Below are 249,889 nucleotides of genomic sequence, written 5' to 3' on the forward strand. Positions count from 1 at the left end.
TGGGAAGAATCTGTGTTGCATAATTATGCGTGACTCGGTGCTTATTTATGTGGGGTTAGTTGCAATGGAAGTAGATCAAACATAGCTGTCATGGGAAGCAAATGTAAAAAGCAACCAATTACCTAGATAAGGAGCATCCCAACAAACATTTGAGCTCAAGTATTATCTGTGAAAAGGCAGCTCCTCCACTCCTCCCCTGATTACACAGCTGTTTGCTAAAGTCATGAACTTTAAGGTTAAAAAATTCACTGCTCAGGAAATGAGGAGAGAAGTTGCTGCAGGCTGACCTTGCTTAGCTGAGAGTCAGGGTCTGCACAGCATAGTCTCTAAGTGGGTCGGCCAAAAGAAACCAGAGCAGAAATAGCTGCTTGAGGGAAATGCCAAGTATAGGTAAGATAGTACTTGCATAGCTCTCCTCTCTCTTCCTTAATCCATTTTTTGGAGTACTGTGTCTGTTTGGGCAAATAAATCACTCTTTGTTTTGAAGAAATGGCTTTCAATTGCACTGTTGCTGTCCACAGACTCCTGAAGGAAAATTCTTGCAGCTGCCAAGCCCATTTGAGCCTGCTCAGTCAAGTGGTTCACCCCTAGCACGGGGCAGTTCAGAGACCTGCCAGAAAGTGGTTACACTACAGATCCTACCCAAAAGAAAGGGAGACACGGCTGTGTTACAGGAATGGGATGAATTTACCAACCTGGAGAAGAGCTGAGTGTGCAAGGAAGTTAAGCTTTTCTTCAGTTTTTGAAATGATCTGTCGAGGAACCTGACAGGTGTTCAACACATCCAAAATATAACAGCAAGTCAAGGAGGTGGCATCAAGTGAAGCCACCAGCCATGATGGGCTCCCTGGTACCTTTGGTGGTTACGTATGAGAAATGAACATGTCTCACTAGCAAGGAGCTGTCCCAGCCATGGGGTCTGCTGCACGAGCAAAGGAGAATCAGTTGATCTAGGAAGTCAATAGCTCATCTGAGACCAAATTTTGGCTAATTCAGGTGGACAAAACTCAGGTCATAAAGCTGTACCATTTAACATTCTGATTTTAAAAGTGAACCAGTGTTTTCCTTAAATTGTCAAACAGTATCATACAGTTAAGATCTCTATGTGCAGTTTTAAACTTCCTATTTGCCATCTCATAAAATGCAAAATAATGTAGCTAGATGTCTGAAATTCTCTATATCAATGGATGTGTGTTTTTGTGCTTATGTAACTTGCCTTGGGATTTACCATGACTATTTGTGGAAAAAAACCCATAACTACACATGCAAATAACCCATTAGATGTCTAGCTGTAGGTATAGTTGCAGCACAAGTCCATGCAGGATTAAAAATCTTACTCAACAAAGGGAAGCTATAAAAGTTGCTTTAGCTTATATGCCATACACTCATTTTAGGTAGAGTTGTACTCAGGGATTTGGTAGAAATATTGCAGGGGAATTTGTCTGCACATGGAGAGGACAAGTTATATCTATCTCTGAAGAGCAGGCTGTAGCTCTTGGTTAAGTGATTGTTTCAGACCGCTTTTTAATGGTATGTGCAAGGGAGATTCTGCAGATTCCATGTATTTTCCAATAAAGTTTGGAGTTGCACCGAAGTAGCCTTTTCTGCTTGTTGACTGAGATTTTTAAAAATTAATTTGGCTCCATCACAGTTCCCACAAGCATTCATGGTGATGTTTGGCATCAGCGTTAGGTCACGTCAGCTCTTGATACGTGCAGTGTATCATTCTGTTGGCAATCAAAGGAGCCAGGTAAGATAATTACTGCACCAATTGCAAGGAGTCCCTGTGTTCTCTGGAATAATTTGGAGTTGGTTGTCAACAAGTAATGTGTTGATCGAAATTATGTCATGTTAAGTGTCTTCTAGGAAGCATGGCCTAGTTCCATACCTTTATGTCAAGCAGGGGACTATTCTTCTCACATAAGTAGGGAAGTATATTTGTGAATGAACAAATACAGCTTCTTATTATCAGTATCTGTGGGTGCAGTGACAGAAATTACAGGCTCAAAGCCACAGTTGATGTATGCTTTGGCGTGCTGGAAATGAGGCAGGAGGCCCAACGATAAGGTTGACCAAGCTTGATATACAAGTAGTCAAATGAGCTTATAAAGTGATTCTAGTTCCCATGCACAGTGAGAGGCAGGCATTTGCATGCTTTTACTCTGTTTGAATTGGAAGATAAAACATAATTTGAACTCTTCACCTTGCTAATAATTTATACCATGACCCATTTTTTTTCCTCAAGAGTAAGGGTCAAAATGGAAAATTTAGACTTGATCAAATGCATTATTCCTGTTCAACTTTTGTGGTGACCTTAATGTATACCTCTCTGACAGAATCAAAGCTTAGTAACTTTGAATTTGGAAGAGCACCTTAGCATATGTATTTAAAATAAAGCATATGCTTAGATGACCCGAGGACTGGGAAGGAAGATAAGCATGTGTGTTTTCCTGAATCAAAGCCACTGGGAGTTTCCTTCATTCAATCAGAAAGCAAAGTACTCATCAATTCATTTTTATGACCAGTGACAGCTAACCAATACAGAACAAATTTTGACTGAAAGATGTTGCATACTTGCAGCCTGGGCTTCTTCTGTTCATTCCACAAAATGAAGGAATTTCACAGAAAAATGCATCACCTATGCTCCAGAAATAACACAATTGCAAACATAATGCCGAAGGATGTATGAGGTGTGGGTTTTTTAAGGAAGGATAGCACTTTTCATTGAACCAAGTGGTATAGCTAGGAAAAAAGGCACATAAGCTTAAGTAGTGTCAAGGAGCAGATGAAGAAACCAAGCTTGAAAACAGCCCCACGGGAGAACGTTTGGTTAACAATGTCAACAGTTGGAGGTTTAAAAATATCTTGAATGATCATGTGCTTTTCTTTGTTACAGGTCCCTCTGCTCGTTTGAATCATGTAAAAAGAATAGGTAACTGGAAAATCTAACCCCGTGTGCACCCATAATCATCATTCAAAGTCTGAAGTGGCAAAAAACATCAAGAAGTTTAGTTTATTCTCTTGACTCCAAGCCAAAATAAGTTGTAGTTAATTTTCTGTGTGTTCCTGCATAATGGTTCTAAGGGGAAAATATGTTGCTCTGCTGTAAAGCTTCTGTGCCAAGGAATTGTGTTTTGCCTCTGAATATTTAAGGTTGCCAATAAACTATTCTTGTTGGCAGGTTAATAAGAATATAAACACTGTGCAGTCCTGTGTTAATACTTAATTGTGTTTATGGGCAAAACTAAAAACTTTGCTAGTTATCTGAAAAGTAACACTCATTTCCAGCTGTTAAAAATATATAACTATTTCAAACTATTCAGTTGCTTCTTTTTTGATTTCAAGGAGGGCTGTAAGCGATTAGGGTGAAAACCAGAGTAAAGATCTATAAAAAACAATCACAAGAAAAAAGTTATGATACCTAAATTGTCATCTGCTGGGGTCGGGTCACTGGTTTTTAAAATTAAATTAACTTTGTATCTCTGCTGGAGCTCTGAGAAAGCAGGCAATCAATAATGAATGTGAGACAGTGTCTATTGAAAAGTTACTTATGGGGTATGACGTATAGAATGCTAATGTGCAGAGATATGCTGAACCCTGGTAACAAACATGGAACTTCAAAAATATTGAGCCACCTTAAAGGATCTCTATGTGCAACAGACTGTGAAGGTTATAAATATGATTCAGAGTATAGAGGCCGAAGATGTAGAATTCATTCTGCACTGTAAAATGAAGCAGAGCTGGTTTATGTCAGTAACCAGGACTTTTGTGGCCTATTGTTCAGGTCATGCATAAGTTGGCCCTTGGTTTCTAATGTGTATGGCTGTTGTATGTTGTCTCACAAGTATTTATAGCAGCATCTTTTTCAAATGTTAACTACTTGGTAGTTGTTGTACATATTTTGAAAATATTTCGTTAAATTGATTAACTTAAAAAGGACAAATGAAAATGCTTTTTCACATTTCCTATATTGTAATGAAACTGAAGAAGAGGAAGTTTGTACATTTGCATTTTTATAATTACAGACTACAGCAGTGGCAGATTTTTTCTTTCAGCTGGGATTTAAAATGTATAGCTATGGACTGTTGAAAGCACGAGACTATTTAGCCATCTGCATTTAATGTGACTATATATTATATATTATAAAATATTGATGTCTGTTAGTGCCACGAATAAAAACAAAATCAAAACCTGACATGACTTTCAAGGCTCTTTTTTTTGTTAAATATTTTTCATTTACTGAAAGAAATTAGAACTAGAAATGGACTTTAGCAAACCAGTATGCTGTGCTTAGTATCTCAAGTCTAATGTAAAATATCTCAAGCCAGGAAAGTGCTCACAACTAACAGTTTGTAAGTGCAGTAGAAATCACCAGCTAGGATCAATATGTGAGTTATATACATTTCAACAATGATGGAGTACTGGTAATGTTCCATTTTCTCATTAGGGAAGCTTATATATTCAGAATTAAGGTGCTCAGTTGCACTCTATGAAAAATAAGATCACCTCTTTTGATCGTGATTATCCTTCTTTTGCCTTTAAAGTTTTCTTAGTGTGCTAGAGATCAGAGGCACGACCATGTTGAAAATGCTATCAGAAGAAAAGATTCAGTCACTCGTAAGTTTGATGCTGTAGATTTTCCCCAGAGCAGCAAATACTCCTTCTTTGGCTGGCTGCTGCAAGGCAAATTTCTCTCCTTCTCTCCTTCTGCTTGTTCTTAGTGTTGCCTGAAAGCCCTGGGTGCATAGCCCTTCTTCCTAACACCCTTTTAGTGTAATAAGTTATATGAGTACTTACTTTACAATGTAAGGGATTCAAAACTGGATTTTTGGGCAATAACATCCTCTGGGTTTCACAATGCAAAGGTTCTGGTTCTGGTGCTGGCATTATATAGAACTAAAGTTTCTAAGTTTTATTCATAGCTAAACTTCTGAGTAAAAGCTATAAAAACAGCCACAAGATAAGATGTCCTTCACTTTGACAGAAAAAAAAAGTTATAAAGACCCTGATGGCTCAGTCACAACACAGACTAAAAATGGAGGGGTAGTTCAGCTGCCTACAGTAGGAAGCCTAGGCTGGTATTCATTCCCTTCTCATGTTAATGAGACTTGTGTCTGCTCTTAAACTGTCATCCAGGTGCTGTTGAACTCTTGGAAGGAGCTCAATTTAACCCCAGGTGAATTTAGATTAGAAATTAGTAGATTTTACTGTAAAGCCATTTATAATGAAGTCTAGTTACAGGTATGACCCTTCCATATAGTAAATTTCTGTTGATGCTTTTAGTAGTAATAATGGTTAGCTCATCCTGAGTTAAAAGAAAAACCCTGAAATGTGTCTGGTAAAGACATGGCCTTCTCAGCAACAAGTATTTTCATCTATATGGCTGCTCTTACTCTCCCACGCTGTTTGCTAGTGCAGACACAGCCTGTGTCTAGAGATGCACACGTTGCCCAGGTTACACCCTGACATGTCCTGTCATGGCACAGTCTGCAAGCTCCTTTCTTTTTTGAAGGACTGCAAGAAGGACAGGGAGCTCCCCTTTTCTTTAGTGTCTCTTGTCTCTCCGACTAGATTGTCCCCACATTCTCTTGCCTCAATTCAACCAGAGGAAAGGCTCAGATATATGCCTGATTTATCCAGCCCTTTTTTTTTTTTTTTTTAAGTAAGAGTTTGAAATTAAGTGAAAAAATGGTATCACCACGGAAACTGAATGGAGAAATTGAGTTTGATATCTTTATTTATTGCATAGGTATAATTCAATGTTCAGGGCTTAAAGAAATCCAATCTCATGTCTCAAATAAAAATTTCTACTTCTTCCTTCCCTTTTTTTACATGTTTTTATTATTTTTTTTAACTTGAGTTTAGAATAATCGTCAACTATTAAGTCAGCCATCATTAGATCTCTCTGATTAGATATTTAATTTAAATAATGTTGGTTGTCTGCACAAGCTGTTTGATTTAGAGGAGTTCAATATAGATTCTCTTTTTTAAAGACAGCCTGTTACTGTTAGTCATGCAAAATATTGGACCGAGGGACCTCTTGACATGCACATCAATCTACAGAGTTTCAAACATGGCAGGGTTCTACTTCCCCAGCTCATACAAGTGATTTGCACTATTTATGCTACATTTGCCACAGCCAAAAACTGGCACTTCATCAGTGTGTAGGAGAAAGAAAGAGAACAAGAGATGCATTTATGAAACAATGGAAAACTACACCCTGAGATAGTTTTCCCTCTAACTTCTCCAGAAAAAAAAGAAGCAGTTCTATTGTTGAGTACTGCTTAGCATTAAGCACAAGGTTTAATTTGAATCCAAAGATTTGCACAAATCTTGATTTGAATCAGTTTGTCTGAATGAAATGTTTATAAATCGGTTCTTTGTTGGTGCAATATGAAAAATAGTTGTCTTCTGCAACCGTTAATTAGCAAGTTTTACATATGTTAAGTATTTATTTGTGTGTATTGTTTCTCATCTCTAATCCCCTGTTGGGTTACATATGCATTATGTGTACCAACGTGCTTTGCCTGTGAGACGTCTGTTAGGATTTATTAGACTATTCCCATTGTTACTCCATTTGTTGTTGCTGAGCACACACAGTAAAATACTCCATGCCCCGGCTATATAGCTTTAGCTGCCATAATGGTTGCATTTCCCCACTTGGAGAAAATGACCTTTGCAATGATAAAGTTCTTTGTTAAACAAAAAATGAAACAAATTCCTGATTTTTCAGTAATGTTCACCTGGATTTTGTGCATCACTGTTTTGGTTTGCTTTGCTTTTTTCTTGCTGAGTATGGTGTGGAGTTGGGTTCATAGCTGATGGCTTCCTTTGCTGGAGAAAGTTTCCCTATAGTTGCATTCTCAGGGTTGTTCATCAAAGTATGGTAAGATGGATGACCCTTTCCAAGGGCAAAAAGGTAGCTTTTTTTGTTATTGTCACCAAATATAATTATTTGTTAAATAAATAAAATTTGCTTAGATACTAGCAGGTTCCATGATGCTGCACCAGATAGCAAAATCCCACTATCCTCTGTTTGTCTACCAACTTTTTGTTCTTGTTTAAACTGTTTCTGATTTATTGCAGTATTGAAGACTTCAGAAAGAGAGAGAAAATAGAACTACTTAACAGGAATATTGTGTTTTTCACACTTAAGGAGTTTAGGAACAAGCTCCCTTCCATAGTCTGTTCCCTCCCATCACTCATTCCATATGTACAGGAGCACGCGCGCACTGAGTCTCCTTCGTCATTTCAGAAGGTCAGGAATAGTTAAAAAAGCATCTTTACCACGGGATCCTTTTCCATTTTTAACAGTAGCTTTTTTTGTCCTGTAAAATAGGAACTTCCAGAAAGTCAGGGACTGTGTTTTGGCGCAGTCACAGCAGTGATACACTGTCACTGCTGGAAGCAATGTCAAATCCAGCTCCACATAGTGCTACCTTCAGCCAATTTCTTTTCCTTCGGTTTTTTTTTGTTCTTTCCTTTCTTGTCTGTGAACTGACAAAAGCATGTACGTGCCACGTCTCTTTTCTGAGGTCATTATCGTGCTTGAAGCCCTAAAAGGTTTTCCCCTGGACAAAGCATAGTGGTGTTGCAGTTGAACACCAGACTGAAAGAGGACATTTATTCATACACAAACACTACTGTCCAGTTTGCAAGTCAGGATCTGGAAAAGGAAACCTTATTGAAAGAACAAGACTGTGGAACATTATTGTCTTCTACATCAGAACCTGTGTTTACTGAAACAGGAACAAAGCCAACATAGTGCAAATAGGCGTGGGCTTCCTTTGTCTTGTTCCATGCTTTCAACAGAGGGGTTTCTGTCAGAAGCTCTGCCATCTGTCCCTAGTAGTGCTTGGCACGGGTGAGTGGATCACAACTCGAGAGTACTGATTTTGGTGGCACCACTCATGGGTTGTGCCACTGGTTTGGGCTTTTTTTGCCTTGTGATAAGCCAAAATATGGTTTGATTTGGCCAGTACTTGAGACTGCAAACCAAGTACCTGTGCTGCAGCAACGAGCAAAGGCTCCACACATGGACCCCTGTTGAGATGGAGAGTGATCCGTGATCCAGTGTGTGCCAACTACAGCACCCAGATGCCAGTAGCCAGTGCAATCTCATCTTCTTAAGCTAGAGGTAATGATAATGGTGAAGGGAGAGGGAAATGGATGCATCTGCCTTCTGAGAGAGCTGAGGAATAAGCCACATGTAATTCAAAGAGCTGCAACATCTAGCAGTGCAACATCTAACAGTGCAAAGGACGTGCAGGAGGTGACTCAGTAGGCAGCAGGTCCATCAGAACTACTGATAGGTCTGAATTTTACCGACAAGATCCTGAAACTGCACATACCTCAGCTGACACAGCTACCTGGTGGGTCAGCATGCTCAAGACCAGACTAAAACTCTCCCCAGTATAGGCCCTTTGCTGATAAAATCCAGCTCTCAGTCCTTCAGTCAGCTCAGGAGGTGGGTGTACCTGGCAGGTTCCCAACCAGCAGCACCAAACACAGAGCAGTGGTTTGGCTGCCTGCACAGTGCATGCTTCCTCATTCATTAGCCTCGCTGCTAATGTTCCAAACTTCCCAGCTTATGGAAGGAACTGTCAGAGGCAATTTGCAGGCAGCCAGTGCTGCAGAACTGCAAAGAGTTATATTTTTATGTGTTGATGAATAATTTAGCAACAATTCTGTGTTATGTAAAATTACTGCTTTACTGCTACTGGGGCCAATGTTCGTACAAAGTGTTCTAAGCCCAGTTGTACAAGTTAAAGCTTGCTAGTTTTATCCTATGCATCTGTCATTAGAGATAATTTTTCCAGGTTCAAACTGGGAAGCAGAGCAGGTCTTTCATTCCAGGAGAGGGAAGTTCCACATCCTCATTCTCCTGTATAGTCCTGATCACCCTACCTATTTCCAAGTGGTCAGTTTTGCACTAGGTTGTGCAGTAGTGCTGGTTTTCCCACAGAGGAGGAGGCCATGTAATACATTTCCATATAAATGCCCTGGAAATCATCAATCCTCCAGACCTTTGCTTTATACAGAGCAGCCGAAGACATTTTCATGCACCTAACGTGGGCAGGGAACACAGAATATGGCCAGATGCAGATATATCTGGTTTTGGTTTCAGATTGGAAGTTGTTCCTTGGAGATTCCACCTATTCTTTACTCAGAGCAGGATTAAAAGATTAGGGAAAGAAAGCAGTATTATTGCCACCCAAAAGCATGCTTGTAAGGGCAAAGTGAGATTGAAAACCTACAGTAACTCGATATGGTCCACATCCAGGAATGGAGAAACTCCCAGGCTTCCTTAGGATTCTGCATCTCAGTGACTGCTTCTGCCGTATTCTACGAGTGTTGCCAAGAGATGCTTAGTTGCAAATGCAAATATGTTCAAGGCTGAAGGATCAAAGAGCAATTAAATTAAAAACTGCTGACAGGTCAATCTTAATAGTCATTTCCATGCTGAAATAAGTCAATAAATCTTAGCATGCAATAAATCTTACCACATAAAGGTGGGCTTGCATAACAGGAAAATGTAGTAAAATATAGCAATATATTTTATGCAAATGCTTTTTAAAAGTAATGAGTAGTATGGTTTATTCATCTTGTCCTGGCATCAAAGCGGTCAAGAAGACATTGGACTTCTGGAATGGGTTAATCCTCTCCAGCAGCAGTGTGCTGAGCAGGCAGAATGCCTTCTATTTATATTACTATTTACTTATATTTGTAAATACAAGCCTTAATTGAGCTCCTGAGTCCTGCTGTGTTTGGTACTGTGCAATCACCACATAAGTGACTTGTCCCTGCCCCAAAGACCTTTACAAACTAGAAAAGTCAGAAGAAGAGGATGGGAGCAAAACAGTTGTGTGACTTGCCTGAGGTCACCCAAGTTGTTAGTGGCAGAAGCACTGGAGCCTGGGATTCCTGTGCCATTCTTTGGTCCTGTTTTCCAAGTCATACAGCTTCCTGGCCTATATAATAAGTACAGTAAGTATGGATCATATAAGAAACAAACTTGACCTTTCTTGTAACCAACCTCTTTCAGTAACTCAACATGCCTTTGTGTTCTTATCTGTTCTCTCAAATGCATTAAATATGAAATACAGGATAATGCTCCAAGGTACTTGTGTCTATAATGACATACATCTCCAACAAACACATAATACAAGAGAGATTTGGAATCCAGCTGCTAAATTTAAAACAGATTTTCTGTGTGGTAGAAACTCCCTGATGGTTTAATAGCCAATATGTCCATCACAGCTTCCTGCCCACCTGTAGCTGTACTGCCCGCTCTCCCCAAGGGGAAATCCAAGAGGAAAAGGTTCCTGATACTGCTGCCTCAGCAGTGCCCGAGTGCCTTTACAAGGATCTTTCTATTAGCCCCTGTGTAAACACAGGATGGCAGCCCTGGCAGGCAACACCAGGAGGAGGGAGCACGGATCATTTTAAATCATTTGCACGTTCTAAATCACCGGGCACAATCTGCAAAGAGTGGATCTTGTGTTCCACCCTGCACTTGGGAGGCAATGGAGGCTATTTCCAGCTAATAAAATTCACAACTAATGACCCAACACAGGAGAAGTCCTGTTCTCAAGTAAAAGCCTTACACCAGCACAGGCTCACAACTTGCCCTTCTTGCAGTGGAAAGACTGAAGATTTTAATCCCAATTCAAAAACAAGTCAAAACATGGTGAGTACAGTAATTGCGCAGACAAAAACAAAGAGGTTGGGGACAACCTGTACTTCTCCTCATTCCCCTCTTTTTTTTTGCCTTGGTTCAGAAGAGCTGCTGTTAGGCTTTTGTGGTCTATGGCAAGATGCAGTACCTCATTTCCAGAGTGTTTTTTCTGGTGCTAACAGACAGCATAGAGCCCAACCCAGAGCAATAACATGCTGCATGTTCCCAAAATTGTGAACAAAAGGAGAGAATTTCTTGTTTTCCTCGGAATGCAGGTCTCATGTTACTTGTCTAAAGATGCAATATGAATGAGATTTCAAAACTAATTTCAACCTGTTCCTTTTGTATACCTTTAACCAGAAGAAAGTTTTCCACTGTTACCAACAATGGCAAATATGCCCTTTTGGCTCGTAGGACAGTAAATTGTCACCAATAATCAAAGGTGGCATTAGAAAAAATGGGTTTAACTTGCCAAGGGAGATTTCTCCCAAGAGCAGGTAACATTATTGTCCACAACAGCAAACCAGTCCAGCACCGAAGTCTGCCAGTGAAATACCAAATGGAAGACGTAAACCTGGTTTTATAAAAAACACATCCCAGCTGTACCTGACCTGTGCCTAGGAGCAGATTTTATTTTTCAGTGTGTGAGGCAGAATTTTCAGAGATGAGGAATGATGAGTCAGACCCACAAAATCATGAGACCAGTATCCAGTATGATGAGGGTTGCATTTTTCTGTTTTTAAGGGAACAGGTTCTGCCATGTGGTTTGGTCTGCCTGATTTCTAAAACTCCTTTGTCTGTCTGTGGGGTGTGGGTAGAGTTGTCAGCACCATCCTCTCCTACTTTGTCCCCCCAGCTGTGCTGCGAGGTCAGGCAGGGAAACCCAAAGTGGCCCCAAAGGCAATGAGCAGTTCCAGGAGAAGGGATGTTGAGTCAGCAGAGTGAGCACAGCTTCTCACTCAGCCCCTGTCCACACCAGTATCTCTACACAGGACATTAATTGCTGCCAAAAAAGGAGAGGAATGAGAATAAGAGGGATTAAAGTACAATATTCCCTGCAAGCACTGTCATTCATGCTATCAGGCTACTGAATATTTGACACACATTTGCCACTGAGCCAGGTAGTTCAAGCCAGTGCTCAAAAAATGTCCAGATTACTTATAAGAGATTTATGGTATTGAGGGGGGGGGGTGGGGGGAAAGACTGTCTTGAAAGTTTTTGCTTAGGCCTGTTGGACTCAGGTTTTGTACTGGTACAGCTATTCCTATTCAAGGTGTGATATTTTTTACTGAAATAGATAAACCAATAGGAGCCATTAGTTGGGAACACTTGTTCTGGCACAATGATGCTTTATACTAGTACAGCTTTTTTTGCCTGCTTGTATGGAAATAGAAATTCAAGCATAAATAAGCTTCTTTATACTGGTATAACTGTTTCTACCCTAGGGAAATTAAACCATTTTTCTATGCTAGTGGAGTTGCAATTTTGTGTGTAGCCAAGACTTTGCAGTAGTACACCTTGTAAAAAAGCCCTCATGGCTGCCAGTGCCTCACTGTGCCAAAAAGCTGCAGAAAGCCAATGAGATTATTCAGATATTAGTTATTTCACTGGATGAGACTATCAAAATCTGGTGGAGGAGGAGGAGGGCTTTTATTGTACTTTAGTTGTCTGCTAAAATAGTCCATGTATCTGGCATGGTTTTGCTGATATCTAGAGGCAGCAGACAACAGATATGAGGGTCAACTTTTTGTAACACATTGCAACAGGAAGAGTTACTTTTACAATGTCTTCATAAGTCCATTTTACACAAGAGGAATAAAGCTCTGGAAGCAGAAGCCTGTCACTGTGAGTGTCTCTGCTTTGGAAATGAACATCCTTCCTTTGCTCACACCTGGGTATCTCCAATTTAACCCAGCACGATACAGAAGCAGGGAGACATTATCCTGTGAGATAATAGCCTATTCAGTTGTCATCGCTTACAGACACTGTATGTTAAGCAAAAAAAAGAAGAAATACAACATTTAAGGGTAGTCAGCAATCATGTGAAGCTTTTCACCTTAGAATGCCTTGCAAGCTCTAGTTTTACTTAAACTCCTCTCACTGGAGTATCTGTGTCTACCCGTGTGGGTGCTCTGTCCTTTCTTATATGCTCTATGTAAACATACCAGGAAGATAAGCAACACTCACAGGTCAGTGTATGCACCAGGAAAATGCTTGAGCTGTGCACAGCAGGGGTGAGGAAATGGTCAAGCTCCTGTGGGAGGGGAAGGGAAGGGAAGGGAAGGGAAGGGAAGGGAAGGGAAGGGAAGGGAAGGGAAGGGAAGGGAAGGGAAGGGAAGGGAAGGGAAGGGAAGGGAAGGGAAGGGAAGGGAAGGGAAGGGAAGGGAAGGGAAGGGAAGGGAAGGGAAGGGAAGGGAAGGGAAGGGAAGGGAAGGGAAGGGAAGGGAAGGGAAGGGAAGGGAAGGGAAGGGAAGGGAAGGGAAGGGAAGGGAAGGGAAGACTTTGTTTCTCGAAGCAACTAGTTATGCTCAGAAATGGAGTCAGCCTCTCCATTTAGGTGACCAGAAAAGTAACTTAAAGAATGGGTTGGAAATGATTTTTAAATACCTGCTGACAGCATGATTACTTACTGCATTATAGATGGAGTATGCAGGTTGGTGACCCAAGTCTTTTCCCACTAAATGTGAATTCAGAGTCTTCCTCTCTTTGTCTGTAATAATTTAGAGGTCATTTTGGCAGTGTGGAACATGGATTAATTCACCTGCTACCCTGATGGCCATTATAAGAAAATCACAAAGTCAGGGAAGTGCCTTGATTTTTACGACTGAAGTCTTCTGCAGACATGAGTCTATTATTCAGCTGCAGAGCTCTGTGGCCCTTGAAGCAGAGTTGCAAGGGTGAAGGTCACTGCTCTGCCACTAATCACATTGCCATTACATGAAGTTTTAATCAGCAAATACTGGGGAGATACAGCTCGGGTACCACACTGTTAAATACAATGGAATTTGCCCCACAGATGACTGTAGGTCCTTGTTGTTGAATCAACTCTGCCTGTTTACCTTTCAGCTGCAGATCAAATATATGAAATGTGCCATAATCCAGCTTTTCCCACATCAGAGGCTTGAAGAAACCACTTTCCTGTAGCATTGCATATAAAGAGGTAACATTTCTTCATTTGCCTCGCATATCAAGATTCAAGGTAATCAGTCATTCATTCTACATCATAAATAATACATGTACCCAACCAAACACAAAAGGCTGTACTTCTGTCTGTTTTCCCTCCACACTTTAATAAGATCATCTGAATTTCAAGATGAAATGTGCAGTCTCATATTTAAATTCATTAGGTCCCTGTGTGGTATTTTGTCTCATTTTTGCAAGGTCAGGGTGCCCAATGTGGTCAAAGAATGAAAGAAAGATAATGACTTTATCAGCAGAACAAAAAACTGATTCAGGGTGAAGAGAAAATAGGGGACTCATAGAGGGTAAAGGCTTGCTGGGGATTTGCAAGTGAGCTGTAAATCACTGCTTTGAGACCACGGTGAGATGCACCTTCCCTGTGGTACAGTGTCCTGCCATAATGAACCCTCAGCTCCTCTGTTGGCCCTCTCCCAGGCTTGGATGTGTTCTGCTGAAAGGATAGCAGTCCAGCTTTCAAAATACTTGTGGCAATTTTAGGGAAACTGGAACAGTCACACAAACCAAACAGAATTTCACAATATCAACATGGGTCCAGGAGCTAAAACTTCCTGGTTTCTCTGCAGTTTCTGGCCATGATTCCCTGTTTGGAACAGAGGATAGACTGAGACCCAGTAAGCCTGGGTTACATTTTTGCTTCCCTACAGACTTCCTCCGTGACCCTGGGCAAATCAGTCCATTCTTGCACACCCCAGTTTCCAGACCTGTGTTCATACAGGATATCCTCTCTGCTGGCCTCCCCTGTCTTGTCTGCTCCAAAGGAAATCTGCCAGAGGATGAAGAGGGGGCTGAATTGTCGGGCATTTGTTAAGCATTGGGGAGGTCCAAATCTTGTGGTAGACATAGCACATATGTCTATCATAATAATGTGATTATTTAACCCACCCAGCTTCCCTGGCTGTTGAACTGCAGGTATTTATGGCGGGTGGCCCCCTCAGAAAGGTGGCGTGGGTAATGTTTGTGAGGCACTGCTTAGGTTAAAGGTGCTAAGTTGTCTTTACTGTCAGGTCCTAGCAAGTGTTCATATGAATGCATTGGGCACAGAAGTGTCAAAATAAATGCTGCAGCTCTTATTTGTTCTAGCACAAGCAGAAGCAGGACCTCAATCACAATCCAAGAAAGAGCAAGAGAAAAATTTGGCAGGCAAAGTACACTATATTCTCATGTCATCTTTAAATAACCATTTAACTAAAAAAAGGTTGCCTATAAATCCAGATAGAGACAGACAATTGAACTCCAAAGCTAATTTATAAAAAAGGTTTCCAAAACCTACATGCCCCATGTTATTTTGTGTAGCAGCCTGGACCACAATTACCTGGGCAATACCAGGACCTCTCTCGGCAGTGACAATTTAGGCACAAAATAGCTACAGAAGTGCACAATTAAATGTAGAGTGTTGAATGGGTAACACTTGCAAAGTGTCATGTCTTGCCCCCTAGTTGTACCCATCGTAAATTTTGTCCAGCTAATTAAGTCTCCTATGATGCTCAAAGTCTTCTGTGATGCCCCTTACAGGACCTTTCAGTAAGAAGTGAGGAGGAGATCACAAAGGACCTTTACAGAGAATTAACTAATCTGTGGGGGTGGTCCAGCAAGTGCAACCACATGACAGCTTTAACACAAGTAATCTCATTCAGACATCATCCAGTTTGGGCTAGTTGTGCTCCTGTGGCAGGTTGCTTCTCCCACCAGGACAGCTGTCCCAGGTACCTGCTGGCATAGCAAGCTTTGCTACCACCATCTCCCAGGCCCAGTTTCCAGCTGTGGTGCTGGGGGCAAGAGCAGACCTGGGCAGCTGGTATGGAGCTCATGGCATCACTCCTTGGCAAAGAGGTCAGAGATTTTCAGAATCCAGAGTCTCCTCACAGCCAGCACAGCCATACCATAGTGGTCAACAACCGCTGACCACAGAGCAGTCATAAACCCAAGCTGAAGATTATTCATGAGAGCAATAGATTGTTTCCCCCTTCAATTATCTTTTTACTGCTGAAAGAAAAAGAAAAAAATCCTTAAATTATATGGGGTTTCTTTTCAAGTCCAGGGGTTTAAGATAAACTAGCATGCTTAAGAAAGAAAACGTCCAAACAGGAGAAGTTGAAGAATTCTGACTATTCAAAACACATATTCTTTCCTAATGATTTTCCTCTCTTCTCTAAGATGCTGCAAGAAGATGGGCTGAGAGACATGCTCCTGAACAGCCCTTTGTACCTGACTTGTACATGTATCTAGAAATTGAAATATGTGCAAGGATTTATATTGACTGCCTTGTACTAAAATTAATCACAACCCAGATGGAATATGAAAGATTTTACACACATGCACACACATACACACACATACAGACACCAGCAGGTGTCTTACCTCCTGACGAGGTTAAAAAGGAAACCTGTAAAGTGATGGTTAAATAAATAAGAGTCCTCCCTGTGTTTGTTTAAATATGCATCCTCGGCAGTGCTTATCTAAACCCAGAGCTCTCAGAGATGCTGATAAGCATGACAGACCTATTACAGCTTCATTTGAAAATCCCCAGAACATGCACCTAGCCCCCATGCTGACTGAAACCCTGCTGTCCCCAGAGCCCCCAGGCTCATGCAGAAACATGAAAAAACACGGTGTGTTGCATCTCTGCGCCTCATCACTTCCAGGCATCGCTGGTAAGAGTTCACAGCTCCCCTCTCTCCTCTCTAAATGCTGCCCAAGCATCAATAATTATTTTGTCTTCAGGTCCTGACTCAGAGCCCAACTTCATCCCTGGGTCCTGTGCCACACATTTTAAGCCAAAGACTGAGGTTTTCCTTAGAAACTCCTTTCCTAGCTTCCCTTGCTCCCCCTGGCAATCAACCAGCTCAACTGCTAGGATAACCCTGGCTCCTCCAAAAAAACAGCTGAATGAACTTGGCTTCCTTCCTCCCAGAGGGCACAGGCCTTTCCAGCTGCAGAGATGGCACAAGCAAATCTTATGGAGGGAAGAAGAAGTCACAAAGAGGGCGAGGGCAGGGAGCCACCTCTCAAGAGCAGCCTGGTGTGCTGTGCCTCCCAGAGTGTGGCAGGGCCTCAGTAGATAAATTCACTGGGGATTGCTTTAAACCCTTTTTGCACATGCAGTCCTAGACAGGGGATCTGGGCCAGTTTCTGCAGTAATTGTGGTCCTATGGGGTCCTTTGACTGAAGACAAGAACCTGCTCATACTTGGTTCCAGGAGATGGGCATTAGTGAAGGAATGACTGTAAGTGCTCTCCATGTCTTGGGGCCTCCCTTTTCCTACCCCACCACAGGCTATTGAGTTAAAACTCCACCATGACTGGTTTGTCTCACAAATCTGCTCCTCCAAGAGCGTAAGTCTTGCCCTCAGATCATGAAAAATTTGCCAGTGACACACCTCAAATTTTTCTCCAACTCTATGGATGGTTTATGAGCTGTCACTCCCTTTTGCCAGGTCTTGACTATGTGATTGTCATTAGCTTGTGAACTTCCTAAAGTAAAATTTCCCATGGGGATATAGAGCTGGAAGTGGTCTCTACTGCTGCAGGCCACACTTATCCCCTTTACAGATCATCACTTTTCCAGCTCTAGCATTTGGAGCCTTAATAGCAGCTGAAAGGCAGTTGCAGTCCTTCTGTCCCTTATTTAAGCCTAGTCAACATGTGTTCCTAGGAAGTTTATAGTTCTTCTAGCCCTGGAAATGTTGGAGAAATGCTGTAAAACTTGTGAGTTGGAAAAAGGGGCTAAACGTTGACTTTCAGTAGCCTCATGTTCAACCACAGTGAGCTCTTAGGTACAGCCCTACCTTTCCTCTGCAAGTTCAAACCACATCCCCATGCCAGGCAGCTGCTCTAGAGGGACCAAAAGGGCGTTTTCTCCCTTCTGCTGAGATAGGAGCTTGTTTGCAGCCATGTAGCTGAGGAGTGTATTTGCACAGCAGAATAGCTGGTAGCTATTGTGGTAGAAATGGGCTCTGTAGCCTGCTCAGCCTTACAGGTAAGTACCTGCCTGCTTAACAAGCTGTTGTTTTGGGGCAATTTTTAGGATCATCTTGTATTACAATAGCCCTAGTTTAAAAGCTTTGATGTCTCTGTGATAGAAACTTCTGTTTAAGACAAGTTTTTTTTTTCTCTGTTATTAATCTAAAACTGCACGAAGTCCTAAAATGTTTGTTTAATATTTTTGACCTGTAAGGTAGTTTTCTGATAGCCTGCCCATCAAGAGGACTAATGAAGTGGATTGTGCAATTTCTCTACCATTTGCTGAAAAGACAAGGTTATATGATTTTTGAGAAACTGTCTCTCTCTACTGCTGGGACTTCAATGAGTAGAAGCAAAGAGCTGGGCACATTTGGGTTCACCTGGTTCACATTTGGGTATGGTTGCTTTGGTAGAAGTAGTGGTACTCCACAGGCTCTCCTGCTACAAGGCACAGGTGGACAGCTTTCTCCAAGTCCTCAGGCTCACATCAAGTGTGAGGCACACCTGAAAGTCTGAGCTGGAAGAAGAAAAAGAAAGAGAGAGAGAGAAAACCTGAAATCCTGAGCTAAAGTTTAAAGAAAATACATAAACAGCTTTCCTATCTTTTATGAGATGAGAGAAGCCGTCAGGCAGGTAGACTGGAGTTTTTGTTATGGTTTCCTTTAAGGCCTTAAAGGAGTTGAATAAAAGGCACCATTTCATATCTTTCTTTTCTAAAGATACTGAATATAATATGTGGTTTTATCTGATTAGAGAAGCAAAATCCTGACAGAAGGGGAAAAGATGTATCATTTTCTGAGGGAATGCTTGCTGCTGGTTTTTGTAGCCCCTGGGCCAGGCTGTAAGCCTTTGGACATGATAAACTCTGTGACCTCCTCATGGGAATGAAAGGTGGTTTGATTTTTTGCCTTTTTTTTTTTTCCTTACTGCTCCAAGTAATATGCAGCTTGGCTGGAGACATTAAAGGACATTAAATTACTCGGTTTCCAGAGCTCACTTTCCTTCTTAGAAGGACTGCTTCTTTTTTTTTTTTTTTTTGGCTTGATAATTTGATGCTGCTGTCTGGAAAAAGGTCAAGCTTGCTGTCATTGTACAGCATTTGTGGGTATTTTCTTAGATGGGAAAAGGCTGGGTGCTGTCACCCTCCATGCTATACAGGTCCTGTCTTGCCCTGAATATTGCAAAAATGTCTCACAATTTCATTAATAGAACTGAGGTGCTTTTGTAGGGAAATATTACTCTGTAGAGCATTTGCAAGAGTGATTTCTGTATCAAATAGAGATGACATCTTAATTGCTAGTTGTGGACAAATCCTCTCCTTCTAGAGTAAAGGCAGCTCCTGCTGAGTCAGCGCTGGTAGCTCTCCTCTCCTGAGACTGAATGCAATGGCCTGAGCTTCCCTTTCTGATCTACTCCTCAATTATACATGTGACACCCACTAAGCTAAAGTAGGAGCTCCTTCCAGGTGGAGAGAGTGACAGGGTCCTCTCCTTCCAACACTGAACAAGGAATTGCATCAGGAGAAGGAAAACTGTGTCATCCCCAAACTCGCTGTTTCCCTGCAGCACTGTAGGACCAGAGCTTTCCTGGCTTTTCCCTGGGTATCCCTTACACTACTTTATAACTCACACCTCCAAGACAGGCCTTTTAACACATATTCAGCCTGGCCCCCATCCATGGCCGTGCTGATTACAGGAAAGGACTTCTTGGAGCATGATGGGTTTTATCCACAAGCTCTTGGGTCATCCCAGCAAATCCCTGGTAGCTCTCTCTCTCACCCAGCTGCTCCATGGGGTGCAGCTGCCCATTGCTCCATGAAGCAGCTCTGAAAGCAGAGCTCAGCCTCCTGCAAAGCCCAGTGTCCATAGCTGCCGTGCTGGGCCCCCTTAGAGGACATGTTGTTGGAAGCACAGCTAGCTGTGGTTTGGAAAGGTGGAGAGAGAGGCTGTTTCTCAAGACAGCTTGAGGAAGAGGCAAAAGCTAGAGCCAGGTGCTCCAGTGCCCATGTCCACAGTAGTTTAGATGCACCCCAAGAGACTGTCAGGTGTTTGTTCAAGGGAGCTGTAGTATGTCTGAAGGCAGCAGATGCTGAGCCTGCCACAGTTTCTATGCCCTTTCCTGCCTGAGCCAGCACCATGGTATGACCTATCAGTCCCCTGGCTCTGGGGAGATCACACAGTCCAAACAGGTATTTGCCCAACACAACTCAAAATTTCAGCTTAGGCGATGTGGCCCAGCACGGAAGAGCTGCACAGCTCTGTGTCTCGTCCTGTCCTTCCAAACTGCCCCAGATGCCACATCACATCTTACAGTCATGTCACTCTTTTGTCTAGGGTGCATTGACTCTTTCTACCACTTCAGGCAGTGTCCCCCACTCTCCCACCCTTCCTCCTTGGCAACCTGTGTCTCATGTTCTGCAAAACCTGCATCAGTCCTCTCCTGCCAGACAAACCGACAGGATGCCTGCCCCATGCAGTAATAAAACCTCCCTGTTTAGAGAAGCATATCAAAACCTCCTGGCTTTTCTCCTGGAGTCTCTGGCAGTTAGCTGCCATAAAAGGGGCTTTTGCCATTTTTCCTTCCCCCGTACTCAAGGAAAAGTGCTTCCCTGGTGTTTCCTCTGGCACTTGGGGGCATGTTCCCTTGCAAGGTCCCAGCTCCCGCCACACACACATGCCCAGGGACATGCAAACACACATCTCCTGCCCCTGCACAGCCACCCTCTGCTCACTGTCCTTCCCTCTCCCCATGAGTCCTGGGGCCCATTGCAGGGCTCTGCCCTTGAGCCCACCCACACCTCCTGCCTGGGGCTGCCCTGGGTCACCTCGCACCTCACACACCTGCCCTGACTCCTACTGTCTCACTGTCTCCAGGACTGCTGGAACAGGGGAAAGTAATCCAACATTCCAGTAATGCTGGATGAATACTCATATTTCTTGCATGATTCAGTCACATCAGGAAAATACCTGAGCTTCTGAAATGAGACTGAGATGTACACATCATCTCACCAGCCCACGTAAGTAAAAAGCACATTTGGATTTTTTCTACCAAATTAATAAGGTTAATTTAAACCCCTGTAAAATATGTACTTTAAATTGTCTTTTTTTTCTGGTTTTAGAGTCCTTTCAGTGCAAGTGGGAAGATCCAGAGCTACTATTTCAAAAATTACTATCAGCCTTCAAATGACACCACCACATACAGGCAACAGGCTGAGAACAGAAAAAAAAAAAAAAAAAAAAAGGAAAAAAGAAAAAAAAAAGAAAACTAACATAATGCAAAACTTGTGATGAGATCCCGAGCTGTCAACATCAAATACTTCAAGATAATTAGAAGACCAGACATGACTTGCCCAGATGGATATTTGATTTACTGCATGTCCCCACAAATATATACTCACGGGTCATTTAATCCCTGCTTCTGAGGCAAGGTAGAGACAGTAGCAACTGCAGGCAGGGATACTGTAGTGCGGGGGAAGGGATGGGGTTGGGAACTCCCTCCCTTTGAGGACTTACTTCCAAGAGAGAAACAATCAGGGAGCACAATGCAAGTCAAGAAATCTTCTTCCCATCATCTCTCGTTGGCGCTTCTCGAGTCTTTGGTAGCCAGATAACCACGTTTTGCAGCTAAAGCAGTTTGGGTGCATCTTGGTGCTGTTGCCTGTGCATCGGGACAAGAAGTAGTGATTGCTCTGGAGTTTTGTTACATGGAGCATCTGCCCAGACTCACTCCTATGGTCCTATGGCAGGACCATAAGGTTTAAAAGCAGCAATGGAAAAAGCCACCACTCCAGAAACACAGTGCTCTGTGGCATCCCAGCTCTGCTCCACTGCCCCTTCTTCAAGACCACAGAAGAAGGGAGATGTTCTGGGGTAGGTGAGGCATTTCTGCATCAGGAGGAGGTTGGAGGCATGGGCAGGGGCTGGGCAGGCAGTGTGTGAGAGTCCTTGGGGTCAGGCACTGGGGATAAAGGAAGTAGGAAGAAGGTTTTCCACCTCCTAAGACCTCCTAAGTGAGGAATTAAAACTCCCATGTGAGATGAGGAAGAGCAGAGTGATTCTGGGATTAGACAGGACTGCTTGTGCCTCAGTGATCCCCCACTTTCTCCCCTGGGGAAATGCAGGGAGAGGGGAGGAAATGGATTGGCAGTTTTGGCACTGGGTCTCTGTGACACCAGCCCTGTGGCCATGGCAATTGTGCCTTAGGGGGAAGCAGACAGGAGCCCTGGCCCAAGGCAGCTGTGGGACAGCCAGAGGAGGCAGTGGGAGGAGAGAGACTCCAGCAAGGGCCATGGAAGGAGGCAAGCCCCAGCAAAGCACTATTTTCAGTCCGTACTGTCAGGCAGGATTTGCTCAGGGACAATATATTTCCCCGTTGTGACAGCTCTGGCAGACGGTGCAAGCATTGCTGGTCCAAAGCTCTGCTCAGGGGCTTGCTTCCTAATTAGGAAGAGAATATGGGAAGAGTTCCTGAATTTTTGCTGTTGTTTACCAACATCCAGGTGGTCACCTTGCTAGGGCAAAGCAATTCTGCAGCCTGGAGATATTTGGTAAGAACTGCCGGAGGACAGCTGATGGGGAAAGTGTTCATGGTACAAATGGTCACACAAAGGTTCTGTCTGCACAGAAAGGGATGCACAGGCTTGGAGCTGACAAAGAAGACAAATAAGCAATGATTTTGAGGATGTATTTAAAGTAGAATAATGAACCTTATAGAGGAAGTTTTCATAGTCAGAGTGCAGGAACAGGAGAGGATCAAGCAAATTAGGAGGCAAATGTAAGTAAAATACAATTCTTTTAAGGAAGGGCCTTTATATACACAACCAATAATTAACTTGTGAAACTTACTGCCCCAGCTGCTATTATTGAGGTCAGCAAATAAATAAGATTTAAAGAGGCCCATGAATAATAAAAAACACCAAGCGTTGCACTCAGTAGAATAACAAATTACAAGGGATATAAATCACCATGCTTTAGATCTTAAATAATAATAAATTGCCCAGTGATTAGAATGCAACTTTTGCTAGGGGCAGGTTCCTTGGTAATTGCTCATTTTAGCACTTCTTGCCCTTTTTTTCCCCCTGAACGTGTGGTGCTGGCCACTGCCTCAACAAGAGAAATGAGTTTTGATGGCAAGCAGACATTTTCTCTGCCTTGTGTATTGTAGGCAAGAATTTCAGCTTCTTCTCTTAAATAAGAATTACTTAAAAGGGAATTTCCTTTGTATAAACAGCACAATAGCAGCAGAAAACCTGCAGTACGCCATTGTGTTCTGCAGTGTTAGGAAAAGAGATTAAAATAAATAAAAATATTTTAGCATTTTTAGCTTTCTCAGACTAGTTCTTAGCTTTTGTCATATTTTTATTGTCTTATTTGTTTTGGGCTTTTTTACAGAGGTCATAAAAAATTTCAAGATAAACATATTGCTTAGACTATTGTATTTTTGTGGCACCTACTTTTGGCTGGTCTGCCAGACAAACTGATTTATAGATTGGATAAATGCATGTTGCTTCAGTTGACACACCAGAAAACCTAGGTTCGAGCTATTTAGACTCCAGCTCCTTCCTAATAGAGATTAATATAGTTCTCTGAGTTAACATTTAATTTCTGGCCTGCCAAAAAGAAAGCAATTTGAAGCAGCTAAGAGACAGTCGTGGAGCTGAGCTGGATACAAATTGAATCAAGGCTTTCAGAGCTCCTCTCACTGAGGCAATGCTCCCTGGCTTGTTTCCTAGCAGGATGCAGGGCAGTGTTACTGGCACAGGCGCTCTACAAAGACATTTTGTGCTTCTTCCCCATCCTGAGGTTTTCCATATGTTTTCTCCTTACTCAGTAATTAAGCAGGGCTCAGGCAGCACCACCTCACTGCCCTTGGGATGAGGAACATGTGCTTGGGTAAGAGGTTTTGTAGCTTAGGTCTGTCTGTACAGACCAGTGATTATTCTGGTACCACTCAGCTCTGCTGGGCATCTCTGTGGGCTTTCAACAGACACAGTCCTTTATAACAGGGCTTTTTCCTGTGACAATTTAGGAAAATTGAATTGCCTTCATTTTTGAAGAAAAGGCAATTGCATTACTTTTCCGTTTCCCCTCACCACAGCACCCCCTGAAATGCAACACCTCACCCTTCTGAGTATCCCTAACCCTTTTCTTAGCTTGCCACCGCAGCAGGATACATCTGGCTGAAACCAAGTTTGGTCATCTCCTCTTCTCTGGTCAGTCACATTGTTGGTAGAGTAAAACCAGACTCCTGGATGACACCAAAGCTGCTCCTAACCCATATCTGCCCCCTCTCTCCATGGGAAAGCATGATCAGTCCTGCCCCAGAGAGAGAGACTAATAATACAGTCTCCACTGTTTTGGACCAGCTGCTTCCCTAAAATTAAATGCATTGGAGTGCCTGGCGTTTCTGCTGAGGAAGTGTTTATAAATGTTAGGCAAGGACTTTACACCGCCGGTTATCACTTTGCAGGATGTGCTAATAAGGCAATGCTGGATGGAGCACAGACATCACCCATGCTGCACGAGCAAAAGGGGTGGCCACATTCATCTCCTCAGAGGGAAACCTGCTGGGTTTAGATTCAGAGGGCAAAGAAACTAGAAAGTATGTATTTGCATGAAAGACAGCCTACATCTTAACTCTGTACCGAGGACATGGTTTTCAGGTTTTCCATAGGATTTTTCATAGCTGCCGTGTTTTACATACACAGACACACACACACATTTTGGAAAAATGGGAAAGTCACAATTCTTTAACACCTTTGTGCAGCTCAGGCCAGTGTGGGATGGTTCTCCCCTAGCACAGCCCTGGCCAAGGTCAGCAGCTGGCCCCTGGGGTCTTCCTGGGAAGGGGACGCTGAGGGGAATGGCCACGCTCAGCACAGTGACCTCCTGGTGCCACCTTATGAATGGACAGCCTGTGGCCACACAATATTTACCTGCGAGTGCAAATGTTTAGCAAGAGCCTTTGGTTTGTTTTGCGTCATATTTCTGTCTCACCACAGGGAACTTATCATCATTTACCTGATTATCCAGTGTCAAATGGTTCTGCTGACTTTATTCAGCTGGGCTCTTCTCAGGGAAGGACGGCTGTTCCCATTCACTGAGTCCTTGATGGAGCAGTTAAGTCAGCATGGTCCAGCCTATTTTCTGGGCCTCCAGACAGAGAGAAAGTAGATGAAAAATCACAGAGCCTTGAGACCAAAGGGACAAGACAATTATTGAGGTTAGTGATGTCCTGGATTGAATCAACGCAATTTTGGCTGATCCTAGAAGGAATTTGTGGTACTCAGAGATGAGACTCTGCACCCACATAGACAACTGGGCATTCCTCCCACGACTGTATTATCTGGCCTGCTGTGTGTCCCACATAAATCTGCTGCTGGTATTCTATGCAAGGAATCCCAGGACCAAAACACACAGGACTGAAAGGGCTTGTGGTGGTCATTTTCCTGGCCTGCTCCTCCTGTGAGGCGCTCAGCTTTTGGTGGCATTGGCAAAGCACTTGGCACACAGGCCTGTGTGTGCAAGCATGCACGGGCACATGGGAGAAGGAGGGCATAGAGAGGTTCTGTCTCAAATCTTCCTGGACACTCCTCTGCCACTGCATTTCACTGCAGCTCAAAGAAATCTGCTTTTGCACTGTTGGCTGAAAGTTATTAGGAATATTAGCATTGACAGTTACTGTGAAAAGGAGCCCTTCCTCTACTGCTCTGCAAACTAACTTAAAGAAGATACAGAAGACCCTTCACAAGTCAACTAAAGGAGATGATTCAAAACAAGACAATTAAGTACTTTTTTTCACCCTGTTTTAAAAACAGCTGTTGTTCCTGACAAAGTTCTGCTGGGAAAAATACTCGCTTCAGCTATTGACTGCAAACAATTACCCAAAAATGCTCACTTTGTTTGCTTGCAGACAGACCTCATTCCTCACCCTAGAGAACAGGTAAAATGGCAAACTGCTCACCATGACTGTAGGCTCATCCTCATTTAAGGCCTGTAATTGATACACTAAATGACTTGATATGTTTCTATTCCCTCGGTGCTGTGATTAGACGAGTAGATCTCTTAAACAGAAGAATAGTGAAATGGTGACTAGTGAATGATAGATCTTTGTTTGCATGCTAATACTCTGTGGAATATCAGGTGTGGTAAAAAAAGTGGCTATCCCCCAAACAATTTGCTCAAACAAAACCCTTGTTCTGAATTCAAATGCTGCTTCTGCCATATCCAGTCATCTGTAGCCAGAGGCTTTGCAGAGAAAGTGTTTCAAGGAATGATTTAAATGAAAATGGGCGGCTGCTTGGATCATAAAAGAGGGAAAGAGTTCCAAGAGTGAGAAACTGCAGAAAAAGGGCCAAAATCATAAAATGCAAATTTTTGCTTTAAGGAATTGTTCACTACTTTTCAGACAAAGGGAACTGCTTACCCTCCTCTCGCTGAGAGGCTTGTCTCTGCTCTGGGAGAAGGGGAGGTTGTGAGTTTGATGGGAAGACGATGGATAGTGTGAAGAAGCAGCTCCAAGCCCAGCATGTGCTGCCCTGTCATTGCTGGGCTCCAGCTGTGCCCGAGGCCCCGCGCTGCTGACGGGCCAAGGATGGTTTCCAGTGCAAAGCCAAGGGCCTTTTCTTCCTGAGGAGAAGGGCACCAATCCTGCACCAGCAGGGCCTGCAAGGATTCCCCTGCTGATATCATCATCGGGGATCAAGGAAGAGCCGCACGGCTTTCAGGGGCGTTACGGAGTGCGTGCACGTGCACGAGCGCCGCGCATGCAGGTGGCAGGTGTGATGGAATGCCCATGGAATGTGGGTGCGTGTGCGGGCACACAGCCCCAGAAAGCAGCAGACTGGCAATTGAAGTTGGTTTCTAAGAAACAGTTTGTTTCTAGCACAGTTTGGGGATGTGGTAAGACTGACTGCTGGCTGAAGCTGAAGAGTTAAAATTGTCACGTGCTGCGCAAAGGATTTTTGTATTGTTATATTAATCTTAAATTAATGTTAATAGTTTTATTAGATTTACCTAGGTATCTGCTTTGTTTGCTTCATTGGATTACCCATTATGAGGGCTAGATTTCCCTCAAATGTGGCTATATGCATGTTGCTATAGCTACCCCAGCTCTGGCTATTTTTTTCCATAAAGCCAGAGTTCTGAACAGTCTTCCTGTTCTAGCATCTGAAACAGTTCATCCATAGTTTTTTATTCATGTTTATCTTGCATTTAAGATCACAGAAGCTTCTGTATCATGCTCCTCTTGTAAAACAGTAAGGACCTTTACCTGAAGACAATTAAGCTTCACTTAGGTACAGGAGGAAAAAAAAAAGGTCTTTGAAGAGCACCTTTGAAGAATTTAAGAATTTACAAAAGCACAGTGACGAAAGCTTGGAGAAGAAGTGATAAAAGCCCTCCTCTGCAAGAATTAACAAGCAGGAAACTAAAGAGGAGAGGCCAAAAAACTAATACGCATCCTAGAGATGGAGAAAACATGCACAGTTTTCTCTTGTGTTCTCTTCTGCTGATGGAGGGCATCATTGGAATTTACTTGCTACCAGGCCAGGGGAGAAATCTGGCCTGAGACTCAATTTCTCCATATAAAGTCTCACAGGAAAGAGTACTCTTGAAAACAAATACCATCTGTGTAGAATGGTTTGGGGGCACAGTGTAGTCCACATTCACAAACAACCCTCTGACATTTGTGTTCAGGTGAGACTCAAAGTAAGAATGGAGGGACATGCAGGCATGTGGGTAAATTCAGATGTGAGACAGATGTTTTGTTGTGCAGACAGGAGAGATGAAATCTTCCAGCCTGGGCAACTACTATATATCCTATCTGAAAAAAAATTACATCTAAGCAATGCTTCTTACATGGCTCCTGAGGTTGCTTCACCTAGAAGCAAACCCAATTCATAGCTCAGAGTTTCTTATGCAATGTTCATACCAACAGGCTGACTGAGAAATAGTGTAGAGTTGGTGGCATGAATGCAGAGCATGGGGTCAGGGGGTGCACCAGAGTTTCCCTATTTGTGCTTGACAAGCTGTGTAGACATAGCCTAGAATTATCACCATCCTCTACTCCATCGACATCTCTGGTATTTCCTCCAGGCCCTGCAACTGGCAGCACTGGATTCTTATTTTACCTGGCATCTGTTGTTTCCTTCAGACCAAATGGTAGCCAGTGTGTCTCATACACTTTAATATCATATTAGCAAAGTCCCAAAATATGTTTGAACACTGGGAATGTGATTTCCTAAGATTACACATTGTCAACTATTTAAAAGTGCAATTCGAGTTTTTTTAATGGGGTAAACAAAATAAGGGAGAGAAGTTTCTACCCAAGTAAGAGTTTTTAGCTTTCAGTTTGCCTAAAATCCTTGAAGTTGGTTCAAAAAATAGGGAAGAAATAGTTGGCTCTGTGAGGCACCCTTATGTCCTTGCAGTGACTGATTGCCTCACCTCAACCAGCCCCAAGTGCTTGGACTGAAAAACTGGCATTTAACCTTGATTTCACATTTCATTGAATGCCAAGTCCAAAGGCTTTTATTATTCAACAGTTCATCGAAGCAGAAGGGCGTGACTCTTTGCAGAAACTGAGATTTCAGATTTGATGAGTACCAAGCTACTCCCTTATCACATACTGAATTACTTTATGATTTCTAACAGCGCAGAATAGACTGTCCAGGATGTACAGTGAAATCTTGCCATTCATCAGCAAATACTGTAAATGTGACCTTATGTTCCTCGAACGAGATGTAGACGCAGTTCACACTTCCCTGACCCCAGCTGTCGCCTATCTCACCTCTCCTGAGACCTCTCCCAGCTCCCTAAGGGCACCCTTTCCAAGAAGTAGTCAGGTACCTTCAGTTCTTTCTTGGTGCAATGAGCTAATGTCTCCTTACTCTCATCTGCAGGCTACACCCTCACGACAGCAGAGCACGATGCCCTTTACATGCTCTGGGACTTCCGTCTGAAATTAAATTCATGCTTTAGGGGTGCATAACTCAACTGGTGAACTGAGCCCTGCTTTCACTTTGGGCTGAGCTCTTCTGCATGCCAGTTTTTGCAAGTGAGAATTTCCTCTCTTCCCTGTTCCAGGAATCAGGCCCTGAGCAGATTGCTGTCTCAATTGCTCTCCTCTAAACTTTGGCAAACAACCTTGTCGCTGGGCTGAGGAGCACAGACTGAGGAGTCACCTTGAGACTGTAAATGTGTTCAAGGGGATGCTGCTTAATTAGGGCACTGTTTTGATCTTTCCTGCACCTTTTTTTAGCCACCACTTATGATCGAATGTTAATCATTTAGATAAGGGTAGTCTGCAACAGACTTGCTGAGGTTATATGATATGCAGCTAAGTAATACATATTAAAGCTCAAACTTTGTGCTAAGAAGCTAATGATCGAGTTATCTACGCCAAGGACACCTTGACCTGCTAACCTGAGCAGAGACAGCTTCCCTTTCACTGTGGGCAGATGCAGAGGGCTCTGCTTAGGTGACTAATAGTATTAAAGCAGTGTTTTGCTCAGAGATTTTTATTTTTCCATCACCTCCTGCAGCACAATCTTGGTCATCACCCACCGCTGTATTAGTCAAATGCCTTCTGGGTATCAAGATTCAAAGCATACAGAATGTGCATAAAAAGTCAGTGTCCTGACAAAATGTAGCAGAGACTAACCTCTGTAATCTCTCCTATACAGAGGCATCAACGTGTTTGAAAATCAAAGATAAGGAAGTGATGCCTTTCGAACCACTGATGGCCTTATGTCATGAGAGCCTTCCCTTCTTTTCCCATGATGATTTCATGTTCACTGGTCTCCCACTTTCATCCTTCACTGACATAATTTTCTTTGAAGGCAGTTGATCTTGCTGTTACCCTCTTTTTTTTTTAAGTTTTTTGAGGTTTTGCAGGGGAGGAGGGGTGTGGGTGGGTTTTTTGTTTATTTTGGTTTGGTTTTTCCTGGTTTTGTGGGTTTTTTTGTATTTTTCTTATACACACAGTCTTCTAGTCCAGAGAAACTTACCTCCCTTTTATTTTCAGGAGACAATCCTTGACTAAGAAAGGATTAAAAAGCTTGACCTTCCATTTCTCTAGCTGCATGGATTTTAATCTGTTTATACTCATGGTGTGTCCAGCACAACACATCTGCTATCTGCTGACTTTGCTCATCTGGGTCTTTGCTTTGTAATCTGTATTTTGAGAACTAGCATTTCGCATTATCAAGAAACTATGCTTAAGCAAGGAAATATGACTTATTTTGAACTTCAACAGAATGAGATATTCATCACTAAACCATGTAGGAGTAAATTTGTTTACCTTAAGTTTTAGAAACAAAGAAAGATATTCTTCATAATTTTTTGAAGTAGCCCATTCTGCAATTCAATTAACTGCACCAAAATAGCAGAGTAATAACATTAAATTACGCTGGGATATCCTGAACTCCCAGCACATTTGTTTAATCAAAAGTAAATGTTGTATCTACAGAAAATTTTTAACAGTGTGTTATGACTACAGCATGTCTCATAATATATTATTAAACACAATAAAGAAAGTAATATAAAAACATCTGTTTGGAGGAACAATGGTATTTTAATGCAAATATCTGTCTATATTACCAGGCTGCTGCAGATAATAAAACCTGTACTAAATATGACTGAATTATCTAACGTTTTATCTCCTTATTTTCAGGTTTGGCTTGGACATCTTTCATTTTTCAACTACTGACTGCTCAGCATGGTATTTAAGTTACCCAAAGACATATTATATAATTTATTTATATAATTGGTTCCAGCAATATGCTGAGTGTTGTTTGAAGCACAGTGATAAAAACAGCTCTCACTGCAAATTATTTACAGTCTAGAGAGAGAGAGAGGCATGGTGGCATGGTCCAATTCCCTCACAGTTTAAATATTTGGGACACAAACATCCTTTTAAAATGTTAAGGATCGCAGTAGTTTCCAGAAATTTCTCTCAACAGTAGCAAGCTGACTGTGCACCTTTTGCTCAAAGTGCTCTCTGCTGTGGTTGGCAGTGTTACATGGGGTTGGTTACCTACCACTCTGCCTGGAATCTTCAGGCACCCTCAGCCTGTTGCTGATGGGACCCAGATCTGGCAAAAGTGATTTTGGTTGTGAATTGCCTTGTCTCCAGCTCTCACACATTGGAGGGCTGGAGTTTGCTGGCTCAGGAACAAGACAAGGGACTTTCTCTGCTCCTCACAGTAGTGAGGAAAAACCTGTTAAATCATAAAGGGAAGGGATGGCCCCTGCCTTGGAAAAGAAATCTTCTGTTAAGCACTGTGAATCATATTAAGTGCATTAACATGATGGTTGTTAATTAAACCATCACATAAAAAGGGGCTGCTTTGGCAATTTACTTGCATCAGGCATTTCTAAAATATATGCTGTCCCACCCAGATTTTTCATGAGCTGCTCTCTGAGGACATGGCTCTCTTCCCAGCTGTGCAGGGGAGATAGCATTTGTCATGCAGCAAAGCAGGGCCAGATGAGGCAGAGCCGACTCCTGCAAGGCAGCTTAGACAGGTTACAGCACCTCACGCTGCACCACGAGCAAGCCTAACCACAAGAAGAGCTTTGCACGAAGCAAAGCTTCAGGATTGCTGCTGCTTTATTTTTACATGAGCCAGGTATCAGCCAACACTCAGCAACTCTCTCTGTCTCCAAACCATGCTTAATATATTGGATCATTTCATTTATCACAACCACAAAGGTGCTTTAAAGTTTGGAATGTATTATGTCACTAAGAAATCCTTGCTCAGAGAGGGTGAACTGTCCTGCCACTACTCTCATTACTATGGTCATTAAATAGAACTTAAGAGTTGTAATTGCTCTCCTAATCATTGCATCATATCTTGTTTCTGTTAAGGCAAAATGTTTTACAGACCGGTCACAGCGCCAAAAAGTGACAGAAATTAATCACCTGCTGTCTCATTGTGGTCTGGGGATGCTGACTCAAAGGGAAAAAAGCCCCAAATCACAACACACATGGCTGCTGAGCAGTGCAGCTCTGGTCCCCATGTGCTGGTAGGAGAGGTGGGCTTGGCACCCCGGCATTCCTAAGCAAAGACATGCACATAACAGACATACACAGGAGACAAACACACAATCCCAGCAAATGCCCATTGTCCTCTGCCCACCAGGGACTGGAGTTGCAGCAGAAAGAGGAACCAAAGAGAAGGCTGTTTCTCTTGAGGGCACTGCCCTAGAGCTGAAGATGAGACCATATTGTTTTTAGATGGTAGCTTTCCAGGGGGAGTCAGCATGGGTTTTATCTGGCCAACTGCCTCAAAATGAGTGGCTCTAAATCAGTCCCCTGGAATCCAGGCAATGTAAACCTTTCCTGTCCCCAGCACATGCCAACATTCACAGCTGCTGAGATGTGGGCATAGTCCTGCATCCCAAAAATAAATCATGACCATAGCTGATATACCCAGCCCTGCACCCGAGGCTGCAACTGTCTTAGAGGCCAGCTGTGGAAAATGCAAGGCACTTGGATGCTTAGGAAGTGCTGGCTATAGAAGGGAAGAGGACATAACAAAACACTTTTCATGACTTATGGGAACCCAGAGAGACAATAGATGAAAAGCTAAGACAGGGCAAAGTCTGAGGTGGACAGAATGAAGTGGTTTTGGAAGGCAGAAAGCACTGATGCACTGATTTCTCTCCAAGCCATTGCCCATGTCTTCTCTGGGTGGCTTTGACAGATGGACTGAGAATTTTTGTGTGGTAATTTCTTATTCTTTATGAGAGCCAAGAGAAGAATGGGGGTGGCAACCTGCTGAAGCCAGGCAAAGTGCCAGATAATGTAAAATGCCCACTGGAGGGTCCCATCACCTCTGATATGGTGGACTTTGATTGCTGAGTCACTGGATCTTAGGAAAACCTAAGAACAGATGAACAGCAATTTCGCATTGACACCACTCAAACTATGAACTGCTTCCTAACTTGATGAATACTTCAACTGCAGGAAAAAGAAATCATGCCCAAAGCTCAGTATTCAGCCTTTCCTGTCCTTTGATCCCAAGAGATGAGATGATTGCCAGACTCCCACTTTATACTGATAAGGGCTGAGGCTGCTCATCACCTTGCAGAGGCAGATCCTGGAGCTATTTATGAAGAACATTTGCATGCAGTGATGATTTTAACCATTAGCTGAAAGAACACTGCAGTCTGCCAAAGTCCCAAATGCATCAGCTAAAAGTGGTATTAGAAGGATATTATTTGCTGCTGCTGACTGTGTTTAAATACTCGGTTCTCCAACAGAAAAGAAATCTGGGGGGAAAAAAAGCTTATAAAAATATTATATCCTACTAGAATAGTGTAGACACCTTTTGTGAAAGACAAATGGTTTAATTATAAACTGATGCAGCTCAGAATACATTCTTCTATCATTGCTACCGTGATTTTTGGAGCTGCAGTTTGTGGTTATTCTTTCTAATTTTCATTTTGGGTGGAAGACAGCTCTGTTTTGAGAGGAAACAGGAAAGAAATGAGGCCAGAAAATTTAAGAGAAGACATCACACAGCAACTTCACAACAACTCTTCCTATCAGTCACGAAATAATTAAGTAATAACTCCATAACACCCAGCATTCACCTTTCAGAGCTGGGAGAGTTACACAGACAAGACCACAGGAAACTCCATCTCTCTATAAAGCAAAGAAAATGACAAGACAGACTTGAAAATGCTGACACAGGCAGTAACTTGCTGCTCATAAAAAAAAGACATGGTCAAAATGTGTTAGATATACTGATGAGGTAATTTGTCAGATTATGAACTGCCTGAAATCTAAAGGCAGTGTCTGATGATGTGTCCCCTTTCACATGTCCTTTTGACTGACTTCTCCCAGCCCATTATCTAACCACACATAGTATGTGGTTGTTTTTTCCTCCCCACACCTAGTCTGAATACTGGACAATCAGTAAAAACTTTCTGAGAAGATCGTCCAAAACTTCATTTTCAAATGGCAAAAAAACAATTAAGCATAACTGAGGATCCTGAGAGAATAATTTAATTTCACTGCATATATTTGACCCCATAGTCAGTTTAAAACATTATTTTTAAATGCAGAAATAAAGTTTAAAATATTTTTAAGTGGGAAGCCACACATCCTAGTATTCTATGTACCAAAGACCTGTGTCACTTAGGATGTGATGCTCAGATTTACTTATGTATTTGGAAATCAAATTTAGATCAGGAAAAATGGACCTATTCAAAATAGCAGCAGCAGGTGCTGAGACCTTCCTGCCTTCTCCACCGATGCAACCACCTTCAAGGATTCCTCAAAATCATAAGAAAATAACCTTGAGAAGGAAAATTCTGGCAGAGCCATTGCCATTTTACCATGCCCTGATAAAGGGACTGCTTGATGCTCAGCTACGTTGCCCATACCAGTGTGACTAAGTCAGTCTCCACATTCCCAGTTTGTCTTTCTTCAGGCCCTGTTTCAGACAGAACCAGGTGAACTTGCTGAAGTCTGGCCATTCATTGGGATTTTCGTTAGAATGTTAAGAGTCTTGCACTTGTCACAACCATCATCATAACAGGAAGATGGGAACCAACTCGGTGAAAGAAAAGCTGACCATGAAAAAAGGCTGGCCTCTTGCACCCCTGGATTTGCTTGGAGCATACGCAGTTTCTCCAGGCTCCTGCTCACCTGACAAAGAGGGCTTGTAATGACATTCCTCCACAAGGGACTCATCCACTGAAGCATCTAAGCACCTGAGGGAAAGAGTGAGGCTGAGCAGCTCGGTCTGACATGGAGAGAGAAACAAGAGGGTCCCATGGCATGAGCATGACATACTGTCTGGGCTGAAATGCACCCAGCAGGAGGGCGTGCTCTGAGTCTTATGTTCACATGTGACATGGGATTATATCCCCATAAAATATGATGGCTTTGTTTTTTTATAGGTCTGACAGATATAGATATGAGTACTCTGGACAGCTAGGGTCATTGAGTTTCTCTGCATTTGTATGTTGTAGGTATTCGGCTCCAAAATGCCCAAAGATTATTCGTTTTCTGTTAGACCATCTGCAAAATCCTAGAACAAATGCAAAAGCCTTTGGGTTAAAACCTAAAATGAAAGCTCATATTCTGCAAGAGGCAGAACAAAGAAGATCATGGGGTTGAATTTCTAGCACAGATGCTCCTTTTGGCTTAATTTCAGGAGGCTTTGAGTGCCCCATGCAATTAAGCAAACTCTTACTCAACATATCCCAGCACTAGAGCTCTGCTGACTTGTGTTAGCTGCAGATGATGCTCTGACCCTGCAGCGCAGCAGCCTCCTTCACACTGAACAAAACTGCACACAACTTTTTTTGTTCTCCTTGCTGTAGTTTCAGGAAAGATAAGTTTTGATGTGGGAAAGAGTAAAGAACACTATTTCATTCTTGCTCTAGATCTGGTAGCCACTTTTTGCTTATTTGATAGGCAGCTGAAGTCCCATAGGATGGTTTCTGAGACATGGAAGATGGTAGGTGGTCACAGCAAACTGGATTGGCAGGCAGTCTGGGGGATATTGTTGTTCTTTCCTAAACTGAGACAACGCTGGAGAATAGGAGAATACAGTAGACATCATATTTCCCTTAGCAATAATCTCCATCCCATGTAGGGCAAAACTATTCACTCCTTCAGCATGCATAGTTTATCCAGTCAGGAAACATACTATTGCCTCATAAAATGGGGCACCTGTCTCATTTTCCATTAAATATTAACAGCAGCACCATAGAAATGAGCTGTAGTAGTGTTATTATAGTAATGTTCTGGGTAAATCTTATTAAAGTGTACCGTGGATGTCAACAAACAGAAATAAAGCAGGAAAAGATGAAAAACATGAAAAATTGCAGACTGTTGTGGTTTTGACATCACAGCATCCTTTTTGCACAGGTAACAAGTACTTCTTCATCCTTCAGTGCTGCGCTGTAGAGCTGGTAACGCTTATCGCTCCTGAAGTATCTTTGTCATCAGTACACAGCAAAGCCTTTGCTTAGGACTGCAAAGGGCCTTTCAGGGGGCTTGTGACAGAGTCTGAAAGCCAGGTACAACCGCCTGAAGCCGTTTGCCTGAGCTGCAAGAAAGGCAGGGCAGAAATAGGGCCGGCACCCTGCCGCCGCTGCCTGGCACCCTCTCTTATCCACTTAGTGGTGCTTGCTATATAAAGGACAGCCGGCCACATCCACCAGAGACTTACATCCCACACAATCTCCTTAGCTCTGCTGCCTGGCTCCTGACCTCTGTGGGCAGAGCACACCGAACCGGGGCTCTGAGAACCTTGCTTGAAACAATCACGTACTTCACTCTTCCTTGCTTCAGCCCAGGCAGGAAGCGGCAGTACAGAAATACCCCACCAAAGGCTGTTCCTGCCGCTTTCCCAGCCTGACCTTCCCGTTCCTGTTCCCTGTGGACAAGTCTCCTGAAACCTCCGGATTCTGCTGGGAGTCTCCAGGCTTTCTCAGGCCTTTCCAGCTCGTCCCGGGTTTAGCTGAGCTGGGAAATCTGCAAGAATAGCTTTTGTCCTGCCCCTGCTGTATTCCTGTTTCCCAGCCTTGCTGAAACAAAAGCGGCACTGGGAACATTTTCGGTGTTGCAGATGAATAAGATTTTCCTGGAACAAATAAAAAGGTCAAATTTGATTCCCATCACAACTCCTGCGCATTTCTAGCTTGTGGGCTCTCTCTGAGACTCGGTCACTTTATGCACAAAAGCCAACCACTGCCTTTCACCCAGCTTTAGTCCTTTGTACAGCAATTTATTTAAAACACTCAAGCAAATAAATGGCTTATCCTACTTTTGTGGACCTAAATTGGTACCTAATGCTGTAGACATGAAACACAGAAAACCAATGAAGACTCAATTTTGATGGTTCTTTGTGTTTTTCAAAATTCCCAAAAGCAAAGGTTTTCAGATTAAACTATTCCTAATGTGCTCTGTCCTCACCAGTGGTATCCAAATGGTGTGGCCTGAACAAATTAGTCTAATAATTAGCAATAGAATCTTAGCTATACAGTACCTTCATACATTATCTGTGGGTTATTTCCTTAAAAGAAAGGAAGGGAGGGAGGGAGGGAGGGAGGGAGGGAGGGAGGAAGGGAGGGAGGGAGGGAGGGAGGGAGGGAGGAAGGGAGGGAGGGAGGAAGGGAGGAAGGGAGGAAGGGAGGGAGGGAGGGAGGGAGGGAGGGAGGAAGGGAGGAAGGGAGGGAGGAAGGGAGGAAGGGAGGAAGGGAGGAAGGGAGGAAGGGAGGAAGGGAGGAAGGAAGGAAGGAAGGAAGGAAGGAAGGAAGGAAGGAAGGAAGGAAGGAAGGAAGGAAGGAAGGAAGGAAGGAAGGAAGGAAGGAAGGAAGGAAGGAAGGAAGGAAGGAAGGAAGGAAGGAAGGAAGGAAGGAAGGAAGGAAGGAAGGAAGGAAGGAAGGAAGGAAGGAAGGAAGGAAGGAAGGAAGGAAGGAAGGAAGGAAGGAAGGAAGGAAGGAAGGAAGGAAGGAAGGAAGGAAGGAAGGAAGGAAGGAAGGAAGGAAGGAAGGAAGGAAGGAAGGAAGGAAGGAAGGAAGGAAGGAAGGAAGGAAGGAAGGAAGGAAGGAAGGAAAGAAAGAAAGAAAGAAAGAAAGAAAGAAAGAAAGAAAGAAAGAAAGAAAGAAAGAAAGAAAGAAAGAAAGAAAGAAAGAAAGAAAGAAAGAAAGAAAGAAAGAAAGAAAGAAAGAAAGAAAGAAAGAAAGAAAGAAAGAAAGAAAGAAAGAAAGAAAGAAAGAAAGAAAGAAAGAAAGAAAGAAAGAAAGAAAGAAAGAAAGAAAGAAAGAAAGAAAGAAAGAAAGAAAGAAAGAAAGAAAGAAAAAGAAAGAAAAGGTGCTACTTTTAGAAATAATTCAGAAATGTCTATTTTATATAAATTCTATTTGTCATGTGAATCAGTCTGTGATAAATTCAGACTTTTGTCATGCTATGCATCTACCATACACACCTTGAGGGGGCAAAGAAAAATTGTGGTGGGTAAGTTCTGAATAGACAAAAGCTGCAGTAGGTTTTCCATTCCTTCTAACAATCCCCAAAGGGAAAGAATATGAGAGAGAACATGTACCTGTCTAGTCTCCAATCTTTGCCTTGATAGAGCTTATACTTGGATACAGCCCCAGACTAGCAGTTTGTGGGAATAGAAGGGAAATAGGACTTCCACTGTTGCAAAAATAAGTTTTGTAGAGATTTGGGGGGAAGTTAACAAAACTTGATGTTTGAAGCTGCTCGGGCTTGTTTGGCTCAGTTCCAGGACAGACTCTGAAGGACTTTTACAATTAGAGAGACCTGATAAACGTTGTTTTGGACTATCCCAGGAGTCAGCTGAATGATAAGAAGAAGATTTACAAATGTATGTCTGAATAAATGATCTTATAGCTACTTGTAGGGTGGCAGCTTTTGTTATTTGAGCTGTTTGTAGCATCACAATATTTGTCCCCTTAAAATATTTATCTGATCTGAAATTGCAAGAGGTGGTTGGTTTGCTGGCTTTTGTTTCCTTTTTTTTTTTTTTTTCCTAATTGCTCTTCAACGTTATCCTGTTAAACATTTTCAGCCATCTAGTCCAGGTGTTACAACTATAGCACAGCCTGATAAAAAACCAGAGCAAACAACTTGCAGAGTAACTACAGGTAGGCACTCCACTTACCCAAACCAACCAGCAAATATTTCCAACAAATTATATTTACAGGCAAAAGTAGGAAAGATTTCATGACTGGTGAGTAGTCCAGTGAAAAAACCAGAATGTTACAGAAATTTATGCAATGCTGGCTTCAATGATCTTCAATGATACTTTTCTTCCAATATATGTTATTTATACACTATTTATTGAAATTGGCCCTAAAGTAGAACAAGAACCCATCCAGTACATTCTTTACCTTATAGAATTTATATTCTGTCACTGAAAAATAATATGAATGGATACAGCAGTGTTTTAGATCATAAAGTTCAATTCTGGATTAATGAGGAGCATGTATCAATGTTATTTTATACTTGAATAGAAAAAATTTAAAGGATTTTCTTGCTGCACAAGACCAGTGTTACATTTAATGCCATGTAGACCTCACACACTTGTCAAAACCGAACTTTGATTTTTGAAAATGCTATTGATCAGAAAATTATTCATGCATTGTTATAAAGACAAAAAAAGGGAGGCTATGGAGCTGAGTTCTGTGTAACGGCTCTGAGACTGAAAAATGTAAACAAATAAAAAATAGAAGCAATAATACAGTTCAGTTGTGTCTAATGGTAGATAATGTTGGTGATAAGTACTGTAATATGTTCTGCCTTCTTATCTGGAAAGACCACAAATAATGACTAACTACTGATAAAAATAACAATTCCCTTTGCAGACTTGCTTTTTCCCTTCCAACTCTATGTGGACTCTGTGAACAAGAGCCCTGTGATGATGATGACTTCTGAGTAACTTATGTGTTGTCTTGGAATAAATTTTTAATTTATGACTGTGTTGATTACCCTGGCTGAAGGGGGAAAAGCTTGAAGCTCCCAAACCCCCCACCTCCTCTGCTTTTTCATCCTCCGATGTTTTATTTTCCCAGCAGTCCAGCTGTACTCTCCTCATACTGTGTGTATTGTTGGGATTATCTTCAGCCATGTGAACTATAAACATGGCTCACTGCAGCCCAGCTAACAGAGTGGCAAAGGGCCAAGAAGGGAAATCATCCTCTTCATCTGAGAGGCATTTGGAAAATGGACCCAGAAAGGGTCTTTCCCTGGGTCTGCTGGAAGTTCTCTGACACCACAATGACAAAGAAAAGCCCACAAAATAACAGAGCCGTTGTTTCTAGGTGATGGAATACTCCCAGGTAATCATCATGACCACAAGGATTTTGATTCTGGTGGGATTTTTTTTTTTTTAAGTTATGAGTGAAAGGAAGACTTGTCCCCATTTCCCACCAGAGGCAGGGATGTTGTCCAACAACACATTTTCAGAGAAGAAAAAGCGGAACTTGAGGCACACATTTTCCAATCATTGTGAATTTAGGGAACACAATTCCTCGGTGTCTCAGGTCTGTGACATGTAACCATGGCAAGTAAATCTGCACACTGATTTGTAACATGTTCTTGTAGCTATAATGTCCAGTGTTGAGCTTACTGCTACAGAGAAGCACTTTATTTTACTGAAGTCTACCTGAAATAAGGATAACAGCAGCAAAAGTTTAAAATCACTTAACACTCCTAGTGGAAAATTAGTTCTCTTTAAAATTATTGTGTAGTAGAGGACAAAGTGGAAATTAAGAACATAGAGAGCTCTCTGTATCTGTGTCTGTGGTGATACGGATATAACAAGGCGTACCAGGGCTAGTCCCTAATTAAAAGAGAATAGTTGTCTGATTAATGGGCAGCACCAGATGGCATCAAAGGAGTTGCCTTTTTTAGCTTTACTTAGCCATTCTTCAAAAATGCTTATTTCAGGCTGTGATGAGGGTTTTTTTTTTCCATAGGGTATCACCTATAAATTTATGTTCTCTCCACAAATTCCTCAAGTGCCTGGGAAGCAGCCTCCAGAATAAAGCAGCTCATCAACCCTGTTGGGAGCTGTTGTCAATGCTCAAGCCATATTTTCACTTACTTACATCACATGCACTCTCCATTTTGGTGAAGGAGAAACGAGGACTTCACCTCCAGCCCTGGCTACTGACGTGCTGTGCAGCCGCCTGATGCTGGAGTCAGCAGTGTCAGGGCATGTGTGGAAGCCCTGTCTACAGCAGCCCTCAGCACGTATCTAAACTTTAGATTAAAGGTCAAACTTTGTTTCTGCCTTTTTCTTGACTCAGGAAGCCAATGTCCTCAGGCAGGCAAGCTATTTTGTTGCATTTCATGAGATGGTGGAAAGCAGCTGTACTGCTTAGCATAATTAACGAGGAGGTCACACAGTAATGCTTTGTATACAGTAGTGTTATATGCAGCACTAAAGCAAGTAATTACCCATAAAAACAGTTTCTTTTAAAAAGAGTGGGGAAAATCCCCCTCCCCCAGAAAAAAAAAACATGGGAGCACAGTACTTCCTTTTAGACATCACTAAAAACATTTCTCCTTCAGGTTCTTCAAGGCCAGAAAATCATTTACCAAAAACTTCAGGAAGTAATCCACAGCAATACTCATTACTGTTTATTGAAAATTTGCAACTGACCGTTACAAATATGGAAGAAAAATATCCGTGTAAAAGGAAGGCAGTTGTACACCGTGCTGTATTTACTATCCATCCTGCTGTATCCAAAGGGAGTTTTAAAGATATTACAAGAGGAAATACCAATAGTTTCCTTTAAGTTCCTTTGCATACAACCTTTGTTCAGGTCTTTGACTACAAAACAATGTATTTCTACAGGTGGATGGGAGAAAAGCCACTATGCTCATTCATGATAAAATATTTCCTTCCCAAGGGAGGCTCAAGCAGGAGGCACATTTTCAGGAGTACTGAACAGGTTTACTCATTCTTCAGGAAACAGAGAGTGCTGGAGAAGATGGCAGGGTGAATGGAATCCCTCTTAAGTTAAGATTTTACTGTTTAGAATAGAATAGAGCAGACTATTTGGAAGGGATTTACATCACCCATCCAGTCAGGGCTGACCAAGTTAAATCTCTTTGTTAAGGGCACTATCCAAATGCTTCTAAAACACTGACAGGCTTTGGACATTAACCACCTCTCTAGGAAGTCTGTTCCAGTGTATGACCACTTTCTCAGCAAAGGAATGTTTCCTGATGTCCAGACTGAACATCCCCTGGTGCAGTTTTGTGCTGTTGTCTAATTTGGGTTTGCTCTTTTTTGATAGAAATGCAGACTGGCTTCTGAAGAACCCAAAGGTGCTAAAACTGAGTATTCATGAGCAGCCATCTGACTCATTCCACTGAGGGGATGATATTCAGGCACAAAGAAAGTCCTCTGGCTCTGCCCCGAGCATCTTCTCTTTTTACAACTTTTTGCAACAGATGATAACACAAAGTGTTTCTCACATGTTCCTTTACCTAAGAAAGCTCTTTCAGTATTTGCTGTAATCATGACACCTGGAGAATGTGCTGCCAGGCTCTCATGCTGACCAGTAACCTGCTTGCGCACAAAAGTATTCAACAGAACTGGAGGATGCCAGATCACAACATATATTACATAGGTTACAGCATGTATTCAAACCCTCAGTATGGGACCTTACTCTGTGCCAGCACTGTGGACCACTGCCAGGCAGCACCTTATTCCATTTACAAGTATCATTAATTTTGGTGAGGTGCAATATGGATCAGAGCTGCTGATCTGAAAAGATCTGTACAAAAATTTTAGAGCCCTATGTAAAAAGGTATATTAACATATGAATTCCTCTGTAATCTTCTATTTTATACATTTTGTTTGAGCTTATCAGACGGTACTGCCCGAACATTTACCAAAAAGTAAGAAATCTAGCTCTGCCTAGTCTGTTGGGGAAGTCACCCATGCTCATCGACTACAGAGGCAATTCAGGCAAGAATTCTGAATCAAACATCTAACTTTTGGATGGCCATTTTTCCTGTAGCATATTACTGCAATATACCTGGCAAAACTTGTAACACGCATTTAATGGTGTTCCACTTTTTTTTTTTTCTGACTCTTCTTTTGATCAACAGAAGCTACCTGGTAACTAGAATTAACAGAATATATAAGATAAAGGTTAGCTAGTGCTAACTGGCTTTACAAAGGGCTGCAGAGATGTTAAGCATGTTTCCCAGGTGGGGCAGGCACCATTTACCACTCCCCAGTGCGGGGGAAGGCGGCACTTTGTCTTTTATATTTGCCACACAGACTTCTGCTCGCCATGGCTGGGACATCAGCTCAAATGGAAAGAGCATCTGGAAATAAACACACCTGTCATGATGCACTCTGTGAATACTTTACCTCAGAAACACTTTCGCATCATGGTGCTTTTGGCATGTCTTGGGGGTTGTAGAATCAAGATGGAGCTTGGGTTGTGGGATTTTTTTGCTGCTGGAGCCTGGAATATTAGGCAAAATCCTCAGGAGTGTTTTTCAGGGCACTGAAGAAATATGTTAATATTTGAACCTAAGACACAAAGTTAATAATATCCTAATGGCTGGCTCTTGGACTCCCTCCTCGCAGAGACAAATGCTACCCACACATTCCTTTGCCCGATACACAGACAGTCATAACTTGGCGATTAGCGTGGTTCCAAGGTCTGCTGAGATAAATCACAGAAAAGCACTGCATCGCTTTATATAGACTAATAACTTGAAGCAAGTTAGGAATGCAAAGAAAGCTGTAGGAAGGGATGTTTCTAATGAAAAGCTCTCTGTCAAAGATAACAGCAAGGAGCATGAGTGACAGATAGCACCAGCAAAATATGCAACATAGGAGAACCAGGGAGGAATCTGAAGCCCAAACAGTCAAAGATATAAAGGCAGTTTATAAATTCTCAGCTGATTCTGCCATCTCTGAGACATGACTAATATGGAGACAATGACAGGATGTGGATGTCTCAGGGAGAAATAAAATGGTGCTAGGAAGGAAAGGAGGGTTTTCAATTTCCAAACAGAAAACCAGTAGTATCTGTTGCCTTTTTCAAAAATTATCATTATCATAGGGACATAGTGGATTTTAAGAAGTAAATACTCTCCCAGGTATGGTAAAAATTGGTGTTAAATGTGAGCAGCATCCCAACAAAAAAGCACAATTGTCACATAGGAGAAAAGGGAAAACTGGGGCATTCATTTGTCTCCTGCAGGATATCTGAATTCATGAAAAGGACAGTTAAATGTCCTGTAGTGTAGAATAAAACAGGTTTGTATTTTGGCTTGTCTGCAATAATGCAAGGGTAACAAAAAGAGGGAAATAAAAATGTTCATTTCATACAGACATTACATATTTTGCATGCATCCACACTGACTCGAGGTGTTTTCTATGAGATTTTCCTTTCTCAGAAACAAGGACATATAAAAAATATTGCCTGTAGCTTTATTCTGGTTGCTGCTTCTTTGATTGTAAAGCTGAAATAATGCACCCTCCAAATGCACTAATATTTCTATTGTGACCAGACTTGTCCAGAGTTTTACAATCCTAATTAGTTTCACAGTTGTCTTGTTGTTTTCCTGTACTCCCCCTCTGTCTGCTCATCACCATCTGCTGTTGTCCACGGTGTGATCTTAAAGGAAGTACCATCTCTTTGTTCTGCCTCTATACAGCACTTAATAGAAATAGCTCATTATGGGAATCCAGGGCTGAAATTCCTAAACACCATGGCAATAAATGTAGTGGACAGAAAGAATAATGAGTCTCAGAAACAGTAGAGAAATGCCCAACTCCTGGCTTTTGGGTAGTATCTCCTGCTTTTTGACTCTATCTTTTGTCCCAGTGCCATTTCTGCTCAGCCCATTACAAGAATTGCTGGAAGGAGTTAGATGAGCACACAGAGTTTGGTCACAATGCAGCCGTCATTTGGGAAAAAAAAGGCAGTGATGGATGTGGGAAAGGGAAAAGTGAACATCAGAACAAATCCTCTTTCAAACTCACACAAGTGCAAATAGGGAAATATCACCTTTGTACTGTGCTGTATGGTACTGTACCTCAGTACCTGCACTTCAGGCTGTCTGCCTGAGGCTTTTGCTCTGTTTTCATCAAGTTAGAAACATTTAAATGAAGACACATTAGGTGCCAGTGTGTCCCAAGAGGGGATGGGTGTGGGTGTGGTCAGTGACAGCATACTAAAACGCAGCATTAGCTCTAAGGATCAGCTCTCCTCAGTGTTCACCAGCTCTCTCAAAGGGCAGTCAGGAGCTGGGCATAATACTCAGTGGATGCTTCCTACTTATTTCACTTCTGTCCCCTATTTCTCACAAGTTCTTTATGTTTGTTATTTGTACATACTACGAACATAAGATCTGGTTCGTTCAGTAATTGAAAGAACTGATGACATAGGAACAACAAAACATAAGTATCATTTCATCTGGTAAGTTATGGGTGGCCAGAATTGGGATCTCTGCAAATGAACTGTATTATAAATTCTTGAGGTTTAGGGGTCACAGGGTTGCTTAGATTTGTGATGAAGGATGTGGAAAATCTGAAAGAAATTGATATTTTTCACTATTACTTAACAGAAGAGGGTAACATTCCCGAGGCAGGTTAGTTCAAAGGCCTTACTTGGACTGAATGTGAAATGTGATCAAATTGCCTCCAAAAATCTGAGGTTTGTGGCTATTAGAAATACAGCAGTTTGGGAGGCAGTGTATTGAACCTCAGTGACTGGCTTTTGGCATTTGAACAAGTCAACATAAAATGATGAAACTAAATATTCAGGAGGACTGGTCTTTCAAAATTCCTGAGCAGACATTAATTTTCATAACTCTTCATCTTACATTGCGGTCTGTGGTATTCAGTTGCTCATAAAAATCTTTTCAGCAGAATTGCATTTTCAAATAAGGATGAATTTGTTGTTTATGGAGGCTTATTAATACTTAATCAATTGTTACAAAGTTCATCAAGTCAGTATGTTGCTTATTCCCACAGGTTATGCCTAGTTTCAACATTCTCTCATAAAGTACTTATACCACAAAGAATATTCATTTCTAGGACCATCATGTCAAGCCTGTAGCATTCTTTCAACACTAAAAAAATTTATAAATGCATCATTACTAAAAAATGTAATCTTGTTGGATATTTATTTTTAATGTTTAGCATATCCAGTTTCTAAATGAACATCCAAATTTGTGCTATTGTTTTAAAATTATAAGACCAATAACATAAGCTACAGCTCTGTTCTAAAGAGGTAGATATCTCTGCAGCACATGCAGTCTGTCTCAGTGTAGGAAATTGCTGGGTGATGAGCAAATGCTAAGGTCATACTAGTTAGTTATTTAAGGTGACTTTAAAAGGCCGAAATGACCACTCAAAAGATGACAGTGTTCCCAGGGAAGCCCCTAGCAGGGGTAACACAGCAACCCATTGTGCAGGGCAGCAATTAGGAGTGCCAGTGCTGACTGGAATCCTGGGATTCATTGTTCTTCCTGATTTTCAGGTCATTCCACCCAATGGACAGATGCTGGGGAAGTCATAATAGAGATTACCAGTTTGTGGATGCCACTTCAACAGAGGACCATGGGTTAGTGTGGGATTTTCACTTGTCTGGACTCTGCTCGAGGAAATAACTTCTTTTGAGAGGAAAAACTAACTACAATGAACACAAGTATTTGGTGTTGTGTTTGGGGAGATAATTGCCAGTGTGCCTCTGGCACCTTTGGGGAGCCATCCGGGCTCACATTCCTTTCCCTTCTAACACCCTGTGATCACTGGGGTAAAGACCATCATTACCTGTTCTCGGCAGAAGTGTTCCCAGGATGTACCAGCAGTTGCACCTAAAGCACGTGGATGCTTGAAAAACTTCACAGCAGCAGTAAATGGCCACAAAAATGCTTGCAAGCAGTCTGGCAAACCAGCTTCAGGCACATTCCTGGGAGCCAAATTCTTTTGGTATGCCCCTGTCTGTGCTGGCCATTCTCAAAGGTCAGCATGGGGCTCTCGGCAGGGTGTGAGAAAGGAAGAATTGGAAGTGAAAGGCCTCCAAGTTCTGCCATGGAGAGACCCATTGGTAAAACTGATCTTTCTCATGAAGTAGGGCCCCAGTGCAAGAGAGGTCAGCATACCCTACTGACAAGCTCCTCAGGGAGCTGGTTTTGTTGAGCAGTATCAGCATGTTCAGATCACCTTCTACCACCTGGGACATTTCACTCTTCTCCTTCTATCTTGGACCAGACCGAATTACAGGCACCTATGTGTTCTCCCTTCCTTCCTTTGTCTTATTTTTTCAGCCCATTTGAGCTGCCCTAAGGTTTTCCTGGCAGCAGCACAATGACCATTCCTGATGGGGTGAGTGCAAGGTGCATTTATGCAGGGGAGCACCCTGGGGGCTGCCTTAGCTTTAGCCTTGACCCTGCTTCAGGCTCCTCACTGGGTAAGGCAGCCCGGAGAGCAGAGTCTGCCCCCACTGCTGAGGGATTACTCCTGTAGATCATGGGAATCAAGCAGGCAGATGGCATGGAGGCAGTGTTCCAGAGCATCGTGACCTGAGTGAAACCCAGAAGTAGTGGCACACAGCTGACCTGACTGGGTCTCCAAGTGTGGAGAAGGGATGTGAGAGTCCTTAAAGGGATGAACAAACTGAGGGGCACTAAGAAGGGAGATTCCTGAGGCAACACAAAGACTGCAGCTGAAAGACACACTAACAAAAGGGCACCAAAAGGCTGGAAAAGGTAAAAAAAGGGCAATAAGAAAGGCTGGGAAGGCTTTGCCTTATAGTAAATGACATAAGGATGCTGATCCAGCAAGAGTGAACGTAAGCAATTGTTAGCACGATTTCCTGAAGAACATGGTCAAATCCAAATCTCCTGAAGACTTTAAATCAAACTAGCTATGAAAAAATGTGAGACAGCTGAAAAAAATACTTGAAACCACAAACCAACAAAATTATGTCCCATGCCCTGAGCGTTGGGTAATCCAAAGGTGTTCATACTGGCATCTCAGAGCCCAAACATGCTCTGCATCTTCATTATGAGCAACATATCATTCTTAGCTAAACTAGTACCTGCAAGTTGAGCAAATTCCTTATGCTTGCAAGAAAATATCTCTAATTTCAAGCCAAAACTTATTTTTTGTGTCTGTGTTTTGCAAAATTTTTCACTTTCTGTACAATAGGTCATGAGGAGGCAGGAAAATTTGTGATCGTGATCTTATATGGGTGTATAACTGTACAGTGGTAAAGTATTTACTTGTAGCAGATGGAATGAATATGGGAGAACATCTAATGTGGTAATTGACGCTGAAACCTAAGGCATTAATTAAATGTGTGTTCTACTTAAGGAGCCGAATAAATGATGAGTGACAATTAAAAATGATGTCTTTATAATTATTCCAATTCCTATTTATGAAAGTGGAGTGTGACTGCATATTAAAATATGATTGAAGGTTTGATGACTCCCTATTCTTTCACAGTTAAAACATTTGCAATTATTTCTCCCTCAGATTAGAGCAATGCATAGTGATGTAAAGTAAAACAGCGTAGGCTTGATTCTCCAGTCTCTTAACACAGGTTTTATATTGGCATATGGTGACTCCCTTAAGCAGAGCACTCCTCAGTTAGGGTGATTTGAATGGACAATTAAGCTCAGCATGATAAATACTGGAAATTCAATATGAACATCTGGGGATGCATTTAAGGATCAGTGATTCATTTTTTAAAATAATATTTGGTTAGGTTTGAAAAACCTGGTGCCACTGTAAGAGTGAAGATTTCTCCTTCCTGATGAAGCAGTGGGAAAAATCCCTTTCCTTCACAGGGCACAAGATTAGCCTATTCATAGAAGCCAGGGTCCTTTCCCTCAATCTGCACGTGTCTAACATATCTCTTTGAAAATGCTTAATTAGTATAGCAGATTCAAACTTTGCCAAAGGGCTGCATACCACTGTCTTCAGATTATGTTAACTAGAAGTCATAATTGGTTGCAGTACCAGGAGATGTTCTGAACGCAATTCTCCTACTCTTCCACAATGACTCTCTAAGGTTTCGGATAGTGGAAAATTCCCTCTCTCAACAAGTTTTGAATACTACTCACAGTCACAGCCAGAGTTGTCTGGGTTTTTTTCTTACCTATTATGTAAGCATTAATAGCCCCCAATTTAATTTATTCTTCAGAAGTTGTATGACAAATATTTTTATTCAGGAACAGAAGCGTGATTTCATATTGCAGCCAAGAATTACAAGGTAGAGAAGATGAGTCCCTCCTTTATTTGGATTTTGTTTGTATTTATTTTTACTGTGCATATTCTTTTGCCTTTCTTTCACCTTTCTTTCACCCTCTGTAGTTGCTGGGGATATGCTGTGGAACCAGCAGTTCATATCTTTGAGAAGGCAGTAAGCTCAAGGTTACCTGGCAATGCTGTTGATTATTTTTACTGCAACTCTGAAAAGAAAGAAAACAAAAAGTGTGTATATGTGTATATATATCTACAGGTTTATTTACACACACTAAAGATAAATATTCTCTGAGGCTTTAAACCCAATGCCAAGCTGGAGAAGCTGGTTTTTGCATTGGAGTCTTTCCTAGAACCCAAGGCAAAGGACTCTACCCTTGTCCGCAGAGCAGCAGCATCCTTGTAGCTTCTGTACTTCTCTCAGGGGTGGAGAGGAGGGTAGCCAGAAGCCTGCTTCATCTGGCTGCTTTTCATCCTCTGGTACTATTACCAAGGCTCTCTTCTCAGCCTCCACGGCTCACCTCTCCTATTTATATTACCTCAGCATTTTTGCATTAAAATGCTACCATCTTCCAGCTTAAGCCTTTTTGCCTCTGCCCCACTCTGATGGGCACCCCTGTCTGCTCCTGAGTGCTGCTGCAAAGCACTCTCCCTGCCTGCCCCAAGTTTTACACCCTGCACAGCTCTCCTAACTCTTTCCAGCTGCTATACAAGCATTTCTACATTTTCATTTTGTGCTTCTGTCTGGAAAACATCTTCTCTCTTCCAGTCCATTAGCAGATCTCAGACATCTCTCTTTTGTGTTGATTCTCCCAGTCACCTGGTACATTGTGATACATTAGCTCCTGTGTTTACCTTGTTCAATTAGCTTTAATTCTGCTCTGGATTTTAGCCACCCATAATTTGTGAGTATTTAGAATTAGATATATTTTGTAAGCCATTTGAAAAACAAGGATATCAAGCTTCCAGATGGCATAAAATACTGGTTTCTGGATTTAGTACTTCTCAAGATAGAACCTGTAGAAATCATGCCTGACTGGAAGGGTGGGAAAAAAGCAAGAGGGCAGTCCAAGTACTGTGCTTATGGGGTTTTTTTTCTTCTTTTTGTTTTCCTTCCAAGAGAGCCTTTTACCGGTGACAATTACATGGAAATAGGCAGAGAAGAGCAGGGCAGTCAGTTCCAGTATGCATAAGATGCATCTAAGAGATGGTTAGGATGTGCACAAAAAACTAACCAGGAGCTCAGAGGCTTCTTTCTCCTCTTTGTGTTAAACATGATTAAACAAGATGGTGGAAGTGCTGACATTGTAATTAGCCATACTAGTTTTATTCATGTCATAATAAAAATTCACCATTATAATCTTATTAAAAATAAACAGCGGTATAATTTAGGAATTTTTTTTTTTACAACAAATGTTAATGCTATGAATCATGCATAAGTCAAAAAATAAGGTGTTTTTTAAGATCAGCTCTTCACAGGTCATTTGACCCTTAAAAAAAGCACTATACTTTTTACTAGTGCCACCACATTTTGATCTTTCTTCACTCTAGATTCCTTCTTACTTTACAAAGCTACTGCTCATCACCTTATCTCTCCTGCAAAGCTCCCCAGACCTTTAATCTGTTTAGTCCACTTTTCATGAACTTTCTCCTTTTTTAATGGGTGGAATTTAAATATTCTCACTGGCAGTTTTGTTTCTCCAGGAATATTAGACCCCATCACAACTTGCTCCTGATCTGGAGGATTTCCAAGTGCTGCTTCCTAAAACATCTTTGAACCAAAGCAAGGGCCTTGGTATTGTGCCTGGCCTTCCTTCAGCAGAACACAGCTAATGAAACAACATGCGAAAGAGAAATCTAATCTGGAAGTTCCTACCTAGGGAGGGGCAAATACTTCTATCACAGACATCCAGAGGAAGTCAGGGCATGCTAAGAATCATAGAGAGTAGTGCTGCAGGGTTTTGGACACGGCAGAGAGTAAGCACCAGAAGGCCATCCCTTGGCTGACCACAATACGAGTGTGCGTGCAGGAGGGAAAGCCACTGACTGGCAATCCCATTGAGCAGTTGTCCTACAAGAGAAAGTCTTTTATCTCATCACCTGCTGTGTCAAAACCTCCTCTGATGGCTCAGCACTGAATAACCACAGGAAGAATCTCAGTTACATTGCTGCCCGTGTTTCCTGCACACTTATGCCTGCCCAGGAACTGGGCTACACCAGGCTACATGTCAGCCCCTTCCCAAAACCCCCATAATATTGTACATGAGCCATCCAACCCCAGATGCACAGCTGGCAAAACAAGGCACACACGGGGCGGTCTTTCATTCAGTGATCCTATTTTACAATGTTGACAGAAGAATCTCTCCATGTTCATTTTCCAGCCTGCTGTCAGTATTGTGGTATTTATATTACAGATGCATTTACATAATATTTATGTATCGGTACTGCTTTCACTAACCGGCTTTCCCACCCGGCAGTTGGCAGGGAGGCTGGCACCCGGCAATTGCAGATTTAAGTGATGCTGTTGTGCTCTTTGAGGCAACAGGTAGACACACTTTTGGTGGATGTAAAGGCCAGGTAGTAAGGTAGGCAGGTGGTAGTTATGCCATTTTATCTATGCAGGCATATCAGGCTAAGAAGTTTAAAAATGCATTGCATAATGCCTGGTGGCAAGACAGAGGATCGCTAATGTTGAGTAGAGAATTATCCCTTCCAAAAGTTAGACGTGCTGACAAATTACTGCTCTAAACTAATAGCAGTGTTGAAGACCTCTCTGCTAACACTATCAGATAAATGCATTTACAATCTCTGCTTCCCACATTTGACACCTCTTAAGGGCTTGCCTACACAACGAAGTTGTTCTTACATTGATTTAAAAAAATGTCATTTGGTTTATAAGTGATTTAGTTTAACATCATTTAAATAAATTCTTTTGAAAAACATGTGTTTATATAAAACATTGGATGCAGAGATTGGATGAGAGAATAAAAGCTCTACAGAAACCAACACCATCCAGGTTCTGAGTTGGACAGAAATTGGATTGTTGTACAATTTCCAGTCTTGGACTCAGATGAAGATCTCTGCTTTGTTGGGTTTTTTGGTTTTTTGGGTTTTTTTAATAAATGAAAATGTCTCTAGGCATTTAAAATTAATGGGTTTTTAAAAATTACTATATATGTGTATATATATTTATATAGGTTTATATACACACATATATATAGACATATTTTACTTCTGTTGACATAGCTAATGCTTTTATTAGAAGTCTTTATCTGCTTAGAGACGCTTTCACTGAATAAAATGAAGTGCTATCTGAGACCCTCATGTAGTCTTAGTATTTCTAGATTGAAGTGCTTTCCTCTGTGAGATACAAAATATCTCCTTATCATTAATATGGTTGTAATTAATGTGACATATCCTTTCTCTGTTGTCCATCCATGTTCTAACACCCAAGTTAAATCAGAATTGGCAAAAGTGGGATTTCTCCTGTTCTGTGATGTAGAAAGAATAGCCAGTCATGGTTTGTATAAATTACTTCATAGTCACAGTTATATACAATACAGTTTCCTAATGAGGCCAATTCCCTAGGCAACAGCCCAAATCTGTAAATGTCTTAAGCACAGAAATACAGCCAGCAGAATGTCTAATTCAGTTGAACTCAATGGAGATTATCTGGTACTCATATTCACCTCACCTCCATGAGCTGCATGCCTGTTTAAACTATGTATTGAGAAAGAAAAAAGTACTCAAATACTCCTTCCCAAGGGAATTTTTCTAAAACCTCCTCATTTGCCCTGGGTATTTAACTGCCCATGTTTTGAAAAATTTGTTCTCTCCTGAAATTCAAAACAACCTTCAAGAGAAACGACTAAGAAATGAAACTAAAGAAGCTGTAAGTATATTTAATACAATGCCTTCTGGTCTGAGTAACCAAAGTCTGCTTTTGGCTATTTTATTTTCCTGAAATAAAAAGAAGCTTCAGTCTTTCAGATCACATGCCATGAGATGATTTACTTTTCCTTTGGCTTTTCTCTCCATCATTGCACCTCTTCTCTCCCACATCTCTATTCATCTGTGTGAAAAGGCTTCCATTACAAATCAGTAGGATATTTTGTCTTGTCAGTCCTTTCAGACAACTTCAGATGCACTTTTGCATGTGTAGCAACAGATGCATGTACTGCACCTTTATCAAAAGTGAAGCCTAATTGTCTTCTTACAAGAAAACCAAATGGCAATGAGATAACTACACATGGGGATGATTCAGCTTGCTGTGTGTCTGGGGCACCAGAAAGTTTGGCTATGTCCTGACAATACTCATCATTCTGAAACACACCATTCATTGGGCCTGATAATTGCTGGTGTAGGTCACTACAGCATTATCCCGAAACCTCAGTGAAATGGCCCCAAGATAGAAGGAAAATAGACTTTGAAGCTGTTCCTGTACTGCTGCCTCCCATCTGTGCTGAGTGCTGCTCAGCCTGTCCCTGTCCAGGAACTGGTGCCACAGCAGCTTTGCAAGGGCAATAAAAAGAGCAATCAATTTTTACTCCTCCTAAAGGACAATGCAAAGCATACATGCCTCAAACCCGAGCTTTAAAATAGACAGTGCGAAGGTTTTACTAGGTCATAAAAGTGTGATTCATTGCAACCTGTCTGACATGATAGGACAGAGATCACCTATGTGTTGGTTGCACTTTTGTTCCAGTGAACCCACAGCACCGTGTAATATTAACCTGCTAGACACAAAACCAAAAAGAAGCTTGAGGAACGCATGGGTACATTGCTCCCTGTCAGAAAACTGCCTAGGGAAATGAGGTCAGCTATCTGCTCAGAAACAGTGCTTGAACACAAGGGAGCCGAGATTTGTTTCTCTGAATTGCAGAAGGTTTGGCCTTCCTCACAGGGAAAGTGAAGAAAAATTCCTTCAACGCGTTCAGCAAGGTAGGGTCAGCAGCTTTACAAAGGACAAGGATACACAAAGCAAAGGGACTTGCTATATGGGCAGAATAATCAACTTTCTTTTAAGTCTATGTAGTGCTTAGTTATGTACTGGTAAATGAAGGACTAAAGTACTCATCTGTTTGGTTTTGCCTGAACTATCCTTCCACTGCCTCTCATTTATCTTTCACTATCCTACTGCCAAGACCATGACCCAGTGGAGACACATCATCTGATACAACTGTATGTTATCAAGAATAAAAAGAAATTAATTAATTGGTAAGGATTTCTGCTCATAGTATGATCTTGAATCTCAAATTGTGAACATTTGCTTTGCTGCTCAAGTAGATTTGAACTGCCACTTAGTAGGGGAGGAAACTCTCCTAGATCTGACTGGTGTCTCTGCTGTACTGTCAGTTTGCACATGAACTCCTTTTAGCTAATCGTGAGCAAGGGATAAAAATAAATAGCTATCGAAAGAAAGTCTCTACAAATATGTCTCTTTGGAACCAGAATATCCAGGACCTGCTCTCTCCTATGCAACATGTGAAAAACACCCTGTAATTTGCTCCCCTTTCTAATTTCTATAAAGATGGGAAGGAACAAAATCTGTTCTTTTACATAAAATAAATAGGGGAGGCTAGGGAGAGTTCTCCAGCAGATACAAATGGAAGAGGCTTTTGAGGGAAAGCCCTTCCACCTTAAAGGCCTCTAGTAGGAAGTTCCTAAAAATTGCAACAGAATCTAGATGACTAACTACCGAGGTTGTTTGAGGACTTAGCCACAACACAAATATATAAAGACTGCAAGGTCTAAGAACTAATCATCATACAAGGAAGAAACAGTTTTTTGTTTTCCCTGTTTAGATTTTATGGGTCATCTGCCACTGAACTGTGAATAAGTCTGGGAAATGTGGGACTCTTCCCATCTCTCATATTTAAAGTCATGGTGTCCAGCTCTGGATTTGGGTGTAGAATGAAGCCTTTCATTGTGGGGCAATTCACCGATGGCTGGAAGACATTAGAGTTGTTGACATCTGTAAAGTATTTCAGAAATTATGAGGATATATAGTGATGAGCAACACAGAGGCCACATCAGACCAGAGCTTCATAGTCACCCAGGAGTTGCGTAATTGAGGAAGAAACATGGATTCTTTCCAGAAGATGTCAAATTAAGTCCATCTGTACTGAAGCAGGACTGAAAAATGTGCATTGTATTCAACTACCAATTCAAGCAAAAACTCAGTCAGAATTTCCCTTTTACAGCTCTGTCTGACGTGTAGTTCTGCCTTTACTCTGACAGGCTTCTTTACACTTCCATACATTTCTCCTTGTTATCTTTAACACGCACAGATTTAAATCCACATATTAAATTCCACTTTCCTTCTGCTAATTCTTTTACTCTTGCATTTGCATTCCTTCCTCATTTTTCTTTGTTGCCTTTCCTAGGGAGACAGGAGAGCTAATTAATTAATACTCTTATTATTGGGAGGTAGGAATGTGTAGCTGAAAAGCAGGGGCATTACAAATACTTAGTTGAGGTACTGTAGGGACTGGGTGGCCACCTCATCAGAACTCTGGGACCTCATAAGTTTTGGGCAAGAATGGTTTAATCCTCGGGTCCTGCTGCTGCATCCAGTGTAGTAATTCCCCACTGGATGTCTGGTCCCTCACAGTTGACCACAGAGAGATTCTCTGTTGTGGGTTTGCAGGAGCCCGGGCTGTTTTGCAGTATAAGGGAATGCTTTTTGAATGCCAAGCTGTTACCCTTCATATTGTATTTTGACTGCATGTCACTTCTTTCCTGCCCCTGCCCCATTCACTGAAGTGGTGATTGCAAAACTGCCATTGTAGCTTTCCTGGTGGCTTGCATCCATGTAAATGAGGTGTAAACTCCCAGCAAACAGGGCTGCCATGCATTTAGCCATGTCTGATGAATGCATTGATGAGTCTGGGTAACCAAGACAGAGGAAAGTGGTGAAGGAAACTGAAAGGGCTTAGAGGCACCAGTGTTGGAAAGAAGTCACTTAGGATGTCAGGCTTTGTGCAGCAAATTATGATTTCTGTATTGCTACAGCAAATAGTTTCCACCTCTCCCACCATGGTTCTTTTATTTGTTTTAGAGGTTTTTCTTTGCTGTGGATCCACTTTCCCACGTTTAAGCCATCAACTAGAAATTAAAATCCCTTTTCTCTTCAAAGAGAAGAGATAGTCTACCCATCCATTTTTTGGGGAAAGCGGGTTGCAATCAGATTTTGCTGTCTTTCTAAATTTTGTTTTCTTTTACATACTGTCATGCAGGACTTGGACAAACAAGGAGAACTGACTAGCTAAAGAGTAAAGACACTAAAACTTAAAATATCAAGAGAGCTGTCAAACGTATTGAGTAAGTGGGGAGGAGTAGAAATTTTCTTCTAATCTCTTTCAGCTATTGTAAACACATCTCACTTGCAGCAGCACATCTTATCAACAGATGTTGGTTGTTGTCTTTAATTGCTGCTGTCACTTTAGCTTCCAGCAGTTCTTGCTCCTACAGCTCAGTTGAACAAAAGGACACTTCTCCTCTAACCTCTTTTTGCTCTGCTATCCTGCCCCTCTCTGTGTGTGCTTTTGGGGGAGTGGATGTGGGTGCACTTTCTTTGCAGCTTCACTTTTTCTGCTGCCATGCTCGCACTGCAGTCTCGGTGTGTGGAGGTTGGTGGTGTAATCCCTCCGCGCTCAGTGTACCACCGATTCAAAGGATGAAAACTGTTTTCTCCCATCTGGCCCCAGCCCTGGAAAGCTGCAGGAAAACTGTATGGCAGGTGCTACTTAAAGAAAGCTCTTCTCATGCACAGACAGGATACCCTTTTTATCCCGCATAAAACGTGCCGAAGTATTTTTCTCCACATAATCCTCTCAATTCCTGTCTATTTGCTGCTCTTCTCTTCCTACCCCCACTACTGCCTTTTCTTTCTCCCATGGGACTGGCAGAATCTCAGAGGAAATAAGTAAAGCTTTCCTAATATAGAAGCCCATCTTCTCTGAAAACACTTCTCATTCTGTTAATGGAGTTCTGGAAATGTTTCAGTTCTCTCCCTACACTAATACTTTATTCTTTTCCTCTGATAGCTGTCCAAGCACCAGTGTCATCAGTTTTCCTAGCTTTATTAGCTCATTCTGCAAAGGAATGCTCAGGCAGTCTAACAAAATAATAATAAAAAATTGGCTGGAGTGTTTTATAGCTATGTACTCTCTTTAGAAAAATAAATATGCATCTGGAGAGACATCTCTCTGAGACCATTTCTTTACAGGGGTTTTACGCTTCACAAATATATGTGCTCGACATACAAATATCACTGGAAGATAACATAGGTTGCTTAGTAGATTTACATATGTTCTTTTCCCCTTCCTCTCTTACCCTGATATATGCCTGGCCTAGGGCTCTTCTTCCTAAGTCTCTCCACCTATGATATCTGTGCTCAATATTTGCAAATCCACTCGTAAAATTTTATGTAACAAAGCACGAAGTGCCTGCAAATCCTCTGCGTAGAAGGGAGTGCTTTTTCTGTGCCTCCCTCCCCCACAGTTACACGAGTTCTGGGGAGAAGCAAGGGAAGTGCAGAGCAGCAGACATGGAAACACTCTTATTCTTCAATGACAGTAGGGTTTTCCACCCGGGAGAAGGTGCAGCTTAGTACCAGGGGCAGGTGGATTTGCTGCACCCAACGCTGGTCTTACAGGCTGCAGCAGAGAGGGAGGGAAGCTCAGGTACCCTCCTGTCCCCTCGAAACCCCAGCTTGAGGATGGGGGTGGGGCAGGGTGAGCAGGGAGCCTTCCATCCTCAAAATAGAAACTGTGGGGAGCAAGGACGTGCTAAGCATGAATGCACAGAAGGGTGGGAAGTTGGTGGGAAGTCGGTGGGAGGAGGAAGAGTTCTTTGGAATGGTGGCATCTGAGGAGAGTATGGCCAATTATGGCCCATAAGAGGAGAAATACCTGCAGTTCCCCTGGGAGAGAACTGCTTACACAGAGAGTATGAAGCAGGCTCAGTAAGCACGTGCTTAAAATGCTCCACCTGCATTTTGGAGACATTCATTAGCACAGGCTACCTTCCTTGTGCTTCACTCTAGCTGCACAGGATGTGCTTTCTTGCCTACCCCTTTCCAGACACAGCTTGTGCAGAAATAGGAACTGACTGAGATAAGCACTACACAAGACATGGACAACTGCTGCAGGAAGGGGGATAGGAGAAGAGTTGCCTGGGATGGACTTCCATTTCACACAGCCTGTCCCAGGGAAGACTAGTGGGTGCCCCAGTCAGAGTGCCCCAGATTAGCACATACAGAATTTCCAGGAAGGTTGCAACATCTGCTCTGCCTGGTACCCTTTCCATTTTTGACCCATGAGGATGCCAGCAGGGCAGTTCCTTATCTGTGGTCCACCCAAAACTAAAAGTGAGGGCGAGAAAAAGAAACTGGATACCTGCTAGAATAACTTGGTTGCATGAAGTGTGGTTTGGGAAGTGAACTGGTCTTGATAGAGGCTGGCTATGCTGGCATCAGCATTTGGAGTGCAGATTTGGTCATAACTATGCGCACAGAGTGCAGAGACAGGAAAAACCTGAGCTGAAAAAGTGTGTTCTCCAGCAGGAACACAGAATTAAGGTGCTACTTTTATGCTGCATTTTCATTAGTGGTATCTCAAAAATATCACTTTCAGCATGCCTTTTTCACTTCTCCCACAGAAGCATGAAAATTAACATCAGCTAACAAAATTTTCTATTGCTCTGGAGGAAATGTTGTGGAGAGCTGTTAATACATTATTTTTCTCATTTGCTTTTTATTTTTTTTTTTACTTTATCAAAGTCCAGTCAAAATGAGATGCCTGATTTTTTAATTATTTTTTCCCCTCCCAGAGTTTGACACACACAGACACACCTCAACAAACAAAACACAAGACCCTTCATGCAGAGTCATTTCCCACCAAATTTCACACCGGGCATGATATGCCAGCCCAGATAGAATACAGCACGTGGTGCCAGCACACATCTCCCAGGCACAGGCAGCAGGCTTGCCCCTGGATGGCTGGAGGACATCTTCACCAATTCGATTCTGCCATGTGCAAGAAAATAGCCCTGCTGCCCATGGAGGTGAGGTCACATTTGGGGGTTGCAATTCATTATTCTCTACCTGTCCTTTATTCCAAGGGAAAGGTGTTTGAGCTTCTTTTGGTTGCTGCTGTGCCACCTGGAGTTGTCAGAAAGGGCCTGTTCCCATCACCTTTCACCTTATCTCTTAGTGTCAGCACCAGTTCTTCCAAACCAATTGGGCTAAGGACATATTGTGACTGCACATGCAGGAACATACGCTTCCACAGTGAATAGGAGGAGAAGTCAAGTCCTAAGCTTCTGCAGCCCTTTTCCTGCATACCAAAATCCCAGGGCATCACACTTACCTGTCTGTACCTGATCCATGGCTGCACGGGAGTGACAACTAGGTTGTTTTTTTTCCCCAGACTGAAGTTCTACCACTTACAGGTAGCTTATGCAATCCTGTACATGAATTAACTCTACTCCAAACAGGAACCTAAACAGGGTGAAGGTCAATTCCTGTGAAAATATACTATCTGCTGCTTGGTCTATCGTTCAAATTCTCAAGGTCAGGTTTTATTTAATCATGCTTTCTTCCACAATTTTTTCCCTCCAATATTAAAATAAAAAAAAGCAATTAGATAACGAAGCATATGTAGCTTGTTTTTTTGGATTGTTTCTCAGCTTTTTCCTAAATTGTCACTGCCCCTTTGGACTTCAGCAGTGGGATAGCTGCCAGGTTTCCACAGAGATGCAAACAAATTCTATGCAATAAAATATCATCTCTACATAATTTAAGTCCCAAATGTACATGGTGACAGTTTTATGTTTGAGTAATATGAAAATCCGAGATATTGGATGTGAGTATAATTTAGAATCGAGAGCTGCAAATATTTCTGTGCCCTGGAATCCAGTTAAAATGCACCACTGCACATGCCGTGTTTTGGTGGTGAAGTATTGCTTGCCTCTGATTGCTGCAGGGTAAGAACTTTATTTTCCTAAGCCATGATTTAATGCTTTCCACCCCCTGTAAATTGTAACTAACAATGCCCTCTATGTGAGCTCTGGTAGCTGAGGAGAGAGGGGAAGATGGCTGCAGCATGGAAAGGGAAAGAGGGGAGAAAAGAAGGGCAAAAGAGAGGAATATCTGCAATGGGTTAAAAAACATTCACAACTTGCCTTCTTAAAGAACTGAAGGCTGAATACTGGGCCAAAACCCCAATTAGATGGTGGCAGTAGAAGTCCTCTAATTTTGAAGGAGCTGAGCCAGTGTGAACCAGCTGAGAAGCTGGTCCACAGTTTCACATTTAGTGCCCAAAGTGGTAGGAGTAGAGGAGGTTTGAAACTGTACTCCTCACGTAGCATGGAGGGGCCTGCAGGAATAATGTTTGCTTTGGCATGGAGGTGGGTTACCGTAGATCCAGCAGGTCCTGCAGTGAAAGGCTCCTTTCTGCTCTGAGTGATGGTGACTTCCATAAAGACAGCAAATTCATCCAGAGATATGCCTTAACCCACATCCTTCTTTAATGTGTAAGTCCTTGCACAGTGCAGACCTCAAGGTTAATCTGTGTGGATGCTCTTGCCCTTGTTTTCATCCCTGGATGTCCTCTGTTTCTCTGCATGGCACAGATCTTGTGGTGTTTTCCCTGGATACCTATTCCAGACTCCCTCTTTAGTACAGCAGCAGTCAGAGTCTGTGTCAGGACCTGATAAACTCTGATGCTTTTGAAATGCCTCTTTCTACAGCTGTGAGTCTCAGGGAAAAGGAGCTGCTGCATTTCCTCCATCTTCCCTTTTCCATATAGAAGGGCCCTAAGAGGAATTTTTTGCTAAGATTTACTCATTTCTGGCAAAATTTCTGAAATTTGCTATCTTCTTCCTTCTTATCCTTTTCTTTTTTCCCAGGATGCTTGCTCTGGCTCCCTCTTATTAGGAAGATTATCTTCTCGCAGCATGTAGAATTAAGAAGTAGCTGTGAGGAAAAAGTGCAGATAGATAAGAGGTTCCTCTCATCACAGGCAGCCTGGTACAAAATGTTTCAAGAAGCACAGGAAGGCCTGAATGAGGCTGAGATATAACAAAGCTCACATCCATCCCATGAAGGCCACCTTCTTTCCAAGAGATGAGTAACAAAAAATGACAGGTGGACAGGGAATATTACCTGATTTCTTTTATGATGTAGTGATGAGAAGATATTAAAAAAGAACAGCAGGCAACAGGTTAAAAATAGACAGAGATACCACATTATGCAACTTATAATAAGCATCTCCTCAGTTTAATCACAGCATGAGTGAAGACTTAAAAATTGTATGGATGCAAAACCTGATTGACAAATACATTGAATTAAAAGAAGATAACTCTCATGCAGGGAATCCCTGAGGCACAAAACATCCAGAAGAGGAAACTACTGAAGGAAATACCACTTTGTGTTGGATTTGCTGCTACACTCTCCCAGGGGCATCTATGTATTGGCCATCCCTCCAGGTAGGGCACCATGCTGCTGGCCTTGGTCTGACCCAGTACCACCTCTGTTATGTTCACAGGCCCAGTTAGTCAGGTGCTGAGTGCCACCAGACCTGCAGCACTGCTCTCTTTGAGAACTTAGAAAATAATGGGCTTGGTCAACTTTCTAGCAAGACCAAATACTACCAAGGAATTGGTAATTCCAGATAGTCTGTCCAGGAGTTCTGAAGATATTTTCCTCCCATGTAGAGGAAAATGAATGCCCATGATAAATACTGACTGCACTTACCTATAAAATTCATCTAGCTGATGCATATCTAGTCTTTATTCCTCTCTGAGTCTGTGGTTAGATGGATACCCACCAGTCCCAGGGAGATACACCAGCCATTCTTTCTTTGTTTCCTCTGGGCTTCCCAAAGGCTCTCCGTGTGCTGATATTCCTCATCTGATTACAGCCATGGAAAAGTATCTGTGGTGAGAAAAAGAAGGCATTTTTTAAAACCAGCACTGAATGCGTTTTGTGTGGCACAACTCCAGAGAGAGACAGCCTTTTCCCCTTAGCAACACAGAAGAGTGATATACTGGTGTGGCCAAAGAACATTTACATACCACGTGTAGGAATGGATGCCAACCCCTGAATGACTGCACTGGTTACTTCTGATGCCACATTATCTTTCTTCCAACATTATTGCAACTAACACCAGAAATCCTGACCCAGAACATGTGCCTGATGTCTTGTGGGGCATCTGCAATACCTGGAGTTTGTTGCAAGCTGGTAAATGGAAGTCATATATGAGCTGAGATTTGGTGGTGTATTATATGTGGGAACTTAAGCAAGATGCTGAGTTCTCAGACAGAAATGCTTTATCACCAAAGAGGTCTTAATTTGGATAATTATGTCACAGCACACCACACCACAATACTGACCGTTTGCTGCTGAGGCGTCTCAGGATCTTCGGCATGCAAGTTATATTTATGATTTATGAAATGATTTATGATTTATGATTTGAAAGCCAGGTTAGTAGCATGTCCATTTTTTGATAGCTGGAAAAACCTCCACAGTTGAGCCAAGTATCTAGGATCTCTTTTTAAGAAATACAGAGCAGATGCCACAGCTTACCAATCACAGTTTCTTCTAAATTATAAAATCTATATCATGATGTCAAGTTTCCTTGTCAGAAATTATTGGAAACATCTCACTGCTATCTGTCTATAATAAACATCTTATGCTCTGAGTGCCCTGGTGTCAGCTAATGAGTGTATTAATATTGAGCATGGGATCTTACTAATTCCCTGCTGATCAAGGACTTATGGCCTGAGAGCATTTAGCAGTGGAACAGATCTATCATCACAACAAACTGATTATAAGCATTTCTAGGAATATATAACAGCATATACAAATTCTAGATTCTGTCACCCTTTCTCACATCAAACTCTACCTCGCCAAACACCTCCTGCCCTCCAGAGCTATTTCAAGAGCAGGGATTCCTCAGTGAAACAGCAGTAGTGTATTTGCAAATAGGGGACCAATTATGAGTTTCTTCTATTCCACAAATTCTCTTGCTTTAGCTGCCTGAACAGGATATCTAACACAAAACAGACGACATGTTAGTCCCAGTTCAAAATCATGTGATAATTGAACTACAAGAGTTAGGATTTAGGATTTCTGAAGGACCTAGCTGATAGGTCCTGAGGCAAATGAGGACAAGGAAGGAAAACTTCAATCTTCCTTCATTGTGATTGATTTCGGTAGGATATTCAGAGATTCACTTCCCACTACTTGCAAATTCATGCTACTTCATGAAGAAACATCAGAAATTACCATAATTTCTCCTAAGAAAAATGTATGCCTGAATTAATGTGTTTAATTAGTTGGTCTCAGTTCAGTGTTGAGGGCTGTTTAATTTAACATCTCAATTTTACATATTTGCTCCCCTTATCCTTTTTTTTCCTATTTATTACTGTTTTTAACACACCCCTTTCAAGAAGGTGATATCAGGTTCTAGGACTTCACACTCCTTGAGGCAGACATCTATGCAGCTTTCTAATCTGCTATGGTGGCCATTGTTCAAACAGATCTGATATTAAACCTTCAGAAATAATCTGACCAGATGGATCTTCCTGCATATTTCATTTCTCCACTATAAATTACATACCTAGCTGTCACAGTAACTTCTGGGCACTTTGTAACTACAGTTAACCCTCTTAGCTTTAACGTTGTATATAAAAGAATTGGGGCCTACGTCTGAGAATGAAGTACTTAAGAAGAGAGATGAAGATGTTTTAGGAATAAACTCTCAAATATCAAGAAGATGCCCTAATGTACAGTTTGTTTTGCAAATTAACCCATTCTGGGATTTCAGTAATTCTTCTGATTTTGCTAAGTGTGATGTGTGCGACTTCCACTTAAACTCTTCTGTTACAAATTCAGAATTTTGTTGTTTCTTTTTGTTTTCATTCAAGTTTTGATTGCCTGTAACTATTAGAAAAAGAAGGGCAGGAATGTGCTTTCAGCATGAGGATTCTTAGACTGGGTGGCTAGATGGGTCTAAAGGTGAAAGGTTTTGAATACTTGCCTTCTTTTCTGGGCCAAATCCATCTGATCTCTTTTAGTTCAGTCAATTACAGATCTAAACTCATTTCCATTTACATTAATAGGAGTTTTATCTGCTGCTTCAGTTGTCAGAACCCCCTACTGCAGCATAGCCAAGTTCACATCAGAGTTCCCATTTCAAGTTGATTTTAGGATCTTTTATTTTTGATATCTCTTGCATCATGATGTGATATACCAAAGAGCTGACTCCCTGCAGGTAACAAAAGTTTCAAGGAGTTTTATTTGGAGGGAGAAATGAGACATGACTTGAACAGTAGCTGTCAAAGAAAATAGGAATTTAACATTGGAATGAAGGTAGATTTAATTGGGAGACATGAGGGAAGACGAAGGAGTGAGAAAAGGGAGATGGCATCTGTTTATATTGTGAAATAAAAAACATGTTTATAGGCCAACACTGCTGTGAGAGATGGGGAATAATGAAGAAGTCAGCATTATCTTAATCTTCCTGGTCTTTTTTAAAATAAATCATCATTTCATATGGCAAGTCTCACTTTCTTCATACCCATTTCCATCATACAGATTTAAGTAACAAATTGTTTGCCTTCTCAAAAAGCAATATGCCAAAACACATGCTAAATCCATGAGTAAAATTGCAAGACACGAGTCTTCTGCTTACTTCAATCTATCTATTCTTTATTTTTTAAATTTTAACTTTGCTATAGTTGCCTGCATGGTATTGGTTTTGGGAAGAGCCTGGAGTTGTGAACATCACGAGACGTCCTAAGCTAAATCTTGTTTTCCTCAGGTGTGTTTTGATTCACTCAGAATTGCAGCTGTCTCAAAATAGTACCTCCAAAATGTTGAAAAGACAAGCAAAAAGCATGTATACTAGATTAATATCCTATACCTATCTTACCCTTTGAGCTTTTCTTTCCACCTGAGTTTTCATCCTTCCTCTTGTTCATTTCTTTAAGAATGCCCAAAAATGGGCAGCAGAAAAGTGTCTGTGGTAGTTCTGTGGCACCTGTTCTCTTTGATCTCCTCACAGTCTGTCACTCATCACAACCGCTCACGCTGCACCACACATCTGTCCTTCGGCCCCTTCTTGTCCCACTCTACTGTTCCTCACAATGCCAAACTGCCTTTTCCTCCACAGACCATCCCTTCCACCTTTTCAGCTTGCTCTGAAAAGCAAGGCTCCATTCCTTTCTTTCCGATGTAGTTTTGCCGCTTGACAAGGCACATGTTATTTCCCCTAGAAACACAAATTGATGAGTATGGTCTAGCACGTGTTTACATTGACTTCAGAGATTTTTGGATGTAATCCTCTCCCTCAAAAATATGGACTGTAAAGCAATATGTTATTTCTTCCTTGTTGGTTCTAGAGTGTTCCATGTAATACTGCAAACTCAGTCCTCGCCTTGCATACAGCATTCAGAAAGTTGCTGAATGTTGCTTCTGTGCTGTACATTTATTGACTGAAACATTTGAGTTGTTGCTTTTCACACTGGTAATTTTAGAGCACAGATGCCTAGCATGTTTACTCACATACCAGGGCTCACATTTAATGAGCAAAATGTCAAGTATATTGTTATCCACCATAAAAACTGTGAAAAATATCCTTGCCATCTGCAGTGTGCCTTCTGCTTCAGCCTAAAAGACTTTTACAAGCAACTACATGAAATTAGCATTAAAGTCAATATTTATAAATGGAACCACCTCTAAAGGGCCGGATCTTCTCCCCTCCCACATGCCCTGTTCCTCTGGGATCTAATGAGCTGGAGAGGCTGGGTGCAGGAAGGGAGCTGAGTTGTGCCTGGCTCCTGATTGCAGTCAGGCAGAATAATCTCCCTGCACTAAGGAAGAATTGTAAAGAGAAGAGTGGTACTAAATGGCATTGACAGCATCCAAGGGCCAGATCCTGAGCTAGTGTCAGTTGGTGTAATGTCATTGTCCTCGCTGAAGTGACACAGCCAGCTAAATCAGCCCAATTTGGGTGACTGACACAGCACTGTGTTTGATCTGTGCCACCTGAGGATGGAGTCCGTAGTAACACTCATGGAATAGATGGTGGATAGTAGAGCTGAAACTGGGATTTGATAGACTGCCATCAGAAAAGAATAATGTGTTCCAAGAAAATGTTTGCCAATTCTCCACCAAGTGTGGAAAAAAATTAGCCATTTGTTCTGGCTTTTTACAGTGCTGAGGTCAATGAAGATTGTCTGTTGCTGAAGTCTCTAGATTATACTGCAAGAATAATAAAATGAACAATGGATAACAGTAATGGATAACTGCTTCTGAGCCTTCTCCAAGCAGCCTATATGAACTTTTAATTTTGCTCTTGCAAAACCTTTAATCCAACCATGATTAGTGTGTTGCAGAACTGAGATCTAAGTACATTTTGAAAACTGTTGCTGTCCACTGCTGTTATCCCAACATCCATAAGCAGCTGAAATTCCAGCCAGACCTTCATGGGGCAGAGCTGATGAATCAAAGCCAGAACATGCTCCCTCAGATGGGTGACCAAGATAACTTTTGCCATTTGTTCCAGCTGTTCTGCCAAGGCTGCCACATACCATTGGCACCACCAAGCTCACATGAACCACAGCCTAGCACAGACATCATGAAAGCTGGTCACTCCCACAGCTGGAGGCTAATGAAACAGAGAAAGGTAGCATCATCATATAATCCACACCACCTTGCCTTTTTTGTTTGTACACAAGTTGAGCAAGAGGATCAGGACGAAAATTGCTGTGGTGATTAGCAAACACAGCATAAATATTTATCCAGAAAATTACAGATCAAATACATTTTAAATTTTTTATTTATGGCTGTTTAGATGCAAATATATTTCATTAACTGGACTTTAAGAAGGGCACCTACATGTTCCCTTAGAGTATTTCTAATATAATCATTGCTTGGGCAATTAGGCCACTCACTAAGCCACAAATCTTATCTTTCACACCGGTGAGTCATAAATAAGGACTGAGTCACAAATAGACCAGACAGACAAATGGTGTCAGGAAGGAAATAAGATTGGCTGTGAATATATTTAGGCTGGAAATTAGAAGATGGCTGCAGACTACCTGAGGAATGCAATTCTGATATAGTTTTCTAATTGGGAGGAACTGAGCTAAGAGAAGTAACTTAAATGGCTTTATCATTTAGCTTCACAAGCTCATGAAAGGGATTGTACACCAAGGAGAATTTCTTAAGACTGAATTTGATGATAGAAATCCTCAAGGATTCAGAGTCTCTGCCTGCCATGACTACCTGCAATTAGTGGCCTGCTTACCCAAGTTGTCCCAGCCAGTCCTGTTGTTATCAGTAGTCCTTAGGACTCATACACAGCAGGGACAGATTGGACAGATACAGCAATGCCAGTGTCGTCACAGAGTCAAGGTTCTGTGCAATGCAGACTAGTGTTCACACTGTGAGTGTGTGAAGCTGTGTTGCTGTGGCTGTTGCAAAACTCTCCTGTCAGAGAAACTGAGAACACCTTGACTTCTTATGATTGTATTCAAAGGCAAGTTCGGTTATGGGGTATTCTATGATGGGGTGCACATAGTAAAATGGAGATCAACTAATAGCTCTATCAGCTAATTAAATGTTTTCCAATGTTAGACCAGTGCAATGACTTTCTGTCATACAACCAGAGTTCCTGGGAGCTCTTGGAATACAAATAGTGGGATTTCCGATGTTGGCTTACCTTTACTGGCCTCTTTATTTCTCAAGGAGAAAGGGAGAGTGGGATTTTTGCTCTTCAGAGAAGACAATTTACTTATTTCCTTGGTGTAAATAATGCTGAATATGCTGATGCAGTGTCTTACACAGGCTGGAAGGATGTCTGCATATGAATGCTATCTGCTAAATGAAGAGTCCCATGTCTGTCACAGCTTGGATTTAACTGTGCCTTCCAGTGCCACATCAGCTCTGTTCTGTACCAGCAGACTCGTCTTTAAATGTGATCCTTGCTTTGCTATGACACATTATGACTTAAAAATATTTTTCTTTTAATCATTCTCTAGAGCATGGACACACATTCCATAACATATTGCCCATATCAAGTATTTTTACCTTTTGTATCCAGGGTACAGTCTTTCTCTTGTTCCCTTTCCTGCATGCCCTTTGGTCTCTGTCCTATCATATGATACAGGCACTAGTGTTTCCCAGAGATATTCATGCTCAGTTAGGCAGCAGGAATTCACATGACATGATGATGAAATTATATAGCAATGTATAATTCTCGTGTGATACTGGGCACCTGCATCTTGCTATAATGAGGGCCACGTTCCCCAGTGCACCTGAGTGACAGGTGCTTTCCACTGCAGATATAAGGACTATCTGACCACAAGATTCAGTACTGGTATTTTACAGAATCACAGAATCAGTCAAGTTGGAAAAGACCTCTGAGATCATCAAGTCCAACCTATGACCTAACATTACCATGTCAACTAGACCATGGCACCAAATGCCTCATCCAGTCTTTCCTTAAATACCTCCAGAGACAGTGACTCCACCACCTCCCAGGGCAGTTCCTTCCAATGTCTAGTCACCCTTCCTATAGAAAAATTCCTCCTAATGTCCAACCCAAACCTTATGGTCAGTTACTGCTTGCTTTCTGAAAACTTACCATCAGGTAGTGCTTCGCTGTCCTGGAGAAATACTTTTATTTCTTGCTGTTTCTCAGCATTTGGTCTGTCCACATACGACAAGAGAAAGGTGCCCTACCTCATTGCCTCAATGTATGGGAAGATGAGAAGATTTAAAAAAAAAAAAGACCTCCATGTAACTCTCTTCAGTTTTCTGGAAACAAAGAAAAATTAAAATATTAGGGTATTAACAATCAAAAGAAAAAATTACTTTTAACTATACAGCACATGCTGCAGAATTTAGAGATTAAGAAATCAAGCCTGACTTCAGCTTGCACCTTGACCTCACCGGGACCAGAACTGGACCAGAACTGGACCCTATAATGCAGCCTGTTTTCTCGAAAAGTAGCCTAACAGGGTGTGGGTGTCAGCACTGAAATACACACAGAGTGATACATTTTTTATTAAAATCTATAAAACAAAGTATCTTTTTATAAGAGTAGTATTCTCTTTGCAAAACTAATTTTCTGAACTGCTAGTAGAAAAATGGAATTTTACTCTTCAGAAACTTGTATTTTTTGTCTTCTATGTGGTTTGCCACTGGTTCAGCTTTCTTTTTTTCCTTTTCTAACTTACGCTGTGAAGATCATTAAAAAGTATTTTTCTTATGAAAGAGTCCACTTTTGAAAACCCATGAGAAATCACCCTTCTGTAAGCATGAAATAAAATACCTAAGAGGAGAAACCCCACTTCATGCCAAAGTTTCACGTCCACCTAAGTGCTACTGCAAACTTTGCAAACCATGACATGTATTCCACACATATTCAACATACACCTGAAGATAAAGTTTGGCTCCTACATGTTTTCCTAGCTTCACTTCTACAGAGAGTTTAGACCCAGTAAAGATATGCTGTTGGGGTTATGCATATTTACAGCAAAGTTTTTTGCTGTGTGCCCAATGTTGTTCATGCTTGAGAGTTTTGTTTTTGACCTCACTGCATATTAGAATAAAGTCTGAGAAGTATGCAAGCTTTCTCCTACTCTCAAATTAACTTATTTATATTGTACTCCAACATTTGGGCCAAAATTCTTCCCATTTCAATATCATGACTGTATTGGTTACTATATCAGTGTAAGAAGTAGGAAATTTTTTCTGCTTCTTCCATTTTAAAAATGCCTCTTTCATTACTCAGGTTTGCTCAGGCCTGACTAGGGAAACATACTGATGCCTGTTTATGGAGAGTTTCACCATCCCAGCAGGTTCCCTGGATCCATGCATACCTTGTGCTGCAAGGTATAACACCTAGCAGGCATTCACATTCAGAAATTCAGTCCCACTTTCAACAAGTGCTTAACTTGTCCAAGAGGTGCTTTTTGTGGGCAAGTTGTTTCAAGAGTAGCTGGATACTCCCCATGGGCTCACAGGCAGAGCCTACAAAGCACAGCCCAGGACTGAGCTGCTCTGGGTCCTGGTCCAGCTACTCACTTTCTTGCAGGGCTTGGGAAATTATCTTTTTTGACAATGGCTTTGTCTCTGCCTCTAACTAGCATCCCTGAATTTCATGTGCATGATGTTCGAGTGCCATGCTTGTGGCAGAATGCAAGGAGTTTAGAGATGCTGATTTTCCTTCAGATGGAGAATGGACTCTCTTGGAAAACTGTGGGCATGGGAATGCTGTAAACCTGACATGTATCAGCTTCCCTAAGTGCTAAAGCAGAGAAATCCCACTAACTCTGCTACCGGGGCGCTATAAAATTATGTTCATTATTGTTTGTAAAAGGCATCAAGTTTCTTAGATCAATACTGCTACTGAAGTACAAAGTAATAGTACTTCTCAAGGAGGAAGAGGATTGCCTTTTGAGCTGCCATCTGCTCCTGGCCTGACTCCAATTTCTTCCTAGTGAGTAATATGAAGGCAATTTCATTTTCACAATATGACATATGTAGCTCTAGGTCTTAAAGAGGGACGAACAATCCACCAGTCGTCTGCCTCCCACTGTAGAAGCAAATTATCTAAATTAGAGCATAGTAATTAGACAGATTCATTGATTTGCTGTAAATATCCTAGCTCTGTCGTCAGTCCATTGTGGTTCACAGAATGAAGTTTGTTTGCTTGTTTCTTAATATGGCATTTTCTACATTATCTCATCCCTGAGGCATGGCTGAAATAAAGGTCTGTTCAAATGCTTGCCAAACAATATTAGGATAAGAGGATCACCAAATCTTTGGGGGCAGAAGGGAGAACCTACAAAGCAATCAATGTAAGACCAGAAATATCATCTGTCATCTTAAAACAAGGGCTGTTTGGAACAGAACCCACCCCCTTGAGGTGGGCACATGATCACAGAGGAGCCACATTGCTGCTTCAAGGGAGCCTCACTGCTGGAGCCCCAGTCCAGCTGAGGCCTTTTTGCCATGCAGCAGCCTGTCTTAATCTTCACAAAGTAGTTGGTGTGTGTTAAAAAGGCTCTTGGTCAAGGAGAAAGAATGGATCTCACCTCGTGAGTGTAACTGTTCTGAAAGTCTTTTCTGCAAAGATTTTCTCTGTTCCCTTTCACTAAACATTTTGAGGTCCAATTAGCATATGAGATTAGACAGATGTGCCTTTACATGACTAAGTTTAGAAAAACAGAATAAATCATACCTAAATCTTAGGCAATCAGTGACAACCTTGCCTGTCCCAAACTTCCAGCTAGAGGTGGTGAGAGCATCCGGAGGAGTGCCAGTGGATTTCCTCTCAGCTGCTGTAGTAGCTACTGCGAGACTCCCTGAGACTGTGGATGTAGAGTGCTGCTGAAGATCAATGGATGAAAAATGCTGAAGATGAATGTCTAAAACAACACAACTTTATTTTTTTATTTCATGTCTGCTAAAGCATCAGAAAAAAACACTTGGCCAGTTTGACTTTCATAACTTTAATTACATTTTTTGGTAGTGAAATGAAGAATCCTCAAAAATTTACTTCTCAAGAAAGTTACAGATTGCACTAAGAATATATGCAGACTATTAGTGTACATCTGACAACCATAGAGAAGAGGTTCTTTGATAAAGAACAGCCATCACAGTTTTGAGAGGAGAGGAATTACAGAATCATCAAGGTTGGCATGACCCCACAAGAAATCTTCATTTTGTCAGCATAGTAACTGCAGGGCAGTCCTTTCTGTTGCAAGACTGCTCTCTTATCAAAGGATGTACAGCTCTTTTTGTACATCATATAATTCATCCTCCAAGATTTCTCTGTAATAAAGACACACTAAATACCTACTTCTGGCCAGACAGTATGAAGTGCAAGTCCCATCAGTCTCCTTGGATGACTGTTTTTCCAAACAGAAGGAAAAAACTTAAACCAGAAAATGACTTCTTTCTCCTTTAGTGGAATTGAATAAATAGACAAGACTTGTATAAAAGATACTTTTAAATCACTGCAGACATAATTTCTATTTTAACACAGGTTCTCAATGCTCTGTTTAAGCAGCTAGCCCACTGCTTGCTATGGATGGAGCAAGGGAATCTTTTCCTGCCAGCCAATTTCTGAGAAAGTTTTGGCTTAATTGGCTAAGAAGAATTAATAAGAGATGATAACTGTATGACAAGGGATTAATTTAGATGACAATGCAGTGTACATTGGTTTTGGTTTGGCGATTTTTTGGGGTAATTCTTGCACCAGGAAAGCAAAATATGACTTCCTTTACAAATGGCAGTTTAAATACAAAAAGTCTATTTCAAACTTGAATTGAGTATTAGACACCTGCATTTTGTTCATTTAAAGTCACAGGATGGGAATGGTCTCAAAACTCAACATCATCTGCTCTGGAGAATGGCTTGAGACATGACTTGGCTGCTGTGGAGAGTGGTGGTGCCTACAGCACGTGGGGAAAGCCAATCTGAAACACACCTCAGCTCTGCACCTCTACCCTGCAAGCCAAAAAAAGGCACACTGGCTCCCTGCAAGGCTGTGTTGTGCAGAGGTGCATTTTAATTCAGAGGGGTCTGCACACAGCTCAGCACACTGACTGAGGGAAGATCTGTCTTGGGTACAATACAGCTGGATTGCTCTGCCTCCTCTCTCAGCTTAGCAATACCTACTTCTGCGTAATCTATTTTTTGTTTACACCATTTAAATGTTTCTGGTTTTCAGATGGCACTAGCCTAATGATCCTCCTTCAGCTGTTGTGAAAATATGCTCTAAAAACTACACCCTGCAGGCAAGTTATGGCATTGAAGATTTTCTCTTTGTCTTTATTATTATTTTAATTGCCCCTCCCTCAGGAACCAAGAAAATACTTGAGACAAAATCACAGTCACACTAAGACCTCTAAGAGTTTTGCCACTGACTGCAGTGTGGCTGGATTTCATTCTGAGTCACAATTTTTGTTGCCTTCTCTCCTTATCTGTAAATGAGCACTACATTTTGAATAAATCCAGATTTCTCATGTCATAAATGAGAATATAAAATATAGTTTGAACTGAATCTCCTCCTCTTGCAGTATAATTTTGAATTTTTCTTCTAGTGTTATTTGGCATCCTAGTTGAAAACTTATTATGCATCACGAAAGCAGCTGACTTTGATTTGGGGAAAGTAAACACTTTTAAGGTGTCATTTGCTTAACACCTTTGATGTCCAAAAGTGCCCATTTTCTTCATCACTTCATTGGAACTGAGAGAATACAGCAATTTATAATTCCTAGTGTTGAATCAGTCTATGTGTTAATTGTGGAGCTAGCAGTGGGAACAGATGTGTTTTTGTAGAAGGGTGGGCTGAATGTATCTGTCTCTTTAATGTAGTTTCTGTTTGAATGATCAGTATTGCTTAAAATTCCCCTCTCCTCTATACCACCTTGTGTAACTGCTCTATTTTGTGCAGTCCAGGAAGAGCACATCTCTCTCACTAGAGCTTAGGACTCCATCTCAAATTACAAAATGTCCCTGACTATTCAGCCTTTTGAAAAAGCTGTAAATAGAGATATAACTTACCTAGCAACAAAGAACAGATCTCCACAATGTGGTCTATGAACACAGTGAGTTTATTCAGTTATGGTCATGCCATAGCTTTTCTTTTTCTGTCACTAGTCTTTAGACATAGACTACAGAAGAAGTCTTTTTCTATTAAAAAATATAGATATTTGATATTAAGAAATCCTCTTGATAACAACTGGGCAGAAGATGAAGTCTCTAAACTTCTAAAACTAATGTATTTGATAAAGTTCTGCCTGCATCAGTTAAAAACCAGAACTGAGCAAATATTTGGTAGAAAAACATGTAAAGTTTTGAAAATCTCAGTCTTTTCGGTCTTTTGGTGAATACTGAAATTCCATTTGTATCCTTTAACTCATACAGCTATATTTAATGAGTGTTTTTGCAAACTTGTTTAGTTTTTTTTCCTTAGCGCTTTCAGTTCCCCTTTCAGCTTACAATCTCTACCATATATTGAGTGATAAAAAAATACAATGGAAATGAAGGGTGTAGACAGAAAGGAAGGAGAGTGTTACCCCTGCTTGCATCTTGATGTTAGAAAGGCTTATTTTTTTTCTGGACAGCCTTTTAAAATATTTTAAGCACTTGCTTCATTTATAGTAAAAGCAACAGAAATAATTTTGAGTTGGTTTTGTTCCAGATTAAGCTTTATTAAAATTCTACTGTGTTAAAAGACTTCCTGTCTATTTAAGGTGAAAAGCTTTGTCCGTGACAAAAGAAACTTATTATCATTTCAAAGGCTGGTCAGCACTTCTGCCTATATACCTGCCAGGCAATAATGACCAAGTTGACCCCTTTTAGATAGCTGGATTCTTTTATCAGTGCATTCTACTAGTTCAAGATCATGCTTAATGCCGACTTTCATATAATGCTTTCATGAAAGTTCTTTTGAGAGGGAAAGCAGTGGCCAGATTCTGATCTCTCCTCTTCAGATCTTCTGCTATTGGATTTTCATTTCCTAAATCAACGTAATAGAAAAGAAAATTATGCCTGTTCGCAGTATATATATGAAATATAATAATGTTTCTAAAGAAAACTTCGTATCTACTAGACAGTTTTCATTAGTCTATTTAATAAAACATGAAAATGACCTTTTTCTCTGTTGGAACTAACTGAATTGTGAGCTTAGTGTCCTTTGGCTAAGTTCCAAAATGAAAAGTCACCCTGCAGAGTTCAAGTCTTTGTGGAAAGCAAACCAAGTCCACAGTACTTGAACTCCAACAGCCATTTATTATCAGGCATTGAGTCTTAAATGTAGTGCTAAATAGAGAAAGAATGCCTATATTCTGCTTATATTTTGGACCTGGTTTTTGAACACATGAGAAACTTGCATTAATGCAAGTTCCTGAGGAGCATAAATGGTAAAAAAGAGCTTTTCCTAGGCTTTCTGGATATCTTGAAGTAGAGAACAAGGAGAATAAAAGTGATTTCTGAAGCCAAATTGCACCAGACTCTGAGCTTGGAAGCTGCAGGGCAGCAAGACCCTCTCCAGCTAGGAGGGAACTGCATGCCCTGTCCTCTTCTCCCCCAGTGGCCTGGATTCCCTTGAGCACAGCCAGGGCCTCTCATTAGTTCTTCCATCTTCTTCCATCATGGGTCAGAGGAATCTGTCTTCTCTAACGCAAACCTTAACCCCTGCGGAAAGAAGAAGAAAACTGGGAGGTGGGACAAACTTCTCCTGGGTATAAAGTTCTGAAGGCACCAAGGCTTTTGCCAAAGCTGTTTGCCTTTACTTTTTAGACTGCCCTTGAGCAGGAATAATAGTTTACATAGTCAGAGTACATTATTGCCAACATTATTTCTTGTGTGCTTTTTCTTGCAGAAAATGATCATCTTTTCTTCTTAGAGAAAATATCAGCATTTTAGGCTGTTATTTCCGTGATACAGCATTGTGTAGGGTGTTGCCAGAGATTTACTATTTAAGAGAAAAGATAAGCATGTCCTTCACTGCTACTGAAAAGATGCATTGCTACTTCTCCACTTAACCATTTTAGTGGTGCTATTTTGGATAAACAATCTTATGACAGTACAGTTTTGTCTTGAACGACACAGCTGTAGTCTAGGAAACTAAACATATCTTTCCTAGTGTTTTTATTTGTCAGATGAGTATTTTCAATATTCATGCGTATCTATTTTTTTAACACACCACAAGATGAAAAATATTATACTAATAAGACTTGAGCAGTTGCTTATTTTTGTATGTATTAGACAGAAATTTAAGTACATACACATGCTTAATAATAATTCAATTGAACATTTTATCATTGTCAAAGGCATCTTTAGAGGAATCCATCAACTCTTCTGATTGCCATACAAGTCAATTTACTGTCTTCAAAAAGTAATGGTAATGGCACTCAGTGTACACACTGTAATCCTTTAAAATAATGTACATGGCAAACGGATATGTTCTCATGCATTAATAATTTAAAAGTTAATTTTAGGTACTTAATATGATTAACTGATGGATCAGCAGTCACATATATGAGAAACAGTGAGCACACTCAAAGGAAGAGCATACTGGAAGGCAGCCAGGTGGCTGCCTGCATGATGCTTCAAAAATACCTGAGCTTTATCCCTCCAGTTTCCCTTCAGTGTCAGATGCAGAGCATCATGGTCATAAAGGTGGTGTGGTTTCAAGATGGAGTGTGCAAATTGCCTTAGAGGTTGAGGCAGCAGGACTTTTGGGGAAGAAGGGGCTGTTTTAGAAGGTGGGAATCCCTGCAATGCAATCCTGCTGGTGGTTGGCTGGCTCTGCAGCACCAGACCAGTTATATAACTTCTCTCCTTTCACTTCTCGCTTTTTGAGGACACGCTGTAACGCAGGGCTGTAAATTGATATTCTAGGGTGGAAATACTACAGATGACAAAGTATAACCGTTGCATTGCGCAGCTAAGGAATGTGCCAGGAGCAAATAGCATTAAACAGAGTGTGGAAGAGGCATGTGCTGAAGTCCTTGGCCATGCCCACAGCAGCGGGTTCTGCGAAAGCAGCAACAACTGGACACCTATTGCACATACCCTGGTCAAACCATACAGGTACATGCACGGCTGCAAAAGAGATGGAGATTTTCTCTTCACTGGGAGGCACAGGGAGCAGACAAGTGGCAACAGGTACAAGTTGCACGAAGAGAGGTTTCACCTTGATTTTGATTCACTGAAAAAAAATTAAATTTTTACAGCTAGAACAATCACCCACAGGAAAATCATCCCCGGGGCGGGGTGGAGTCCCCACAACTGGAGGCTTTCAAGATGAGATTGGACAGGGTGACAATCTCATCCCTTTCCCATAAAAAGTTGCACCAGGTGATCTTTGGAGTTCCAACCTGGGCTGGATCTACGTGTGCAGAAAGCTTCTTATGTAAGCATGTGGGACTGTGATGCCAGCCTACGGTGAATGGGTGCCTTCTTGCCTCTAGAGTAATCTCAGGCAGAATCTGATACCACCTGCATTCACATTTTCACTAAATAGTAACCTGGACAGGAGACAGCTTCTCCTTTGGTGAGGCACCAGCACTCTGAGGCTGGACCCACAAAATGCAAGATCAGGGTGAATACTGGCTCACAGGAAGGCAGGACAAACCAGCCTGGCAGTGGGAAGAGAGGGCTGAACGGGGCTGGGAAATGATGGCCAAGGTCCTGATGGACTGGGTCAGGACAGGACAGGACAGGACAGGACGGGCAGCAGTGGTGCTGACAGACTGAAGAGCAACGCTCAGCGCTGCGTCAAGCGGACATGGCCAGGGGAGCGCGGTGCCGAGGAGAGGCTGGGAGCTGGTGGCATGAGCAGGGTGAGCAGCGAGCAGGCAGCAGAGTGGCACGTGTGTCCAAGAGGCTGAGGTGACACGCTAAAGGAAACTGGAGAGATTATTTGAGGACTTGAACAGGGAGAGTGAGTGGTGAGAACACAGTGAGAGCAGAAGGAGACCAGAGCATGGCTGGAAACACGGGGACCGGAGGGCGGGCTGATAAGAAATGCATTCCTTTAAATACAGAAAAGAAGAGCCACTGAGGAAGAAAGAGCAAGAGCAAAGAAGATATCATGTTACATTTTAAAATATATTCAGGTCGGGCGCTCAGCCACAATACTCCCATTAGTGCACATGCATCTGTCTAGGAAGAAAAGTCCAGAGATTTCTCCCACTTCTTGGGCTCAATTGCCTTTTATAGGGCTGACCACTTTCTTATGAGAGGTGTTTTTGCGTCTAGTGAAGTAAATATTCCTCTCCTCACAGAGTGTGACGGCTCTTGTTGGAAGTCAATACGCTTTAAACCAGCAGCTCTCAGGGAAGCGTGCAGATTTGTTTCCCTTAAAAGAACTTTTCCACAGTCCGAGTTATTTGAAAGCTACTTGCAAATCGGATGGCTCGGAGCTACCGTGGTGAACTAGCAAAGGTCCCAGTGCACAGAAGTTCGCAGGAGCAGTCTGTAGGAGTGCTAGCGGTTGCCTGAGGATGCCGGGAGGGCAGGGCGCTTTGCAGTGCGGAGGAGCTCTGAAGAGCCCACCGTACTGCCGGCACACGCCGGGAGCCTGCTCCGTGCTGTCGGGAGCTCAGGAAGGGGAGCTGGGGCACTTGCCCTGCGCAGTTTTGCGGAGAAAAATGTGAGAATAGGACAGGACCGACGAGGTTAAAGAAAAAGTCCAAACACAAATGCCTCGCGTGTGCAGATGCTCTGTTGGTTTTATTTTAAAGACAAAACAGCCCTTCCCAAGAAAAGCACGCGCCGGTGCTACCTGCGGGTGAGCTTTTGTTAGAGGGAAGGAGACCCGCCACAGCCCCACGATGTGCCGCCTCCAACGCCGCTCGCCCCGGGACGGGGGAGGGCGAGCAGGGGCGCCGCCGCCGTCACACCGCCCGCGGCCACCGGGGCTCCCGGCCGCCCCCTGCCCTCGGCGGGGCGCGGGCCGGGGCTGCGGCTGCGTGCGGCGGGGGCGGGAGCGGGGCGGGGCCCGCCGGGAGTCAGCTGGGCGCGAGGGGAGAACGCGGCGGCGGCGGGCGCCGTTAGCACCGGAGCCGGCGGCGGCAGCGCGGACAGGCAGGCAGAAGTTTCTCCGCAGATCCCTCCCGCAGCCCGGGGACGCCTTGCGGAGGCGCGAACGTCCCTGTTCGCGTTGGGTGTGTTTTGCTTTTTTTTTTTCTTCCTTTTTTTTTTTTACTTAATTGCCTTTTTTTTTTAACTGTATGTTTTTTAATTTTTTTTTCCAGTTTTAATTTTTTCTTTTGTTATTGTTGGTTTTGAGGCGCGCGGTTCCGAGAGCTCGCTCTCCCCCGCCCGCGCCCCACTCCACCGCGCCGCCCGGAGGATCCCCCTCCCCGCCCGCGCTCCCGTCCCCGCCACCGCCGCGCACGACCCTTCCCCCGACCCCCTGCGCCCGCCCCAAACTTGGCGGGTGCGCGGCGCCCGGCGGGGACGGTGCGGCCGCCTGCCCGCCCAGCAGGTAAGGGGCCGGGGGGCGGCGCGGGGCGCGCAGGGGGGCGGCGGCTGCTGCCCCTGGGGAGCCGCAGCGGGGTGAGGCCGGGCCGGGGTGGGTGAGGGCTCGCCGGCTTCTCGGTAGCGGAGGCCGGTGGGAGGAGGAGAGCAAACTTCCTTTTCCTGGGGCCGCCGGCGAGCCCCCCCCCCCCCCTTCCCCACAGTGCCCGCGGGGAGCGCCCCCCGCCCGGCGCGGAGCCCCCGGGGTCGGACGGGGTTCGGCCGGCGGCCGCGGGACTCGGGGGATCGGCCCTTTTTCCCGAGTCGGGGCTTCCTTGCCGCGTTTTGTTTGCTCGCCTGCTGCGCGCCTCGCCCCGGCGGTGCCGGGAGCCGGGCTTTCCCGTCGCCCCGCGCTGGAGGAGAGCGAAGACCTGCCCCGCCAACTGCTAGTGGTGCTGCTGCCGCCGAAACTCCCCGGTATTCCCCCCGCTCCGTTTAGGGTTTGCGGGAGAGCTGGCGGATGGGCAGTTCGCAGAAATGCCACCCCGGGGTGCTGCCACCTTCCTGCTCGTCCGCGGCGGGGATGTGCGGCGGCAGCCGAGCGGCCGTGTGCCCGCCGGAGAGCGGCCCTGCCGAGCCCCCGGCCGTGCCCGCAGCCCTCGCCAGCCCCGGAGACCCTCCTCGGGGGGCGGTGCGGAGCTTCTCCTGCCCCAGCTCCCCGCCGGGGAGAGGCGGGCACGCATGGCTCTCATTGTATAACCCTGGTACTGCAAGCCGGGGCTGAAACTGTGGCATCTTTATAAGAACAGTTCGCAGTTAATTGGTTTGGCAGATGAACTCCTGCACAATCCTCTTGCCCGCTTCTGTTGCTCGAGTGCCAGCGCCCCCTCCCACCCCTTTCCCCCTTTTCCCCGCTTTCCTTTGAAGCGTCGCATAACTCTGTATTGCCAGCAGGATGGAAAGTGCTGATTCAGCAGCCAGGAGCCCCACTCCATCTGAAGTGGTGGTCTGCCTGAAATGCTCCCATTTGTTGAAATGGGAACATGTGTTGCTGGTATGTCAAAGCAGCATTGATCAGGTTTTCTAAAACAGACCCAAAGAATGTGCTTCGCTTTTCTCTTCACCAAGGCAGAATGAATTTGGGGTTGGGGCAAAGCAGGAGGGGGCAGGATACAAGGGATGTGGGCATCTGCCACCTTCACTTACGCTTTGAAGGGGCAGCTGAAATTGTTTTGCCTCTTAAAGCTGCTTATGTGTTTTAACGGAGATGTTGTGGGATGTGTAGCAAGGATGCATTAACACTCCAGCTCCATCTATTCCTGAGTTCTGAGGCTAGTAGTTGTACTTACAGCTCTCGAAAGGGTACAGAGAAGGGCAACAAGGCTAATCCTAGGATTAAAAGGAGTGAGTTATGAGGACAGGTTAAAAAAAAACCACCACAAACACATGGAGATTAGAAAACCTGCTTGGAAAAGGGGAAATATGCTTGAAAGTTTAGATGAGAGCTCTGGCTGTGCTTCGTGATGCTTTTGGGGCTGAAGCAGCGTGCGGGAGCTAAGCATGATGCTCTTCCCGTGCTGTTAGTCTTCCTCCAGGGCTTAACCTCTCAGAGCAGCATATGAAGGAGAGCTGGTCCAGAGCTGTGTTCCTCTGGCTACCTTTGTACAGGCATGCGTTAATATCGGAGGTGCTTGGGTTTTCTTTCTCTAACACCAGACTCTTTTTTTTTTAAATTCAGTGCAGTGTAGAGCAAACAGCAGAGCCTGAAGAGTGCTGTTTGGTAGCCAACAGAGCAGCAGACCCTGACGCTTGCCTCTGGTGCTCATTATACCATGTTCTGGTCTGATTTATTTTCTTCACTTGGACGTTATTTGTTCTTAAAGTAGGTCTTGTTTGCCCTGGCTACATATTAAAGATCTTGTGGTACTTCCATGGTTTTCCTTGGTTTTGTTAATCAGACTATCCCTTCTCTTAGCACTGTGTGAGTTGGCTTTTATCCTCACATACAGCCACACCTGGATTTCAGAAGTGTGTTCCTGTGTTTTTTTAATGAGTAGTCCAAAAGCTCTGCCTAAATGCAAAATGGATTTCTGCATCTCAGTTCTGCTGAAGTGTACAGTGTGCACTCTGTGAATAAAACAAGTGTTTGCAGCCCTCTGTCTTGCAAGTGCTTAAATGACTCTAGCAAGAATCGTTATGAAGGTTTTTTAGAAGTCTTTGGTCGTGTTCTCATCTGTGCCTGGGATGTAAATAGGCAAAAAGTATCTGGATCTTTTTGGCAAAGGTATCCTTCCAAGGCAGGGAGTTCCCAGCTGGCAGAGGAGAGGCATAGCTGGGTCGTGCACTGCTTCTGCCAGCAGCACCAGAGCGTTGCGCTGGGAATTTGTTTTCTGACAGCCCCAAACGAGCAGATGTCCCTCTAGACTATGAGGCACCATCAGCTTCCTGGGGTGCAGGTAGCAGTGGCAGCAGGCAAACTGAGGGGCTCCTGGGTGGTGTCACTCTGGGTGGGGCCCTACTGTTGCTCCCTTTTGCTGTGCCTCTCTGCACGTGGTGGTGGAGGTGATGGTGCTAAATGAGGCCAAGTTTCTAGGTGTAACTTCTGCCTAGACCAGGTCAGCTCTCTCTTAGGAAGTGTGTGTATATGTTTGTGCGTGAAATGCACTCAGGTGCTTCTTCAGACCACTGAAAGGTGGGGTGGGGAAATAGGAGGAGGGGTGCCTTCTGATGTCCAGTGCATTGTATGCATTTTTAGGATGCATTTAAGTATTTGCTCAATTAAAAATTTCACTGGTTGCAGCAAACACTGTGTGTGACCCCCCTAACTATTTTCTAAATCTCTGAGTGGACTTTATTAATGGGATTGGGGGAAAAGCTTCTCTTCACTTTGTGCTAACATTTCTGTCCAAACTAAGACTAAGGAAGCCTGCTTTTTTTGGATTTATCTCAGCTATGAGAGTATTGATGCCAGTTCACAGTGCAGTGTTTCTTAAGTGTGCCCACCTGGCCCAATGTTTTCATAAACAAGGAAGATAACTCCTGAGACCTCTGCCTCTGTCAGGCTTGCATGCAGCTTGCCAACTGGCTTGGCTACAGTGTGATTGCATAAGCCTCCTTCTGTAGGAAAGCAGGCTAAGAAGTTAGGATTGTTTTTCTTGGAAACTGGACCTGCTCCTGGCTATGTCCAAAGTATACCAGTTGCAACTCTTCACCCAGGGAAATCTAGGAATGGAGATCCTTTACCAAAAAGTTGAAACCCCGCAGTCTTTTTTAGGAACTAAAAGGGATGAGGTTGCCAAGGAATCCCTTTATTAGCATTGAGCTTTATTTACAGGTTTGCTATCTTTACACTGCTTGCTGGTCCAGAGAACGTGTTGCAATCTGAACTTGGATGTGGCAAAATCGTCTTGATTCCCATTACTTTTTCTCCCAAACCAGTGGTTGTTTTGAAACATAATATTGTGAAGTAAACAGATGCCACCTCACTGACTTCTCTTTCTTTATACATGTTGAACTGTGCACTTCTGAACTAGTCCTGTGCCAGGTCTTTGCTATTCTCATGCCATCTGTTGAATTGGATAGCAGTTCTCCCTTTAGCTCAATATGGCTCCTCTGTCGCATCAGGAAGGTGGAAAGCACTCTTCTAGAGAGCCAGATTCCACTATGAGAGCATCATTAAAGAAAACTGTTCATCAGTGCAAGGCATCCTGTCTACAGACAGTCTCTTAACACCTTCGGTGATGAAACCACTAGAATAGCCTGGCTTTATAAGATTTAGTTGGATATATTTGACATTCCCTTTTCTTATATGCTTTATTCCCCTGGATACCATCTTTTCAACAGGTTTTTGTGTAGAGAGACAGACAGACACTATGTTTTTCATGCATTCATCTGAAAACAGTGGTTATGGTTTCTAACAGCTTTTGGACTTCAAATGTCCATAGGAGCACTGAATGTCAGTGCCAAGGTATCCTGAAACTTATTAATATAATGTGCATCCATTGACTGAAAACTTCCTTTCCTCTTTGCCTTCCTAGGATCTTCCATAAGTCATAGATGGATCAGTTCATACAGAGCATATGGACATGCTCTCAGGACTGAAGGCATTGCAAGTTCATCCTCTGCTTTAGAGTAGTGCCCTTGTGAACAGTTCTGTCTTTCCTAGTCTCTGTAACAGAAAAGAGCAGGGACTTCTGTTTAATGGTGAGGAGTCACTCACAAAAATATGAGATTATGAGCACTGGGTGAGTCACTTTCCCTTAGAAGGTGACAGCAGCTTTATGGGTTTTTACAGGCAAGCGACCTGTAGTGGCACTGACCAGAGATTCAGGTGTGGATTGAACAAAAATATAGTCAGGATGAAGAAGGATGGGTTCTTCAAAGCCCAGCACTAATGCTCATTTACAAGTCAAGAGAGCTTTTAATGAAACCTGCTAATTGCATCCTAATTAGTTAACCCATGGGGAATGCAGATTACCACTCCTGAATGGTTGCAGTAAAAGCTGTCATGAAGATCAGTTGTTTTAAAGGGGATGATCTTTTTAGCAGAGTAGGACACCTTCCATATCATGGATAATACAACATGTAACTACTGCTGTAAATTAGTGGGAGGGACCTTCTTCCTGAATCCTTTCTGAAACCTTTGGTAAGTCATTATAACCGTGGGTATCAAATTATTACTTTGGAGTGAGTAAAATGGTAGAGGAAAATGTGTAGTTCTCTGACATATGAAGTAAAATTACAGGTTATATCAAGCTTGTAGCTTGCCAAACTAGATTTGGAATAATCTAGGCACATGGCATGAAAGTCTACCTCATTGATACTGAGAGAGGTGAAATGTGTCTCTTTTGGAATTCTGCAGCTTTCAAGACTGCTGTCTTTGGGATTTTGCTGTTTCAGGTATGATGGGATAAAGGCATGTTTGCTGGAATGGTTTGACCTCTTCTTGGAGTAAGGATCAGCAGTGAGAAATTCCCCCTTTACCGCATGATGATGGAACAGACACTGTTTATTCTTTCCTAAAGTGAGAACTGGGGAGAGGATGAGAGGGTTGAAAGTCTTGATTATATTATGCTGTGTATTTCTGAAAAGAGCTTTGGGACACTGGTTGATAGTCACGGTCCTTGGATGCAGAGGTGACGAGTGCCCTGGGAGCGCCACGGCCATCTCTGCATTCTCTTCTTGTGGGCAGATGCTGTAGAATATCTGAGAAAGAAACAGTGCCCTGTTTCTGTTGTATTCTTTTGTAGGACTCCAGGGGAAGGTTACAAGAGCTTTTCCCATTATCTTACCCTCCTGCTGTTGAGCTGTCGTCCTTAGGCCAACAGCAACAAGTTGAGCAGCTATGTTGATCTTAATGCCCAACAATTGTGTTAATGATTGCAGTATTAACCATTGGGCAGTTTTGTTGCTCTAGCTGTAATATTCAATTTATTTCTTAGCAAGTCTGTTTCAGCGTTTTGGAGGCCAAATCCAAGGACCATGGGGATGTTCCAAAAAAGACTGTTTTGCACAGACAGGGATGAATGGGGTAATTGTAAACACATGTTTGGTTAAACCACTAGCAAACCAACCTCTCATTCTTCCCAGCCTCCATCAATGCCAGCTTCTACTAGCTCATAACAGGACAAAAATAGGAAATGACTTTCCTGGCAGACAAACCATAGAGGAAATACCATACCATCCTGTTGGAATAAACCTATAGCCCAGTGGGAAGGAGCTCTCCTGCTGAGCAGCAGGGGGGATTTCTGCATTTGTTCACACAGTAAACATCAGAGCATGGTCCTTCCACTCCCTTCACGCTCTTGCTGCAGAATTTGTGTCAGCAGAGAAATCTGAGAAACTGAGTGTCTGCATCCAAGCTGAGCCTGTGGTTGCTGAAGGCCCCTAAGTAAGGGTGGATAATACTCCATGAGACCAGTATCATTCTTCCATTATGCATCCCTGGTGAGAAAATCAATAAGCAGGGAGAATCTGTAAGTCTGTAGAGTCTTTTCATGGTGGAGATTAGCACTTGATGAACACTTAGAGACTTCTTTCACTGCCCAGCATCTAAATTCTCCCTTTTGATGAGTTGATCCAGTGGCTGCAGCTCTGTCCAAACTTATGTTCTTGGTTTGAAGCATAGACTAAGTTTTCAGAAGTTACTTTTATACTTTGCTTAACTTTATTTCTAACTCATGTTCAGGTATTAATTTAAATTTTGAAACTGTGAGGAAGGGAATCCATAAAATGTCATCCACATCTCTTTCACTGCTGATGTTGCTGTTAGTGAACTCTCTGTGGTTCTGTGATTCTGATTTGACACTTAAATATATTTTTGGTGAGGGAGTTGCAACTGGGCTTTGTGTTTGTGCATGCTTCATATGTTTATAGATGTCAAAACTAACTGGCAGCAGGGATTTGAATCCTTTACTAGAGAAAAAACTGCTAAAAAAATTTTCCCAGATACTGACTTTATTGGAGCATAGTAAGACAAGGTAGTTGTATATTAGAAAGGATTGGAGCGGAAGTTTTCAAGGCTGAAATAAAAAAGGGCGGGTGATTTTTGTTTTTGTCCCTGCTTTCTTCTTTCCTTCTTTTCTGTGATGTTCATGTCTGCCAAACTACTAGGTATGGATTCAGATAGGAGAACGTTCTCTCTCCTTAAATGGGAATTGAGAGAGGGGGTGAGAAGGATTGGGGGAAGGTAAAATCTGTAGGTTGGTCTTGCTTAGTGTACTGTTAAAGCTCTGAGCATCCTTGGAAAGGAATGAGGAGCTTTTATTATATCAAAGCACAAGTGTGGAATTAAACTTCAAGGAGTTGGAAAAGCTAAAAATTCAGAAGGCTTTGGCACAAGACAAAAATATCACAAGCTTTCTTAAAAGGCCTGTTTTCCCTTCTGGCTCAAATGTATTAAAGTCCATTTAGGAGAATGTTAAGAGAGAAATACGTATTGCAAGACCATCGATTATTTCTGAAATAATGTCTTGTGGGGGATCATTCTTCATTCTAATAGCTGCTCGGGCTGACATCACCCGAGATGTCAGGGGATTATGTCAGAATTCAGGCCTAGATATTGTGCAGAACAATGGCTCAAGTGCTGGCAGATGCTTTCTTGGTGGGTCAGGTTGCTTTTGTTTATCCTGTCCATCTCTCACTGTGATGTTTCAGTTACTGTACATGGTCACAGCAAGAGATGTAGTAAACAATTTCCAAGAGAACCTCATCTGTGCAGTATGATTGTGAGGACAAAGTACTTCTTGCCTCTGCATCTTATGCTAGAGGCAGATTTGCCATCATCTGGATACACAATGCATGCATTTTTAATGCCTTATGAAAAAGCTCACCAGCTGTAACATTGTTTTCTTTTGTTTTGTTCTGTTGTTTGTTGTATTATGTTTGTCATTCCAGGAATTCTGAACTGAAGTCAAAAAGTTGAGTCCAAAAGCGGGTGGGTTTGGTGGTGGAGGTTTTTTTTTCCTGTTCCTTTGGCTGGTTTGTTGTTCTTTGTTTTGCCTTTTCCCCCTCCCTGGCTATTGGGTACCTAGCTTTGGTTTTTAAACTATTATAATGAAGGCCCTTGTGGTTTAACCTGTCATGCAGCTAAACACCATCCAGTTGTTCACTCACTTTACCCCCACATCAGTGGGATGGGAAAGAGAATTGGAAAGAAAGCAGAACTCCTGGGTTGAGATAAAGACAGTGATGAGAACTGAAAAGGAAGGTAAAATAGTAACAACTGAAGGGGGGCATACAAACAAGTGATGATTAGTATAATTGTTCACCGCCTGCTGGTTGATGCCCACCCAGTCTCCAAGCAGTAGGCCACTGCCTCTCCCCAGTTTTTTTGTTCAGCATGATGCCATGAAGTATGGGTATATTCCTTTGGCCAGTTGGGGTCAGCTGTCCTGGCTGTATCCCTTCCCAGCCTATTGTTCACCCCCAGCCTCCTCACTTGTGGGGTGAGTAGATGAAGAGTTGTTCACTTGGTGTGAGCACTACTCAACAATGGCTACAACATCAGTGTGTTACCAGTATTATTCTCATCCTAAATCTGAAACACAGCTCTGTACCAGCTTCCAGAAAGAAAATAATTCTATCCCAGCTGAAACCAGGACAGCCCTGTGAGGGGAAAGAAGTTGAAATAGCCCTTTATGATGCTCTAGAAACGAGTAGACTGGAATGTCACAGTCCATGTGTGATTTTCATGAACTGATTATTTTGATATATTTTACTGGTAGGCTATTATAACATTACATGTAGTCATCACATTTAGCAGTTGAAAAGTTTTCGAAGAGGCATTGTGTTTATTTTCCAAAAGGCTTCAAGAGAATTGAGCAGCAAGACTGTGAGATGAGCTGTCGGAGTGGAGAGCAAATGCTGTTCCAGTTGCTGACATCTCTAATATGTACTCAGACTCATTTCACATTCAGCATGCAGCTTTTTGTTCTAGAGCTAATGCTGATAAAGGTCAGGAAAAATCTCTGTGGAGTTCCTTGCTAGCAAAGGTGGATTGCACTCTTAACACATGGAAAGTCAGAGGAGCATTGCAAAGGCTGTTGCAGCTGATGCAGTTTAGGTGTGTGGTAACACTTGTAATGCCTGGTTGAGTTGTTGGATAATTTTCTTCCCCAGTGTGCTTTGAAAAGCAGTTTTGATACAGCCTTCAGTAGGAGAATGGCATTGCAAGTTGTCTTGCTAGCCTAAGCCTTAGGTAGTTTTGGTAAATGTGTAATTGATCTTCATTTACTTGGAAATGATTCCACTTCTCTTCCCAGGAACAGGAGAAGTTCTCAGAGGTGTTTGAAAAATAGATGATTTTGAAAAATTCAGTGAAAGAGTCCTGTGCTGTAACAGCCTGACTTTGTTTTGCTTGTATTCATCTCTGAGAACTTCTTGGGTCCTTCATGTCCAACAGGCCAGCTCTTCCGTAGCAAGATGTATTCCCCAGGGGTCTCATTTAAAATCCACATGAGCTAAGGTGGCATATCTGTAGATGATGTGAAGTTGCCTTTCAGGTCAATTTGACAGTATTTGTAGAGTTTCAGATGACAGCACACGTGCAGCTGTCAGAGAGGCAGGTCACTTTTATCTCTTTGAGTATTTAAATACTAATTTTTTTTGTGTGTGTGAAAGCTCTACAATTTGAAGAGGTGAAAAAACCTTTTCCTGGGAAGAGAAGCACATTTTTATTTCTCAGAGGACGTGGGCTATGCTAAGAGCTGACTGCTAAGAGCTGACTGCTACCAAAAGCTGACAATGTTTTGTTGGAGTGTTTGGGTGTCTTCCCGTGGGCCAGCTTGGTGGTTCACTATGTGTGTGCATGGCTGACAGTCCAACTGGGTAGGAAAGCTATCCTGTGTACTTGTTTTTTCTGGGATTGGCTTTCTTCTTGGTTAAAGGATGGGATCAGTTCTTGGGAGCGTGTGGTGGGGCAGCTGAGGTGAGGTGCTCTTCCAGGGAAAGGAAGAGAAATGAGAAAGAGGAGAATAGATCCCATCTCTTTTCAGTGGCAGCAAACTGCTGGGCCAGCCTGGCAACCCATCAACTTTTTTATTTTGTTTTTTCTTTGTGAATTTCAGCAAATCTTATGCAGCTACACAAGCAAACAAGCTAAAGACTAAACCTGGCTTTGGAGAGGGTCTCCAGAACCTGCCAGTATTTGCAAGGTTTACCTGTGGAAGGGAGTTTTCTGCAATATGTGGGGGTGAACCTTGTGTTTGATCTCTTTGCTGCCCTGGAATGTGGATCAAATAGATGTTGTGTTTATTCATGTCTTTTTAATTCTACTTATTTTTCTAATAAAATGGACCTGTGGTGCTGGGTTGTTTTCTTAAAATGAATATGAAATGTGTCAGTGCTAGGTGGGGTTTTTTATTGAGCAACTCAGCCGTAACAAAAATGTTACTCTTGCTCTTGTACATTTAAAGAAGATAAAAATAGCACCTTCACAGTTTCAGGAGATTATGTAAGGTATGTGTAGCTGTACCTTATAATATGATCGTCATGAAACAGAGCAACTGAGGAAGTAACTGGTAATAAATCCATCATTATTCATATTATGAAAAATAGTAAGCATGATAGCTGTTCAAACACCAGAGATTTGGTTGACTTGCTCTGAAACGTAGTGGTAAAACATATTTGTTTCAGATCAGTTACCAGCTGAAATGTTGGGGTTTTTTTTCCTGGAATGTCTCATCTGTTCCCAGTCTCAGAATCCCAGAACTGCCTGTGAGCTGGTTCAGCCATTCTGCTCTGATCAGGAAGGGTTTCTGTAGCCAAAGTCAAATAAAGGCATTTGAGGTGACTGCTCTGGTATCTGCTGGGAAATGGCCTTGATGGCTGTGGGGCAGATCTTGCCCTTGAACACCTGGCACTCTTGAGGGGCTGCCTTGGAGCTGCAGTTTCTCAGCCATGCTAAAGCTAGTCTGATTTAGCCTGAAAAAATCTCAACCAAGCAACCACTCTGCAGACTGAAAATGAAAATTAGTTCTTCTGTAATTTCAGTTTTTATTCTTGTCTGTGGTAAATGTGGAATGATTTTGGGGGCAAGGTGGCATGTCATGGATTTTCTTCATTTTGCCAGACCGAGTTTGGGGAGACTTGGAGTTCAGGTTCTTGGGTTCAGGATTGCACAGCAGTGACCAGGATTTCTCTTCATAAACATTTTTGAATAATTTTTCCCATAACTTCAGCACAAAAATGATTGAGTTTTGACTAGCTCAGTCCTTCTGGCTGGATACCAGTTCCGTTGTGTGGGGACTCTTGGATGGATGGAGGAAGAGATCTTTTCTCAGCCTTTGTTACGTGGACTTGCCTCCATCTAGAAACAGTTCCTGTCTTTTGCAAGGTCATTTGGAGAGTGACAAAATGTGTATTAAATGTTCTCCCCATACCCTCTGTTTTACTTTGAGCACTCTTCAGCTGTTGACTGAAGTTCATGTTTTATAGCAGATGCTACTTATGATGCTTCAGTTGCTTGGCATAGTTGTGTCAGGTTTTGGGGCTCTTGAGGTGGAGGAAGTAATGAATGAGCAGTAATTTCATGGGCCTGCTAATGTGGTTGTGTACAAATAGCAAGTTTCTTCCTCTTTTTGGGATATCTGGCCAGCTTGTATGCTTCCCTTCAGCCATGTCATAGCTGTACTGACTTTGGCAGTGGTTCAGAGAAGATTCATCCAGCCAGAGAAGCATTCATGGGACAAGTACTTTTAAAAATTAATTGTTTTATTTATTTTTCTAAAGTGTGTGGGGACTGAAGCTTTCTTCCTGTGTGCAACTGTGGCTTGTCTAAAGTCAATGTTTGACTACAGACCAAGTGGTGTGGTCAGAGTGAATTTTTTGCCTAAACCTATGTTAGAGCCATAAATTGTTGCATTGTGTGAATAATGATGCTTTCATCCAGCACTTGGTCTTAGCCACCTCTTCTTGCCAGTATTCTCTGATTCTGCAGTTGAGACTGTGAAACCAGGCAGGGAAGTGTGTGCTTTTTGGGAGGAGCACGAGAACTCTTTAAATCCTGACTTAGTGTCTTGAAAACCTGGAGGTTTCCAAAGTGGAATGTGTATGTACACTGGATATATTACTATATTATGTAGCCCTTTTATGGTGTCTGAAGGAGGTGTATCTCCTCTGCAGTTCAATGCATGCTGCATCCAACATTTCTTTGGAATCCCTGGGACCTTAGGATGAAGCCTTTCAGCTGTGTGCTGTACGCAGGACTGGCTTGTGTTGAAGTCCTGAATGGGGCTGGGGGGCTGCTGGGCTTAGTGGTAGTGTGGGAGCTTTGTAGGGCTGTGGCTGAGATGCTTGGAGGAGGGAGCTTCAGGTTAAATCTTCCTAGAGTCTCCTGGGATCCTTTTAAAAGCAGTGCTGTAATGGGGTGACTCAGGATACCTGACACCTTAGCCGTGTCAAATGAGGTCCCTAGAAAATCAAGGGACTGAAAGGCTTTAATAAAAGTGATTTTCACCTGAGATGCTGTCTCTGAAATCCATTAGCAGTTTAAAATTAACCAAATAATCTAGGTAGCTTAAATGAATTTTAATGAATTTATGAATTTTATAAGAAGACTCTATTTACAACCTTGTTGCTTTAAGTGCAGCCTGGGTTACAAGTGTTTTATTTTGTCAATGGAGATGATTTCGTAGCATGCCAGTAATCTTCCTAAAGGTTTGCCTGGTCAATGAAGAACTAACAGGATTTGTATAAAGCAAAGCAGAGCAATCTGAAGTAGCTGTATCCTAAAACTGACCTAACCTATAAAGCTTTGAATTTTCATATCCTCTTTCACTGGGAAACACCACAAAGTCTGCTCTTTTGCATCCTGTAAGAAAGAATTGAGCTATCCCATTATTAGGGAGGAAAAACTGAATACAGGCAAAAGATCTAAAATTTATCTAAGAGTATAAATAAAGGCCAACTAAAAATGGTTGGATTTTTTTTTATTGTGATACATACTGAAAAAGAAATATCAGAAGCTATTTCAGTCTGTTTTTGAGTATTTGATTAGCAGTTTCTAAGTGACCTCTCTGCTCATATGTGTGTTTTGTAGCATTGAGAAGGGAGAGGGGAAGCTGCTTTAAAGGGGCCGTGCTGAGAACCTAGAAGAGAAGGCACTAAGAGGGGCAATATTGATACAGCTCAACTTTTTCATCCCCTTGATCTTTTGGAGGTTTTTTCCCTCCTCATAGGGCACCCATTTCTCAGCAGTGTGAGATGAGAAGGAATCAAATGGACTTCCACCGTGACGTGTGGCTTTCTAGTGTGATGTAGAGAAAAGGCAAAGTAGGCTGCACTCCCACCCTTCTCTGGTGAAGATGATGTGATGGGTGGGGGAATGTCTAAACTCACAGCATGGCTAAATCATGGCTCTGAAAATCATTACTGATATCATTATCTCTTTGGAGTAATGCTAACACTTTCTTGGAGCTGCTATGAGGCATCTGTATGAGAAAAGCCTGCAGTTTTTGGTGGATGTTTTGCCTGTGTGATGGTTTTGTCACTCTGTGTTTGCTCCCACGTCCCAGCTCGTGGAAGTTAAATTCTCTCAGAGATGATGGCTTCTCCAAAGGTGGAGGAAGTGTTATGAAAAAAATGGGGAGAGAAGGAGTATTTATACCACATGCATAGTAAACATCCCACTTGTGATACAGGTAGCTAAATTGTGTCTAAAACTTCACCTGGCTTTAGTCCTGGTCTAAACCACAAGTGTTACTTTGAAGTGGATGTTTATGTGCCATGTCCTGTGGCCTGGTGGCCATTTGGACAGTCAGGGATTTCAGAGATAACCACCTGAGCAGAATGCTTCTGCTGAATTCAAACAGTGGCAGAGTTGAACTCCATGAAATGGCAATGTGTGCTTACCTTTCTTGACTTCAAGTGTCTACACCTATGGATTTTATTTCTTAAAACCATTTTATTTTTCCTTCTTCTATTTTCCAGCCCTGTTACTATTTAGGAGTGTTACTATTTGCCTTTGGGGACTGTAAGCCTCATGGTCCAAGATCCCAGTATCTGCAGTTGTAGATCTGCAAAGTAGAGAGCAGAGGGTCATTCCTGATAGAGAGGGATGGGCACTGCCATTAATCCTGTAAATCCACTGTGGGTCCCTCCCATGCACAGAAACCTGATCTTAACTCCTGCATCTTAACATCTACATCTCCTTCCTTTGCTGTGATATTTACATATAATTCCTACTTCTTTAAACAAGAGGGAGTTGGATCTAGTCAGATATGAGGAAAGCTGCATGAGCTAGCCTTATGAATATTTATCTTTGCATCAGCATCTTACTCAGGGATACTCGAGAAAAGATGACAAATGACTGTCTTTTTGACATACACAATATAAAGCAAATGCAATTTCAAAGCCTCCCTTAAGCCTCTGTGGCATGCTTAAATTGATGCAAATGGTGGTGGTCAAACTGGTGTGTGGGGAGGGGGGATGAAGAGAGAAAATTGTCTGAATAGGATGATAGTGATTGCAGTTATGTCTAATCAGAGTTCATTTCCTGTAGATATTCCCAGAGGTTTTGCATAGTGAGAACAAATGCAAATGCAGTTTGGAATACACTGGTGCTCACAGTCCATGAGCTAAAAAAAATGGAAGAGATTGAGGTTTCATTGGTTACGCCTGCCCCTGCCTACCCCTGCCCAACTTCCAGAGATGCTTGCTACTGAGTAAGTGTAGTGCCAAGCTTCAGAATGATAGGATTGCACCTTGCAGTACCTTCAGAATGATAGGATTGCACCAGTTAGTTGTGCTGGTTATCTTCCACCCTCTTCTGCAAGAAGAAATTTCTCTACTCCTCGTATCCTTCAAGCAGCTGACTGGCAGTGGAGCCATGAGATTTTGATCTACAGCTTGTGGATTGAGGCTAAGCATTAAAAAATACACATGACATTACAGTCAAAGTGATGTTTCTGCTATTTGTTCTCCAGAATGAGACTGAAGAGCAAAATTCATAGGGCTGAGGGTATGGCCCATGTGTCTCTCTTTTGTCAGGTTCTGGTTTGTTTGTGGTGTTAGGATATAGCCAGATCCGTGTATCAACAGAGGCAAGTGTCGGTGTTATGCTTCTTGGAAAGGTATTTTGACACCTAAGGGTTTTAGTTGGTTGGGCGTTTTCTAGTGTTTTTAGGACTGAGTCCTTTCAGCCCTGAAGGTTAGAGTTGGTATGCAGCATGTTGGTATTCTTATTTGGTTGCTGTGCTTTGAGAAAAGAGAGGAGACAATGCGTCTGTTAGGCTTATTCTTCTTCTAGCACAGATGTGGAGAGAACTTGATGCAGGTAAACAAGTCAATGAAAAGCTGGAGTGTAGCTGTGTTTCTAATGGCAGCTTGGTGGCAGTGGTTGGGGGAAACTGCTTATTCCTCACAGTCTTGGGTATTGACTCACTATTTTTTTTCCCCTTGAGCAATTTTAACTTGGTGCTTCTCTTTTATCTTTTCCCTGTGCCCTCACTCCACCCAGTACAGTAATATTTTCCTAAATCTTTGCTTTTTAAACCTTTCTGTTTCTTCTGAAAGTTGTGGGCATGGAGAAGATATTATTCCCTCTTTCTTTGCAGCAGCTTTCATAGTTTTGAAAGATTTCATCATGACCCTTACTTTTACTTCTTTTGGCTGAGCTCCAGTTAATTCTGTTTTTTCTTTTTTCCTCCCAGATGTCATGTTTTTCTAATTCTGTGATGTTCCTATTGCTTTTGCTTGGATTCTTTCCAGTTGATCTTTTCTGAAATTTGCTGAAGATTGGGTACAGCTTCATGCTGGAAGCTTTATCAGCCACAAGTAGAGCAGAACTGTTGCTTCATGATTCTCACATATGTTCCTCTATACGTTCCTCTATGGCATTTTCCTCTTTCTCAACAAAGAATTTTCCAGTTTCTAAAACTTGCTTTGAATTAAGCTTCCAGCAAGCTGACAGCTTTAAGTTAGCAGCTTCCCCAAGTTTAATAAGTATCATTTTTTCCTTCATTATCTAGATCATTAGTGTTAGAATAGTATGGGACCAGGGCAGATCTCTGCAGAGGTTATGCAGTATGTCAGGCTATTATGTGAGTATTTTTTTTGACATTCCAAGCAAATATAAGTCAGTGCAGTTGCTCAGTCACTTTCAAATCTGCCATAAGATGACTGTTTGCATTGATAACAGTAAGACAAAGCTTTCTTATCTTTTTGTGAGAATAGCAAAACCACATCAAAAGATTAAAATTGCAATGTCAGGATTCAGATTCAGTGTCTGTTGCTTCTGTGTTCCTAAAATACATTATTCTGACATAGTAGGATGTTGAGTTGGTTTGACTTAGCTTATACATGAACAAACAGTTTTTGTTGAGTTCAATCTTTTATTTTCTTCTTGGTGCTAGCAGATGGGTTTAATGGCAAATGTGCGAATTACGCAACAAGTGTCATTCTTAATGTTTTTCTTTCCACTCTTTTCCCCTCTCACTTCTGTAGGAAATCACTGTTTGCCATTCTCCAGCCTCTGCTACCTTGTCAATCCACTATGGACTTTCAAGAATAACTGCTAATGATTTGAAGCTTTGAAAAAAACCCAAAAAACAACAAGTTGATTTTTTTTTTTAAATCTCATTTCTCCTATCATCACTAGCAGTAGTTAGGGTTTATTTGTTTGGGTTTTAATGTTGTTGTTGTTGTTTGTGTTTTTGAGGGTTTTTTGATTGTTTGGTTTTGTTACCTTGTAACTTTTTTTGAGAAAGTGATGAGTTGACTGACCTTTCCCTTAATCATTATTTTATTGCTGTGGAATTACAGAATCAGTTTTTGATGTGTCTTGTTTCACTTTCACTTACTTTGCCATTGCAATAGTTGTCTGCAGGCTATTGCTCTTTTAGAGGAGTGCAGCCTCTGCGTGACCTCTTTACCTAGCAAGACAAACTATTGCTTGCTTTTTGTCATGTATGGGCAACAGCAAAGCTTAAATATCTTGGGTCTGAGGATTAACTAAAAACTGAAGATGAGAGAGAATGAGCACTCAGTGGCAGAAGGCTCTCTTCAAACCCAGAACAAATTCTTTCATCCAGAATCAATATGCTGAAATGGTTAAAGGGCAAAAGGCTGAATCTTTGCCTCAGCTCTTTTGTCAGACTTGAGTTTGAGAGCCACATCTAGTTGGTGCCCCTGATCAGCTCAGCCATAACTCAGAAGCCATGAAAGGTTTTACACATATTGTTTCTGCTACTGTCTGAGGTTAGAATAATTGAAAATAGAAAGTACTGAAATATACTGATGAACCCAAAATGCCTAGATAATGATATGATAAACTAAAGGCTTAGTCTTGTGTCACCACCAAATCTAGAAGCGTGTTGGATAAGGGGATGTTGACAGAGTGGAGAGAGTGAACAATGCTGATGCTGTTCACAAAATAAAACCCTTCTGAAAAGGAACGTACAGTTTCAAGAACAGATGGTCTAGTGGTAATAGAGACTAACAAATTTTTGTTGGCTGGCAGCCGTCTTTCAGGTTAGGATTTTGTCTTTAAAGCTCTTTCATAGAGTTGACTTCCTTGCTGCAAAGTACTTGGTAAAAGGACAGAGTAAATTCCTCCTGGGACCTTGTTCTTCCTGATTTAACAGAAACGAGATTACAGTGGAAGCGCAAGGTGAGGGCCAGTCAGCTCACGGTGACAGGTAAGGCTTTGTTGGAGCAGCCTATGGATATTTTGGATTTTATTCTGCTCCCTGCCCTCCAGAATTAGCATGCTGCAGGACGGTTGTCACCCCTGTGATGGAAGGTGGGAAGACTGACTTGGAAATATGCACAAGTCTTGCTTTGATCATCTCATTTCTTCTGCAGAAGAAGCATATTGTTTGTGAGACAGAGCTTACATAATCCTCCTTCTGTGGTGTGTGTAAACATATTTAACACAGGCCTTTTGTTTCTTGACTAGTTTAAATTTAATCCATAGTGTATGTGCAGTGTGGAAGGGGACAGAAGAGGGGTGAGTTAGAGTGCATTTTAGATTTATCCTCTCCTTCAGTGCCCCAGAACTTGTGTGGACGCAAACCAAGCAAAATGGAGATAAAATAATCCCGTTCTTATCTTCTATCTGTGCCCTAAAGACCAAGTGACTGTCTCTAATGAATCAGTGGTATTGCAACCCTCAGTCTTTCCTTGCCGGGTTGGTTCTCTTGTTGCACAGTAGCTGAGAGAGAGACTTTAAATGCAGCATTAGCATATAAGCCTGTGCCTTTTTTGGCTGGCTGTTAATGTTTAAAGTCTTTAAAGTCGCCCACCAAAGACAAGGCAGAAGAACAAACGTTGGCCTGGGTATGTGGCATGTGTGTTCTTGTTTAACATCGGAATTTCTGGTATGGCCAGGGATGCATGCCAGCTTTGGCAGTACAGGGCACAGTTCAGATACTTAAGTACTGTACTAAAAATAACAGGACTATTTTAGACTGGGACCCAATTAGGGAGAGAATGACTTGTTGCTCTGCAATAAGTAATCTGAAGTAGCAGGCAGGCTGCAATGAGCACGTAAACTCGGCTGTTTTGCTTGCGGAGCTCCCAGTTTTGACACTGCTTCCTCACTGTTTTTGTTAGATGCTTTTCCAGAGGTTAAATTAAAAAAACAAATGAAAAAACACACCCCAAAATGCTCCTTTTCTGAAGGCAGGCTTTATGTGCTTTAGTTCATATTTTGATATTGCAGTGTTTAATAGCATTACAGCTCCTAATCTGCCAGTGCTGGCTTGGGAAATTCCTAGAAGGCAGGGAGCAGGACGTGAGGAGTGATGCTCTCTCTCCCTGGCACGCTGAATGAGCTTCACTCTGCCACACAGAAGGGCAGCAAGGATGAATTTGGGCAGTCAAGGAGCAGAGGGGCTGTTTGAAAAGAATTGTTTTTACCTTGGTTTGCCTCCTGGGCATAGAGGAGAAGGGGAGTATGGTTCCTGAAATTTGTTTCTGCTGCTGTTGTTGCTTTTGTGTGTCAAGAAGTACAGTGAAAATAACTTGCACATTTAACCTCCTGAAACAAAGCATTAGTTTACACTTCACTGGTTTCTCTCTGATGGTTTTATTTTTGGTGATGCTGCTGGCTGCCACCTTCTATTAGATCGCTTGGATTTCAGTGAAACAAGTTAGAGGAATCTGCATTTCTCAGTGCACAGTGCGTGTGGCGTGATGGGGAAGGGACAAGCATGCTCCAGCATCCAAATCCTCTGGTCCTGGAGTGCTTTCAAGTGATTGGCTGCGTCTGATCGCAGTTTTCTGCCACTGATCAGAGTGGGCTTGTGTATGAGGGAATGCTTTATGGAGCCTAACGCAAATGCTGCGTCGGATAGACTTGAGCTGATGCTTGAGATGAAAGCGAAATGCACCTAAAATTTCTATTTTTGTAGACATCTTTCTAGCATGCTATTTTGAGAACATGAAAAAGCCAGAATCTTTCTGGTGTTGTGACTCTCAGGCTGTTTTGAAAGTAGCTCTACTTTTTTTTTCAAAATAAAAAGCTGATAAGAGGTGTTCAAGGCTTTGTTCAGCTGCGGTCTCTTAGCAGCTTTCAGTATGGTGTTAGCCTTAAGTTGTGATTTTGGGAGGACTTAATCATGCAGGAATCATGTTCTTTAAAACCTTAGAATTCAATTTGCTCTTGTCTGGCCTGAAATGCAAAGGAGGGGTCTTCCTAGATGCCAGTTATGAAAACTGCACCTATTGTATTCATTGCTAAAATGTATTGCATCATGGACGTAGTAAAGTCCCAGGGAAACAGTGGGACAGGCACTTTGGCCGAGTGGATCACGTTGTGTGTTGTGGAGAGCCAGCATTTTGGTGTGTGCTTGTCAACTTGTGGGCTACATGTATTCTTCCTTCCGCATGCTGCAGCAGCCTGCAGGACTTGCTGTTAAAAGTAAATGTTACGTGGAGGATGCCTAGCAACTGTAGTTTTTAGGTCTGTGCCTAATTGTTAAAGGTGCAAATCTCTCAGATGGGTGCAGTTTTTTCTGGAGGATGCAGTGTGGCAGTGCTGAGGTGGTGCTTTGGCACCACGGTGATGTGGCCTCCAGCTCTTCTTCACCACCATCCCCATTAGGTTAATGTCTAGCGCCCACAATTCTCAGGCAGGAATATTAATTAGAAAAGAAAAATGTTGATTTGAATTGCAGTTGCTTAGGTAGAAAGCCTGCAAGGAGTTTTTCTCTGCTTCTAGACCCTTCTGCTTCCTGGTGAGCTGTGCTGCAGTAATCTGGAGTGCGCACATCTATTGCTATCATTGCCATCCCTTATGAGCTTTCCCCAGCACTTACCTAAACTATTATTATTATTATTTTAACACATTCATAAATCCAGTCACCCCATGGGAAAGATTTTCAGGTTTCCTATCAATTTCAGATAATCTGAATTTTTCTTTTGAGAGGATAGGCTTATTCTCTGTGCATTTTTTCTGTGTCCTCTATAACTGACTTGATGTCTGCCTTCTTTTCCTTCAGCTGTCTCTTTTCTGTGCCAAATGATCCAGGACTGTTCGTTTCTGCTTTAGGAATTCCTCTTCTCTGTACTCTTTCTAATTCTGTTTTACCCTTTCAATGTCATAACAGCCCACAGTTTTCAAGGAGTGGGTGTGCCCTGGGTTTAATGACTTGTCATGATTCTGCTTTGCTTGTGGCAGTTCGTTGATTCTTAATACTGTATTTCCTTGTGAGATATTTTCTGCCTTTTTTCACCCTCCCCTCCCTCTTTCCTCTAAGATGATACTTCCAGCAAGACTTCAGACTCCTGAAACTTAATTCAGTGGTACACAAAAGCAGGGTTATTCTTCTGGCACATTGGCTTGAGTTTGTGGAAATTAAATCAGAGTTGCCCTTTTGGTTACCCATTTGCCTGTGATCATGAGATCCTTCTGCTGTGCTTTGCATGAAGCTCCAGCTCTGACTGAACACATTATACTGCTGGCAAACTTCGTGTCACCTCCCTGGTTGTCACATTTCAGAGACCTTGAGGATGTGATGAAAGAATGGCTGCTACAGTAATTCTGAAGACTTCTCTTCAGAAAAAAAGTCTCTGTGTTTTCCTACCTTGTCTCTGTGTTTTACTTACCTTGTTATCCTTTGGCTGGATGCTAAGGGGGGAACCACTCCTGCAAGCTACAGCAGCTCAGGTCCTTCTGAGAGTCTCTAGGGATAATGCCCACTTGTGTCTCATTCATGCAGTGTCATAAACCTTGGGTGGATTTGAGTCATAACTTCTGCAAAAGCTGTAGTGACATTTGCTCATGCCATCTTATTGTTTATTCATGTCTGTGTTATCCAGTTTTAGCTAGTTCTTTCAGAAAAGAAGTTTGTTCCTAATTTTTAAGTTCCCTGGATTTACTTTGAACTCATTTCTAAAAGCATGTAGTTTAGCATCTTTTGTGCTATGTCCAGATCCCTTTAGGTGCGACAGGGTATATACAGCAATTAACAGCTTGATAGTTTGATGTTTTCCTTTTAGACATCTTGGCTGAATTATTTCCATTGTGTGATTTATAACAATCTTTTAATGCTGCTCTTAAGATGTAATGTGTGAGCAGTTATTTAGTATACATGGTTGCCTGGTTGGCTTATCTATTTTGACTTTTTTTAATGAACAAACGTAGTATCTCTTAGGGAGCTAACACCAAAGCAGTCCTTTTCTTTCTGTCAAGAATCCTTGAAGACGTTTGCAGTTGAGTTTTGATATGAGAGGCGGGAGAAAGACTTGATTGCCTGTCTTTTGCAGCAGGGCTGGTAGCTGATGCCATTATAGTCTGGTCTTTGGGTTCAGTCGTGTCGCCCAAGTTCACTCTGGGCATTTGCTTGAAGGCACCATAAACATGAAATTGATCTTCACTATTCTGACTTCTGGGGCTCCTGCCTTAGATTATAGGGCATGCCTGCATCAGTACATCCGGGGTTTAATTTCTGAACTTGTCTCCTTCCTCTGCATTGCCTGGTCTCAAATTACTGGGACACCAAGTTAACATCTTTGAGTATGCTTGGCAGAACAACCTCAGAGGAATGTACTTCTTGGTTAGAAAACCTAAATCGTCAAGTTCTGCAGCAAAAAGATGGATATAAAATTTCCATACCTGAGTAAAAAGTCATGCATCCTTCCCACTAGCAAAAGAAAAGACTTGGGAATCTCTCATGTATCTTTTGCAATGTTTCTAGCACATAATTAAATGCTGCTTTCTTGTCCAGTCTGAGAACTTGTTTATGAAACCTAATCGTGCCCTGTGAAACTCAACACTTTGCTGCTTAATACTACAGCTTTAGTGATACTCGATGAGGCGGACGGGGTGCTTTGTGTGTCGGCTGTTTCAGGCGTCGTGAAGGCTGAACGCAGCGCTTCCTTCGCTGGCACTTGGAGGCTTCACCCATTCCTGGGGAGGGGGAAGAAATGTTGATCTCAAGGGTCAACCCTGTAGCAGATGCATCCTTAAAAAAAATAAATAAAACAGCTGAGTCACTTGTTCATTCTTTTTCTTCCATGCTGCTGGCCAATCCCAATACCCTTGTATTTCATGCAGGAGGGAGAAGGCAGACAATACTGTCTTTTATTATTCATACCCTGCAGCTCACTATCTTCTTCACAAAATATGGGTGGCGTCTGTCTGTCTCCACTTCGTGGGAAAGATTAACAACAATTAAGGTCAGCAATTAAGGTTGTGAAAACCTTTGAATAACTGCAACATCTGTTCTTATACCAGAATAAATAAAATAAAGCTGAAGCTCTAATTGCTAACAGAGTACTTGCTCATATCTGTTTTGTAATTGTGGGCTTGTGAAATTCATGTTGTTAACTGGTCCCTTGCTGGCCACCATCACTGGTCAGCAGTCAGTGCAAGCTTCCATGCTTTTCCCCAGAACCACGTGCTGAAAGTGAGGGTGTTGGATGAGAAGTGGGAACTGTGTGTAAAGTGAGGGACTGTTGCAGTGGGAGTCACACGGTTCCTCAGTTGGGTGTGGGATGTTGTCAGCCCCTTACCTTGGACATAGCAGTTCATCCTCTGAACTTCCCAGTCCATTTCAATGTCAAATAAAACTATTTTTCCTAAACTGCTCTTGACTCTGACTGTTTTCACTCTTATTTTGAGACAGAACAGGGTTGTTGATGGGAAGGTTACTTTTTTTCAGTTGACTGTCGTTTTTTCCATAAGCTCAGATTTGATGGCAAGAGGGCACCTGAGTGGTCTGAGATGGACATTTTTAGAAATAGTTATTTCCAGTGCTGCCTCAATGCCTGACTTGCATCAGGAAAAAAAAAAAAATTACAAATTAAAGAGAATGTCCTTAACTTCAGTTAAGACCATTCACTCAGGTAAGGCAATTTTGGTATAAAAGAATGTTCCTTGAATGGAACATTGAATGTCTGATGAATGGAGTAGACCATTCCACTTAGAAGGCACCTATAGTGATCATTCAGTCCAACTGTCTGACCACTTCAGGACTGACCAAAGGTCAAAGCATGTTGTTGAGGGCATTGTCCACGCTCCTCTTAAATACTGTGAGGCTTGGGACGTTGACCATTCCTCTAGGAAGCCAGTTCCAGTGTTTGGCTACGCTCTTGGTAAAGGAAGTGTTTGTGTGTATCTAGTCTGAACCTCCCCTGACTCAGCTGTGAGCCATTCCCACACATCCTGTCACTGGATATCAGGGAGAAGGTTTCCGGTAATGAATGACACGCTTGCTTAATTTTGTCTGACTATATGGGGTGATTTCTTAACTTGTCTGCAGTGCAAATGGTCAGCGGTGTTGTACTTTCCATCCGGAGAATGAAAACTTCAGTGCTGCTCCAGTGCCAGGCGCTGGAGCCCAGTCCTTCTTGGCACATGTGGCCTCCACAGAAGGGGTTGTTTGTGTTCTGACTTGGCGCAAAAGCAGAGTCATTCTGCGCTTTCCAGTTGTCTTTTTTGGTGTTTTTTAAAGTGGATCTTATTAGGCATTTAAACCTCAAAAGGTTTAACCTGCCTGAGGTCGATCTGTGTTAAGACTTAGGGATCTATCATCAAAGTCTGGTAGAAAATTGGATATGTCTTTCTGTCCCTTAGGCCATGGGAGCAACTCAGGTGCTTGTTTCCGGCTATGCTCAATATTTCTCCCTCCCCATGCATTGGTAGTGATTTTCTATAATCCTGCATTTCTTAACTTGAGCTGCAAAGTCTTTTCTGACCAAGTGCTGCTATTTGCTGTCATAGGAAGTATTAAATCTGTGTCATTTCTGCTGCTTGCTTGTCCCACTGAGACTGACCGGAGTGTTGGGTTAGGCAATGTGTTGTTGCATTTGTGCAGGAGCAGAGTATGAGGTTATGCCCGCAGCTTAAGAGACAGGACTAGGAAGTTCTGCAACTGGGACCTTCTCTGGGAACCGTGGCTGTCATCACCTGCCACAGAAAGAAGAGCACTTCTGTATGGAGCAGCCTTCTCAAACCTGACTCCTGAGAGGCATCCAGCTTCAATAAACTTCTTCTTCTGTCTTGTGTTTTGGAGAGAAACATTTTGCATCTGTATAATGAGGAGGTTGCCATTTGGTTAAATGGGATCGTCCTCATGAGAATTGTGCTGCTCATTTTAGGCTGTTGACTTATACAAGTTCCTGGACTGGAAAAGATGCATTGGCAAAGATGTTGCAGGAAACAAATGTGATAGTTTCCAAGACATAGTGCAATTTATTTAAGACCAGTTATGCAATAAAGAGGAGGGAATATCGGGCATGGGTAGCAAATTCTGTGGTACTACTGTCAATTTGAAGGAGATGAGGAGTATTACAAGCTAGTGATTGCTGGGATCTGTAAGCATCAGAGCATTAGGTAAAGGGAATATTCTCCCTCTTCCAGTGACAGAAAGTAGCATGAAAGCCTGTGGGAGGTATTTGTGTAAAACAGGCAGTTGTGTGAAGCCATCTCTTCATGCAGAGATGGTTTTTAATAAAATAGAACCACTAATTAGCGAGGCTGAAATGAAAATCGAGACTTTTCTCATGAATCTGTCAAATTGATTTTATTAATGATGAGTGAATGCTTTTATAGTAGCAAAAAAAAAAATTGGAATTGTTATTTTATCAATTAACCGTGGCAATTAGAAATTCAAATTTGTGATATTCACAGAGGCTTTTGCAAGAGAGCTCATCTCCTCCTTTCATAAACATTTTGTTATATTATGCTGCAGTGTATTTTGGGAGAGGGAGAACTTTTTGGAAGAGCGAAGTGTGAACAAAATCTCTGCATCAAACAGTGAAAGAAAGGGAAGGGAACTGAGATGTTTTTATTTTTCGTGAGGTCGTCTGAGTTCTGCCATGCCATCTTGCATTCTGTGCTGCTTCTAAAGGATTTCTTCATCTAGAGTTCATAGAGTTCAAGGCACATGTAAGTGCATGTGTGTAATATGTGTGTATAATATATGTATTATACACATAGACACACTGAGTGGAATTAAGCCATAAATGATGATGGGAGAAACTGAAGCTTTGTCAGGATTTACTTCTGCAGTACAGAGAGCAAAAGTCTGGGGATAGTGCATGACTGGCCTTGTCCAGAGAATTTGCAGTTTCAGGGGACTGGGGAGGGATTCCTTTGGCTGTTTTTTTGTCTCCAGATCACGGATGGCTACGTCTGGACCAGTTTTTTTAATTCATGCTGTTGTCAGTAGAAAGAACCAGGCGCTCCAGTGGTGTGCTTCATTGAATTGTGTGGGTTGTAAGTGGCTTCTTGAGCTCATCTCATGCAAGGCCTAGCTTTCTGTGACATCCAGATAGCTTCTGTGAAATGAGATGGACTGCACATAAGGAGAGCCTGTTTCTCCTCCCTGACTGATGTGGCAGTGCAGGCGTGTGCATTTCTCCTGTGCGCATACCACCACCACCACCTAGGGTACGTGACTGCCTTCATATCTTGTAATGGTGTTGTGCTCAGCTCCATGTGCAGCCAGGATGTTGATTTGCTTCTGTGGGCCATGTACTACAGGCCTTTGAAACGATGTTATGTGGGGAGGACACTTACTTGCTGTCTTCTCCCTCCTTTCTACTGCTGCCAGTACCAGCTGGACAACCTTGGAGGTGGGCGAATGCAGTTGGGACCTATGTGTGGGTTCCAGGCTTGGAGTACAGGTGTTTTGTGGGTTGAAGGACGTTGGTATACAGGGAAGGCACTTTGGCTGCATCTGGAGCCTACACCCTTGGAGAACAAATGTTCCTCTGTGGCAGCTCTGGAGTCTGAAGGTTAACCAGGGATGTTCCTTGTTTAATGCATATCTAGTAAACCTTCAGTGTTGGGGATATTCAGCATTTCATACCTCTGTTAAACAGCCTCATAAGGCCTAAAACAAGGCCTGATTTCCTTTATGCCAGCCTGAAAGTACAGTAGGGAAGAAGTTGTTAATGTAGGTGGCTTGGTGAAATATTCTAGTCAAGTTATTTGGCCTGCTAGTCAGCCTTCGATATGTAATCTTTTGGTACTGCCAAAATACCATTCTAATTAAGTTGACATAGTCTATGAAACCTGGGTGGTATTACTTCAGTTTTCTTCCCTGTGCTTTCCAGCACTGCATTTTGAAAGGGTTGGTGGAAGCTGTGACACTTGCAACCTCACCACAGTCTTCATTAAGCTGGGATTTTGGTCACCTTATGACCTTCAGAATCAAAGGAAGAATATCTTCTTTCTTCCTCTCTGCAGGTACAAGTTAATAGCAGTAAATAAGTCTCACTAATGCACACGAAACATGTGATCAGCTGGCCAGATTTCAGCTTTTTGTTGAACATTAGCTCTTGTACAAAATATTAACCTATTCTGTAGGTTTATTTTCTGTTTTGTGTACACTTACTTGAAAAAGCTATGCCCTGTTTGTCCCAGGGTGGTATTATATTTGCAAGTAGGTCAGCATACTCGCTTTTGAGATGTCAGCTTGAAATTGTTTTTCAAGGGCTAAAAAACGTAAGAGGGTAAGAAAGACTTCTGCATTGCTGATATCCTTTATTTATTTATTTATAGAAATTCTTAGCCTGTATTCAAGAATAGGGCACCAGTAACATTTTAGTTGTGTTCTGAAAGTCAGCACTGATTGCCTTGCTGCTAATCGTAAGCCACCCGTGGATTTGAAGCTTGTGTGTTGCATAATGCCAGCAAATGCATTTGAGATTACAAAATGGTGTTTTTGCTCTAAGAAGAGATTGCTGTGATTTGTTAGTGAGGCAGCATTAAAGTACACATGGGGTATCTGTGACATCAGTATCTTTAAAGTACGAGCAGTTTTTTTGCAGTTGAGCGAGTTCTGGCACTGCTGGTGCTTCATTGCATAGGAGTGAATGGGTGCAATCTCCAAATTGGGTAGTTTTTTATGTTCCAGTCAGTCAAGGGTGTACATATTCCTTTAATTTCTGTGTGTTGTCCCATGCACTTCTTTATTATAGTCCTCTTGAGGAGACAGGATTTTCTGTTCATCTCAAGACAAGGACAGTACTTGTTGGAGTTGCCTCCTTGCACTCTTTACAACTAGAAGCAGAGTTGGTCTTTGCTTGGGGTTGATGTAGTCCAGAGCTCTCCTGGCTCTGTTGCATTATCACTTCCAAGCCTTTCTGTGGTAACCCTTACCCTGCTGTACATGAGAGGTAAAAGGGGTTTGCTTGTTTATTTTTGCAACTTGCTGCTGTTACTTGCTCTAGTGTCCTCATCAGAATTGTTTCAACAGCTGAATTCTTTGGAATAAATAATGTTTGGGAGTAGTTACCACAAAACTACTTGGAGGTACAGTTGATGCTGGGGAATGCATCTCTGCTCACAGAATGTGATAATTTTTTTTCAGAGGCTAAGCAGAAAGTCTTTTTTTTGAGTGCTCTAACTATAGAAATGAGGTATACTGAGAATAACCTTCTCACTTAAGTGTATTTTTTATGGTATCTCAAAAAGATACCATCTTAGTGAGTAGCTTGCAGTTTGAATTGAAATGTCTAAACTTGCCTTCTGGCTTCAACCATTTGTATGGGATGGGACTATGTAAATCAACCAGTGCTTATTCATGAGCATAAATCATAGATAACTGTAAAAGCCTCTTCAGTTGATTTTCTTCAAAAACACAAGCTTGATGTCTGTATAAAAGCTTCTGATAATCCTAGTTAATAACTCTTCCCAAAAAGTCTTGTACCAAGAGAACAGCAAGTGATACATGTACGATTACTGTGTTAACTATCAGCATTAAAAGCTATAAACTGTCAAAGTAAAAACCTTAATGTCTGATGTCATTGGTCCACAATAATGAAGCTTTAAATCCAGGAAAAGTATTTTAGCACACCTGACAACACTGGGGAGCAGGAGAGACCCTAAGGAGGGATGTGAATGGTATTGATAGATATCTGCCTGTTGCTTTCTGTGCACGAGTGTGGGTGTTGGTTTTGAAGTCAGCCTGATGGTCAGTCCTCTGTAGCTAGCATGGTGTAACAAAAACCTGGCAAGTTCTTTGAGAAGCTATGGTGCCACCTGCATAAAGATCCAAGGAAAGAAAAATAGGCTGTGAATAATTATGGTGATTGATGGATGCATAATTTGGATGAAACAGGCTTAAAATGCTTGAAAAACTGATCAGTAGGTCATGTGATAGGAGATTGCCTTTTGTTGTTTCTCTTTTTTTTATATCTTTGTCCTTTGCATCAGCCAGGAGGGGAAAAAAGATTTCTGCATGCTTTGGAAGATTCTCCTCCAAAATGAAGGAGTGTTGTAGAGAAATAAGGGAGGAGAAGTTGGGAGCAGGGCATCCTTGCTGCTACTCTATGAGTTGAAAAGTCTCTCTATTAAACCTTTGTATATATATTTCAACTATTATTATGCACTACTCAGCTGTTACTTTTACAGCTTGCTAACTTCTGTCTGGAGGCTATAAAAGTAACAGCTGAGGAGTGCATGCTACCATCTTGTCACCTTAGTAAAGGCAAGTTGAGTCTGGTCGATCTGTCCAATGGATGTTAATGGATGTTTAGGCATGTAGATAAGATATGGTTTCAAACAGAATCTGTAATGATCTGACTTTCCTTTAAAAAAAAAAAATCAAACAAAAAGCAACACTGTGCAAAGGCTGATGAACTTTAATTGTTTATAAAAATGTCTTGTGTGTAGTTTAGTCTCTGAGCTGGGGGGTTTAGAGCCCTTGGCTTTCAAATCCCACTGCAGAGCAGAGGGAAGGACCATTCACACCAGTTGCCTGTTGGAAGCATAAAGGCTCAGTAGTGTGTTAAATGCAAAAAGCAATGTTTTGGTAAGTATGCAACAAAAGCAGACTTTAGTTGAGTTGGTACCAGAAGGTGAAAGTTAAGTGCCTTTGAGAAAAACTTTGTATTTTATTTGGAGATCTGTCTGAATGTTTGACTTCTGTGAGATGCCTGGAAAGCATTAATTCTCACGGATGTGCAGTAGGAAAGGTTTGCCAGCTCCTAATAGCAGTAAACAAAGAAAATGAAAGTTCACAGGTTGCCTTGGCCAATGTAATAGTTAGCTGCCACTGGAGAGGGGGTGATGCTGTTCCCTTCCCCTCTTGCTCATGGTCTCCTGCCATTCACACTGTGCCAACTGAACTGCCTGTCAGATCTAAGTTTATTGCATTTGCTTCCTTAGCAGAACACTAACCCAGCAAAACAAATGCGTTAATTAACACAAGCTGAACTCATTAAGGACCATACATGACACAAAAGGGAGAGAAGGAGGGAGTGCTGTGAAGCTGCTGGGAGGAAGTGGAGGAAGAAAGCAGAGCAAGGGCTGATGAAGAGAGTGGGATGTCTGTCCTGTTTTTGGCAGTAACAAGCTATTAAATCATCTTGACTGTTGTATAACTTCACTCTTAGTCTTCAGGTTGGATAATAAAAGCTTAAAATAACATAAGGAAATAATTATTTAGACTGCTTCCCAAAATTATAAAATTTTGGATTCTGTTTTACGAGAAATGTGACTAGATTGGGGTGGGCAGGGAAGGCAAGGCAGTGACAACACAGAGAGAGTGGAGACAGTTTTTGTTTGGTTCTCTACAGGCAAAGGACATAGTGAGAAAGCATGTATGCAAAATTGGGGACCGCTAGTCATGGCATTGTCAGATGAAGTTCACCGTGGGCTGCCTCACTTTTGTACCTCTCATGTTCCAGTCATGCATCCTTGCACCTTCCCTGCCTCTGCATCTGGCTTGCTGGTGGGATTGTCTGCTGAATGCTACATGGGTTTTTATTTCAGTTTCTGTCTAATTAACATTTCATTTAGACTTTGGGACAAGTCTCTGTTTAGTTGCCAAAGTTCCTGCTTCAAAGCTATGGATTTGAAGCTATTAGGAGACAGAAGAGGATTTTCAGTGATCAAGGAAGACAGTGAAACTGCAGAGTTTTGTCAGTATTTCCGAAGTTCATTATAGGTTTGGGATTTGTTGTTTGGTTTTTTGATTTTGTTTGTTTTGTTGGGGGTTTTTGGTTATTTTTCTTTGGGGTTTTTTTCTTGGTTTTTTTTTTGGTGGCGTTGTCCAATGTTGTTGGGCTAAATACTGTTTTTCTCTCAGGACCTTATCTTTGCTGCTAGTGAAGATGTTCTGTCAGGAGGTGAACATGAATTCACAGGCTATGAGTCTTGAGCCCTTTCGAAATTTTAGGCAGATTCAGAAAACCAAAAAATGCTGAACTGCATATATGTTATTTAATTTTATTTGGCAAGGCTCAAAGTGGGATGGCATCAGCTCTTCTGCGCTTCTTCTGAAGTATGTATCTGTTTTGGCTTTCAAAAGCCTGAATTGCCGTTGCCAAGATTCTTCACTTTCTGGCAAAAGTACAATGGCAAATGGCTTCCTTTACAAGGTGTAATATTTAGACTAACAGCTTTGCAATTAAGAATGGCAAAAGAGAATTATATTCCCTTTTTTTATAAGACCAGATTTTTTAGTATGGTTTCGTGGGAGTGTTTGGACGTAACTGAAGGGCTTTTGATTGATGATTTATATTTTGAACAGTGCTTTTCATTTTAGTGCGCAACACTCGCCTGAAATTTTAGCTAGAACAATGCTTTGTTTTCAAAGATGTTCAAAGTATTCCTCTAGTTAGGCAGTTGCTCCATATCATAGACTTGCAAATGCCTTTTGGGTACATATATATAACAAAATGGGTGTGAAGATACCAATTCCTGCAAGGAAAATGGGGAGAAACTGGGAAAGCTGCAGGTATTCTTAAATATTACCTGCTGCTAATCTCAGTAGGCCATCAGGGTGTTGACGTTGACGATTAAGTCTTTTGTGGTTGGAGAGTGATTCCCTTCTGGAGTGTTTGGGGATGTGTTTTGGAGGAAAAAAAAAACTTTTTTGAAGGGAAACTAGCCAGGTATTATTTTTTAGCATGGGCAGACTGGAGACTTTGGGTGTGAGAAGGAACATTCAGAGCTGGGGAGAGAAGCAAGTGTGTGTTTGAACTGAGTGAGTGAGAAACTTGACCGCCTGAGAAAGTGTAAAATGTTTGAGGGGATGAATTCAGTCCTGCTGACCAAGTGGTCCCTTAGGGAGGGTGAAGGGTATTCTCAGTGTTGTAAATTGACACAGTCTCTACCTGAAGCTATCACTAAAAGAAGGGAAGATGAGAAATCCTTACATGTACTGATTGCTGAAACCATGATGAAATGTGATGGCAAACTTCTGTGCTGCCAAGGGTGTTTTAGTCTCCTTGGTCCAACCAGCTCAGGAATCTGATGGCACTTTCTTTTCAGCCCACATAGTCATTCAGGCTTCGTTTTTGTGAGAAATTGTCTGGATCTTGCATGCAAAAGCACATCTGGGTCTTGGAGTATCAGTGCAGCTGGGGACATTGCTAGCTGTCAGGTCTTTCCACTAGGGAAAATTCACTGGCGTGCCTCATGCTGCTTGTATCCAACTTTATTTCCATTGTAACTATGGCAATAGGAGTAGACTGGTAAGAAAGTGCCAGAGTATGGGTACTCATGCTTGTGTTGCAGAGTGTTGCTTGGTGTATCCATAGAACTGCCTCACCTCATCCACCGCATCTTGTAAACCTGTTTTGGTGTAGATAAACACCTGTGCATGAGTGGTGTGTGCGTGTGTGTGTGTGTACACACATGTCTGCAATAAAAAACAGAACACTCTCCTAGATGGTTTGAAGTAGTGGGGAGCCTACAGCCAGGAGAACAGCCAGATGAAGTCTTGGAGATTGCTCCTTGTGTAGACTGAGAAGAGAGGATCTTTTTCTCCCTGGGTCTTCAAGATATAGTCCAGTAGACTTAACTCAGACAGTTCTGTAGGTAAGTTAGGGAGAATACTTTTAAGACCTTGTTCTAGTTTCTTAGGAAAATCCAGATCTGCAAAACTTAATTCAGTATTGTGGGGAGAAATGAATGGTGATACTTAATGTCTGAGAGAATAAAAGATACACATTAAACAGAGGGAAAGGTTTTTAACTTGTATGTAAAACCTGAGATCTTAGATAAAAGACTTCAGGTCAAAATTAAGGCTGTGCTGAAGCTTTTCCCCCTTCCTTCTTTCACAACAGTTCAGCTACAGAAAGCAGAACATTATAGAAGAAAAATGATGAAATACTTAAAAGGGTATAACATTCAACAAATTTGTTAAGTTACCTTTTATAAAAGAGCATAAATCCAGTTTTCAAGAGCTCTGGAGCTTGTCTTGCAACTCTGCCAGGTTAAAATCCTTTTTTTTTTTTTCCTCCTCCTCCTGTTCCTAACTAATCGCAAGCAATTGCATTTTAAAAATTATTTTTCTCTTGAATTTAAAGACTTTGACAGATGGCACATGTAGAACCTGGAAAACTTCCTGAATTGGCAGAGTGACCATACCCCTGCCATTTTCCTATCACAGTATCCGTAGATGCGTAGGCTGTGTCTGCTTCCAGAGTGCTGGGCGAGATACCGTTTCCTCTGCTGGGAATGTGCAGATAACAAGTGATAAATCAGAAAAACATACCTGGTGATGGGCTTAATTTGCAGTTAATAGACAACTTAATCTGCTGGTTAGCTGAGTAATTTGATTGTGACTTAAGCAACCCATTCAGAGCAGTGACAGTCTCCAGGGTGCATACCTGCAGTGTTTTCCATGCAGGATTAATATCAATCTTTTAGATCATGTGAGTTTGTTTAACACTTTTGGGAGGCTGAGACATCAAAGCTGTGCCTCACAATAGTCTGTTCTTTATTCTGGAGAATGTTATACCAAAAATTAGTCTCATGACCTTTGAAACGTGGTTTATCATGACTGTCCTTCTTTCAGGGCCTCTGTCCAAGGCAGAGCTCTGAAGCCAATAAAAACACATGAAATCTCCTGGTTCTGAGTGTGCACAGGCTGTCTCAATCATTGCTGCAGGACAGTTGTTCTCACTGCTGAATGTCTTGAGTTTTGTAACAGTGATTGACTAAGTAGCTTGTTTCCTATTTACAATCCTTTGGAATTTCCCTCCCTCATCTAAGGCATTTTAGGAAAAGGGCAGTAACTTGGCACTTGAATACCTCTTTGTGATTTGTGCTGTGTAAATTGTGTGGAAAAAACATGTATGTCTGTGTGCAGCTACAGTCTCTGATGAGAAGTGACATGCTAAATACCATATTTAAAGACAACAGCACAGGAAAAATGGATCTATTTCTCTTTTTAAGGTCATGAACACATGAATTGGTGTAGAGTTCTGTCCCTATGAAATTTATTACTTGTTGATGTGGTATAAAGGACCTTAAAGGTGAGCAAAGGCTTTTTATATTCCTGGGGTAGGACTAGGTTGATAAACTGTTTTTAGACAGATCATAAGATGAGATCTTAAATCAGTGTTAATGTGTGACTGACCAGGAATGATACCATCTAGAGATTATTGCTTTCCTCTGTTTCTGCAGCGTTAACAAATGAATACTCAAGAATGTATCAGCGAAGCAAATGGTTCTTGATAAATTATGCAGTCTTGACTCCAACTATTGTTTGGGGTAATTTATGATCTTCCACTGGTGTAATGGAGCTGTGGCATAAACTGCAGCACGCCCTAGAGTAGACAAATTGGTCTGGTATTGTTTTGGAACATATTTAATCTATCTTGCTGTAAGTGAATTGGAGCCTTTTGCTGAAATGTCAAAGGACCAGTATTTTGATATTTAGTCCTAAATAACCTAGCATTAAATTTGCAGCAGTTGTGCATTTTCCTGATGTCTAAATACTGAAGTGATAATAAACATAAAACTGTTGCAGTGTAGAGCTCAATTCTTTTCCCTAACCCCTTTATTTTAACTTTTTTTAGTCTTGGTGGGTTTAGAGGCTAATAATACAGATCTCTTTATTGATGCGTTTTACCAACTTCATGGCAGCTATTTCAGTGGCTTGTTTAATTTCTCTGTAGATGTGCTTATGAGAAAGAAAAAAACTGGTACTCCCCCAAGTGAAAAGACTTCTAAGAGCTTTTGTTAAATCCATGCTTAATTCGCCCTGAACAAACTGGGTGATTAAAGTGAAATCTTCAGATCAATCTTTAAAACTGACTGCAAACTTTTAGGTGTGGAGAAGTAGTTAGAAGACTATAGACCACTCTTTATATGTTTAAAGACTAGCAACGTGTCTACAGAGTTGGATGCTTGATGTGGCCAACCCCCCCTTTGAATCCTGTAAGATTTTGTTGGTTTTTTTTTTTTTTCCATAGTATTTGCTTACCTAGAATAAATAACCAGATTTGTGCATATTTGGTTAAATGGGTTTTCACACTTGCTGTTGCCAAAACCAGTTTCCTCCTGGGGTACTTGGCTGGATGAATTGATCACTGCAGAAACCCAGTAACTGCTTCCTGGAAAGAAGTTCCCAGGACTTTGCCTGCCTTACTGATAGAGGAGAAGGCTGCCATAACTCAGCCAAACTCATCCTGGACCTTGGTAAAATAAAGCTTCCTTGACGAGTGCATGGTTTGTGGACCACAGGCAGGAAGTCATCCAGGAACAGTTTGTCCAAGATGTTTTTTTACCCTTGTCCCTCACTTAACTGTCCCATAAATTTTGCAGCTTTGGTTCGGTGACAGGTCACGCTTACCAGAGAGCAGTGGGTAGCCTGTTTAAAACTCGGGCTTTTGTTTTGAACACATAATTGATAATTAACAGCAAACCAGACAGGAGCTTGCTTATGGTAGAAGTAAAAGTTCTGACTGTGCTTTGCAGCCTGCTTTGTCTTCCCCAGTCATACCTTTTTCATCTACTTGGAGGTGGCATCACTTGTCTTACACTGCAGAGGTGTGTCCACCCCTGCAGGTAGGAAGAAATGCTGGAGCAGCAAATAGTGCTTTATTTATTTACTTACTTATTTAGATTTATTTTTGTTTCCTTTTTATGAGGCAGTTATAATAACTTTCTTGACGTCGTCTTACCTTCTTATTTTTAGTTCTTTAGCCATATGTACCTCTAAATGTTTGCAGATTCCTTTTCAAGCTCTATTTGATCACAAAGTAGTGCTTTAAAGGATACACAACTCACCTTGCAAAGTTGCTGCTAATAATCACTCAGAAGAACAAGTGCAAGACCTGAATGAATTTGTATGTGACAGTCTGTTTGATATATTGTGTGAGAATAAAACCACGGGGGAAAAAGCAGACAGGAAAGGGTAAAGGTTAGAAGCTGTGTAGCCAGGCTTTGAAGGCTGATGCTGCATAATGATCTAGGTGATCTTCTGGGTTTTTTTCAGCTTAAATGATTCTGTGATAAGTGACTGTCATCTTAATTAACTCAGAGATTTCAGTTTTCTTTCCACAATTGCAAACATAGCCTCAGGTGGTGAGAGCCAGTTTTCAAATGGCTAGGGTTTTGCTGTGAAGGGAGGCCTTCATTTTTGCCTAAACAGTGGAAATAAAGCAGGAGCCACACAGCCTGAGAAGTTATGTTGGGTTTTTAAATGAAATATCAAATGGAATGTGTTTGCTAGGCTACAGGCAGCAAATGTGCACATTTTCTACTTCAAGTTGATGCAAATCCTCATCACCTCATCTTGATCTTCTTGGTCTCTCTCCTCCAACTGTTTTCAATAATAAGTTGATGAAATGTCTTCAGTATGGTTTCTGACAGTTTGTTTGTACTCTGCAGGTCCTGGGAAGCAGTAGATGTGATTTGAAGAAAAATTGAAGGAACAAATGGCTTTAGCTGGCTGCCCAGACTCCTTTTTACATCTTCCTTATCGGATAGTAAGTTGTGAAATTGCATGTTCGTGTCAGCTTGTAGCATCATATTGCTGTGTGCCGGTGATTGATTGTGCATTCAAACTTTTCATCAAACTGCTAATAGCTGTCTGGCAATTCTCTGGGTTTTGCTAACATTTTGGAAGCAGAGCCTCTGTTACCATCCTGTATTCGAGTTCTGCTGCTGAAAAGACTGGATCTTTAATATATAAGGATTTGATATTTGTCTAAAAAATAGCCATTTCCTAATTGGGAGAAGGCACTTGTTTCCAAAGAAAAGGTGGCAAGCTACAATCCCAGTGAAATGCCTTGCATCAAAGTGTATCAGTTTGCAGAATGCTATATTTGTAGGAACAAAGGCAGAGATTTTTACACTTGGTTACATCCTATGTTTTTGAGTCATTGTGCTGTATCTAAGCAGCCAATATGGCATATTACAAAGAGTATATTTTAAAAACCCTCAGCTAAATTGAAAGGTACTTGACAAAAATGCATGTAAAAGTTCTGTTTTTTCCCCTGGGCACTTTTAGTTGGCATAATGCTTGCTTTGTATTTTTTATGAAACTGTAAATTGCTAGTTTGGATGTGATCTTTTCTTTGCACTTTTTATCTTCTGTTTTCATAATATGATTACCGCCCTGAGAATTCAGTTATGGTTTTGGACCCTGCAGATACACAAATAATTAAACAGTGTCATGTGACATTAAAACCTTTTCCTTTTGTCCCAAGAGAAACATTGCTAGTAGTGATTACTACAGTCATGCTACTCATTTGGAAGAAAAGCAAAAAATTAGATTAAAACCAACATTTCTAAAAAATCTCTTTAAGATTGGGATTCATACATGTTGTGTAATATGTCAGCTTACAATTTTGTTCCCCAGCAGGAAACATCTAATTAGTTATAAGTCTAATCTTAGTATATGCTGAGTTGTCAGCTGAATGTACCTGAATGCTTTTCCCGATAGCAGGAAAAACATAACAGTTCTTTTATAGCTTCTTTTGCAGCTATAAAAATAGACTGGACTTTGAGAAATTGGATGTCCTGAAAATCTGTTACTCTACTTGGAGTTTAAAAGAATATGTGAATAGATGTGCCTGGACTTCATAATTTTGATGCACTGTGAAATTATGCTTCCAATTCATTTAAAGCATCATCTGAGTCATGATGTGAAGCTGAGGGAAACGAGAACTATGTAAGAGAAACTTGACATTCTAGGCAGTCATTTTTGAGCTGCAAATTCTTTGAGTGTCAATCTCTCCTGTGAAAACAGTGTCTTGAGTGGTTCATAAGAAGTAAAAATGTGAATTTTTGTTGGTACTCCCCTTTCTCTGACAAGCCCTGTAGATAATCTGCTTTAGTCTGGGTCAGTCAGCAGACTGTGAAAGTGTCAGAGCAACATGGGGTGACTTAAGATAGTGGGAAAGTGACTCAGTTATTTTTGGTCAAAGCTTACTGTGTATTAACTACCCTAAGTGCTTATAACCAGTTTGAAGACTAGCTCTGGAAGCCCATTCACAACTACTGTGCCTTCTGTCAGAACTGAAGTTTGCATTAAAAAAATCCTGAACATCTGTTTTTCCACCCCTACTAAATCTGACTTAGGAGCTTTCATCAACTTGTCTTTCAAATTTGGCTGCAGTGAAAGCATTTTGTTGGTAAAGGGCTGAAAGAAGGTTAAATTAAATATGTTCTAGATTAGAGTGTAAAGAAGTATTCTATTTTTTTCAGCACATTTTTTTACTTAATGTGAATGAGAAGCTATGAAGGACAGCTCCAGAGATCCCGAGGTTGGGACCTTAATGCTGTAAATTCAGTATTAGAATAAATTGACACATTGGAGGTTGGGGTTATATTCAAGGCAAGAAAAATGAGAACCTGGGTAAGTGAGTATGCCCTACAGAATATCCTTTAGATTGTCTTGCTGCCCATCCACCTTTTCTTATTTTTTAAAATAATTTTAGAGAGATGGGCAAAGTATACATCTCTGCCTTTCTTACTGGGCTCTTTGTTTGCAAGGTTTGCTGCTTTCAGAACCTTTTAGGTCTTGTTTAAGAGCTTTTCTTCCTTCTTTTTCTTTTGACTTTCTCAGGAGTTAGCACATAAACCAGTCACACTGAGTGCCTTCTCCTAGGACAGTCTCTAACTCTGTGGAAAAAAAAAAAATCAATACTATCTTTCAGTGGCTTTCAGGAGTCCTTTCCAAATTCTTGAACTCTTCAATAAAAATCCAGCAGTGAGAATTGGCAGTATTTGTCTTCTGTTCCTGGAAATTCAGAACATAGTCCCAGAATTTCTCAGAAAAAATGGGATGATTTACTGTGTTTCCGTTCTTTTGCAATCTGTAGTCACAACAGTATTTATGTGCAGTGACTTGAACTCTTGGGGAATATTTAGTTCTTTAACCCTTTGCTTTAATTGTACAAGTTTCAGTGACATAAATAACAAAAAACTAGGGTTTTTTTCTCAGTTTATGAAGATAAAATTTTGGGCATACAGGAATGTTCTGTTCATCTTCCACCTTCTGCCTTCTGTTTGTTTTCTCGTGACCAAGATGCAGGTGTGACTTCAGTAATAATTAATGTAGTTTGGCTTTACTGAGCTGAATTCTTATTTGAGAAAGAACTTGTAACTTGGTATAAAATGGGCTACAAGCACTTGGCCATAAAGTAGGGAGAAAAGGGAACTTGCTTTCTTGTATGTCTACAGAGCTGTGGATTTCAGGATTGCTAATAATCCTCTTGATCAGATAAGAGTGCGAAATAGTGCACATCATACTTGAAAAGCTTTGTGCACTTCAAGAGTAGGAATTAAATACATAAGAGAATTAATCAGAGGCTAGCTACTGTAATGAAAGCCTCTTTCAGTGATGTCAGATTTGTGGATGGGGAGGTGATTTGCTGCCAATACTGCAACATTGCTCTGCCTTTGTCTGGAGGCAGCAGTTAGGCAGAGGTTCTCCAGGTTCTAGTATGGCAGCTTTGATCCTTGTTTTCAATAAAATGATACAGTAAGTTAGAAGACACCTTTGGAGGTTGTCTGATCAAAGTCCATGGCATATTGTTTTCCTGGAGTGCTGCATCTTAGTGAGTGTGGTTTTTTGGGAAACCTGGTTTTTTTATTTTCAGGGGTGGCTTGCTTAGATTGGGCAGTTAGAGAAGAGAGGGTTTCCCTTTTAGTGAAAGGAGAGGAAAAAACCCCTTTTGATTTGAATAATATCCAATTTAATATCTAATTAGAGAATTATCTTGATGGATAAAATAATCCTCACCCTTGTGACATCCAGATGCCTTTTATATGACTCAGTCATCTCTGCCACTTTGCTATTGAACAGTCTGTTATTTGGTGTTAATACAGGTATACATGCTGCAGTCCATGTTTGTGTGCATAAAATGTCTTTTATTATAAAAAAAACTTGCATGAAAAACATTTGTTTGCAGAATTTGTCTCCAAGTGGGCTTGGAGAGGGCTGTTGAAACCTATGTTTTGGCCCTCATTGTCTGCCTGACACTGTTTGAATATCTTCATTAGCTTGGCTGTTGACAATTGTTGATCGATTCTTTGGAGATGTCGCTTGCCAGTTGTGGTAAGAAAGGCACCAGGCCAAAATGGTTCTGATCATTCCTCTCCTCAGCTGGGCAGGGAAAAGAAAACATAATATAAGGCTTATGGGATGAGGTAAAGGCAGGGAGAAATCACTCACTGTGCACCATCGCAGGCAAAACAGACTCGACTGGGGGAAATGAGTTTAATTTATTACCAATCAAATCAGAGTGAAGTAATGAGAAATAAATTTTAAAAACCCATTTCCCCCACCCTGTCCTTCCCAGGATCTACTTCACTCCCAGTTTGCTCTCTCTCCTCCCCTCCAGTGATGCAGCAGGATGGGGAATGGGGTTTGCAGACAGTTCATTACATGTTGTTTCTGACAATCCTTCCTTCTCAGGAGGAGGACTACTCACACTTGCTCCAGTATGGGGCCCTTCCCAGGGAGACAAATCTCCATGAACTTCTGGGTGCAGCCCTTCTGGAGCAGGCTGCTGGTCCTTGGGGGGGTCACAGGGCATAACCTGCTCCAGTGTGAGCTCTTCTCTCCGTGGGTGCGCAGGTCTTGCCAGCAGCCTGCTCCAGCATGGGCTTCCCACAGTGTCACAGCCTCAGTTGTGCATCCACATGCTCCGGCACAGAGCCCTGGGTGAGCTGGGGGTGGATCTCTGGCTCCTCTGTGGGCTGCAGGGACACAGCTGCTTCACCATGGTCTGCACCATGGGCTGCAGGGAAACCTCAGCTCCAGTTCCTGGAGCACCTCCTCCCCCTCCTTCTTCACTGACCCTGCTTTCTGCAGAGCTGTTTCTCTCACATATTCCCACTCCTCTCTTCAACTGCAATTTGTTGTGGTTTAGGAATGGTGCTCCTTGATTTCATTCTCCCAGTGAGGCTCTCCAAATCACACTGTTCCTGGGTCATCTCCTAAGTCCTACCACTGGGGGTGGCCAGAGAGGAGAATTGGGGGCACAAAAGGCAAAGATAACAGCTTAAGATGAGAACAGTTTACTGGGTACAGCCATGAGACAAGAAAAGGAACAGTAACAGCAACAGGGTAACAGTAGCAATAACATCAAACACTGTTGACAACAAAAGAGTTTATTAGAGAGTGATTTCACATGCAGGATGCTCAGGGAACCTGACCAGTGCCTCATCAGAAGGAACCCCATCTCAGAATGCCCCTTGTCCGACCCCTCGGCCAATGAGGTGAGGTGGTGTAGAATAACCTCACTGTCCTAGCAATGCCACCTCCCAGCTACTCCAATTATTAACTCTTTCTTGGTCTGAACCAGGACACAATTGAGCAGATGTTTTGTTTTCTTTCCTTCACAGAAGCCAACCTGGTCCCTCCCCCCACTCCCAAAGCCTTCTCTTGCAAACCCAATACATGATTTTCAAGATTCAAAACAAACGGTGGCTTAATTTACTCTTATTAGGCTTAAACATACAAGGATTCTTCTTGCCTAAAATTCATCCTGGAGTTTGGGTTTTCTCCCTAAGAGGGCAATATGGAAGGACCAGAGTGCGCAAGCGGGCTTTCAAAGTCCTTGGGCATAGCTGAGGGAAAAAACACCAGATGCATTATTACATTGCATCATTCCTCTACATATTGCATAAAGAAAAGCTGAAATGTTGCTACTGCCAATGCAGAAAGTCATCAGATTTGTGAAATATGGTGTCAGTCAACAGATCTCTTATTGACGATACTCTTGTTTTAACAGTTTACACGGATGTGGTGTAGAGGGTTGACGGACTGGAGCAGACAAAGTACAAAGCAGCGCGAACATTAGTGAATGTTTTTACAAGACATGTTGCCTCCAATATGAAGTTATGAAATCTGTCTCCCTGAGTGCAGACTGCAAATGTTTTTTACAGATAGGGTTGATTCTGCTTGTTAGTTTTCATTGAAGACCAACTGAAGCTAGATTTCTAGCTTTTATTTTTCTTGGAAAGAAATCTGTTTAAAAATTGTCCCAAAACCAGTTGTTTTCATTAACATTGAAATAGAAGTGTGGTGCTTACCACACTCCACTTAAAGAGGAGGGGAAGTGTACTTGCCACCATTATGGTGTATCATCAGAATGAAACAAAATAACATCAAAGAAATTTGTATCTTGCACTAAGCTTATATGCAATTGAGTACGGTTTCCCTTCTGACAAGAAATAATAATCAGTATTTTTTCTTTTTGGTTTCTGATGTACCAGTTTACCTTTCTACATTTCCAGTCACTGGTATGTACCTTACTGTTTGCACTTCTGCTTTTGTATTGTAATTTACAGAATGCCAAAACATGAAGTCTTTTTTTGAAGGTGAATGCAAGCAAGAAATTTCAAGTGGCTCAGTCCACATTTTCCAATTATATGATTTTTTTTTCAACCCATCAAGAAAAAGGACTTAAAACGCTCTAGTGGTCAGTTATACCATTTGCTACTTGCATTACTACTACCATTGGTCAGGAAACAGCATAGATGTTGCAAATCAAGTGAGGAAATAAAGTAAAGAAGTTTGATTTTGCATGATTTCATGCTTAAACACTAGACTGACCCTGTTGTTAAATGCAAGCAGTCTCTTGATTTAGCTCTGGTTTTCATTCATGTTTAAGCCTATGATTTGCTACTTTTATACTTGAGAGAAAGTTGAGGGTGGATCTTAGGAATGTATATAAATACCTAAAATATTGTAAAGAGAATGGAGCCAGGCTTCTTTCCCTGGTGACCAGAGCCAGTGGGCATGATCTGAAACACAGGAGGTTCCCCCTTGATATTGGGCAATGCTCTGTGAGAGTGACTGAGCACTGGCAGAGGTGGTGAAATCTCCATCCTTGGAGATCATCCAAAGCCACCCAGACATGATCTCAGGCAACTGGCTGTAGGTGGCCCTGCCTGAGCAGGGGATTGGACCAGGTGACACCCAGAGGTCTCTTCCAACCCCAATCATTCAGTGATAGCGTGAAAATCAAAAGCATTGGGTCTGTTTAGGTTCTGACTTCTATGCAACTTTTAAGATGATACTTCAAGACTGAAAACATACTTACATTGATAAGAACAGACTATTTTCTGCTGTTCCCTCACAAAACTTCATGAGAACATTCTGAAGCAATGGTAACAATCAGTTTAGCAGACTATAGCACCAAACAAAATCCTGCATATTTTTTCATGATTGGATCTTTTCCAAATGAGTAAATATTTAACAAGCTGTTTACCGACTGGTTATTTTGGAGAAGTACCAGTCTGAGTTTTTTTCATGTGAATAACAGCTCTAATTTAACAGAAAAGAGTAGATGTACCAGTCCTAAGACAGCTTCACACTTGAAATGCCTGAAATGCCTGCATAAATATAAAAAGATAGAAACCTGAAATACAAAGGAATGGAAGCATTTTATTTTAAACTGCATTGGTTATAGCTAGCTGGAATTACATTAGTTTGGGGGGATGTGCTTTTAATGAACCTTCCTCATTCAGATGTTCTATTTTCTAAATATGAGTAAACAGTAACCAGTGGAGAAGATTATTTTGTTTTTTAAGCGGAAGATAATATTGCTGTGTACTTGGAGCTGTCACTTTTCAAGAAAGCGCTGTGGCTCGGATAGTTCTTAGTGTTGTTGTCCATGCCAGTTGGCTCAGAGAGATCTTTTCTATCCTTGGAAAAGACCAGTGATATAATGTTGCCTTATATTTAAGTATTTCCAAGAAATATATCTAGATACAGACCTTGCATAAAGTTATGCCCAGTACATTTTCTTGCATTACATAGTCTAAAGAGAATCTGTTTGATCAAAGGAAGGACAATATTTCATAAGCACTCATTTATATATATTTTTTGAAGTTAAAAAAGAAGGGAGGAAAAAACTCCTCCAAACTACCACCCCAAATCCTGTGATTCTGATTGAAGCTGTTTGTGTGATCAAAACTGAGAAGAGAATTTTCCTGTTTCTAGAAAGAAACTGTAGGTACAGTTTCCAGACTTTATTGTTCATGTGATGCCTCAGGGCAGAGACCTCCTTGTTTCTACACTTGCAGACTTTCTACTCCAAACTGAAGCTGCTGATTCAAAGAAAAGTGGAGAACCTGAACTCACTGTGACCTTGGTGTGGTGAAGGTGCCATTTACTCTGTACAGCTAGGGGGAAATATATCAGGTCAACCTAGTACTAGCTAAGACTGCTCTTTTTGCATCCCCTAAGAACTTTCTTTTCCATTCCTAATATAATCTATAATCTGTAATCTGAAGTGATCTTTTTAAAAAGTTATTCATAGGTTCCCACAAAACCCTGCCACTTTTTGAGGTGTATCTTTTATTTGTAGTGTTTTAGGTATTTTCCCTTTGTGGAGAGGTGGGATGGAAAGTGCTGCACAGAGCAAGGACTTCTACAGCTGCCTTTGCTTTTTCAGGATGGAATTTTACCAAATTGATCAGCTTTCAGGAATCCTTCCTGAACAAGGGGCCAGATTATTGGTATTAATGGCCTTTTATGCTAGATAGTATTGATATTTTAATCTGAGGCACTAAGATACAGTGCTTTTATTTCTGGTTTTGAAAGAACAGTGAGCAATCAAAGGTAGAACACAAATGCCCAGCAAAGCTCTCAGGCTTTACTGCTATTTTAAGATAGCTTTGGCCTGTGTGCTGGTACGACCAGTGTGCATATTTGAAATTCTAGCCTCTACAATGAAAAGACAAGCCCTCGGAAACAGCCAGTGGTTTTGGAGCATGCTGGTCCTTTGCAGGCTGAATGTTAAACAATGACCTAAGACTCTACTACACACTGGCTGTAGCTCTTGATGTCTTACACATTGGCTCCATTTTTTGACATAATTTTGGCAAATGGGGGAGCCTGGCAATCCTTCATGCTAGAGGCCCTAGCTCTAATAAGGCGCTTTAGTTATTAGCACAAGTAAATAGTTGTCCATTTGTGCTTCATTAATGCATATTAGTCATACAGTAAATACTGTCATGCTGGCAAATTCCCCAGAATAGTGAATACTTCTGTACAGTTCAGGGGGGTTTCTGACAAAGTGATGTTGGCACCTTTCTTGGAGAAGTTCTTGAAGCAAGTCATGTAGGAGAGTGGCAGGCCATTATTTCAGCTCCCATGAGATTTGTAGGATTGATACTTCAGTGGAGACAAGGAGGTATTTTTGATGAATTTTATGCTGTTGCAGTAGGTTCTTCTGAAGTATTCAGCTGACTTTTCTACAGCCTTCAGCTATATTGAGGTAGGATGCTTTGGGCTGTGGGGAGTACAAATGATGTGCTTCTTCCTCTAATGAAAATAGATGTTCCAGAAGTCCCATATGATTGTCCAGTATTGTAAAATTTTAACTATGTATTTGAAGAAACCTAGTATGTGCAGCTAGATGAAATCAGAAGGCAGCACAATGACCCATGATCTGTGTAAGTGTTCTGGTTTCTTGAGAGAGAAGACCTTTAGTACAAATGGTATAAAATTGCAAATGAATATGACTTGTTCTTTGGAACAGCCAGTGTAGATTTCCGAGTTGGTTTTTTTTTATCCTTTGAGTTCCTGGCAGTGACTTCCGGAAGGACTTGCTCCATACTCTTGCCAACTTGTCAAGGCTGACCAGCTTCTGGTTCTTCATATTGTCATCCTCACCTGATTTGAAGAGGAATGTGTTTGCTGCCTCTGCACTCACCAGGATCATCCTCAGATTAGTTAGTTACTCTTTTGAAGATAGCAGAGAGTAGTCTTGCTAGCGTAGTGTTGGTTGGCAGCCTTAGCATCTTCTAATGCATCCTGTCTGCTCCTAGTTAGCTTGTCTGATGCTTAACTTTCCTTTGCTGTCAGTAATGGTTCAGTCCTCCAGATGCTGGCACTGTGCTCAAAGAACTGGGAGACATGACAAGGAACTAGGAAAAACTGAGGCAAAAAAATCATTGGTCTTTTATGTCTTTGGCTGCTGGATCCGGTGCACAACTGAGAACTAACTGAACTAATAGTAGCCATCCTTTTGTCATAATTTGCCTATATAACAATTCCTTGGTTTTTTGTGGCATCCTTTGCCTGCTCCAGCTTTTCTGTGTGTGCACAGTCTCCATGTTCTTTCTGTGTAACCTCTTCCTGCTTTAATGCTCTTTGCATGTCAGCATTTTAGCTGAGGCAGGAGATGCCTGTCCATTCAGCTGGCTTTCTGCCATTCCCCTGTGACTTTCTGCATGCCACAATGGACCTCTCTTGAGGTTTGAGTAGGCTGTCCTGCAAGATCAGATTGTTGCCCTGGGTGCCTTGGTTCTTCAGAGAAGTGTGCCATGGGAACCTTGCATGCAGATCCTTGAACAGGCCAAAAATCTGTTTTCCCAGAGTCCAAGATTGTAATTCTGCTGGTAGGCTTGCTCTCTTTGCTTACTCATTGCTGCAATCGCTGCATCATGTCCACTGCCATCAACCTCTTCCTCCCCAAATGTCTCTACTTTGTCTATCAGTTGGCTTTTCCAGCTTGTTGGTCAAGTAGGAAAATGCTTCCCCAGCTGGCTCACTGATGACTTGTGACATTATCTTCAACCCACTCCAGAAATCTTTGTAGAGTCCAGTGCTGGCTGCAGCTGGAATGGCACTGTTTGCTTTCAGAAACATGATTAAGCCAATTTGTGTCAAGTTTCTCCCCATCCCATGCACCTGGCTACAAAAATGGACTCATTTGGTTTGAGCAAGACAGATATTCTGAACATTAATCTTCTTAAAGATGGTGAGCGCTTCTTTTGGGAAGCAGTATTGAAGTGGAAAATGAGGAACTTAGCAGAGTGACAGGAGCAAAGGAGAACTAGAGGTGCTAGCCAATTGTGCAGGTGTTTCCTGTCCCAGCACTGTCCCTTGTGGCTTTTCAGCCAGGCTGTTGGTACTCAGTCTCCTGTTGTGGTGCTCTCCTGGCTTCCCTGATGTTTACTCTCTCTCACAAGGCTTACATCCAAGTGGACTGTCCTTGGTGGGGTGTAGGGAAGCTCCCCCTTGCTGAGTGTCTGCCCTCAGATCTGACTGATGCTGCTGTCCTTTGGTCATGACTGCCTCTGGCTCTGAGTTGCTTGGTGGGAAGGCACTGGGGGAGTCCTGGCCAGATGTTCCCCTTTCCTCTCCACTCTGGGCCCATGGCTGAAGAGATGCCATCTGCATGCCTGGAGGGCACAGAGGCAGTGCAGGTCAGTGAGCAAGGGCTGACAAAAGCCTTCCAATGCATGAACTGTTTTATTGATTGTAAAGGGTTCGTGCCTAGCCCAGCAAGGCTAACATCTCCCTTTCCTGCCTCTGGGTTTTCTATGTCTTCCATCTCTGGAAGAGACCTGACCTTCCAGGTTTTCCTTGAGGGGTTATATTCAGGCTGATGGAGAGTGGTGGGTGGGGGAGCTTGGGAGATGATGTTCTAGCTCTCCTGGGAGGAGATCATGGGCTCTTTCAGGAAGACATCTTGGCAATGATGATGTCAGGAGACAGTTACCTGTACTTGTGGGGAGTCCTCTTCCATGGGCCATCTTTCCTCATCACTCTGTGGGTCTCTGGGTCTCCTGCCACCTGGCTGGGTGAAGCCCTTTTATCCTGCACAGTCTTTCTGTTTGCTTGTACTCTATTCCCCCTCTGCATATCCTGCTTCTTCCAGAGCTCTTTCTTGGGCTCATTCTTTGTGAACCACACCACCATGATCTCTTGTCATGACCTCTTGGAAAGATTTCTGCAGAAGTAGGATCATGTGTAACGTACGGGTTACATATATCCATAAATAATCCATTTATGAAAGCAACTCGTTTACTCACCCACACATGCCCTTTCAAGTTAATTTTTTTTTTCCTTTTCGAATTCAGGACAGACCTAAGGAGTTTTTCAACCCGAATATAAATGCCAGTATTTGAGGTAGTCACCTTAAGTGTTTTGTAGCTGGAAGCATTTGTAGAACCTGTTTCCTAAGGTAAAAAGACTTCAGAGGGCCTGTTTCTGTACTTTGACCATATAGAAGTATATAAGCCAGTGGGTTGCAAATTTGATGGAAAAAATTCCTTCATATGTATTTGCTGGGGAGATTTCTGTAGGACATACATTATTTTTTCCATGATGTGAGCAGAAGGGTTAACTGAAGATATTCTGAAAAAGGCATCTCTTGCAATCTTGTTTCTTTCTGGAGTCCTTTATGTCCTTGAAATTATGACGAGCTGCTGGCTGTTGAACATGAACTGTCTGTATGGTTAAGTCACAAACCATAACTGCTATGCTGGATGAGAGCAAGTTGGAAAAATAGTTTTTTGACAGCGTATCTTTGAGTATGACTTGCCCTGAAGATTAAAATAAACCCAAACCCACAAGACCAGAAACTTCTCATCCGTAGCATCTTCTGAAACTGGGATATTGATACAATAGTGTGTATTATTATGATGTAAGATTACATGCATGCTGTCAGTATTGTGGTGTGATAATGAGCTTCTAGGTAACCTGTCACAGTTAATTTTCCTGGTTTAGCTAAATAAGTAGTCTTCTGTTTATCTGTATCCAGAAGATGGCCCATTCCTCTCACCCACAGCTTGATTCTGAAGCTTAGTTCAAAGTTTTTCCTCTTCTCCTCATCCTGTGATTCCTTTTTTTTCCTTTTTTTTTTTTTTTTTTTAATCTCTGATTTGACTATAATCTCAGCAGGAATGTTTTCCATCACATTTTATTTCATAGACCTCCATTTTTGGGTTGGAAAGAATAGCTCAAAATTAGAGGAAGCAGTACAATAAATACTGGTTGTACTGTAAAAGGTACTACCCTGAATTAATCACCATTCAGCTGAAGTGTGGTAGCTGCTCATGTGCAAGCTGCCAACCCCTTCAACTTGCAAGGTAAACAAGTTACTTACCCTCCCTTGTCTTTAGCAGTGGTTTCACAAAAGACAAAGAAAAGCCACTTCAATACCAATTGAACAGCAGCTCACCCGATTGCATCCCATCTTTTCTTGGAGCAAACAGTAGAAATCCATTTGCAGAGATGTTCTTGCGGTTGATAGCAGTAGTGTTTCAGTGTTGCTGAAGCCAGCATGATCAAACATTGCATGTGTGGATTTATTACAACTGTGGGATTTCTTGAACTTTTCTTCTGGCTGACCAACTTTGCAATCACTGTTCAAATCTCCTTGTCTGGAGACCCTTTACCTGGGCAAGTCTTGTTTTGAGATGGTTTGCTTGTTTTGTTTCATGCGCTGCCTTGGCAATGTTTGGCACAGCAAACCTTCCTTCAGTAGTATACTGGTAGTTATGAAACCCTTTTGATCTGTTGAGGCTTTAATGTAGCCTCAGAGACTTTGTGTAGAATTAAAGCAGCTGCTGCTAACCATGTAGGAGTGCCTCAATGTATGTTCTGATGTACTGTGGATAACTTCCTTGGATGTGTCCAGTAGGTGTTGAAAGAAGTGGTGAGGAGCTGTATAAAAATAAGTGGTCACTTGACACACTTACACTGTGAACAACTTTAAAACAGAACAAAACAAAAAGAAAACCTTCCAAGTATGAAGAGATGATTGACGTGCTTGCTTTTAGTGTGCCAGCTTCTGCAAAAACTGAAGATTTGTACTTTGTATTGTGTTTTCCGGGACAGCGTGCAATTTTACATGTAATTTGTTACTATTTAAATGCAAATTGCTGATATTTTTTAAATTTTCTTCCTTCAGAGAATGTTAAGTCAATAAAGATTTTCTGATAAAGCCATCTTAATGCAGGATAACTGCTAGAGCTATTAGCAATTAACTCCCTTTTCTCAAGGAAAAGAAAACATGGCAGCCACTACCTTGAGATGGATAGATACAAGTTTATATTTTTATTGATACTGGAACAAGTGCAACAAGGATGCATATTTCATATGGTACCTAGATTTTTGAAGGTTAGACAGAGATAGGTAAACCAGGCAGAGCATTGAGAGAAGTTCTCAGGCTAAAAAGTACTTTTGAGGTGCTTGCATTTTACTATAGTCAAGTCTCAGGCTAAAAAGTACTTTTGAGGTGCTTGCATTATACTATAGATACTTGTTTTTCTAAGGACAATGAAGATGAGGAAAATCAAAATCATTTAGGTTGGAAAAGACCTCTAAGATCGAGTCCAACCTTTGACAGATAACCACCCTGTAAACTAGACTGTGGTATTAAGCTCCATGTCCAGTCATGAACACCTCCAGGGACGGTGACTCCATCACCTTCTTGGGCAGTTTGTCACAATGTTTAACAGCCCTTTTCATGAAGAAATTCCTCTCAATGTCCGACCTCAGCCTTCTCTGGTGCAGCTTGAGACTGTGTCTTCCCATCCCATCGCTGGCTGCCTGGGAGAAGATGCTGACTCCCACCTGGCTACAGCCACCTTTCAGGCAGTTGTAGAGAGCAAAAAGGTCCCCCCAAACCTCCTTTTCTGCAGGCTAAACAACCTCAGCCCCCTCAGCCACTTCTCATAGGAGTCACTCTCTAGACTCTTCACCAGTGCTGTTGCCTTTCTCTGGACTTGCTCCAGCACCTCAATGTCTTTCTTGTAGTAGGGAGCCCAGAAGGAAACAGAGACTCAAAGTCTGGCTGAGTACAGGGTGATGATCACTGCCCTGGCACTGCTGGCCTATTTTTGATAAAAGCCAGGATGTCATCAGCCTTGGCCACCTGGGCACATGCTGGCTCATGTTCGGCTGCTGTTGACCAGCACCCCCAGGTTCTTTTTCATTGGGCAGCTTTCCAGCCACTCTTCCCCAGCCTGGAGTGTTGAATGGGGTTATTGTGACCCAAGTCCAGGAGCTGGCACTTAGACTTGTTGAACCTCATGTAATTGTCCCTTTGATCCAGATCCCTCTGCAGAGCCTTTCTGCCCAGCGGCAGATCAGCTCTCCCACCCTGCTTAGTGTTGCCCATGAAGTTACTGAGGGTACACTTGATACCCTCATCCAGATCATCAGTAAAGATACTGAAGAGGACTGGGCCCTATATTGAGCCCTGTGAGTTTCATTTTGAGAAATTGGAGTAAGACAGTGATTCACCGGAGTAGTCAGGATGGCTCATGTTGTTATCTTAAGTTTTGTTTTCTTTCCAGTGGCTATGAATTGACAATTTCTATGTTGGTATTTCTGTAATTCAGGCTGCAGCATCATTTGTATTAGAAATTTTTTTCCAGCCATTGTGTGCTGACACTTGGAGGTGGCAACTTAATGAAGTCTGATAAAGCATCACTGTGAGGATTTTTTTTTTCAGGAAAATTGTTTTGAGCATCACAGTGAAAGGTACAGTTATGTATGTGACTTTCTTAGATGTGCACAGGTTAAATGAGATTCATACATAATTAAGGAAAGAAATTCAGACATTCATGCATGTTGTTCTGTTAGTAATGATGTGGGGGTTTTGGGTTTTTTTTCCTATTCTGAAGACTTGCAAAGTAACCCATTACTGCTAAATATGCAGTACAAAACAACTATTTTAACTACTCGTATATTTCAGACTGTTTCTTAGACTCAAACTTTTTTTTGCATAAGCTACATTACTGATTTACTCAGACTGTAACCCTGATATTTGGTTAGGGGAGAACACAGCAGTCTGTTCCAATACAAGATCTGATGCTAGGTTATTAATCATGAATAATTACTGTGCCTTAGACTGGTAGACTGTGATTTCTGTGGGGCTTAAGTAGGGTATAGAGCAGTCAACTGAAGTGTATAAACATTTGTGTATAAATATCTGACATTCTGAAATGTCTTTTTTTTGTTTGTTTTTGGTAAGCCTTGCTTTTTTAGAGATGTGTAAAGAGTTAATTCTGTATCGAATTGAGAGCAAGTCACCAGAACTACAAATGTCCTTGTCTGAAATGAGCAGCGAGTTCTGGGGCAGTTGGCAGCATGTAACAGGAGAATGGATCTTTATCTGAGCAGAAAGGTGTGTGGTCCAGGTAATTAGGATCATAGGTTTGATCAGATGGGACAGGCACTTCTAGACCTGGTTAATTATGTATCTAGCGCCAAGGATCACTGTTGGGAAGGAGGGGAGGGGTACCGAGCACACCCTAAATTTCAGCAATTGAACCAATTGCCTAGAAAGTAGGGTGATGAAGTCCATGTTGCTAATAGGTGAAGCAAGGAAGGATAGCAAAGTAGTCTTGTATGAATTTGTTATCAGTTTGAAGACCTAAAGAGCAATTTCATTAGCAGGTGAGAGTTTGTTCACTGACATCCAGTAAATTGCAATGGTCCGTGTGGGCACAGTGGCTCCCTCCCCACATGAGGTTTATAATTTTATCACTTCTGTCGAGGGCTGTGAAGAGCCACGTTTACTTGTTGGCCCATTCAGATTCTCAGTTTGAACCTGAACCATCACAAAGACAAAAGGGGGATAGCACTATGGCTAGGTAAGAGAGCAGACCCACATTCAGATGGTATAAATGCCTTTGTGTTTCACGCTACTTGCATTCCTTTGTTGAGTTTCATCTGTCTTGATGTCTAGGGCTTCCTAGCTATAAGCTTGCATACTCTTGAATGTAATTTAGGTTGTCTTGCTGTGGTTGCCACTTCCCAAAGCAGAGATTTGAATATAAATTCCTGAACAGAATGCACTTGTATGGAAACAGTGGTTCCTTCAGCCCAAGTGGCGTCTTCCCTTCTCTACTCCCTCCCCTGTCTGAGGCACACAAATGCGTTGCTGCAGTGCCAGATCCAGAGTCCACCAGCTCATCCTTTCAAGCGCTGAGCCTTCCAAGGTTAATTCAGGGCATCATTAGCCTGTGCTAGGACAGACTGTCCAAGGCATTTTGCGGAACATCTCCTGTCCACGTGGTAGAAGGAAGCTGTCAAAACCTGAGTCCCAAAGCCAGTGTTCTTGGAAGCAGCTGGCCAGCAGTGCTGCTATAACCAAAGCTGTAGTAGATTTGATGCCAAGTAGAACAGATGAGCTACCTTGTGTTTCACAGGTCTGAGCACGGGGAGGCCAATGTGTTGGAAAGGATCAAATATCCTGTACTTTCTTTCTGTGTTACAGCTTCCCCAAAATAAGAGATGAGATTTTATTAATACATGTTTAAAGGAAATAATTTTGAAGATGTTTTCTCAGATTGGACAGGTGTGTTAGCAAGTGTGTGATGCTGAAATTTTCCATTGCACCAGAGTACAAATATTCATTCCCATTATGGTTTTTTTTTGTCCTTCTGATGAAGAAGGAATATAGTCTGACAGTGCACTTAAGAAACTTGGACAAAATATGGAAAGTCACCCTGGTAAGGATTCTTGAATAGGCTAAAGGTTTTATGATCAACAACACGTTGTGGGTTGCATTACTCCCTTAGATTGTGTGAGCACTATCCAGTACAGTAGTTAACACGTATGAACTTGTGCTTTTGGCTCAATTTAATTACTGTAGTCTGTTACATGTCTTTGATACAAGATCTAACTGAAAAGCCTCTTTAAAAAAAAAGAGAAATATGACATACTGCTTTAGGTTATACTTTCTCATGGTAAGAAAACTCAATTTTTAAATTTAATTCCTATTCATAAGTACAGTTCAATCGCACAAATACCAGATTTTTCAGGGACTTCAGTCTTTGAGTCAGTATTGACCGAAACCAAAGAGCTTAGAACATGCAGCAAAGGATGTAGCTTTGAATATGTGTACTTTGTCAATGGCAGTCCCTTGCCAGTGAGAGTGACTTGCTTTGGCGGTAAGGCTAATTTACAATTAAGTACAAGCTAGAGATACATTATCAGGTTCTGTGGGCACCAGCAGAAGAAACAAAATTTTCATGTAAGCATGAGACTTTCCTACTCTGAAGAATTTCCTAATATAAACTTCATTTATTCTGTGGTGTTTTGTTAGAAAGGAAAAGAAGCCTAGTTTGTTTTAAAAAAAAGAAGTTAAAGGATACTTTATCAATAAATTGATACTTCATTTTTCTAAGTACTTTATAGGTGAAGACACTTTTAAGGAATGATTGCCTTCGCTGAGAATTTTGTGCAATTGTTTCTTTTCTGTATTTCAAGACTTTATTTTAGCTGTAAACATGTAAACTGTCTCTAACAGCCACAGTGGTTTTAGTCTCATTAAAAATAGAACAAAGCTTTTAGCATTTCTAAGCCTGTCAGTTGGATTCCCTCATTGCTAGCTGATTAAAAGATAGCAACCATGATGCATTGAATTTTCTTCTATCATAATAAATGTCATTCTGGTGCAAGAAGTGCATGCTGTGGGAGTACACTATCCATTTTCTCTGTGCGGAGTATGGGGAGACAGCTCAATTTCTACAGAAGTGGTTGGTTCCTACTAAGAGAGGACTGCATTTAGTGAGAGAGTTCTCACCAAATGTTGGGTTCAGGAGTGTTGAAAGCCCTGTTAATGCCAGTTTGGCAAAGATCAGCCTGGAGAAGCTGAATCTCTAGTGTTAGCCTGTATGTGTGCTGTAAAAGTGCATTGCTGGAGCTGTCAGCTAACACTCACTATGCTCACTCCTGCCTTACTGGAGAAAAGTCTTTTAGGAGTAAACAGCTGCTACCAGATACTGTCGGAGGTTGCTAGCAGTAGTCCAGCTCTTGCTGGAGTACCTTAATTAATTAATTATTTAATTAATTTTCTGGATGCCAAAGAAACACTGGGAGTTGGGGCAGAGGGTGACAGAAAGAAGCTGGGTGATGTTGCTTTTTGGTTTGCCCTGATAGCAATTGCAGTGCAAGTAGTGATAAGTCACATAACTAGACTCCTAAAAATAAATCTGAAGCACCTTCAGAAAAATAAGTTTCTGGCTCAGCTATAGCAGTGGTTTCTATAACTGTGTTGGGCTGTAGCTTTTAGGAAGAAACACTTCAGTGGATCAGGGCATGCACACTATGGGGTTTCAGTGCTGACAACAGGGTCCAAACCCCCAGGTTTTTTTAGACTTGAAGGTTTTCTGATCAGTGAGTTGCTAAAGCCCAGGGGGGGGTCAGGAGATAAGTTCCTCCAAGGTCAGACTGACAAGCCTTTCTGCCTTCCCCTGTATCATGGGACGTAATATAATTCCTGTGATTCATTTAACAAATTCTCTGCCACTGCAGAGACATGGACCACGGACACAGGTCTGTCTTTGACTTTTTCAGGAAAATCAGCCTGATTTTCCTTCTCCCTTTGCTAATTCCTGCTCTGTTGTATATGTTACGTGGTGGGCTGGTAATTCTGCTGAGGGTAGTAGGAATGTGTGGATCACAACAGGTCTGTGTGCCCTGCCTGGTTATCGTGTGTTTTCAGTGATTTGTGGCGCAGAGGATTGGAGGTGCTGTGGTGCGTTGGGAGGAATGTGCTGCTGCCTTTGCTGCTCCTTTAATCCCGAACTGGCTTGTTTGTTCTTGGTCTCCAGGGTTATTGCTCCCAGTCTTGACAGCCAGTACTGTAAAATCAGAAGGATTCCTGCAGTTAGTGGCTTTGCTACTTCAGGAGAGAAAGCCAACTTTTGACAAAGCTAAGTGGCTTTATTTTAAGCCCTTGTTTGTACAAGCTCTCTTAGCAATGGGAATGCTAAAATTCTAGGTTCACAGTTACTCTGTTGACTTACTGAGCCTTTCACTTGGCTCTTACCTAGTCAAATGACTATAGTTAAGAGGCAGGAAACCAGGTTACAGGTCTTTAATTATGTAATATGTGGGTTGTCTGAGAATGCGCTTTAAAGTTTTTTGCCTACTGTGCAAAGCCTGTGTTTTCTTTATTTGTATGACATGTTAAACACTCTGGCAGAAAACAGTAAAACATACACACGCTGTTTGAATAAACTTGAAATTGTTTGCAAAGCAGTGACTTTGGACAAACCCAAGAACCTTGCACTTCCCTCAGACTCTTAATTGGAGCGCATTTCCTCAAACTCTGGGATGTCAGTTTGCTGAAAATACATTGTACCAAACAGCTGTCTGGTAGGGGACTGTGCTACTGTGTTTTTAAGAAAGGAACGTCACATGAATTACTAATCAACTTTTGGAGTTTGCATTAGAATTTGAACATTGGTCTGGATATGTCAGTTGGATTTATTCTTGTAATAGCCTGTGTGTTTTCCTTCACAGGGCTAAGAGTAAAATTGAGTGTGCAGAAACTCTGGATGGCTGTGGATACCAGTAAGCTATAGGAAAGTTTACTGAGATGAATAGCTGGCTACTCAGCACTTAGCATAATTGAGTCTATTATCCTCTTTGTACATTTGATGCTTGAAGTAAACCAAAGCTCCAAATTCATGGTATAAAGAATCAGCATAGCTTAAAAAGCGGTGCAGGAAGTTACTTTACATAAATGCAAACAGTCTTTTGTTTGGAAAGCAAGAATCTTATGAAGCATCCTCAGAAGAAATGCTGTCTAATCTGTTCATTGCCTAAGGAAACTCCAGGGGCATGTTAAGAATGACAGTACTGAGTCAGATAAAGAAATGTTTGTCCGTGTCCTTCTTCTAAGAGCAACAAGTTGTAGATACAAAGAGAGAGTGCAATTTCTCAAAGTATCCGCTTTCTGCTCCTGAAGCCTGGAGCTGTGTCCACTTTTTCACAGCCCTTGGTGTTCACCGCTTCAGTGAATTTTTGTAGTTACTTTTTTGTCTGGGAACCACTTACACTTGAGCACTCTGCAATAGCTTCCTCGGTCTGTGCTAACATAAGGTACTTAATTTTGCTTTATACAAGTTGCCTGAACGGAGTAAAGCTGTGGTGGTTCAAATAATGACTTTGCTAATTTTCTCTTTACGCTCAGCTAGTTTTTAAGACCTGTACCTTGGTGTGATGAAGGAGCACCGCCAGGTTGGCAGGGAGCTCCTGTTTGGCAGGAGTGCCCTTTCTGCAAACTGAGGCATATCTGCCTTGATAGTCTCCTAAATTGCAGTGAGACCCGTCAGCACGTCTGACTTTACTTTCTGTTGTGCTGGACGGTGTACAAACATCAGAAGTATGTCATGATCTTGATCTGTTGCTGTGGGACTGCTGGCATGAGTACGCGTGACTCTTGCTCAATTGAACCTTTTGTTCAGGGGCACGGCAGTGTGGGTTTGCAGGCAGCTACAATAATCCAAAACCAGGGACTGTCGTCTTGGTGGTCTGGACATCCTCAGTCTGGCCCTGCTCCCAGGAGCTTCCGAGAAGCTGTGCTGCCACTTGTAGCCTTTCTTCATCTTGTAAACTTGCAGAGACTGCTGAAATTAGAAGAAGCTGAACCCTTCAGGGGATTTCCAGACTTCTCCAGAAAGTTGCTCTGTCTCCTCTTATGCTAGACCCCTTTCTTCACAAAGAATGAGGGAGAAGGGAAGTATAAATGATACTTCATTATTTGTACATTCAAATCTGCCTCCTCCCTTCTCTAAGCACTATTTACCTGTAAGATTACCCCGAATGACTGATTGAATAGCCTTTGCTGAAAAAACTAGAGAAGCAGCAGTAGAGTGGTAGCAGCACAGTGGTCTGTCTAATAATGCTGTCTCATACTGATAAATACTCTCCTGAGCTACACTGCAGGTGGGAACAGTGGCACTCAGAGCCAAAGAAGTGATTAAAGAGCACGTGTGCAGACAGCAGAGCTGCTGTAGTATATGTCTGGCTGATTCTCTGATTAAAAGATGAGATTTAATGTTTTCTTAGATAACTGAAATGCTTATCGTGCTAGCACAAACAGCAGCAAACATTGTATGTCATAGTTAAGGAGTGCAACTTGAAAGGTCTTGGTTATAGATTGAAAAATAAATCTAGATTGTCCTGGTTACTGATACGTAGAGATAACACTGTCTATGAGTGGACTTTGGCTCTGAAGGCGATGCAAGCACGTCACATTTTGTGTCATGCAACATAGGTTTGCAAAAGGACACTGTAATCTGACCTGTAATGATGGTGTGTTTGGCTTTATGAAATGCTAATGCTTTAAAGGACCCTGCTTCAGGTCCTTCTCGCACTTTTGCTAGTGACTCGATTAAATCATCCTTGGTTGCAGAGCCCGACTGACAGAGAAAACAACACATGTAAAAAGTCAGCGAGGGCTAATGCTCAGCTAGCTTCTAAAAATACTACAATAGCTGGATGGTAGAGTAAGTTAAGTAACATGCTTTAATTTCATATTGAGAGCATTTATTGGAAGAGCAGGGAGAGCTGGGGATTAAACCATGAAGCAAACAAATGACTTGCTTGGAAGCCGCTTTCAGCTGCAGCGGGGGCATGGTGATAGACCAAAGCAGGTGCCCACCTTGCTGGGGGCCAAGGCCTCATCCCTGAGCTGGGGCCCGACAACAAGGCTGCAGGCATGGAGTAATTGTATAACTTTATTTCCTGCCCCCCTCCCCTTTCTTCTTTCACCCTTGTTCCAGCATGTGATCTCCAGTGCAGCTGGCTGAGTGCCAGTGTTTGTCTGTGCACAACGGACACAAACAGATTCTGGAGGGTCATGTGAAACTACCCCTGGCTCTTTAAACCTCACCGCCCTTACCTTTTCCCCTCCACTGCCCGCATTGCTCTAGCAGGTGTGGCTTTGTTTATGCACGGCCTGTCGCTTTGCTTTAGCACCTGGGTTTTGCTGGCCCGCAGTGTCCGGAGGAAACCTTTGCCTCCCTGTTTTGCTCAAGCTGCCAGAGAACTCTCTGGATCTTGCGGGCAGGCATTTGCACCGGGCGAAACAGGCAGGGGCATCAGCTTTATAAGGGCAGCACCAGCAGTCATTAGTCACTGTAACCTCTGCTTCTGAAAACTTTGATCTGCCTTTCCATGGCTTTGGCTTAACTTTGTGAGTAAGGCCTGTGGTTCTCAGCATCTTCTGGTACAAGATGTAAGGTGATTCCAGAGAGGGCGTATCCTATTCCTGTAAATTTTTAGCAATTGCTAGTTAAAACAAAAAAGACAAGTATGGTTTAATTGAAGAGTTACAGCCTGGAGCCAGGTGAAACTTTGAAATAAGGTCTCTCAGTTATGTGTTTGTGTGTTACGGCTGTGGGAAACCCAAATGTAAAATCGTGCATCTCGGCCTCATTTCAACTTTGTTACTACCTGGTATTTCATGAATCTTGCCTTCCAGAAAGGACTTTTATATGTTGGGGCAACTGAAAACACATTTAGGTATGTGGCAAATAGCTTATAGCTGGTTTTCTTGTTCCAACTTTTATTTCTTTTCGGATGCCCTGTTGCTCTTCCGAACCAAGAGGCAATCTGTCATTGCATCCCTGTGCATTGGACGTTGTGACTTCTTCCTGGGAAGTGGAACTAATGCTGCTAAACTGCATCTGTGAGGTTTTAGCTACCCTATAAAAATTGGTCATGTTGAATTTCATGGAGGGAAATGCACAGAGTAAAGATCTGGGCTGGGGACGGATGTTCTGCTGAGTTATCCATGCCTGTGATGCTTACCTCTTAGCTTTTGTACTGAGAGCAGTCAGCTTTAGCTTTAAGTTTTGCCTGAAACTTTCCTAGATAAGCATCTCCTCCCCACTGTTGCCCTTGGCACCTTGGAAAAATTACAACTGAACTTCCTGGGGAACAGATTCATAATTTTGTATGTTGTTTCTGCACTTGCCTTCTTATGCTGCAAGTCCCAAATTTCCTGCCTCAAATTTAAAATGGAGATTATGTGGGTCAGGTCAGTGATGGCTGTGTGGTGTCCCAAAGAAAATTAGGTAAATCCAGTGAAAATGACTAGTGCTCCAGCAGTACTATTAATGTTACAATGTGATACCCTGTGGTTGCAAGGGATTTGATGAAAACAGAAGCTCATGAGTTGCTTGTTCCTACTAAGTGTTCAGTTAGCGCCAGTGAAAGAGCTAACAAATACCGCCGTGTTTCAAGAAAGTAAGAACAAAGTTGTGCTGACAGAAGGTCTGATGTGGTTTGGGGTTTTTTGGTTTGTTTTGTTTTTGTTTTTGTTTTTTTGTTTGTTTGGTTGGTTTTTTTGTTTGTTTTTTGTTTTTTGGGTTTTTTTTTTAGGGTTTTTTTTGATTCCTGAGAAGCAATAACAAAAACTCACGAGATAAGCAAGATGTGGCGCATGAAACAACAGCCAGTGTTGTGAAAATCAGTGTGAAGAATGTAAAGAGCTATAAGGGGAGATAGCCAGTATGGAGGCAGATGTTTGAGTGGTCCCAGTAGAATCTGGCATTGATAGATGGATGCCATTTGTATCTTATCATATCGTGTTTACTCATAAAAACCTTCCTTGTCAGTTTCTGTCTTATAAATGCCTGTGGGCTTCTGAACTGATCCCTGATGGTGACGACACTTGAGAGCAGTGTTTGAGTACTTGAATCAAAGTTCAAGCATTTGCTGAGACAGTCCCTCTGATGAAGAGATAATTTATTTCATATACTGTATAACTATATGCAGTTCTAGTCCCCAAAAACTACATCCACACTACATCCATTATGATTTTGAGCATTAGCTTATACTTGTCAATGCTGGACCGAGGGCTCAAGGTTGTGCGTGGTTGAATTGCTGCTCACTGTGTGCTTGTTTCTGCTCTGCCTTAATTACAATGTCATTTGCCATGGAGGTGGTTCCTGTGTTTTGACATAAAAGCAGATCATGCCATTGTGTATTTAGCCCACACTTGAGGCACAGTGGGATCATGTGTATAGTCATGTATATCACAATGGCAGCTTATGCTTGGTGATACATCAATGCAGACAATTTTTCTCACTTTTCCATACCCACCCTTAACTGGTGTATGCAAAGGTATGCCAGTTTTGTAAAACCATGCGCCTGCTCTAAATCCCCTTCTCATTCTTCTAAAATGTGACTTACCTTGCTTTTCCTATTTTCTTTTTTATATTTAAATTTTCCTGCATTCTCCTAGTTGTCTTTTTTGGCAATATCTGTGAGAAACTGTGGTGTTTTAGATTTAGCCAAATTCAGTTTGCGTTAAAACTTCACGAAACTTGATCTTGTGAGAATTCCAGTATGAAAAAACAACAGGTTGGCATCCAGAGCCATGGATGTTTATCTAAACTGAACTTCTGATTTCTCTTGAGGTTTAGTAGTTCACTACTGAATCTGTTTCAGTCCAGTTAATTAGTTACAAAGCCCTAAGCCACAGAGTTGGAATTAAAAAAAAGAAAACCCCAAGCCTCCGCATAATTTGATGCAAGAAGAAACTTTTGTTATACTAGGAAGTGCGTTTACATCACCGTTTCTCTGTTTGAAATGCAAACTGGTGTACAGATGAGCCAACAGCCCAGTCATTGATTCTGGATCCATGCCACACGTATTAATGTGACAGCCTAGTGTCCCCCTGTGATCTGTTCCCCCACCTTCTCCTTTCAGAGGCATGGCAGGTTTTTTGTTTTGTATTGGTGGTTTGACTCCATGTAATGTAGCTTGCAGGGAGTATGGAATGCCTGGTTGTGATAAGATACTGTGCTCTTCTGTTTTTAGGACAATGTAGATCAGACTTCAGCTCATGGTCGGCGGGATCTGGTGGAACCGGGTTTCCAAGAACCATCTAACCGCATCTCCCTGAACCACCAAGGTAAGGAATGGTGCGTGGAAATCCAGGCTTCTCAGGCCAGTGCAGGCATGGTTTTGCCTCCATGGCTGTTTCTCCTCACTGGGTGAAAACGAAAATGTTCTGGGTGGTCGGAGAAAAAGAACTGAAGAAATCAGTTTTTGCCACAACTGTCCTTTGAGCTGAGTGAAGGTGATGAGGGACTTGTATGCATCTCAAACCTTGTAGCCCAAGACAGGATTACTATCCTGGGGAATAGGGATGTTCTCCATTCTCATATTTTTATGAGTGGGGAGGAGGAAAGTACTGACATTAAATTCAACATTTGTAATGTTCAGGTTGCATTAAAAACAAAAATCTTTGACTGTTGTAAGACAGCTCTGGCTCAATGTCTGAAGAAAAAAAACCCCAATATGTTTACTTGTTTTCCAGGACAGAAATCAGCTAATTTGTGAAAAGATAGCCCTGAACTAGGTGCTGTAATGTATGTGTAATAGTTTAGCTGAATGGTTCTGTAATTCAACAGGACCACTCATAAAAAGCTAAAACAAATCTTAAAGCTGTCTTCACTGATTTCTGTCTGTTCAGAGGCCTAAAAGATAGCAGTTGCTATTATTACAGAGACTGTTCAGCTCAACTTTATTGTTTTAGGTTTGAAATAATTAATAATAGTGTTCTTTTAAGCAGTGAACCCTCTTACCCTCAGGCTTCCTGATGGTTTAATTTGAAACCAAGTCCTTGAACGTCGTCGTCAAATGTTGTTTCATCAGTGCAACAACTAATAGTAATGCAGACAGAACAAGACTACTGAAACAAAATAAATTACAAGCATATTACTTAAAATATTAGCCAAACATGACATGCTTAACTTTTCCTTTAAAAATTCAGCTTTTTTTAATTTGTCAAGGCCAGCAAGACTCAAATTTCATGACTTGTAGATTATCAAGACAATTAAAGTTGCACAAACAAGTCCCAGAGTGTAATGAGGATTGTATTTTAACTTGCTCCCCTTTCCATGCTCCAGGTATTCTGGTGTTTTCTAATGCTTTGTTTTCAATTGAAAAGAGAAGGCAACAGGTTGCAATGTAATCCAGTCTAAAATTTACAGTAGCAGAGGCAGTGTGTAGTGGCATGTTTGCTTGCACAGGACACATTTTAAATGTTCAATTTTTCATGTGTTTTAGAATTCAAAATGTTTGTTATATTATTTTCATCTATGTCAAGATGTCCAAATTGTAGAATAGATCTATACATGTGACCTCTGAAGCTATTTGTAAATATCCCCCTTTAATCAAGGGATTTTGGAGGGTGGAGGGTAACACATCCTGTGTGGTCCAGGTTCATGTGTTACAGTGCACATGTCTGCTGCTTTTGAAGTCTGAACATTTATAGAAGAAATAGGTAATGCTCTGTTTGGATGGCAGAACGCCAGCTTTGCAGCCTGACATTTTCCCACTTCCTTTTCAGATCCTTCTTTTCCTCTATCAATATTGTACTGCAAAAGGATCCATACAGTGTCACCTGACATGTGGCTCTTTCTCAGCCACTTTGAGACAAATGTTCAAATTAATTTAAGAAACAGCTGTCTTTTAAAAAAAATGGTTTGCCTATAGGGTGCTGGCAGTTCAATGCCTGTTGGTCAAGCAAGACCCATTTCCCCAGTACTTTTTGAAGTAAAGATTGCTTATGCATCCACAGTTTGTTTGGGATTTTTCTTCTATATCAGCTGACTGACAGCAGTCAAATCCACTGTTTCTAATATCTTTCTACTATTGTTGCTGCAGTAAGTACATAGTACAGTATCAATCTCGATACTGTTATGTCAGGGGTTGGGATTAAGTACTGAAACCTAAATGCTCAATGATGGCCTTTAATACTGAGCTGGGCTGTAGGAGTTCTTCCTTTTTGCAGTGTTGGAGGGAAGCAAGGTCCCTGCTGCTTTGGTACCCCCTGGAAATGGAAGTGGCTCTAAATGTGATGTTACATCACATCTTGAGTGTTTGCTCTGCCCAAGTAGGAGCATCTACATGCTTTTCATAGCTTATGAAATAAATATTCTTGTCCAAGAACTTGAACGTACAAGTATTTTTAGAGCTGGCATATATTGTAGAATTCCAGATTAATGAATAGAACATAGAAAAATACAACATGAAGAGCTTCAGCCCAGGGAGTTGTGACATAGTCTGAACTAGCTCCCAATACAGTCATATTAGTCGCATAGTAAATAGGAAGATTAGATTTTTACATTCTGTGGCTACTACTTGCTTTGGTTTTTGTTATTTTTATACTAAACTTTGTTATCCATTACATTCTCTTAAAGCCTGGCTGGCACTGAAACTGGTTTAAAGCTTAAAAGAGTAAACCTGTATCCAGAAGCAACTTGCAGAACCACTGTAAATTAATATTTGGTGGTATGCCTTGATTATGTTGATGATAAAGATGTTTGGAACAGACTATGGCAATTTTTTGTTTCCAGTTATAGGCAACATTACTTTCTGACTGAAGCACATGCCTATTAGGAGACCTAAAGCTTTCTATAATTGGCATGAGCAGAAATTGGGAAAGGATTAGAATTGGCTAAAATAATTCCTGTTTAGGTGTTCTCTGCCTTTTTCTCTTTAGTGTATTGTGCGTTAAACACTGCAGCTGAACTTTGAGCAGCCGTAGTAGTTACATTATTTTATGTGCGCACTTGCAATTCACACCTGACCACATTGCTCAGTTAGCACAGCAGATTTGCCAGTTTCTGTTGAACATTAACCTGTGGTCCTTTGCTTTTCACTGGGAGAGCTTTCGGTACAAGCACCTGCAGTTCTGAACCAAGACTGCTTTCCACAGCCTATAAAAATGGTGATTAGCTTCTTCCCAGGCATCTGAATCCCTTTAACACAAACTGGAAAAAGAGCATTCAAGTGGAGACTGAGATAGCCCTGCCAACTGTCCCCGCGTGAATAAGCCCTTTCTTGTGAAGGGTATTTCAAGTACGTGTTTCCTGCTGAATCACTGTTTTTACACAAGCAGATGCTTTATAACTCTTTAGCTTCTTCTTTCAAAAGAACGTCTTGTAAAGATTGGGGAGCAGAAGATAGTTCTGTAAAGTGAGGAGTCTTTAGAATAGGAAGGTTTAATGTGAAACTAATGTGCAAAATTGAGTGCAGATGGAATAGTATTTTTTCCTAGAAATAGTTAATAACTGCTTTTGTGTAGGCACGCTAACAAACTTGCTTGCTTTAACAAATAAGTATATTATATCTAAGCTATTATTTAGTTTATCACTTTTCAATGATTCTGCTAATTGGGCAAGTTTTGTTAAGGTACTGAATGCAAAGAGTGTGAACTATGATGTCTTTCCTATATTCCCCACAGGATACTTCATAAATCAAATGTAATAGGAAAGAACAAGCTGTCTTGCTGAACAATACTAGTATCCACTAATGTAAAGGAACAGATATGCTTCATAAACCTATTAAAAGTTAGAGAAAGATAAGACCAGCCAGCCAGGATTTGGCATTTAATAACCAGCAAGCCTAAGTATTTCTGGAACAGTCCTTCCAGAAGCTGTAGTAAAGGCCTCTAGGCTTGAAGAAGAAAAATGTGCCTAAAGTATGTGGCTTTTTTGAAGAGGAAAAGGTAGGAGGTGAAGATACAAGCAAAATAATTATTTACCATCTTCAAAAACACCAAGAGGAAGTGAGAGCATGCTTAGGAGGCCATGTCAGGTATTGGTATTTTCAAAACTTTTTCCTTCTCACTTTGCAAAAGATTCAACAGTCACAAATGTTTAAAATTTTGCCATGACAAGTTTTCTGCACTGTGTAGCCTACAGTACTTGTACTCTGTCCAATAGTGAGAGGCAGAGCTGGGGACCCACAGTAGTGATTTTACTTCCAGTCCTTCCATTCACGCAGGGATGCAATTTAGAGGCCTTCCATAGAGGTGATAGGCTCCTGCATTTGTTCTCTTTTGTCCCTTTCTAAAGGGCGCTTCTAGTTCTCCTCTCTCCCTCAAGTACCCTGGCAGTGCAGCCTCTGTTCCCCTTGGCTGCTCTGTGCTGTGCTGTGTGATGCCACCAAACTTAACCTTGAATGTGTCTCAGTAGGAGGACAAAGCTATCGTATAGATTTCCCTGTGCTACTGTGGAAGAGCTTTGCTATATGAATTGTGATGGCAAAATGCACAAACTACAGAAAACTCTAAGCCATTTGTTGACTCTTGGACTTCAGGGGTTTTAACCTGCCCACCATGGCACTGCTGTTTCTTTTCTTCCTCCATACTTCTGGTGTTTTCTTTGTTGATGTATATTTTGGAGCTCATTTTTTCTGTTTGTTTTTCTAGCAGGCAGCAAATACTGCCAACTTCAGTCCCAGATGTGAAGCTTATGGGCAATGCTTTTTATTGGTACTTGACATGTACTTTTTGAGATTGTGTAGCCACTTCTTATTCAGAATTTTAAAGCCAGGCATAAATAAGGTACATTCTGTCACCTTGCCTTTTAGTAGAAGTATTAGACTTGCAGTGCTGGCATTTTCTGTGTGTATGTGCTCAAGAGATGATTGTCAGTTTCTGTACAAATGTGTTTTGCCATGGGTCTGTGATGAAAGATTTATCTTCCTTTTATTAGTGCATTCACACAAAGTTTCCTTTCCCAAGGTGCTCTCAGCTCTTGCTGGACTTGATGCTTTTTATCATTGCAGTTTGCAGACAGAGCTGAACCTTATGGTACCTCTGGCTCCACAGCCATGTGGCTCCAGCAGCAGAAGGGAAATGGTGATAAGGTTGTTTTAGCCAATAGCTGTCCTTTCTCAAAAGCCTTCTGTCTTTTTTGGTTGGTGATGGTAGGAGGTCTTGCTGGTAGTTAGACAGTGAATATGCTTTGGTTGTGGATTGGGTGGGCACTAGATTTCCTGCCTGTATGTACAGACCACTTGGCTCCCCGTGAAACCGGAGGGATCCAGGGCATCTGCCAAAACTTGCATCTTATTACAGTTGACCCTTGAGGTGGATGCTGTCCTTTACCTTCCTGGCTAGTCATTAATACATTAATTTTTAGAGAGACAGTAAATGTCACCATGGTGGAAACTTCCCTTCAAGCACATTGGAACAGTCCTGTGTCCAAAAACTATAAAGCTGTGTAAATACAAGCAGACCTTTGAATGAGCATGGGTGTCGGTGAAGTATTACAATGCCTAAGATTTAGCCCAGAGAAATAATACTGTGTAACACTCTTTTTCTCCACCACTGTTGTTATTACTTGCTTTTAATGTATTTTCTTCTGTATTTGCCTCAGGATAGACATGGGAGGTTGAGGTGATGTTATTCATTCTGTAGCTATGGAGGAGTGTGTTTAGTAACAGTCGGTGCTGCTTCTGAAATGCTTCAGTTGTGGGATCTGACTGGGATGAGTTGGTTATCTGGTGTGTCAGAACTAGCCCATGTTTTTTGCAGAATCCAGCTGGTACTGAATTGAAAGTGTAGAATGAAAAACAAACATTGTTTGTATTTCGGAGACAATACTGCCAGACATTCATGAATTCTCGTGCTTTGTATAAATGTTGTTGTCATTGTCCAGCCTTAGAAAAAAACCACCATTAGTGCCAAAATGATTTACACTGACTAATCTTACTCAGAGAGCGGAGGCCCTGCTTCCTGCCTAGCTCATTACAGTACCTTTGTCTTCTTTTGGAGAATGCTTCCATTTATATTTGGTGATGAATCTTGTTAGCATGGCTGCTAGGAGGGCACCCATAATAGCTGTGTAGAAGTTTAACTTCCCTCATTAGATTAGTTTCCAAACCCTTGGGCTGACAGAACTCTGAAAAAAAAATTATGAAAAGAGAAGACAGTAGATTGGTGTTTAGTACAGACTGTTTCAGAGATCTGCAGTGAGCTGCAGGAGACACATGGACTGAACTGGTGGAGTTTAGCTGGAAGACTTTGTACATAATGTAATGAAGATTGAGTGAAAGCAGTGAAATGAAAAGAAGCAGACCAAAAGATATTTAAACTGTAGCATATTCAAAGAAAATCAATCCTAGCTAACTGATGGATTTTGCTTCATTTTTATTGTATTTTTTAATTTTATTTTTTATGTATCAACTTTTTAGTATGAGCTTGCAAATCATCAGTTTTGGACATATTTAAATTTAATTGTGCTCCTCTAAAGCCGCATGATATGAATAAAAAAACATTGTAATGTCTCATAGTTGACAAGCAAGGTATTTTAAGTCTGTTTATAATCTCAGGATTCAATGTGTCAGTCTGTTGAATTTCTCTGAAGAGACAGGATTCAGTGAATTCAATGCAGGAAAGGAGCCCACTGTCTTGTTTGTATAGGGTTTGCCTTGGGTCCTTTGTTCATTGGAAGTTTACAAGGTGAGATGTAGAAAAACTTAAGACTTTGAAGTAAGCCTTAACCAAGAAGTACTACAATATGAAAAATTAATTTAAGCTTTTTTTTTTTTTCTGTGGCCTATGGAAGAATGGTAAAGTTATTACCAGGTTTGCAATGGCCTTCTTGCTGCGATGGAGGAAGATGGTTGCTGGGGCAGAGTGTTGCATTGGAAGAGCAAGTGGAGCTGGACTGGGAAAGTGGGTTCCTTGCTCAAGATAGACCATGAAATGCACCATACTCACCCTTCAGGGACTGAAGCTGTATGGATGTATGACATCTGAAATAGCAGTTTGGGATTTTTTCTTATACTGCAGATAGGTGTTCCTCCAGCTTCTCTTTCAAGATTTGTATCTGCTGTTACCATGGCACAGAAGGGAGTAAATTCACATAGTGTTAATTCAGGGTAATTAGAGGCTCCTCTCTTGTTATTGCTAAATTCTTGTCTAAGGCTTTGGGAGGGGAAGGCGTAAATTTGGCATCTGAGTGATGAGCTTCTCTTGCTTCTTTACAGATCTGTCTCAGAAAGAGGGCATTTACTTCCCTCACTCCTTATGTGTCACCTCCTTGAAAACAAGTTAGCTTAGTACTAGCGTAAGTGCACAGCGGTGCCTCTTTAAGAAACTCACCACAAATCAAATAGAGAGAGTAACTGCAAAATCAATTGTAAAATCAAATATCCTTTTTAATTCACTTTTGTCTTTAATATTAAAATATATGCATTTCCTGCTGCCACAGAAGAAGAGCAAATAGCTGTTGTTTTTGCATCCTTTTGCTAGGTAATGCAAGAGGCAGCATGGGATGCCCTCTCTCTTTGTTGGTGTGGGGCATCTGGTGGAAGCTTCCTCCCTGCTGCAGCTGCTGTGCAAACACGCCTCAGGGGAGCAGCACGATTTGGGGGTGTCCTGGTTCAGGGCAGATTTGGGAGAGAACCTCTGAAGGGGTTCCTCTGGAAAGCAGATTCAATTGGCTTCTCCCCGAACTGGCTCGGGAAAAATCCTTAGAGAAAAAGTGGAAAAAACTGTTTATTTCTCAGGCAGAGCACTCACCAGCACAGAAACAAAACAACAAAAAAAATTGGACAATACTGGACAATAAAACCCCTTGCTGCTCCAAAAGAGGTGACAAATGGAGAAAGTCCCCTCCCCGGGGACTCAGCTCCCTCAGTCCCTCACCCGTCCCTGCGGCGCCGGAAGTGCCGCGGCCCGGGCCCGGCCCGGCGGGCTCAGGTGCGAGCTCCGGGTGCTCTGCTGGGGTTCGGTCCAGAGCAGGTTAAACAGGTCCAAAGGAAAGAAGGAAACCACAGTCCAGGCCAAGTCTTTGCCTCAGCTAGCTAGAAACTACCCAAAAGCCAAGGGGAGCTCTGTGCCGCTGTCTGTCCATCTGCAGACAACAGTCCAGGAGCAGTAATGTGGAGGAGTGAGCGCAGTGTCTGAAAACAAGCTCCACGCTTCTTCTCTGCCCGCTTTGCTCTAGGAACCAGTCTTAAAGTGCAAAACTTTTATCCAGCATAAACAGAACAGACGATTTGGGATACAAGGGTCAGATGGCCAACCCGGGACAGGGGGCTCTCGGTGAGGGGCTGGAGTGCCGGGGGTGGGTACCTAAAGCCATGTTCTGTTGGGAGTCTGCAGGAGGCCATGTTCACATCATGGATTTGCTCACGTTTGGCAGCTCCCCCAGCCGTGTGCCAGCTCCGTGAGGTGACACCACCGGCGGCGCAGACGCTTTCTGTGGCACTGCCGCCACTCCAGAGGTGTTGGGTCACCCGGCCCCTCGCTGAGCAAGCGGCTGTGTGTGGGCAGCCTGCTGCCACAGGCTGGCCGGTGACTCCTTGGGAGGGAGAGCGCTCTGAACGGGCTGGGAGAGGGCTCCTGGAGGGGAGCAGCTGCAAGCCCTTCATGGGGGTGATGTTGTTCCAGGCATTCCCTTTCTAGGGCTTGAGCTCATGGGTCTGATGCCTCTGTGTGAAATGGTGTGTGTGGGGCCATTCAGATATCCCAGGGAAACCAGTGGTTCTGTATCTACCTTGTGATGAGGTGTTTCTCCCAGGTATCAGAGCTGAGCTCATTTTTTGTGTTTATCTCACGTCTTTCATGAGGGAATAAAAGTCTGTTATCCTACGGGTGGTGCACTCCCTCCTTTGTAAGTGTATTTGCACCATTCCATTGCTAAAGCAGTTAAATGTGATAGATTTCACTATTTTAAAAATAATTTTATATAGTTATTTAAATATACCCAATACTGTCCAACAGGTATTGGGTACTTCTGGTCTCAGGTCTTCCTCTGACTATTGGGCAGCATTTTTCTTCCATTTGAGTTAGTGGTCCAAAATTGAGCTTAGTGATCGAAATATCCTCTTTTAATTTAATGAATGAAAGTTAACTGTCCAATCGTGGAATGAGCTCTTATGTTCCCTGGCATGACTGTATTGCCTTTATGTTTTCTTTTGTGATCTGACTAAATTTCTAATGTCAGCATGTTAGAGCAAAAGGATGGAAATTAGTAGTATGAACACAGGCTCTTTTGATAGCTTCTGGATGACATTTTCAACATGGCTGAGTTGAATTCTTGCCTGTACTACTACACCCTCTTCCTTCATGTTCTTGGATTTTGCATATTCCCTGTTAGGAGGAATGTTTTAACTGTATTTAGCTTTATGTAAGAAGCTTTTGAACCTTTTAGTGAAGGTGTTGTATCCAAATGTCAAAACATGGCTGTGGGCACTTAAAATAGTCTCAGTACTAATGAGCTTTCCAGCTAAGAAAGTTGATTTATTATGTAGCCTGGCTTTTAATCATGCTATAACAATGACAGTTGTTCAGTAAAAAAATTGTCTCTGCAACATCAGAATATTAACTTTGAATTCCGACACCTTAACCAAAATCAAATTCTAAGTTTAAAAGTCAGTTTGATATATGAAGGGGAAGAATATATTTAGAGATGGCAACAATCCATATTCACTGCAGCTATATTGTTATATATTTTGAAAATAATCTTTTAAGAAGTATCTCTAATTTTTAAGATAAAACTAACAATGTCACTATGCAAGGTCAGCTTTAATGGAAAGAGAACTGACTTTCAGTATCTGATTACATGGAAAGCTCTAGGGCTTTAATCTGGTTTCATGACTCTGAGTTCAAATCTGAAATGAATCTATTCTGCTTATTCAGACTTTTAAGAGTATCATCTTTCAGAAACTGATTGCCATTTATCTGCAGCACATGGAATGTTTGAAATCACTGTGACTGTTGAGGGGAGGCTATTTTATTTTATAAATCCCTCTGCTTTGATAAAAGCAGACAGATTTCTCAAGAGAACAGTGTTAACTGCGCCTCTGTGCTTTCTGGAGATGATGGGGGAAAATGGATCTCATTTCCTATGAAACTGATTTGCAAGAGTGTGGTAGCAGTGGTGTGGTCAAGTAGGGGCAGATGTAGTGTCAGAAACTGCTCCCTTTGTTGATATGGGTCAGACTTCATCTTTGCAAGAAACTTTTAAACAGCCTTACTTCACCTGAACACATAACAATTTCGAAATCAGATTTTTTTGGTCTTTTTTCAAAATTTCAAAATGAAATCCATTTAACCAGACAAAGTTAAGTCCTGGTTTGCTCCTATCCCTGTTAAATGCACACTGTACTGATTTTTGTTCTGTCTCTGACCCCCCATGCACCTTTGATCTTCCTTGTGATGCAGGTGATTTTTAATAGCTGACACAGTCCAGCCCTCATGTCTGCAAGCAGTTCTGAGATGTGTCTCTGAGTTTTGAATTTTTGGTTTCCCCTGACCTTCAAAGTTATATTTTTGGTCTCTGTCAAAGTAGTGAGAGGGTGGAGAACAGGCAGTACAGCTCTTAGTTTCCTTCCATTGTTTGTCCTAATAAGTGTCCTAACCTTTGGTTTCTGTCTCTTCTTTCCCATGCCTCAGGTGAAGAAAAGTGTAGGTTAGTTTACTTTTTTATGGGCTTTATCTTTAAAGCAGAGCTTTTATCATCTTAGAAATTAATACAGAAATTCACTTTGCTTCTCTTTTAAAAAAATAAAAATTATTAAATAAAAAATCAACCAAGCAATGTCTAGCTCTGTAACATTTTTAGGGGTGAGAAACAGAAAAAGGGTGAAGTAAGACTTGTTTGCAATAGTGAAATGGGGCGTATTTCTGATACTGCAGTTCTGCAAACTTTTGGTGCTCCTAAAAGCCTCTGATGCTTTAGGATTCCTTCATTCAACTGCTTTGTGCTTCTCCTTTTCACTTGTTAGTTGGTCTTAATTAGAAGAAGAATTATAAATGCTAAACAAAAGTTTTCCTTGTGCTTAAAAATTAAATGGTTTTTAAAAGTTGGCTGACAGTATTATAATAAATTTAGGTTAAGCAGTCTGAACAGTATAGAATTTGTGTAAGTTTTTTATATCCTGTTCTGCACATTAAAACAATTTTCTGGAGCTTAAGTACTAGAAAAATGGGATTGTCACACAGAGGCATAACACATTGTACAGCTGAGAGGAAAATGCCCAGTTCAAGTTATAGCTCAAATATGATCTTCCTTAGAAATGTCTTTTCTAATCTGTATATAAAATAAGGGCTGGTTCTGCCAGATGACTGGGAAGTCAAGGACTGCAGATTTTAAGATTTTTCTAGCATAGGAACGTATCTCTTCTAGTTGAGACAAACAAATTACACTGGAATGCACTCATGGTCTATATCAGCTAGTATACCTTAACTCAGTTATGCCAAAAAGAACATACACTGTGGTGTATCCAAAAAAAAAAAAAAAAAGATGTAACTAAAAATACTTGGCTAATAAATTTTTGTGGTTTTGGGTGAATGTGAAAGTAGGCTTCCTTAGTGGCAGAGTTATGTTTATTTAAGTATCAACGTTATTTTCTATGTTTAAAAAATGGTTTAAGATTCATGAATGAAGTCAGACTTCAGATTACCAAGAAGACTGTGAAATGGTACAGGCTTTGATTACAGGAGCTTTCTGGTTCTTTGTGTAAACCCTGCATCTCTGCAGAGTATCCTGCCTGTATTTACAGCAAGTCCTTGCTGAAAGAATGTGATTGACTGTGGGCTGGCTCTCAGCTTTATAGGTAGCAGGGTCCTTGCTGGGGGCATGGTTATTTCTCACTCATTTTGGAAGTTGCGTGGAGTAACAAACGTCTGCAGCCTGTGCTTTGAGGTTGCCTGGACTCTTAGGCACAGATGGGAACAAGGGGTTGCAAACTGTAGCAGGTGATGATGGCACAGCAGACCTGGCTCCCGTGTGGTGGTAGCTAACCAAGCTGCTCAGAATAACTGGACTGCAGAAATCATGGCAGGATTATGACAAGTGTGTGCTTCTTTACATGAGCATGCAGAAGCAGCCATGGGCTCTCCGCCCCACAGCCCACAACCCCCTCTGTGTAGAAGTTGGGAAATAGTCGTTGGGGTTGGCCACTGTGCCTGTGTGGAGCAGGGCAAAGAGTTAGAAGCACTCGTTCAGTGAATCAGCTTCTACATGGACTTAAACAAGTAACTGTAGATGTCTGCCTACATTTTCCCCATCAGTAAAATGAGGATATTGCTATCGCAGAACTTCTGTCAAATATGTGGTTGAGATCTGCTTAGTAGTGTGCATGGTCTTTTTGAAGATGAAGTCGCACCATGAGTGTTGTTCATGGTATTGAGGGCCAGTTCTGCAGAGATGAAATCAAGACTGAAATGAGAACATCTATGAGATTGTGTCCTAATGTGTTGGGTAAACCATAGTGTATTACTTTGATATGATGGGTAGCCTTTCTGTAAATTGTTTGTGTGCAGCCTGTGACATGGAAGTGATAAGAGATGATGTAGCTTCTAAGTACCATAAATGTGCATTGATTGATGGTGCATAATTCTTGACTCACAGGAGGGAGGAGGTCAGTGAATTAAGCTGAAGGGTACTTGAAGCTTTGTGCATGTGGGGATTGAAATTAAAGTTGGGAACAGTGACCAGATTTGCCGGATGACATTGGAACATTTACTGCAAAAAAAAAAAAAAAAAAAAAAAAAAAAAAAGACATTAAATGTGGGATAAAAAGATAAGTTAAAAACACTTGAGGCATAAGTGAAAAGCCATGGAGTTTCTTTAAGATGATTTTAGTATGTAGCTGAAATGAAACTATTGAAAGAGATCTAATTTGTTTTCATTATTGTAGGAGCCAAGATGTCTACTAATACAGTATTTATGTTTGTGGTAATATCTTTCTACCATTGTGTATCTGTATAAACTTTCTGTTTAAGAAAATTACTAAACAAAGCAAAACAAAAAATCCTCTCAACCCTTCCTCCCTATGGCAATAGTGCAGAGATTTTTGGGCCAGGATACATGTCTCCTGCTGTGTTATGCTGGTGACATACAAAACAGAGAGATCTCTTTCTGAACAGCAAGTTTAGAGATGAATCTCTCAGACTGTTGGCTCCAAGGCAAACTGAGTCGATCAGAGAAATTTGCTGAAGGCATGGCTGGGGTGAATGCCTGCTTTCTTACAGCGAGGGTGTTAGAGCAAGAAAGCTTGGTGAACTCCGTGCTGATGACTTTACCCTGAAAAGAGATGTTCTCAGACCATTTGCCGTCCCCAGAGTCTGGTGTCTCCCAGGGGTTTGGTGGTACAGCTGCGCTGGCACTCTTCCTAATGTACTTGTAATAGCAAAAAGCCACTTTCTCTGAAGGAAGTTTATTCTGTTTTGACAAGTGAAATGAAATGCAGCAATAAAAGCATTCTTAGACACTTATACTGGGCTAGAAATACAGATACTTTAACAGGAAAAGTAGTAGAAATGTGGAGTAATTTCTATTGAACTGGTTGTTTGCAATCTTTCCTTGTATATGAGGCAAATGTGCAGACCTATACAAAATGCATTTTATTGGAATCATGTGGGAAGACAGTCTTCTAGTGCATCCTCAGTTTCGAGGGGCCAACAGACAGACTCACTAATGAGGGCAGAACTGGGAGATGTTGACAGAGTGGACACTAGAGAGGTTGATAGGGTAGAAAAGAACATAAGTAGCTCTCAGTGAAATGGTACCCTACTGTGATGAAAGAGGAAGACAGTAAGAATCTGAAATCCATTTGAGTCAAGTATAAAAGATGGTGCTGCTCTTCAGCAAGATAACTCTCAAAATTAGTTCATTGCAAGTTGAAAGGAAGCCCATATGGAGTGTCTGCTTTGGAGAACTGTTGGAGATGGAGGAAACTTTGAAGTGGTTTCTAGTACTTTACGTGGTGCAGAAGCTCTTGGTGCAGGTCTTTCCTGTTCTGAGACCATATGTTGGCATTTTATTCATTTTATGGTTAGAGTTAAGTCTGTTTAGGTGCATAAACACGTCAGAAAAGAGAAATAACCTTCATTTATTTTTCACTACTAAAGATTAAAAATACTTTTAGGTAACTACACATTCTGATGCTGCAGCTGCCTTGGCTTGTGCTTTAGGTTGTAAATTTGTCAAATAAGGAAACAAAGTCTGTGCTTGTTTGTTTGTTTGTTTTTATAGTCAGATGGTCTTCAAGTCCATCTAAGAAAAGATTGAGGAACATCAGCGAAAATATGTTGTCATACCAAAGAAAATGGCTTTGAATTTTTAAAGGGGAGTAAAATAGCAAAAGATAATATTGTAGTCTTGCATTATTTATGGTGACTGTAGCTTTGAAAAAAATCTTGTGATGTTAAGACTGTCCCAAAATGAACTGGAATAGTGCATTTCCCTTAACTCTGATTTCTTACTCTGTCTATAAAGTAGATATAGCAAGCTTGAGACTTGTCTTAAGCTCACGTAATAAGAGGAGGGGATAAAACCCCTCAATAGCTTAATAAAATAAGCAAAATCTGCAGGAAAAAACAACTCTGTTGTAATTTGATGTCAGTTCTGCACTAAAATCTTTTACCACAGTGCTCCATTTTAACAATAAGCTTCAGTCATCGCTGTCTTTCAGCTTACCTGACTGTGATAAGCAGCACAGTATTTATTTCTGCCTTTATGTAAACATTATGCTGCAAGTGGTTTATGACAGCACTTCAGCAAGCTGTGTCATGTGAGGATACTTGAGAAATGCATCAAAGGAGCTGACATTCTTGCATTGAGGTTGAAAAAGGTTGCAGCACTTCTCTTAAAGCCAAGACGCTTCAAGGGGAAGATCAATCTGAATTTGTTACGTTTTCTAAGTCTCTTTATGCCTATTTAAAAGGACAAGATTCTGTCAAGCTAGTTGCACTGTCAGACAAAAAAAAAAAAAAAGCCAGAGTTAAATGGGGCAAACCAGCTAAACAAAAAAACCCTTTCAAAATATAGCATGAGATGTAGCTAAATTTGGCGTTCTTAACAGCAAGCAGCTGCTTAAGTAATTAAAGTATATAAGGTGCTACTGACCAAAGCAATTAGTATGTAATTTCATTAATGGCATTAGGATTGCAGTAACAATATTTAAGTCTTTCTGTCCAAATCAAGATTGCAGGCAATTTGTGCCATGTCCAAGATGAGGCTGGGAGCAGTGCGATGTTAGGGTGTGTTACAGCACCACTGTCTGAGTGGATCTGTAACTGCGCAGGAGCTTCTTGAACTGGCTGTGCCTTGGTAACCCTCCTAATTAGCATACCTTGCTCGAGAATTTACATGTGCATGCACTTCTAAATTTTTATAAGCTAGGATGGCAATTAGTTTATATTTCAAACAAGGCTTCGTGGGGGCTGCTAATTTTTTTGTTTATCTTTGCAATTAATTTGTGAGCTTGCTGGTGTTCAAGGGCAAAAGGGAGTTACTGTTTTTGTGTATGTTTTTGTGGTTTGTCCTTAAGTGGTTGAAAAATCTTGAAGAGCTCAGGCATAGTAGAGTGTTCCAAGTCCCTCTGAAATCTGAAGTACTGCAGATGATAGGTTTTTAAGTTGCAAGATCTGCAACTCAAAGGCAATTGGGTGATGAGCCCAGTGACTACAGCTTCTAGGCTCCAGAATAACCATAAATATTCTTCAGAAAGATGACAATGAGTTTTAGAGCCTAAGCAGAAAAAATACACATCAGGGGGAGAATGTGGAATACAGTAAAGTCAAAATGCAGGTCACCTCTAAGGCTAGGGTGGCATCACTGATGAGTCAGTCAGAGAACTGAGGGTGGGAAGGCTTGCCTCTGGGACGCCCGTGGGTATTATTCCTATGGTGGCTAACCTGGAGGTGCTGACTTTGTTAAAAAGCCACTGGGGGAAGTCCTTCAGAGCCTTCAGGCTTCACAGCAACACTTCTGGCCTACCTTGAGCTCTGTCCTGTTGACGCATTGCCTCTTTCTAGGTCTAAGCCTTTCTAGGTCTGTAAATACGTGGGCATGCTTTTGGCGGAGCAAACCAGTCTTCTTTGCTTTTCTGGGCTGTATTTCAGATGTGAAACAGAGCTAGGTGAGCAGGTTGTCTCACCTCTTGAGAACACTGGCCCTGTGTCCACAGGTTTTTGGGGCGTCTCTCCTAAGAGGGGTGGCGGAGTGAGCTAAAGCAGTGCAGCGCAGGACATTGGCGGCCTGCGAGCTCATTTGAGCGTGCCAGTGACATCCTTGTCATGTGGGGTAAAAGAAGTGGGGACAGCCTCATAAGAAGTGATGGTCTGTTAACAGAGTACCCTTAAGGGAAAATATCCTGTGTTCTGTTTCCAGCCTTGTTCTGTGGATGTGCAAGGAGGTGAGTGTAGGCAGGGCATTGGGCTCCACGAATGCCAACTAGATGGAGAAGAGCAGCAGGCTGATTTCCCAAAATCACAGGGTATGCCCTGCGTACCTGAGCTGGGAATGCGCACAGCTTGTGAAATCAGGCATGTGGATCTCAGAAGGAAAACAGGCATAATGGAAAAGTTTGGTTTCACTCATGTAGAGCTGTGATGAGTCTTCTGCATAGCCCACCTGCGCATTTCCCCTGTGGGTGAGCCTGATCTTTACTGATTTTCACCAGTGCAGCTTACCTGTGGAGTATAAATCATGAAGGACCAGGCTTTGCCTAGCTGAAAAGAAAGGAAACTCGATTTGGTGAGTTCAGAAGGAACATTAGCATATGGTTTTCTTAGGCCTAAATAAAGTCAGGCTGATGTTACTGATTTTTAAGGAAGTTTTGAATGGTAAATGTAGATTACTTGTTCTTTTGTATTGTTGCTGGTCTTGGGGTAGTTGTTGGTGACATAATCCTTGATTAGGGTTGTGGGTTTTTTTGGTTGCTATTTTATGTTAAAAAAAACCAAAACAGGTTGACTAATGGGAGTTCTTGGAATCAGTGTAGTCATGGCAGAGGGAGGCATCACAGAGCTTTTATAAATGACTGTTTTCCTCCTGAGCGGAGTGGGGTGCAGACACCTTCAGCGGTGGCTCCACACCGCCATTTGGAATGAGACTGCAGCAATATGCTTTGCCATCTGGGGATCCGTGCGACGGGACTGGAGCGTTCCCTTCTCATGCAGTGGAGGTTCACGCTTAGTTACAGCAGTAATTCCTCTCAAATTATCCACTCTTTGCTGACAAGGCCAAGGGAGGAGATCTCCTTATTCTGCACCCCAAAGGACTGTGTGATTTTTCAGAAGCAGCTGCTCGGCTTGCCTGAAAGAAGAGCCTAAAATAGACAGCTGATTAGGGGACAGCATATCTGTGTGCAGATGAAGTTAAATGTGTGCCCCAAAACACTGCTCCTTTAGTAGGGCAAAGAAATGTAGGGAAAGCTTATATCGGGGTGCTGCCTATGCAATAAGAGGATATCTGGATGACAGCTGCCTTCGTCTCTGAAGTGAAGCTAAGGTAGTTAGGCTTGCTCATCATTATTTGTTGGGTACGTGGTTTGAAAGTCAAGTCAGAGGTAATTTCTACTGTTCTACAAGTAAGTTTCTACAAGTCCCCAACAACCTCTTAAAGGAGCCTTTTTTAATGCAGTGTTGCAATTCCAAACAACTCTCCCTCAGTTTAGTCTCTTGTAGATATTTTACCAAAATAACAATTGGAGTTAATACTGAACTATTAAAGCAACTGATAAAAAGAAAGCAAAATTACCCTGGCAATTAAGCATTTTACTTTTTCACATGACTTTGGTTCTGTTAAGTTTGACAAGAAGTGCCTTAAATATGAAACATTCCAAGTCGTCTGCTTTGTAAGTCCATCGGTCATAGCTAGGTGACTATTATATGCTGAAAATGCAATATTTAATTAACTTGGAAGAATAGCTGATTCATTAATTGCTGTGTGCAACTTTTGGAACTTATATTAGGTCCTCAAACATGCTTTCTAAGCCAGCAACAAACCTGTTTGAAGCAAAATTCAAAACTCACAGTTTAACCTTAGGAATAAAGGTTAGCTCGGGTATCAGGTGATGAGGGACACGCCTAATTTAATAATAATAATAATAATACTTCAGCACCAGCTCTGCAGACCCATCACTTCCTGATGAAAAATGCTAATGGACTTTCTGGGCTAATCCAACCACTTTTTACTTGAAAGCTTTGTTGAAGTTGTTGTGGAGTGGATTTGAAATGAAACCCACTATGCAAGAAGGCTGGAGTTTGCTGGCTGCCAGGCAGGGACTCCCCCAAGCAGTCGGGCAATGCTCTCTTGGAGCAGCCGCTGGTGCTGGAGCAGGCAGGGCGTTGCAGACTTTGGCTGGAGCTCCGGCAGCACGTTAGGAGGTTATGCGCGATGTTTCCCGGAGCGGGGATAAAGCTTGGGCTTCCTTGGCAGGATGGGAGGGACTAATCCGTGCAGTGGTATTTATATTGATTTGTAAGGATTGTTCAGCTGGGATTACTCAGCTGGGTATTATGGTGTTTAATCAGGGAGGGAGAACACAGGTTCCCGAAAGGAAAGCAATAGATGCTTCGGCTGTTTTTAACTTTGCCTTTAATAGCTTTAGATTTGCAAGACATGTGTAGCTCTTCTCATCTGTGTGAATTTTAAACTTCCTTTTGAACTGTGACTTGTGTAGTAGTGTTATTTGTCTATATTTGATTAGCACTCTCACTTTTTTCTTCTTCTTCTTGGACAGGCGCAGTAAGAATAAAATATCCAAGTAAAACTTTTGAGAAGTACTATGAGTAGAAATCTGTATATGGAAAATGGTAGAATAAATTGGGAAAAATAATAATTTTTTTTTCATGTAAACATAAGAAAAGTAATTATTAGGTATTTTGAAGCTTTTTATTCTGTTTCTGATATAGGACTGGGTAATCTCAATAAAAATGAAACTAAACCTGACCTTTTCTGTGTCAAATTGCAGCTCTCACTGATACAAGATATCTTTTTAAAGCCATTCTCTCAGAAATATGACTGTCTAATATAATGTGCAGTCAAGCATTTATCCTGTGGTCATCTGACAGTATTTCAATTCCCCTCTTCATTGCCACCCAGTGTTGTGCTTCTCCAGCTCTGACTTGATAGTTCCTGAATGGCTCAGTAGAATAACATGGGTTTGCCTGTTGTCTGAAAAGTTCCAATGGATTTTCTGTTTGTTTTGTATGGGCTGCACAGGCCAGGAGCCCTTCTGCTGCTCAGGTGTTCCACACACACTTTCTCTTGAAGGGTAAGTGACAGTCTTTGTATGATTATAATTTTGGGATATATTGGCAGGGCTTGCTTTCTCAGTTTTGCTATTGAGGTAATGCATCAAGAGTATGGCACCCAGTTTACCTCACCAGGAAAGTACGACTTGAATGGAGAATCCGTAGGGTCAGTTGATCTGCCTGTGTCTCATGTTCACTCTTTCTTTTCTTTTTAGTCCTGAGTTAAGGGTGGGCCACAACAAGGCTATAGGTGCATGACTACTCCTCACAAAGTTATGACTTAAGCTTTAGTTTTCCTTCTGTTCCTGTCTCCTTTTGGGCCAGGAAAATCCATCTGGCCTGTGATGTATTGCATCTCTCACCAATATAACTGTTCTGTCCTTGAGGGTTTTTTTGAGGATTGGTCTACTCTGATCCCAGTTTAGTAATTGAAAGAATATCCCGTTCTGCCTTCTGTGGTGCTGCTTCTGTCTGGGTAACTGAGGCTGGTTTGGGTTTTCCTTGTCTTGATAAACCCAAACAAAAAAATGCTTTCTTTTTAAAGGTCTTTATCAGTCTTTTTCTTAAATCAATCAATTAAAAGCAGGTGACATGAGAAAAAGGTACAGGAAAACCACTGAACCTCATGTTCATGGAAAAAACCCACAGATGTTACCAGTTACTTGAAAATCAATCTTTCCACTGGATTTTGTAATCTGCTCAAGAATTATGGTTTCCCAGAGGTCTGCTTAATCTGGTATTCTGCTTAAGTGATGTGCTTACTCAATAGTTACTATACAGCAGTGGTTGTGCAGGCACTGGCCTGCCAAGAGGCTGACCGGCTGATTGCTGTCATCAGCGATAGCTGCACCAGGGTGTGCTCACCCAGCAGGAGGTGGGCAGTCCCAGTGTGCAGTGGCACAGCATCAGCTGGGTCCTGTTTGGCTTTGGGTTCACACTTTCACCTGATGCTTTTTTAGGAAGGAAGGTATGCTTTCTTCTCTCTCGCTCTTCCCTTTCCCCCCCACCAAAGCTAGAAATTTCCTTTGAGAAAACGGGTATCAGGAATTCTGTTTTCCAGAGGGTCTGCGTGAGTCTGGGAAAGGGACTGGCCATGACTTAACATATTTTAATCTTCTCTCTTATAGTTGGAACACGTGCAATCAGAATTCTAGATGGTTTAGATTATTTCCGTGGATTTCAAGCCCCTCTCATGCTGATGCCATTAGTGCTTCAACACCTGTGTGTGCAGTAGAGTCTAACAAGAGTTCAGCAGTGGTGATGGTGATATCCACACACAGCAATTGTCTGTCAAGGCAACCAATATCCATCCACTCTGCAAAAGGGCCAACCTGACTCTGCAGTCCTTGGGTTAGGAATGGGATGATGTACAGTGGGAATTGCTTCTGAATGTTATCTGTGAATAATTGCAGCACCATCAAAGGGCAAAACCAGTAAAATCTCCATCAGAGACATACTTTGCTGTGGTTTATCCCCGTAATTAGCAAATAAACCATCCTTGTCCATCCTCTCTTCCCCCAAATACCTAACTTTCATCATCTTCACTTTTTGGGATGCCAGGCTTCAGGTGTGAACTGGACAAAAACTTATCATTTTTTTAGCCTTCCATCTTTTTCTATCAGAATTCCTAAAACTCATTTTACTCACTAACCCACAACTTCATTCCTTCCTGCTGCAGGGCACCTATAGCCAGTTGTTCCTGTTACTCATTGAAGCTTCAGTTTTTTATGAGTACCTTTCATATGTAGCTTATTCCTATAATTGTTACCTAGCAACATTAATTTTGTTCAATTTAATTTGTCTTCTATTTCAAGAAATCTATCAGGTGTGTTTTGAGAACATATCTGGAGCCCAGCAATGAATCTTTAGAAAAGAGGTGTGAAATAGTAAAGAGAGTTCCCTCCAGCACCTGTAATTAATGTCTGTATACTTGGTGTTAGCCATCACAGCTGTACCGGCAAAAATGGGAATAGATGTGTGTGGTGTTTGAAAATCACCTGGAGAATACTGGAGCAGTTACAAGTTCACTGTTGATTTCTCTGTGTGGTTCTCTGGTTTCAGTGTGCTCAAAGAGCACAGATGCCTATCTCAATTTCATGCTCTTTTTTCAACCAGCATCTCTGTTTTTTGCCCTTCTCTCCATGGTCCATTTAGCATTGTGCAAGCTGCACATGCACTGATTTGGCGTTTTGTAGGCAAGTAATCGTAGTTACAGTACAAAATAGAGGATTTTACTTAAGCTGAAAGACGTTAGAATGCAATGAAGGAAAGAAATGCAGAGGCCCATAAGGAGACTTACAAGGCATATAAAGTTTTGGGGTTCAGGCTTGTAATTTTTAATTCAGACTGTATCTGCTCTGGGGTTAATGATGCCTCTAAGACACTAAGTTGTGTTTGTTTCTTCTGCTTTCACTTTAAATGAACAAAAAACCCCTGTAAGCTTCTAATGTTCAATTGAGGCAGTCTTGATATTTTTGTAATTCTGTCTGACAGCCTTCTCTGATCTGGAGAACAGTGTGAAAGCATAGGGTTTGCAAATGTTTTTTTATATGTCTTTTTGTTTCTTGTGCTAAACTTCCCATCCATATGGAGCTTTCAGGAAATCAGGAGGGGAGAGATTGCATAGAATTGGAGCTTGATATTGGAAACAGAGGGTGTCATTCAGCTGTAGCATCACTGTAGAGGGCACTGTGGGGTTTTTAAAAAATTTCAAGAGATCTGCTTATTATCATCCACCTTCTGTTGCACGCGTCTCTCAGAGGTGTAGAAGCTGCCAAGTACTAAATACATGCATCCGTAGGGGGCTGTGGATACCAATTGTATGAAAATTACAGATCAACTGGTGCCTGTGCTGTTAGTTTAAGCTGAAGCCAGAGTATGGAGGGATAGGAGACATTTGTGTAAACATAGCAAGTGTAGTAACATGCTCAGAGAGAGAAAGTAATAGGAGGAGTATGAGTATTACCTAGAACGGACTTCTTTTTGCATCATTACAACTGGGTGTTGTCAGTAATAGTACACTTTCAAAAAATTGGAGTGATGGACATTTCTGAAGTCTTTCTAAAATGGCATTTGGACGTGGTACTGGAGGGACATGCTGCAGTGCTCTTGTGCAAAGGGTGCCCTTAATATGAGGGGTAGTCTTAGAAAAGGGTTTGTATACACATCTCACGGTGGTAATCCTTACCCACATTTTTGATCCTAAAACATGAGATTTACACAGTGCCAGAACCCTTGCAAAAGTTAATTGCATCACCAGTATGAATCAGAATAACTTACATGTGGTTTTAGAGTATTTGAAACAAGATCTTGAGATAGATACCACAAGTAGTTTATATGTCCTTTTTTTTCCCTTTTCAAACTCTGGTACAGTTCTTCTGTTCGTTTTACTATAAATATAATTTTCCCTGTATCACCTGTGATAGTGTTTCACTGCATCATCAATGCAGGATGGTAGGCTGTATGCGCCTGTATGTTCCTTTTCTTTTGCTGTTTCCATCTGTCTCCTTGAGGGTTAATTGATGTGTTCTGGAGGGGCTGCTCACAGCCTGCATACCATGCTCTACTCAGCTACCTTCAGTGAAATCTTACATTAGGTATATCATGGCTTTTTTGTTTTGTCAAGATGGCTCTTGAATGTGCTGCTCTGAAACTCATTTTGCTGGTGTTAGGTTGTCAGATAGGAAAAGGTGATCAATCAACAGCTGCCTCTCTGTATCAAACACTTGTTTATAGATGTGCTGTTTCCTATAGTAAAAGACTTAATTCCATGGTGACAGAAAAGTGCTATAGTCTTTTTATAAATCTTCTACTGAATTCCTAGTAGCTCTTGCATCAGTTATCTCTGGGAACTGATACAAAGGGTAATGCTGGATGATTAATTTAAAAAATGAGCAAACAAGCAGGCAATTATTTCTTTTTTTAAAATAAAATGTTTTTACAAGCCTCTTAAATCACAACTAATTTAGATCCTGTGATGTTTTTCAAAGTGTTCCCTATGAACTGTGGACCATATGTGAAAGGGAAGGGTGTTTGCTGAACATTCATTTAGAGGCATTAAATGCATCCTGGTCTGTAGTCCAAAGCTGACATTCTTCCCATGTTTATCTCTGTTTCAGTAAATAGAATTTCTGCGATGCAGTGAGCCCCTTAACAGCCGTGAAAATACCTGCTTTCTTCAGGAAGCTGGCACAGCTGAAGATGAGCAGGATCATTTCAGCTTTGTGTCGCTTCAGAATAAGTGGGATCCTGCTTAAACTGATCTTAACGTGTTAAGCTGAGCTTAACATGTCAAGGCCAACAACTACCAAAATAAGTAAATAAATGAGGATCTAGGGGATAGAGAAGGGCTAGAAGCAGAAAGGCAAGTGGGACATGGTTAAGTACTGATTAAAGTTTGCTCAGGCCTAATTTAAGGGTTATCATCCCTCCTATATTATGCTTGAAAACATTAAAAATGTATTCAAGGTGCTTTTTTTTTAAATGGAGCATGACAGCTTACCTACCTAGCTAGCTTAACTAGCTTAGTAGAGTTTTTGTAACAAAGTTTTCCTCTTTCCTTGAATGGAACTTTTAAATCTTTTCTTGTAATTGAAATAATGATTTACTTTACCAAAATATTACTTGCAACATCCAGTGGAGCTGGTTTCTGAACAAAGCCAAAGTTTAACAAATTGTGGGCAAAGAAACAAAAGGAAGTTCAGACAGCTGCCAGCGTGTGCACTTTGGTTCTAGTTTGGGAAAGAGTCTAGTTTGTTCACAGAAGAGTCTACAAAACTGCCAGTACCCTGTCCACCGCCAGAAGTATGTCAGACCTAGGTTTTGCAAGTGTTCTCATTTAAAAATGGCAGTCAAAAGCAGAGGGCTGTTTGCATGTTTGTGTGCGAAGTAGCCTCAGTGCTGTTCAGTTGAAATGGAAGAATAGACCTTGAATATCCACTTTCCTACTCCTTGATTTTATGGCAGAATTCAATACAGATTAAGGAAAATATCATTTTGTATCCCTGGAAGTGTGTGTATGCAAGATATTTGGGGAGCCTCAGCTACCTGTAACTCCGCCTGCTGGATTCTTCCAGGTCAGTCACGAAGTCTGTGTGTGCCTACTTAGAGGAGGTACCTTGTGCTGTGTTGGATCAAAGTCCAATAATTTGTAAATTTTGCTATTAACTAGCAAGCCTTCTCAAAGTCAGTTTTGTCAATGTTTTTTTTTCTGCATAGGGTTGTCTTGATGGAGGCGGGATCTCACTGGTTGGTAGAGGGAGATACTTTGAAGGATTGCACTGTATATGAAAAAGCCTTCTGAACAGTATGCCTGCATATGGTTGAAACAGTTAGAAATCCTATGGAGGGCTTATTTGATCTTTGTTAAGTTAAACTCTGTGGAGAGCCATCACAGTAACATACTGGATTACTTGGCAGGCTGAGACATCTGCTGGCACTTCCGAGGTGTAGGCTACAGCAGTGAGGTTTCCTGTTGCATCATGCTGAAATCTCTCCAAAACATAATGGTATTTAGTAGTAAATGCCATTGTATAGAGATGGAACTGTATGAAATTTAAGATTGCAGGCTTTGTCTTGAAAAAGCTTGAGGATCTTAAGGATCTTTTGCTCCTGCAAGGCTGAGGGCTATTATTAACAGTGCTGCACCCACAGAGAAAAGGAGCTGACAGAGAAGTGAAACCAGATTCTGGACTTCAGTGCAGCATAAGGAGAACTCTATATGCACCTTGTCAGTGCCTGTCCTGTTAGAAATTGAATTTAGGTGTGTAATTGATATACTTAAATGCCTGCTAATGGTATTCAATGCTTTAAACTATGTACTTGTTTTGCTTAGTCTTTTGTGTGAAGTACCTCATTTTATGCATATTAGGCTACTTAGGACACCGTTGCAACTATTTGCTTATTCAGGGATAGCTTGAGATGACTCTTAATCATTCCTCCCATGTTACAATCACCTGAAAACTTAATGATCTTGCACGCTAATAGCTTTGTCTAAATTGTTAATAAATTAGCACCCTCAGGGACCAAGCCATATGGACTTCCACTGAATAGATGCCTTTACTTTCTCCCCTTTCTGCTTTTCACCATGCTAAACAATTGCTGTTAGTTGCTGTAATTTACTCCCTGACTCTGTGGTCAGGGTCTGTCTTTCATGTCTCCTACATCCAACCCCTAAGCTTTTACTTGACAGCCATCTGATACCCTACAGCTCAGTACATAGATGAATGATAAAATTTAAAAGCCTTGTAATTCAGCCTCTCCCTCTTTATACTCCTACTTCTGAGGTTCCCTTGTGATTGCTCGAGAAGTGTTTTTGATATGTCCTCTCCAAATAGGATAAGAATCTGGAGGATGGAATGAAATTTAAATTCCAGCTCTGTCTCAAGATCGTTAAAAATAGCAGGAAAATTATTGTAGACTTTGTCCAAGCAAAGCAAAGCTTAGATTGTTGAAAATGCATCAACTAGCTAATGTACAGAGAAGATGGTGTAACCTAGTGAAGGTGAGTCTTAGTCATAGTGTTAAATACAAAAATTGCTGTTAAATACAAAAATTGAGGGAAATTGCCGTAAAGAATTGAAAAGAAGAAACCTGTTTGTGGGGTGACGTGGTCGCTTTTTTCCTTTCAGTTTTGGTTTGGTTTTTTTTTGACATGTGTTCAAACCTTGAAATCCTCTTGAGTACATTCTAAGGGAAGGCGAAGTGGCTGTTACTTCATAGTAAAGAGCCTACTGACTTGCTGTGAGAAACATGGTGTTTCAGGTCACTAAATAGAGCTCAGGTATAGGGGCATGACCAGAAACCTGTTTAATTCTGAGCAGGTCTTTTGTTCACCCAGCACTGAGAAGGGAGGTCATCAGCATCCCAGTACAATTGCCATGTAAATGCCGCGTTCAGATCTCATTATGGTTATCAGGGCATGTTGTTGGTGGACAGAAATTGAGTGATGCTCTTTTAGATTATATCCTCAAGAAATGTGATATTTGTACAAAATCATTTATGGTATCTAAAAGAAAATAGTGCAGCTAGTTGCAAGCTGCTTCTGGTGATTCATTTACCTAAAAAACATGGCAAAAGAATGAATATTAGAAAACACAGTGTGTTTAAGCTGCAAAGCAGTGTGTGTTTGCCAGCTCCATTGCTTGCCTTTACTTTCCATCCCTATCATGAAGAGTTTCATGAGACAGAAAGTTTGCAGGCAGCAATGTTATGTTTTGCCAGGCCAGTTGACACAGCTGGAAAATAAGGGCACATTTTTGGCTGTACAAAGCTCTGTTGGGTCAGGAGTAACTGTTCAGGCAGTGGCTGTGCTGTAACCAGAAACAGATATCGATGTGTGTGTTCATCAGCCTGCTGAACTCCTGATAGGGAGTGATGTAACTTGTGGCTAGGGAGTAATTACAGTGCTCTGCAAGAGGAGTTCAGAGAGTGGTTAGTGCAAAGGGCTTGCAGAGTTCTCTTGTCTTGCAGAATAATTATGATCGTTAAGGAGGAATGATTCAGCACAAGTTACTTATTTACAGTGAGGTAAGGTGGCGTATATGTAAAGGTGGGTGCCTTTTTTAGGGACTGATGTTCCTCCACCTAGCCACACCACATCCTTGGCTGATTTACTTTCTACTCTTTAAGGAGGAAGTCTATCTATCACACTGCAAGAGCAAGGATACAGATAGATCTTTTTATATATAATTCACTGGACTGCCCTTCAAAATACCATATCACAAAAATACGTAGGATTTTTAACAAGATGTAATAATTACTTGTATAATGATGTCTTCCAGGACTGCATCACTGTTTTAATTTTTTTTTTCCTTCTAAATTATTCAGTCTTGCAAAGTATTTATTACAGTGTTGGACAATCTAAACTTGATACTTTGCCAAGGCAAACTGAGGTATTTGTAAGTGATACGCTTTGGAAATATATGGCAGTTTATCAGTAAGTGAAGTGGTGCTTCACATTAGCATCATCATTGTTAAAAATCCCACCAAATTCTGGTTCGATACACACACACACACATATATAAAGAGAGAGAGAGAGAGTAAATACTATAATATTTGTTCTGTGTCCATAGCTTTTCTCCATGGAAGACAAAACAAATCTCCATTGACGGCTCTTACTTGTTGTGGTTTTCTACTCTAAGAGAAATGCATTATTTCTGCAATAATAATTTGCACTGTAAAAATGTAGTTAAATAATTATGTTACAATTTTACTGAAATTTAGTCTTTGCTCTTGCCACATTTCCTTTGCCTGGGACTTCCAGATGTGTTACACTGCCTTTGTTTTGTCTTTCAGATGACGATGTGGACCTGGAAGCTTTGGTAAACGACATGAATTCCTCATTTGAAAGTTTATACTCTACATGCAGCATGCAGTCGGAAACCACTCCACTCCTCCAGAACGGCCAGCTGAACCGCAGCCAGCTGCCATCCTCGGGGCCCAGCACCCTGCAGCCCATGTCCCCGAGGCAGAAGGTGCAGCGCTCCCAGCCAGTGCGCATCATGGCAGTCAGGTAGGGACAAGGCACTCGCCTCCTTTTCCGTAAGTTGCCATTAACTGGCTTCAAAAGAACTATATTTCAAAATAGGAGATCCACTTTGGTAATGAATTTGGTGTTAGACTGAACACTTTTTGCATAGAAAAGTGTACTAAGCAGGTGAAGGATGTAATATTTCCACGTATTACCACCCTTCTTTTAGTCAAGGTTTGATGTTTCTGCAGTAGCTGATTTGTAGAAGTAGGTCATTGGTACCAGTTGGCAGAAGGTATATCCGTATTTGGATTTTTTTCTAAATTGTTAAAACCAGTGCTCTTAAGTCTGGTGTCCCCTGACAGCCTATAGGTTTTGTTAAAGATCACATAGACAGATGAGGGTATGCTTAACTACTTTTGATATACGGCAAGTGCCTCTCTCTTTGTGGAGCTTTCCTGAATGGTAAGACCAACAAACAAGCAAAAAAAAAAAGAATATCTTAGTTATGTGTCTGTTCTTCCCAGAGCATTTTCAACTCACTCACTTCAGTGCACTGTGTAAATCATTACCAAAAAAAAGTGTTAAAGTTGTCCTCCTGTTGTATAGCTGAGGACTGGAATTCAGGCTTCAAGTGGAAAACTCTTGATAGTGATGGGAAAGTATATTGGTGATGTACAGGTTCTTAAAGTCTTTTTAGGCAGCAGGAGGAAGGGAGTTCCTGTCAGCATGAGTAGGTAAATTAATTTCTTTCCTGCTGTTTAAGGAAGTGAAAAGTAATAATATAATAAAAAAAAAATTCCATGTGTAGAAGGGGTGGCTTCTTACTCTTAACGCTGGTGCATTGCTTATAGGAATGGTATATGTAAGGCAGCTTTTCTATTTGAATGGATATGCAGTGCAGCTAAGTCAGCTAATGATGCCATCAGTTCTACAGGTATTTCATAGTTACCTCAAATGGGGCTGTACTGGAAAATGTACTCTCTGGAGTACTGTAGCTGAGGATATTTTGTAAATATCTCAGTCAAAACACCTAAATTATTTTTGGCATTTAAAAACTTAGCAACTCTTATTTTGAGAGCACTCTGCCTTTTTGAAATCTGTACTTCCATACACACCAGAACATCCTGTGTTTATCATCATCAAAGAAGGTAATGGTGAAGCTTTTATTCAGGGTTATCTGGACCCATCTTGTTTGCCGCCGGAACAGAGTGATTTGACTGTGGTCTCTGAGCAGCGCAGGTTTACGTGTGTATCAGTTATGAAGTAAATGATCCACTGGCAGCAGTACAGCCACAGTACAGCGCAGAGAACTCCCAGCTTCAGGAAACCACACCTTTCTGATTGTATTGGGTCTGTGGTTCCACTTCTTACAGTGGAGGTCAGTCAGAAACTTGCAATACAGCACCCTGTTACACAGACATGACATGTCTGCTGGTCTGAAGAAATCTTACACTGTCCTTTTACTCTGTGCTGTAGAGAACATGGGCAGCGCAAAAAAATATTTATGAAGCATGTCAAGTTGTTGTCATAGTTCATAGTTATGGTTGGAACCTGCTATTTATTGCAACCCCCCAGATCTGTAAGACTCATTCATGGAATACCAAGGCAACTAAATCGCAAGACAAAGTTACCTGTGGAGCAGATTTCACAGTAGTTAAATTTTGCCATCCCCCAGGTACAGGCAAAGACAATGAGAGTACCCAAAGGGGAGATGCTGCCGCAGGCAAACTCAGCACTTGTCTCCCAGGCAGCTCTGCTGAGAAGGCTTTGCTTGCTGAAGGCATGCAGAAAAATGACGGCAAACTGAGTTTTTAATTATTTGCCTTTCAAATTCAGTAGTTATTTGATTTGGGAACTTTCATGATTGCCGCTAGATGGTGCCTTCTGCTTAGGCATTGAAGGGCAGCCTACTGCAGTCAGCCAGTGCATCTTCAGTGGTGATGCCCTGGCATCAGGGAAACCAAAAACCATCTGTGTAGTCACAAATAGGTCTTACAGCGTTTCTGGTAGGTTTTAGTTTTTCTTTTGTTGCTGTGCCCACTGCAGGTGGACTATAAACTGGAACTTGAAACTCTGTTACATGTAGACTCATGAGGCTTACTTTAGTGGATGCAAACTTGTCTGAAGAGTAACTGTAGGACAGGCATAAGGTGGGAGGGTACAATTCCAGCTAATTGCTTATTGCTAAAGCCACGTCTTTGCCTTTTCATTTCTCTGGGAAATGCCAAGTTGCTTGGAGATAGAATCTGGTATTATAATGAGGTGACAATATTGGTTTAAGTCTCAGCTTAGAGAATTCTACAGTAGGGTACATGTTTGTTTTCAAATCCACTTGGAATTTGGCTCTGAGTGACTGCCATTGTATTCTCCTCTTTCACACTGGTTTGCAGGAGCTTTGCTGACTTTCTGGCACGCACAGCTTAAGCTTGTAATCTAGTACTTACAACAGTGAGTACAGATAGATATTTCAGTTTATTTTATTTGCACAGTTACCTCAGTTACTCACCCAAGTAATCAAATTATGAGCAACAAAACAAGCATGGATGCCTGACTGGTCATTTTTTATGTGCAATTACCTACTTTGCACTAGGAGTTGCTGTAACTGTATAGTAGTTACCTAGAAAAAGAATGTGTTTGATTCCTTGTTTTTAGTGTCATTATCAAAAACCATGGGGCAGGAGAGCCAGGTCTAGTGATGCCAGTTTGCTCCTCTTAATGCGTAGTGCTTCTATGTTTACAGGCGTCTTCAAGAAGAAGAACAGCAATTCCGAACATCATCTTTGCCGGCCATCCCAAACCCCTTCCCAGAACTTTGTAGCCCTGCAAGCTCTCCAGTGCTGGCCCCTGGATCTTTACCTCAGAGTCAACCTGCTAGTAAGCATGTGAGTATGGGATGAAGCTTTGGGTCATCCATTTGCGTGCAAACCAGTGTGGACTACTTCATTTTGAAGGCAGAAAGAAAGCTTCCAGATAAGTAAAACCACTTGTGGACTTTGTCTGTGAGTAGGGCAGCACTGGCCGAGAGAGTATCTTCAAATAGGCTTCAGACATTTTTTAAAAGGTTTGTAAGAAAGATGTGTAAAAATGAAGTATGCCTCTTTCAGATAAATGCATGTTGTGAATGGAGCAGTAATGTTTAATATCCTTCAGATTTTGTTATTCAGCCTAAAGATTTACTAATTCTGAAGTCAAGTAAATTATCTTAGAGTTGGATGAGGGTCTGTGCCTTTTATACTGCATATTCTAGGTGTCAAAAAACCACTGAAAATCTGAATTCTTTAAAGACATGGTGGTGCTTCATTTTCTGTTTTTCATGAAGCTGCTCAAAAAGCAAAGGTGTTCTTAGAGCTTGTACCTAGGCACAGCTCATTGTAATGGGATTTAAAGGGAAGGTTGTCCCATGGAAATCTGTTGGAGTAACTTTCTGGGTCCTTGGCAGTTAAGATAGCCCACACTGAGCTCTCATGTGGTCCAGAGCAGTACCCTCAGCAACACAGAAGTTTTTCTTCTCTGTCCGACTCCACTCTGTAAGAAACAATCATCTTGTTTTGTATCATTCCTCAAGCACACTTGAAGACTAGAGCTGGGCTCAAAAACCTTGATTTTGCAAAATGTGCTGACCTGCATGGGAATTAAAAAATTGGTTACTCTGACTATTGACTTACAACAATTCTGTTCTTGAGTACCCAAAAATATGGAGAAGTTCTGTGTCCCTGCTCAATTAGTTTGTAATTAGCTCCTACATGCTCTCTGAGAGATAAAGGGCTTGGGTACAGCTACAAGCAGAGGACCCAAATGCGTGCCCTTGTGTGTTCTGTGTTGTGTTACAGTGCCATAAACAGCTGTCTCCTTTCCTGAAAGACACAGTGCACCTCCAGTGGTTTTACTGTATTTCTCACCCATACAAGACAGACAGGTAACCAAATCATGCCCTCAGAAAAAATTGAGCCATCCCATTGGGAATTTAACACAAGGCCCTGTCAGAGACCCAGGTACTAGCTAAGCTGTTATACCAAGACAGTGTTGATGTGACTCTGGGGAGATAAAACCAGGGGCAATTCTGCCTCCTGGCACTTGCCAACAGGACAGCAGCAGAGCTGTCTTTCTGAAATAAACTTCAGTTTCTGATGAACCTGTGTTTACCTCTCCAAATATTCCCCCGGTTCAGGGTTTCTTTGCCTTTTAGCTCTATGTTTTACTAAAATTACCCAAGCCACCCTAAACTTGTCTCTGTAAAACCTTAAGGAATCCTAAATGATCTGTGAGTCAGTTTTTGATTGAATTTAGAAACTAGTGGTTTAACAGCAGATAAATATAAAAATAACCAGTCTTTTAATGTATGTGAGAAGATGGCTATAAAGGCAGAATAGAAAATCTTTTCTTTTCACAAGTTTTACCTTATAATTTTTTAAAAAAATATTCTACCTTGCTTTAAAATCAAAATTTTTTACAAATGTTTTGACAGCCTGAAATTAAATAATTTATGTTGTATAGATATACTTGCTGCTGGATTTTTTAATCAAAGACAATCCATTTGGTAAAACCTTTCATGGTACAAGCTGAGGAGGTAAAGCATGTTGGGCAATTATGGTTTCTTTTGTAGATGCAAATACACTGTTCATTTCAACCTACCAGCTCATTGGAGGCAGTAGAGAAACTCTGGCTCGGGGTAAGGGGAGGAAAGCGAAGTGTTCTTTTCCTCTCTATCAAAGTATTTTGCTCTCTTTAATAAAGGGTTAGAGAAACAAAACTGAAAAAAACCCTTCTATTTTTAAAGTATGAATGGTGAAAGAGAGTAGGATTAGTTTCTTCATGAAGGAAGAAAACTACCTCAATTTTAAACATGCAATATCATTGGATAACAAAATAATCCCTCTGTTCAGCCTCCTCATAATTTGTTTAACTCAGTTTTAGTTCCCTTCACAGGAGTCTGCTAAACATCATGAGTAAAAAAAATAATTAGTAACTTAAGAAACGTTATACGTCTTTCCCACTTCTATATCTTAAAAAAACATAGACTTTGGGAATTTGAGTAAATTATTTTAGGACATGCTCTGGTTGAGATAAATGTCAGTCAGTATAATACAAACTACTGATTAATACAACGAGTGATGAGCTTAGTTTAAAGGAATGCAGTAGCAAGGTTTAGCACCTGGCAGTTAGGGAAAAATAAGTTGTGCTTTAAGGAAAATATAAATAAAATGTTAAATGCCAACAAAAGTAAAACATGAAGATGCTTAATTCAGGTTCTCTGCTTGCAAATTATGAACAGAGATTTAAATCAGAGATGGGAATGAGCCATTCTGTTTACATGGGATATATAAGGTGCTAGTGAATTCCTTTGGTGCTTCTTGAGCATTTACAGGTAAATAAGCCAATAGCAGTTCCAGCCAGCAGTGCTGCAGCTCTGATCACACAGGGCATTACGGCACACACATGGTGTGGAGGAAGTGTTGCCTTTGGTCAGCTTGTATTTGTGGCACTTGCTGGGCTCTCAGGTTAATGTAGCCTTTGGGGATTTCAGAAAGAAGTGAGTATTTTGTTTGCTGACCACGTGAAACAGTAGAGAGATCACTGGGAAGCTGGAGGGTCTGATGACTTCATAAGAAAGGAAATGTTAGTGTTGTTCCTCCTGGAACACCTCACTGTTATTTAATAGTTGTATTTTGCAACTCTGCAATGATAAAATCTAGTAGTGGTTATGCAAAAGGAATTTAAAGATCCAGTCTTGTTAAACATAGAAGAGTCTCATGTCATATTACCAGGCCTTAGGCGTAAGGAGATGCCAGCTCTGTTCAAGTTTTACTAGAAGTTACACTTTTTCACAGTATATTGTTCCCCATAGGAAAAGGATGCATGTGTGAATGAAAGAGTGAGTAAAGAAGCTTTCTGGTCATAAAGCTTGAATTACATTTTTGGCTGAAAAAATTGATATTGTCTTTTCTCATATGCAAAATTTTATTCTGTAGCTGGAGCCTGACATACAAATTTCTTGTTGATTCTGAGTCTCTTCCTTATTTTTTTCATGTAGTTGCCACTGCTTTTTTTAACAAGCACTTCACAGTGTTGCTTTATGCACTGCTCTGCATTTGTCTCCTACTCTTGCCTCAGCAAAGAAAGATAAAAACAGTAAAGCAGTGAAAAATAACTGTAATAAACCTTCCTTACTTTTTAATGTGCTAGGTTCTTTCTTCTGTCCTCTTATGGTGACAAAGCATTTTCTTTATTGTACTCAAAAAAGTGCAATAATTTCATTTTTTGGAAAAGATTTTGATGAGATCTGTTGTGTAATGGTACTAATTTCACCACAGCAGGAAGCAGTATGCCCCCTCTAAACTCTGCTGCCAGTCAGGCACTGAATATTGCTTTTAAAGCTGATGGCTGCAGCAGTGTACTGCAGGTGCCTCCAGAAGAGAGACAGCCGTGGGAAATAACAGGTCTTCAGTAGTAGCACAAAACTAAACACACCTGTAGGCAAATGGGGTAGTCATTTAATGGGAGAAGCAATCTGGGAGGTAAAACCGGAGTCTTAGGCTTATTGAAATAATTTCAAATTTGTTTTTGAGAGGGTGCTTTTTTAATTCTGGTTAATCTTCTTTGCTTTAGAAAAAGAACTTAATCTTGTGAATTTTTTTTTTTTCTGAGCGCACAAAGGTTGACAAACTGGCACATAATTTAGTAGTAAAAGACTTAGAAAAGAAATGACTGTGAACTTTTAGGTTACATTTCAAAGGCTATCCTGCACTGAACAACATCCACAGTGGCAACGTGTGCTAATAGGGTTGTGTGACCAAACAGATCCGGTGATAGACATTCAAAAGTTATTTGTATTAAAGAGATACATGCCCCTTTGGAGTTCAGCAGTATGATCTTTTATTGCAGGTCTGCAGGTGGAAATGGCCCACTTTGAGCTTAGTGTTGCCGTGAAAAATGTTAGCTGTCAGGTTGTTGATAGTGAACAGCCCATGGGTCTGTATAAAATGGCACTGCTGAAGTTTTAGTGGTGTAGCCAACCAGCTGGTGAGCAGCTGGATGAGAAGTACCAACCAGTTGTGCTGTTGGGTCAGTAGCTGCTTCATTTGCTGGTGTGGTGAGTGAGACAGTGCAGGTGCCTTGTGCTTGGAGAAACCATGGTCCTTCAAGTGGTAGCTGACAAGAACTCCTAAGTCTCTGAGTTGAGAGCAGGGTTGTCTGTGAGCTTGGACAGGAGGCTGACAGTAGAGGAGCTCCCTGATCAGTGCATGCCCAAGCATTCCCCCTTCATCTGTGCCTGATTTTGTCCTCTAAGTATCACCATCTGCCCATCACTACAGAGCCCAAGACTTGAGCAGACCTCTGAGAGCACTCCCACTTTCCGTACATGGGAAGGGTCAGAAAAGGCAGGAGCAGGAAGGACATGGTCCTGGTGACACCAGGGGCGTTGCAAGACCACTTGATTTTTTTCTCTCCCTTTCCCCCACATCTTTGTCTGTAAGGCTCATCCACACCTACAAACACAAGATCACCCCATGTCTGAAGTGGGGGAAGTGGTTGCAGGCCAGGAGAAGGGACAGCTGAAAATTTTTAAACCATTGTTTACTTAACAGGATAAATATGTTTGTCTAAGAAAAATGGAAACCAGAAAATTACACCAAACCAAGACCAAACATTTGTCCAAAAGATTGCTAAAAACATCAGACAGCAACCTTACTGCCAATTGAAGTCCATCTTTGTGTTGCTGGTATAAATGAAGAGCTAGTTGGTAACTTAGGTTATAATTTCTGGTTGTGTACAAATATTTTGGAAAAAGCATGCAATAATTACATGTAGGTCACTGCAATGCCACAGGATATTAGGCTTAAGTATCTTGTGTGAGTCAATGAAGCTTTCAACTGTAAAAATAGGGCAAATTTCTCGCATCCCCCCTCTATACAGCCCAGGCAAACTTCCAAAAAGCAGTTTGATGTACCCAAATTATTTACTCTTTTCTAGCAATTTAAATTCACTAATGGATATGAATTAATGCCATTCTTTTTTCCAGATTTAGTTACTCTTCAAGGGAGCTTGTGTAAACCGACTTCTTAGTTTTTATTGTTCTAATTACATGTTATGATGCACATATTTTTTATTTTTCTTCCCACAAAACTTTTATATTGGCTCTTTTGAAGATGTGGATGTTGATTTTCTAAAGAGAAGCTGTATAAAAATATGAACTTCTGTATAATGCAGGCATTATGTACTAAGTTGGATTTTGCCTGTGTCACAGCAAATTTTGTACTTGATCCTTCAGTGGAACAATCTTTTGCAACAAGACATTTTGAAAATAAATACTGACATCTAAGTGAGTCAACTTTCACTAAAACAGGCCAAATCTATAGCTGGATATAATCTAGTCATTTCCTTTGGTCTAAGTCTAGACCAAACTTTAAAACTTGGGTTTTCAGGAGTATCTGCCATGACACATCATGTTGTTTCTCTCAAATCTTTCTTTGAAGCAAGTCTTTTACTCTAAGTAAATAAATCACACATAAATTGCTCTGCAGCATGTTTAACTCAGATGCCTTTTTTAAAGGTAGTTGCAGTTGTGTTTGGAAAAAAACAGGGAAAGAGCAGGCCTCTGCTGCAGGGCTGTGATCTAACGGCCTGAAAGCAGCCTTTGGGTGCCCTTCTCTTGTTTGGAGAAATAGCACTTTCCCAAACTAAAAGAGTTAAATTTGATGGGCAGGGTAGGAAAGATGTTGCATTACTTGTCATCTTATCTCCTCTCTCGTGGAAACATGTTGTCCTGAAATTAGGCTGGGGGTGAGTTCACAGCATGATCAGTTGCATCATGCTGAAAGTCTTATTTACTCATTACTGAGGAAGAGAATGGTGAATATCTGAGGTCTAACAAGCTTTCTGGACTAAGCTAAACACCAGCAGCCGTTGGTGCTGTTAGTGCTGGTCACCATGTGGGTCTGCAGGCTCTCCAGCTGGAGCCCTGCATGTGGGCTGCCGAGACTGGGATCAGCACAGAGGCAAAGCTGCTGTTTCTCCTTCCTCATGCCTCTTACAGCAAGAAGCTTTGTGTTAGAAAGAAATGAGTCTCTTTGTTCTTGCTTTTTGGAAAGTGCCAGAACAGTAGTTACAGTCCCAACATGAATTACTGGAAATATGAAGGGCATCTCATGCTCAAACCAAGACTATGTTATTTGTTGGGATTTTTTTGTTTGCAATGACACAAACCTGGCCCATCTCCCAGGAGCGTTTTGGCTCCCTACCCGGAAGTGATGCTCCGGCCGCAGGGGTGTGCTGGGAGGAGGGCTGTGTGCTCAGGACCAGCGGGGAGCACACTGTCCATCCATGGATGGAACCAACCTGGCCCAAGCCTGCCTTGCTCCATGTGTGCTGGTACCCCACTGGGTCTCCAGCCACACAGTAATCCCTGCAGTTGTTTTAAATAGCTGTAATAATACTGAGCAATCTGTAGTATTTGCATCAGTAACTGCATTAGTGTGTCCATACTACATTTTTCTGTGGGCATCTTAGTTATGTGTGCACTTGCACATTTTGTTGCACATTCCTCTTGCTGTATTTTATTAATAGCAGAGTAAAACTTTGATGTTCTATGTTTTGATTGGGAATTGACAGAACTGAGGAGCTATCAGGCTGAGAAGGCAGTGAAAAATGGGAAAGCATAATATGAGAAGAATTCTGACTTTCTCTGTGCCTAGTCAGGCAGGCAGGAATGGGTTTTGGTGTAAACATAAGTGAAACAGGGAATTTAAAAAACCCCAGAACTAGATTGAGTGACTGTAATTATACCGTAAACGAATGGTTGAGATGAATCAGAGATGTTGTGACTTTGTGCTGATAGCCTTTAAGGAGTCATTCAGCAAGGCAGGAACAGCCACACTGAGTTTGTGTCACATCTGTGCTGTCTGGACTCAAGGTGTGAGTTCAGGTCAACTTTGGACACTTTGGATAGAAGCCTTTGTGGACCTCTGCTACCCAGAGGGCAGGTGAATGAAAGCACCAGCTCATATTTTAGAGCCTCTGCTGCGTATATCCTCTGTGACCTTGTGACACCAGTTCGTTGCCAGCAGCTGGTAGGTGAGCTGACCATGAGGTCCTTCCCAAGGTGAGCTGTGGCAGCTCTGGCACCTGCAGCTGAGCTGCTGGTGATCCCTGGTGGATGCTGTGGACGTATGGAGTGCAGGACTGGGAAGACACCCAAGTTTTTGCTTGCTTGCTGGCATCTACTTCTAGGGATGGCAGGCAAAGCCAGTGTTTAGTTTGTTCCTTTCCAACCCATCAGCACAGTTGTTGCTTAAGTGTGAGGAGGGATGCTGTTCATTCAGAGCAGGTAAAAGGCTTCTTTGGACTTCTTTTAATTTCCTGAACAGTGACCTGTGCCCATGATTTAGTGGAAATTTATTTGAAATGTCCATCTTCACTTAGGTGGTGTTTGTTTGTCGATGCGTGGGAAAGAAGGAACTTGGAGTTAGTTCATTGTTTTGGTAATAGGATGTTCTTGCATTGTGCCAGAGCTTGCAGATATAGTTTTGTTCCATTTCCTAAACAGGGGGAAATGTCAGTTGGAATTTAATAGCAAGTTAATTAAATCATTGTGGGATGAGTTTCAATTCTCTTTGCTTTTGATTTATAGCCTCCTATTGCTATCAAATTCTTATTATATTATTCTTCCTCCTAATAGGAGTGCAGAATTACTGTACTAAAAAGTGATTTTGTTTAATTAATGTAAGTACCTTCAATCTTTGCTTCAGCCTGGCTGTAATCTGAACATCATTTACAAAATTTACATAAAAGTGAGTTTAATCTGGACTTGCTGAAGGACAAGCCATCATTGGTCCACAGAAGCTACATCTCATGCTTCTCCACTGGCGTTAGGATTGCTTGTTCTCTCCAGCAGTAGACTCTGCTGCTGCCAGGGTTACTGGAGCTCATTTCTCCTGCTGCATTTCAGGAAGCAATAAAATTGGAAATACCACTGTTGTGCTTCATTCCTGGACTGTTTGGGTTTTTCTGGTGTTGCTGAGGGAGAAATGAATAGCACTCCAAAACAAAATGGATTGATGATCAGCTGGAAGTTTGGATCCAAGATCCTTTCCCAAGACCATGGGATATTTCTGGGGAATGTGCATAAAGTAGCTTTGTCACAGCAGACTTAATTCCAGTGAGATTTCATTAACAGCAAAGAAAACACGGTTCTGTAAGTTTTTATAGGAGAAAGGGATGAAAGTGGGAGAGACCTTTAAAAGCTACTTCTGTGTCATACCAAACAGGTGTCATTTTATAGCACCCAGGTCTTTTTAGCTACCCCTTTCATCTGCCTAGATTTCTTGTTTGGCCAGAGTGAGGAACTGCTCTTTTTTTGGGGTTATTTAGAGATGGGCTATGAGGACACTGCTTCACCCTGCACACACACAAGTTTACAGAGTGCATTGTCCATCCAGACATTTCATAGGAATGTTATCTCTATATGCTGCAGGGAAGCAGCTCCTGAGTGCTGGGACTGATGCCTGTGCCCAGCAGTCACCAGGGAAGGTTGGCTGCCTCACCATGTGCTGACCTGCTCGTGTTCCTCCTCTCGTTTTTTATGTTCACCTTTAAAAAATTTCTTTCCTTACCATCCATGCCAGAATAGGTAATGAGAATAGGAAAAAGCTCTTCATAAGGAACAAACACTGTTTAAAAAAAACTGTTGGAAAAAAAAAGGAGGTACAAAATATTAATGAGAGTATTCTAAGCTAAATAGCAGTGTCTGCGTAGTAAAACACCTGGATCTGGAGTGAATTTTACAGACAAGTTGCTCTCAGGCTTCTGTGAGTCATTTATTTGTGAGCATGTCCTTGCCTGCAAACTTGACAGCATCTAATTACTCAGAAGTAACTTGCTTGACACATTGTTGCTGGTTACACTTATTTTCCCTATTGCTTACTAAAATCTACCAAAAGCAAGATGACCACAGTGTTTCTGGAGTTTATAAATAGCTTTACAAATGTTTTCAGCGATTTTCATTCACCAAGTACTCAGTTCTGCTGGACAAGCTATAGATGAGATCTTTGATAAGAATCAGGTATCAGGTACAGAGCTTTAGCATTGAAAAATAACTGTTGTGCTTCAGTTTATGAATGCTTTTTACTAAGTTGTCACAAACTCCAGAGCAGTGTTATGTTTAAACACTTGAAGTACACACACACACACACACACACACACACACACACACATATCTGTATGATTGTGTATAGGAGAAAATGAAAAGATTGCTTGCAGTACTGTCACCTTATAATGGCTTTATGGGACAGCTTGAAAAGAAATAGGCATTAAATATATAAAGATCACCCTCCTCTTCATAAGGCAAAGAAAAGAAAGCTGATGTTACAGGAATAACAACATCTAGTCATGCAGGTAAAACCTTTAATTAGATATTCTCCATCTGTTTTTCTGTGTTATATGCTGGTTTGTTTTATGTATTTTTTTTTTCCATGGCTGACCTTTGAACCTTTTTTTTAACAAACTAGCTTGTTAAAGCTTTGTAAAGCTCATCCAAGTAAGGCTGAGCCTTGCCTCTTGTTACAGCCTTGTCAAATGAGCATGCTCTAAAAGGCAGTCTCAAATAATGTTTTGCTGAAAAATGCTCTTGCTGCACTTGAAGCTAATGTCATTCCATTTCCAGCATTTAAAAGGTCCTAAATATATTTGAAAACCTCTTTTGTTGTCTTCATGAGCAGTGGTGAGACTGGGTTGTAGTCCTGAATGTGGATCCAGTGAATGCTTAAGTGAAAGTTTTGGTTTATGCTTTTTTATTTTCTATGAGCATACTTACCCACCATGATTTGCATCCTAGTCTGTTGGGGGTTTTGGTTGTTTTTTGGCATTGGGTTATTGTTGTTTCTTTTTTTTTTTTTTTTTTTTTTTTGTTTGCCTGCACAGGTGGAAAAGGTAATCTAAATCCTGAGTCTTTCATCTTCTGCAGAGAGAGGCTGTCAGTTCAAGGGAAGTGAAGTGCTTGTCAGCTGGGGGGTCATGAGAGTACCACATTCAGTCCTAGGGATAAAGATTTTCAATTTCTAACCATTTGTACAATGTAACACATTTTTTAGTCTTTTCTAGGTTATTAAAAGAAGTGGAAAATCAGGAGGCTGCCAGCTATATTTGTGCAAATGTACCTTCAGCGTAATTTCCCTTTGCTCCCATTGAACATTCAGTTCTGCATTACACTGCATGCAAGTTACAAATGAGCATTTGCTTACAGCCTAATTAAGCATAGCTTAGAGCAGTACTTAATTGCAACACTTCAAGTAATACAGAGGAACTTCAAGCCAATCTGGCTAACAAGAAATTAACTTTGTGCTCTGCCCAAGGTTGCTCTAGCTGCTGTGTCTGTAAGGTTTCATTGTGTCCTGCCCTCTGTGTCCATGGAATAGCACTTGGGCAATCTTCAGGAGTCACAGAGAAACGTTTTAGGATTTCAGTTAAAGCAAGAAATCCTGCAAGAAGTGAGACAGAGCATGATGGAGTCTTTCAGTGAGTAGAGAAATTGCCTGTGCAGCAGATGCTGGCTTTGGGGGTCTCCAGCAGTTCATCTATTGATGTCTGAATGGCACTGAGGAGAATTCTGCTATGATGGCATATAATCATTAAATGAAAGAGCTGAATGAACTTCATAGGAAGTTTTCTATATGTTACTTTTATCCCTTAAATAAATAAATAGCCTAGTAGCTCTGAAGATGGTAAAATAAATTTTACAGACTGTAAACACGCTCACATCAGTTTCTCCGCTTTGCCTCTTTCCCAAGCTTTCTCCAGCTGCAGCTGTAAAAGCTGTGATGTTTAACTTGCCGATCAAAATGCTCAAGGATGATGTGCTTGCAAAGGGCTTGTTTTATCCCAATGCCAGAGGTCTGGAAGTGCTAATATCTCTGCATTCAAATACTAGCCATTAAGAAAGAGGAGACCCTAGTAAAATTCCAGCGAAAATATTATGAAAAAAACGTGTGCAGTGTCAGACATGATTCATAATGACTGAATTCTTTGAATTTGCAGCAGTCTCTGCTTTCTGCATAATTGAGTTCATCTCTACTACAGCTGTCTTTTCTGAACATGTTAGTTGCAACTTAGTAGCAATATCTAGGTATGAGGACTCATGAATTGTGGAAAATTAGTTGATTATCCTAATTTCTTTATTTTAAAATACATTAATGTAGGGAAGGAGAAAGTAATTATTTTTCCTCTTAAATTATGTCACAATATTTATATAAAATTTCAAACCAGTAAGATCTCACTGAGTTCAAGAAATACATTGGAAATTCTTGAAGAGAAGGTATTTAAAGTCTGACTGGATAGTTGCTCAGATTGCTTGGCTTAGACTTGCAGAACTCCATGTAGAACTCCAACCCTGATATATAAAGACTTCTTCCATGATTTTTTGTGTTGGTGCAAAACTTTTGCAAGGCCAATTTTTCTACGGTGACCTAAGGGATCTTTTGAATGGTTGCTGAAGACTATTTCTTTATGCTGAGCAATTCTGCTTTTGCACTACAACCATAATGAAGTGTTTTTGAAGGACATATTTGACTTTGCATAACATGATTGCAAATTAGGTTTGTATGCTGTAGCTGAATTACCAGTGTCTGGAAATAAATACCTATTTTGAGTATTGGTTGCATATTGAATTATAAAATGTGTGCATTAATGTAAGACAAACTTGGAGGTCTTTACCTACAACAGACAAGTAGTAGGAATGGCCATGGTTCTCATATTATTTGCTTGCAGTGGCATTTCTTTTGCTGCTGGAAGGTAGCATGTAGACTAATGAACATATCCAGCATAGTTGTTTTGCCCACCTACAGAGAGCCCTTTTTTGAATCTCAGCTTGGAAGAAGTGGAGATAAAAAAGTTTAACTTCAAATGATAGTATTGGGATTTCTTGGTGAAGAAAATCCTCATGTTTTTGTGTACAACTTCGTATTATGAGTGGTCAAATCAGCAGTTGGCTCAAACTCAGTGCATAAGTCTCATAAAAGCTCCGTTAGAGATTTGGGTTTAATCACCCTTAGGTTGTCAGCTCCCTGCTGTCAGATGCAGTCATGGTAGTCCCAGCCTTTTACTGTCCTTGCAGTCTGTTCACAGATCTCTTCCGATGCTTGCTGCTTGTCAAAAACAACAGCAAGTGCTGTTTTGAGAAGGTATTGCATTCCATATTTTGCTTGATGAGCCTTATGGTCTGACCAAGGGACCTTGGTGTGTGTTCTGTTCCTCCTCACCTCTTATTTGGGTTGCTTGTCTCCAGTTAATGGTGACACAGAGAAGTATCTTTCAAGTACTTTCATGCTGTCTTAGGGTAGCAAAGCTATGAAAGATGATAGGTTGCACAAGTGCCTCTTGCTCTTTCTGTTGACCACAGTGGGAACCTGAATGACTAGTGAAGACAGGATGTGCTTTGACTGAGGTGGCTAGTGACAGCTGAAATGGGCTGCCACCTCTGTGTAGTTCAGGAGGAATGTAAACCAGGTAGTGCTCTGTGATCATGAAGATCCTTTCCTTACCCTAAGTTACTGAGCTGTTTTGTTAGGACCAAATTGGGCCTTGTTTCTAAGTGGGAAATTTTTGTTGACCATGTGCCTGAATGGCGAATGTCCTCAGTTACTCCTGGAGGAAACAGCAGAGTTTGTTTGTCTGGAGAAATGCTGGCAGCTCCAGGGCTGATTTTTTTCTATCATTTGTTAAGGGCCTGTGAAAAGAGATGAGTTTCATATCACAGTCTTGTGCGAATTCAAGTCAGTACTCTTCCACATCTGTTCAGCAGTTTCACTTCTGTGTGCCGTGTTCAGACATTTGAGGTACCCTTTTCAATAGAGGAGTGTAGATAAGATTTAGGCAGGGAATACAGACTTTCATGGACAGATAGTTTTAGCCATTGGTACTTGATACACAGCAGTGATGCCAATTTTTGAGAAAAAAGAAAATTTAATAACAAATGGGAATCTGGGCTGGGGAAGTATCTCTTCTTCAAGAGCCAGTAAGCTCATTGAGAGGGGAGCAATAGCTAGAGTTTCTAAGGGAGAGGGTTGAGGAACTGGACTGCCATTTCAGAAAGTAATTTACCTCTGATTTGTTTTCTGATTTTGTACTAGGGAAAGCTACCCTTAGCTCTTGTTTTGTGTAGAAAACCAAATGCAAGAAACTTGAGTTGGTTTGTGAAGAAGGAAGGAGGTTTAATTTCCCCAACTGACTGATTATCCTCGTTATGGACAATCAAAGTCATCAAGATCTCTTTTGGTTGCTTTAGCTAACTAAAAAGGCTGAATCTGTCATCTCAAGGTACTTTCCATGTTGAACCCCAGAATGAGGCTACCTGATAATTTATCTAATCCAGTCTGTACATCTGGAAAATAATGGTGTCTGCAGAGAAGATTAAGACCTTTGGCTTAACGAGGCACTGTCCATGGAAGGGAAGTTTGTTACATTACACTCAAAGAGAATGTACCTTTTCACTTCTATTTTAAACAGGGGTTTCATGAAGGAAATTAATGCACTAGCTATTTTGTTACACTTTAAAAAGTACAATTCATAGGATTCACCCCTTGGCAAAGCCTTGGTTGATGTGAGCCAAGCAACCTTCTGTTCGCTGAACGAAGAACCTACAGAACTCTGGAAACAAGTCCACAAACCCACTTGTTTATTGAGAGTTAAACTTTAGGTCTGATCAGTGTCAGTTATGTTGAAGAGTGTATAAGCAAAAGTTGAACCAAAAATAGTTTTAGTACTGAGTATTTTTTGTTAATACTCTGCAGGTAGCAAAAATTTTCTGCTTTTGCCCTATGTAGTCTTGTGCAGGAAGATGGGGGAGTTGTGGAAGAAGCAAGTGTTGTGACACTTTTATATGCAGTACAAAAGGAAAGGTGGATGTTCCTCCAGTAAGAAGCTTTATGCTCTGCCACCACCCAAAGCCACCAACCTTCTGAAGCTTGAAAAGGCAATAAGGTTTTTCTTATGTGTAGAATTGTATCTACCTGAATGAATTGAAAGTGGTAAGTAGTGAGATTTGCTGAAGTCAGCAGATTTGGTTTGACGCAGTTAGAAATTAAGTATCAATTAATAGTTAATGTTATTATTGCCATTTATTAATACAATATGTTTTTAAAGGACACTTCAAAATAAGTTAGTTTTCTTATGTAGAACTATGTATTTAATCTATGAAATTCTACATGGCAATTGAATGGAAGAATTAGATATTGAAATCTGAAGTGTATAGAATGATATATAAGTGTCTGTTACTCATTTACATAAATACAAGACTGCAATAAGCATAGAGATTAGGCAAGCAGATCTTAGTATTCAGATTCATATCGAACCCAAGCTGCTGTTTGGGGAAGGAAGGGAAGGGGAAAAACACTGTTTATGTTGAAATATATTTTACTCAAGTTTTGTCTAGAAGAGACTATTAAATTTTTGTGTTGCCCAGGACCCTAAGATCCTGCGACGTTTGCATGTCCTCCCTTATATGTTGATCTAAATTGTACTTTTCCCTTTTCAGGCTAGCTTTCTTAAACTTATGTCACTGGGTCTGTAAGCCAAGTGCACAGTGTTTTAAAAAATGGAGTTTTTTTGACAGGGAATGGAATTATGCACTCATGGAAATAGAAAATTCAGAATAAGAAAGATGTCCAAAGGGTGATATACCTTCTTCCAGTCAATTTGGGGGGGAAAAATGAGCTTGGGAAAAGGCATTTTCCTTTAATAAACCTGACACCAGTGCCTTTATATTCTCTTTCATTTTCTCTGTGGTTCAGTTCAGGAAGGTTTCAATGACCCAGATTTTTTTCTCAGCATAATCCTAAAGAAGATCCATGATATAAATACAGAGCCATCAAAATCCTTTGAGAAAAAAATTATCATTCTTGCCAGGACAGAGATAAATTTACTGGTATCTTTGCATGGTGGATTTCTTTAACCCCTTGACAATAATTTGGGGGGGGAGAAAGGGGCAGAAGGAAGCATACTTGTAGGTAATGACATTTATGTGTTATCTATAGCACATGAAAATACAGAGTCAGCTCCCTTGTCATTGCCTTTTGGAGTCTTGGAAATGGTTGCTTTCTCTATTATCAGCTACAGTAGAAAGGCCACTGTTAAAAATTTTCCCACTTAATATCATGCAGATTTGTTTTCTAGAGGGTGTCTCTTCTCTTAAAAGATTCACCCAATGTTTGCTCTTTTCCTCTTGTGATTTTTCATACCCTTTTGCTTGCACTAAACAAAGAAACTAGGCATGTGAGTTATTTGAATATAATTGTCTTTTTAATACAGGCAATTATTTAAAATGTTTAATAGGATCCTCATGAAAATTGTTGCATAAACTTTTCAATTAGAGAGAAGGCTCTTTGATTGCGTTTGTGTAAGATATTTAATTGGGTGGACAGTACAGAATGAATATGTTTGGAAATTGTCTCAGATTACCTGCTTGTAGGGGGATGCCTATAGGGAGGAGAAAGCTTTGCTTCCAATTAACTTCAAAGATAAGATAGCTTAATTGGAAGCTGACTGTGCCTTGACAGCTTCAGAGCAGCAGTGACTTCCATGTAAAATAATCTGAAGCAGATGCTGAATGAAGAAGTAGCATTTTCCTTCATGCAGTCTTTGGCATCAGATCTCTGGCATTATGTTATCTAGTTCTAAATGAGGAAGCATTTTTTTGTCGTTACATTGATTTCAGTGCTGTACTTCATATTTATACTTACGCCGGTAAGTTCATCAGCCTTTGACAAACAAACCGTAACACTAACTTAAAGGGAACTTCAAACCACTTTGGCTTGGCTGGGGAAAATATGAAGAATCCTACAAAAAGACCCATTTAGGGTTCCTGATCTATGATCAAACTAGATCTTCTTTATGCTTTTAGTTAATGTTGTGGTTACATAACTTTTCTCTATCTGTATAAGAGCTTGGAGGCTAGAGAAATGGGCTGTAGGAAAGCACATGAAGTTTAACAAGGGCAAGTGTAAAGTCCTGAACCTTTGGAGGAGCAAGCCCAGGCACCAGTACATGCTGGGAGTCACCCAGCTGGAAAACAGCTTGGCAGAAAAAGACCTGGGGGTCCTGGTGGACTCCCAAGTTGAATCTGAACCAGCAATATGCCCTTGCTGCCAAGAAGGCTGATGATATCCTGGGCTGCAGGATATCACCTGGCCAAGCATCACCATTGGTTTAAGGGAGGTTTTATTCAGCACTAATGAGGCCACATGTAGAGTACTGGGTCCAGCTCTGGGTTCCCCAGCACAAGAGAGACATGGGCATACTGGAGAACATCCAGCAAAGGCCTGGAGAGATGATATGGGGACCAGAGCATCTCTGCTGTGAGGAAAGGCAGAGAGAGCTGGGACTGTTCAGCCTGGAAAAGAGAAAGCTCAGGAGCATCTTATGAATGTGCATAATTACCTTGAAGGAGGGTGCAAAGAGGACAGACCCAGGCTCTTTCCAGTGGTCCCCGGGGTCAGGACCAGAGGTAACAGGCACAAATGGAAACACAGGATGTTCCCTCTGAATGTGAGGCAACGCTTTTAACTGTGAGGGTGACTGACTGCTCTCAGTCACAGCCCAGAGAGGGTGGGAATCTCCATCCTTGAAGATACTCCAAGGCACCTGGATGCTGTCCCAGAGAAAGGGCTCTAGGTGACCCTGCTTGGGTTACAGGGTGGATCAGATAACCTGCAGAGATCCCTCCCGTCCCTCAACCCTATGTTTGTGATTGTTCCTAAACTTTAATAATGAAAAAATATATACCTAAACCCAAAAAATGGTTAAAGGTGTGTCGATCTTGAAACATATCATCTCTGTCTCATGTCTTTAATAATAAAGTTTGGAGTTATGAGGGTAAAGCTCCCTGTTAATTAATTTATAACTACTGAGTTTCTAAGAGCAATATTTTTGCTTGCCTGGCATGTGCTAGCATTACCAACATAATCTACTTGAATATCTTGTAAGAATTCTATTAAAATTTACTTTAGTAGAGGGATTTCTATGTTAAATGTTTGGATCCTATTTGATTATGAGTAGGACTGAAATTGAACAATGGCAATCAAAGTACACCTAAATATGTGTTCTATATCATAGATCAGTAAAAATAGAGGAGCCAGTCGTCTGATTTATAAATGATGAGAACCTGGACCAGAGCACTTAGAAGATAATCTGTTCTCTTGGGAAATCCTCAGCCTTAGAGGCATGAAAAAATAATGTCACTCAAATGCTTATTCAACTAGTCACAAGGGATAGAATGAAAGATTACCAGTTGGCAAAAAAGATGATGGAAAACATTTAAGGGCTGTGAAACAAGGTTTATATGATTCAGTGCAGCTTTGCACTGAAATCTGTTTGATAAGCAGCAGTGGAATACTGATAATGATGTACCTGCAAAGGAGACAGATGCATGTAGTATGATGGGAAGGACTGGCTGGGGATGGTGTATTGATGTCAGGGTAAGAGGAGCTGCTCTGGAGTAGGTGTTGGTACAAAGCAGCACTCACATCTCTGCACTGTGACCTGCTGCAGGAGATGCAGAGAGCTGACATGTTAATCTTCAGGAACAGGCTGAAGAGAGGAGCTGCAAGAGAGGAAGGATGGAGCAGTTTGTGATACTTCAAATCAGGCTGCTGAGAACTGGGGAGAACATAAGACGGGAGAGGCTATTACTGTTCATCCACTCTGTGGCCGCAGGTCCTTTAAAGCAGCTTGTGTGTGTGCCTGCTGAATGTCTTACTTGTTGTCGCTTTAGCAAAGTAACCTTCTTTTTAAAAGTTGGCATAAATGCTGCAGACTTCAATCCATATAATACAATCTATAATGAGCTAACTACTTCACTTTTGAGCCACTGCTGCTCCAGGAATTAATGCCTGGAAACCTCAGTACATGTAGATGATAGGGGAGAGCTGGAGGACATTGTTGTGAGTAGGATTGTATAGAGGACCATTTAGTTGCCTTTGTTTCTCAGCTTTTGGTAAAAACTGGTTGATTCCTTTCAGTTCATAATAGGCTGAATACCAAGCTGTTTCTATAATGTCATGGATTGCTTGTTCGGCATCTTTTTAATTAGTGACATTTTATTTAGTCCAAATTAAATATGCCAGATGTAGCTGATTTAGTGGCTAACAATGATGAGTGAGGGGAGGGAGAGCTAACATATAGCCGTCTGTTCTCAGGGAAGTTGGGAAGTTTTTTTTTTTCCTTTTTTTTTTTTTTTTTTCTAGTTCCACAGGAGAAGTTGGAGTGGTAACCATGGCAGCAGGGAATTTGTCCCTGTAAGCTAAGCCAAGGGTTGGGTTGTGTGGGGGGTTTTTGTGTTTATTTTTTTGTTTGTGGTGCCCCCACTCATAGGAAGGGGTGGGCAAAGTGGTCTCAAGCAAGCCCTGGAGAGGGAACTTGAAAATAGATAAGATAGAGATGCTTGCTGTGGACTTAAACTTGAGAGTTGCTCTTTCTGTAGTGTGCTCGGGTGGATGGGTGCAGAAGTGAAGCAGAGCAGTGAGAGATACGAAAAATTTCTTGGTGCCTTGGATCTCTACATGAAGTATTTTGGGGTGGGGTAATTAGACATCGTATGCTAATAAATCTCTTGCATTATTGTCTTTGGATTTATGCCAATATTTTTCTCACTTTTTTCCTCTGAAAACGAATAATTCTTAGCAGGTTGGAAGAGAGTGAGATTTGCATGGGGCTAGCTGCATTCAAGAGAGAGAATATCTAGCTTAATTGTGCTGCCATAACCCTAGATCTTCCATCAGCCCTGGAAACTTTTGCTATATCACACTATTATTTTCGTCTGATCCTTAAATTTACCAAAAATTAAGCAGCAGAGCAGTTTAATGGAACAGTTTTCTTCCTATTAAAGAAATCACTGAAAATGAGAATTACACATGCCTTGGGGAGAGGATAACATAAGCTCTCTTCTTCCATTGACATAACTTTTGCTGGGTAAAGATCTGCAGGGGGCCGCACAATCAATGCTTACACAGTTGTGCAGAAATCCCCTCCCCACCCAATGAGAGCAGCTCTGTTAGAAGCATTTATTATGTGCATGTGACAAACTGACCCATAAAACATCCTGAACGTTGCAGGCAGCAACAATTAGCTGATACTCGCTGCTTGGAATCGCCGGCTTCCAGAGCCGGTAGCTTGGGAGATGGGAGGTGAAGCAATATTGCTGAATGCTGTACAGCGCGGGGGCATTAGGGATGCTCTGCCATGCTGCTGGAGTTAGCCTGTCACCCTCTCCTTACAAAGCACCCAGCTGCTGCTGCTGCCAGAGCAGTACGAACTCAGCCCGCTTGTGAAAACCGATTGTGCCTTGTGCCCGCTGCTGTCGGAGTGCAGGAAATTTGTATTTCCAGGAAGGCTTGAGCTTTTGGGATTTTCAGTGCATGGATGCCATTGTGCTGTAAATTTCATAGGGTGTTTATTCTTTAAATGGTTATCATTTCCTTGAGTGCCTGTAGGTTACAGCCAGTTTTCTTGAGGGGTCTTCCTTCATGTTTTGCTTTTTTTTTCCCAGTAGCTTCTGTTTTCTTTTTCACTGTCCTAAGTTGTTCTCATCTTCATATTTTCACACGTAGGTTAATTGTAGTCCTTGTATTTTGTCTCCATGTTGACATAGCATACTTGATTCTTCTCTTATAAAGCTTTGCATGTTGAATTCTTAGAGGTTTTTCTTTCAAACTTTTTTTTTGTTTTGCTTTCCAGCTTCCCCCTTTCTCCTGGCATCTTTGGTGTAACTTCCTGTTCTGGGATGTCATTGCTTCATCAGGATGTGTGCTTCCTTGTGTGTGTGTGTGAGGAATAAAAGAACTCTTGTAAAGACAGAGAATTTTTTTTTCTTTTTTTCTTAAATCTTGTTCACCACTGTATCTGTTTCTGAAAACTCTTTTCATGCTGCTGAAGTCAATGCTAGCACGTCTAGGAGCTGGGGCTTCAGCTAAGAACTTGTTTTCATTAATTTTTAAAATTCATTTTAGCCCTCAGGGTTGCAGAGGAAACCTTAGGAACTGTGCTCTTGCAAGCACTGGGGAACAGATTCACAAGTCCTTAAATCCTTGGCTTTTCCGCTCCTTGTGATTACTTTTTTTGGGAGGATGGAGGAAGACACAGGAGTGGGAAGAGGGTCTATCTTTGTCTTACCCTGTATTGCATTCTAAGTTTAATTTCTGTTCAGCCCTATATCTTAATGCTGGCTTAGATTTCTCTGCTACCAGACTAGGTAAATTGGATTGCATTTGTTCAAGACAAATTTCATAACTATTCATTCCTAAAATAATGTGTTTGTTTTGTTGTGTCTGGACATTCCAAATGCAGTTTATTTGGCATTGCCCTCTCTTGTTGGGCTGCTGTTTTTGTTCTATTTCTGTTACTTCATCAACCACAATCAAAATCCCAAGGTCCCATTTTATCACATAAGAGACAGTCACCACCCCAAAGGTTTTCCCATGCATTAAAAATGCATGCATTTTCAAATACCAATCCTCAGTCTCCAAAGACATCTTTGAAAGCAGTCTCTGGTCCCTTTCCTAGTAATATGTGGCTGGACCTGTAGATGCAAATCAAGTGCTGGAGCCAGGCCTAGGTGTGTGTGCAGCCCTTAAAGGTGTTCCTGTTGTCTGCTCTGCAGCCTCTCTGCTCCTCTCTCCTGAGAAAAACATGCAAGGGAAGGGGGGTTTGTGGCCCATCCACACACAAGTTCTGCTTGGATATTCGTAAATCAAAGTGAGAAGCCAACTGCACGTTGCTGAGCCCTGTGGTGGAATGGGGTTTTGGCTCATAGGGTGGCCTGGGCCCTAGATGATAAGGGCCTCAGCTGCTGTTATCACAGCGTTCTACTGGGAAAGAAGGAGCCATCCAAGTCCTGGGGACCTGTACCACTTTCCTAAATCCAATGGGAAGCTGTTCCCTGGAGCCTTGTTGCACCCTCTGCCAAGCTTCAAATTAATGTGGTTCTTGTGGTTGGAAGCCTGTGCAGCAAGGAAGATGTGGTAATAATTCCTTTTCTACAGAGTAATTTATAATGGCAAAGCAATTTAAAATACTCAGTAACTAGCTTGGTTACTTAAGGATTTAATCAAGAAATTATTATGGTTTTTCTTTATATTGCCCTTTCTAGAGTTGTTAGTGATTTAAATTGTGTTTGCAAGAAGTTTTGTACTAAACCTTGCTCTTGGAGCAAATTCAGACAATAAATAATGCATTCTGTAAGCACAGCTGAGGAGAATTGCAAGCTATCTAGGGATAAATTGCCCAATAAAATATATGAAAGATAAAGGTTAATGCCAGCAAAATAATTTAATGCTGTTCATTACATAATCAAAGGAATGTAACAGTGTCTGTAACTGTCTTTTTTAATGTATGTAAAGGATCTTGAAACCAGAAAGGATTTTTGCATAAAAAGCAATTGCTGTTAGGAGGAGCTGTGTGAAGAGAAGTGAGCACATTTACAGACTTACAGTCAAAACTAACAGAAAATGCTGGAACAGTCTGGACCCCCAGATCCAGGACTGAGTGAGCTGGCTGTTGCTGCACTTCCTTCCCGCTGGTGTGGACTGTCAAAGCCTATACAAACTGCTTCCCAAGCTTTCTCTCTTCCAGCATTCTGCAAATACCCTGAAGCTTCAGCAAAAAATTCATAAAAAGCCTATTGTTACTCTTGGAAGGATTGAAAAAGGCTTTCTCCTTTCTTTTACCTAAAAATGAGAGGTAAATGAGGAATTGAGTGGGAAGATGTGAAAATGTCAAACAGGTCAAATGATCTATCTGAACATCTGAGTATTAAACCAAAGTGGGAAAGAGTTGAAACAGCTTTTGGGAATACTGTCACAAAATTGATGTGTTGTCTGTATGTAGGTATGTATCACTTAAAACTGCATTCCGCTATTTATTTTTAAAATATGGAAATTACAGGGTAGCAGCTTACAGTTTCCAAACCTTCAGCCTCTAAGTATGTGCACACACGTTGAAATAAACCTTTTGTTCATGCAGGCAGTGGTTATGTCTTGAAAATGTGCTCTGCACAGTTGTATATAAATAGCTGGGATTTTTGAAGATGCTTCAGTGCAGTTGCTATACAATGCTAAACCTATACAGAGAGCAATACTTTTAGATTTAAGAAAGGCTTTAAGTTTTGAGAAGATAGAACCAGATAATTCAGTGCCTGCAGAAAAAATAATCATTTTCATAGGCAGTTTTGAACTAGAGGAGGAAAAGCTTTGGCTTGTTATTACAATATTTCTATTTTAAACTTTAGTAGTACCCAAATGTGCTCATTGTATATGTTCCTTTAAATGTGTTTTGTATATGTGCAACATAACACACTTTGCTTATTTCTTTAAGCTCAAATGTCAACAACTGCAGTGTGTAATTGTGCTAGTTTTGACTGGGGTAGAGTCAATTTTCTTCATAGTAGCTGGTATGGGGCCATGTTTCAGATTTGTGGTGAAAGCAGTGTTGATAATTCCAGAGATGTTTTCGTCACTACTCAGCAGTGCTTACAGAGGCAAGGTCTTTTCTGGTCCTCACCCCATTCCTCCCTCCAGCAAGGAGGGGAGTGGAACACAAGAAGCTAAAGGGGGCACATTCAGGACAGCTGACCCCAACTAAACCAGGTGAAATCCTGTACCATTTGGTGTCATGCTTGGCCTATGAAGCTGGGGAAAGAAGAAGGATGGGGACAAGACGGGGAATGTTTGAAGTGATAGTTTTTAATCTTCCCAAACCACCATTACTTATGATGGGCTTTCCTGGTGAGGGCTCGCCCATGGAAAGTGGGGAATGAATTTCATGTTTTGCTTTGCTCATGTGCATGGCTTTTGCTTTCCTGATTAAACTGTCTCATCCCATCAGTTTTCTAACTTTATTCCCTCCAATTCTCTCCTCCACTCCACGGGGGGGGCAGTAAGTGAGCTGCTGTGTGGAGCTGAGCAGCTGGCTGGGGTTAAACCATGATGTAAATAGTGCAGAGAGATGTTTGCTTGATGAATCACCACAGTGGCCTGACTTCAGCCAATGTGGCTCACAGCATCCCTCTTAAGTCCAGAATCAGGAGCCTTTGTCATGTGCTTTAGATGGTAAGTTGCTCCATCTCTCTCCCTTACTTTCACGAGGAATGTAACTCTTCCAAAATTACTGTGTGTGTGTGTGACTGGGCGTCCATACATGATGGCTTCAGAGGAGCTAACCTTCCCCATACCAATGCTGACTTGAACCTGGCGCTAATCCTGCCCTACCCATCTCTGTGATTCCCAAAACCTCTCTTGCTGGTACAACCCTCATGGAGTTTATGACTTCAGTATTGGTTTTGATGAGCACTGAACATAAGATGATATTATGATTCCCCTTCTGGTCATGTTATTCCTCTGACCCTTGGGTTTAAAATTCAGTAGATCAGTGAAGAGGGACAGAATGAGCATTTTGAAACACGGCCAACTAAAGCAGGGTTTTGTGGGATTTTGTTTTGAGGTTACTGTTCTGAATATGAATGTCATAGACTAAGATCTTGATCGTACAGCAGTTGTTCTCATTTGTTGTTCATAGGCTTTTAAATGTGTACCTAAATATAGTGTATGCCAGAGGAGAGAGTTAATGTTGCTATGAGAACCTTAACCTCAGCATTTTCAAGGGTTTTATGTGTATATGTAGGGGAAAAAAAAGCAATGATCAAATACCTCACAGGATTTTTTCTTTTATAAGGAAGTACTGTCTAATGCCCTGTGTATAAGTGATCTTATCCACATTGCTGTTACCACTGCTGTTTGTCTGAAGGGCTATTTTTCTGAATGAACAGTGGAAAGAAGTCAAAAAGAGCCATAGGGTTGACCTATATATTTATTTCATTGCAGCAGTTGAATTTTCCATGTCTTATAAAGCTGTCTTAATGCTGCTGGGCAAGTAACAGGAGACTGGCTGGTGCTCCAGCATGTAGATGTGGTTGACTGAGTTGCTTGCCTGTTGGGTGTGCACAGAGCATGCTTAGAGGCCTTTCTTTTTCAAAGGTTTGTAACTTTGGGAAGCAAAACCTTCCTTTATTTGTTGCTTTTTCAACCAGGCAAATAGCAGTTCAAGGGTAGCCTGCAGGCTGAGCTTGAGTCTTCAGCAGCTTTGTGTTGACCGATCCTAATTGAAAGCTTCCTCATTCCACCAGTGACTCTGACTTTGCTCTTTTGAGCTGATCAGCTTTGATTATAAAAAGCTTTTAGAAAAAAAAATCTCATCAAAACAGGTTTCCAGTGCAAATAGCAAGTACCTGCTTGGTAGTTCCTTCTGCAGTAAATAGCGCTTCTGGTTGCACAAGGTACATACACAGATTTCAGTTCCATTTTCCTTTTATGTGCATCACTGATTGTATGATTATCATGTCTGAACAGTCTTGATGAATGAAATTGGGGGATGGAAGTCAAAACTTACTGGATTGATTTTCTGATTGTGCAGCTCTTAGTAATGACTTTTCAGTGTATTTTAATAGTTTTCTGTGAAGTCTTTGATCTACATCTCTTATAAAGGGAAACTTTAAAAGAACTAGTGCACTGAAACCTTTAATATATTAGATTTCAGTCAGAAGGCCTTCTGATAACTGGTGCTTCCTTCTTATGTTTGGAGTCATAACCCAGGATAACATGGGTTGATCTGCACTGATACAAATTTCGCTGTTTAATTTCAGAATGTAGAATGCAAATGTAAATCTGTTTGCCACTGAAGATTTTTAGCATAACTTTATGTAAAAGAGTGAATTTCTGTGATCATTGTGTATAGTCATCGGTTTTGTTTTGAAGAAATAGGAAAGAAATAGCATAAGAAATGGAGAAGAAATGATGTGACCATCATATGACTGTTTGGGTTTTCTGGTTTTTGTTGGGTTTTTTTTTTCCCCCCTTCACATTCCTAAAATACTTGCATTACTTGATACACACAAAATACTGAGCGAGGTTGAGGAACTGAGGCTGGAAGATGAAGCAGCCATGAAGATACTCAAGATATGCGACCCATTATATGAAACCTCTGAAGTGATGAATATTAATGTTCTTTTAAATTTTTAATTTTTAAAGTCTTTTTTGTCTTTAGAAGAAAGAAAAGAAAAGAAAAGCTTGGGGGAAGACTTCTTCCCAGAACAATGGTGCAGTCTGTTATCTGCTCCTTTGCGCTGTAAAGCACTGAATGTTCAGCCAATATAGCGCTCTGGTTGGCTTAGCATTCTTAACCTTAATTTTGAATAGAAGGTGCCTTGTGCTGCTGACGTAATTAGGGCCTTTTGTAAATCACTGTTGCAGGCAGTCTGCTGTTGCATTTCACTGCATTTCTCAGAGGGATGCAGTGCAAAAGTGTCAGACTAACTTTTTGAACCTCTCATCAGGCTAAGTGTTTTCATTATTGTAGTATTTTATTTGAGTGAATCTTGTGTAGTTTTCCTTTGTAGATAATAAGCCTTAAATCAGTTTTGGAAATGAAACAGTGTTTCTGCTGGACAAAGTTTGAATAGAGAGCCCTTAAAATGGGAGGTGCTTCCTTAGGAAAAAAAAAAAGGGAGAAAAAGGAAAAGAGAGAGAGTTGGATTTGACCAATTGACTTCAAATTCTGTTCCCTCTGTGATACAGAAATACTGTTATCTGTGTCCTTTGTCACAGAAATTGTCAGAAAGTTGGAGGTGAAGCTTTGTAGTCAAGCTGGTTTCGTATTTGTGGTTATACTTCATAACTCTGCAGCATTGTGTGGGGGCATAAAATCCCCTTACCTTCCACGTAAGCCTCCTAGGGGCTGTTGCACTCTTGCCTCTGCAGAGGCACAGGGTTTCATCTCACTTCTGCCTCTCTCCCGTCCCCTGGGGCAGGGTTCAGCTCAGGCCATTACATCCCCTCCTGATGCAGTGTTTTATATCTGTGATGTCAGTGGTGATACATGGCCTTGCGCTGTCCTTGATGGCAAACACAGCACTATTAATAGTCAGTGAGGTTAACTTGCTCATTGCTGCATTCACACTGCCCACCCATTGTACTCCAGTCCCTGGAGTGCCTTAAGGGCCCTGTTAACACCCCAAGGGCTGACTGGTCCCATGAATGAACATATCCATGTTTGTAACCCAATTCCCATAGTGGCTGTGGTGTGGGGATAGTGGGTGCTGCCTCCAGGGCCTGGCTCTCTGGAGAAGGGAACGTGGCATTACAGTAGCAGTACACCAAACTGCAGTGTTGGGTATCCAGTAGTTTGGAATGCTGCAGTACTTCAGAGGGGCTGGCATCGGCATCAGCATGAGCTCAGACTCTGGGCAAGGAAGGGCAGGGTGGGACACGACCCCTTTACTTCATATTGAGAGAGCACAGCATGAATGAGCATAAAAGACAGCTGCAGCTTTCTTCCACTGGCCACACGACATTTAGGCTTTCCATGCTTGGGAGCAGAGAAGAGTGTGGTGGTTGTCTTACAGCTCTCTCTTTTCCACCTGCACGGGCTGGAGAGGCACCCTCAGCAAAACAGCTTTGCCTCTCTTCTGGGACTTGGCACTGACAGTGATCAGGTGCTGTCGGTATCACTGCCTTGTTCCCAGCCGGAAAGGAAAAGAGGCGGGGTTAGTCCTCCAGGTGTTGCGAAAGTGGCGATTGCTGTGGCGTATTCCTGATTCGGGCTCCCCTGCGAAAGCTGAGGCAGAGAGCAGAGGGCTGTGCTTCTCGTGACTAATGAATGAATGATGTCACCAGGTTGGTTCCCGAGGCAGGAAATCCATCCAAAATAGTTTAGTTTCAATACAGAAAGTGCAGTTACGTGCAGAGTAAGCTGAAAGTAGGGAGGAATTCTTTCACCAGCAACTTTTTGGTCCCATCTATGGCTATACCATAAAAGTAGAAGAAGAAAAAAAAATTAAGCGTGTGTTAGCCTCTGGCGTTCCTCACTAAAACAAACAAAATAGCTACTTTCTGTCTTGTTGCATACTGGCTTTTCGGTGTGCTTGCCCATCCTGGGAGGGAGCATGAGAGCTGCGCTCCCCAGTCGCACACTGCGGTGCGATGCCTGCGAGGTGTCTCGGCCATCGATCCACTCGTGTCCCCCCCGTCCCACGAGCGCGCTGCCGAGTGGCGGAGCGGGCCGGGACCGCTGCGGGTGTGATGCGGGGCTCTGCTGCGACACGGCGCTAGCGACACAACAGAGACTTGCCCGCAGGACAGGAAACGGGGGCACCCCCACGCCCAACAAATTCCTGCGTGTATGAGGATGCCTCCGGCTTGGCTAAGCGTTGGCAGGAGTGCAGCCGTAACATTGCACAGCACGCATGCCTTCCCCAGAGCAACCGGGATTCCCCCTCCTCTCCTTTCCAGAGCCCACTTCTGAAAGAGCTGGCTCATCCCTGCTGTCAGATGAAGCCGTTTCCTGAACGCGCGGGTTTGAGTCATTTAGGCTGGATGAGGCTTTAACTCTTCCCTCACTGGGCTCGAATTTGTGCGTAGCCGGGGAGCGGGGGGTGGCGGCGGCGCCGGCCGTGCTCGCTCGCCCCTGGCGCGGTGGCACCGCCGGGGCCCGGAGCGGAGCCGGGTCGGGCCGGGCGGGGAGCGGGGAGCGGCGGAGAAGTTCAAGTGCCCAAGTTGCAGGCGATGACATCAGCGCGGGCAGGCCGGGCTGCGGGCGGGACCGGCACCGGCGCCGGGGCAGCAGCACACGCGTGCCGGGCTCCCCACGCCCCGCCCCGCCGCCGCCCCAGGGGTCTCAAGCGCCCCGAGGTCGTCATAAAAAAACCACATTTCCTTTGTAATAGCTTTTTTTTTTCTTTGGGGGGGGGGAGGTGGGGGAGGCGGGAATAATTTGGAAGTCTGATAGTGTGTGGGAAATGATTACATCAGTCGGAGGGAGGGCTAGGATTGGTCTGCACAGTGTGGTTTGATTCACTACCGCAAAGATTGCGTGTAACCCTTTGAGTGGAGCTCTGGCAGAGTTGTTTCCCTCCCCAGAAACAGTCCCCATAGCAGGGGCTACGTGACAGGTAGGGTACGGCCGCCCCTGACGCCGCCGGCACCCCAGGCGCCCAGCCGCAGGCTGCAGAGGGTCGGCGGAGGCAGAGAACTAACTCTCAAGAGGCAATCCCCATTTAAAATGCCATCTTGTTCTTCCGACTGCTGCCTTTTACGTGCCGTTGAGGTAAGATTTTCCATATCGAATTACCCTCCAGGTTTTTGTTAGACTCTCCTTCTCTCACTAGGATGCGAAACGTTTTAAACACGGAGTTGATTTAAATCTGGGACCTGCACGTTTGCCCGGAGAGATAATTTTGCGGAAAGTGTCTTTCGCTTGAGCAGAACAATGCAAAGAGGAAAGCATCTGTATAATTCAGGAGGTGGGGGAGAAGGTTCTTGACTTGTTCTCTCATCCCCATTGATATTTAGGATGCGCAGCATATGCACATTTGGTTTCAAACTACTTTCAAGCTAGGATCAAAAGAGAAGTCAGGGCAGGGAGAGAAATGTGTGGACTGTGCTAGGTAATTGATTTGCCGGCAAACTGCGAGTGGGACTCCCCCACACAAAACAATCAAAAGTTAGAGGGGAACAAGATAGCCATTTTTAATCTGTGGGGTCTTGGCCTGCTCCTCTCTGAATGTTCAGAGGCCTCTGATGGGATCGCAATGAAAACTGTGTGTGTTTGACTGGATGTGATTTCTCTCGCCCACTGTTGCCAAAGTACTCTCTCGACATTGTTTCACATTTGCTTACCTTACACAGTTTTATACAGAACCTGCTCTCTCACTTTTCCTGTGTACGTGGTCATATTAACCCTGCTGAATCTTTGTTTAGTGCAGGGATGTGTTGGGGAGGGGGGAGGGGAAATAGGTCTAGGGGACATCGAGAGAAAGTGTTATAAAGTGAATCATCCATTTCATTTGTCCTGGCTGCCAAGGTGCTTGGAACCCTCACACCAAGAGGATGATGCTTTTCTACAGTAGCTGTGTGGTTTGCCTATGTTCAGAGCTGTTGATCTGTAAGTGTACCCTTTATGTTGCAGGATGTAAAAGTCTTTAGTGAAGATGGAACAAGCAAAGTGGTCGAGATTCTAGCAGACATGACAGCCAGGGACCTCTGTCAGCTGCTCGTTTACAAAAGTCATTGTGTGGATGATAACAGCTGGACTCTAGTGGAGCATCACCCTCACCTAGGATTAGGTAGGGAATGGTCAAAGGGGTGGCATGGTTACCTGGGAACATAAAAGATGTGTAATTCATATAAATGTGCTTCCAGACGGAACGTTTTCTTTTCCACTGCTTTTATTTGTACAATTAGCTGAAATCACATACGTGCTTTCTGTGTATTACAATTTGATGTGTTAAGCGTTTAAGCCATTTAAAGTCCTTCCCTTATTCCCCATCCTCTGGTTTTTTATTATAAAAAAAAGGAAGAATTGTCTAATCTTCACGCTAGCGCTCTGTTGCTACCTTGCTGTGTCTGAAGCTATTGCAAATAAACAGCTTAGGCAAATTAAGCTTGATCCTCAGAGTATGGTCCTGTGAAACAGCTCAGCTCATCACCAGCTGGGAGACCTGGGTGAACAGACTCAGCCTTACATACCTACAGTAATGCTTATGAAAGCTAGGCATGCTGAGGTGGGGGAGGGGGTTGGCTAAACTTGACTTCAGGCAGGGAAAAAATGGTGGCACCACCCGCAAATCCATGGGCAATTTCTGGACCAGCGGTGGTATCTGCTCTCCATGCAGCAGCTCCTCCACCTGATTGAAATTAAGGTGTCATGGTTACAGTTTCAAGAAGGCAGCAAGAGGAAGAACCGTGGGGAATTAAATAACGCCGTGAATTGGTTTAATTACAGTACCTGAAAGGATCTTATGTTATTCAGTCTTGCTTTTCCTGTTATTTTGTGGCACTGATTAGTTACAGGGTTCTGCTGTGCAGCTTGCAACAGCGTATCGCTCAGATAATGCTATCTATAATTCTCCATGGCATACAATAACGCTTTAAAAAGTGTAGCATTTGGAGTATTAGTCGATATACTTCATGGGGAATGTTTTTTCTAGAAAACAGAGGAAGGCAAATCATAAGCTGCAATCGCCAGCACTGGAATTGTGAATGCTATCTGTAGCTAACACAGGGGGTTTTATGTCTAAAAATGTAATTCAGAACCCTTACAAATAAAAAAAGGAAATGATTTGCTGGAAATGTGATGCCCTAAACCAATACTGTTAAACACTAATAAATTCACTGCTCTGCAGACTAACACTTAAAAAAACCCCAAACACGTAAGATATCCTGATTAGTTAATGGTTTTATTATCATTCCTAATGTAGAAATATATGAAAAAATTAACATGAAACACTCACTGGTCTGTGTCTGTGATATACTTTCAATTCTGAGGACATAGGATGAGGTGAAGAATTAAGGTATAAATTACGGAATCTTTATCTCCGTAGCTTAATACGCCACATGTGCTTCTAAAAACCTTTACAAATATTCAGTTTTATCAATGCTCATTAAACTACCAGGCTCTCCTTTTCTATATTCTCTTTCCCATCATTGCTGATTACCAAGGTATTGTGTAAACAGAAGCCTTCTCCTTTGTAACCAACATCCTTCTCCTGCCAGATTCATTCAATGATGCCACAATTCAGTGTTTGTGACATCACAATAGCTTCCATGGTGACTAATTGTGCTGTCAAACTCTGGTGTGTGACATCTCTGAATGAATCGGGCAGGAGGCTGATTAGGAAATCAAAAGCTTCTGTTTACACACAAATAACTTGGTAATTAACAATGATGGGAAAAGAGCAAGATACTTATCGGGCTGCATTTATATACATGGGGACCTGCCTGCCTTGGACCTCTGTCTCACACTGAAGCACAAAGCGGGCCTCCAGAGAAGTGGGGTGTGCAGGTTGGGGCTTCAGCAGCCACCAAACTTGGTTCCACAGGGACAGCCCCAGGACTGTCCCCTGGAGGCCACACAGTAGATCTGTGTGAGAAGTAATGCAGCCTTTGGGGGTGTAAAGCCAACAGACAAAAAAATAGCTGAAGAATTCAAAAAAGTGTAATTATACAGATTTCACATATTTGAAAGGATGAGGACAGAAAAGGGAATAAATTAGTTCATTTAACAGGAGACAACATTATCCAGTTTATTGAATTTGGGGTCTTAAGTATACATAGTCAATAAACTTTAAATACCAACTTTAATGTTTCCACCAGTTTTGGTTGCAGTTTGAATTTTTTATTATTTGGCTGCTTATTCCTAACTCTTCTGTAGCTTACATGCTTTCCTGTATTTCAGAGACTTGGTAGATCAAGGTAGTAATGTGACTGCAACCTTGATGAAGTTATCAGGCATCTGATGGTCCATATTTGTTCCTCTAGATATGATTGCTAGTATAAGTATGAAACAATGGTGAATAAATACATAGGGTGAAGAGAAATATGGTTAAAGAGCAGTCAGAATTGTGTGTTTCTAGAAGACATTATTTCTTATACAATACATCCTTGCTGACTTAATGCTCTAGGTGATAGTCTTGAAGCCCGCAAAAAGAGAGGAGTTCCTTCATTTACTTCACTATGTTTTCTGCTCCCTGTATTTTGCCTAATAGTACTTTCCAAAAGAGCTTGGTTTGCAGAACCAATTCATTGTTTTACTATTGGACAGACTGAGGACAAGATGAAATTTTTGAAGCCAGCTGCATATTTATCATTGCTTTGGTCTTTGAGGTCCCACTTCGTAAGGAAGCCCCACATCACTGTTCACTTCACACACATAGCCAAGAATATTCCAAATAAAATGTGTGCTTACACATGACTTTAACAGCTATTTGACTACACAGGATATTTGTGTTCTCACTGGAAGCAGTGGTGTAACAATTTGCCATCAGACTTTCTTGATTTGACATTTGAAAGTGGTTCCTGCTGCACTGTACCGCTAATATCTTTGTAGTCAATATTTAAGCAGTCTATGAAATTTGAATTGGTCCCATTATTTCATTTGCTACTATAAGTATACCTAACTATATTTATAAATACCACATTTATAAAATGTGATGTTCTATTCCATACTTAACTATCATAAATTTAGGACGGGGACAGAGATCTATGTATTGGACATTAACAAAAATAATAATGGTGAAGACATTCACATGATTATATGTGCCTGGACACCGACCTACACACTTCATTTTTTGAGTTCTGGAATTGACTGTACACCTTACTAAATACAATTCAAGCAGGAAAGAATGTAGAGGACTCTGAAATATGGGAGGGTTAGAAGAAAGCATTGCTGCAGTTCTGTACCTAGATTTTTTTGTTAACGTGCATTGATTTCCCTTAATATGAGTGAATTAAAAGTGGAACAGTTAAGCACAGCGCTTGCTTAAATGCAAAATCAGGGCAGGCTCTTTGATATAGGGGTCCACCTGTCATTTGTAGTGATTCTCTGATGGGAATTTTGGGCTATGCCTGTGGGTTGTTCATGATGGAATCCAGATCCTTTTCCCACCTTGTATCACTGCTACAGTTCTGTAGAAGTTCTGATAATAATGCAGATTAACTTGGGTGCGGTGGGGGAAAAGTCTGTTCCAGGAAGTGTGTAGAGGAGACTGAGTGGAGCCTATCAGATAAACTGAAAAGGACACATTTCTGGTCACTTCAACAGCAATGCCACTTGAAGACAGACTGACCTATTGAACTGAACTTAACAGGCTGACATCTGTGCTTCTAGTTTTTTAGCAGAAAGCTCAAAGCAGGGCTGAGGCTGAGTTGCTCATGTGTCACGTTCATCCCATTTGTACCAACCGAGTGCAAATTACCAAGCACTTCCCAAGTGTATGTATTGCTATAAGGTAATAGCAAACTGACCAGGACTAGCTTCTTTTTTTTACATGTACATGCTATGAAATGCTGCACCTTTTCTCCAAGATGGCTTTGACCATCAAAATGAAAATATAAACATTAAATTGGCAGGAGTATCACCACAGAATCTCAGAAGGGTTTTGATGTAGTAACAGAATATATCTAGGTCAGTTGTCTAAAGCATCTAAGAAGCAGGCACTAAGTATATTTACACAAACTAAACATTGAAATACAAAACTAATTGACAAATGTTCATCTATACTTCATTTCCTCAGAACAGAATTAAGAGTTTGTCCCTGACAGGCAATTTTTAATGTGTTGGGAAAGCGAAGACCACAACATTGGGTGGTGGCAGAACTAGACTGTAACAGGACATGTGATCTTTCGGGGTTCATACTGTGATAAAGCTTCATACCAATGTAATTTAATGGTTTTTGGAGGAAGCATAATTTAGAAAATAGGCCCTTCACCCTCCTAGGCCCTCAGTCTTCATCACAATATGGAGGAGATTTGACTTGACCAGTTGCTTAAAAACCACTATAGTAGCACCAGATTAGCAATAGCTGAAACTTTATCTGCAAAGCCCCTAGAAACATGTAGGTTTAGGTGATGAATGCTGAGGTGGTGCCAAATGTCTTTTATTAACAGCCACCCTGCAGCAGTATTGTTGTGCACATTAGTCAAAGAACTACCCCTTCAAAGTGGTGTTACACCTGATGCACTAAGAAACAGCTCTTTGAGAGTCGCCCACTATGGAGGTTTTTCAATGTTAACCCCTTTGAAAACACAATCTAGAGCAAGGCTGGACATCACAAATGCGCAGTAAATGCTGAAGTAGTCAATGAGCTGGTGATGACTAACAGCCTAAGTGAAAGAGAAAAAGATCATGGGATCATTCAGTCATAGGTTAAATTTTCAAAGAACACCACATAATCTGCTGAGTTCAGTAATTCAAGTGATGTTCCAGATCTTGCTCTTTTTGAGATGCCAATGACTGCTTGCTTTGTATCCTGAAAACACCTCAAGAGAACTTGGATGGCATTTCTTACTGTAGGAATACAAGCATTGCACTCTGGCATTTCTTACTGTAGGAATACAAGCATTGCAGGAACACAAAGTGGGTAAGGGACTCTCCAAACTTCTTTGGTCAGCAAGTCACAGGCATTCTGTTTAAAGTTTTGCAAAAGTTATGTTTTGTTTGACCTAATTTTTAAATTTTGTATTATATAAGGCATGAAAGCACTGAGTAGGTAAAACTTTTGAAAAATACCTGAATATTTTCTGAGAAAGTTCTGAAGACTTGTCAAGATAATGAGTTCATTAAGTAGCGCACACTTAGCCAGTTGCCTTCTTTCGAGTTACTGCTTTCAGTGAATTGGGTTTGTTAAGCTATCTGTTCATGCTTTGATGTGCCATTCTTTTGACCGGAGAAGTGGTGGTTATGGGCAGTTACCTTGTAACCAAATCTAGAGCAGAAAATTGCCCTGTCATGTGTACAAAACATTTGTCTCTGTCAGTATTCCTGTAAAGTAGATCCTGTGACCTCTTTCATAATAAACCCCATTGTCTAGCATCTACAATAAAGGCCTGAAGTTCACCTTGAAATGGACTAGTTTTATAGAGTGTGATCAAATACAACACTGTGTTTCTGTGATAGTTCAAGATCTAACAGTGGCCTTTCTGTAACTTTTTTCCCCCTTAAACCTGTCCACCTTGCCAGTTCCACAGCACACAACCGGTGCCAAAAGAAGAGGTTTGTCTGTATTATTGTACCTACTGCACACACAAAAAAACTCTACTGCTTTCTCAAAAGTCTGTGCTTATGAAGCCCTGATATAGGAATTCCTTGAAGAACACTGTCGTATAATGTTAAACTTTGTAATACATTACAAAGTAAAGTATTGTCTCATGGCAATATGGTTTGAAAGTCAGAATGTGTTTTGCTAATTTCTTAAAAGTTAATGGAATTACACTGGGTTGTTTTAACTTCTGTTCTTAGTTGGTCTCGCTCCTGCTGGTTGGCTGTGTGTTAACATGTTCTTTTTCCACAGAGAGGTGCTTGGAAGATCATGAGCTCATAGTTCAAGTTGAATCCACCATGGGAAGTGAAAGTAAATTTTTGTTCAGGAAGAATTACGCAAAATACGAATTTTTCAAAAATCCCATGGTGAGTCTCATTACTTAGTTGTTTACACCACAGAGGGGTGGATTGCAATAACATTGCTGGGCACTGTTATGTCTTAAACATTTATTATTAAAAAAAATGGCAACCAACAAACAGAATTCTTTCCAAAGAAATTTTAACCAATGTTTAAATTCCTTGTACTTTCCTCCTAGCCTAAAAACCTCAAGTGTTTTCAAAATGTTGTTTCAAAATGTCTGTAGTTACATTTGAGAGTGACCAAGACAGGGAAATGTTCATTAGTTCAAGAAAAACAATCAGAAGCACAAGTTACTCATTATCATCAAAGTTACTTGATTCAAAGCAAATTCATCACATAACAAGCAGGTATCCAAACCTTTTAATTTCCAATTGTAATAATTAATAAAACACCAAACCCATCTGGGTGACCCCTAAAGCACTTACTCCATACAAGGAATTTCCAGTTTATTGTTATATCCATTGAACACTGTTTTGCCTATGGCACCTGGTGTGCTCTGCCACCTTTACTGATCAGAGTAGCTTGTCCTCTCTATATCCCTGATACACCCATGCTTGAAAAGTACTGCATGCCATACCTATTCCCGGATTTCTAAGAACCTTTGAATATTGTAATTTTAAGCTGGTTACTGTGTAACTGCTCATCTGAGGAAGACTTTTTCACATTTTATCCAAACAATTATGTTGGAGCAGACTGTTGTCATGAACCAATGTCAGCTAGCGCAACCCATTGAGATAGCTGAGGAAGGGTAATCCAGAGGTGGTTAGGTAAGGACAGATTTTGGGTCAGTCAGGCATCTGTGGTGCAAGAAGGAAAAAAGATACCTGAGGTCATGTTTAAACTCATTTCTGAAGTAACTGCGGGTGATAAATTCATTCCTTTCCTCGTAGGTTCAAGTGCACAGTTGCTGCATCCTCACACGTGTGCTTGCATGTACATTTGTCATCTGCTGGTGCTTGTTTCAGAGTCTGTGCCTTCACTTACTCTGTGAAATGTTTCTGTACATGGAGTGTTCCTAGTTTTTCACTTCTGTTGATCTCACCATCTGATAACCCATGAACATCTGAGCGTTGTACAGAAGTTTTGGTATCACAGGAGCTAGAGCATTATTTTCATGTGGTATATTTTAATTAATAACAGAGCATGGGAGTAAAACCCAGAATGCTTGGCATTCAGTCCCAGGCTCCTGCAATCACAGAATAAATCATTCTTGTGGTGTAAGAATGCGAAGGCTCCCTATCCGTTGCATTAGCTGTTGCCATATGGCACTGTTTCTACTCAAGAGAGTCTGGTAAATGTTAGCTTTCATAACTCATTGTGCAACTTACCTGGCAGAAGGGTGATCCCTCTTCAGCCCTTCTCTTTATGCCCTAAAGACTGAAATTTATATTGCCTGAAGAGTGACAAATGTTCTAAACTGGAAATGTTTTTGTTGTGATTCATCTTGTTATAATCAGTCATTGTTTTATTTCAGGCATTTCTGGATGTCTCCATGCTTCAAATAATGTTTAAAAACTTCAAGAATGATTTCCTGTCATTGCTGTGTATAGTAAATTCAGTGTACCAAATTATACAGGAATTTTAAAACATAGCAGATGAAAGGGGAACTGGAGGAATAAATCTGAAGTCAGGTCATTGGTGCAATAAGCAAGGAGTCACTGCATACTCAACTTGCAGGACCATTCATCCGTATTTTCCCAAGAAAGTAGAGGCTGTTAGAGATCCCCAAAAGTACTCGGTAGAAGAGGAAGTGAGAGGAAAATGCACTTAGGAAATGCTGCGTATCAGATATTTTAAAAACCCACAATGTGTCTGCATGGGCATCTGGTGAGCAGAAGGAAGGGAAGAACTGCACTTGAAAAGCCCTAGTATTACTTTCTGTGTCAGGGGATCTCCAAATTGATTTAATAGTGATAGTTCCAAAAAATTAATGACTGGAAGAAAATGTCACTAGTTCTCTGTAAGTGTTTCAATATAACGTGACTTCCAATTGTCTTCTTTTTGTGTCTAGAATTTCTTTCCCGAACAAATGGTTGCCTGGTGCCAGCAAACAAATGGCAGTATCCCACAGTCACAACTTTTGCAGGTACTGTAAATTATCTGTATGGACAAAGAAGGTGGAGGGGGAGGGGTTGAGAGGCAGGCAGGCAGGAAGGAAGAGAATTCAAAGGTGTGGAAAATAGAGAAAGACCAGTATAGTGAAGTAGCATATGGGGCTAATGTTGAAAATACCTGACAAAGATCTTAACCAGTGGCATTGAGGTGCAAATTACTAGCTATGAATGCACAAAGTATTCATAGCTATGGTCATACATATTTGTTCCATTAATACTCAGCTTACTCTGTGGGTATCTGGTTTAGCCACCTCTTGTTACTCGCAAACAGCCTTGGCAGGAATATTTCTAGAAAAACAAATATACCTTTTATAAAAGGCAGAACAGCAGTACTCTTCTGTACTCCACATCATAGCACAGAAGAAAGTGTCAAAATGCAAGTGGATATTAGAAGATGAGTTTGAGATGATGAGAGGTTCTGCTTTTGCGTTTTGTATCCCGTGTTTGCCTGGCAAGAATTAGAATAAGGACCAACTGCCCCACAGTTCAGCTGCTCTTTTGTATAGAAAAATAATGCCCTAAGAAGTAAGTGCAAGTAGAAATTTGTACACAGTATTTGCAGAGTAATTCCATTTAAAGCTCCCCAGGTTAAATTGCAGGGTTCTGTTCCTTATGCATGTGTGTTGGTAGAGTTGTGCAATCTGTGTGGTGGTGGCATGTGCACTGCATTTATACTGAGGTTCTGGTGTCACTCTACAGTTTCTTGTTTGCTCATAAAGGAACAGGGGTGATGGGCATAGTTGGTTGACCTTCAAGGATAGTACTGGAAGGTGGGCTACCTCTCTGACCAGTAACTGACTCACTTAAATCTCTCAATTTTACCATTCCAATCTAAGCCCCATAGTTTACAAATCCTTTTCACTTCACTTGTTTTCTCAGCCTCTGGACATTTAACTCCGGAGCAAAATTAAAACACAATTTATTAAAGTACTGTACTAAGAACATATGATCATGATGCCTGGAGGACAGTATAATGGAAAACAGGCAAATTATAAAGCAGAAGCACAAAATTATGAAGAATATAAACATACAAATAACTGATTTTAGCTTGATTTCTGTAATTTTGCATGTTTTCAGATATGCATAGACTCTCTGTTTAAAGACAAGTTTCCATGGACTTTTGATCCAATGCACTCATTTTGTCCCACAACCATATCAAAGTCCATTAAAATCTGGTTCCACATTCACTGAAAAGAGCTTAAAGCATTACTATACATTTACGTCTGGGAAACTATCAAACAAAAAAAACAAGCCAATTTCTGGAATTACAAATGAAAGTCATGGGCAATGAGGTTGTAATCAGCAACTAAAACTGGCACGGACTGGCATTGCCACAGATTGGTAGGAAGAGGTCTTCACACCCTGCACCCTTCTTCCTGTAGTTTAAGTGGAGATCGAATTTACAAGCAGCAGGACAAAAGAGCAAGATGTTCATGAAGATGGAAAAGTTTTGAGGGTAACTCAGGTGGTAGCAAAAGGAAACCCTACAGCCTTGTGAGGTATGAGTTTGCTTCTGGGAAGGTTCAGAAAGGTACAGTCCTGAAGAAGTAGAAGTCTTGGAGGTTAACAACACAAGAGGGTGGGGAAAAGAGGGTGAGCATATTCCCTCTAGTTCATTGTTTACCCATTAAAAAACTATTTTCATTAAAATTTTTTGATTAAGTTCTTCATTCTTTTAAAAACCACACAACCATTTTTCAGAATTTCAATGGCAGTTGTAATTTATTCAAGGTAAACCTCCTGCAGCCTAGTAGTCATTAGGCATGTTATATCTGAGGCCACCTTAGATACTGAGCAATTTCGCTGTTTTTAATTACACACATGACAGGGAAGAATATTAAATATCATCTCATGATATCATGTACTTCATTAAGAGCTAGTATTTTTAGTCATGACAATAGCATTAAAATCAGTGGGATCTGTTTTCCCTAGTCTCGACCTGGCTGTGACATGCAAAAAAGCTTGCCATCTTAGTTTACTTTTATTTTAACTGACTGGACAAAAAGAATCTGTTCTCCTTTTGGTCTTTCCCTTTCACAGCTGACAAGTGGATTCAAAGTACAAACAGCAAGTAGATTGATTGTTCTTTCCCATTCTGTTAGATGAGATGAGGAGGAGGACTGGAAAAAAAAATAGGGTTTAATAGAAGTAAGAATTCTGACACAGGGTGCTGGTTTTGGTTTTGTTTCCTATGGGCATTGTCCCTACCAAAACACAACTTTGAAGAATTGCTGAGATGTCTAGGCTAACCAGGTTTATGCATTTTTCTTCATACTTACTGAATTTATTATTTTGGCATTTAACGTAATGATCAAGCCCTCTGTCATTTAAAAACCTGGCCTGTTGTAATAAGGGAGAAATCCATCAGTTCTCCTACCATAATTAATTCTTCCTTCCTGTGATATATCACAAATCAAATTATTTTGTATGTGGTTCCTCTACTTATGTCAAGAAGTTAAATGCTTTTCAGTCCTGAGGTCTGGTATAATTGCTGGCACTTACTTGACTGCTCTACATTTCATTTTCACTTAAATACTCTGTTGTCTGTTATACCTCTTCTCTTGGGACAACTTGAAATCCCTAAGTAGGCTCTTCCTTTTCAAAACTTGAGGATAAAGATGGAGATTTTGGCCAATATTTCCAAGCAGGACAATTTGCCAAAATTGCTGTGACAAGGTATTATTTTAAGAATTAATAAGCTTACTTTCTCTCCCTTCAGGCAAGGTGCAACACGAATGGGAATACAGAGAAGCAGGAGCTTTTTTGAGATTTAAGACCTGATGCAGAGAATAGGAAGGTGTCAGTTGCAGGAGGATATGGCCAGGTAGATGGCATGGAGGAGCAAGAATATACATTTTGGTCACAAATCAGATTAAACGTATAGGTCATTTTAAGCCTAGTGTGACACTGCACCTCAAGTCAGCAAAGTGATTTGCCATTTCATTCTCTGTTCTGCAAATACAGTGGCAATTTTACAATTCATCCATGGGATACAATGTTCATCTACATTTTCCTCTCCAACAGAACTTTTTAAACTCCAGTAGCTGCCCTGAAATTCAAGGTTTCTTGCATGTGAAAGAGCTGGGTAGGAAATCATGGAAGAAACTGTTTATGTGTTTGAGGAGATCAGGACTTTATTGTTCTACAAAAGGAACTTCAAAGGTAAGATCAAAAAAGAAGTTGCACAGTACTAGCATGTGAAAGCATTTTCTGCTTTTACTGTGGGTATTTTTTGCTGTTTTTTAAAAATCTCCACACAATGTTCCCATTTTTTTTTCCACGGAAAAAGATAAGTAAGGCATGTTCAAATGCATGAATACAGCCATAGAGTTTCATTATAAAAAAAACCAAACCAGCTGGCAACGTCATTGTGGCCACTAAAGTTGTGCTAACCTTCAGATTTCTCTGGACCAATGTTATAGGCCAGGCCATTTTTAATGTGATGGGTTTGCATAAGTATTTTGTGAGCTTCCTGTACCAAGCACTTTCTGCTGGTAGGCTGGTATTTAAGGGGTATGTGCCATGGCCACTTGAGGCTGCCTGGGAGAGGAGCCGTGTTCATGCACTGCCCTCTGTTGGAGGCTGAGCTTGAGAGACTGCAGAGCTTGCACAACATCTTCCAAAACCTTTCACTTACCTGTGCTAAATCATGTTATTTTCCCAGGAGCCAAGACATTTGCAATTGTTGGCTGACCTAGAAGACAGCAATATCTTCTCATTGATAGCAGGCAAGAAGTTGTACAATGCCCCTGCAGAGTATGGATTTTGTATAAAGGTAAATCTTCTCACTGAGTTCTTCCAAAGTTCCAGACGTTGTTAGCTCAGAGTCACCCCAACTCCCAGCTAAATGGGATTTGTATGTAAAACTCTGCAAGCCTTTTCTGTCACAAGGACTTGATCTTTAACATCTTTCATTTGGCAGGCATGTCCTGTGAATCTTGTCATCATTTTTTGTGACACTTTTAACACTTTATCTGGTGCTCCCTTGGTTTGGGAAATTTTTGTGCAAGAGCAGCTCAGAGCTGAAGCATGGTGTGCTTGTGAGATGGCCTTGGTTCACCTCACAGATGAAAGCTTTTTCCAAGTTCACTAATCAAACAGAAAAGTTTCTGTGGACAGTAAGCACCAAAACTATATAGCAGCAAAGGATCAAGCTCTGATGGGGTGCAATTTTATCATTATTGTGGGCCAGAAGTTTGCCTTTATTTAAAGAGAAAGACTGTCTTGGAAACATGAATGTAAGAATAACTATTTGCCTTTGAAATTTTTTAAAGCTGTTGTGCAGAAAGATTCATTTGGAAAGTATTTCAAAGGTTTGAAAAGTGTAAAGTGTAACTTTATGAGAAGAAAAGGCTGGGAGCTGATTTTGTAACAGTAGTGAAGTAGTCTCCTTCTTAGCAGCTGTTCTAGACAGCAAGAGTTTGCATCAAAGAGACCAGGTACAGGACATATCCTGAACTGATAGGAGCAAACTTTCAGTTACCCTCAGTTGTGGAAACTTTCATCCTTCATTTCAAAAATGGGGGTTTATAAAAGTTCTCACAGATTTGAAAACAAAACAAAACCAAAGCAAAACAACAACAACAAAGCCTCAAAAAACCCCAAACAAACATAAAAACCCTTCAACTACCAAACCCTACAAAACTAAGTGTCTGGTTCTAGCATGGCCTGAGTACCACGTTCCTATAAACTGCTAGGACTGCAGGTTATTTCAAACCATAGAATCATAGAAAACCCTGAGTTGGAGGGGACTTACAAGATCAATGACCCCAGCTTCTGAAAGTCAGGAGGCACCAACATTTGATCTTCTTGCACCCAGCTGGAAAAGTTATTTCCTTCAGAGCATGCTCAGCCTCTCCTGGGCTTTAAATTCAGTGTGGTGGGAGCTTTTTCTGGTTAGTTCTTTAGACTAATACCTGCCTTTACCCTGCTTACAGTGATTCTAAGCTTATAGAGTTGTTGATTTTCTCATGAATGTATCTGACTTCCCTCTAATGCTTTAAAGCCAAACAGAGTGAGAAATGAAACCAAGGAACTGCGGTTGTTGTGTGCTGAAGACGAGCAAAGCAGGACATGCTGGATGACTGCCTTTCGACTCCTCAAGGTAGCTAATCTCTTCTACTTTTGCAAAGCTACACCTAGAGTTAAGTGGCATTTGTTATTTTGTTAATGAGAAATTACCTATATGTTCTTAAATATCATCTGCTCCAAAACAATACAGATAAGAGCAAAATGCCAAGCAGACCTGTCCCGCCTAAGAATTTAGGCACAGGATTAAGATCTATTCCTTCACATATGAATCAAGTATAGATTTAGTTTGGGATGCAAATTTGAGATGTGAGAATGAATTTAAAAACCTGCTTACAAGGTATTTTCAAGTTATCATAAAGCTAAAGAAACTGTTTTCATAATGGTAAGTGGTTCTCTTTACCAGAACAGCATTTCTTTAGCAATTTTTTTCCATTTTTTCCATTTTTGTATTAGAAGAAGTAACAAAAATAAGTAACCCTATATCTGGGTGAAAGTTGCTCATATCTGAGAACACACAATGAAATTTCTTGATAATATGATAGGAGGCTTCACTGCTTTTTGAAACAAAATCACGATGGAGGGAACTGAGGAGAAAGCTGACTATTTGGTGTCCTTTGAAGGAGAGAACTTCTTGATCTTCATAGGAAAATGTGCATAAATTCTGGTTTGGTTCTAAGTCTTTTTCTGAATGTGCTGCTTTGAAAACTGCTGTGTTTTTCTTTCTACCTTACCATGTCCTATGTACTGAAAAAAAAACTACTTTGTTTTTAAGACACACCAAAAGATGATTAAAGGTGTACAGTCAGCAAAAATTAAAGCTTTGCCCAAAGGCTGTGTCCATAATGCTTCTTTTTATTCACCATCTCATTTAGCTTTCCATAGTCCTATAATATCCTGTTTGGAAATTATATAAACTGTTTCACTTAGAGCATTCAGTAAGCAATGTTGCTCTCCTTCAGCACCATGCCTCTAGGGAAGGCTCTGAGTAGGTGTTTACCTATCCTAGCTACAAGTGTTGCTAAAATTCATCATGTTCAACCAAGGGCATGACTGGAATTCAATCACCTTATTTTTTTAAGATGAGGAAAGTACCAAGTGATAGTGAAATTTATTGAAAGAGCTAGTGAATTAGAAAGGTTCTTATTTTTTATCATTATGAAAACTGAGTTTGAATGTCTTGTGCAGAAGTTCTTTTAAGTTCTAGAGGTTAAAAAGAAGACAATTAATATGTGTGTTCTGATCTTGACTGAAAGCTTGTGTTCTACAAGGAAAACATGGTCCTAGCTGAGAGTGGCAAAAATAACCTGTGTATATCACTCAAGATTTTATTTTTTTAGATAAAGCTTTTTGTGCATATTTACTCTTTGCCACCTGCCAATCACTATTACTCAATACAAATGTCTTTGGGACCTCGGTCCAGTGTAAAAGTGGTATTAAGAAGTCACTTCAGTTTTTTTCCTAGGGCATATATTTGAATAATAATGTCCTTGTGTTTCTGTTGGCAGTATGGAATGCTACTGTATCAGAATTACAGAATTCCCCAGCAGCGAAAAGCCATGCTTCCACACTTTTCCACTCCAGTAGTAAGTGATGAACTTTACCTCACTGATGTATGATGTTGGAAAAGATATATTTGCTTTTGCATTTTAAAAGTGGAAAATTTTATGCTAAGAAATGTAAATTCAGCATTGTGTAGCAAATCAGTGTAAAGTTCATGTTTTGCATGAGTACAGCTTCCGTGGTTGGCTCTCCATTATCTTAGGCTTACATGATCCACATGATTGAAAAATCTTGGCTACGTCATGCTCTTTGAGATGTACGGCACAGAGAGACATCTGGCTGTCTCTGCAGAAGCCAGCTTAGGTCTGGCAAAACTAACATGTAGATTTCCTAAAATATGTTGGGCCAAGAGCTGACTGTTAACTACCTAAAAGGGAAGAGCCTATATTTGGATCCCAACTGGCCCTGAAAATTACTGGAATATAGTAATAGGGCAAGTGGGCAACTTGAGCAAACAGATTTTATTCTGAGCCTTTGAATCGTCTCACTCCCCTACAGTCAAAAAAACATCTATTTTTGTGTCTGTGAATCTTTTGAAAGGAGAAAAAAATAAGATGTATTTTCTGTGTTGTTGAAGGAGGACTTTGGACAGTCTTCTGAAACCAAAACAGTTTGAAGTGAAACTCTCAAGCTGGTTTTTCCTTTTCCCTGTTTTTTGAAATAAGTGAAAATTCCTTTTCAGAGAAGTGTATCTGAAAATTCACTAGTAGCAATGGATTTTTCGGGGCAAATAGGAAGAGTTATTGAAAATCCTGCTGAAGCACAGAGTGCTGCCTTGGAAGAAGGACATGCTTGGAGGGTAGCTATCTTCTCTTCTTTTCTATTTTTGCAATCAGTAAGTGTCTGTTGAGAGCCAAAACACAGAGTGTGCTATGATGTTAGTGCAGTGCTGGTCACAGTATAGCTTAGCTCCGACCTGAAGCAATCACACTGCAAGCATGCAGATCTGAAAGTCAATATCCATCTTTAGCAAAACTGTCACATTCACAACAACCTTCTACCACTGCTTCTCTGTCCCCCTAGTGTCCAGAGGAAAGTTGAGGGGGAAAGCAGACCCACCAGAACTTTACTGCCAGTTTGCAAAACCAGTCTCTGAGGAGGAATATGTCAAATTAAATGCTTCCCCACATGGAAGAGGCTGGGGCTCTGACTAATGGCTTGCTCCCAGTAAGTTTAATTGCAGAATATACAAGAGGCAGGACCTCTTGCAATGAAAACTGATGTAACTTGTTTATAGTGTCTTGTGGACAGACAGCTGCAGTACAAGTTTTCCCACATGCTCGTCTTTTAGGGAAAAGGAGTCATTACTGAAGCATTAGCTGGTGCTTTATGTACGGGAGGGAAATACTGCTTGATTTACTGAGTGCCTGGTGTTTTGCCTGAGCAGAAACATATCAGTCTTTTCTTTTTTTCTGTCTTTTTTTTCCTTTTTTTTTTAAGATACTGAGCTTTCATCATTAACATCTGGCTCATGTTTTAAGGCAACTGAAATGAGCTGCTGCTTGTAGATTAGCCCCCTTCAAAGTTGCATATCTTTTTCTCATCCTTGCATTAAATCTGCCCAGCCCCCAGTTTCCTGTAAATTTAATCTATATTGCATGTGCACTAATTCTCTTCTCCTGAGACGTTAGTGTGGATTTAACGGTAATTCATTTTCTCTATAGAAACGTAGCACAAGAATGAACATCTTGGGTAGCCAAAGTCCACTCCATCCTTCCACACTGAGTACAGGTAAATTCTGATGGTTTGTAACCATAGTATCAGAGGTCTCTGTGGGTAAAGAAAAGGTACATTTCATACAGACACAGAGTGCAGCCATGTAGTACGAATGCCTTGATGTCAAATACAATCCTTAGCAGTAGCTCGTGTGTCATTAACATGCCTACCCATACAGACACTGTGCAACAAACTTGTTTTCCTTTGATGGCCCACTCCAGCTTTTCTTTAGGACTGGTCTTTTGAAACTTTTATTTTGTAAAAATAGACACTCCATAAATATTTCCATTTAAAAGAATCCAGCAGTTAATTTGCTGTTTTGGACAAGGAAAGTCAATGAGTGATCTTTTAATCTTTAAAGAGTAGAAATGAGAGTTTTCAAAACTGAATTTGTTCCATAATAACAGCAAAATGTAAAATGTGCAAGTCCTGAACTTTTCTTTGAGGCTGTAAATTTATTAAAACAATGGGAAATTTCATATTAATATCCTAGACTTCTTGGAGGAAACACAGCTATTTTCTCTTGCTATTCTGTTAACAAAATTTTAAAATACCATTTAAAGAACAAAACAATAAACATATTAATATTGGGGGCTAACTTGACTCTTGAAAGCACCATCTAAAGTGCATTTCTTTATCTGACATTTAGAGGGACTTGTTTCTAACTCATTAGCTTATACATTGAGTTGTAAGGAATGTTAGTCCCAGTATGTTCAAGAAGCTATAAGAAGGCAGTATATAAGAGACTTCTCTTGTATATCTCCAAATCAGAAAATACATGGAGATATGATGCCTCTCTACTTGGTACATTAAGTAGATGCATTTTTTATATTGATTCTTTTTTATGTAGGTTAATGGAAGATATTTTATATTCTGTAAGAGAACTATACCCACTTTTAAAATGTTTAAATAATTATTATGTGGAAATAATGGTTGCATGTGTAATTGTTTTTAACCATCCTCTCCCTCTTTTTCCTCTCACCTCCAGTTATTCATAGGACACAGCACTGGTTTCACGGCAGAATCTCTAGAGAAGAATCTCACAGGATTATTAAGCAACAAGGGCTTGTAGATGGGTAGGTATTCTTGTTGCTCAGTATTTATGATCTGACAGTAAACTTTATAGATGAGAGCACAACTTATGCTGTAATAGTTTACAGGTTTATGAGCATTTCTGAGTAACTTGATCGTTGAGTAGTCCCGTTATAACCTGCCTGGATTCCAAAAGGTCAGAGTGTGTGCTTGTAGGAGTGGATCCTAACCTTTAATTTGAAAAGTAAAATCTTAAAATACACTTAATTGTCTTTCTTTTTTTCCAACAGAGGTAGTCAAGTTTTAGATGATGTTAGAATTTGAAAATAGTTAATTCTTGTAATGTGTGTTGAGGAAATATTTTTCAGACAAAGCTGTGCCTAACCATTTGCTAAAAAGTTTATAATCAGCCATCCGTGCTCTTCTGCATGAGTCAGAGGAGCTAATAGTGCTTGCTCACTATTTCTGTTCTAGAGCAAAGAAATGAAAGTACCTGTTCCAGCACTCTCTTAAATGTCTGTGGTCATTGTTTAAGTATCTTCTGAGCATCTCTGTTTTCCTTATTTATATGGAGTTATGGTTATTGAAGGGAAGTTGCTTGAACTGCATTCAGCGTTGTTGATTTGTAGGATGGGAAAGGCATGGTTGCCTTTGATTCATTGTCTTCATTGCTCTCAGGGTTAAGGTAGAAACATCCATGTTGGCTTCACAGGAGACAGTGAAGTTCCAACCTTTCTTCAGCATTTTCTGATTCAGAGGCAACAGTAATCTTTCTGAAGACTAAAATTCATTAGGGAAGTAGAAACTGGTAGTGCATATATATATATATTCATCAAGCACTGTTTGCTTATTTTGAGGGGGGGGGGTTGTCTAGTCTAAGGCTAGACAGTGGGTTTTAGCTAAGCAGGTTCAACAGAAAAGGGAAGCTGAGAGCACTGCTGACTTTTTGTGTTTCTGGTTTTCTCACATTATAATCTTGGGCTCATTTTGTTTTGCTGCTTTAGGAATCTGGTGGCCCATCCTTCCTGAGGTCTTCATAAATATGTTCATGTGTTTGATGCTATGTTAAATTTGTGCCTAATCAGCTTACTCACTGAGGAATGTAAAAATTGGTTAGTTTGGCCATAGTAAGGTGCACCCGCAGTGCCAAAAGAACCAGGTTACCTATGTGCTCTGAGATCTACGGATCATGATTTTCAGGGTGGAAAACTCTTGCCTATGTTTTCCTGCTCTGTGTGTTCTTGAACAAAAGAAGGTAGAAAGTTAGCAGTCTCTTGATGGTCCATGGAAGAGGCTCAACACTGTATACAAGCATCCGATATTGCTATCTTGGATATCTCTGGAAGTTCTTGCTGAGGATGCATGTCTCTTGGCACTCATTGTTTGTGTGGAAGCTGGTTGCTTGCCAGAGGTTGAGTAAACAGTTGTAGCATCAGTTGTGCAGACCTTTGCTTTGTGCCATCAGCTTACAATACCATGCATGATATGAAACAGCTAAATGAAATATAATTGATAGATACCTGGATGAACTGCAGCCACCACAGGGCAGGTATGGTCTTTCTCCTTCACCGGGATGCTAATTTTAAAGCCTTTTTGTCCCTTTTCCACATATTTGGTCTTCCTAGGATTACAATGGAATGTTCAAATACCGTGCATGGTTTCTGAGAGTGGCAAGACATGCCTGTCCCTGACTACTGAACTCACTCTGGTTGTGATGGTGCATTTTCTGGTACTGACATTTCTCAATCAGTTCTGAGGAGCTGGAGTAAAATATTTTGAGTTCTTAAGACTACAAGCAGTTCTTTCACCTTGGAAAAGTGTTCCTTCCTTAGTGGTCAGCAATTAAGAGGCCTGCCCTAGTCCTGTGCTCAGACATCTCTCAAATCCACTTGTGCTTTGTGCAATAAGTCTTCTGCCAAAGGTATATTCTTTTTTCTTGTGGCACGGAGAGGATCAGCTTCCTTAGTTCATAAATATCAAGGGGAGGAAACACAAGGGTTTTTATCAAGCTTTTTTTCTCCTCTTCCCAGTATGGATGTTAAATAAAGTCCATTTGGGGTAGGACTTAAGTTTTGTGATAGCTACATGGTGTATGATGTTGGTAGCTGTATGCCTAATGTACATTTTTTTCCACATGCTGAGGGGAAAATACTGTGACTGTTCTAGAGGAAAAATCAGTGTGTGCTTTCCCCATCTTGATAATTTGGAAGCTACTTAACTAGTAAATAATTTTAAGAAAGTTTTGAGCTGTTTCTGTGCAATTGCAGCCATTTAACCTACACATAATTTTGCTGACACTGGATTTCTGTGAACTGATGCAAGATAATGTAGTGGGAACAGATTCCCATATATTACTTTCTCATATACAGAAATTCAGATTTTCTCTAGATTTAAATGGTAACATTTTCTTCATGAGAGAACATATCATTAATAGAAAGCTAAATTAGAGGGAACCTTAAAAAAAGCCTCATAGGTACATTCTTAAAGGAAGAATTACCATCATGTATCTTGCACTCCTTGTTTCTTCATCAGTTAATGTTGCATAGTCATGGTATAATAATAGAAAGCAAATTGCCAGTTAGAGAATCACCTCTTAATGCCACTAAAGAAGAGTTCGGCAGTGGCACAATATTACTTAGTGGTTCTGATTATTTAAGAACAAACAGATGGGGATATTCAATTTGTTCTTAAAAATGTTCTCTTCTAGATTATTTCTTCTCCGGGACAGCCAAAGCAATCCAAAGGCATTTGTACTTACGTTATGCCATCATCAAAAAATAAAGCATTTTCAAATCTTGCCGGTAAGTCGATTATTTTTGATACTGATAAAAACCCCAAAATTTTAAGCCATTAAGCTTTTGCTTTTAACATCTGAGGAGATATCTTATTAATTACTGATGTAACTAACAAGGATGTTTCCATTAGCAAATATATAAGTGGATTTTCTATAGAATATTCTTTAATCAGTCAGATGTCTGATTAAAATTGTTGGTTAACATTGCTGGAAAACTGTTGTAGGTCACTACATTACAGAAGTCTGTGTAATGCACAGAACTTGTTCTCTGTGACTGTCAGAGACAACAGCAGCTGTTGTCTCCCTTCCCACTTAAGCAAACATAGAATAACTTCGGGGAGCTTTAAAAGTTTTATTCTGGAGGTTATCCAGTAATGTTGAGCTTCAAATAACACTACACAGAGATGCTGGAAAACAATTTGATTTTTATCTTAATCCAAAAAAGCATGAAAAATTTAAGATTATATAGACCTTTTTATTGTTCCAAACCCTCTTCTGTTGTTTAGCTGGCCAATTTTACAAAAAGCTAACAAATCCTTTTGGAGTATTTTTCTTTATCTAATGAATGCCAGTGACGTCTGTACAACTTTCAATTACTCTGCCCACAAGTTTTCACTTTCATAAGCAAAATGTTACAAGTTTTCTAGCCCTGTTCATGGTTTCATAAGGAACTGCAGGCACTGGGTTGTTTATGCAAAATGAGTGCCAACCGTGTGCCCATCATTTCTTTGTCACACACTGGTGGTACTCTCTTAAGTTTTTCCACTTGTGTATCTCTTCATGCGCAGCCTAACTTGAAAAGGATGTTTTGTTTTCCTAGTGTGAAGATGATGGACAGATATTTTTCAGTCTGGATGATGGGAACACCAAATTCAGTGATCTAATCCAGCTTGTTGAATTCTATCAACTAAACAAAGGAGTCTTGCCCTGCAAACTCAAACACCACTGCATCCGAGTGGCCTTATGACCTCAAATCTGACTCTCGCTGAAGACTGGATTTGATAGAAGAGTAATTGTAAGAGAACGTTGACACTGGGGAATTGGCAGATTTGTAAGTTGGTTAAAAAAATAAATATTATGCACCTTGGGACTCTGAAAGGGATGGATTCGACAGGTGCCAACAGACCAAGATTGCTGGTTTGTCTAACACCTAAGAGTGATTGCTGCTGAGTGTCCCAGCATCCCAAAAATGGGGGGAGGGTCTGTAAAACAATGAGTAAATTTGAAACAAAACTGGAAACTATCTTGGCTGGGCCACTTAACAGGAACAAGTGTGAAGAGAAATCTTTGAAAAGAACTCTTGCCCTGGAATAATCTTGACAATTAAGACTAGTGTGTTTACTTTTTGTATTGATCACTTTTTTTGCACTCCTACTTTGTTTCGGATATTGTATGCAGCCTATATTAGGAGCTGATGTGGCTTTTAAAATTCATGCAGGAGTTGGGTATTAATCTGCACCCTAAAATGTATGGAATGCTTCAGCCTAAAAGGATCTAGAAGAAAATCTAGAAGAAGTGTGTGTGTGCGCGCGCGTATGTCTCAGTACTTCTCTGGAGACCTGAGGTTCAATGATCTGCCGATGTCTTTGAAGAAGCAATGAGGATACAATTCTAAAAGAACATACCACCAATATACGTACTCTTAAAACTGTTGACTTGTAGCATTATGGCTGTAGTATGTTGATGGCATATTAGTGGCATTCAGTCATGCAGAGACTGTATTAGATTCTATGCACAAATTTTTATTATTGGAGTGGTGGTTTGTTTTTTACAGCCTTTTGACTGTTTTCCTGAGGAAACTTACTGTTACTAAATAGAGTAGGACTGAATGACTACACTTGTATTTGAAACCACCATTTTTTGTGAGAAGATTCTTCTGCAGGTAGTCTTAGTATGACAAAATAAAAAAAAAAATTAAAACCAGTGTTTTTAGCTTTATAGCTCCTTGAATTTTCAGACTGTTTCAAAGAGCTCTTTCAAAAGAGTAAAGCTACAGTGACAACGCTCTCCTGGGGATAGGGCATAAGAAGAACTGAACCCTTCTGCTTCTTGTAGGGTCATGAAAGTTTACATGGTGAGAAGGAACATGCTGGGAATAGAAACAGATTTGATTGTGAAGTAACTGCTGGCAATATCATCCATTGAGGTAACTGGTGATCTCTGTGTCATGTGTGCTACTGCTCACCAGTACCTGTGGCAGACAAGCATGTATCTTGCCCTGGTACTGGTTTGTCATCAGAACTACTTTATTGTTAATGTTTAAATGAATTCTTTAATGTTTACTCAATAACTCTTTCTGATGATAAATCAGTATTAAAATCCGACAAGTCCCACCTTGATCCTGCAGTTGTAACCAGCCATTCCTTCAGCAACTGTCTGAACTGAAATAACTTCCAGGTGCTTGGTGCCATTAGCCACAGTGAGAAGTATTCCACCCTGGGAACTTGCAGAGTGTAGTGCAGAATGGAGCATTTGTAAAATGGTAAATTATCTACACAGGCTAGTTAATCCTTAATATTTGCCACTGGGTTTGAAATCCTAGCCATCTGAAAGGGTAAAGAAGGAAAACCAATCCTACACTTTTAGGTCTTCATGTAGTGTTAAGAATAGCTTAAGACAAACCATAACCTGCCTGAGTCATCCATATCAGCTTAAATTATGTCAATGGTATAGAAACACTGTATTTTAGTTTACAGAACACATTTAGTATTTTTTTCCATTTAATGTCTAGATACTAAAAATGAAGAAACTTGATTTTGTTTTTAGTAGAAGCCGTTTTTGTTCTGTTTTGTTTTGTTTTGCTTTTTTTAATTGTACATAGTGAAATGAGTGTTCCTGCTTTCTAGACAATGTATTTTAAAACCTTGAAATTAAGCTAACTTAAGTCTGACTTCACTTTGCATGCTTCTATTTGGCCCCTATTAGGAGAAAAAAGATACTTGTATTGACTACATTACCAGTTTAATAAGACCATTTATGCTGTAGTTTTAAGTTTTTCTGTTTACATAGCTTAGTGACAACCATGCATTTTTCCCAGTAGGCAGATAGTATTTGCAGTGTTTCATATTTATAAAAAAAAAAAACTTTGCATCTTATTTAAATTGAGAATAAAAGTTTGACTATGAACCATGATTTTTGTATGTAGATGGTTGACTTAGTATTTTGTACTCTTCCCAGCTAAAGTGAGCTGTTTTGAGAAAGTGACCACCTTCAAAGTGGCAACAATCTTACTTAAGCAGATCACTGCTTTGTCTTCTTTCTGCTGGAAAACAGTCAATGCCACCTTAGTTTTCCAACAGATTCAGCTGGCTGCCAGCTCAGAATACCAAGGACTGAAGGACATTTGACTCTTATTTTTGTATTTAAATGACATGAATGTAAAGGGGATGCTCAGGGTTGTTTTGGAGCCTGTTGAATTTTTATCTTTTTGCCTGTGATTTTATTTTCTAAATAAATACTTCATGTAGCAATCTTGAATATGTTGAGAAGGAAAATGCCAAACCATTTTGGTAATGAGGTTACTAGTTAAGTTATGTTACGATAGGTGTTAAAGTACAAAAAACTTTTTATTTGTTAATTAATCTTGAAGAAACACGTGCCTCAGTTTAGATGTTTTGTCTTATCTTTTCTGCACTAAATACCTGACAGTTTGACCAATCAATGCACCTTTCCAGTGGCAAGACTTGCTTATCGTAAATTATATTGTCACAATGCAAGATTTAGTGACTGTAAAATGGAATAAAGTTTAAAGTTTCAGGGAATGCAAAAGGTATTAACTTAAGAGACAAAACCTTTATTCAATATGCTTTGCTTCATACTGTAAATAGCTTTTTGGCTTGTGAACCTAATTGTAATCTTTCAGGTATTTTTGTACAAATAAGGGACTGATATTCTGTTTCTTGTAATTAGAAATAAACGTTAATACAATGCTATTCATTTTATATTGGAATGAATGTCATCCTTTGGATATATCAGTACACTGTGTATCTCTTGCCTTAATGCAGGTTAATTGAGTAGGTCATGTTAAACAGCTTTTAAGAAGTGTGAAGAGGAAAACACAATTCCCAAGATACCTTTATTCTGGCTGTTTTCTTTAAGATTCCTATTAGGATAGACTGCATTTTATTTAGCAAACAATTTATTCACTTCTTTTGTTTGAGAAAAAAATACTGAGGTTATTTTGCAATGATATTTACAGTATTCATTTGGGAAGGCTGCTAGAATCGTATCAGAAGAACACACTATAACCAACTTTCAGGTCATAAAGTTGTAACTCATTGAAAATGCACACTCTGCATAAAACACTCTATTGGCCTGATAGCTGTTGGATCAGAAAACTTTTCAATAGTACTTCCAGAAAGCAATTATTTACCCCTGTTGTCCTTGTATGTGAGTGGTCTATCAGAATTTGAGTGGAAAAGCACCATCTCCACAAAACACATCTTTACTTAAAAATTCCAGGGGGGTGGAGGAGTGGGGTGGAGGGATTGGTGGTTCTTCTGGCAGGTAGAAAAACAGAAGGTTGGGAATATTTCACTTTTATTTTTTTGGACACAATCCTTTCCTGTTTCCTCCTTGTTAATCCATAGAAGCCATCAAATGCATTCTACTCTGGCTTCTGCATGATGTGTCTCCATGTGATGTCTCCATATTGCACTACAGCATGAGTTAATTACTATGTTAGCATGATGAAATTCATCAGCACATAGAGGCAGAGTACTTCCTTTTGATTTTGATATTCTTCAAGTGTTTTTCTATCTGGACATGCATGTTACAGTGCTTAGAATTCACTATCCTGCATGCACTAACTTGCTTTTTTCACTAAGTTTAAGGGGACTGCAGATGCCTATTTCTTGCTTGGCTAGAGGAGGCCATACTAACATTGAAACTGACTCCCACTATGATCATTAAAAGTCACAGACAATAATACTACACAAACCTGCTTAAAAAAAACCCAAACAAACAAACAATAAAAATCAAAACCAAAACCCCACCTTGCTTTATTGTATATACTGCATTTGGAACAGACAAGAAGATGGCATTAAAAAAAAGCAACACAGTAAGAAGATCTCAGTAAGCCTGCCCTGTGGCAAGGTAGTGCTGCCAGCATGTTTGTCCAAACTGGCCACCTCTGTGGCAGATGCAAAATGATACCTGTGAAATCTGGCCCTTGGCATTAGCAGTGGGTACTTGGGCTATCAGAACATCACCAGTACAAAATTAGTCTGGGCCAGAAGTGGGTATGTGGTACAGATTTTAATTACTTGCCTGATAGGTTTGTGATTCTTTTCATTAGTTGCAGAACAGCAGACATGATCAGACATCTGATCCCACATTAAGCATTGTAGCATGAAGTTCACCAGGCAAAACAGTTTATATGCATTTGGGCCTGTAAATAAATTCCTAGGAGACTCATTTTTTACAGCATATGGCTGCAGGACTTACATCCTGATACAAAGAACCCTTAAATTAGGATTCCTTTAACACTAAATTGTTGCTTCAGTCTGTACCTGCAAAACCAGATGAGAAAAACATCACCAGATGAGCCACTTCCCTTCAAGTTGAACTTTTGGTCTTAGTTATTGCTAATTTAGTAATGCTTTAATCTGGTTTGTCAATGTCCAGTCTGTAGATTGCTTTGTGTCTCAGACATTGTTTTTCTGACATCTTGGAAACTTCAGTAACAATGTCAGCAGATGGAGAGAAAAGATACCTTCCGCTGAAATATCCATGCTGCCTGCATTTGGGTTGCTTCTGCACCCTAATCTTAAGTCTTCCCTGCTTTACTTGAAGCACAATTTAATTAGTATTTGAAAATCCAACATAACCACAACTATGTCCAAGGCCTATATGATTTTCATTAGATATTGTGATTAGGCACATCTGAGACTTGAGAATTAATTTGTTTGTGTAACACATATTGCAAACCCTTAGCCCAAAGACTAAGAGTTTGCAATGCTCTAATTGCTCATCATTTTGCACAGATACCAGCAGATGTTTTAGCAAGAAACACAGGTTCACAGAGGACACTAAGCAGGATCCTACAACACTTCTTAGTTGTCCAGGTTTGTTCTGCTTTTCTATAATCAGGTGTTTTCCATCCCTTGGCTGCACGATCCTGGTGCCACAACTTGGGAATATGAAGGTCCAATTACAAACAGCTGCCAGCCCTGAGCAAAATTATAGCCTGGCTTAATGGGCCCTGAATCTCAGCTTGGCTGTGCTCAGAGGTACAACTCCTCAGAGCTCAGAAGAGAGACAGGGAGGGAAGTGGAAGGGAGAAAATAATTACTCCTGGGCAGTATTGTCCAAGGGCTGGTTTGGGTGTGACTAGGAACGCAGAGGAGACAGTGTTGTGATGCCCTGAGTGCTGCACACCACTCCCTAAGTCAGTTCCCCCTCTTCTTCCCCAAACTTGTGAAGACACTTCTTCATAGAGACTCCCATCATATCTGCCCTTTGAAACACATTCTTCAGAGGTGTTCGGACTGGCATCTCACAGTACCAAGGAGAGAAACAGCAGTGAAATTGGTGTTCTCTACAACCTGCCCATTCTCCAAAACAGCCTGTCCAACTGCCATTAGAAAAAAGGAAGGTGGGGGTTTGGTAGTATGGTTCTGCCAAGAACGATGGTGATTAAAGCAAATGGCTAAGCACGCTCCTGGAAGTCTACAATATCATTGCTCCACAAAGAACCCTAGGCGCATCCTATTTTTAAATAATCTAATTATTTAGACCTTTTCATTATTCAATTTCTTTCATAATACTTCTTTTTGCTGCTGAATTTGTGCATGATAATAATGTGCTTTGTGTCACTCTTACCAACTCCTAGTTTTCAAGAGGTTGCTGTAGCGCTCTCAGAATCAAAAACAAATACAGAAACAAGCCAAGCTGTGAGGATTGGAGCTTCCTAAAAAGTAACTCCACAACAAATCTAGTTATCAAAGAATGTAAATTGGTAATTATAGAATTGGTGGATAGAAGACTTATTTGTTGGTTTTTGGGGTTTTTTTCACTAGATAGTAAGGTTTGTGTAAAAAGCTAGCTGAACAAGGGTGAAAGTCATTGAAAGGCTCACGAAGTTTGCCTCAAAATACTTAAAATCAATTGCTGGAACAAGCATTTAGCCTGCTTTAGAAAACAGAGTGCTTCAGAGAAGTGCATGTACCTGGAAAGGGATTGCATCCTCTCTCCCTAAAAGTATAAGAGAGCAGGAACTCCAATGACAGCAGAAAAGGAGACTTAGAATGCAGTACAAATGGAAGACCAAACATGAAGGTCAGAGGAACAATCAAATATATAATAAAACAGTTTAGTGAGCTAGTATGATAGATTTATAGATAAATATAGGCAGCTGAGCAGAAACAAACACTTAATTATTACATTTTTTATACATTAGTCACCTTAAGTATGCAGAGCACCAGTTCAGGAAAACCAGAAGTGTTTCTTCATAAACTGCTCATGTAATCTCTTGTATTGTCCACCACAAAATGTAACACGTGGCAAAAGTTCACATGGCTTCACAAAGGGTTTCTGTCACATCATGACAGAAAAAACTCAGCTGATGGATAATAACTACAAAAACCTTTTTCTCTGAAAGTCCATTGGTCATATGTCACCAAGTACCAGCAGTCTTCAGGGGAAGAATCATTACTTGACAGCACATATGTAAGTACAACTTCCCTGCATGTCCACTACTAGGACAAGGGCTAGCGATATTTTTCATCTGATCCAGTAATGTGCCCACATGAGGGCTGGCTCATACAGAAGGTAGCAACTGAAGGTAGCACTTAAGACTGGAAGAATGACCAAGAAAACCTGCTCTACAGTCAACTGGAGGCTCCCTTTGACTGAATTAAGGCTGCCCTTAGTGAAAAAGCCATGTAAGTATTGAATTTGCTTCCTACCACCCCACCCCAGGCAGTGATGCCTGCAACAGCTTTCCTGTTCTCTTGTACCTTCCCCTGCTCCAGCCTGCCACTGGCAGGGTTTGCTGCAGTGTGGGGGCTGCCACAGCAGAACTGAGTCCATCAGTGCTCTGAAGTTGTTCCAGAACAGTGTCTGGCTTCATTCAGCCTCAAAACTGGGTCATAATTGACAGGGACTGAGCTTTTGAGGTGTCCTCTAAAATGAGCAATAAACAGAGAATAGGTGCTACTCCTTTCAAGTCAGAAATGAGTATACTCTAAGTTGCATATAAATGGATATCCCTGGGCATTTTTGTTCAGCAGTCCACAGGGATGTGTTGTGAAGGGTTCTCCTGGATAAAACACAGGTTTTCCTTACACCATTGACACCTGGGGAACAGAAAGAGGCGTGCACCTGCTCAAGCCAGCTGGTTTTTCTTACTGAAAGCTATGGTGGAGCCAGAGGGAGATGCTGTGCTGGGATGGGCAGGCCAGGAGCGGGGGACACATTGGGAGCTGCTGAGGCTCTCCCAAACCACCCACTGCTGTTCAGGCAGGGAGAGAATGGAAAGAGTAAATCAGAATTTTTAGGGTTGGAAGGGATTTCTGGAGATCATCCAGTCCAACTCCCCTGCCATGGCACGGTCACCTAGATCAGGTTACACATGAACGTGTCCAGGTGGGTTTTGACTGTTTCCAGACACAGAGACTCCACAACTTCTCTGGGCAGCCTTTTCCACCCTCAATGTAAAGAAGTTTTTCTTTATGTTGAGGTGGAACTTGTGTTTTAGTTTATGGCCATTGCTCCTCATCCTGACTCTGGGCACCACGGAAGGGTCTGGCACCACTGCCTTGACACCCACTCGCCTTTGAGGCATTTCTGTGCATTGATGAGATCAAATGCTGGTCCCAGCCCGGTTCCATCCCTCCATGAAGATCCTGCTGTCTCCCAGCAGCAGGAGTCAGAGGTGCCTGGGCTCTGTGAGGGGCTCACCCGGGCTGGCCCCGGGCAGCTGCTGCCCTGCGAGGGGCCCGGAGGGGCTGCGGACCGACTCTGGAAAACGGGAGTTGGGGACAATGGAACCCCATTTTGCTGATTTCTAGTCTCCGACTCTGACAAGTCTAAATCTTGGATTAAGGCGCATCAGCGCGGGCAGCTGACATCCAGCCCGGGCCGTGCGGGCCCGGCGCTGGAGCTGGAGCAGGCCGCACCGGCGGGGCCGGAGGCCGCGGGCACGGCGGGCTCCCGTGCCCTGTCCCGGGCCAGCAGAGGGCGGGCAGCCCGGGCCTGCCCTACACGAGGCTGCGGGGTTCTCCCTTGGTTGGGTTCCTTTGTTTTATGGCGGTAGCCTTGGCCTCGTCTCCTGTGAAGCCGCTGTTAAACACCACCACGCTCCGACGGGGCGACTGCTGCAAATGGCAGCGCTGGCGCACGGCTGGCACCGGCGCCCGCCCCGTCCCCGCCGAGAGCAGCGCGTCCTGGTTTGGGGACAGGAGGGCTCGGCCCTCCCGGCAGTGCCCCTGAGGCACCGGCAGGCGGGAGCCGCCGGGCAGCCGCTGCCCCGGGAGCTCTGGCTCTGGGGTTCCCCGAATTGTCCCATCGCTTGTTCGTGTCGCTCGCCAGACATCTCCGGGGCGCGGACACGCTCGTCGGCAGAACCCCGGCAGAGGCAGGGTATGCCGGGGCTGCTGGCTCGCTCCATCCCACGTGTCGTTGCATTTTTCACCCAAGGTTCTGTGAACACGTGAGAAATCCCACGTCCCTCCTATCGCAATGGCTGCGAATTGCGGCTGGATGAGCGCACAGGTTTTCTGCTTTCCCCGTGCTGAGAAAGAGCGGCTGATAAAGCGGACACGGGGGCACGCCTGGTTAATGGGTAACGAAGGAGTGCGGGGTGAAGCCGCGATAGTTCCTTTAAAAGCTGGAGAAATTTATTGAGATTAAAATTCCTTAGCCACTTCTGGTGACCTCTTCTTCGCTGGGGGACTTTGAACTACAGGGAACTAACTGTAGGGAACTAAAAACAATACTTGTTTCCAAGATACCTGGAAAAGGAGTGAAATCCCCAAAAAGGTAAGGATAAATTCGGTAATTTCTGAAAGTGAAGCTACCTCTGCACTTTCACCAAATAATCTGATCCAACAAACCCATATAATTTGTAAGGTATTAAACTAGTCAGTGTTTAGAAGTGCAGCATAATATGCTAAATGTAAATATTTTAATTGACATGGGCTTAAGCCAGGTTTGGTGAAGAGTCAGGAGTTCGTGAAGTATTTTGAAATCAAAGCTTTGCAATTCACAACGTTTTTAAGAGAACCTTGTCTTCTGCTGCTAAAAGGGAAGCAGACTGGAGGGATGGCAGTACTAAATGGTGGTGTACTGGGCAGTCTTGGAGCTGGATACCGGCTGACAAGGAAATTTTATTAATCTTTTCAAATTTTGTCAAAAAAAAATTCTTACTTGTTTGAAAATTTTGTGCTCCTAGTCCTTGAGCTTGGTTTTGTTGTAAAACCTGTCACATGAGGTGTATTCTCTTGTAGAGATCTTGTTCATGGCTCAGGGACTGGAGTGATCTTCAGATGTCGACACTCCAATTTTATTTGGGGCTTGATGTGAAACAGCAAAAATTACTACAGCATTGCTGGGATTTAAAGAGTAAGAAGAGGTTGAAATTGGGAAAGGAAAAGTGAAATAAAGTGATAATCACTATTTACATTACAGAAATTTACTGTTTATGCCAATGGTAGATAACAGGGAAAAAGAAGATACTGTAATGAAAGGTCAATGAAAACCAGATTTACAGTATACCTGTGATACATCCTGAAAGGTTTCCTTGGGTGAGTAATGCCTCAAGGAAGAGCATCCTGGAATTTTGATGTTCAAAATGTGCATCCCCCACCAGCAACACAAAGTGAGGAAACTGGAATTTCTTGCTAAAATTGCTAATGGTTGTTTAAAGTTGTAAGAGGGTTTCTTTGATTAGTCAATTGATACACATCAGTGGGAAATTTCTGCATTGTTTCAGCATATGTTTCTGTTATTTCTATTATGCTGTGTCCAGGTCTGGACCCCTCAGTTTAGGAAGGATGTTGAGGTGCTTGAATGTATCCAGAGGAGGGCAACAAGGCTGGTGAAGGGCCTGGAACACAAGCCCTTTGAAGAATGGCTGAGGGAGCTGGGGTTGTTTAGCCTGGAGGAAAGGAGCTTCAGGGGAGACCTTATCACTCCCTACAATTTCCTGAAAGGAGTTTGTAACCAGGTGGGGGTTGGTCTCTTCTCACAGGCAACTGCTGACAGAATGAGAGGCCACAGTCTTAAGCTGTGCTTGGGGAAGTTTAGGTTAGAAAAAAATTCTTCACTGAAAGAGTGATTGGGCACTGGAATCGTCTCCCCAGTGAGGTGGTGGAGTCAGCATCCCTTGATGTGTTGAAAAAAAGACTGGACGAGGCACTCAGTGCCATGGTTTAGTTGATGAGGAGGTGTTAGGTTGTAGGTTGGACTTGATGATCTCAAAGGTCTTTTCCAACTTAGTTCAGTCTGTGATTCTGTGAAGAACTGTTTACCTCATTCTTTTGAGTCACAAAAAAGGTATATTTTTTCAATCACAGATAATATATTGTGTAATCAGAAAAATAGATGGCCAACAGTATTTCATTATTTCTTAGTGAAAAAAAAAGTTCAACCTATACAACAAACACAGTTTACTTCTAGTTTTGGATTATATCCAAATCCAAATTCTGGTATTCACCTTAACTCTCTGTTGCCTCTGCATGTCCACAATCCTCTAGTGTTCTGTCTCTCCATTAAGCCAGTTCATGCTGATTATATTCTTTTCTCCTAGCAGTGATATTTTTCCTGTAGAAAATTGTGAAATGAAACAACTGTTTTGTTGTACATTTTTCACCTCTCTTGAATCTGCGCAGGTTATATGGCTATCTATCCAAAACCAAATGAATAAACGGGAGAAGAAATACTATGGCAAACAGTCATTTCTTGGAAAATTCATTGGGATTTTAGTTTTAGGCTCTTTGTCAGAGAGCTGGCAAGAGCACTGTATGCTTAAAAGGTTGCTCTTACAGTTTACTATCAAATAATACTGTATAATTTCCTCCTTTCCCCCCCACTCTCCTCTTGTTTCGAAAGGAATATTTGGTTTTAAAATTCGGGGCAAGTTTGTTAAGCTTTGTGAAGGTGTAAATAGAAATTAGTTTTATCTTTCCTGGTTGTATGTTTTCAGAGGAATTGGGTGGTTTACATGGAGTCAAATGTAGTTTAATGTTATTATTCTTATATTACATCAGACATATTACTTTATTCCTGAATTTTGTTTTTACAGCTTCAGAGGCAGACAGAGAGATTCTGTCCCTTAAAACTTGATGACTGATGCAAGGATTAATGGCAGCACATGATTTTTTTTTCATTTTTTCTCCATCAGTGAAGTGCTGTGCTGTGAGTCTCAGTGTAGGAACATGGGATGACTTGAAGGCAAAGATGTGACTCCAGTACTGTGTCACCCATCAAAACAGCCTCTGTAGAGGATGTATCTCTCCATCTGTTAGGTACAGCCTATCTTTGCAAGGCTGGATATGAAGCAGAGAGGTTAGGAAGGTTTTGTTTTGAACAAAAAGTGGAAAGGTTTCAGTCACCGAAAAGAGTATAAGGAGGGAGGACATTGGACTCATCTGATCTTAATACTGGAGGCAATTGAAGCCATAGTAACAGCAACTGTGCATTCCAGCAGAAGCTGGAATATGTATAACCCTAAGTCAGGGTTATTATTAGCATTTCAGAATTTCAAGCCAGTCGTGCCAAACTTGGGTTTGTGACATTCCTTATGCTTCAGATTTTTAATTTTTCTTTTTTTTTTTTTTTTTTTAATATACCAAGTACCATCTACTGTCTGATTGCTAGGGCAACGTCAAGCACTGGTGTCAGCAATACTGGCATATAATTTGGAGTTCACTTTACAAAAAGGAAGGGAATAATCGCTTCCTGCTCAGTAGACAGGATATAAGTAGGAGACTAAAATTGGTGCAAAAAGAGGTCCTAGAAAAAAAAGGCATTGAAGTGTATTGTTGAGGAAGGCTGTAAATTCAGCATCAGAGTAATGCTGCTGCTAAGTCACTTATAACACCTCCCTGTGTTTTGGCCTCACTTGCACTCAGTTACGCTATTGACAAACTGTTTCATTTAAATGAATAAACCTCACAGTTTTTAGGTTTTCTTTTTTCTGACACATGACAGTGCAGGTACAGTTAACGTGACATAACGAGAGGGAAGCATCATTACTGTGACTAGTCATGCAAAAAAGCGAGATGGGAAATTACAGATATAGTACATATGGTGCCTTCTGCTTTTAAAAACAATCTGAGCTCAGAGAAGTAGAAAAGATCCAGCTAATCGTAGAACCAGCTCTATGAATTTCAAGGCAAATATACATTTCCAGACACATGGGACAAGCTGAAGACTGCTGAAATGTCAGCATGCTGGGATAATGGCTGGCAGACACCTTTTCATCTCAGACAATACCGTAAAGGAAATGGTCTTTCAGTGTGGCAGATATTGTCCCTTTCTGTGCTGCTTCTTTAAAGGGAGGGAGAGGGAATGAATGCAATGGATTTCAGAGGAGGTGTCATTTCTTTAACGGCATCCTGTGGGTGCATTATCTTGTAGAGACCTTTTTCTTTGTCTCTTAGTCTGATTAGCACATGTCTTTGTGCAGTTTTAAAATGCTTGGACAGTTTTCCCTTAAGAAATACATGTGCCTTCAAGCAATTTTAAATTTCTCTTGATATGTTTGATATCCTTATACATCTGCAAACCCATCAGAATCTTGCGAAGTTCTTGACTGCAATTCTTCCTGTGGTAATTATATTTTCTACAGTTTTAACCACACATGATGTGAAAAAGTATTTCCTTCAGTCTGTTTTTAATGTGCTGTCTTTAATTTCCCAGAATTGTCCCTCTTGGGCTTTTAGAATTTGAAAAACAGAAAGAAGTTCTTTGTCTTCTCCCTGTACTCTTTTGTTCTCTTATCCTTTCCTTGGTTTCTCTCATGTTGTTCTGTTTTTCAAAGCTAACCAGGCCCACTCATTTGAATCTTCCCCAGAGGACAGCATAAGTGTCTTTGAAGAGAAATCTTCTCTTATGCTCCAGGAGGGCACTGAAGTCTTTTTGAAAGTGAAAATCTGAGAGAATTTTGAATGTTTGAGAAATGTTCCAACAATTGATCAAAAGTCACTAGAATATTTTTCCTCTAATTCTCCAACTTGTTCTTAGTAGATCCAAACTTCTTGCTATTCTTCGTCATGCTACTTATTAAACAGAGGTTTTCATCCAACAGTGCCACCAACATTGGTTAGACTAAGCTTGACCCTTAAGACTTCTTAACCCTCTCTGTATCCTGTGTTGCTTCAGATTATTTGTACTGAGCTTCCTGCAACTCTGTACTGACTATTCAAGATGTGACATTCCTAGCTCTTCTCTCCAGTTCCTATGGCTGCATCTGTAATAGGAAAAAAGGAGAGGGGGCAGGGGGATAGATAATGGGATGGTGGAATGATACCCTTTCACTGCAAGTTTTTGTATCACAAATGTAAAGGCCCTCAGGTATTGTGGCTTTCATATATTTTAGGCAGCTGAAGTAGGGGACTCTGTGACCTCCAGCTGTGGTTTAGATGGGACACAGAAGGAACAGACCAGAAAGAATACTTGCTGTAGTGGTGGGTAGTGAGAGGTCTGAGATGATGGGTAAGCTGTATTCTAATAAAAAACAAATACCTAAGAGAATCTGTGGGAGAGGAAGAGGAATATTATGTGTACCTCTCTTATGAAGACAGGCTGGGGAAGCTGGGTCTGTTTAGTCTTCAGAGGAGACAAGTGAGAGGGGACCTCATTAATGTCTATAAATATCTAGAAGGAAGGTGTCAAGAGGATGGATCCAGGTTCTTCTCAGTGGCACCCAGGAATAGGACAAGAGGTAATGAGCAGAAACTGATGCACAGGAAGTTCCACCCGAATATGAAGAAGCACTTTCTTCTGCAGGTGACTGAGCACTGGAACGGTTGCCCAGAGAAGTTGTGGAGTCTCCCTCACTGGAGATATTCACAAACCATCTGGACACAATGCTGTGCCATTTGCTCTGCCATGACCCTGCTTGAGCAGGGAGATTGGACCAGATGACCACTGTGGTCCCTTCAACCTGACCCATTCTGTGATTCTGTGGTCTGCTGCCCAGGATTATTGACACATATTGAAGATGTTCCATAAGATGATCATATGTTCTGCCCAGGTATAAAAGATCGGCTAATTTTATGGATTTTTGCTTTTCAAGTGGAAACACCCAGGGAACAAAAGAATTTACTTTATAAAATAAAGGAATTATGGCTAGAGAGTATATTTTTGAAGCATTTCTAATGAAAAGTAGAAACTAGGAAGGTGTTAGATGTCTTCATATTAAATAGTAAAAGTTGAATAATTAAAAGCAACTTAGTGATAATCTTAATCTGTGAGGGAAATTCCTTCATATCAGTGAGTTTCCAAAATAATGTGTAAATAAAATATAATATCACATTGTAGAATCAGAAGAAATACTTGATTGTGAGAACTTGAAAACTCTGCATGACTATTTAACACTATTGTTACTAAGGACCAATGAAAAACTGGTGTATGAAGTCAAACTTCATAACAAATGTAGATACAGAACTATAATTGCTTAGAAATAGAAGTCCTGAGATCAAATACATTTTTTGGTATTCATTCACTTCAATTAACCAATTCAACTGATTCATTCAAACTAACCTATTAAGCAATAGAAAGCATTTGTTAAGCTTTGTAAACAATAACAGCATAAGCCTTGAGGAATGTCCACACTCAAGCAAAAAGCATCTTGCACCCCAGCTAAAGCACCACTACAGGCATCCCGGGGCAGTCAACAGCCTGCAGCAGGGCCCTGGCCTGAGCCAGCAGGAAAAACCAGCAGCCTCTGACTGGATGCACACCTTACACATACTGCTGTGATTTTCCTTTTTAAATGTTTTTTTAGCATTTGAATCTTTTTTCTTATGGCATATTTTTCTGTTTCTTCACTATTCTTTTCTTTCCAAGGAAATTTATATTTAATGTTGGCATCTTTCCCTAGAATACTCCTTTTTATCATCAGCTGTAATTTATTAAATTATTTAACCGTAGGTTCCTTGTTTGTTGAGGCTAATTACAACAGCCTTTACTCAGGTGGCTATAGAGGTACATGATTATATATTTTAAGCTTCTCTTACAAGATCTTTTCAGACCCTCTGAAGTCCTTCATTTGCTGGTTGCTAACATGACAGGTGCCTCCCATGCTCTCTCTCCTGTTTTCTGTTGCCTTGCACATGCCAGGTTTTTTTTCTTGGCACTGCTTACGGAGGCAAAGACTTGTCTCCTGGTTTGCCTGCCCTGCCAGCTCTTAAATAGGCCCATATTGTACCATTCTTCTTGGGTATCTGGGGACCAGGTACAAAGATGTTGATTCCTGAGCAAGTATTTCAGGACCACATCCTGAGGCCTGCCACACCTGCCAGGATAGGGGCCTATTGTTCTGCTAGGCTGCTGAAAATGGCATTTCTTATAATGAAAAGTTTATATTCAAAGGGTAAAACCCAGAGCCTTGTAAATGTGTTCTGTGCTAATGAAAGATAAGGCACAAAAAATAGAATGCATTATTATGATTGTATGTAAGTGTGAGGATTCTCTGTAGCTGCATCAGCAGCTCAGCTAGTTATAAGGCTGATCGCAAGAATATCTGCCCACGGCACACAACTGTTGTGTGAATTCATGCCCTGGGTTGTTCTTACGCCTACCTCTACCTCCTCCTTTTCAAGATTATTGATACACATTTCTATTGTACATCCTAATGAGTATGCTCCTGCCTTTGGGTGATTTCCATTCTAGCTAGAGCCAAAAATCTGAGATGCAAACATATTTTTTGTCTAATTTTCCTTTTTCTAAAAAAAAAAAAAAAAAAAAAAAATATATTTTTTTACTATTGCAGTAATTTGTTACCATGTTGACTGCTGTTCTGTTCAGCCCAGTAATTACTTAATTGCATACTAGTCCTTAAATGACTTTAAGATTGAGTGGTGAACTACTCATTTGCTACTGCTGTGGCTTTCTCATATTTCCTTTCAAGGTTAAAAAGAAAATAAGAAAAAAAAATGTCAGTCTTCTTTGCTTCAGTTTTTGCTTTATTTTGAAGGTTCCTTTGGACAGTGTTTTTTTTTTTAAATTTTTCAAGAGCAGATTTCTTATGCTTTTGAATATATATTTCTTAAAAATATATTGCACCCTTTTGGAGCAACAATTTTTGACCTAATACCTCTTTATGAATAATCATTTTAAAAGCATATAAATTTAGTCAAAATTTCATAGCTGGCAGAAGGAGTGAGATATTAAAGGTGGTATAGAGAAGCCAGTGTTACTAACATTACAAAATAAAAAATGCTATTACAGAGCAATAATAGTGTATGTAAGTGCCTTCTTATTTATCCTGCTCTTGATAGTGGCTGTTAAAAAAGCACCTTTTGGTTACCATTTTATTTAGAAAATCATCCCTAATTTGAATGTTTCATTGATTTTGAAACTTAAAATTATCTTGATGTTATGCAGGTTCTTTGGTGGACCTATAGACTTGTTAATGCTGTTTTGCTGGGAAAGGCATATTGACACATCTTTAATTTATCTTGCTTGTTTTGAGTGTCACATTCCGTCACGAGAACAAGGCTATGGAGGCTTTTTGCTGCAAATTGCATTCAAGTATTTATTTATAGTGTATGTATGTTTGGTACACAAATTACAAAAAGAAAAAAGTTGTGCGAAGAAAGGTGTCTGCTATTCTGAAGTTTTGAATGTTACTACATCATGTTGTTACAACATAATTACAATACAAAGCTGACCTTGCTGCCAGGTTTTGATTTGTCATTTTTTGTGGTTTCTACTGCTCAGCACAACTTCATGTTAGAATTGAAACCAATACTTGTTTATACTTGTTTTCAGGAGAGGATTAGGGTTTTTTTTGAAAAAATGTAGTTCAGACAGACAAGTCATAATTACTTTAGCAACAGAAGCCTCTGATAAGTAGTGGAAATGTTTTGAAATTGCTAAGATGATGAATTAAAATTTATTGCATCCAAAGCAGGCTAAAACATTATTTTGCTCAAGAAAAGTACCTGTTACAGGAAACTGGAAGGAAAACAGAGCAAACATAGACATAGAAGCACCATTCATTTATTTGAAAAAGAGCAGGAAGGTTATCTTTTCAACCAAACAGGAAATGTTATGAACATGAATGGCTTATTCAATAGGTGTTTAACAGGAAAAACATAAAGAGAAATATGAAATAGGTAATGCTAGATGATGGAGTGTAACTGAGCTGTGAGTACAGGAAGTTGTGTCCCCTGCTGTAATTTGGACATCATTCCCTTCTTCACTGCACAGTGCCTCTATGCTCCCATTTTGATCCCAGGCACAATATTCAGCCCATTTTTCACTAAAAAAAAAATTGATTTTTGATGCTTGGTGAGGATGTGAAGAGCTTCACTATAAGAAAACCCACAGCTCCACCTATCTCTATTTCAAATTCAACAGGCAGAACTATAGCAAATGTTCTGAGTCTTAACACAGGTTCTGGATCACTTGTTACCCAATCTTCTTCTGCTTTCTAGTTGAGGATGCTTCTGGTCACCTGGTCATCACAGTTTTACAGCTTGTCTTCCTGGATAGCAGCAGTAGCAGCCAGCAGAGCTGAAAGCTGCAGAGCTGAAGAGAACTGTATTGTCTTGGGCATCCAGAAATACTGCCAGGCTTTTTGTGACAGCTTACTGTTCTAGCATTGGTAGAAACCAGCTCTTCTTTGTAAGTATCCATTGAATATAGTGTAACACTGTTTCTCATGGGATTTTATTTTTCAGTGAAAGGGAAGTAAGCAGATCATGTAATTAATCCTTTGTTTAACATAGCTTTGACTTACTTCTTTTAGCAGTTGCAGGATTGGAATGTGGTTGATACGTGTTGTACTCACAGCTGAAGAATCTTGAGATAGGCTTTTTTAAAATATATGTATCTAGGAAATTAATTTCCACAGTGATTCTTCTTGAAGACTACAGTGACATGAAATGTAGACCTGGGTTGTATGAGTTTGCTATAATAATTTTGATGAAAGATTAGTGTGATTTTACATGCTTTTCTTGTTAAGAAAGAAAATTAACAACTAATGTAAAATTTTAACTGCTTTTAAATCGTTCACAAGTCAGAGAATGTAGATACATAGCTGTTTTCTTACTTTTTGCTTCAATGGGCAACATTGCTTCAATGGGCAATAAGTTGAGACTGGTGTGTTGTTGAAAGAGAGAAACTGAAAATATCCCCTAGAATTCAGTTGAAGCTAAGGGCAGGTAAGTTATCTATATTTTGCAGTGTATGTAACATAAAATGTGGCAGTTATTCTCCTTTCTCCTTCCCTAAGCATAATTTCACACCATTTGTGTTCTCTGAGCACAGAAAAACTGAAAAATTACATTTCTTAACCACGTCCTACTGACAAAAGTTAGCGTGGTGGTAGAGTTGGAAGAGATGTCTCTTAAGACTACACAGAACACGATCACTTAATAAGAGAGTGCTTTTTTTAGAGTTACCAGGAAGGAAGAAAACAAATCTCAAAATTTTTAAAACTTTCCTAGACTGTCTTTCAGAGTATTCTGCAGAATATCAGACTGCTGTGAAAACTGTTTGCCTCTAGACCGGCTCCATCTGACCTCAGCACAGAGAGGTTCAAAATTTGTGCCTCTGACCAGAGAAAAACACTGCCAGAGTTTTGACAGAAGGTGCTGCTACTTTAAACCTGGCCTAGGTTTAGGCTGTTTGGATTCCAAATCCAGCTAGAGCCAAATGTGGTAGCACAGAAAAATAAGCTGGAAGAGAACAACCCTTTCTAACAAAATATTTTATGGAAAATTCCTCTCAGAACTTACCCGGCATTTCACAGCATATGGCAAAGACTTGCATCTGTACTTGAAAGCAGGAGCTTGAACTAAGGGCTCTGAGTACAAATGTAATGAATACATTGACTGTCCTTCCTATTTAACTGCCTGTCTCTGCCAGTAAATCCTGGCTAAATGAGAGCCTCTCTCCTAATGAAAATGTGGAAGCTGTGATTATCTGAGGTGTGGAAGTGAAAAAGATCATAAGGAGAACAGATGGCAAGCAGTTCTGAGTGGGGAGATGGCTGGCTGCACTGTGGTGAAGCTACCTGCAGCAGCTTAAACTGTTATCTTTCCTGGCTCACTGTTTTCCCTCCTAGCTGGAGATGATTGCATTTCTTGCGGAGTTGGCAGGATGGAGCATGTGAACACTTGGTGGCTCTGTCACCTAATGTCACAGGGACAGGCAGATTCTTTTAGGGATCCTTGGTAGAATGAGAATTTGCCACAGGGTTTTAGGTACAATTAGACCTTTATTACTACAATGAAACACTTAATTTTCAGCATAGTTTTTTGTTATCTACAATTTTTAGGATTTAGTGTAGCTTACTGTACAGTTTTTATGAATTATGCTTTCAGCTAAGCAAAATTTTTAGTAATGATTGTAGCTTTCTTACTATCTAGAGTCTTTAATTACTACACTTTTAGTCACTTGGACCCTCTGCAGATCATTTCAAATTTTTAGTAATTAGTGCATGATACAATAATCATAATCTGGACTCAGATTTTACCCAGGAGAACATGATTCGCTCCATCTTCAGAGGAAGAAGACAGCAGTGGCTGTGTCCCAGACCAGTGGGTAATTTGCTGTCCAGCATCATGCCTTGCAGCTGTTTGATTTTATAGACAGTATCTCATGCACTGTTACAATTTTGTATTCCAGATCAGGTGTCAACACATCCTGGTAGCAATCTTGTGGGGCAAATAGTTTTTTCACAATGCTGACAGGGGATCTGGCTGTCCTGTAATGGAGGTCATCGCATCTTAGTGACAGCTAGTGTTGAAAAGGGGAAAAGAGGAGGTGATATGCGACCAGCATGCTTACATGTTATGACTGTTTGTCTAAGGAAATGGTGTTGGTTATGTGAACCATATAAGGAGTCAGGAGCAGGATCACATGGAAAGACTCAGTGTAAATGCATCTTCCTGCACTCAAGCAGGTGGGCTGTGTACATATACCACTCCCAGCTCTGAGGCGAAGAGAACAACCCAGAGCAGAAGGGAGTAAATATTACCTTACTCATTGCTTCAGCTGTGAATGTGTGTCCATGACCAGGGAGACCCTGTGCTTGTGGAAGATCTGGTTCCCACTCAGTTTTTCTGGTGCTCTCATTTTGGAATATGTGTGTACTGGGTTGGCCCTGGCTGGGTGTCAGCACCCACAAAAGCCTTTCTATCTCTTCTCTCCACAGCTGGACAGGGGAAGGAAACTGTAACCAAAGGTTCCTGGGTTGAGATAAGGACTGGGAGAGAGCACTCATCATATATCACCATGAGCAAAGCAGGCTCAAATTTGGGTATTAATTGAATTCATTACTAACAAAATCAAAGCAGGAAAAAGTCTTTAAAACACCTTTGCCCCAGCCCTTCCCAAACTCTACCTCCTCCTTCCCCAGCAGTGATAGGAGACAGGGAATGGGGGTTTATGGTCAGTTCATCACAGGTTTTTTTCCACTGTTGCTCAGGTAGAGGAGTCCTCCCCTGCTCCAGCATGGGGTCCTTCCCAGGGGAGACAGCCCTCCATGAACTTCTCCAATGTGCTCTACTAAACATAAAGTTTCCTGAAGCTTTGCATTGGTCTTTTCTAGAAAGATGCATGTTTTTGCACCGACTGAAGGGGAGCCAAAGACACCTTTGTAGAAAAGCTGTGAGGGAGGTACAGCAAGAAACACTGGTCCAATCCCTTGCCATAGCACTTGCTCTAATCTCAGACAACTGGGCACCAACATGTTCTTGATGAAGAGATTAGTGATGTTCTCATCCTTTCCAGAATGACTTAAGTCTTACAGTGGTGGCAAATGCTGTTCCAAGCTTCTTGCAAGTGCATGGCCCTTGTGACAAGGCGTTAATCACAGTCAGTGGTTAAAATAAATAAATACCTACTCAACCAAGCACTGTATGTTTTTCGATATTTTTGTAAACAGTGATCCGAACAAATCACTTGCTCAAGAACAAGCACTTCATTGTGTTCCCTCTGTATCTCCAGCCGTTTTTGTTCCTCATGCCTCATCTGGGTCTGTCTTTTCATCCACACAGGGGTTATTCCATTCATAAACTAACTGCTCTAACTTGCTTTTCTAACATGAGGTCTTCACAGCACATTTAAGGCCTCATAGCAGTTCATCTGTCAGCCACAGCTTCTGTGAAGCTGACAATAGTCAATGCTTGAGAACATTCTTTCTGTGAGCAATACATGGCTGGACGAGTGCCCTGGCAGTGCCTACGCCCCTAGGTAAGCACATCTCAGCTCACAGCAGAAGCTATTCCTATCTTGGTATTGGAAGAGTCTGCATACTGTGATTGCAGCCTGCTCTCACTGTCTCTGTGACTCTTCACAGCCTGTCAGTTTTTCTGTTGACACTTTTTCAGTTCATCACAACCCCTCTTTTCTGTAGGCTTGCTTCCATAAGAGTAATATGCTCAGGCTGCCTCAAACCAGCAAATGGTACATTAACTCCTCTGAAACTGTGTGTGTGAGTCTGTGTCCATGTTCACTTCGTTAGCAGTTCCTTTTTTCTTTCTTTGGTTTACTTTCACATGTTCACACAACCAGCAATAGATACTGAACAGAGAAAACAAGTCACACATAAAATATTTATGAAAAAAGAGGATAGTTACTTTCCCAGTTTGTCAGCTCTGTCTCAGATTCATCTCCTGGCTAATCTGTTGCAAAGTCTACTTATGTTCTGCAGGAGACATAGGTTTTATCCTCATACGTTGAGAGTAATCCATCTATTTGTGTTGGAAGGCTTTATTAAATTCTTACTTTCTTCCAAAGGAAATACACCCTTTTGTTTTAATTAGAAAATTGTTAGTTGCACATTTTATCTAAAATACTCTCTTCTTTCTCATCTCATCTTTGTGCTTATGCAGATTTGGACCTTGTTTATGGAACAGAAGAGTCTTTTTCATTCCATTCTCACTTGTTTGTGTTTCTTTTACCTTCTTGTGGATAGTTTCCTGTAACTAGTATTTTTACATGAATGGAAGAATATACTGGGGGGGAAAAGAAAGACAAAGATGGTGTTCTACTACTGTTTTCTTTTTGAAGGAGCAGCTGCAAGGAAAAGTGGAAAAAATGCCCTTCAGTCTCCAAATAGCATCCTTTAACTACAGACACAGAGTAAACCAAATACAACAAACCAGTGGGGTTTTTTATGCATAGGCAACGTCTGTTCCTTTGACACCAAATGTGGGAAACAGGCATAAACATTGTGCTAGATCTCTAATTAATTGTTTCAAATTATTTTCTCAATGCCTAAGATATTGAGTGTATCTGAGTCAATTTAAAGTCCCTCATGTTATGGCTCAGAACAGGTTTTTTCAAATCATGTTAGACTCAGTGAACTACAGCCTAAACAGATCTTCATCAAATTTAGTACCTAGACCCATGCCACAAGGCTAGCATGAGAAGAGTGTCAGGCTATTCAGGTGAGGGAAAAACAAAGTTGGGAGTAGAGCCATCTAATCATAACTGGACTAAAGGCCTGAGGAAACTGCCTTTTCATTTCTAACCTGCACTGTACAGTGGCGGAAGAGGTGAAAGCTGTTAGAAATAGGATACAAACTATTTAATCCCCTCTGCTTTGATCTATTATCAGGTCCTTTGCATAAGGACTGACAGTAGGACTGCAGTGACTGGTAACGCATCTTCTGCTTCATTTTCTGGTGCTGTGCTGTTCAAACACAGCCTCTCTCCCACCTCGTTTGCAAACCAAAGAGTTCAGTAATGGTAATGAATCAGTGTTATTACTGCATGGGCACAGCATCATTTATGTATCATCATCATAGTTGACTTCCATGGGCAAAAACGTATCAAAGCTTGTCTCCTGTTAGCTGTGAATAATAGGTCTGTAAGGTGCTTACCAATAAGCCCCAGCCTTTAAACCTTTCAGGAGTCATCTGTTATTTCTCACACGCTGGTATCCTGAATTTTGGAACAGTTTGGCACTAAAGAGGGAATCTCTATTTGTTGTGTTTCAGTAGTAAACAATGTTGTTCTCTGTCTGTGAAAGAGAGAGCAGTCTGAAGGGTCTGGAAAAAATTCATCAGGTCTGACTTAGCCAGAACCTGTGATAGAAAGCTTAGTGATCTTCTTTTTGTCCACCACAGAAAGATTCTGTTAAACAAAGATTTGTTTATTGCCAACACTTGATGCTGAGAATTATAAAACTAGTAAGAGCCAGAAGAAATTCAAAATTATAGAAGAGACATGGAACATGGTTTTTAGAAAGGCGTTTAATTTCCCTTTTCCAGCTTGCCTGTTGTACCTTCACACTTCATTTCCTTTTTCTTCCTGAGAAATAACAAAAAAAAAAAATTTAATGGAAAATGCAACCATCGCCTCTTCAGAGCAAGCTTTACAGGTACAGCAGAGAAATAAAAACACATCAGGTGACTTTGAGGCTCTATTTCAACACTGATTAAACCAGCATTTTGATACTCCAATCTTTATTTTAGTCTCCATTTTTAATTTCCTTTGAAAATTATTTATCTTTTGCAAGCCATTTGGATGAAACTTTGAAGTGAAATTTCAGTTATCTTTAAATTTATTAGGGACAACTTCAATTTTTGCATCTCTTATACCCTCACAAAAAATTTTGAATTTTCAACCTTTTCAGTCAAATTGAGGAAGAAAGAAATATAGGAAAAGTCTCCAAAACACCTGTTTTCCTGTGGGGTCCCAATATGCCCAGTTTGTAACTCTGTGAACTCAGGAGTTGATTTGAGGTGGAAAACATCTAAGAGGCTGTGGCAACTGATTCTGGGATTTCTTGATGCTTTTCAAGATTGAAGAAATAATCATTACAGCAGCCAACCCAGGCATTGGAAATGTCAGATCATAGAATAACATCTGGCAACAAGTGCAGTGACACCAGAAAGCTCACCTAGGGAGTTTAGATTCTGCTTCTATTTTGAATAGGCTCTTCCAGAATTGTAGCAGAGTTGTCATTGGTCTTGTAACATTAGAAGAGCAAACACAGCCATGACAGTTTTAAAAAGCTGTGACTTTTTCCTCCTTCACAAAAAGGTTGGCTGTGATAATACTGCAATGGACTGGAGACTGGTGTGAGAGCAATGGCCATCCGAAATCTGCCACACTGCCTGGCTGTAAGCTGTTGAGGACTATGAAATGCTGATAGTAATTTTTTTTAGATTAACTTGACTGAAATAAAACTGACAGGAAGTCACCTGGATTCATCTAGGAAAGAGAACTCCACATAAAACTTTTGGAATAGGAAAACAAATCTTAAATGCTTAGAATTGCTTTTAAGTGTACGTATGATCAAAGAGAGAAACTGGGAAAAGTTGGATAAAGCTTATCTGGGGATGTTTATTCCACAGCTATATACTGGAGCTTGCAGTCACTTGAGTGGTACTTCGACTATATCTGTGTTTCTTTCCTGGTAATAATATTTCACAGAAGTGAATCAAAGCATTTGGTGTTACTGCAGCAGCCTCGGCAGAAATGTCCCGGAGTGTGCAGCACAGACGGGGAGCATGTGATCAGACACTCACTGTTAATGAACTTGTGAATGGAGCCCCTGGAAGAAAACACAGGGACTGCAGAGTTAACCTAGGCAAGGGCCGTTTCTCGGTCAGATCCCGCTGCTTTTCAGGGAGCTTTCTTTGCGAGCTGTATTTTGGAGGAGCCGTGGGAGGGATGATGCTGCTGCGGCACGTTCAGTGCAAAGCCCGTGGCTGTGATAGGCTGAAGGGGCATGGATACTCTGCCTATATATGCTGGCAACTGCATCCTCTCTGCTTTGTAGCTGTCACTGAGGAGCAAAGAAGAGCAGTGAGAAGGGCAGGGGAGAAGCAAAAACCTTATCAACTTGCTGTAAGTAACATTCTTTGTCCTTAAGTCTTTATGGATATTAAATTGAAGTAGGTACATTTGGATTAATGCAACAATTGGTTATGGAGTGGGATCTCAGTTAATAAACAGCCAGCTTGTGTTATTTTAGGGATGATGATAACAATAATAGAATTTATTTTCAATCTAAGTTTGCACAATGTAGTGTGCACCTCTTGTGTTTGCTTTTTTTTTACATATGATGTATGTCAGCTGTAACTGTTTATATGCATTTATGTAGAATCCCATGTATACAAAAGTTTGTACCTTGTCTTTCCAAGTACAGCAATGTTTGCAATAACCAAGTAGAACTTGAGAAATTCCTACCAAATATTCTGAATAATAAAATTTCAAGATAAATTAAATGCATGACTTTTTTAGGGTGAAGTTTTCCTCGGAAATAACCCTTTCCCATCACTGTAGTAAGAACTCAGCGGGGAATGTTACGAGGTTGCAGACACTGTCAGTGGCAGTAAATGAATACAGCCAGCAACTTCTGGAAAATGTAATTCTTTAAATCAAATATAGGGGCTATAACATATACTCCTAAATCTTGACTAGTGCAAAGGTAGAAGTACAGTGTAGATCCAGTTCCTTTTTACTTGTGCTGAAGTAAAATTCATCCTTTGGCTCTTTTTCTGGCAATATCCTATTGCCAGCAGGGGAAGTTCAGCTTAACAGTGGCAACAGCTGCAAAAACCTTCAGTTGGGTTCAGTAGCAGGAAGTTTTCGTGGCTTCAGTGGTGTCACTGAAACACCATGAGTCCTTAAATTACATTTTGGTCTGCAACAATCAGTTGACAGAATAGAAAATGCACTTGACTCATATATTGGAAAGAGACACAGTTATAGCTGTATTTGCTCAAAAAAAGTAAAGTTTTAGGTGCTATTAATGTGTCTATGCATTCTTCCTCTCTGCATTTATAAACAGGAGCTATTAAAAGATTTTATTTTGTTGGCTGTTGTTTATTTTATTTTGATCAAATGGAGTAGAGGGAGACATAAAATTATAATGCATCAAATATACCTCTCTCCTCATTTTTTGTTCTTTTCCTCTTTTCCCTCTTTTTTCTGCTTTTTCATCTTTTTTCTCTTTTTCTTTCTCATAATGAATTTCCTGGTAGAATTTAGATATATTTTGCATTCATATTTAGTAAATATGAAAAAACTCACCCAGATTCTAAAATCATAGACAATACCTTTTAAAAGAAATAATGAATAAGCTGAATGTTACCAACAAAATACTATACCTATAAATATCATCACTAATTACTTGTGTGTAAACTACACATTTGTATGGTTCAGTTTCAGATAAAGTAGAAAAGTGCTGGCAAATGAACATACTCAATCTAAAGACCAGCAACAATTTTCAGTAACTTCAGTACAATAAAATGTGTCTGTATTCTAATTTCAGTGCTCTGAGGTAGGAGTAGTTTAAAAAAAAGCAACGAAAGATATGTCAGTTTTAGACTGTGTAGTGTACTTGTCCTCTGACAAATTACAGCAAAATCAAAGACCAAGGAGTTTATATATGAATAAATAAAAAAAAAATACATCGATATAATTTAAGGTTTAACATGGTTTTTCTTGGTTTTACCTGCAGTTTAAAGCAGAATTCAATCTTCTCCAGTAAAGTAGGATTTGATCCGAAGTATGCAGTGGTGACAGTAGCCATTGATTCTTGCTGGGCACAAAAATGCTCAGGCAAAATATATGCTTGGTAAAATTGTATTTTATCAATTAGAGTGAGACTTTCAATGAATTTGCATACAGACTGCTCACAGTGTGGCAGAAGTTGATAGTTAGGCAGGGCACCTCCTGAGAAGCTGTGCTCCCCTCACTTGGGGTTCAGCTCACACATACTGAATATACTGAAACTCATCCTGGGAGGTGTGGGATCTCTGAAAGTGGGGAGACTTTCTCACTCTTTAGGGGCCTTCAAGAAGATATACCACTATTAAATATTTTAGAAGAAGGCTTAGTTTCTCTGAAACTCCCTTTAGCTTTGGAAACTTGGCTTGCATTATTTTGCAGTTTAAGTTCCTTCAAGTTAAGTGCATATTTTGACTGTAACACTCATCCCTTCAGAAAGTACAGATTCTCTCAAACAGCATTTTCATTTTAAACCATAAGGCCTGAGTCCTCTGAAGTATTTTGCTTCTTAGAAAATCTCTATATTTTAAAAATATACTGGCTTAGAGGGAAGGTCTCTCCCTATGCATTGTGTTGCTGCATTGTACATGAACTTTATGAGCGTGCAAAAAGTAGAGATATTCTGTACTGGTAGAGAAATGAAGTAATTTGCATTTTGATAGCACTTACTAGTGAGCATCACAATTGTCTGCTGGAGATGGCTTCCCTAGCAAGTAGTACTTTCAAGCAGTGAAGTGAGATCCATAGCAAACAGTTCAGGAAAAGAATAAAAATAGGGAGGAAAGGCTAAGTGGGTCTTGTCACTCACAGAGGAACAGATATAACATAGGAAGTGAAAAGGATGACCACTGTGTTCCTGCAAGGAGTATGCCTTTAGAGTTCCCCTGTGAGATACATATATTACTGTAGGTAGGGGATTTTAGGAAGGAAGATGCATGAATAGAAAAAAGCAGATTTTTAATTTCTAGGTGTTGCCTTTGGAGGAAAGAAGAGTTAAATAATTTGCTTCACGTTGAAGCAGTTTGCCATACTTCACTGCACTGTAAGAGTATTAGAGAGCAAGTAAATATTAGTTCATATCAATTTATAACAGTGCAACCACTGTAGCACATTTGGGATGAAAGGTTCAACCTTCAAATCTTAACATTTAAGCTTCTGGGTTCAGTTACTTCCATGAAAAACAGTGGGTTTCCCCTGTAATTTAATTCTTTACCTGAATTTTGCTATTGCAACAGTGATAATTGACAGAAGCAGTGCAGCCAAAACAATGCTAGGATGACCCAATGAACCTCCAATTCTTGGGAAGAAGTAAAGTTACCCAATAACAAACAAGATCTTCGTGATTAGACAAAATGTGTATTTTGTCAAATTGAGTTCCATAGCAATAGACTAAAACCCCAGAATGTGTATCTGATATTTATATATTTTATTTGCTTATGCTGATATCCAAAAAGAACTTTGTCCAAACTTCTAATAATAAAAATAACAATATCAGCATACTGTGTAGCAACAAGATGATGTAAATGTCACCTATAAAATATACCATGTATGTTCTGGTAATTTGATAATTTTTTTTTTCAAGAAAGTAAATTCTTTTTTTCTGCTTGTTTGTGAGCCTTGTTGAGCTTACATACAATATGATTTAATTTATGCCATTTGATTTGTATTTTAGGAAAAGACCTTGTGATCCACAGAAGTTTTATGTTAAGTGGTCCCTTTTATTTGATTACTACCAAGTAAAGCTAGGGAGTAGTGTAGTGATGCTCTTACGCAGTGATGCTCTTACCTGTCTTGATGCTGTGCTTGGGGCTCACTAGAACCACAGATGAGGAATGAGATACTCATCTGATGTGATCTGTGTGTAAAGGTCTGTAGGAATAACTGTAGCACAGTGGTGAACAACAGCAGTGCTGGGAACACCAGTCCTCCTGTTCTGAGTCTGTTCAGTCTCAGGCATCTCCCACTAATTTTTCAGTTGTTTGTTAAATTCTTTTTTCATAGCTTTCTTGTCTGAAACCAGAGGGAAAAAATAACAGATCACCTCATTCAAGTTCTTTAGGGCATGCTATAGCAATGAACCCGTGAATGATGTAGCATAAAATAAATAATAATAGCATGACTTAAGAGTTAAGTTAGAGATGCATTGAGAAAGAAGTTCAACAGTACAGTATTTAGATTTCTTCTGGCAAAAAAATATTGAAACAAAAGAACAGAGCCTTGGTGTGTAATTAGATTGCTGCCACAGAAATGCATATTGATTGCTGCAGTTCATGCTGATTTCTTTAGAGAGTTTTATTAAAATTTTGAACAATGAACAAAGATGTGTTAAATGAAAATGCACGTAAGATTCAGGGGGTATGGAAGAAATTGAATCATCCTGATTTTAAAGGCGTAGAAACAAAACTCCTTGCTTAAACACAGGTTTTCAAAAGGGAGTTGACACACAAAGCTGCCCACTGCACATTGTAAGGACAGTAATGACCACTGGTAATGTATTTCCAGCAACTTAGTAGCAAGATATGAGAAAGGTCCTAATATCCTTTTATGAAAGGTAGAGACAGAGCCAAATAAACACTTACATGATGATTACAGAGAACACTAAAACTCTAGTGAAATAGCAACAGGAGCAACCATCTCTGGGGATCTAGAAGTCCCTACTGTGCAGATCCTTGCTCTCCCAAGTGTTTCATGACCTACAGCAGCACCCTGCCTTCTTAAATAGAAGCAGCAGCCACTCCACACAAATCCCAGATCCTCTGTTTGTAGCAGCAGAGACATGTCTAAGACAGTGCTTGTTAATGTCTTTCTCTTGTGATGTTACAGTACTAATTCAAATGTAATAAAACCCAGGAGGTTCTCTTTTCTCAAAATTATGTCCTCAGTATCCCTCAATGTGAGCATATAAAGACTCTGGGACACTTTTTTGGTACTCAGTGAATAAGAAGTTTCAGCCATATATTCACTGAGTACTCAAAATGTACAGCTAGACCGAGTAATAAAACTGTGTGGGCCGGGGTGGCGGAAGCAGGCACTGTTATATCATGAATTTATGTTTGCAGAGCACTTTGCAGGCAAACTCCAGCTCATCTCAGCTGAGCTGCGTATCACCTTGGGTGTGCTCACACAATCTGCCTACCTCAAAGAACTCCTGGAGCTGCAGCCCAACGTCTTAGAAATATGGGCAGCCCCAGACAGAGCTTTCTCACATCCTCCTGCAAAACGCTGTACAGATCAACTTGAAGTGAATTCTTTTTGAAACCTCACTAAGAAACAAAGTTTTGTAGATGACAAAGCATGTGCATTTACAGTGAAAGAGTAAAGAAGCTAGATCTTGAGACAAGACAGGAGTTGAAAAGCAGATAAAATGACAGGGCAGCACAGTGGATCACTGTGATAACTGTGATTATTATAGCTTGTTATTACAGATTATAATAGAGACACACAGCAGGCTATTTTCTTACACTTCTTCTCCATAAGGCAGGAGGGAACTGATTATGT

The 249,889-nt window shown here is 41.1% G+C and overlaps 1 protein-coding gene across 3 annotated transcripts; it reads left to right on the forward strand.

The window, feature by feature from the left end:
- Positions 1-78,077: 78,077 nt before the first annotated feature.
- Positions 78,078-222,670, forward strand: GRB10 (growth factor receptor bound protein 10). Of its 3 annotated transcripts, XM_084214071.1 has the most exons (18): positions 78,078-78,289; positions 78,380-78,612; positions 114,109-114,206; positions 139,055-139,148; positions 166,332-166,548; positions 169,250-169,391; positions 198,502-198,658; positions 204,383-204,498; positions 206,505-206,579; positions 209,632-209,769; positions 210,272-210,382; positions 211,613-211,711; positions 213,144-213,221; positions 213,881-213,997; positions 214,863-214,929; positions 215,903-215,990; positions 218,654-218,747; positions 219,561-222,670. In XM_084214071.1, exons 3-18 carry the CDS (start codon positions 114,156-114,158, stop codon positions 219,705-219,707), a joined length of 1,791 nt encoding a protein of 596 aa, XP_084070197.1. In that variant the 5' UTR covers positions 78,078-78,289; positions 78,380-78,612; positions 114,109-114,155; the 3' UTR covers positions 219,708-222,670. The 3 variants fall into 3 exon arrangements, with proteins under 3 accessions (XP_084070197.1, XP_084070196.1, XP_084070198.1); XM_084214070.1 differs by having other exon boundaries at positions 78,078-78,612; XM_084214072.1 differs by lacking the exon at positions 78,380-78,612.
- Positions 222,671-249,889: the final 27,219 nt, after the last annotated feature.

The sequence above is a fragment of the Fringilla coelebs genome (genome assembly GCF_963513975.1).
Source record: "Fringilla coelebs genome assembly, chromosome: 1".
NCBI classification, from domain to species: domain Eukaryota; kingdom Metazoa; phylum Chordata; class Aves; order Passeriformes; family Fringillidae; genus Fringilla; species Fringilla coelebs.

Coding starts and splice junctions, on each gene's coding strand:
- GRB10 (XM_084214070.1), top strand. CDS start 114,156: ATGGCTTTAGCTGGCTGCCCAGACTCCTTTTTACATCTTCCTTATCGG. Junction 114,207..139,054: donor TACATCTTCCTTATCGGATA/GTAAGTTGTGAA, acceptor TTCTGTTTTTAG/GACAATGTAGATCAGACTTC. Junction 169,392..198,501: donor GTCAACCTGCTAGTAAGCAT/GTGAGTATGGGA, acceptor TTTATGTTGCAG/GATGTAAAAGTCTTTAGTGA.